We start from the raw sequence: 283,017 nt of genomic DNA on the forward strand, positions 1-283,017 counted from the left end.
CCTAGCATTTATTGCAGTATTGCAGAGGGTAAAATCACATAATTTGGGATTGCAGAGACACCCAGAGGCACATCTCCCAGAAGGCAGAATAATGCAGCTACTTTGGGCAGCAGAGTGTGTTAGGCCTGCACTGTTTGCACTAGAAACTAAAAGGCCATACTCCTTGCATATTCTTGAGGGATACACTGAAATATAAATTCTACTTTTCTTAAAGGTTTGTTTTCCTCATCTAGGGAAACAAAACATCTATAGCCCTAAAAGACAGGTCCCATCCAAATACAATGGTACCTCGGGTTACAGACACTTCAGGTTACAGAAGTTTCAAGTTACAGACGCTGCCAACCCAGAAATAGTACCTTGGGTTAAGAACTTTGCTTCAGGATGAGAAAAGAAATTGCACAGTGGTGGAGTACTACTATGACACAAACATGGGCAGGTGATATTCTGATTTCTTCTAACTTCAACATCAGTTTTGATTTGGGCATTTCCCCAACTCACTGCAGCTAAGTTGGGACACATGTTAATGTTTCCTTCAATTCCTAAAGAAGAACTTGCCATCTCAGCAAAGCTATATTCTGTGCTCTGGGCACTCTCATCTTCCCTGAGAAGACACAAGTCCAGGCCACAAGGCTCATGTTGGTAGCACGATGGGAGCTCTTGCAGCAGCTTCCTTCTCATACTGCAACCTGGCCTATCTCTGGCCCCAGTGCAGCCTGGGAGGCAAGGCTGGCACAAAGAGAGATGGAGACTTTATGGCCTTGCTTTGGATGGTGGCAGTAGCAGGTTCTGGCATAGTAGCCTTCCTTCTCTTAATCATGACAGGCTTTTGCTGTACATAGATCCCTCTGAAGTACTGCATCAGAAGCTAGTGGGAGCTGGGAACCGGAACGTGTGACAGACTCATATCAAGCGTTTGTTTTGAATCATTCAGAAGCCCTGGCTCTTGAGAGAGGTGCATGGGTGAAAGCTGGTTTTACCCTGCTCTTCTCCTGGCATTTTAAAATAAGCCCTGGGCTGGGCCTGCTCACAAGAAGCATGATGGCTCAGCTGGATCAGTTCCTGGATCCTTGACGGTTACCAAAGCTCTGTACAAAATAAGGCACAACTAGTTTACTCATCTTACAGATAGAAAACCGAAACAAAGAGGAAATGAGGTCAGAGACAGGGGAGCACAGTTGCCTCACTTCATTATCTAAGGATTACTGAGGGTTTTAGAAACAATAATTTCTGTACTGTTTCTCAATTACAAGGTGTTTTATGTTCCCCGTCTAATTTATCGCAGTGTGTTTGCCAGTTCCCAGCTCTCAGTAGAGCCTGATATTCATGCGATAGATGTCCACAAATATTCAAACTTATTCAGGGGAAGTTTCTGTGAGGAAAGTGAAAAGGCATTTTGGGCTGAAGGGAAGACCTCACAGCGCTCAGAAACAGGAGGCCTGGATGTGGCCTAAATAGGGAAAGAACATGTAGAGACAAAAGTTGCTGCAGGCGGAGAAGCTGAGGTAAAAGTGGGCCCAACTGGAAGAATTAATGTATGTTAGGGCTGCCATACATGTCTTGGTTTACTTTTTGAAATATGGCAACTCTAATGTATGTGGGGCCCAGGCAGTAGAGGACAGGAGGCAGGCTGGCTGAAGGAGGGAGTAAAGACCTGAGGGAAGAATGGGTAAATGAGGGAGAAAGAAAAAGGGATCAAGTCAGGATGGAGCTGAGGGAAGAAAAGGTCAACAAAAGGAGAAAGAGGCAGCGCAAATTCCTAGCATAGAGCTGAGGCGGAGAAATCTGAAAGTGAGGCAGGGACACTGAAAGTATTGGCCATGTTCCTAACATCCTCCATGAAGAATGAGAGAAGTAGGTATGCATCTGGACAAGGACAAATGCCAATTAGCTTCAGCAGTGGTTATGAAACTATGGCCCATGGCCAAGGAGCCTGAGCAGGCCCAACTCCTTTTTGTGAAGCCACAAGACAACACCGCTTGGCCTGATCAGGCTCCTTGATTAGAAATAACCAGCTTCATTATTGGTTGTGTTTTTCATTAGCACTTAATATGAACTGAAGTGGGCAGAGTGGTCCCGTGCAGAGTCGCTCTGCTTTACAGCAAAAGTTCTCAAAGATACTTCTTTAGGGATGAATGGGCTGTTGCTGGAGAGCTGCTATGTCCCCTTCTCCTTCCAATGGAAGGGTATGTGCGTTACTGAGGTAGTGATGTGAAGCAGTATGAGCATGTAAAAGCGCTCTAAAAATATTATGTATGATTATCATTATCCAGTGTGTCAGGAAGCAGTGTGAAAAGACACACACACATCCAGCAGTTCAAAAACAAGGAGTGTTCCTCCTTATTCCTGTTGTGTCTGCTATCTGTCCCTGAAAACAATGCAGCAGATTTTCATTCCTGCAAAAAAAAAAGTTGAGGGGTGAGGAGGACTGACATAAGATCCATGTAGCTCCTGAGAACATAAGAAGAGCCCTACTAGATCATGACCCACCTAGTCCAATATCCTGTTCTCAGTAGTTGACTGTGGGAAGCCTGCAAGCTGGATATCAGCACACATGCATTCTGCCCACCTGTGATTCCTGGCACCTGGCATTCGGAGGCATGATGCCTTTGTGAAGGTAGAATTTAGTCCAAATTGTTGGCCATCACCAAATCCCCTAGTAGTGGATTCCATAGTTTAACTATGTGCTGTGTGAAAAAGTGCTTTCTTTTGTCTGTCCCGAGTCTTCCAACATCTCCCATTTTTCCTTTTTTGGTTAGCCACATTTGAACCCTGCCTAAGGTCACCAGGGAATGCTGCCCAGCAAATCATTGCAATTGCTTGTGCTTATAAGAAGCTACCTAACTGCACCAGACCACTGGTCCATTTATAGCCCAGTATTGCCACCCTGAACACTTTTGGAAGGGCAAGATAGAAATTCAATAAATAGATAAAAAATACTCTGACCCAGAAACTCCAGCAGCTGTTTCCCTTAACTTAGAGGCACTCAGTGATGATCAAATTTGAGCACCTAATTGCATAAGGGCTCAATGCAGCACTTTCTGTCTCTGCACTATCCCACAGTAGTTTCAGAAGTGATGTTTAAGTGACCTGCCCAGGCTTGTTCGAAAAGACTGTGGCGAAGGAAGCCTGCAAGTGCACCTTTTCCTAGTTGCAAATTTGCTGTTAATATTTTAGCCTGCTTGGTCCAAGACGTTGCTATGCAGCAAGTTGGCCAGTTTCCTGTACACCCCCTCCCCTCATTTCCACTGTGCCTGCCTGTTCCTGGATGGCGAACTTCTCAACACACACACACACGACTCATCAGGACAGTTTCTCCCTGCAAAACATCCTACACATTAGTAGCGCTATCCTAAACAAACGGAAGACGGCGATGGCCTTGGGCCCCACAGCCCCCTTTCTCTCTCTCCCCCCCCCACCTCTGCCTGACTAGATTCTGACGGAGGAGAGTTTTACTGAAGCCGAGGACGTGGTTTTTTCTAGAAAAAGGAAAGAAAAAGAAAATAATAATAAACTGGCGATCTCGGTTCCCTCAGCACAGGCTCCTTGAGGACAGATCTGTGGCGAGGATTGCAAGGTAGAATGAATGAACCAATCAACCACTCCCGTCTTCAGCCCTTCTGGCGGGGGCTCCCGCTGCACCGGGGAGGGTGGGTGCCTGGCGGGGGCTTGCCCCGCGAAAGGTTCGGTTTGCCTGGCGGGTCTAATGGCCGCTTGGCGAGGCAGGTTGCACGGAGGGAGGGGAGGCGCGCGGGGGTGGGGTGCGGGTGTGGGGGGGTGACACAACTGCATTCTGCTCTCACAAGCCGAGCAGGGGCTGCAGCAGGAAGCGGGAGGGTGCGCCGCACGGCTGAGGCCCGCCGCTCCTGACCGATGTCAAGGCACCGAGCCTCCTGTGGAGGAGCTGGCAACGGGGCGCGCACGGGGGAAGCAAGGGCGCTTGTTCCGAGCTCGGGCCCCCCGGGCTCGAGGCTCGCCTCGCCTTCTATGGCTGATCTCGTTACGCTCCCGGCCGCGTTGCCACGCAAAAGACGGCGCGGCGGCGGCGGCAGCAGCCCAAAGCAGCTTGCTCTAGGGAAGAGCGCGGACGCCGCGTTCTTGCTGGCCCTGAAGACCGGCTAAGGGAGCCAGGAGGTGGGGGCGTGTGGAGGGCTGGCCTCGCAGTGCCGGGGAAAAAGGGAACAGTGGGCTTCTTCCCTCCCGGGGCGAGAGCAGCTGCACCCAACCCGACGCGGGAGGAAGAGGAGCGTGTGGGAGGCTCCTTCCAAGCTCGCTGCTGGGCTAGTCAGTGTCCAGGGGCTGCACCCCAGCCTTCCCCGCTCTTAGAGGATCTGGGGGAGCGGCCTGGTTTGCCTCGGCGTCGAGGGGAATCGGCCTGCCCTGTTGCGCCCGGGACGCGGGTCGCCCCTCGCGCGCTGACACACAGACACACACACGAGTTTGGCCCCCTTTCACTGCGGGGGCCACACAGCAGCCATTTCTCCCTTCCCTGTCCAGCCGTTTGTTTTAGGAGTTCGGCCCCCCTCCCCTTAATCGGCGTTGCGAGCGGGGGTGGCGGCGGAAGAAAGAGCGGACGGAGCTTTTCTTCCTTCGTCACCCCCATTGTTGGCTGGAGATAAGGGAACAAGCTGACCCGTCCAGTCTCCCCCGTTGTTTGGGCGGGAATATGGGGATGGCCTGGCTTCGTCCTTCGGGCTCCCAACTTCAGTGGCCGAGAAACCCTCCCCGTTTCCCTCTCCCCCGTTGGAGAGGGGGACAAGGTTTGCGAGGTCGCTTAGGCTCCCAGGACCCCACCGTGCCTGAGGTGAAAAGCAGCTTAGCCCCAGGCGCACCATGCGCCTGGGAGAGGACACCGAGGCAGGACTAAGCCCGGTTGGCTGCTGGTCACGGGGCGTCTGAGGGGCTCCCCCTCCCCTCCTTTGGGCTGGCAAAGAGAGCGGCGGCGGCGGCGGCTGCCCAGCGGGTGGGTGGGCGAGCTCCACATCCACCATCTTTGCTCGCTCCTGCTCTCTGCTTGCAGCGCTTGGCGGGGGAGCTAGCAGAGGCCTGGCCTCGCAGGCGGCGCCCTGCCGGGGTGGCTTGGTACGAAGCAAGGCTGAGGGGAAGGATGGTGCTGGGCGCTGGCAGCGGGAGAGGCAGGGCTTGTCCAGCGCGGGCAGAGAAGGGAGCTGCGGCGCCATGTGCAGTGGGAAGGGAGGGAGGCCGAGGCCAGGCCGGGCAGGACGGCAAAGCGACGCCAGCCCTTTGGAACAGGCTGAGGAGCCCAGGGCAAGGAGCAATAGGTGGGGCAAGGGAGGGGCGGCCGCCCTGAGCGCTAGGGGGCGTCCGAAAGCGCAGGGGCCGCGTAAGTGCCCCAAGGAAGGGGGGAGGCCAGGCGCAGCGACGGGCAGACGCGCACGCGCGCGCTGATTGGACAGCGCAGCCTTCGCTGGCGCTGCTGCTGAACCCCAAGAGTCAGTGAGGGGGCGCGCGCGGGCGCGCACAGGGGACAGCCGCGGGGGCGCGCGTGCAGCAGCGTCGCGCGGGCGCGCGCGGGCGAGGAAAGGAGCTAGCAAGCGAAAAGAAGCTGGCAGGCAGCTGGGCTGGAGACGGAGCTGGTAGGGACCGGAGGAGCCAAGTCGGCTCTTCCCTTTGGCCCTGTGCAAGGGTGGGGGAAACAGAGTCCGACAGGTAAACTGCAGGAAAGACTTTCCTGTTCTCCCCCAAGGCGGAAACTGGTGTCTGCGGGCAGATTGCACCGGGACATTGCAAGGGCGCCGCAACCCTCACCCGGAGGGCCTCTGGAAACGGGGTGGGGGTGGGGCAAGGCACGCCAGCCGGTGTCTCGGGCCTAGTGCAGAAGCCGGGTGGTGGCAAAAGGCGGCCGGGGTGGGGGCGGGGGCGGAAGAGGATGAAAGATCCAGAAGCCTTTGCTGAAGCGATCCCTGCTCAGCAGCTGCAGATCTCTGAGAGGCGGGGGCGAGGAGGTAGGGGGAGAGTGCGAGGAGCCAGGCCAGGCCAGGCCTGCTCTGCTGCGCTCCCTGCAACCAGCAGCGGCAGGATGGATGCTGCGCTATTGTGAAAGGCGACATTAGGCTGCGCCGATCAGGAGGCAATGTTGCCTGGGTAGCTGCGGGCCGGTGGAAGAGGCATGCAGCCGGCTCGGTGCAGGCTCTCTGCGGCCCCACAACCAGGAGCGGGAGGCGTTTGCTGGGCCTCTGCCGCCGCCGCCGCCGCCGCCGCGGAGGAGGAGGAGCAGCAACAGCAGCAGCAGTAGAAGTGGCTGCCATTTTGGAGAACAAGGCCCTGGAGGGTTTGCCTGACCCCATTGTTGCTGTGTTTGCTTCACAGGTTGATGCCCGCCGCACAGGATGGATCAGGCCTGCGAAGTGAGCAGGAGGGGCTACCTGCCCCCCTTCGCCAGCCCTTTGGCGTTAGATGTGCCGGAGAACGGGGACGGCCCTTACGGGGGGGAGGGTCAGAGCCGAAGCCCCGAGCCACCTAATGGGTGCACCATGCAGTCAAAGGCTGCTGCTGCTGCTGCCTATGGCCCAAACCCTTCCCCCTGCTACATCCCGCTGCGCAGGCTGCAGGATTTGGCCTCCATGTTCAGTGCCGAATATTTAAATGGCTCAAAAGATGGCTCTGATTGTTTGCAGGAAGTTGAAAGGAGCGACTCCAGCGCCGAGCTCTGCGATTCTTCAGTCTTAACCGACTCAGAAGACTTCACCCGGCATGACTCGGCAAGACTCCTGGATTTTGATTCCATCTCTCCTTGCTTGGAGGACGACCCGGAGGTGGATTCCGAAACATCATTCCTAAAAGCAGATGAAAGCCCAGAAGAGGAAACTGAGTTTATGATGGAGGACAGAGACACCGGCACCTACAGTGAGGAGGAGGAGCCCGAGGATGGGATGGAACTGATTGAGGAGATCCAAGGAGGACGCTCCATAGAAATTAGACACAATGAGACAATGTCTACCTTGTTCCCAATCGGCTTTCCTCGAGAGCAAATACAAAGTAACACTTGCAAAGAGGCTGCAGTAGGAAATAGAACTGAAAAACTAGACCTGCGCCCAGTGTCTTATTTTCCTGGAGATACAGATTTAAAAACAGAAAAACAGTGCAGCATTACGAAGAAGGTATCTGAAAAAGAAAATCCAGCCCAGGGTCCCATCACACTAGGAAACTTGATAGAAAGGCTTGAAACTTCAATTACTGCAAAATCATCATCCTCAGCAGCAGCAACAGCAGCGTTGCCACCTGTAAGCAGTCTTGGGGTACCCGTTAAGTTCTCTGCAAATTTATTTATGGGGAAATGTTCTACATGGTGTTCCTCTGGTCTGTTGCTGTTACAGAGAGAGCGAGAGTTGGAGGTGGGTGGAGTTAACAGGTTGTAGAGTTTCCATGTGTTTTGTTTCATTTGCAAAGCAAAGTGCAGATAATTAAAGGAAGGTAGTTTGAACAAGAGCTTTGAAAACAACTTGTTTTGTGGTCCTTCTGCCTGGCATACAATCCTAGAAGTTGACACAGTGAAAAAAATTCCTTATCACAGAAGCTGAATTGAATTTAATTCCCCTCCACACATTTGAATATAATTCCCCTAAACACATAACTTGTCATCTTTCTCTGCTGGTTGTAACAAGAATTAAGATTTGGTAACTTTATAAAAGTGTTTGAAAACATGCACCCCTCACAAACTCCTGTTCCTTATACTTAATTTTTGCACTGTTAGCTGAAATGAGGTACTGTATTAAAAAAAACCCAACAACTATGATAGCTGGAAAGCCAAAACATTATTCAGACAGAAAACCTGCTCTTCAGTTTTCCTTTTCAGCAGATTCTTAGTGGTTTTCTTTTTTAAAAAAAACATATTATAGTTGCATATGCTAAAAAGGTTTAGTCTTTGATTTCTGGCTGTCTTTGTAAGGTTAATAGGGCTGTTTCCCACAAGGTAATAGTAAGAAAATGTGTATACTTTTGTGCATATATTTTTCTTGATGCATGTGCACTCTTTAGAAACTTGCTATCAGTTGTGGCTTTTCAGTGCATTAATATTACACCCACCTACACCCACCCACCCATATATATATATATATATATATATATATATATATATATATGAGAGAGAGAGATAGCAGCCCTTAAAATGCACATGCATTGCATTTTACATGTGGTGTGGAATGCATATAATAATACAAGCAAGTGTTTACATCTTATATCCTGGTAAACATTTGCAGTCAAGATGGCATGTGTGAAGTGGCCTCAGTTAAAACAAAACACTCCATTACTAAAATGAGATTTCATTTAATAGTTTAAGTGAAAAGTGTGAAGACTTGCATTGTTTTCTGTTTTGCAGAATGAACTGGCGCATGCAGAGTAATTTTTTATGGTTCTGAATTCTTTTAAGAGGAGAACTGAGGTGTGTTTGTTGACTTTTAATGGTGGTGATAATGGCCTGGTTTGTACATAAAGCTAAACAAAAAGCCATGGTGAAATTTCAGTATGTTAGTGTGTGAGTACTCGCAGTAAAAAAAATGTGGCTAGTTCTCCCTTGATCTTCGTGGTGTGCTACTGAAATTAAGCCATGGTTTGGCTCAGCATTATATCTTAATCTGGGCTTGTGGATAGTCTGAGGAAGAAAAACTGTGAGTCTGAATTTGGAAATAACGGTAAATTAATCTGTACCTTAATCTCCAGGTAGTGTGGCAGTAAGAAGACCAGGCCATAATTATTATTGTGAGTGCTTGCACATTCACACTTAGCAATGATTTGGCTTAGAGTTACATGCGAACTGGGCCTACTGTAGTTTGAGAATACGTCATGTCAAAAGACTTACATTCAGGTGTAACTTTGCAAATAGTGCATAAAGTTGCAGTCCTGTGTACATCTACCTGGGAATGCACACAGTGGAACTGACTTCTAAGTAAACGTGCATAGGACAGTGTTGTGAAATTATTTTCACAACATTTGTGAAACAACATGTTGGGAAAGTCTACTAGAATATTTTGTACCATGGCAAAAATATATATGGTATTGTAGAACTTGAAGTGTTTTGTGCAGTTACATTAGAATTTACCTGGCTTTGGTATTTCAGTTACTGAGAGACCTCTTCCCAAAATAATGTCACTGCCAAACGGCTCACATACATCTGAGATTATTTCTACTGATAGTTACTCATTCCAGAGTATTGCGTAAAGTATTGCCTAAATGTTTGTGGAGCAGATAGCATTGTGCAGGTGTTAACACACATATGTGCACCTGAATACTGTAAAGAGAAGAAATGGGTTGTATCCAACTTAATATCTGAATGCATGGAACAGCTTCCAGAAGTGCAACAGAACTTTTACTTCTTTCTCCTCCCTTACTGCATCCTCAACCCTCTGGAGTAGATTTGGGGGTGGTGCAGGGAGAGGAGATGGAGGGGAAATTAAGGTATGTTGCACCCACAGGAGTCATTCTGCATGTGCAGTCATTTAGCTAAATGCAACCCAATGTTTGTTTTTTATTAAGGATATTGTCCCATTAAAGAAATCTTAATATGATCTGAGTTTAAGCCTATTACTCTAGCAATTAAATTTGCATAATGTAAAACAAATGGTTCTGAGGCTAGCAATGTAGGCATTGGGTGATATCCAACGAAGTCATACTCGATGAGTAGTCTCATGGAAATCAATGGACTGATCTAAGTATGAGTAATGTTGGATATCCCCTTTTGGTTTTGGATATTGCATGCATGTGTCGTAGCAAGCATCATCTTAGAAGAAGCATCCCCTTCTTTCTGGGACTAAAGTGAGAATACCTCTTAAGTGGTGCTATTAAAAAATCTGCATGATTGATTGGGGCCCCAGTGAGGCCATAAGTGATATCACAGCACTTTGCAGATAGTTCTACTTAATAACAGAATCAGCTTTACTTCCAAAATTCATTATTACATTGAGTTAGAGTTGAAATGGACAACCATTATAAAACATTTTCAAAGTGTATGGCATCTAGTTTCTGTTAGGAGTTTTTTTGTTTTTAGTTGCGCAGAATTCTTTTGATTGTCTCATTGTATAATGGCTTTTTAATGCAAATATTTAAAAAATAGAATGCTGGTGCATAAATATTGATGAGAAATGCCTTTCTTGAAAGGGGGTATTTGGAAATCAGACCTTTTTTTGTAAGGCATGTAAAGATGGAAGAGAGCTTACCAAAAGAATGACATCAGAAAGACTCAGAAAATAATTTTGTTTGTGGTTGTCTCATAATTCTGGTCTTGCAATTGTCTCTGAGCAATGGGTCCATTCAAGGTTTAAAAGCAAGGAAGAAAATGTTGTTGGCAACTCTGGTGTCTGAGGCTCATGTGTCAGGGATGGTTTAAGCCAAGGGAGCTATTATTACAGAAATACCTTAAGCAATAATTCTATGACTAATTTTGGTTACGTTTGAAATTATTGTTCTTTGAAGTTAGCTCAAGTAATCCAGTGATCCTATCACCGCACGTTATTTCGTTACTGTAGCCATAACATTCATGTGAAGTTCTAATAGATGCCATTGCATCTTTGCAAGCTGCTAAAACCTGTGTGCATTTTGGGGGTTAGGTTTCTCTCCCACCACAGTTGAATAGATCTTCAAGTCCCAACAGCATGAATCAGTATCTCTTGTGTTCTCAAGCACTCTTCTTCTAGGGGTGAGAGCACATGACAATTCATGGTGTGATTATTGCAAGATAAGAGTTATGTATGAGCTTCTATGCTCATCAGTTGGTGCTGCTTGCATGTGATGTAGTTAAAATGGATAAAAAATTAATGAGCTAAGAATAGTAATAATTAAATATTGTTGCAAGGGCTCCCGCTAGCACAGCTGGGCTTTCCCTCTCCTCCCCCAACACTCCCTCTCCACCTCCCCCAGATCCGTTCTACAGAGTCAGGAGAACCCTCAGAACACCACATGGGAGAAGAGGGGTATTGTTTCATAAGCAAAGATACTTGTGCTGATGGAATGATCAGAAGTGTGGGATTTTGAATTGCTCCCTGTAAGTTTCTCTTTTTAGAAGTAGCCTAGTATAAAGCACTAAAAAAAGCATGTTAATCCTCCAATTATTGGCTCCATCCAGCTATCAGATCATACCATAGTTTGTTGTGACATGGGCATCCTATGGCGACTCTCATACATTTCTCTTCTTCCTTCCTTCCTTTGGGTTGTATGGAGGATTAAGGTTTCAATTGCTTGAAACAAACTTTAGCTTCTCATTTTATCTGGATATGGAAAATAGGTTTGTATAATATCGCATAATCAAACTCCGGCTTGCTATGAGTTGTGCAAACCACACTCTCCCATGTGCTTCAAAAACTGGGAAAATACAGCTTGCTTCAAAAAGCAAGAAAGCTTCCATTAGACACATGAGGAAAGGGAGGCTTGAAATAGTGCATCTGCATTTCCAAAAACTCTGGTTTGTTGCAGTTATTATTATTTATTAGATTTCTTCCCTGTTTTTCACCATGAGGTCCCATGGTGCGTTACAACAATTTAAAAAATACAATATTAAAATAATTTAAAACAAATTACAGTCAGTGGAATATATTGTAAAATTTCTCAGGTGTCAAAGGCCAGGGTTAAGAGGTGGATCTTCAGCATATGATGATAACCACAAAAGTAGGGTGTCAGATGCACTTCTGGGGGGAGAGCCTTCCACAGTTTAGGGGTTGCCACAGAGAATGCCCTCTTCTGAGCTGTCAATCTCCAAACTTGTGAGGGTGACAGAACTACCAAGAGGGCCTCCTCTGTCAATTGTAATACCCAAGGGGGTCTGAATGGTAGGGCTTTATGAAAGACATTGAGTTAGGAAAGCAACACCAGTGCAAATAAAGAATCACATGGAATACTGCTGTTAATGGCCTTGATGCTAGGGGCAAAGAACTAGCAGGTCATCACAGGTCATGATTGCCAACCTTTGAACATCTGTAGATGCCATCCTGTATATGGTTAAGATAGTTCTGTATCCTTTAATTATCTGATATCTGTATTTTCCCCCATACCAAATTATGAATATTTATAAACAAGGACATTTCCTTTTCATCTTATGAAAATGAACTGCTCTTCCCATAATTACCAGCACTTTTGACATATGAAATTGGGCTGGATGAAATAAGTGGCCACCATGTATCATTTTATAAAATTATGAAAAATACCGAGTGTATATATAATTATACAAAGTATATAATTAGAATGTTGATCCTAGTTGTAAGCCAACATGGACAAATTTTTATACATTATTTTTTAAAATATATGAAGAACAAATGAGAAACTTCAATCAGAAATTTAAACTGGCCTTTTTGTGATTTAAATCACATTTATTTAAATTAGTCCACCCTTGATGTAATGATATAGCTGGAGGAATGTAGGCCAGATTGGGCACCGGTGTATCAACCCCAACTGGACTAAAACCACAAAAGGTAGCAGCGAAAGGAAGAGTTCTTGTTCTTTCTTACTGTTATTTTTTAGTGTGAAACACTTATTTTAAAATGGAAGTTCCAAAGCAAGTGCAATTCATTGGAAAGGCTGCGAGAGAGTAGTTTATGACATCTCTGTAGTGTAGTTCACACTGAATTCTGAAGGCTAGGCTCTGAGCCATTTACATCAACTTGCAGTCCTGAGGTATTAGACCCCTAACACCTCAGCAAAATCATTTGCCAGGCATCAAACACGTTTTGCAATTGGGTCCAGTTGCGACCACTTGGAGATCTCTGGATGCCAGGCTGGCAACTGGGGAAAACAAAATGTCACTTAGAGAAAGATCTGAAATATTTTCCTTGAAGCTTGAATTTGTTTTATTCTGGATTGCTTTATTTTACTATATTATTTTATTTTATATTATTTTATAATTTTTATTTTACTATATTATTTTAATATGTTGCAAACCACTTTGAGATGTGTTTTTTAAACTATAAAGTGATATAGAAAAGAAGTGAATAATAATAATAATGGTGATGATTAACTGCATTGCAAAAAAAAGAAGAGAAAAGGCACCTAGACATTCCATTGTGGTGACCGTCACCTAGGTTTAAGGTGCCATTTGGCGATTAGATTATATATCTGAGTTTCCAACACTGGTTGCAAGTTGGAATGCTATGCTGAGAGAGAAAAGCTTACAGCAGCTCTGCAATGTAGCCTGCTGTTAATATTGAAGGTCAGAAGTGAAGCTGAAGCTTGTTTGGATTCCCAGTCAAAAGTCCCCTATACCTCTCTGGTTGCAGTACAGGTTGAGGCATTAAATTGCCCCCTTCGATCTCCTTCCAGTCCAATCAGCCACTCAGTTGCATTCAGCAGCCTCATTGCCTTGCGTGAACACTGCTTGTACTTTTAAATGTTTAAAACCCAAAATCATAAATTTTAAGTTTTGTGCACGAAGCAAGAGATTTAATTTTAACTTTTCTTTTTCTGAGATCCCTCAGCCACATGCATAGGCAACATGCACATGTAAGATATATACTGCAGCATTTAGTCTGTAGTGACATGGAAGTTCTGTTAAGCCCACTTTGCTTTTTAGAGATTTGCTAATCTCTATCAAGGGTGCTATATATTACCTTATTCCCCCCCCCCCCAGTGAAACTGGCAGTCTTCTCAGTAGTGTTCATTTGTAGCAGAATTAATGGTCCTAATTTAACCCAAAAGCTTTAACCAAAATAGTCTGCCACATGCAGAAGGACATTTTGCAGTACAGTCCCAGGCATGTTTCCTTAAAAGTATTATTTAAGTTCAGTGGGATTTACTTCCTGGTAATTGATTTTAGCATTGCTGCCGTAATTCAATTTATTTCAATGGGCTTAGGCCATCTAGCTGCATCTTAGGATAGCAGTTGATTTATTGGTGGGAGGCAATTTTAATTTATGTAGACAAATGATGACAGTAGATCAGAGAGTTTATCTTTATTTATTTTTTGGATGTTCCAATGTGTTACTGTTCATAGAAAATAATATATTTGTTTCTTTGTTTCTTTCCAACAATGAATAGTAGCTTTTGCTAACTTATTAGTTGCCTCACATTTCTTTCAAAAGCTCAAATAGTATCTGTCTCGAGGTTTTGCTTACACTCAGATGTAAACAGCTACAGAATTTTAACTGACTGAAATTCAGTCAGTGGATAATCTTAGTTCATACCCTTTAGAATCCCAGATCAGCAACAAATACTCCCAGAGCCAAATCTATCCCCCTACGGAATACTGTCTGATCCTAGCCTTGACCCCCCCCCCACTCAAGTTGCCAACTTGGAAGCTATAAAAGATGTATGGAGAAAATTGCAGTTGTGGCTGTGGAGGTGAAGTAGGATTTACCCTCTGTCACTACATCCAAACTGTAGTGGTTGTAACATGAACTATGGTCAGAAGAATAGGATGAGTCCTGCAAAGATATACCTCAGGTGTCAAAGGCCAGGATAAAGAGATGGGTCTTCAGCGTGTCAAGTGACAGTGCTGGATCCAGGAGTACATCCAAGCTTCCTTCCTCCTTCTAAAGTGCAAACCCATCAGAAAAGGTGGGCTTTCCACCTCCTGGACTTGAGAACACATAGCACTTTGTTTCACAGTTTAGTTTCACTTTGTTGCCCCCCATGCAGCTCATCACTGCCTCCAAACACCTGTCTTGATGCCTCAGTCAGCTCTCCTGATACAGATAGGAGGAGAGGGAGAGAGAGCGCTGGGTGTCATTCATATATTGGTGCCACATCACTCCCAAACAGCTGATGACTGGTCCTAGTGGCTTCATATAGGTGTTAAATTGCACGGGTGATAAGAAGTATAGTGCCCCAACAACCACTTCCTTGAGCTATTCCAGAAGGATGCTACGGTCAATGGTATAAAAAGTCACCAGAAGGTCAAAAAGAATGAGCAGGGTTGCATTCTCCCAATCCCTCTCCCGACAAATGACATCAGCCAGGGCAGTTTCAGTGCCCTGACCAAACAATGGCTAGTTGCTGATTAGGATTTTAAAAATGGTGTTGTTAAAGCCATTAATTTGGGGGGAAACTATCTGAAATTATTTACAACAGGCAATCCCTGCTGCTGCAGATTGGTGAGTTTTACATTAAACTTCTATGTCACATATAACCATAAACTGTAGCATAATTTGTGAACAAGTTCTGGGATGTACTTGACAGATGCAGTCCTTGCTAGAGGCCAATTACTTTCCTTTTAGGAATATTTCTTTTCAGGGAGAAATAAGCTTGGCTCTTGGAGGTGGTGCTGGTGTCTTTGTATGGGAAGATCCCTTGCTTGTCAAGAAGCAATAGGGTACGTCATACTCAGTCGGGATGAACACTTCTAAGGATGACCATGTTTTTTAAAAAAAGAAACTTACCTAATGACAGAACTTTCGTAAGTGGTAATTATACAAAGTAAACAAGCAGTAGTGACGTATCGATCATGCCTGCGCTTTCTTTCATAGGTTAATTTAGAGGAGGCTCCTTTTCCTATTGGTTAGTTATTACTAACACTACTACACAGTATTCATTAGTGTTTTAAGTTTCTTCACGATGCTCTTATCTTGCAGTTGTGTAAAGGGAGATATTATCAGTGAGTTGCTGCGTCCTTTAAATTGGCTCTTGAATGTCTGTGTGCCTCACCGTTCAGAAATGTGATTGATTTCATAGTACAATTAGGTGGCAGGAATCTATGCCTTTGAAGAGAAAAGAAACATCTTGCAAAACCAGGAGTGAGGAACCTCAGGCCCAGGGACTCAATACAGCCCTCCTGGCCTCTCTGTCTGGCCTTTGAGACTCTTCCTAGGCCATGCCCCACCCTTGAGGCCCCACCTGTCACTGGCCCTGCCCCACAATTGCCTTACTGGAATATGTTCTAGATAATGTAATTTGCTCGCTCAGTTGGATGGAGAGGTGGTTGCGGATGTGTAGAAATCCACAATTCTTGCTTGGCTGGAATGTAGCCTATTGAGTAAAGGTGTAAGAGTCATTGTATGTGTTACACAGAGCAGATTTGGAGAGGAAAGGGGGAAACCCCTGTAGCATACAAGGAAATCCTTGTACTGATGGGACATCGTAGTTGACTACCACCCATAAAAAGGTAAAGGTAAAGGTACCCCTGCCCATACGGGCCAGGCTTGACAGACTCTGGGGTTGTGCGCCCATCTCACTTAAGAGGCCAGGGGCCAGCGCTGTCCGGAGACACTTCCGGGTCACGTGGCCAGTGTGACATCGCTGCTCTGGCGAGCCAGAGCTGCATACGGAAACGCCGTTTACCTTCCCGCTAGTAAGCGGTCCCTATTTATCTACTTGCACCCGGAGGTGCTTTCGAACTGCTAGGTTGGCAGGCGCTGGGACCGAGCAGCGGGAGCACACCCCGCCGCAGGGATTCGAACCGCCGACCTTTCGATCGGCAAGTCCTAGGCGCTGAGGCTTTAACCCACAGCGCCACCTGCGTCCCTGACTACCACCCATAGGGGTTATTATTATTTCTTTTTGCTTATTAAATTTGTCAGTTGCTTCATCTGGCCCAGGACAACCCAAAGTGTCTTACAACCCAACATACGGACAGGAAATCACACATAGATACATCAACACCAAGAGGAAAGAGAACTACAACAAAAACGTCTCACCCACTTTTTAAAGGCCACAGATAGTGTAAGGCCAAAGGCCTGGTTATAGAGGAAAGTGTTGGCCTAGTGCATTAGTAACCTGGTCATAGCTGGATTCCTTCTATTCCATTTTGATAGCATTGGTTAAGGCTTCAGTTGCAGTGAGAGAAGACCAGATTGTGCCATAGCTCATCAAATAGTGCTATAAGACTGGGCTACTCTGTTTAATATGTACTTTGATAGGGAATATGGTCAGCTAGTTTGAAGCTGTAAATATTAGTAGTTGTATGAGTTGAGAATTTCAACTTATTTGAGAAATAAGGGTTCCGTATCTGAAAATTATTAAAACTACATTATGTACTGCTATTTAGGTACTGGAGCATATACTATACACTCCATGTAATAAAATCACCTCAAAGCCATGCTTGTCATACAAACAGGTTTTGCATTTCCTGGTTTCTCTTGTATTCTGGATAGAATTAACGATGGGCTAACACAAAGCTCTACATCTTGGAGACTATCATGCTGATATCACTTGTCAATTGGATATTGTTGTGGAAAATAAGGAGGCAACTATTCAGGGACTAGTTGTTTTTCATGTTTGGAAAACAGTAAAATGTCATTTGAAAATAAATGATCAGGAGAACTTTGCTGCGTTGAAAATATAGGAAGTGTGTCACGGAAAGTGCCATAAAAATTAAGATACCAGATGCTGAATAAATTTATTTGTTAACCAAACAGATAAATATTTTAAATAATTAATAGTACACATTGATTAATACTGGGGAGAAACAACCCCGTTTCCTAACTTCTATGATGAGAATGTTTTGGAAATTAATTTATTAATTTTATCTAACCAAATTTCTCATTTCATTTCATTGCATTTAGTTACAGTAAGCATGGCCTCTTTGTCTGGAGCGGGGGGGCGGGGCGGGGCGGCGGAAGGGGGCTATGAGGAAGGTACCATACAACATTACAGGGAAAGCTTAAAAAGAGATTTAACAGCAATCATAATAGCTTGAACAGTCTTTCTAAATTAACACAACCTTTTTTTGAGATGTTTTTAAATGAAACAATGATATGCTATATAACAAAGGATAGGAGGAGGTTATTTACTTAAAACGTTAACACCATACTGAACTTCAGGGAAGCAGTAATTTCTTTATCAATACAATATAAATGGAGACAGTGCTTCTAGAAATCTATTTTGTTCATATCCTCTTTCTTTGTATGTTAAATAATACCCCCATTTTAACATCATGGCTAGTTCTCAAAGTTTATTTATCCAATATTTTGAGCAGACAACATACTTGCTGTGACTATCATGGAAGAAGTTAATTTTCTGTGTTCTCTGTTTATTGAGATGTATAATTTAACAACGGTAATAGGGAATCTGATAGTATTCATAGAGTAATGTTTTAGATATTACATATTGTGCCTGTTTACTCATACAGTTGTTAACCTGTTCCAATTCATAATTATTATTCAATAACAAAGGATAAATTTTGGATAAATGATCTTTAACTTTATAAAAAGTCTCAAGTTTTGTTAAATTCCTTAACTTCCAAATTTCAAAACAACATGGTTCAAATAATTTTTTTTAAAAAAAGGTTTCGAAACAACCTCCCCTTTTTGAAAAACATTGAACCGTGCCAAATCCTCTGGATAATTTCAGGGTTGGATTGCTGCAATTGCTGTGTTGGGCTACCATTGAGGTTGATGTCAAGGCTTTAGTCGGTAGAGAACATGGTGACTGGGTTTTTTGTGGGGACAAACTACTGCCAGATAACAACATAACACAATTCTCACCATGAAAATTCTTCCAGATTTGTCAGATCTTCTAATTCCTAATATAGAAAATCATAATAATTTATGTGGAATTCATATAATTCATTAGTGTCCTTACTACTCAGATATCATACAGATTTTTATTTGTAGCTTTATGCAAAGTATTTTCTTACTTTTTAAAAATCTGTTTTATATCCTTTTGCTTTATCTTTATATCCAGCTAATGAGCTATAATCAGATATTAGCATTCAAGTCCTGCCAAAGACTGAACTGAATTTGATGGGGATATTTCTGTGTCTTGTTCATGCGTCACTATTCATAGGAACATAGGAAGTTGCCTTATACTGTACAATGTTAGACTACTTATTCCATCTGTTCCAGAGCACTGTCTATGACCAGCAGCAGCACTCCAGGGCCCTGGTACCTTCCAGATGATGTGGACCAGGCATAGACAAGCTTGGCTCTCCAGATGTTTGTGACTACAACTCCCATCATCCCTAGCTAACAGGACCAGTGGTCAGGGATGATGGGAATTGTAGTCTCAAAACATCTGGAGGGCCGAGTTTGCCTATGCCTGTTTTGGACTATAACTCCCATCAGCACAGCCCTTCTGAGTGGGCCCAATGGGAGTTGTAGTCCAAAACACCTGTGGGGCAACAGGTTGGCAAAGGATGCTCTAGAATCCTGTTGCTTACAAATGAAAGAAAGAAATTCTGTCATAGGTGTGGGTCTTGTTTTCTTTATGGTAAAGAAATGGGAGGATATTTTACACATTGGTATGTGTGAGCATTCAAATGCTTGGACTGTGTTCACATACTGTATTTCATACAACACCAAATGATTTTGTAAGGAGAAACCATTTTGCTGCAATTTGGGTATGTATTTTTGGGAATGTGGGACAACAGAAGGTGCATTGTTCATTGTCTCTACCCTTTATAAAGAGGGATATTGAATGATGTGCAGGTATAGCAGATAGCTTGATGTGCAGTATAGCAAACTGCATTTCGTTCTGCGTTAAGTAGGCTAGGTGAAGTCCTCTTAATTACACGAATGCTGTTAAGATTTAAGAGTAAATTAAATCACTTGTTCATACTTTTGCCATTACAACCCACCCTCCACCCGAACATACACTATTACATAGATTCATTACAAAATGATCAAAATCTAATCTTTGTTTTGCTTCTGAGAATGTTCTGTAATTGAAAGAGTTGGATTGTACACATAATTCCAGTACTTTCCCCACAGGGCTGTTAATGAAATCACATCTGCCTGTAAAGGCAGCAAAGAAGCACCATGGCTTTAGAGTGCCGTGAGTGTCAGGGCCTCATCCCTCTTACGACTGTGCTTTTTATTTTAGTAGGATGATGCATAATACTGTCCCATAGTGGGAGGTGTTAGAGTGGGTGGGAGGGGTTAGAGTCTGACATCCTCTCAGATGGGAGCTGTAAACTTTTGACTAGGGGTAGAGCTGTGTAGATGATGGAGTCCTGGACTAAATTTGGTATTGGTACAGTATCAGGCTGCCAGTATTGTTGTGTGGGGTTTTTGTGTGTGTGTATATTTTGTATATTTTCCTGGGGACTTGTTGGAATAGGTACGTGTTGGAGATTGTGTTAGTGGTTTATTTTGTGTGAGAGAGTTTGGTTAAATGTGTGCAGGTGTGGAATGATTGGAAAGATAGGGCTCTGTTAGCTGATGTGGAATTTGTGTGGGTATTTGAGTAAATGGGACCATATTTTATGGTTATTGATGTTCCATATGCTGTATTATGCCTTGTAATAGTTTATATACTGTATCTTCTGCTTATCAGTGGTTTCTGCATGAACCAGCTGAGAAGCAGGTGTGGGGGGGGGAAGGGTTTCTGGATGTGGCAGGGCTCAGGTGGTGCGTGATGAAGGAAAGGAATAGTCTTCCTGCATTCTCTTGGATTTCTCACTGTGTGCTGAGAAAAGAGAGCGCCTTCAGCAGCACATGGCAAGGAAATGCAGAGATGTGTGTGTGGCATTGGCTCCACCCACTTTCAATTTGGTATCGCCTTGTGTTGGCACATGACTTCCATAATGTTGCTCACAAGGGAATACAGTTCATCACTTGAGCTGGAAACTATTCCCCACCGGTAGGTGACCTAAAAACAAGTCTCACTGTGTCGAATGGACCTTACACCCAAGCATATGTGTGAAGGTTGCAGTCAATAAATCTTATTCCCATCCTTCATCTCCCAGCCCTATTCCTTTACCTTTGCTATGGGTTTTATTGACTTTGCCTATTTCCCCACCCTTTTGTTGTGTCCTCCGTTTCCCACTTTCTTCCTGCCTTCACCCCATCAGCATTTTCCATATTGACTTCCATTTGCTGTAAGGAAACAGGCATGTTAGTTCTGGGGGAACTAAATGAATAAGTGGACTTGTGAAATGCAAGCAGCCCTTTTTATGGATCATCCCATGTGAAACATTCCAGTTTACACAGACAGCCTTTCTGCCTAAACTGAGTGCCCTGTTTGCAATCTGTGGTTTGCACTCTGGTTTTTCCCTTTTGCTGTCTCCATATCCTGAACACTTGGTATCTCACCATTACCTGTGAAACATCCTTATGGTTCAGAGCCATATTGAGCTAAAATAAATACTTTTAATTTATTTTATATGACCACAACATTAATTAAATACAACTGCAGTCGTACCTTGGTTGTCGAACACCTCAGTACTCGGACGTTTTGGCTCCCGAATGCCACAAACCCAGTAGTGAGTGTTATGTTTTGCGAACGTTTTTTGGAAGCCGAACGTCTGACGTGACTTCTGCAGCTTCAGAATGAGTGCAGGAAGCTCCTGCAGCCAATCGGACGCCGCACCTTGGTTTTCAAACTGTTACGGGAGTCAAATGGACTTATGGAATGGATTGAGTTTGACAGCCAGGGTACGACTGTACTGTATTTCACAAACACACTACTAGGTGTGAACAGAACAGAGTTGCATGCCCTCTGAAGCAGGGCTGGCAAACCTGCAGGCCATATATACCCCTGCCCCAGACATTTTCAGTAGCTCACAGAGAGCTCTTGGCATTTGCCCTCCCCCTTTAATTTTTTTATTTTAAAATCACAAGTCAGGGCTGTTTGTGCCTAGGAGACCTTCCCTGCTGAGTAACTCAAGTGGTAGTGTTGTATTCACTATCGCTTCTTGGTTCTGTAATACCAAAATTTGTTTTGAAGGGCAGGATGCTGTCCTCTTGACCTACCACAGCCATGGTTCAGCCCCTCCGCCTGAAATATGCAGGGGGAAATAGGACTGGTCTTAACTATTTTTATAAGGTAGTAGTGAAGATTGATGAGATAATGTGGATTAAGCACTTTAACAATTAAGACACTGTGCAAATATTGTTGTTATTTGAGAAACCTGGAGAACACCTGAATCATAGCTACAGTTCTGTTTCAACTACAGTAAAACTAATCTCCTCCTCAGCCAAAAACACCAAAGCAAAACTCTCACAGAAGGGGGTGGGGAGGTGCTAAGGCCATTTAAAGTCATTCTTTGGATTGCTAGGGAACTAGAAAGCGCCTGTAATCTTCCCATCATTTTCTTAATGAGCAAGAAGCATCACAGTTGTTAATGAGATGGAGAAAAGCTACAGAAATGATATTCGCTGTGTGTTCCAAAGAAAGAGGTCTCTCAATAAGACGCAATGACTGGTGGGGGTTTAAATTATTTTAAAAAAAATATTTCATTTTTTAATTTTTCTTAACTCTTAACTTTTCTTGAGAGTCCCATGGACTGCAAGAAGATCAAACCTATCCATTCTTAAGGAAATGAGCCCTGAGTGCTCACTGGAAGGACAGATCCTGAGACTCCAATATTTTGGCCACCTCATGGACAGTGTTCTCGAAGCTACTAACATGAGTTTGATCAAACTGCAGGAGGTAGTGGAAGACAGGAGTGCCTGGCATCTCTGGTCCATGGGGTCACGAAGAGTCGGACACCATTAAACGACTAAACAACAACAATGCTTCAGCAGCTTCGAGAACACTGTCCAACCATCTCGTCCTCTGTCGTCCCCTTCTCCTTGTGCCCTCAATCTTTGCCAACATCAGGGTCTTTTCCAGGGAGTCTTCTCTTCTCATGAGGTGGCCAAAGTATTGGAGCCTCAGCTTCAGGATCTGTCCTTCCAGTGAGCACTCAGGGCTGATTTCCTTAAGATAGGTTTGATCTTCTTGCAGTCCATGGGACTCTCAAGAGTCTCCTCCAGCACCATAATTCGTTTTGCTGAAGCATAGTGTTAGAGTAATACAGTTTGGATAGTATGTGGCGATGAGGTGGTGAGATGTGGGAGACAGTGAAAAATGGATGTATTTTGTAGCACGCTTGCCCTGTCCCCTTACTTGTTTGTGTGGGGTGTTTTGTTCTGGCACCCCCAACTGTTAAGAGTGCTGTGACGGAGTTGCTGCAAGGTTCCTGTGAGGGTTCAAGGAAAACAAATGTCCACTCTGTGCTCCAGTTCCTGGCAGGGTTCTGGGGCACAAGTTGTTTGTGCAAAGAGCTCCCTTTGTGTGCAGAGCACCGTTTCTTCCTCTTTTCTATTGCTGGAGTCCCTTCTTGTGAGCCCTGTGTCGCCAGAGACAAGAGAAATAAAAGCCCCATGCTGCATGACTTGTCATCTTGAGTTATGACCTCCCTGTATGTGGTTTATATATTTGTGGTGGTAGGCTGCATTTGGGCGCTGAGACTACACCATAGCCTATGTGAGAGAGGTGCTCACTGAGGTGGGGTGGCTGCTATTTTTTCATTTGTTTTCCTCCCACTGCTGTAAATGGGAGGAAATTTCTTGCATGTGGTCTGGGGCTGTTGTAAAGCTACATTGTCACTGAGGATGTGGTAGTGGTCTGTGGGGAAGTGCCTCTTCCCTCTGCCATTTCTGTGCCAGTGGAACAGCTGCAATTCCATGGTGCTGTGCTGCCATATCTGTTATGGCACCAGTGTCTCTCCTTCCACAGAGTTCCACATAGCCCCTCATCCAGCATAACTCAAGCATAAGAGTGTTCTCCTATGTGTAGTGTCTTTCCTAATGTTGTATTAGTCTAAAACTGTGACTCATAATGCATCATGGTTGTTGTTTTTTTAAATAAAAAAGTTAAATACTGCTTGTTGGACTAGAAAAGATCAACATTTGGGGGACTTAGATTATGGTTTTATAACAATTTTAAAAACATTGGTCTGTTTTAAAAAACAAGGCGTATCTTTCATTTTGAATCACACTTTATTTCTTAATTAACTTTGCGAGCATGAAGTCTTCCTAACTGCAGATATGTGCCCTTGGCACTTCCTCTTTCTCTGTATTCTATGTAGTGGAAAATTGAAGTAGATGACTAGTACAGTTGTGCTCTGGCTCCAATAATTTAATGTTGAACTTCACTTCAGAACTGATGATAAATTACATGAGAGCTAAATTTCTGTGACAGATCTTTATCTGAGGACTTGGGTTTCTGCTAAAGAGTTGAAAGCAACACAGGAAGCAGCTTTATACCTTACAGGTCCACCTAGTTCAGTGTTTTGCTACTCTGACTAGCATCAGAGGTCCATAGTTGTCCTTCTAAGGCCTACCTGGAAAGGCCATGGATTGAACGGGGGACATTTAGTATGCAAAGCAATTGTTCTAAATATGTGTTCTACCACCTTGCTATGGGGGAGGGGGGAACGACACATAAATTGGAAGCGGAGAAGGAGATGCTTTTCTTCTGAACCTACTTTCCCCAGTTTATTTTTCCCCCGCCTTGGGTTTCCAGGTATGTGGTTTTCCTGTATGCTAGAGAAACAGGTTAAGAATTAAGCACCCTACAGTACCTTCCGCATCTCCATCAAATCACTGCCTCTTCCTTCTGCTTTTCAGCTGTTCATCCTCACATATTAAAATTTAGTTAAAATGAGCATCCAGCATTTTTAATTGGACATTTAAGAAGCACAAATGTAGTCTGTAATTATGGTTCCTTGATGCAGGCATCATGCTGCACCACCATTGTTTTCAAACCATGGTTTCCGATTCTGCATTCCTGGTTGATTGTAAATCATGGCTTGACAATCTGTACATCACAACAAGCATTGTTTTTAATATGTTTTCAAATTCACTTTCCCATTTTCTATTGCTTTCTCATACCCACGTCTTTGCACTGTTCTTCTGGGGACTGCAAGATGCAATAAAGGCTCACCCATTCATTCTGTCTTTGATTTTGGAGCGAGCTGAAATGAATCAATTTAGTGATATGGGGAGATTTTTAATCCATCAAAGAAAGTGGGTGTGTGGATATATAGTTTGCAACTATCTCTGTGTCTTACCTATAAAAGTTGATGCTGTTTTAATAAAGCTTTATTTAGTCTGAGGAACTAATTTTCAATATTGGCTTCTAACAATAACTTGTGTAGCACTTAGTTTTAAAATTATAAGTTTCCTGCTTCCATAATTTTACATGTAGAATCATGGCTAGAATGCAAAGAGGAACACACATTTTTGGGTGTTGATATTTCTGTTTGGAAGGATCCCTTCACAAAATGCTGCTCTGGAAGGTCCTCCAGCCTTTGAGAGGGAGGTGGCCTTTCAGAGAGTGTACGGAGAAGGTAGCCCCATGTGTTCCACCTTAAAAGCAAGGCTAGAGCTTGATTCTTTGATCACATTTTGCAGTCACTAAGAAACATTAGAACTGAAAACGTTCCTCCTAACGGCAAGGGTATCCAAATCCTCAATTTTAGCAATAACATCTCATTTCCTCCCTTCTCCTCCCCACCCTTTATTTTGCCTAGTACCAGTTTAGAGCTTTAGCTGTTTCCTTGACAGGAAAGGGCAGCGATTCTGTTTTTCCATTAGGAGAGGTGACTATTGTGTTCAACTCATCCACATTTAGAGTTCTAAAAACTGCTTATTTATTAGTGATATAAGTTTGCCCTTGGCAAATGTTTGGTTTGATGAGGAAAAGAGTCAGGGTTGGCTGCTGGGCCTGCACAATGTGTAGGTTGTAGATCTGTTAACTGATTGGAAGAATGTTAAGTTGATCTGTCTTAACCAGTTAGCTGATTTAACTTTTTTTGTTTAGATACAAGCTACCGTAATCTCAATATTGGTGCCTTTGTTTCATTTCCCAAAGGAAGTGTAAAATAACTTGTTTATAAATCTTCACATTATAATGCTGCTGTTTACAGTTCAGTACACAAGAGCATTGGTAGAATAAGAGAAGATTTGTGATATTTTCTTTCTCAATCCTTATTTCAGCAATACCTCAAAACCAAAAATAAACCAGTGTGCCCTTCCACTCTTACCCTCTTGCAATTAATCAACTGATTTAAGCCAACTGCAGTTTACAGTCCTGGTGGCTCAAGCAGCTTCCACTAGAGTGAATTATATATCAATGCAGTTTATTGTTTTTTCTCCATAGGGTCGAAATAAGAAGAAACCTGCTCCGGTGAAGTATGAAACTGGAGATCTTGTATGGGCAAAGTTCAACAGGCGTCCATGGTGGCCCTGTAAAATTTCCCATGATCCTGTGCTAGACACGCATTCAAAAATGAAAGGTAATAATATATTATTTGCATCACATGATCAGAGTTTTAGTGATTTGTATTATCCATACACAGCTCACTTTGCAGATTAGCCTCCATAAGTGTGTATTGACCAGGGTGGCTGTCAAATAAGCTGCCTGGGTGAAGATGATGATGTTGAGGGGGGTGGGCTGTGTATCTTTAATGTTTGTATAGCTTGTCAGGCAGCAAACTGCAGCTTCCTCTGTCAAAAGTTCTGGAGTCCTGTACTCACTCTCTCTCTCTCTATATATATATATTTGGCTTGGTCACCCTGCCATGAAAAAGTGAAAGGGTAGTAACAGGCATCACTATTTTAGATTGCAAGCCCTTCATTTCTTATCTTAATTGCATACATAACCATATGCATTGATGGCATTACATGAATGCTAATGATAATAATAAGGCCCAGCCCTAACCTGGGATAATTAGAATGTTTCATGGAAATCAGTGGAACTTTGTTTGGTTAGTGGTTTGTTTAGGATTACAGGTAGGTAGTGGAAGCCTATGGCTCTCCACTTAGAAGCAAGCCCATGTTAAGTTGGACTTACTGCTAGGTAAAGGTACATAGAATTGCACTTGGTCTCATCCTGTGCCCACTTTCCTCGGAGTAAGTCCAGTTAAACTCAAAGGGCTTATTTTTAAGTAGACGTGCATAATACTTGTCAGGGAACTGACATCTAAAGCGCCGGAGGCGCAAAGGCTCACTGAGGGTGAGAGAGCAGTAGCAGCGGAAGAGGGAACCAGTAGAGGGCGAGCAAGAACTCCAAGGGAAAGTGAGTCGGAGGGATGGCTCAGAGACGCTTCAAGCGAAACCAGTGGGGAGGTCTCAGGACCTCCTATAGGGACACCCACACCTCGACGGAAACTGTCACGCCGAGAGGCCAGACGACGTGTTTCCGTTAAGGAGCTTTTATGTTGGAAACGTTTCCGAAAGCAGCCACTTTCGGATTCTACTAGTGATTGACGCAGCCATGCTGGAGGGGCTCCGTCACAGGCAGAGGTTTGAAAGCCTGATCAAACTCTGAGGGACTTGCATTTTACGCACAAGCAGCTCATCGTCCCATCACAGCAATCCGAAAGTCTCCGAAAGCCAGCTTGTGCAGGGAGAAGCATCATGAGCAATCCAGCCGGAACCGGGGAAGCAGGAGCAGCTGGAGGAGGTCCAAGCCTGGAAGAAAGGTACAGGGCGTTGGAGATCCAGTTGGCGCTGCAAACGGCGAGGCTTGAGGAGAGGAGGGCTCAGGATGCAGAAAAGGGAAAGGAGAAAACCACCCCGCTCGCCAGAAAGGTGCCAGGATTGGTGCAGAAATTCGGGGGGGATCCCAGGAACTATCATGCCTTTAGAACAGAGATGCAATACGCTCTAAACTTGCAGTTTGATGACTTCCCCGATGAGGAATCGCAAGTGGCGTATGTGATTGGCCATCTCGAATCCGGGGCGAAAGATTGGGTTAGACCCCTGATGGCAGCGAATAATGAGATCTTAAAGGACACGAGGAAGTTTTTTCGTGCCATGGACCTGATGTTTTCCAGCGATATTGAGCAGGGGGTGGTGCGAAGGCAGTTAATGGCTTGCCAGCAAGGAAGCAGATCTGTCCGTGAGTACTGGACTGAATTTACCATGTTGATTCACAAATTGGGGTGGGACCTATCGGCGGAGCCCATCCAAATGCTTTTCGAAGAGGGGCTTTCTTCAACCGTCAAAGATGAGCTTTCCCGGGGCCCCAGGGCGGAGTCTATGGACCAGTTAACCAAATCTGCGCTGGCCATAGGAGCGCGCCAGGAGGCGAGGGCTATGGAAAAGCGGGAAGGGAAAGGAGACCGTTGGAGGGAGTTCCGCATTCCAGACATTCCAGAGCCACCTTTCCCGCCGGCAGAGCCGATGGAAGTTGGAACAGCGCGGGCGCGCGCAGTTTCAAATCCCAGTGAAGGGCGGAAAAAGGAGGGAAAGAACGCCAAGAGATGTTATCTCTGCCAACAGCCAGGGCACTTTGCCAGAGTTTGCCCACAAAGAAAGGAATGGCAAGGGATGGCAGGAGCTGTTGGGGGAAAGGAAGAGGAAGGCAAGGAGCAAGTAAAAGCCAACGCCTGGCTGCCACCGTTGGGGCACAGCAGCCAGGCCAAAGAGCAATGAAAGTGCCCATGCCAGAACCCCCCAGACCCGCTTTAGTGATAGAGGTGTTACTAGAACTGCCAAACGGACACCCACTAAAGGTCAAGGCGCTTTTGGATTCAGGCAGCTCCTGTAATTTCATGAGTAAGGAGTTTGCAGCTGAGCACCAGATACAGACTATCCCTTTAAGTAACCCCTTGCAGGTGACTACGATTGACGGCAGAGAGCTGTTGGGGGGAGAAGTTAGCCAACAGACTGTCCCGATGATAATGAGAGTGGCAAGGCACACCGAACAGATAGCGTTTAATGTGGCCATCCTGGGAGGAGCGCCCATCATTTTGGGGATGAGCTGGCTGGCGCTACACGATCCACTAGTGGGCTGGCATCAGAGGGTGGTCTCCTTTGGGTCAGCGCATTGCCTAGAACACTGCAAGGAGGGGAAGGTTTCGGGAGGAGACAGAGTCACCCTAGCGGGGATGGAAGTGATGGACAAAGGGAAGGTGCCCCCGCAATACGCAGATCTGAGCAACGTATTCAGCGAAAGGGAAGCAGACAAACTGCCACCGCATAGACCCTTTGACTGTCAAATCAACCTACTCCCAGGGGCCCAACTCCCAGTAGGCAAGCTGTACGCCATGTCAGACAGGGAGATGCAGGAGCTGAGGGAGTTCATTGACAAAAACTTGAAGCGAGGTTTCATCAGAGAGTCCCGAGCGGTGGGGGGCAGCCCAGTGTTTTTTGTGGACAAAAAGAACACAGACAAACCGAGACTGGTGTGTGACTTCAGGGCCCTCAATGCAGTGTCGGAGCCCCTGGCTTTCCCTATGCCCCGAATTGATGACATTTTGACCAGAGTAAGGAAGGGAAAGATTTTTACAAAACTGGACCTGCGGGGGGCGTACAATCTGATACGCATAAGGAAGGGAGATGAATGGAAGACCACCATGTTTACCCCGTTGGGAGCCTTTGAATACCTCGTTATGCCCTTCGGTCTACAAGGGGGCTCCGCGTGTTTTCAAGCTTTTATAAACCACGTTCTGGGACCTTTGCTCTACAAGAATTGTGTGGCCTTTTTAGACGACGTGTTGGTGTATTCGGAAAATGAGGAACAGCATGTGAGGGACGTTCGAGAAGTGTTGGGCAGGCTGCAAGCCAACCAGCTGTGGGTGAAACTGGAGAAGTGCCAGTTTCATACCAAGGAGGTGGAATTCCTGGGGTACCGCTTGTCAGACAAGGGATTGGCCATGGATCCAGGCAAGGTCCAAGCGGTACTGGAATGGAAGACACCGAAGACCAAGAAGGACGTGCAAAGATTCTTGGGATTTGGGAACTTTTATCGGAAGTTCATCAAGAACTTTGCCCACTTGACGGCGCCCATCACCGACTGTCTCAGCAGCAAGAAGAAATTTGTTTGGACGGCAGAGGCGGATCGAGCCTTTGAAGAACTGAAAAGGGCTTTCGCCTCGGAAGAACAACTTCTGCATGTGGATTTACGAAAACCCATGAGAGTGGAAACAGATGCATCCGACCGGGCGGTAGGGGCGGTCCTTCTTCAACCGGGGAGGAGTGCGTCGGAGTGGAGACCGTGTGCCTTCTTCTCGCGGAAGCTGAATAAGTCCGAGAGGAATTACACGGTGTATGACAGGGAACTACTTGCCATTCACGAAGCATTCCGGAGGTGGAGACATTTATTAATTGGGGCACAACACAAGGTGCAAGTGTGCACCGACCACAAAAATTTAGAGTATTGGAGAACAGCTCGAGTGCTCAACCAACGACAAGTGAGATGGGCACAGGAATTCTCCAAATTTAACTTTGAGATTTGTTATGTGCCAGGCCCAGAAAACGTCAGGGCGGACGCGCTCTCACGCAAACCAGAATATTGGGAAGGGGAGGGGGTGATCGAAGAGAGACATGTCATCCCGGAGGACCGCTGGGTGTGTGGGGCGGCGATGGTGGGGCAACGAGAACTGGTGGAGGAAACGGAAAATGATGAATATGCCCAGGATAAGCTCAGAGGTCTCAGGGGGGAGGGCGAGAGCCCCGGAGGTTTTGAGGAAAGAAATGGGGCATTGTATTACAAAGGGGCACTGTATATACCCGAAGGTGAATTGAGGGGGAGAGTACTCAAGCAGTTGCATGATAGCCCCACGGCGGGACATTTTGGGCAACACAAGACCATGTGGTTGGTTACCAGGGAATTTTGGTGGCCTAAGGTGAGGGAAGATGTAAGGGAGTATGTAAGAGGGTGTGACCAATGTCAGCGAGCCAAAGGGGAAAGAAGGGCGCCGGCAGGGTTATTAGAACCTTTACCCACACCAGAACGGCCTTGGGAAGCGATATCAATAGATTTTATGACGGATCTGCCAAGGTCCAAGGGGAAAACAGCCATCATGGTAGTAGTAGACCTGTTAACTAAGATGTGCCACTTTGTAGCATGCTCACATGCAGTCACAGCGGAAGAAACGGCGAAGTTGTTTGTGGAACATATCTTTAGGTTGCACGGGGCTCCCTCGAGGGTGATCTCAGATCGAGGCAAACAATTTACTTCCAGGTTCTGGAGGAAGCTCATGAGCTTGTTACACGTGGAAGTCAATTTTTCAACTGCCCGGCACCCTGAAACCAACGGGCAGGCGGAAAGGGCAAATGGCATTCTTCAACAATATCTTAGGTGTTATGTCAATGACAGAGAGAACGATTGGGTCGAAAAGTTGGCGTTGGCAGAATTTGCCTACAATAATGCGGAGAATGTGTCCACAGGGATGAGTCCCTTTTTGGCTAATTACGGGTGTCACCCCAGGGCATTTCCAGGGGAAGGAGGGGAGAGATGGAGCGTCCCAGCGGCTGAACATTTTGTAGAAGAGATGGAAGCCATCCATCAGCAGCTCCAGCTCAACTTAGAAAGGGCTAAGGCACAATATAAGAAGCAGGCAGACAAGAACAGAAGGGAAGGTGAAACCATAAGGGTGGGGGATCAAGTGTGGTTGTCAACCCAAGGGTTGCCGTTCAAAGGGGGTTGTAAGAAACTGAGGCCCAGAAGATTGGGACCCTTTGAGGTGATTCAGCAGGTCAACCCGGTAGCTTTCAAACTCCGATTACCCAATCACATGAAATTGCACCCAGTGTTCCACAGGTCGTTACTGTCACCATACAGGGGAGGAGGTGAAGGGGAGCACGTCAGGGGACCAGCCTTGGAAGAGAGGGAACGCCGCAACCATGTAGCGGAAATCCTCGATTCCAGGTGGAAGGGAAATCAGGTGGAGTATTTAGTGGCGTGGGAAGGGGAACCGGAGTCAGAAAACACCTGGGTAAGTGCGCAGGAAGTCAATGACGAGGTTTTAACAGAAACGTTCCATCAAAGGTTCCCGAGGAAACCTCAGCCGATAGCAAGGTTTAGGAGGGAGTATTTCGGCACCACCGATGAGGAAGAGGAAATGGAAGGGTTCGCGGAGTCGGAGTTGGAAGAGGGAGTGGACTCTGATGACGAAGAGTACCTAGAGAGTAGGAACAGCAACAAGTGGAAGGAAGTGTTCGCGACGTCGGAAGATGAGGGAGGTTCTTTCAAGGGTTTTACCTCCTCACCGCCAGTAGGAGAGGAGACGGGAGGGGGTGAAGGGGGCCCTGGAGGGGAGGTGGATGTCAGGGAACTGACATCTAAAGCGCCGGAGGCGCAAAGGCTCACTGAGGGTGAGAGAGCAGTAGCAGCGGAAGAGGGAACCAGTAGAGGGCGAGCAAGAACTCCAAGGGAAAGTGAGTCGGAGGGATGGCTCAGAGACGCTTCAAGCGAAACCAGTGGGGAGGTCTCAGGACCTCCTATAGGGACACCCACACCTCGACGGAAACTGTCACGCCGAGAGGCCAGACGACGTGTTTCCGTTAAGGAGCTTTTATGTTGGAAACGTTTCCGAAAGCAGCCACTTTCGGATTCTACTAGTGATTGACGCAGCCATGCTGGAGGGGCTCCGTCACAGGCAGAGGTTTGAAAGCCTGATCAAACTCTGAGGGACTTGCATTTTACGCACAAGCAGCTCATCGTCCCATCACAATACTGTTCAAGTATTCAATACTGAGAGATTGTGAAGAAGGGAGTTCTCAAGGTTCTGGAGTTTAGGAGGTGGAAGAGGAAGGCTTTGGTGGAAAGAGAATATACTTCAGTGGGTGGGTTTGCTGAAGGAGTATGTCATGAAGTGAAATATTCAGTGGTGAGAGAACAATGTGAAAATGTTAGAAATCAACCAAGAAGACAGGAGTAGGGAGAGTGGACCAAGTGCAAGGTGTGAGCGTTATTTCTTCACAACAGGTAAATTATTGCCTCTTATTGAAATTTAAAACGTGCGTGCCACCATTGCAAAGCCTCTGGTGTTTTGAATTAAATCCACTGTCCTTCAGAACTCCATATTCCCCCCCCCAAAAAAAACCCCCCACTATGCTTGCATCCCTGAGAACTTCAACCAGGAACCAATTTGAAGAGTAAAACTGTTCTTCTAAAAATGAAAATTTGAAGTAGAATAGGCAGTGGTTGAGAGAATGGTACCCAAAGATGCATTGACCTCCTCTCCCAGACTCTTGTCCACATAGTGTCCAAATAGCTCCCGAACAGTATCTGAAATATGTATGCTGAAGTAGGGAAGAAAAAGAAATTAAAACTTGTGCTGTTTACTCATTCATGAGATGTTTCTCTTTGGGGAAACAGTTGCTTATCTATCCTATGATGACAGCTTCTGAACTCCTTTTAACCCATGGGTAGGCAAACTAAGGCCCCGGGGGCCGAATTGAGCCCAATTGACTTCTAAATCCAGTCTGCAGATGGTCCGGGAATCAGTGTGTTTTTACATGAGTAGAATGTGTCCTTTTATTTAAAATGCACCTCTGGGTTATTTGTGGGGCCTGCCTGTTGTTTTTATATGAGTAGAATGTGTGCTTTTATTTAAAGTGCACCTTTGGGTTATTTGTGAGGCATAGGAATTTGTTCACCCCCCCCCCCAAAAAAAATAGTCCAGCCCCTCACAAGGTCTGAGGGATGGTGGAGCGGCCCCCGGCTGAAAAAAGTTTGCTGACCCCTGTTTTAACCCCTGACTCATTCAAAAAGTAAAACACAGGGAGCAGTGAATGCAGAGGGCCAACAACCTCTAGCAAAATTTGGAACTTTAGAGTTCTCTCCAGAATTTCAAAGAAAAGACTGATTTAATATTTAATATAATTCTCTCTGAAAAATGGGTTCTAAATTAAATCTGTATTAAGTTTGCTTCAGTGAGCATGTGGATAAGACCAAAAAGCAAGAGCCACACCAAAAGAAATACAGTGGTACCTCGGGTTAAGTACTTAATTCGTTCCGGAGGTCTGTTCTTATCCTGAAACTGTTCTTAACCTGAAGCACCACTTTAGCTAATGGGACCTCCCACTGCTGCTGCGCTGCTGGAGCATGATTTCTGTTCTTATCCTGAAGCAAAGTTCTTAACCCGAGGTACTATTTCTGCATTAGTGGAGTTTGTAACCTGAAGCATATGTAACCTGAGGTACCACTGTAGTAAAAATAACCAACACATCATGAAAAAATGTGTATATTTATTTAAGACAGTGAAAGCATAATACAAAATGAACAGTAAATTATATTTTTAAAAAAATACACTACAGATGAAATGATTATAATGGGGCAACCACATGCACTATATGCACTATATGGGAATATGAAACAACTTGCACCGACTGCTTATAGTACATAATTATTATAGGTAAATTACCAGTTATCCTTCTAACACTCTCCCTCAAGTCCAGCTAACTTAAAAGCAAATGCAGTAAGAATGTTTCACTATATTATAAAGGTCTGCTTAAGCAATATATGAAAATTACTCAAGATTTGAAAGAGAGTAAGTGAGATGTAGGGATATTCTAAAAGACTTGAGAACTTGGGAGGAATAATGAGGACATAAATGATTTTACCAAAAGCTCCAAATCTACCAGACTTCTTGTGGTGAGGTCTGTTGGTTCCAGATGGAAGATTCCTGAGCAAAAAATGGAAGTACAAATCTCAGCAAACATACAAGCTTGCCCCAAGAAATGAAAAATTCACAGACCTGTTCTATATCTCCCAACACCACCATTTCAGGGAATGTGCTGTTGGGGGAGGGAGAAAAAACAATATAAACTAAAAGCTGTAAGGAAACACTGAGAGAGAAAAAGAAGAGACCACCCCAGTCTTACTTCTCCATTTTCTTAATTTTAAACACCTCCCATTTCAAATCCCTATCCACACTCTGGTTTTCTCTGTAACCCCCTTAAATAAGTTTGCCCATTAAATCATGACTTACACCAAAATTCTCAGACTTCTTCATTACTCTTCCTTAATTGCAACCCTGAATCTCTCAGCTTTTTTTAAATCAAAACTAGAAGTCATTTTTGCCAAGCCAGGAAGAAGAACCTTGAAAGTACTTGGTTCTGCCCTGCTTTCTTAAGCTAATTGTCCAAAACAAAGACTTCACTCTTTGAAAAGGAAATAAAATGTTGGTTGAAAAAAGAATTATCTTCTAATGTGACACACATATAGAATAAAGGCACATATGCAGACAATTACCAGATAACGGGGAAACTTCACTCTCATTAAAATGTCCACTTCTTATCCTACACTCCTCTCCCTCTTCCACCCCATGGTTTATAATTGGGGTATTTTCCATTGAACAGCTGCTTCCCTGTCTAATCATACAGAGACATAACTGTAAAACCTGAACAAAAAAAACCACATTTCACATCAAAAGGTACCTAGAGTTATTAGTGTATTGAAGTAATAAGATACTTCTTTCTTAATTCAACAAAAGTGCTGTGTTCTTCCAGCTCAGGCTTGAATAGATTACAGGAATACATTTTGTCCTCCTCCTTACTTTTAATTAGAATAGCAAGTAACCAGAATTCGGTCATCTAGGGGCACCTTTGGTGTTGCTATCAGAGAGAGGTTAACCTATCTTCATAGGTTCCATTGCCGTATTTTTCACAAAGCTTTTGTCGTAGGAAGAATGCTCCCATTATTCAAGGATGCTTAGCCAGCATCTTTTCTGTTCCTGCAGCCATCGACCTAGGCATAGCGATCGTCATGGCTTCCTGAAACCAAAATTTGGTGCATACAATATGTGGATCTGCTCCTTCCGTACAGCACCCTGGAACCCAGAAAATAAGTCCAAAAGGGACTTGACTATCACCCTCTAATGGTGAACTCAGGTGGTGAGTGCCAATAGAAATAGAGCCAAATTAATGCATATAACAAACAAGAGGGCAGGAACCAGCGTGTTCTGGGGAAATACAAAACAAGGGTGAAATACTCCCCCCCCCACCCCAATGTTGCATCATTTATTCCAGGTCCCATTTGTTAGATATATTTTAGAAAATATTTTGGGGGCATTCCTACAGCTTGACACAAAATGCTAATCTTGCCAATTTTGTCTTTGATAGTGTCCAATCGCAGACCACATCGAGAATACTATGTGGAAGCCTTGGGAGACCCATCTGAAAGAGCTTGGGTTGTAGGGAAAGCTATTGTAGTCTTTGAAGGAAGACATCAGTTTGAAGAACTGCCTGTCCTTCGGAGAAGAGGGAAGCAAAAAGAGAAAGGCTACAAGCACAAGGTAAATCTCATGTTCTCATTTGGTTTCTTCTTGAGTGTTCTCATCTGAGTGTGAAACCTAGGTGTATGATCTAGTGGAAGTGAAGTACTTCTTAAAGACCATGGATCGCAGTTGGAAAAATTTAAACTCATGCTCAACTCTCTCACTTAACTCTATCAGCATACAAAGGTGCTCCATTTTTTGGGATTGCGTTTCTTATACTGGTTTTAAAATGACTGATATGATTTGAGACTTGGAGGCTGCTGATAAAGGAATGTCTTTTGTGTTGACTTGTCCATATAGCTACCTGATAATAGACTGGAAATATAATCATGTAAATCTGGCCATTATGTTAGTTACAGGTATATAAAGAGAACTTTTGACAACACTTTTCAATGTTATTAATGGAGAAAACATTGTATCTGAAGGGCAAATGTGGAGTAATATGGGCAGGAAGGAAACCCTACTGTATTTCAAAATCTTAGTCTACAGCTTGAATTCCTTCTGGAGCCAGCATCCCATTTTGTGGTCCTAGCTCTGTGTTAATATTTCCAAAACTGAGATTCTGGCATAAAACATCCAGGCAACCATTTTCTTGAGACTAGGATCAGAAGGATTCAGCTATATTCCAGTTTTGGAACTTGTTAAGCTCTCAGGGAGCCAGAATGGAACCAGACTGTTTGTGCTTAAAATAAAAAAAGGTGACAGAGCAGCTTTTAAATTGATTGTGTGGGGGAAGCTGGAAGCAGCTGCAGAGTCCTGTTCAGAACAAATCATGGCCCTGAGAGGAAGGGGGGAATTATTATTATAATTTAAATTGGGGAGAGGGTAGAATGTGAGTGCAGGGGCACATGATAGCAACTGAGAGGCAAGCAGGTGTCAGAGATTTGTGGAGATGGAGTAAAAAGCCTTTTGAGTTGATATATTTCCCACGGTGCATATGTATTTGAATTGTTTTTAAAATGTGGAGTGTTTTATTCCTTGTTGTTTGCCACTTTGGACTCCTTTGGAAGGCGTGTGTGTGTGTGTGTGTGTGTGTGTGTGTGTGTGTGTGTGTGAAGCCTCTGAGTCAAGATGAGTGAGCTGGAGTGCTTGGCCTTAGATGAGAGCATTGATATAGTGGACATAATGGAAGCCTGCTATAATGGAGAGAACCAATAGAACACAGTTACTTCTGGGTACAAGCTCTATAAGAAGGACCAAGAAGGGCATATTGGAGGCAATGCCACTGTGTGTGAAAGAAAACATAGAGTCCGGCAAGCTAGAAATCCCCAAAGGAGCAGACTCTTCCTGGACTTAAGTGGCATGCAGGACCTGGTGTGAGATGTAAATGTTATAGTACCTACTGGGAGCAGTGACCATAGTGCTATCTAATTGCATACATTTGTAAATGTACAGTTGCCAAGAAAATCCAGCACAGTCACATTTGACTTCAAAAGATGAAACTTTCCTGAAATGAAGGGATTGGGGGAAAGGAAAAGGAAGTTGAAAGGCATAATTAAGAGAGCCAAATCTCTCCAGGTCAGGAAGGGTGCCACCAGGGCCAGGAGGATACCAGAGTGGTCAATGAGCAGAGGCAAAGAGCTATTAGAGCCAAAAAGCTGTCTTTTGTTATTTTTTATGTTATCAGCAAGGCCTAGAACATCATCTCTTGTCACAACTGACTTAGTTCCTCAGACTCCCTTCCTGTGAAAGTTAGATCAGGCACAGAGATCTGCTATATATAATCCACCAAGGAAACAGATGCAAATAATTTATTCAGCTTCTCTGCAGTCTCTTTATCCTCCTTTAGCATACCTTTGAATCCCCTGCCACCTGAAGGTACAAGCGCCTAAATGATGTTCTGCTACTAATGTATTTAAATAATATTCTATTGTCAGTATTTATGTTTAAGCAATGTGCTCTTTGATTGTTTTATAGCATCCCTTATTGCCTGCTTAGCAAATGAAAGTCTTGTCCAATGAGGAAAACAAAAAGGAGCACAAATTTTGGCAAAAGAAATGTAAGCAGGCAATAGGGGATGCTATAAAACAATTGAAGTAGCAGAACATCATTTAGGCGCTTGTACCTTCAGATGACAGGGGATTATATATAGCAGATCTCTGTGCCTGATCTAACTTTCACAGGAAGGGAGTCTGAGGAACTGAGTCCGTTGTGACAAGAGATGATGTTCTAGGCCTTGTTGACAAAATAAAAAATGACAAGTCACATTCATGTTCTCCATGACTCTAGCTTTGATCTGCGTACTTTAATTAGTTATGTGCTGCAGTTAGATTTTGTGAAAGAAGATAATGTTCATATCTGTGTGTAATTTTATCTTTTTGTGTATTATATTTTTTTTGTAACTTGTTTTTTCCTTTCCTATACTTTCCAGGTTCCTAAGAGGTTTCTGGCAAAATGGGAGATCAGTGTTGGCCTTACAAATGATTATCTGAAGCAGAACAGTGCTCAAAAATACATCCCGACTTCCAGCAAACCGGACAGTGAGAAGGATGTGCATTTAATGGGATCTTGTACAAAGGACTCCTTAAATGAACAGAGCAGACAACTGAACGGATGTTTGAAATCACTAACATTGGACTCCAAACATTTGACCCATGATAAGGGGAAAGTGTTCACCAAATCCCGAAACAAGAAGAGCTCCGACACCCGGAGGAGAACTAGAGTAAGAAAAAGTAGCACCAAACTGGAGGCATCCAAGAGAGAAAGTGGGGGGAAAGGGCCAGTAAGCAAAGCTAAAAATATGGTTGCTGCAGATATGCCAGAGAAGCAGGCTTCTCATGAACTTTGCAGAATAGCAAAGAGCCTAATGGGATCCAAAGGCAGCATGGAAAACTACTTGCTCTCTTCTTTTGGAGAAAGACAATTTGAAAACAAATATAAGAAACCAGGGTTTGATATATCTAATAGCAGCTGCCAGCAGGAAACATCCAAAGCGGACGTGAAGAAAAAGAGAAATCCAGCAGGCTTCACTTGCAGTTCAAAGCTACAGCAGCACTATTCCAGAACTGATGCTGGAGCAGAGAGGAAACAAATAGACTCTGATTCATCGGATAACGGTACCTGTGATCTAGACTCCCTTGACCAAAGTTTAGCAGCGGCAGCAGCTTATAGTGTCTTGAAGAATAGTGACTCTGTAAATAAAAGTGGAAAAGAACTGTGTTCAGGGCAAAGAGATATTAAACATTCTGCACCTGTCTCAAAAAGCAGCAATCGAAGCCGCAAACCTCCAGAAGGTTCTCTAGACAGGAATATCAATGTTGAAACAGGAGGTGAGGAATTCCGTGAGCCTTCCCTTGCAGCTGAGGTGGCTTCAGTTTACAGGAATGACAATCTTATCAATGTAGATAAGCACACTACACTCCAAAGTAAGGGGTTTATAAGTCAAATGGATGCAAAACAGCCTCAGTTCAGAAATATAAAATGCAAGCATAAAGAAGCTGCTGCTGGGACAGACTCCTCTCTTAAGGAAGATGAATGTAGCCCCGACTGCTGCTTTTCTGCTACCAAAGGTTCTCCTGGGTCTCAGTTAGATATGCCTAACAAAAGTGGGAAGGCTGATGGCCCCAAGCTGCTGAACAGCACAAATGAGAAACCCGGTGATTCTGCTGAAATAGAAACGGCAGTTGTGAAACACGTGCTTTCAGAACTGAAGGAGCTGTCGTATAGGTCCATGAATGTTGAAGCGAAAGACTGTGGGCCACCTAAGTCCACAGTGCCCTTACTCTTTTCATCTGTCTCTGGGCAGAACCATTTGCCTATTGAGCCCGATTATAAATTCAGCACCTTATTAATGTTGTTGAAAGACATGCATGATAGTAAGACGAAAGAGAAGCAGATCATGACTACTCAGAACATAGTCTCTTATAGGAGTTCTCACAGCGATGATAGTTCTGGAAGTAACACTCCAAGTGATTTGACATCTTTGCCTACAATGGGAACCACTCATAAATTAGAAAAAAGCCAAGATAGTGTTCGAGAACCAGAGTGTCAGAAACCCAAAGAAGGTCAGTCCTCTTTTTCACATGGTATCGCAACCAAGTTGATCGATCCCGGTGCTAACAAAAGGGAACTCACAAACGCTTCTGTTTCTGGTACAAACTGCACCGCAAGGCGCAGCTGTCCAAAATCTAAGCAGCTATCTAAACTAGTAGCTAATGCAGCATCAAAGAGCAAAACACTAAAGCGGTTGTCTAATTCAGCTGAGAGTGTGCCCCGCCAGGATAGAGCTGCCCAAGGCTCAGTTGCTAGTGCGCTAGACAATGCAAAGGAAGATGTTGCAAGGAAAGTGTCTTGGGAGTTGATGGGACACTCCCCTGACGAAGACTCTGCAAGTTCCTCTGATGACAGTTTAGTTCGTATAAGAATGAAGTCAGAATATGATAAAAAGAGAGAGAGCTGCAACTCCTTTGAAAATGGGGAGTTGGATTCAGGACTGGATAGAGAAGGCTCCTTGGGTGATGAGCCTAGAGATGTATGCCACGTAGCGCCCAAAAAGCGATGGCAGCGTTTTAACCAAAGCAGTGCTAAAGCTGGTAAGCACATCAGTAGATCTAGGGAAGCAGAACAGTTACGTGCCTTTGGCCTCTACAGAATAAAAGCAAGCTTCAGACTGTAGGCTTCTCCTCACTCTTTGAAAAGGGAGCATGCATTATAGGCAAGAACTGTGAGAAGCACTTAGTTAGCTGGGCAACATTTTGCAGAATCAGAGGGATGAAACAAAAATACAGTTCTTACAGAATTGAGAGTTTTACAGTTTTGAGATCCTAGTTTGAGTTCTCTGTACAAGGTAAGGATTCCTTGTGCTGCACCACTGCAGATTGGGGGAGCTGGAACCACATGGTGAAATCTTCCACCCTATAGATAAATAAATATATATGGAGTATTACTCAGTAATGGGCAAGATCCTACCTGAAGTCTATAAGTGGTACAGCTCATAAACTCTTCAGCTGTCTGCATCTGCAGGTTGTGAGAACTAGCCCTTAAGAGGTTTTGTGCCACGAGTTGCAGTGCATAAAAATCTTAAGGTTATCCAATTGAAATGCTGGTTGTTACTCTAGCTTTTCTCTTCCGCAAATTTTAATACAGGTTCACTTTAATCTTTTAAAACTAGAAACAGCGCTTAAGAAGGCATAGTGTGATTTGGAAATTATATATATATATATATATATATATATGCTTTCGTAGATTTTCACGGGTACAGGAATGCAGGTTTTGGTGTCCTCGGGTGTCTTCCCGTGTAAAAGTTGGGGTGTCTAGGCGACGTTTCGACGAGGTCTCACTCGTCATCTTCAGGCTGGTGCTTTCGGCTTCTTGTTACTGGAACAGAGCAGGATCTCAGTGTTTGAGTTCCTATAAATACTGTTGAGGGGGTGTGGTGTATAGCCTCCAATGTTCTGGGCAGAGAGGAAGTTCCCAGGCTAGTGTGCCTTTTCTTCTTTTGTTCCTTAATTACTTGAGGGATATCTTGAGTGATTTCTTGAGTGATATCCTGAGTACCACTTAGGTGGGTCATTAGGTGTGGATTAGTTGCTAAAGTCTTTGTGTCTTGACCTCTTGAACTTTGTGAAGAGTTTTTCTGAGGAGATGGCTGTACTGCACTTAGTTGTGCTCTGGCTTGGCTTCGTGTATAGGGGCGAGCTGTGGTTTTGTGGCCTGTGTCAGCCAGATCTGTGTAGGGATTGCAGGGGGGTGCAGCATCCGGAGGTGCCACCATGGTTTGGCTACCTAGTGACAAGAAGCCGAAAGCACCAGCCTGAAGATGACGAGTGAGACCTCGTCGAAACGTCGCCTAGACACCCCAACTTTTACACGGGAAGACACCCGAGGACACCAAAACCTGCATATATATATATATATATATATATATATATGCTTTCGTAGATTTTCACGGGTACAGGAATGCAGGTTTTGGTGTCCTCGGGTGTCTTCCCGTGTAAAAGTTGGGGTGTCTAGGCGACGTTTCGACGAGGTCTCACTCGTCATCTTCAGGCTGGTGCTTTCGGCTTCTTGTTACTGGAACAGAGCAGGATCTCAGTGTTTGAGTTCCTATAAATACTGTTGAGGGGGTGTGGTGTATAGCCTCCAATGTTCTGGGCAGAGAGGAAGTTCCCAGGCTAGTGTGCCTTTTCTTCTTTTGTTCCTTAATTACTTGAGGGATATCTTGAGTGATTTCTTGAGTGATATCCTGAGTACCACTTAGGTGGGTCATTAGGTGTGGATTAGTTGCTAAAGTCTAAGTGGCACCCGGATGCTGCACCCCCCTGCAATCCCTACACAGATCTGGCTGACACAGGCCACAAAACCACAGCTCGCCCCTATACACGAAGCCAAGCCAGAGCACAACTAAGTGCAGTACAGCCATCTTCTCAAAAAAACTCTTCACAAAGTTCAAGAGGTCAAGACACAAAGACTTTAGCAACTAATCCACACCTAATGACCCACCTAAGTGGTACTCAGGATATCACTCAAGAAATCACTCAAGATATCCCTCAAGTAATTAAGGAACAAAAGAAGAAAAGGCACACTAGCCTGGGAACTTCCTCTCTGCCCAGAACATTGGAGGCTATACACCACACCCCCTCAACAGTATTTATAGGAACTCAAACACTGAGATCCTGCTCTGTTCCAGTAACAAGAAGCCGAAAGCACCAGCCTGAAGATGACGAGTGAGACCTCGTCGAAACGTCGCCTAGACACCCCAACTTTTACACGGGAAGACACCCGAGGACACCAAAACCTGCATATATATATATATATATATATATATATATATATATATATATATATATATATATATGGTTTCTCTTACCTTGTGCAGAAGCTTTATTTATAAATTAAAACATGATGGACCCAATTCTAGCATGAAAGTATAATATTTACTGCTCAGTATTACAGGAGACTCATGAGAAGGAAAAATTGCAGCCCAAAAGGTAGATAAAAGTTTGGTAGTACTGTACCGAATAATGTGTGTTTATTTCTCCCTATGGAAAGCAACTGGTCTGCTAAACTGAGTGTATTGCCAACAACACAATCCTATACATGTCTAACTCAGAAGTAAGTCTGTTGGCTTACTGATAGCTAAATAGGTGCAGAATTGCAGTCTAACACAACTTTACCTGAGAGTAAGCCCAGTAGGACTAACTTGCAAGTAAGCATGTCTATGGTAGTGCTGCATGTTGGGTTAGGACTCAAGAAGTCACCACCATAGACTGCAGCAATTTAAACTTGAATCTTACATTCTATAAACTTTTCAATCTTGTTTTGCTGTTCTCCATTAGTAGTTTTTGATCAATGATCGTGCATTGGGTGGCAACATGAACTAAATTTCAAAATGTAGAGGGCTGGCCTACCCTGTTTGCGAAATGCAAATTGCATGCTATGTGAAATAGAAGATAAAGCAAAATGTGTGAGCCAAGGCAGTCCTAGTTCATTACTTATCTCTGTGTACTCCATAAATTAACTGCATTAGCATTTAACTTTCTGCTAGATCTGAGACACATTCTCTTGAATGGTAACAGCCCCACCACATTTTGAAAACAGATTTTGCAACATGTTGTGAAGAATAGGTATTTTTGATAAAGAATTTCAGTAATGTTTGTGGATTGCAGTAAAATGCAGGGGATGTTGCAAGATGAGCAATAAAGTATTATTAACTAACTTTTATGAGGAAAGTATCCAGATCTTGCCTTCTGCAGAAGACAAAAGGTTAATTTGGCAAATATACAATTATAATTATTTTTATTCTGGCCAAGGGCCAAACACACTGCATTCAGTTTAGCTTCTCCATACACCTGTTCAGAGCATTTCAGCTTCCCACTTCCAAGGGCAGCTATTCCCAAAGATTTCCAGGGGTTGGGCGGTGGCAGCACTTTAGAGTAAAAATAGGTAAGATCATTCTGTTTCAGTTTCCATGTACTCACAGGTCCATTCTGTTCTGTTTTTAGGAGGGGGAATTGATTGCTTTTTAATAATACACACTTCCCTGTGATATGCATTTTCTATGCATCTTTCCTATAAAACAAATTTCTATATGATTTACAATGTATTTCCCCCCCCCCCCGCAATATGCATTTTTGTAAACATTTCCCCTATGAAACATGCATTTCTGCATGCACTTTTTAAAAACCAAAACTGCATCGCTAAGTGGGCAAACTGATAGCTGCATTCCAACCCACCCGTAAATCTAGGGAGAGCCAATCTGACACTAAAAAACCTCAAAGCAGTTTATAAAAAGAATAAAGAGGGGGGAAATAGTCTGTGTTTAGCTTATTTAAAAAGTTAAAAACAGATTATAACACCTGTAAACATTCTACGTATCTGAGTAAGCATGTCGAAACAAACATGTTTTTTAGCAGATGCCTAAAGGAGTACAGCGAATGTATGTCAATAGGCAGGGAGTTCCAAATTGTGGGTGCTGCTGCACTAAAAAAAATTCTTAGAAATGCAGAATGAGTATTGTTTGGCACTTGTAACGGTATCCATTCCACAGATTGAAGCAGCTGAGTGGGCACATATGGAGGAAAGTGATTTCACAAGTAAACTGTTTTTCTGAGTTGTTAAGGGTTCTATATACTAATAGCAGCACATTGAACGTGGCCCAGTAGCAAACCTGCAGGCCTCTGAGAACAGGTGTTATATGTTGACGGAGTCTCACTTCTGTCAGTAATTGTATTGCAGCATTCTGCACTAACTGCAGCTTCCAGATCAAGTGCAAGGGAACCCCCCCCCCCAATAGAGCACATTGCAGTAATCCAGACTTTCTTACTGACATTGCTTCTGTTTTTCCCTATGCACCTCCTCCTTTTTTTCTTAATCATCTTTACATATTATTGTATGCAACCACAGTAACTCCGGTGTTAGGAAATGCTTTGATTCACGATGATTCACTATGTGGCACTCCACCACAGAAACCATGAGATGTTACTATACAAATTCAGTAATCCAAGTTACAGTCTCTCACATTGGTATCAAAATAATTTTTACTCAGTAGCTACAGCCAGAACGAGGATGAGTACTATTTGTGTTACGCCGTGAACCTTACTGAGATAGATAAGGGATAGCCAGCTTCCTTCACCCAAGAGATTGCTGCTCTCTGTTCTTGTCTTGGCCGGAGGTGGTTGATGCTAGAGGAAATGTCCATAGCTGCTCAATGACTTCATCAGGGTTGGGAGGTGCCTCTACAGGTCCTTCTTTCCTCTACTTTCAGCCTGATGACTCCCAGGCATGTTTATGGTAAAGACAGAAGGCAGTTTGGAAGAAGCAGCAGAGGCATTTTAGCCCATGTATCTTTCCTTCTACAGAGGGGAGAGTACTTCTATTGTAAGAGATCAAGAGAACCAGACACCATTCTGTTGCTTATGGACTAGCAGTTGCCCAGCTCAGGGATGTTTGCTCTTCGTTTACAACAGAGTAATCAAAGCTTAAAATGAGAACTTTGCACAATGCTATTCAGTTAAAAAAGGAAAAAGTGGAAAGTCAACAGGTGTAGCAGACAAATTTGTTAGAATGAATGCATAAACCTCAATCTGCAAATATTTCAGGCACTTTACAGTTCGCCTCTATAAAAATTAGTTACCCTTATGGAAGTTGGAGCTAAAGTTAGCTCTTTTGTTACCCCCTGCTTAAACTATAGCTGGGTTCAGATTCATTCTTATAAATTTGTCTGTCCCTACAGGATTCCTATTTTTTTCCAGTGCTGCCTTAATCCTACCCAGTGTCTATGGCTAAGCAGGGAACTCTGCTTTTCTGAGTTCCACTTATAAGCACTAGCTGCAGTGCTTCACTGTGAAGATGATATATCAGATTAGATATGAAATCTTCTTTGGCAATCACTCGTAGCTGAGTAAGATTGTCTTCGATAAACACGGTTTTAAGTGATTGTGGAGGCCAATTCTGGATCCACATGTCCTTCCACAGTGGGGACATTGGTTTCCGGGCAGGAGTTGATCACTGGATTTGCCAAGCATGCCTTCCTCTTAGCATGTTTCTCCCTTGCATCCTGAGTTTGAGTGTCTTTGAAGACATAGAGTATAATACTGTGTTCAGCATACTGATTTGGATCCAGCATTCTCATGAGCAGAACTCCATTAATGGAATGATATTGCTAGAGGAAGAGCCCATTTTTTCCAGTTCCACCTTCCTTCCTCAGCCCCCTGAAAAGCTGAACCTCTGGGACAGTATGGGGACTGCAAGGGAAAGGGGAAATCAGGAAAGATCATTTACCCAACTTCTTCCAGTGAGCCTTTGCAGGATCTCAGTAGTCCCTCCAAAAATGGAAAAGCTTATCTATTAATGGAAAGGGCACACTGGAATCAACATGTTGTAGAAATTATTATTATTATTATTATTATTATTATTATTATTATTATTATTAATGTACATTGTAGTCTTATTCTTATTCTTATTAAGAGTTTTTTCTCTGGATATGTAGCCACTCTTGTTTCAGGACCAGCTTTATTTCAGAACTGCTTTCATACTGTGTTAGGAGGAGCCACCTGTTTTGCTTGTTTGCAATTTTGATGTTTATTGCTTTTCAACATAGGATTTCCTCGTGGTTTTTTTTTTTAACAACAAGCAAAAACTTTTAAAAAAGGAGAGAGAAAAAGAGTTCCTAAGACTTATAATGGACTCATTTGTACAATCCAGTTTGAGAGTAGGTTAAAAAAATGTTGATTTTTTTTTATATAAAAAAGACAAAACTCAGAGGTTTAGGAGAGTATCCTAGAAGAAAGTCATACTACAGTTTTAGAGATATGACTTAATTCCTGCTTCAACCACAATATTTCAGTCCTAGCTTCTTACCCTCAAAAGGGGCAATGCAGTTTTCCCTGCTTGACTTGCACGTGGCACTGCTAGGCCAGACTGGGCACAATTTACTGCACTGAGACCCAGGCAAGAATAGCCTGCTGACACTGGGGACAATATGTTGATGGCAGTCATTGCAGCTCACTTGCTTTCCATAATTGGGCAGGAACCGGGTCCTTTTCCTTTGTGGGGTGATGGTTGTGGGGTTTGCATGGATTAGGATCACTGTGTGGATTCCTACTGAATAATGAGAGGTGGCATGGTGGTCAGGGAAGAAGCTTTGTATGAAAACCTGAAGGAAAGGGCTGCTTTTGAACTATTATGGCAGGAGAGGATTGCTTAAAAACTTAAATGGCATAGTCAAGGAGTCTCAAGCATCTGAGCTATACACCTCAGATTCATGTGATCATCACTTTGTTGAGGGCACTGGAAAATGGCACAGGAGCTTCAGCAGACCCTGGCCATAATGAAGGGTTCTATCCCAGCCCTTCTGATCTTTTCAGAAGACTAATCCTGAGGCTCTTTCTCCTTTTTTATCTTATCTTCTCAGTAGCTCATTCAGAGAAGAAACGCCTTAGGAAGCCAAGTAAGCGGCTTCTGGAATATGCAGAAGAATATGATCACATATTTGCACCTAAGAAAAAGAAGAGGAGCCAGGAGCCATTTCGGAAGGTGGGTATGAAACAAAAGAAACAGGTATAGGCACCCACTAGAAATTGGTAAACTGTCATCTAGGTAATTTTTATTTTTAAAAAATAAGGTTTTTAAAACTAGAACTGGGATCCAACATGTGTGTATGCTTTGGGGCAGGGTAGTGGAATTCCACTTCTGGCTGAGGCCCCTTCCATCACATGCAAATGCCACCTGAGAAATTGCCTCAAACTTTAGGAGTAGCTTATCAGAGGGCAGGTGGGTGATTAAACAAAGGAACCCCAAAGAACTCTGGTGCTTGCTTGGAATGCTGCAGGCTTCTGCAGGAAGGGCAGAAGCTTAGTGTTGGAGACTCTTGCTTTCCATGCAGAAGGTCCCATGTTCAGTCCCTGGCATCGGAGAAGGTCCCCTGTCTGAAACCCTGGAGAGCCTCTGCCAGTCAGTGTAGACCAAATCGCGCCATACAGAGAGCAGCTTCCTATGTTCCTTCCCAAGGATCCTAGCCATTATGAGCCAAGTTTTTTGAAACAAAAAGTGCAGACATCTCAACAATTCCACCCCACTTTTCTATACCTTCATGTTGTCTCGGAATGAGCAAAGTGATTGAAGGAAAAACAGAAGTGCCCGGCTGGACCTCGGACTATGGCTTTGGCTCTTTCTTTTCTTTGACTTTCTTTTTTGCTCCAGATGGGTTGGCTTTGAAGCACACACATCAGCCAGGATGTTGTTGCAAGTGTTGTAGTGGACCTTGGTTATCTGCCTCAAGAACATCATGCTTAAACTTTATGCTACAGATTCATGTAGTACTTTGAATTACAAAACATAGAATTAAAAAAGATATATATATTCCTGGTCATGACTGAAATAAGCAGGTTTTGCTTTATGATTTCAATTCATCAGTGTTTCTTACTTCAGGTGTGAGAAGGGCTATACCTTGAATAGGTTTCTTTTTAAAATGAATACTCAATAAATAACTATAGCGTATTTTCAACATTAGAAACATTGTATTTCATCAATTCACATACATAACTTAACTATGGGTTATACAGCTGCCAATGAAAACAGCATCTCCATAGGCTAGTTGTCCCTCACTCCCCAGTGATGTCTAGTGATTCTCACTCAGTGGCATGAAGTCATCAGACTATTCATTTTCCCAACCTTGTCAAACTGTGCCCAATGACGGTCTGTTGGGCAAACACTGCATCTGATGGCATGGGCTGGTGTTACTTGGGGGGAGGGAAACTAGACAAAGGCAAGCCATTTTCAGCAGCAGCGCCATCACTTACACTGTGTATTTTGTAAAATAAAAATTTGGTTGTGTGTGCTTGTGTAAAATGATTTCCTGGCGCAGCCAAAGATGACCAGTTTTCTTCTCCTTGTTTTTCACCTGCTGCAGAAATGTAGCCATACTTCCGAGTAGCTGTATGCTCCCCATTAGCCTTTTCTTCATGTATTGGTTGGACCAGGATCTTGAGTATTTTTTGTTTATGTCTGGCTGCTAATAGGCAAGTTCTCTAGAGAAGTCTGAAATCAAACAGGATTGCAGCACTGGCAAGCAAGCTCGTAACAAACATCTAGAAAAGAAGCCTTTGGATTCAGTTTCGTCTGCTTCTTCGTCTAAAGAGTCTCCTCCCGTTCTTGAAGCTGAGCGGTCTTTGTCAGATGAGCCCGAATCCCATGCCATGGAACCAAGATCAGAAATGCCAGTTTTGACATTGTCATCACCAAATGTTTTGGAAGCTGCTGCTGCTGCTTCTCCTTTGCAGGGAGAGAGACAGTTAATGAAGTCAGGTAAGACAATGTATCATTAGCATCTTCACCAGAAATAAGCTCTAGTTATGGGAAACAAAACAGGTGTCTTGTTCCTTGGCCCTTGATTCCTGTTTCCTGATTCTAGTCTCAGTTAACTTTATACTATACTGTAGTGTACTGTACTATACTATACTTTACTGAAATGTTTAAATGTGTCTTTGATTGTCCTTGAATCTTGCCACCACACTTGCTATCCTCTCCTGCCACACACTTTGAGAACCACAAACAATATGCCATTGCTCTTTGGTCTGGACCTGAAGCTTTTGGTGCTCTCTCTCGCAAGGATGGGGGTGGGGGAATAATAAATGATACTGAAGTTTTTGTTCCTCGTGAGATCTAAATAGCCAAAAGGAGGATATTTTTTATGAAATAAATAAACTACAGGTCTTTAGACTTCCAAGCTCCTGATGTCTTAGATCTCAAAGTGGCTTATTACACTAGAAATATACAAAGCCAAGACGAAACCTCAAAATTTTAAACCTAAAAACTTAAAAATTTTAAGCCACAAGAATTTTCAACCTCAGAAAATTAAAACGAGTTAGCTATAGTTGGGGCTTGTTGGGTTCTACATCATTCTTAAATTGTGGTGCCCAGAATTGGACACAGTATTCCAGGTGTGGTCTGACCAAGGCAGAGTAGAGCAGGACTATTACTTCCCTTGACCAGGACACTATACTTCTGTTGATGTAGCCTATAATAGCATTAGGGATTTATTTGCTGCTGCATCACACTGTTGACTCATGTAAAGCTTGTAATCCACTAAGACCCCTAGATTCTTTTCACATGTACTTCTAGTAAGCCAGGTGTCCCCCATCCTATATTTGTGTATCTGGTTCTTCTTGCAAAAACTTACATTTGTCCCTACTGAAAATCATTTTGTTAGCTTGTGAACAGTTCTCTGATCTATTAAGGTAATTTTGAATTCTGATTCTGTCTTCTGTGGCATTAGCTACCCCTCCCAATTTTGTTATTTCTTGGTTTGGGGCAGATGAGGTACAACAAACAGTACTGGTGTTATACTGATTCTTACTTGGTGCTGATAAAACTAGTTTGTTTCTAGTGAGGAAAATTCCTTTTTATTTTAGGGAGTTTTGAGAGTAAGCGCCAGAGGAAACCAACAAAAAAGCTGTTGGAATCCAATGATTTGGATACTGGATTCATACCAAAGAGAGAGTGGGCTTCCATAAAGAAGGTAAGTTCCTTCCTTCTGCTTCAAATGTTACCAAAGATCTGCTATGCTCCTGAATATAAAATTATTTCATCTGCACAGAGTTTTGATCGGCTTTCATTTGGTTAAGGGTACCTAATAGAAGCACTCAGTAAAAAATAATACAGTGGTACCTCGAGTTAAGTACTTAATTCGTTCTGGAGTTCCGTTCTTAACCTGAAACTGTTCTTAACCTGAAGCACCACTTTAGCTAATGGGGCTTCCCGCTGCCTCCATGCCACCAGAGCACGATTTCTGTTCTCATCCTGAAGCAAAGTTCTTAAAAGGTAAAGGTACCCCTGCCCGTACAGGCCAGTTGTGTCCGACTCTAGGGTTGTGCGCCCATCTCACTTAAGAGGCTGGGGGCCAGCGCTGTCCGGAGACACTTCTGGGTCACGTGGCTAGCGTGACTAAGCTGCTCTGGCGAGCCAGCACCAGCACAACACACGGAAATGCCATTTACCTTCCCGCTATAAAGTGGTACCTATTTATCTACTTGCACTTAGGGGTGCTTTCGAACTGCTAGGTGGGCAGGAGCTGGGACTGAAAGACGGGAGCTCACCCCGCCGCGGGGATTCGAACTGCCGACCACGCGATTGGCAAGCCCTAGGCGCTGAGGTTTTACCCACAGCGCCACCCGCGTCCCTATTTCTGGGTTAGCGGAGTCTGTAACCTGAAGCGTATGTAACCCGAGGTACCACTGTAGTGATAATCAGAGCTCAGCCTATAAAGTTCTTGTTGCACTTTCTTTTCAAAAAGGTGTCATTGTCCAAACTGAGCGAACATTAGGCCCGTAAGCCTTTGAATCTATGACCAGAGTCATGCTGTCAAACATATGCACATATCTCATTATTTTCAGTTGGGAGTCTGTAGGAGTTCTTTTCACTAGAGAGTGCACTCTTTCAACAAATTGATAGTGGATTGGCTGGCTGTGAAGAGAAGAAAGCCTCTGATGTACAAAATATCTCTCTGTGTGAGCACGCATGTGTTTTAAAGTAACGTAAGCATCGGCTGGAACTCCAAACCAGGACTCCTCTCTAAAGACTTTTCCTGTGCTAGAGAGCAGGCCTTTTCTATAGGAAATTATGGTTATGGCCCCCTTTGCTAAAATGTATCCAAACAGAGTCCTTAGAAGATTTTTTTCATTTTCATTTTTTCCATACCTTGGAAGTCAAACAGAATTCATTCCGGAAGTCCGTTCGACTTCCAAAACATTCAAAAACCAAACCACAGCTTTTGATTGGCTGTAGGAAGCTCTTGCAGCCAATCAGAAGTTCCATTGGATGTTCGCATTCCCAAAAAAAAATATTTGCAAACCGGAACAATCACTTCTGGGTTTGCCGCACTGCTAATTCAGGACTCAATTTCAGTTTGTTCTGTAACACCTATTGTGATAGGGACAACCATAGAATGTTTATTCTACATTTTATGAAAAATGAATTCAACTTGCTTTTCTTTTTGAAAATCTGTTAAAGCAACCACATCCAGTATGAAAATGCAATAATCATTTGTTTATGTACTGAAGCATTTATGTCCTATCTTTCTGTCAGGGCAGCTCACAGTAACAAAAGTTAATCCATCTGTTGATAAAAATTAAACAGTAACAATTAAACAATAAAACCAGACACACAAAAGAAGAATTTTGCAGCAGAGCAGACATTAAGAGTAAAACCCGTTCGTTAAAGGAAAAAGCCAAATTTTGACTGCAAAAAAATCACAGAATTGTTGATTTGGAAGAAACTCCAACAGTTGCCTAGTCCAAACCCTGCAACACAGGAATCATGGCTAAAGAATCCCTGACAGATGACCATTCAACCTTTGTTTTAAAATCCTCCAATGCTTGTCTGCATGCCAGAAGCAAAGAATGATGTACCCAGCAATCTGTGGGGCCTCAGGTGTTGAGAAAAACTCCTGAAAAGGCTGATACTGAAGTAGGTGGTCCTTGGTATATTCCGGTTCCAAACCATTTAGTTAAATCTATTTTTGGGAACTGCCCTGAGATCTACGAATGAAGGGTAGTAGACAAAACTAAATAAATAAATCTAAATAAATAAATAATAAAGTGAAGCCACAGGAACTTTATTTTCTTTTGCTGCTGCCTTCATGATAATTCATTAAATATACGATTATATTGCTGTAAGCTGCCTTGTGAATTGTAAAAATGAAAAGGAAGGGTCTAAATATTTTGAACTGTGAAAATGGTATAATATGCTGCATTTAGTGGAGGCCCCTCTAGATTTGTTAGTATCTTACTGTTTTTGTGTAAGTTATGATTTTTCTTCTGCTTCAGCTGTGCAGAAAGATTCTTCAACAATTATAACTAAGTAAATCTGATTCTTCCTACTTCTTGCCACCCAGGGGTTCAAACACTGGGCAATCACCTCCCCATCCTTCTGATTATGGAAATTTGTGATGCTTCTTGTTGTTGTTGTTTGTCAATATGTTGAAGGTAGAATTGCCATTGAGATGTGGCCAGGGAATCACATCTCGTAGGTGTGCGAATTTGCTTGGTAAATTGTCCCTGTTGCTTGTTCGCAGTGTTCTGAGGCTGGTCCTTTGGATACTGAAATGTCTGAGTTGTACTCCACATCTCAGCTTCTGGACGCTGGTGAAGGTAGGTGGTGCTCCTGTTCTGTAGCATGAAGCTGGCAGTTTCCTGTGAGTGAACATTAATAATAAGCTAAGCAAGATTCTTCCGTCACGTTACATAATCATCAGCCCACTGCAGTGTAAGCAGATATTTTCACATAGAGACCAAGTCACAAATAATGAACTGGATCCAGATCAAAAAGAAGGAATAATAATAATAATAATACCCTGCCCATCTGGCTGGGTTTCCCCAGCCACTCTGGGCGGCTTCCAGCCGAATATTAAAAACAAAAGAGCATCAAACATTAAAAACTTCCCTAAACAGGGCCGCCTTCAGTTGTCTTTTAAAAATAAAATAGTTGCTTACTGTCTTGACATCTGCTGGGAGGGCATTCCACAGGGCAGGTGCCACTACCAAGAAGGCCCTCTGCCTGCTTCCCTGTAACCTCACTTCTCACAGTGAGGGAACCACAGAAAGGCCATCGGTGCTGGACCTCAGTGTCCGGGCTGGATGGTGGGGGTGGAGACAAGGTATACAGGACCGAGGCCACTTAGGGCTTTATTAGTCAGAGTCAGTTTAAAAATGAAAACATACTAGAATTTGTGGCAGCAGTGAGTGTAGTGATGGACTCAGGAGCACTCCAAAGATGAAAAAGGTGTGTGGGGTGGATCTGGCCAGAAATCTGTTCAGACAACAGCAGAGTGATAAGAAACAACGTGAGACTCAAAGGTGTCCTTCGGCTTGCCTTTCTGAATTTTCAGTGCTCACCAACCACATTTTTCTTCATGATCATGAGGATGAGAAACTAGCTGTTAACCAAGGTGGCTTCTTAGACGCCAGTAACTCTGCTGTATGGTGTTCAAAGGGATACCTGGAACCACCCAGTTTATCAACTCACTGGTACTTTCTTCCAACTTGTGGTATTTGGGTAATGTGGAACAAGGGTGACTTTGTCTTATTTTTGTGAAAATATACTCAACAACACAATATGAATTTTCATTCTAAACTGTGTAGTCCTCAGAGGTTTGCAGACATTTATCTGGAATTGAATTACGGGTTAAGAATGGGTATGGTGTGTCCTACTCATCAGTGCTGGATTTTGGGGTTTAAAATTTGAGGGCCATAGTTGTCAGAATTACCATAGGGTGCAGTTATTTGATTACTGTCTTGAAACATCTTCCTTGCTGCAGCTCCTGAAAAGGTTCCAGGCAAACAGAGAAGGCGGAAGCGGCAACGACGTACTTTTGCCTCAGCGCCATACAAGAAGGAAAAGGGTGAAGATGTACTGGGAGAAAATGCAAACTCTGAGGTACTTCTGGGCTTTGGATTCTGTAAAAGGATACATGTATGACATCCTTTTGAAGTAGCATTATATTTTTTAAAATGCATAAAACTATTGACTTGTGTTGTAAAAGAAGGTATAAAAGACTTAGCAGCAAACAAAGGCAGGACTGCACAAGAGTATTGTGTATAAACTAGTGGCTCATGTTTAAAAGATTTGCGTTAACCTAAGTATTCATACACGCATACATTTCTGTGCCGCTAAACCAAGAAAAATGTATTCATTTTGAATTATACATACAAACAACAATTACAGGAACTTGTTCTCACAATGTGTATAAGGCCTGGAAAAACTCGCCGCAGCTACAAGCTGAATGTCACACCAACTGCCCTGAAACCCTTCAAAAAAACCTCCCCTATTCAGAGAATGGTATAAAATCAAAGTAAAAACATAAAAAGGCAAAGTTCAGAAGCACATAAAACCAGGTTTTAGGGGTATTGTTGGGATACTTACATGGTTGGGAGTCCATTTTAGATTACAGTATACTGAAATTCACTGGACAGTTGGCTTTAACATTTGAAACAGTATATTCTAAAGCATGTTTCTGTCATAGGCTTCCAATTTTACAATACTATATTTCCATTCACATACAGGATGTGGAAATGAAAGCTGCACGTTTTGTATTTCACATACTGTGTTCTTTCCACAAGACCTAGTATGAAATTGCTTTTCTGCTCTGTGACACTTTCATGGAATAGAAATATATGTTCTTTTTCTCTGAAATCAGTATACTACAGTCTTCTTGAACACCCACCAGTTGTTTGAAAGTATACGCCCACAACTTTCTCTTGGTTTAGCAATGACAGGAGGGTTTCTGTACATTAGGGTTTATATATATTTATTTAGTGGTTACGTTTTATAACCCATCCTTTTCTCACAGTGACCAACGTGTTCATATGAGTGGAAGAGTTGCACCTGCTTCTCTTAACACAGTCATTTGCAATTGTCCATTTGCATCTCATTATATAGTCTACACTGTTTGCTGAAGACACACTTCTGTACCCTGCCCTTTGACAGCTGAACATTTGTGTGATATTTGTGAGACCACCCCTATTATTCTTTGGTTTGTTTTGAGTTGCTTTATTTGATTATTTTGATATTGTATGATTTTATGTTTGCAACCCGTCATGGGATCTTGTGAGGGGGCAGGGTATGAAATATAATAAATCAATAGCATTGTGTGTCAGATACTGAGGTTGCGCCCTGGAGACAGTGTGGTGTCGTGGTTAGCGTTTTGGAGCAAGACCTGGGAGACGGGGTTTCTAGTCCCCACCCATGAAGCTCACTGGGTGACTTTGGGCAAGTCGCTGTCTCTCAAATCTACCAAACCTCTCAGGGTTGTTGTGAGGATAAAATGGAGATGGGGAAAACCATGTATGCCACCTCCTGAGCAACTTGGAGGAAGGGCAGGATATAAATGTAATGGATAAATAATGGTTGTGGAGATTCCCAACATAGGTGTTTAGGAAGTGTACTGCCACAGGGCAGCAAAATAGTCATAGTCATGTGTTTTTATTAAAGTTCAGAATGTTTCTTTCCCTCAGTGAAACCTTAAAAGTGGAGAAGTGTGAGGAGAGTTAGCGCCACAGCATGAGGCATCTTCTGCAGGCAGAGTGATTAGGGCTAGAGGCGTTGCATGCAGCTCAGCAAGCAGGTTGGCAGAACACCCCTATGTATTGTACCCAAACTATAAGAGCAGCCGAGAGGAGGGGGTAAATGAAAGAGATAATCTGACTGATCACAGTCTTTCTTTTTCTCAAAAGGGAGATAGGACTAATCATGGAACAGCTGGAAGCCCCAAGGAGACTATTGAGGAAGGGTCTGAAAATGACCATGGAGTGCCTTCATCCAAACGGATGCAGGGGGAGCGAGGAGGAGGAGCTGCTCTCAAGGAGAACGTGTGTCAGGTAAAAGTCTGAAGTGCTTTGCTTGAATGCGGCCAGACTACTTGGGGACAGGCCATGTTAGCAGGAACCAGATCTTTGCAGAGCTTGCATCCAATGCTTTTTTAAAAGCTTCTGCAAACAAAACTCTTAAGGTATTTTTATTAATTTTGACATGAGGGCTTTCTGTCTACAATCCTTATTTTGTGTGCAGTCCCAGAACCATTTTGGGTAAACAGGAAGTGTGGGGGGTACAGGATTGCAAAAGTGTGTTTAACGTGCACCTTGTAAGGAGCTTCTGAAGTAGTGTAAATCACTCGAAGTTCTAATGTTTGAGCCAAACAATTGGACCACAGCGGCTGTTGCTGAAAGGTACTTCTGAAAATGTGTTAGCTGTGGTTTAGTAGGTATGCATAAGCTCGGATTCCCTACTTCCACTGTTAAGTTGTGGGTGAACATATCAGACGACATAGCGATTCTTCAAACAGCTCTTGTTTATTCCCAGGCCAGAACAGAACTGAACTGAAGGGTTCAGTCAGCCTGCTTATATAGAGCTCCAGTACAACGTAACTGTAACAATTTTCTAAAACTATCCAATCACTGAACGTCACTTTCGATCCCTTATTTGCATAACTATCTACAATATCCCCCTGCTGGCCCAGGGTGAGAACTTCAGTACATAACACCCACCTCTTTAATTTCAGTCCTTGACCACACATTGTTTATAATTCCTTTGCAGATCTGTGAAAAGCCAGGTGAATTGTTGCTCTGTGAAGCCCAGTGCTGTGGAGCTTTCCACCTGCAGTGTCTCGGGCTCTCAGAAATGCCGAAGGGCAAGTTTATCTGCACTGAGTGTTCCACAGGTACGAAACTGTACTCGCTGGTGGTGTGGCAAGCTCTCTGGTTGCTTTCAAATGTTGGAGCTTCTTGAAAACAAATGGCTTTGCAGCATGGAGCGGAACGGCTCTGCTGTCTACCAGGCTGGAGCAATCCTGATCTTGTCTGTTGTTGCCTCCAGCCGTGGTGACTGCTTGTAACTTTTTTTTTTTGCTCTGCTGCTGCTGTTCAGGACTCTTGCACCTTCTGTTCTTTGATTGTGTTTCTTCTACTTTGCTGCCCTCTCCTATTAGGAGTCCACACGTGTTTTGTATGCAAGAACAGTGGAGAAAACGTCAAGCGGTGCTTGCTTCCTTTGTGTGGGAAGTACTATCATGAAGAGTGCATACAGAAGTACCCCCCCACAGTCATGCAGAACAAGGGCTTTCGCTGCTCACTGCACATCTGCATGACTTGCCATGCAGCCAACCCAGCAAATGTCTCCGCATCTAAAGGTACAGTAGCCTTTTCTTGTGTCCAGAATGGAAGTGCATTTCTACATTCATTTTAATTCATTGGTGTTTCCCCCCGTTCTTGGATATTTTAAAGGTGGGGTTGGTGTCTTAATAAATGATTTTTTCAGCTTTTATTATTATTAAGAAAATGTAATTCCAATATATTTCTCTGCTAGGTCGCTTGATGCGCTGTGTCCGATGTCCCGTTGCATACCACTCGAATGATTTCTGCCTCGCTGCTGGGACTGTGATCCTTGCTTCCAACAGCATGATTTGCCCAAATCATTTTAGCCCTCGAAGGGGCTGCAGAAACCATGAGCATGTAAATGTCAGCTGGTGCTTTGTTTGTTCAGAAGGTAAGGCGCTTTGTGCTGGGCCTGATGCATTATGAGTGTTGCCATGTTTTGAATGAGTACAAGCATAGGAGGATGTTGTTGAGGAAGTGAGGGGGCAGCCTAATCTATCAGCTCTTTACCACAAAATGATACAAATGGCCACGATGCTGTCCTTTGTGTAAGTGAAACATATTGCCGGACTGAGGTATACAGTCAGGATCATCTCTGGGGGTCCCTACTTTGGGCCTAAGGGAAAGGGAAGCAGCCAAAAGAAGGCAATGGGCCTTCCATAGAATGCAATACAGTGGTACCTCGGGTTAAGTACTTAATTCGTTCTGGAGGTCCATTCTTAACCTGAAACTGTTCTTAACCTGAGGTACCACTTTAGCTAATGGGGCCTCCCGCTGCTGCCGCACTGCCACCACGTGATTTCTGTTCTCATCCTCAGGCAAGGTTCTTAACCCAAGGTACTATTTCTGGGTTAGCGGAGTCTGCAATCTGAAGTGTCTGTAGCTCGAGGTACCACTGTATCTAAAGGCAGTGGTCATGTTAGTGGGATGGGCCACAGTGATAAAGCCACTAAAACAAAATGTAATATATATGTTTGCTAAGCTTGCTGACATAGCAGGCACAGCAAATGAGACATGGAATATGGAACTTAAGCCCTTCTTCCATAGAGCTTAGGGCAGTATACATGGTTGATTCCCCCTTTTCACCATCCCCCTTTCTGTGAGCGAAGATTGGCCTAACTGCCTCCTTGTCATATATAACACCTCAGAAGACGAAGGAGTGGAAAAAAGTAAATGTTGTGGCCCGCAGGTGCTTCGCTATGCAAATAGATATGATTGGGTTTAGCACCGGCATATTGTATTGGCTTTGACACAATTGAGACCTTTCCAATAAAATGGATACCTGGGGGGTGAAGTTAACTTTATTCTGGAGACCAGCACGACCCTCTTTTGACCCATTTTCCATTTAAAGAACTGAAGTGGGATTTGAGGTCTGGATAGGATGAACTCCCCTTTTAATGTGATGCTGTGCATAGGTGTTCCCGTGGTTCTGTCCCTGACATACCTGCCTTTCTTTCTCACAGGTGGAAGCCTTCTGTGCTGTGAATCCTGCCCTGCCGCATTCCACAGGGAGTGTCTGAACATTGACATGCCAGAGGGGAGCTGGTACTGTAACGACTGCAAAGCTGGCAAGAAGCCACACTACAAGGAGGTGGTCTGGGTTAAAGTGGGACGTTACAGGTGAGAGTGAATGAAGGCAAATTCTGTTATATTTAAAAGATTTCAGTTGTCTCTTGTGAAAGCTTGTTGCTACTGCTCATTTTTGCTTTGCTAATGTTATTAATACTGTACAGTGGTACCTCGGGTTAAGAACTTAATTCGTTCTGGAGGTCTGTTCTTAACCTGAAACTGTTCTTAACGTGAGGTACCAGCTAATGGGGCCTCCCACTGCCGCCGCACAATATCTGTTCTCATCCTGAACCTGAGGTACTATTTCTGGGTTAGTGGAATCTGTAACCTGAAGGGTCTGTAACCTGAAGTGTCTGTAACCCAAGGTACTACTGTATTCACAATGTCAAGAGGGGACCTTCCCTTAGCTTTATGTGTATTCTTACCAGCATGGCTGTTGCTGCCCTTACAGTTGTTTCCACAATGTTAATAGAATACGTAAAGTCTTCTACTAATGTGGGTTCCTGTTATGCCATGGTTAGGTTAGCAAACACACACACACACACACACACACACACACACACACACACGATGCATCTCCAAAGGAGTGGATCTAGGAAACAGACATTCCAGAAATTTATCCATGGGCTCATCTGTTTTTCTTGCCTTTGTTCATCTCCAGGTGGTGGCCAGCTGAGATTTGCCACCCTAGGACCATCCCTGTCAACATCCAGAAAATGAAGCATGTCATCGGTGAATTTCCTGTGCTTTTTTTTGGGTCAAATGATTACCTTTGGACCCACCAAGCTCGAGTATTTCCCTATATGGAAGGAGATGTGAGCAGCAAGGACAAGATGGCAAAGGGAGTTGATGGCATTTACAAGAAGGGTAACCCATTTTCTTTTACTCTAATGTAACCATGAAAGTTAGCAATGAATCCCATCTTTTTCTTTGTTCTCAGGGAAATAAGATGCTGCTTTAGGAAAAAAAGAATAGATTCTGGCATCATTATACTTCAGAAATAGCCCTGGCTAGAATTATAGATTGAGCAACTTTGGTTTGTCATGATGTCTGAACTGATGAGCAGTGGTTTGTGAGTGGTCGGCACACCAGAATTGGAAGCTGTGGTTTGAAATAGGTTTGCAAACCATAGTTTCTGCTAAGCAAACTAACTATAGTTATAACTATTGCTTTGCCTCCAAAGGCCACTGGGCCTAGACACAGAAGCACTAAGCAGACAAGTAGTTCTAAACTATACTTTGTCCATCCAGAACCTCAAACTGTGGGTGCATTTGCATGCCATGGTAAACAATGGTTAAGTCTTTACCATGAGTGTGCAGCTTGCTCCCCATTTTTCCCCTTCTGCTAGTGAGCAGGAGCAACAAACCACAACTCTTGGCGTACATGGTGGAAACATAACACTAAATCAGGGATTATAGTTTGTTGTTCCACTTGCTACTGCATGGAATAAAGTGGGAGTGATTTCCATATTCCTGGTGAACTATTAACTGTGGTTTACTGTGACATACAAATTAAGCTAAAGTGTGTTGAGAGGTCGGAACTGAGTCTCTTTTGTTGTTGTTTTTAATCTTTCCTGAAGTGAAATTTTTTGATGTAAGAACTCAGCATGGAGTAGATAGGGATTGGTGTCTATGTAGCTTTAAGATGTAGGGATAAAACAAATTATTTCAAAAAGCTTGAGTTACACAAAACAATGTCTTTACTTTTTGCAATCCTGAAACAAAGGCATGCTAAAGTTTTCTGGCTACTGCCTGGGAGTATGGAAATCTCAGTACTGTTCTCAGTTTTGCTACAGACTGTGAATCCTAGAGAATCCTCTTTGTGGCTGCTGTTTCCTGTCCCGTCTGTTACTGGTGCCTCACTTCAGCATATTTTCATGTAAGTGCATATATAAAAGTGGCTGAATGTCTGTTCATATATAATAAGGAAGTTTTCTTAATTTAGCTCTGCAGGAAGCTGCTGTGAGGTTTGAAGAGCTGAAAACGCAGAAGGAACTGAGGCAGCTACAGGAAGACAAAAAGAATGATAAGAAGCCCCCTCCTTACAAACATATCAAGGTGAGGATGCAGGACATGATAGCAGATGGCGGGCCTTGGGCACATGTGTTGCCCCCTATCCCTTGAAGGTGGTTGGGCTATGGGCTATGGGACTATGGTGGTTGGGCTATGGGCTATGGGACTGTGTGCCTCCATCCTTAAACATAATGAAGGCACAAGTCTTAACCATTGTTAATGCTGACCAGGACGTGCTCTTAACTATACACTCTTCTTGCCAATCTTTTCTTCATATCTTGCCACCTGCCACTACACCGCAAAAGCTGAAATCTGTACAATCTGTCCACTGTGAAACATTTCCTTTAGACTTCAGAGGAAGTACACAAGCTGTTTTTCGTGGTACCACAGATTCACATGGCAAGATTCACCTAACAAGTCACGTCAGTGCAAGCCCTGTGTGAGGATTTCCACTTGCACAAGGGGACTTTCCCCTCCTCTCTTCCCCCTCCACTCCTGCTGAATTGGGTCTAAGGGGGTTGGGAGAACCCCCAGAAGTCCTGGGGGGATCATTCTGTCTGGCAAGGTGCAATGCTTGTGTTGACAGGGTGTTTACTGTAGTGCAACATTGAGTTTTACCTATGTTTTAATCCCAGTGTAAACTATGAGGTCAGCTGTTGGCCACATGAACTTCAACTCTTTGCTGACCTGCAGTAAATCTTTGGTGTATAAAATCCTGTTGAAAGGAAGGGAGTCTCCTTGCTGTGTGAACTTGTATGTTCTTTCTGTCCCACCCTGAGAAAGGACCACCTCACACTACTGAACACCATTACAATAGCTGATTAAAGTGGAAGGTGCATTTTCTATGCTGGTAGAAGAGTTGCAGCTGAAACAATAATAAAGATTAACAATATACATGAAAGTGCAGTATTGACCCATTTCAACAAGTATCACTGTAGCAAAAGTTGTTTCTGATTTCCATGTATGTAGTCTACATTTCTGCTACATTTCTGCCAGTGATTTAGCTAGGCCAGCCGATTTACTTAGTGGCTTATATCTGTATTTAAAGGTGAACCGGCCTGTAGGCAAAGTGCAGATCTTCACTGCAGACTTGTCTGAGATCCCACGTTGCAATTGCAAGCCAGCTGATGAAAACCCCTGTGGCCTAGACTCCGAGTGTATTAATCGCATGCTGCTCTATGAGTGTCACCCTGCTGTCTGCCCTGCTGGGGAACGTTGCCAAAATCAGTGTTTTACCAAAAGGCAGTATCCTGAAGTGGAAATATTCCGCACACTGGCAAGAGGCTGGGGTTTGCAAGCCAAAAGAGACATTAAAAAGGTATGTTTGTTTTTTTGCTGTCTTAATTCTTCCCTAAGTTTAGTTTCAGCATCCCACACTTTCTATAATTGAATTTAGTTTTCCTTTCTTAAAGCATAAAATTTACAAAGACAAGAAATGAGTCATTATTCCTGTCTGAGACATACATACACATGTGGTAGGAGTTTGTTTCCCATGGTTACCTAAATATATAGTCAGTCTTTGCCTTCACATATATAAGTTGGGTTCTGTGCTAATGGAACCTTGAAACAATCTGAACTAGATTTAGCAGAAATCAATATATGTCAGGATTTCCCCAGATGAGTAGTATTGCTTACCTCTCTTCTTTTCATCCTACACCGCAAATTCTTGAGTGCCAGTTTTTCATCACGCTTCTGTGTTTTAAGAAACAGATGGAAAGGACTGCTCATTAGACTGTTTCTAACCCCCACATTTTCTTACACCAAAACCATCCTTAATTAATACCCATCTAAGTAAAGGGATCTTAAACCCCATATTTAAACTGAGTGGATTACCAAAAAAATTTCTATCAAGGCGATGTCTGCATTTGCAGTTTTTACTGTTGTAAAAAGTAACTACTGTAAATGCTTGAATTGCTGAATTTCAGCTCTCCTAGGCAAACCATGAGCCCTAAATCTTGGCTACTTCTCGTGGTTAATTATGAATTAGCTCAGCACAGCAGTAGGAGGGTTAGGGAGGCACTAAGCACTCACAGTTTTCTTTTTTGGAGGCCATGGGTTGGCATAGTGTGACAGGCGTACCAGACTACAAAGAGCAGTGGTCTAGGTCAAAAGAAACCAGTTTGTAATAAAACTGATGGTTATGATGCTCTAGCATGTTTTATTAAGGAATGCAGTTTGGTACCTAAAATAGAGATGGTGCCTCCTCAGGCTCACCTTCCAAAAAGCACTAAAGATTTTGGTTTCCATGAAAAGCTATGAATTAGTTAGTAACTTTTGTTTTAATGGGTGTGTGTTTTGTTCATTTGTTTCCTATGCGTATCTCTTCCCATCCCCAAACCCCCTGAGTTTGATTGGTCTTGGCTTTGTATTCAGAGTACTGTTTGTTGTTCTCTCATCTCTTCCCACTTCCACACTTTCAGGGTGAGTTTGTCAACGAATATGTGGGAGAGCTGATAGATGAGGAGGAATGTCGGGCCAGAATCCGCTATGCCCAAGAGCACGATATCACCAACTTTTATATGCTAACTTTGGACAAGGTGTGTGAAAACATTCCTGTTTTCTATATCTGAAGTAAAATACTGCTAGTTCATGTACGTTTGAAACAATAAGATACTGTGCCTTCTGTTGGCATTGGTTTTAGATTGCAAGACCCACCTGATCTGTGTGTGTGCTTTCTTGGAAAGACATCTCCCCCAACCCTCAAATTTCTTAGAGCATTCAATATCTGTATTGCACTGCTTATAGCTAAGAATAAAGTTCTGTGTTTTGAAAGGCTTGAGTTCTTCCCTGTGCTTTTTAGGATCGAATAATTGATGCTGGACCAAAAGGCAATTATGCTCGATTTATGAACCATTGCTGCCAGCCAAATTGTGAGACACAGAAGTGGTCAGTGAATGGAGATACTCGGGTTGGCCTTTTTGCGCTCATAAATATCAAAGCTGGTAAGGAGCCCTAATGATTAGTAGCCTTGTTTCTGATATTTTGGCGTATGTATCAAGAAATGAAAGTCTGCAGCCTGAGGGCAGGTTTAACTAATGAGTCCCACTAATGGAACTCTGTTCAAGGACTTCTGCTGATTCAGTGGCACTTCTCTTCTTTTCCCATTCTCTCACTGAAATTGGCTTTGTGGTGGGGGGGTCAATAAAACCCCCAGAACTGCATGTGGGGGGAGCAGAGGGGGTAATTTTGTCTCACAATCTGAAAAGCTTGAGCTGATGGAACGATTGCCATAGCACTGTTGGATTCCTCCCTGAGTGTTTGCATGTAAGAAGTTGAGATACTTCTTCACAGTAAGTCACATATATCTCTGCGTTCACCATCCATTACATATAACAGAAAGCTTTAATAGGTAGCGGCTGTCATAGAATCAAAGAGTTGGGAGTAGTATTTTGAAGTCATTTCCCAACCCCCTGCTCAGTGCAAGATACAATACAGCATCCCAGACAGGTGGCTATTGGTGGAAGGTATGTTCTTCTATCTGTGTATTTGTACTATATTCACAATGTAGGAAATTTCATCCTGCTTGTTGAAATTTCATCTTGCATGGTCCTCAGGAGGTAAGGTAATGCAATTCTACTAAGTCATAGACCTTTGTTGCTAGCCGGCACTGGAATTTCAGCACATACAAGGAAAAGTAGAAGCAGCAGATTCTCCTCAGCATTTGCACATCTTTTTTTTTGAGGTGGTTGGTTTTTCTTGTTTGTTTTTAATCTTTTATTCCAGGTTTAGCAAAGCCTATTACAATCCAAATGGGTCTCATTGATTTCTCTTATTACCAGGGACTGAGCTGACTTTCAACTACAACCTGGAGTGTTTGGGGAATGGGAAGACAGTCTGCAAATGTGGTGCTCCAAACTGCAGTGGTTTCCTTGGAGTAAGACCAAAGGTATTTCAAACCCTTATTTAGATTTCTTCCTTCAGCTGCCTTTTGAATTGCTTGGGGTTCATTTTTTACTTAATTTAAAGGAATCTTGTTCTCTTCAGTATACTCCTCTCCAAGTTACTGTGTGATTGCTATTGCTGTTGATAAAAATGGCACCCCTTTAAGGCCCACTCTGCATTGCTTAAATCAGATGAAAATGGGGGGAGGCTGGAAAAAGCCAATGTCAGGAGAGATCTGTGCTAATAACATTAATCACTGTATAGGGAAGTTTTAAGTGTTTGATGTTTTACTTTATTGGATGTTTTAATTTGTTGGAAGCCACCCAGAGTGACTGAGGCAACCCTGTTAGATGGACAGCATATGAATAATACATTGTTGGTGTTGTTTTCCTGACACAATGGTCAGGATGAATGTAAAACTTCCAATGTGTCCAAAATGAATATATGTTTGTTAGGAACTTTCATAGCTGGGGAAACTCTGGGTTTATTCATACTAGGAAAACATAATCTTATCATATGGCCTATTCAGAATTGAACTGTTTACTTACCCCTCAAGAATTGTGATTGCAGCTGTTTTCCTTTCATCAAGTCAGCTAAAGAAGTTTAACAGAAAGAGGTATGAGGACTGGGATTTGTTCCCTTTGAGCATTTACTCAGTGCCATTGTTTTGTCTCCAGAACCAGCCACCTGCCTCTGAAGAGAAGTCCAAGAAGTTCAAGAGGCGGCATGGGAAGCGTAAATCCCAAGCAGAGATTATGAAGGAGCGTGAGGATGAATGTTTCAGCTGCGGGGATGGAGGGCAGCTGGTTTCCTGTAAGAGGCCAGGCTGCCCAAAGGTGTACCATGCTGACTGCCTCAATCTGACCAGGCGTCCTGCAGGTCAGTCACGTATTCTCACTATTATTCATAGAAACTTAAGTATAACAGCTGCATCGATAGCACTAGCCTCGAGCGAGAAATGATGCCTCCCAAACTTAGCAGCTGGTGACAGTTCATATAATAAAAATGGGAGGAGAGCCCAGCTGCATCAGAACAAAGGCCTATCTAGTCCAGCATCTTGTTCTCACAGTGGAAGCCCAGAAGCAGCACCTGAGTGCAACAACACTCTCCTCATTCATGTCCCTCAGCAACTGGCATTCAGAAGCATACCATCTCTGAGTGGAGTGCTTGTTTGGTGTGGACAAAAGACCAAATAAAAGGAAGTTCCACCAGCTCAGTTTGCTAAGTTTGAAAACTTGATTTAAATCATTACTTTTGTTGTTGTTGTTGCTTGAACCAAAACTAACTTGAAACACAGTGGTTAGAACTGAATGAACAAACCAGCGCATTTTACATAACTGCAAAGTAATTTATAATGGCAAATGGATGCCTGGTAAACTAGAGCTGTTTTGGATGATATCCCCTTAGCAACCTCCAGGGTTAGTCCAGGCTTTCTTTCTTGTTGATTTCAGCCATTCGCCGATCTGACTTTCTCACCTCCTCTTAAGCTGCGCCTTTTTTTTCTGTGCTGCAGGGAAATGGGAATGCCCTTGGCACCAGTGTGACGTGTGCAGCAAAGAGGCGGCTTCCTTCTGCGAGATGTGCCCCAGGTCCTTTTGCAAGCAGCACCGAGAGGGCATGCTCTTCATCTCTAAGCTGGACGGACGCCTGTCCTGCACAGAACACGATCCATGCGGACCTAACCCTCTAGAGCCAGGAGAGATTCGTGAGTATGCGCCTTCCACAGAATCGGCAGCTGGCTGCCAAAACACTCAGCCATCAGACGAGCAGCCTGCGGCTACAGGCCCGAAATCTCAGCCGTCAGAGAGGCTACCTCTGACTGTGGCCCTGAGGCTGCAACCCTCAGATAAGCCACCTTCCTCTTCAATGGCTCTGAGGCTAAAGTCCTCAGACAAGCAGCCTTCCTCTGTCGCGCTGAAGCTGCAGTCCTCAGATAAAGCACCCTCCACCGTGGCACTGAGGCTACAACCATCAGACAAGCTGCCCTCCACCCTGTCCCTGAGTTTAAAGCCCTCAGACAAATTGCCCTCCACCCTGTCCCTGAGGTTAAAGCCCTCAGACAAATTATCCTCAGCCCTTGCCCTTAGGTTGCAGTCGTCAGATAAGCCGCTCTCTGCCGTGGCGCTCAGGCTACATCCCTCAGAAAAATCGCCCTCCACGGTGGCCCTGAGGCTACAGCCCTCTGAAAAACAGGCTTCTGCTGTTGCCCAGAAGTCACAATCGTCAGAAAAGCTATCCTCCACAGTAGCTCATGAGTCACAGCTATCAGACAAGCCGGTCACTGGAGAGGCACCAGGACCTCAGGACAAGCCACCTGCTCCGGAGGCATTGGGACCTCAGACAACAGACAAAAGCTCCACAGTGAAACCACCAGGATCCAAGAAGTCAGAACTGTCACCTACTGCAGGCATACCCAGGTCTCAGAATTCGGAGGAACCTCCTGTTGCAGAGATACCAAAGCTCCAGGTGTTGGACAAGCCTGCTGATCCTGAATCTCCAAGGCCTCAGCCACTGGACAGGCCCATTTCTCTTGGCCCAACACCCAAGCCCTCGGGCAAGTCTGTTGCTCCACTGAGCCTACGATCTCAGCCAGTGGTCAGACCAGTCACCCCCATAGCCCTGAGGTCTAAACCATCAGAAAAGCCAGCCACTCCTGTAGTCCCACAGCCACAGCCGCCCAACAGGGCTTCTACCCCAGCAGATGCTCGGCCCATGCCATCAGACAAGCCTTCCACTACCACAGGTCTGAGGCCTCAGCTTCCTTCCCCACTAAGCCTGAGGCCTTTGCTTTCAGAGAAAGCACTGAGGCCTGTTGACCAGAACGCTCAGCCAAAAGAAAGAGGCTCTGTGACTGTGGAGCAGACTCCTCAGCAGAAAGAGCGGACATCTGTATCCGAGGAGCAGCCTTGCAGGCCTACAGGGAAATTTTCGGGCTATGTTGGGCAAGCAGCCCACCCTCTAGAGAATTTTCAAATACACGAACAGACCCCTTGGCATAGTGCGAAAGGACTGCAATCGGTGGAGCAATCGCTTTGGACAGCTGAGAAACTGCAGTCTCCTGAGCACAGTCTTTGCTCAGGCCAAGAAGCCGCATCTGCACCTTCCACGGAGCAGCCATTTTGGCCCACAGATAGATTGTGTGCATTTGAACAACCCCTTTGGCCTGCAAGAGAAGCTCCACTGCCTTCTGGACAGGCATCGTGGCTGCCCAGAAACATTCAAACGTTGGAGCAAATCTCGTGGCTCTCTGGGAAAGCACAGACACCTGTGGGGCAGGACATTTTGCCTTTGTCTGAACAAAACGTGGTGCTAGTACTGAACCAGGATTCCCCTGGCCATGAACCTACTGAGTCTAAACCTTAGTGAAGCCAGTTCGAGGCCAGACGGGTCACTATTTTTGTTTTGTTTGTTTTTTTATTGTATGGGGAAGGGTATTTTGTTTCTTGGGTTGTTTTTTTAAAAAAAAATCACTTCCCCAGATCCTTGACCTTCCAACATCCCACCCAAACTACCCACCTACATTTACCTAAATCCGAACGATGCCCAGCCAAGCAGCAAGAATGTAGATGGCCTGTTCCGTCTTCATTTTGGAAACAATAAAGCTGAAATAAAGGAATCCACTGTGGATAATAATCTCTAATTCCATTGAAATAATCAAAATTACTAACCTTGCATGTCTGAGTGACAGGCGTGCATTAATGGTGTGTCTCCTAGATTTGCTCCTACACTGTTCCAAAGAAGTAGCTTCATTCCATCTCACTAGTTGCAAGCCAGCCATTCTGTACTGGCACCTTGCATTTCCAAAACAATTCAACTGATGGAATCCCGTCATTGGAGAAGTGAAGCGAAGGGACCTGACAGTTTCCTCCCTAGTTTTCAGTTCTCAGAGTTCTGTTTTAGGAGAGTGTTTTGCTTGAGAATATGCTGCCAGGGCACAACAAATACAGGTGCTTTTTGAAGAAACGTTACTTGAAGTTAGCTGAGAAGCCCAGTTCCACTAGGTGGAACTGTCTGCTCCTTTGTGAACAGCTGAAGATCCTTCACGGACTTTATAATTGGAGGTGGGGGAAAAAGAAATTCAGAGATATCATCTGCTAGCATTCTTATCCTGGGACTTAGATCTCTAGCACAGTAAAGTCAGAGCCCCCACATAGGCAGAATTTTGACCACTAAAGGCAACAGCAGGTTAGACAAATGAGTCAATCTCTCTTCTGGATTTTTGTGGTGCATCATTGCTGTTACCTAACTTTTTTGGATGAATGAAACTAATCCCCCCCTCCACTACAAGCAGTTGCTTAGGAATCATGTTTGCATTGTTTACAGTAGTCCTAACTATTTGGGGTGCATTCCTCTGGCTAAAGTATGTCACCTCAGAAGGCGGAACAGAACTAATAACCCATTTGAGAATAAATGTTTCCAGGATAGAAAGCGTGTTTTATTAATCTTACCTTGATTAGTCTCCAGCTTAAAGTATTTCCCATCTTACCAAAAAATACTGAAACAAAAACTTGAATTTAACTGGGCTACACTGAAGAATATCTGCATGTCAGAAACAGAGGTAGCTGAGGTCATAGTTCTCACACTGGAACACTAAGGGCTGCAGCAGCTGGCTTAGATCTCTCTTCCTTTCTTCATCTCTCTTTCCCAGTCAGTGCAGCGCTCTATTCCTGGTGCATAGCCAGGCTGGTATTATGCATAACCCTGGTGGAAGTGGCTATTGTTACCCAACCAGACATAAATGCAGCTTGCTATGGTGCTGGTTAGATATTGTTGATGAACTATATTGAGGATCAGAGATGTTACTACTTACTTGGCCCTGAATATGTCTAGGTTTCTTCATATCTTGGCTGTAGGAGAGTCAATCAAGCATACCATGCCAATATTTCACATGGTGGTTTCAGTTAGACACACTGATGTCTGGAGGCAGCTTAACAATCTCTCTCTCTCTCTCTCTCTCTCTCTCTCTCTCTCTCTCTCTCTCTCTCTCACACACACACACACACACACACCTTTCCTGCTAACTTTTGCCTCCTTTTCATGTTCTGTTAGCCTGGATAGCTGAAGTCGCACAGTCTGTCATGCTTCAGCTTCAAGCAGCAAATTTGGCTACCTCCTAATTTGCCCTTTTTAGATTTCCAGGTGTTGTTTCTGATCCTTTTACTTTGGTTTCTGATCCTTTTACTTTGAAGCATATATCATTGGGGTATTCAGATCCTCTGTAGAATTGCAATAGTACTACAGTTGATCCTATACAGTGGCAGTTCAAATTCTGACCCAATACTTTTTTCAATGCTGGCTTTCCACAATGATGGTACCTGCTGGGCACTACAAAGCATTCCCCCCCACCACCACCACCACTGTGCATCTCATCCTCTCCCCTGAATCATTTCCCTCTCTCTCCAAAGCTAGTGACTTTGCAAAGCATTATAGCTAACGGAATCTTAGTTCTTAACATTGGTTTTCCTCGAAGACCTGCAGGCTCAGCGGTTGCTTATTGCTGAAAATGGGGAAATGCAAGTACATTTTGGTTTCTGCGTGACTCCTGCACAAAGGGAAACAGGACAACTCTTCTGAACGAGACAGAAACAAGAAGCCAAGGGCATTTTACTAAAACCTTTTTTAAAACAAAAAGATCACCTTTTTAAACAAGCAAGCCAAACCAATCACGAGGTTCAGTATGTTAAATATTTCTCATGTGTGGAAAATAATAATAATAAAGCTCTAAATTTTACATATTTAGGCCTTCCCGTGAGCTGGACTTTGTCGTGTAGATTGTGTGTTTAGGGCTTCCTTTGTGCCAGACCCCACCCCAAGCCAGCTGTACCTGTAACAAGAAAGATGCCTGCACTGCTTTGTCCAACTCTGTTCTTGCAATGTCATGTGTTTTTAACTAGCTATTTGTTTCATGGAAAAACAACAACAATAAACTGTGAATATTTTTGGTGGAGGCTGTTTTAAATCTTTAAAACAGAGAAAAGTCCATTTTGCATTCATTCTCCTGAGTGTAGGTGCTAGGGGTCAAGAATGCGTGACACGGTAGGGGATCTGTGCAGCAGGCACATTCAGAATCTTTATCTAGGAACTCCTGCTTAAAGTCAGTTGGATTTTTGCATGGCATTTCAGCCCCTGTTGTCTGCTGCCGCCCTGCTTTCTCCGTTTCCCCCAAGAGCCTCTCTGTACAGATTCAGTTTTGCCGCCGCCTCCCTCCCTGAAGGACTTGTTTTGTAGAAACAAGAAGCTGATCAATTAAACTGGGCATCTGAAGTAGAAAGTGTCACGGATGTATGTGTGGAGTGTGTGTATCTGCATACCTGTAGCACAACTTTATACTGATAGCATCTCTCCAAGTCTGGAGGCTGGTGTCTGGTTTGTTATGGTAAGTAAGGAGAAAATCCCAAGGTGCAGATTAAGAGAAATGCTACGCAGGAACCTCACCCAATCGGCACCTTCAACCCAAAGCAGGGGTGGTTTCCTATGTGAAATGGGAAGAGCCAGTCACTTCCATAAGACACAACATTCAATTAGGAAGGGACACTGGCCAAGCAGAAGCCAAGTGCTGTTTGATTCTGAGGGATCCAGAATGCAAACAGACACAGGCTAGGAGAGTGCTGGGAGAGATATTGGACCTGAATGCTTCCCCTGTTGTGTACCCTTTTACCTAGTGTGAATCAGCTACCTGTCCAAGAGCTGGGCTGCCAGAAACAAAATTTGATCCTGCTTCTTAAAATGGTCCAGGCATGTTCTATTCTGCTGTTGCTTATGTGGTACTTTGCTAGGGGTGTGAGCATGGCAAGCGGCTTCTGGTGTGCAAATCTTACTCCCCATCATGTTTCTATATTTCATGCAGAAAATAAGGTGCTATAATGCTGGGGTCTAGCGGGACATAGAGCTTTGCACATTTTGTGCTTGAAAATCTGTGCCAAGAGGCCAGATCTGTGGCAGGAAAAAGCTTAATTGAGTACTGTGACATTTGAATCATGCAGAAAAAACAGATTTGTGTATGTTTGCTTATTTCATAACTTACTCTGTTTCTGTTAATCATGGGAAGGGGCAAAGAACTAGGTATGACAACAAATTTTGCCCAGCAACTCTCCTCCACCCATGAGTATCTGAAATTAAACCAGGAATCCCCCACCCCACCTTTTTTTTTTTTACACAAAACAATTTAAGGATGATTCAGCAGCATCCAGAGCGTCTCAAGCGCCAGATTCTACACTAGCTCCATAGTTTCATGGAATAATAGACTATAGTGGAGTCAGGTAGTTGTACTTGCACCCTTGACTGGCATTGTTTACAATGAAGCTAACAAAATACAATTTCCGCCCCATTTATAAAATATTCACACGTAATTAAAGTTTTGCCACATGAAAAATACGTAGTTGCTGTACAGAATGGAGCAGATCATTCTCCAGAAGTCAGGTGTTCTGTCTCTTTGCTTTTCCCTATTGGATGTTTCTCCAAAAGTTAGAGCACCAACGGGACTGGGATTAGATCAACTGCAAGTGCCTAGCTCTGTTAAAAAGATGTTCATGTTTATTTTTGAGCAATTGGGGTATTTATAGCAGCTCAACAGGGTATACCTCTATTCAGTGCTTCCCTCTGCCCCTCACTTTTAATGTTGCAAGAATTACTTCCCTTTTCAGACCCCAGGGTCGTGGCCTGAAGAGGGTTCTTTATCTTAAAATATTTGGAAACTCCTTGTCTGTGCAATTGACTAACATGCTGCTAAGAGACCTGTGATGGGACTTTCCTAGAATGCATCACCTTTTGCATTATGCTGTGGCTACTAAGGTGGTTATTTGATTGGTTTAGGGCAGGGGTGAAGAGCAGATGTTGAACTCCAACCCCCTCACCCTGGCCTTACTAGCTCGGGCTGATAGGAATTGTATGCCAGTGTCTAGAGGGGACACAGGATCCCCACTCCTGGTTTAGAATGAATACTTTGGAATGGAGGAGCTGAGCTGTAGGCTTTTGTAATAATAATAATAATAATAATGGCGACAACATTTGCAGCCTATGTAATTGTGCTGAAATGGAATAAAGCCTTTCCCCTTTCCGCCAAATCTGCATGACTGGTAACATACAAGAATTTGTTAACAAATGCATTGAGTGTGGTGACATTTTGCAGTATTGATGGATTCCCTTCCATGGGAGTCAGAGGGCTAGGGATGCTGGGAATGTGATAATTTTAACAAGTATTGGATTTCATGTCTGAAAGCAAGAGATGTCAAAGCACATTTCGCAAGTACTGACAGAAGGCAGGAATAGAAGTTACATTTTAAATGGCCACATTTTTGCCCCCCATGCTCCCAGACTCTGATTTTCTGGAAGATGGGATCAGTGTACAAACGACACTTAGTTCCTCTTCTCCCTACTGAGGCAGTGTGGTCTCTTGAAAGTGAATGCTTGCAAGGGTATTTGTGCATAGGAAACCACTTCTCAGCCTACGCAGAGCATCATCTTGGAAACATCTGGAATTTCATTAACCCTATTCCCTTGAGTGGGTGCTGAGCAGATGTGGCAAGGGGCAGCTCAGTGCCATTCCTTCCATTTCTCCTCAGCAGCATCACAGGGCATATTCCTTTGCTGTAGCAGCTTATTTCAGTAATGTATGGTGTGGTGCTTTTGAATTGTTCAGGTCTGTAATGTGTTGGGAGAGAGAAACTCTTCTCTAATCGCTTGACAGTCCCATCCCCCCCATTTTGTTCCAAAGGGGTTTGGGCAGGGCTAAGACTGGAGAGCTCTCCCCACTCATTTAGCTGCTGGTACAGAAATGGAGTAGCGTGTAGTGCTAACGGAGATGAAATATTGCATTTCCCCAAGCTGTATTGCTTTGCCCTCAGGCAGTATGCTGCATGCTGACTCTCCCAGACTCTCTGCTGGGAGTTGTGACTGAACAGAGCAATTGCAGGAGAAGGCCTCTGGGAAAAGTCCTGTTCTGCAATGACACTCCAGTGCATAATTGCAGTATTTCTGCATGAATAATGGGGAAGGAATTCTTTTCAGTGCATCTATTGTGGTTACCAACAGTCAAGCATAATGTCTTTTTACAGAGCTATCCTATTCTCATCTACGTTCTCTACAAATGGCTGGCAAGGGAAATGCTTTACACTATCTACATTAGAAGAAGAGGAAGAGTTTTGGCTCGTGGATTCTTATTTTTCCTCCCCTGACTCATTTAACTGTGTGTGTGTAAAAACTATGACAATGAAAAACAAAGTTGTCCTACCCAAATGTTCCCAAAATATGTACTGTAATTCTTTGTATATAAAAGAAAGCAATTACTGTAAAGTAAAGTTTAACTTTGCTCTTGACTGTGTGTGCTATTTTATTGAGCCTAGACATGGCAGATTCTAATCTGCTTTTTAATCTAAAAAACAAATTGAAATCTCTGTAAGTTTGTATAGAGACACGGCTGCCAGGAATATAGTAGGGACCTTGAATTTGTGGTCTTCTGTGGGTCACAGCTGGGGGAATGGAGAGGGGGCTGCTCAGCTTGTACCAGATCAAAACAGTTTATAGCTTAGAGAGAAGTGGTTTTTCAGAATGATACAAAGTCTGATATATTGCTCTCAATTATAACTTGTGAGGTGCATCTAACCATTTAGCAACTAATTCTGAAAACTCAGCTTCCATAGAGACTTAAAGGTTTGGTAAATCAACCTGAGAATGGACCTTTATTACCAATGTAGCAAATAACTCTTAGGAAGCTTTTGGGCTCTTGCTGCTTGTAGAAAGCCTTTGAAACTTGACACAGAGGTAGATGTCAATGGAACTACAGCCCGAAGATCACTTTCAATACTATTGCACCCAAATTTTAGTGCACTGAGTGAGGGGCCCTGCCTTGTGCCTACCAATTGCTTTTCCCCCAGCCACTGGCCACTAGGTTAGCCAAGACCAGAGTTGCACTATGGCAGTTACCTGTAACAATATAGTAAAAAGACATCCAGGCATATATATTTAAAGCCATAAAACACACTCCAAAACATCTAAGGGAAGAGAGCATATGTTGGAGAAAAACCATCGGTATATTCCATTCCACAGAGATGATCATGTAAAGGAAAACTGATAGAAATAGCCTACTCTGTCAAATGGCAGAGTCTTGTGCAGCTCTGTAACCTTTTCCATTCAGCTGCCGTGCCATGCTTCAACATCACAGGCCAGCACTGCCCTTGGCACAGGGATCTCCAGCTGCATCTGCCTTTCTGCTTTCTCTGGAAAGAGGGCGGCCTGCTTGTGTAGATCAGCACCCCTGGTGCTCCAGCCAACTAGAGCCTAGCCCAGGTTCCCCTTCATTTTCCAGCCGCCTTATAACTGCTGCAAAGCCCATCACTGCTTGTATCTACAACTGTTCTGTGATGCTTATTGATGCTTTTACAGTATTGGAGCAACTGGGCCTGCTTATCACACACGTACACATCTATCAAATTGGCTGATTAAAAAAACCACAGCAAATTCCTAAGCCTCCTCAGATGCTTGTTTTTGTTCCCTGTACCAATACATGTTTCAACTGCTGGAACGTCAAAGAAACGTCAACCATTAGAAACTGGTGGTCAGCCCATGTAGTAGGAGAGGCCCCCGTGTTTCTTCCCATTCCCTCTAGGAGTTTAGCCTGGAAACTTCAATAAGAACACAAACCTAGCTGTGTTTCTCAACAACACAGGACCACAATGCACTTTTATTTACATATACATAGCTTATTAGAAGCCATTTAAATAATAAAGCAAAAAATCAGGTGCAACACCATCAAAACAGCAGAACCAACCACTGCCAGAACAAGGTGCCTTCAGCGTTGGAGAGCCGGTTGTGAAAAAGCAATTCCTGAAGCGCGTCAAGAATTTTAAGTCAGCCTCTGGAAGGGATGGGAGCACAAGGCAGTCAAGGTCTCTGGTCAAGAAGGCAGCAGAAAATCTCGCAGCGTGTGCCGTGTTCTCCCCCCTCCCCCCATTCCAAGGAGAAGTGCCAGCGAGTGATGCTCCACAGGTCCGAAAGGGCAAGACATTCCATACAGCAGGGAAACTGTGTGAACTCTCCAAAGACAACATGAACTGCTATCCCAGGAGGGGAGCACTGCTGCTTTGGCAAAACAAGGAAAGAACTCAGTGATGGCAACAGCTATAAAAGTAGGTGGTAGTGTTCTTTTGGCTCAGATCAACTCCTTTCTCCTCTGAAAGCAGAACATATACAAGGGTTAGGCAAGTGGGGCAGATTTGTAGCAGCAGAATATTCAATGGCTCTGTTAAGAGGATTTCTTTCTCCCAGGGAAAAGTCCTGCCCTGTCCAGATAAAGTTTGCATACAGTCCTTCATCTAAAGAGCCTAGTGTGGTTCACAACAGAAAAATACAAAGTATATAATAAAAGCAAACCAATAACCTCCCCCTCCCACAAACACATCTAAAAAGCCATGGACTGTTAACCAGCCAAATGCCTGGTTGAAATGCCTGGTTTTCACCTTTTGCCTAAAGATATGCAACGAAGGTGCCAGGTGTGCCTTCCTGGGGAGAACGTTCCCCAGACGGAGTCACCACAGAAAAGGCTCATTCTTGTGCTGCCACCCTCTAGACCTCTCACGGAGGAGGCACACAAATAAGGGCTTCAGATGATCACAGGGCCCAGGCTGGTTCATATGGGGAGAGTCTATAGACTACCACAACTCCCCCTCCCCGACCCTCAAGTCTGTCCTGATGCCACACCAAGTACCCAGGTGGGCACAGACCAACTCCACCCTGCTCACCCAGCCAGGTCTCAATGATACATACCACAACAGCCTCCTCATCCACAATCAGATCATGGATGAGGGAGGTCTTACTCAGGAGCAAACCTGGCATTCAGCAACAGCAGCAGCAGCAAGTCCAAGAGCTGGCTGACAGGACAACTGCAATTCCCCAGGTGGAGGAGGGGCTGGCACACTGCACAGTCGCTAACTGCCTGTGCTGTGTGCCCCTTACAGTCTACCCCACCTTCCACACTATACCTCCCCCTACCCTGAACCACTGCAATTAGGTCCCCCTCCCCAGCTCCTCTCTTCCCAGAGGCAATAGAGTTCATTTGGAAATGCAGTTCATGGAGTCTCTGCTTTCTACACACATAAACAATCATGGGCATTCTTAAAACACGTTTTTTTTTCTTATTCAGCGTGTCCCCAAGTCCCACTTTCATGTCCAGGAAATATATTTGCACCAGAGGTTCTATGCATGTTCAGAAGAACATGTGAGCACACACACAGAGTGGAAGTATCTTGTTCAGAAACTCACCGGTCATCTCCTGAAAGGCAGTAAGCTGCGCATAATCCTCAGCCACCTTCATGAAGAGCTCATCTGTAAACAAAACACAGCAACACAGGATTGGTGTCTTGCCCACAGCTGGCTTCAGTAGGAACACCTGAACTGACCTGAACTTGGGAGGCAGCAAATGGCCACTGGCTACAAAATTATGACTGAATGATAAAAGGGAACAAAACTCAGAAATAAGCATCCTGGATATCCTTTGGTAAACACAGTGATACCCTGAGATCTACTGCCCTGCCCCACTTGTCCACTCTCATCAGATTGCAGCCATAATCTTGATCTTAGTGGAATTTGGAATTGCGGTGCAGTTCCACCTGGCGAGAAAGCATGGGCAAGGTACTCAGCATCACCCTTATTTATCAGGAGCCACAGTGACGCCATATGCAAACTGTCCCCAACCAAAAGGAGAACAGCAGTCTTCTCACTCTGGGCGTGACTGTCCAGAGGCATTAGCCACACTTAAGCACCATAAAGCCTTGCTATGCACCCTGGAAGCAATACTCACCCACATTCTGTCCAGTCTTACTGGAGGTTTCAAACAGCTCGGCTTTGATCTCTGAAATGACAGTATGTCAGACGGAAAGTTTTAGTCGTTTTACTCTACAATGGGGACCGCCATTGTAGATGCACCAATGTTAAGAGCTCCTGGTGCACTGTGATTCCCTTTCTCTCCTCCCAACAAGTGAAGAAGAAAAGCCTAACCATCCGCATAGTCCTGCACATCATGGAAGTCAATTCCTCGCCTTCTCCTGTCCTCGTCCAACAAATCACACTTGGTGCCACACAAATAGATCCTGCAGTTCTGCAGAGAAAGAGAACAAGGCAAGTACTTCCATACAAGGTCAGTCTAGCAAGCAGGTATTGCCCATATATATCCATGTAGCCAAACCAACAGGACCCACCCTATTTTTTGGTGACTGTGTTTTGTTTTTAATTGTAAGTTTTAAAACTGTTTCATACTGTATTTTAAATTGTTGTAACCTGCCCTGGAACCATAGGGTGAAGGGCAGATAATAAATTAAAATGTAGTAGTAGTAGTAACAGTAATAATTTGACATGCCCAAAATGCAATCCTAAGGTGCACACAATTAACAGAGCTCAGGGAATGGTTACACACAATGCTGTTGTGCTGCTAAATCCACCTGGAAGACGGTCTGGAAGCCTCATACGTTTAACCTTCCCAAAAACATGAGATACAAGTCAAGCAACCATGTAACCTATCAACAACTAGCCACCCTCCCTTCCTCCCTCCCCCTGAGGAACTGCCCTCCAGTGTCCCAGTATACAAATTATAGAATGATGCTCCTCTGTAAGACCAACATTCCCTGTGGCTCTCCCAGTGAGGCGAATATTTCTTTTCTCCCTGCCTGGAAATGGAGATCTACTTACCTCCTCAAAGTTCTGCAGCTCATTCACCCAGAATTTTGCTCTCTGGAAACTGCTGCTATCAGTAAGATCTGTGGAAGTGGGGAGGTGTCAAGACTAGATCCCACCCAAAAAGTTCATAAAGCAGATTCACTGACCCCTGTATATATAGGCAGAGTAACTGAGGTACTGAAATGAATAGGTTGGCTAGGAAAGAATTGCTCTCTTTCCCTGAACAGCTCATAATAGAGCCTCTGTCCACATCTTGAGTTCTTTTGTGGCACACAACTGAAATGTGTATAATAAGATAAGGTAAAGGGACCCCTGACCATTAGGTCCAGTCGCAGATGACTCTGGGGTTGCGGCGCTCATCTCGCTCTATAGGCCGAGGGAGCTGGTGTACAGCTTCTGGGTCATGTGGCCAGCACGACTAAGCCGCTTCTGGCGAAGCAGAGCAGTGCACGGAAACGCCGTTTACCTTCCCGCCAGAGCGGGATTTATTTATCTACTTGCACTTCATGCTTTCAAACTGCTAGGTTGGCAATGCAGGGATCGAACAACAGGAGCTTATACTGTTGCAGGGATTCGAACCGCCGACCTTCTGATCGGCAAGCCCTAGGCTCTGTGGTTTAACCCACAGCGCCACACACACAAATCCCCTTCCATGAAGAGTTAAAGGAAAGGCTAATGGGAACTACCCAGCTTTCTTGACTTAGACACCAGGGCTGGAGGAATACTTTTTTTTTGCCTGAGGTAAAGGGCAAAATGCCCCCCTCTTTCCATGTACAAAAGCTAACTGGACTGGTAGTTGAATCTCGTCTCAACAGTGGCAAGATGACAGTGTCATTCTAGCTTAGAGGACACAAGACAGGCCATGTGGCACACACAGCTCTGCCCTCCAACATCTCACTGTGTCTCTCTTACCACCATCACCCATCAACTGCCTGAGGCTCCTGTCTCATTTCACCTAACTGTAGAGCCAGTCCTGTTGAGCAGCCATAGTTTGACTGCCTTGGTATGCCAAACCACAGCCTAGTATCACTGGGTAGAGACCTTTCCCCTCCTATTAAGGTAATACCCATGCAGTTTTGTGTTCAGGCAAAGAAACACCAGGAAACCTCCAATGATAAGGAATCTTCCCATGGCCAACACAAATCATGTAATTTATCCCAGACTAGTGGTAGACTAACAATTTCAGCAACTCTGCTGCCATCATAATAGCTATTGGGGAGGAGATAGAACTACACGTGCAGCTTTCACAGAGCTGTCCTCTTAAAGACAGGAGCACTATAGAGGCAGCTCCTTGCCTCCCTTCTGGCCTTTACAGGGCACTCTTAAAGTGGCGCCATGGAGAGGGAAGGGGGATATGGACACAAATGAAGACAGGAATTGATGTCTGAATGGTGCAAGGTAAATGTTGCCCCAACAGAAGAAGCAGGCTGCCATGTGGGCTCTATTTGAGGATATAAAATGTATTTGGCAGGGGCTAGCTCTTTTCACAAACACAAGCACAATGATACAACCCCCAAAGCAATGCATGAGAATCTCTCACTGCTGCTAGTTCTGAGGCAGAGCAAACTGCCCTCTCTATTGTGGAAGTGAAACTGCTAATAGACACAGCTTAGGAAACAAGAAAAGAGGCAGTAAAGCTGGCAAGTAAAGCCGCGGCTAAGTGACCACATCCTGAGGAATTGGTATTTCCATGGTGTTTTTAACTGGACACCTGCACATCTGCAGAGGAACCAACCCTGTGCAACTAGAGGGCAGTCTGTCACTGTAAGAAAGTGATGACAATGGAGAGATCAAGGGACCCTCAACTAACATACTGATGGAAGGAGGGCCTGAGTATCTAGCAAGCAATAATCCCCAAACAACATCCCAATTATACTCCCTCTGTATTTGTTTGATACTGTTCCCAAATATTTGCACACAAATCTCCTTCAGAACAATGGATTGGCTAGCACAGCCCTTTCCAAGTTTGTAAGAATGTTCTCCTAGCATTGGTAGTCCAGAGCTACATGGGTACCTGAGTTGGCATGCAAGTGAACTCTTACCATAACATACAATGGCAGCTTTTGCCCCACGGTAGTATATCCGGCTCATGGCCTCATAACGCTCTGAGCCAGCTGTATCCTAGAAAAGGGAGAAACAGTAAGATTTTGTACCCAGCAGCTTAGAATCCCGGTGGAATTCAACATAGCACTAAGGAGCCAGTCTGCTTGTCTGTCAAAATGATTTCACTTCCTTGTACAGTGGTACCTCGGTTTTTGAACGTCTCCACTGACGAGCATTTCAGTTTTTGAATGCTGTAAACCCGGAAGTAAATGCTTCGGTTTTCGAACACGCCTCGGAAGTCGAACATGCCATGTGGCTTCTGCTGAGTGCAGGATCCTGAGGCCTGGCTGTCGGCTATTGAGTTTTCAGTTTTCAAACGTTTCAGAACTCAAACAGTCTTCTGGAGCAGATTACGTTTGAAAACTGAGGTACCACTGTATATTGTTCTGGGGATTCACCCAACTCTCCAGAGCAGCTTTAGGGGAAACATACAGCAATGGGGAAAGCCCAACCGCAGTAGTGGGAGGCCTTGTGCTGGCGTCTGCTAACAGAACTGGGCAGTGGAATCCAGCCCCTAGAGCTTGGCATAGAGCCCTTTTTCAATTAAACGCAAAACAGGCTGATCAAAGTGAAGGAACGAAAAGAAAAACTGTCAGTGTTGTGGAGTAAATAGAACGTTTGCTGGACAGCTCAAAAGAAACAAAAGAGAAAACACAGTGATTCAGTTACAAGTGCGAAATAATTAAATAGCAGCATTAAACACAGAGAGAGAAAATCAGTGTACAACAGTAAACACCAGACATTAAGAGCCGGGATTTGAAGACCACAAATTGTTTCAAAGGCCAGACTAAATAGAGAGGTCTTTACGTGGTGCCAGAAAGGTGCCAAGCAAGCATCTCTGGGAAGGCCGTTCCACAGTCGGGGTGCCACCACCAAGAAAGCTCTAAAGTTCCCAACCGGTGCCCCACAAACCTAACTCAGGTGGTCTGCAGCATGTCTGTGAACAACAGGAGCAGTGGCAGCTCTGGGACAGACCAGAAGCGACAGGTAGGAGGAAGCGACTTGAAAGGAGTGAAGACCAGGAGCCAGAAACATATTGTCTTTTATTGTATTACCATTTGTATTACAATTGGAATTGATAGTGTATTACGAAAACCATGCAGCATCTAGCATAGTGCATTACAACAAAAAGAAAATAGTTAAGTAGTGCACCAAGACCCTTAGCAAATTTCAAGTTGTTCATGGGGGAAACGTTTGGGAAACACTGTTCTAGAAGCCTCCTCACACTTGTCCCCCCCTCCTCTGCACAGCCAAGGCATGTCCCATTAGTTCTCTGGTACTTTATGTTTGCCACACACAGCCAGTGTCATTCCCATCTTAAGACTTACCCAGATTCCCAAGGTTACGGTCCGACCTCCCACTGGCATCACTTTGGCTACAAACGCAGCACCTATTGTCTAAAATAAGAAGAATACATATGAATGCAGCTGCACCACCTCATCAGCTCTTTAAAAGTAGCCACTGGTGGCAAACAAGTATTTCTTCCAGACAGCCAAACCAGGAAGTTTTTACAAATAGGAAAAGAATTGCTGCATCCCCCCCCCACTCCTTTTAGGCTGTCAGAACATTACAAACAAATGACTAACACAAGTACATACTGACAGGTAAGCTAGTAAATATTTCTGTGGATTAGTGACATCAGTGAATCTCTTTGCAAGGCTACCTTTAATAGAGGCTACCTTTAACAGATAGCAGATATTAGCAATTTCTTTCTTTTCCCCAGCCAACATGGCCCCTTCTGATACGGCACGTTGTCTTACGGGCCTTCTTAGTTTCACTTTCTTTTAGGCTTCAAAGTTCCTTTGTGGTTACAAACCGCTCACCAAATGTCCATTTCACAACATACAAGATTCACTGATAAAGATTTAAGAAGTGGAGGGGTGGGAGCGGAAGAGGACTACAGATTGCTCAACCCAGTTGCCACTTGAAAGGCTCTCCACATCTGCCCCCCCCCCCGAAGGACACACTCACGTTCTGGTAAGGTCCCACAAGGAAGCGGTTGTGAACGTATCGCTCCACCAAGCTGGTCTTGCCCACGTACTCTTTGCCCAGCATCACAACTTTGGCATCCACACGCTGCCCGCTCATCCTCTTGCCCTGGCAGCCGTGTGTTCCCCTCCAGGTGGTCCAGAGGGATCCCCAACGCCCCCACCTGAGTCGGCTGGCGCAGCCTAAGAGAGATGCAGCTCAGGTGGAGAGGCTCACCTGCAGTAAGCAGAGGAGGAAGCACAGCAAGTGACTCAGGAGCAGCAACTCCCCATTCCCACGTCACCTCGAAAGCTAAGAGGGCTCCAGTAGGCATAAGCCAGAAGGCCTGGCACTGCCCAGAATGCAGGTGTGCCCTGCATCCTCCACAGCAGTTGCACGAAGCTACAGTGGTAACTCAGGTTACATACGCTTCAGGTTACACACTCTACTACCCCAGAAATAGTGCTTCAGGTTAAGAACAGACCTCCAGAACGAATTAAGTACTTAACCCGAGGTACCACTGTACTGGCACGCAGTAGCAGCACTTTTAAAAAAATGCGGAGAGGGAGGCAAAAAAGGGCAATACTATTCACAACGACAACAGGAAACGTATTTCTCCAGCACTACCCATTTCAGCGGCAGCTGTCCACCGGGGTGCTGCCGTCCGCTCTAAGGGGCTGGACTAGATGATCCTCAGGGTCCCCCCCGACTCTACCATTCCGCGATCCTACGCTGCTCTGTCCCCAGGGGACAGGCATGGGTTTCCCTTGGCCTCCACGAACTCCACCCATGTGGGCGCACCAGTGGCTGAGGGACTGGCCCCAGGTCTGGCAGGACCCCGGATCCGATGACGCGGCAAGGGTGATCCTAACAGGAGGCTCCCCGGAGGCTTCGGGACAGCGCTCAGCGCCCAGCCCCGGTTGCCCGGGCGGCAGGGGCTGCTGGCGGCTTCTGCAGGGCCGGGCTGGGGAGGAAGAGGGCGGCGGCACTCACCCCGGTCTCATGGCGCTGGAGCCGGTCGCCGCTGGCGGAGGCGGGAGGGAGTCGGGACGCGGCGGCGGCGGCGGCGGCGGGGGAACGAGCCGCCGACGGACCAGTTCCCAGCCAGCGCTGCTGCGGCGGCGGAGCAGCCCGGGGAAGGGGGCGGGGCTTCGCGGCGGGGCCGGAAGCGCGCGGCCGCGGCGGGGCGGGGCTTGCGTCCCCCAGTGCACGAGGAGGGAGGAAGACGGAGGCAGCGGAAGCGCCTGGGCTGCTCGTCGCGGAAGTCGCTGCCGCTGCCCTGCCCTCGCATGGCGGCCGCTGGGCACCGCTGGCCGCGATCTTCGGGACTGGCCGTGACGCCGGAGAGAGGCCTCCGCCAGCGAGAGGCCCGGGAGGCGTAAGGCGGGCCAGGCCGCCGGGCGACCGCCGCCGTTTCCTCTCCGTCTCCTGCAGGATCGGTGACCGCGGAGGTGATGGGGAAATACTTCCTGACCCTGAGCGTCCTCAAGGGGCCCTGGGACCAAGTCTTCGCCGCCTTCTGGCAGCGCTATCCGAACCCCTACAGGTGAGCGCGGGCCGTGGGGTCTCTTCTCCCTCACTGGAGGAAGCGAAAAGGGCTGGGCTGGGGGGGGGGCACAGTGTTTTCCTCGTGGGAGATGCCGGGCGACAGCCTGACAGAGCGATACTTTCTCCCTCCCGTGATCCCTGCTCCCGTCATTGGCTCCGGGGCAAGCCCCATACACTCGGGGCAGATGCGGCATTCCCAGCCCGAGCCTGTTCACGTACATGCAGGCTGCTCGGTTGGCTGAGGCTTGCCGCTAGGGGAGCGTGCGTCGGGGTGCTCACAGCCCCGACTTGGTGGGCTCAACCGGGCGATCTGTGCTGCCCCCAGCGGCGGTCTCAAGACGGGGTGATGCAGTGGGGAAAAGTCTGGCGGGAGACGTACGTGCTGGTGAAGCAGTTGCCATTCTTTTCTGCCAAGGCCGCTGCATGAACCTTTCACCTAGTGCGCCGGGAGAGGCTTTGTGGCCATCTGGGTGTAATCTTTGATAGCCTCTTCTTTGACGCTAAGCCGTCGGAGTTTGCTGTTTACCGATCGTTTGGATTTTGGGAGGTGGGGCAGGGCAGGGATTTCTATAAACAGGAGTAATTAAGATCAAAAAGATTTGCTAGATGATAGATTAGCACAGGCAGATATGCTGGAGGTACGGGTGTGGTGTGTGGAAAAAGTTTGCTCTGGAAGAGCCATTTTCAAATGCCACAGGCAACCTTTTATTTTTGCCTGTTGCCTTGACTCTTGAGGAAACCATCCTCTTAATCAGGCTTCCTCAAACTCGGCCCTCCAGATGTTTTTGGCCTACAACTCCCATGATCCCTAGCTAGCAGGACCAGTGGTCAGGGATGATGGGAATTGTAGTCTCAAAAAACATCTGGAGGGCCTAGTTAGAGCTCTTAACACTGCTGTAAAAGTGCACATGCACAGATTTGTGTTTTCATTAGGGATCAGTTGATTAAAACCAACTACTAGCTTCTGCTGGTGATTGACTCACCTGTAAATCACCTGACCTCACCGGGACCTCAGGTACCGTAATCCTTTTTTCCTTTGCAGAGTGACTTGAACTCAAGCTGAGCTACAAAGAAAGATCCCAGCCAATCTAAGCAGGGCTTGAAGTCAACACTGATTAGCTGAGTGGCACTGTCATTAAGCCTCGGTTTTGGATAGGGTCAGCTACACTTAGGAGCTCTGCAGCTCCCTAAGCCACGTGTTAACATCGTACATGCCATCTAGTGGAGGTGGCTTGGGAAAAAGAGCCTAAGTGGGACAGAGGGAAGCAGTCCAGCTAGGAATGGCATTCTGCTCTGCTGAGTGACTGGATAGGAGGCAATGTACTCTTGTCACATGATTATACACTTAGGAAAGCTTAGAACAGCCTTCCCCTAATCTGGTGCCCTCTAGGACTACCAACTCCTATCTGCCCCAACCAACATGGACAACAGCCAGGGATGATCAGAGTTGTACTCCAAAAAAAACAACTGGAGGGAACCAGTTGAGGAAGCACAGCTTAAAATGAATTTGCCAGATTCTCTTCTCTCCTCCCCAGCAAACATGTCCTGACAGAAGACATTATACACCGAGAGGTGACAGAAGACCAGAAGCTGCTTTCCAGGCGGCTCCTCACCAAGACCAACAGGATGCCTCGCTGGGCAGAGCGCTTCTTTCCATCCAATGTCGCCCACTCTGTCTACATCCTTGAAGATTCCATTGTGGACCCAATGAACCGAACCATGACCACATTCACCTGGAACATTAATCACGCGCGTCTTATGGTGAGCAGGCTTTGAGCAGGGCTAGCAGCATAAACTCTTGCTGTGTTTCGTCCTATGGGGAGAGTTGATGGTCATTTTGTTGTGCCATCTCTTGTGCCTTGCAGGTGGTGGAGGAGCGGTGTGTTTACAGAGAGAACCCTGAAAACAGCGGCTGGACAGAAGTCCAGCGGGAAGCTTGGGTTTCCTCCACTCTGTTTGGTGTCTCGCGTGCTGTCCAGGTGAGTGGTCAGTGACCTGTGTCTCTTGATATACTTCAGCTGCAAAGAGGCAGTCTTAGAAGAGCTCAGCATGACGGGTACCTCTGGATAGTTTTGTAACTGGGAGCTAGGGCTGGGCGATATCAGCTTTTCAACACAACTGTGTATCACCAGCCAAACATCACAGTTTGGTGATATACCCCAGTATTGAAAAAACAAGATGCATTGGCCTCTGCCCGTGAGACACCAGGTGAAACTGCCCCAGCTCTCGCCTCAGGCGCAGCATTGGGGCTCCTTTGACTGCTTGCTGCAGGGAGGAATTCAAGAGTGGTGGCAGTTTCACCAGCGCTATACTGCTGAGTGAAACTGACATCACGGTTTGCTCCTCATACAGCTGCTGGCCGATATATTAATATATCAGCCAGGTCTACTAGGAACATAGCTGATGGACCAGGCTGATTCCTCTGAGTTCAGGCTGTGTAAATGAGTGGACTCTGGCGGCATTCATTATTCTTTTCTCTGCTCACTCCCCCTGTATTCTTGTTTTAGGAGTTTGGCTTGGCCAGGTTCAAAAGCAATGTGACCAAGAGCACCAAAGGGTTTGAGTACGTGCTGGCCAAAATGCAAGGTGAGTACTGTTCCTTAGCCTCCAGCATTGTTAGCATATTCAGGTTCTAAAAAGCACACAGTTCCCTTTCACCAGTGCCAATATTTCCCCCCTTTAGTTTACTGCACCCATGAAAGCATGTAAATTTTGTTGGGAGAGCAGCAAATTTGCTGCATCAACCGGAGGCTGGCACCAAGTAGGGTAGAGCTTGTTCCCTTTTCTGCAGGAAGTTCCAAGAGAGTTTTGGGTTGCTAATTTCACCAGTCCTGCTCCAGAGTAGTTTTAGCATTCTAAACCAAGGAATGAGGTGAAGCCAGAAAATGCAGCTTTAGAATGTCTGGAACTACCTTTTGGGGGGGCAGGCGTCTTCTGTGCTTGTTCTAGGTAAACCTGTAGACTTCCGATTTTTAGCTAGTAGCAATATGGACTATTGAGAAAACAGAAGGAGAGTTGTTAAGAGCCATGACAAACAGATGGGAAATACATAAAACTCCAGTCTGTTGTTCAGAAACTGAGATGGTAAAACTGATAGGTATGGAGCTGGTAGTAAGTTTCCCTTTGGCTCCCCGTTTCTCTTTTTCCAGTTGGTGTTTCTCGTGAACATTAAGGCTAGATAAAATAACACTTCCTTAACTATGTGGAAGGAGATGCCCACTGTAGAGAGTGATACCTAAACAAACAGCAGCAGCAAGCTAAAACGCTTACATTGATTTTTTGTTCAGACCTTCAGGCAGTTCAGTGGACATACTTAAGAGCTTTTGGCTTTATTACAGGTGAAGCACCATCCAAAACCTTGGTGGAAACTGCAAAGGAGGCAACCGAGAAGGCCAAGGAGACTGCCTTGGCAGCAACTGAGAAAGCAAAGGACTTGGCTAGCAAGGCAGCTACTAAAAAGAAGCAGCAATATGTTTGAAAAAAACTCAGTTTTCCTGCTGTGGGGAATAGAATGCAAGAAAATAATACTGGAAGGCTTACCTGTCTGTAACTAAGCGTCTCTTCCCTTGGGAAGCATGTCTCTAGCTTTTGTGTTTTTTTTAAATTGAAACTATACAAATCTGACAATCATCTTCTTTCTAAAAGGTGTAATTATCATTAAAAGAATAGACTTCAAGTTAATCCAGTGCCAGGGCCTGTTCCTCAGGTGGGCACCAATTTTCAAAGCTGTGACTAAGCCAATAGAAGTCTTCCTGTTTACTTTACCTTCTATGCAACTTGGAGGTCTCTGTACATTAAGATGTGGGTGTGAGTGGCTGCTGGTTAGCAAGTTTGCTATAAACATCCTCACCCATGTTTTGCATTCTTAGGAGAAAACCAGATGAATAGGATGCAAGAAATTATAAACCTTTACTAGAATACTGCTGAGTACATAAGTGGATGGGTCACAAAACGGAAGCAATGTTTGTTTCGGGGGAAATCAGATACTTCAATTGGGTGGAATGTGCCATGGAATGAGAGCCCACTAGCCATTGTCCTAGCTGTTCCCAGCTCCCCTTGACGCAACCCATTCCATGTTGAGGAATTGGAGATAAGAGCAACCTGGTTTTGCTAGCTTGTTCATCCTGCATTCCTGGAACTAAGTGCATCTCTGCTATAAAGTTGGAATGATTCAGTATGTCATGGTCTATTGTTGCCCTTGTTGAGACTTGCTTCCAGTCCTTAACAGGCCAAGCCTACCTCCACTTTCTGACTAGATGAGACACACAAGCTTTCACAGCGGGTGGGGCACAGAAAACCATATAGCTACCCCACGCACAGCGTAATCTGTCTGGTACACATTAAGTGCTGTGGGGATCTCACCCTTCTTTCAGCCCTGCCCCATAATTGAGTAATCCAAGTCTTTTATCCAAGTCTCTAGAAAATGTTCCGGCTTGGTCTAGCAGAAAGGTAGAGGTACAACGTGGGTAGCACTGTCCTTTGCACCGTGCAGAGTTTTGTTCAGAGCCAAATTCCATTCATGAAATCCTGGCTTTGCTGCTGGAAATCCATCTGGGTGAGAGCTGCCCTTATAACTAGGCTTCTGTCCATCATAACCAGAAGTTGCTGGCACTGGAATAACTGTGTTCCTGCCCAGTGCTGAAGGCAGCCACAACATCCTCTTCAACGCTGCTGAACGCCAGACCTTCCACGTCCACCTCTGCATCTTCTGTAGCAGAAAAAAAAATACATCAGATTTCTTTACCCATACAGGATCTAGTATCTTTTACAGACACTCCAGAAGGTCACTAGAGGCAAGGGAGCTGGGAAACCTCCAGATGCTGCTGAACTGCAACACCTGTCATTCTTGGTCATACTTGCAGAGGGCTGATAGGAGTTGTAGTCTGGCAACATTTGGAGCTGTCACAAATTCCCCACCCCTGCCTTCCACAACCTGGTACTCTCCATGTTTTGGACTATAGCTCCCATCAACCTGAGCCAGCACAGTTGTGCTGGCTGAGACTGGTGGGACTTATAGTCCAAAACGTCTGGAAGGCACCAGGTTGAGGAAGGCTGTAGTAGGAAATGTCCAGTGTACCCTGCTCTTACACTTATGCCTTCAAGAGAACGCATCCAGCTATGGGGACCGCAGCACAGGCCATCCAATTGTACGGCAACACCCACCTGAATCGGAGTGTTCGGAGGAGAACCGAGAAGAGTCCAGGCTATCTGTTCGCAGCCTCTCCACGCTGGAATGAGCCAGCAACTCTTCCAGCCGCTGGTGCAGGTTCTGCTGCTCACAGCGTAGCCTCTCCTTCAGTTGCTGTGCTCTCTGCTCCTGCTCTTCCAGCTTCTGGAAGGGGAAAAGGGGTCAAGGACAATACCCAATAACTATAGCAAATACTTTGGCTCCTTCCGGGTTCACCAGCTTTTGTGACTTTTTGGGAAGCAACATTGCACTTCCACCGCAGCTGTCCAGGAGGACTTTGATGTCTGGCTTATAAATTCCCTGGAAACATTTGGGTGGCCACAGCTGCTGGCAAGATGAGAGATCACAGGGGTATGATCCAGCAGGGCCAAATGAAGCACCCAATGTGAATTAGTTCATATGCAGTAAAATAAAAAGGTATATCCCTTAGCAATGCAACACACTGGTAAAATAAGAGGTTTAGTCACACTCATGTGATTTTTCACCCCTCTGGAGGTTGGAAGCTGTTTGATCCATTTCCAGCCCTACTCAGTAAATCTGTTGGATCCTGCTCATACACCGTCTGTCTCATATGTTCCAAGTTTAAAGTACAAGGCTGGCAAGGCAACATTGAAAAACAGCCAGTAAGCAGGGAAGTGTGTCACTTACCTTAATATGCAGCCTGGCTCTGTGCAAAAGACTAAGGGTTGTGTAACGAGAGCACTCCGTGTTCATGGGGACCTGTTGCTTAAGCTGATCCAAACAATGACGCAGCTGAGCCCTCCTGCCAGAGAAAAAGAGATCACAATGTGGGTTCGATGCATGAGATGACACGGGAGCTAACCATGTCTCTGATAAGGCCTTGAGGCAACTTCCAGGCCCTTACAAAATTGGAAAATGTGTGCCTAAGTCTCCTCTAGCTAGAGAGCTATAGTCCTCCATGTAGTCCAGGTCTCAGACTTCATTGTAATTAATTAACTTTATGTACGGAGGGGGAAACAGAACCAGATCTCGTCATCTGCCTGCAACTCTTACATGCCTGTCTTCCTGAATCCAAGCAAGCTGATATGGGTAGATGGATAAAGGTAGAAGATGTATACAAATTGGGATGGTTATAATAAGTAGCATGAGCAGAATTACAGACACCCAGATCTAACCAACATGGCTTTCTTCTCATCTCTCATTGTATAGAAATCCTGGTAGAGTGATCCATGGCTACTGCATGCAGGAGCTTAACAGTTGGAAAGCCCTACCATAAGAACACAGAACTAAAAACTGGCCCAAACGAGTTGTATCAGAAGATCCATAACATGGTCTTTGTCTAGTTATCAGAGGTGTGTGTGTGTGTGTGTATAAGATTGAAGTGATTTGTGTGTGGAAGCGGTTAACTCCTTCAGACGTCTTTTAACTTCTTTAAAAAAACACAGGAGTTCCAATCATGGCTTTCCTGACATCTCATCTATTTACTGTAGGTATTGAGTTTTATGGTCTAAGTTGAACATCTTGTGATCCTCTACCCCAATGGAAACAACACCTGAGCATTTTAAATTAAACCAGGAACTCAAAAAAGGCATTTTGGTGAGATATGATGTACAGGGATTGACAATTATGCAAGGTTAATCAGGAGTGACAAATTTATCACTTGGCACCTTCATTGCAGGAGGTGCCAGGATTTCAATGCTAGAGAGTCAAGACCAGGGGTTAGCAAACTTTTTCAGCAGGGGGTCAATCCAATGTCTCTCAAACCTTGTTGGGGGCCGGACTTTTTTTTTTTTTAATGAACGAATTCTTATGCCCCACAAATAACCTAGAGATGCATTTTAAATAAAAGCACACATTCTACCCATGTATAAACACACTGACTCCCGGACTGTCTGCGGGCCAGATTTAGAAGGTGATTGGGCTGGATCCGGCCCACGGGCCTTAATTTGCCTACCCATGGTCAATACACTTTATTTACTAGGCTGTGGTATGTACATGTTAACTTTATCACAATTTGATTGGAAAGTATGTATAGTCTTCCAAATATTTCACATACTTCTTCCCTTCCATCACCCTCCATGGACATTTGCCTATGTGCATCTCCCTTTAAAAATAAAATCCTATTGAAAACTAGTGGTCAACAGCATGCTAACTCCTTATACAAAAATTCGGTGCACATCTCCTAAGTTTGGCAAGGTAGAAGTGGCCTGGGGCAGCCTTCTTACTCAGCTGTAAAATGCTTTTGCTACTTCATGAATTTCATCTCTCTACTTAGACAGGAAGTGCTCTTATAAAGAGCAGCTGGTATGTTCAGTGCTGTCAACTCCCACTTCCTACTGAACATGATAAATGAGAAACTACCCCTCTTCTCCCCGCAACCCCAGCCCTTCCTATATAAAAATTTACCTGTGCTTCTCCAGCTCATTGTGCACAGTTCTGAAACGCAAGAAGAATAGGGAATAAGATTAATGCATCACATTTAGATTTATAGAAAAATGATAGTTGGTTTTGTTCACATTGTCCACTGAGACAGAAAGTTCTCATTCAATCCCAGTAAAATCCTACCTTCCCAAAGCTCAATGTCTACTATCCACATAGTGAATATGCAGGACAGGAGAGGAAGAAGATCCATTTCATTCTCTAAAGTAGTTTATGAAGCCCAGTAACTGGCACTGGACTGGACCAGTCAAGGTCCTGTTTGCTACATCATCAGAAACCCACACATCCAAGGGCCCAGGAAACATGTAATAAATAGCACAAATCCCTAAGTCTGGGGTGGCAGGTACAAGCTTGAGGTAATGTAAAACTAAATGCCTATTTGAGAAGAGTCAGATTTCACAGAGAAAATGACAAGTGCAACAGCACACTGACTATTTCTGCAGTGAGAAAGCCGAGAGGTGGTACATAGCTCAGGGATGGAGCATATGGTTTGCATGTAGAAGGTTCCAGTTTCAATCCTTAACATCTCTAGGTAGGGCTACAAAAGACCACTGCCAGCCAGTATAGACCAGGTAGGCAACGTTGTGCTCTCAAAATGTTGTTGGATGGCAACACAGCTGCATGGCTAATTTGCAAGGATGATGGGAGATGCAGTCCGACATCACATTGGCTACGCCTGGCATATAGACAGCAATAGAGCTAGGTGGACTAATGCTCTGACTCAGGATAAGGCCGTTTCCTATGTTCTCATGCTTGTGGTTGCGTGACAGTGGCACAACTGGTTTTAAAGAACCAGATGTCAGGAATAGTCATAACTGCTAACCTCTATGCCAGGAATGCAGCTCCTCGGAGTTTGCACAATGTCACAGGAAATATGCAACCATCAATTAAAGCATTTTGTTTCCTGCAATTAGGACTTCTGTCTCCTATTGGATAGTAACGCAGTAGAGTATAGGAATCTCGGGGTCCATGTATTGAAATGTGAGCCTTGCTCCAATGGAAAATGTAAAAGCAAAACAAAATACCTAGTCCAATTCCTGAGCAAGGTAAAACCAATGAAAGAGGAGGTTTTGATTTTCTTAAACCACAAAGCCAAAAACTGATGTCCAGGAGAGAGAAACAACTCCACTGGTGGCTACGGCTTGTATCCAACTAATTTAATTCAGAGTAGACACACTGAAATTCATGGATCAGTATTAATCAAACCCAGTAACTTCAGGTCTACTGTCCATACAACTAATGCTGCATTCAAAACTGGTTGCCTCATGTCATATACAAGCATTTTGTTTCTGGTGGCGACCCCATCACTTTGAAGAAGCGCTTTGCCAGCCTCGCTGAGATTTCACACCCCCATCTTCTTTATTTTTATTTCGCTATATAGACTTCTGTTTTCAGTTAGTCCATCACCAGATATTCCACTGCAGTTCCAATGGCAACAGTAGAACAAAACCCGGACTCTTACCTGAGGTTTTGCAGGGCATTCCGAGGCTTGGACCTCTTCCGGGGCTGCAACGAGTCTTTCCCGGAGTAAGGGGACAGCGATGCGTAGCCATGTTCGGCTTCTGCGAGACAAAATCCGAGGCTCGGAACGATTTCGCCTCCGCACCATTTAATAACCCCCAGCCCACTTCTTTTCTAAGGAAGAAACCCACCACCCCATTCCTCCGCCCCACTCCCACGGAGGACAGCCGGTCCTGCCTGCCTCCGATCGAGGCAGCCACAGTATGGCCCTCATACCCCGCACAGCCAAGCCACCGCCCCCGACCCTGAGATAGGCAGGTGGTACCTCTCTCCCTGCGCTCCAGGTACTCCGCCGCTTGCAGCAGCACCTGAATGTTGCTGGCCATCAGCTCCATGACAACAGACTCGGACCGAGCGAAGACTTTGTTACACCGTAACCGACCCACTGCCTTCGGCTCCGGCTCCGCCCCTTCGAACGCTCCGAGGTTCTAACCCCGCCTCTTCGAACCCTGGCGGCAGCCGCGGCAGGCCTCGGAACCGGCTCGGCGCGGGCCGAAAGCTTCGCTCCAGCAGCCGAGAGCTGCTTTTTGAACTGCCCGGAACTCCCAACACCCGTGACCCTCTGAAGCTCCGCAAGCCCACCCAGCTGACTTGTTTTGAATCCTACCCTGCGGCAGACGTGGCCTGGGGAACTAGCGCTCTCATTGGCTGAAAGGCTTGACCAGGCGTGGCTACGTCACTGCAGTTTCAAAACAAATTCGGGCGGGAAAAGGACGGGGCTTCAAATTTGAATTGGAGGCGGGGCCATCGCTCGCCAGCGGGAGTACTCTATATTGACGTGAGGGATTTTTTAAAATAAGGTTTCTAGGAGGAGGTCAGGCTTCTAATACCTCAGAATTCAGAGTAGTTCCTTCGTTCGTAGGTACTGTCGACAATTTAGACTAGAACCCCTCGCTTCACGTGTCGCTCAGTAGTAGGGCAGGTGCTTTGCATGCAGAAGGTCTCAGGCGCAATCTCCAGGTAGAACTAGCAAAGACCCCTTGTCTGACCCGTTGCAGAGAGTAGCTCATAGCTGTCAACTTTCGGATTTGAAACTAAGGGTTCAGCAGCCTCACCTGTCCCGGAGACAATCTACGGGATATCTAACAATCCCGGATAGCAGCGAGAAACGGCGCTGAAATAAGGGAATTTCCCTCAAAAAAAGGGAAGGTTGACAGCTATGGAGTAGCTGCCAGTCAGTGGGCAACACTGAGGCAGATGGCCCATCCAGTGCCCTACCTTGGGGCAGCTTCCTATATGTATGCATGGGAAAGGTGCAAGAGAATTTAAGGCCTCCTCTTGTCACCACAACTCATGTGGTTGGGGAGGGTAAGAAGAGTGCCCTGTGAAAGAAGTAACCTGGGCTCACTATTATAGTGCAACAAGATAATTTCTCATAGGGAAAACAAAGTTAATCTGTCACAAACTGCTGTTATTTAATACAATAGTTTACATGAACATGCATAATTTAAAGTGTGTGTGTGTTTAACATGCATACCCTGACTGATTTCCACTCACATAAGGTACTCATATTTTCCTTATAGAGTTGGGCATGTGAATGTATACTCTTCACCACATCCACAGTTATAATTTTAACAAACACTGTGGGGAAGCGCCTCAAACATAAACAGACGTCTACTGTGTCTCATCCGCAGTTTATACGAAAACACTCGGGTCTGGGTTAGGTGTGACCGGCAGGGCCATTTATCCAAGGAAATCCAAACCTACCATGGTGTTAAACAAGGCTGCGTACTTGCGCCTACTTTATTCAACTTCTATATTAACTCCTTAGTAGGAAACATGGAGAAAGAAAATGCCCACCCCCCTAAATTGGCTACTACACCCTACCGGTTCTCTTATATGCAGATGACGCAGTTCTAATTTCCTTCTCCTGTGTAGGCCTAAGAAAACTTCTAAGATCTCTCAGTTTATTGTAATGCCGAACAATTAACTATAGCAAATCCAAAGTTATGGTGTTCTCTAAAAAAAGAATGAGACACAAATGGAGAATTGACAATTGACATATTGAACAGGTATCATCTTTTAAATACCTGGGTATAACCTTCCAGGAAAAGGGCTCGTGACATTATCAGGTTAATAATACTATTGCAAATGCCCAAAGATCTACCAACGCTATTTTAAGGTTTTTCTATGGAAAAGGGGGCCAATATATTCCGGCAGCCTCCCAGGTCTTTGCTGCAAAAATGTTAACACAACTGACATGGTGGGGTTGATTCATGGGTAGCTGCAGGGAAACACAGAAGTAATGGAAAAGCAGAAATGGAAACACAATTATATCCTCTGCTATTTTGCAGAGGAAAACAGGAGGCCTGTAATCCTATTGGTGCCAGCCGCAGGTAAGCCCTGCCAAGTTCAAAAGGGCTTATTCCTAGGCAGATGTGTACAGAACTGTAGGCCTACCATATACCTTAAGTTATGCCAAGGCCTAATCCCCTGCTGCCCTCACCCTCACTGATGGAGGCTGTTGTCAGCCCTGTTCCTACACTAGCTCCTAAAGCAAATGTGAGAGGAAGCTGACAGTTGTATTATAATGAAAATTCATAATAAATCTTACAAGTGGAGCTGGCTATGCTTTTAGAATAGTCACCACTCCAAATGCAGCTGGGGAGATGGTCATATGAAGGATAGAGGGAAGCACTGGCATCTTAAGTTTATCCTGACAACCAAGATGGTGAGAGTGAAGGGGTCAGTGTCTCTTTAAAGGTAAACTAGGAAAACTTGCCAAGTTCCTAAATGTACAAATCACCCTCCACCCACATACGTACATGGCTGCTTTTCAGACCTCCCTCCTCCCCCTGCCATTAATCAGAACTTTTAAATTCCTTCTTGCACTCATTCGGGGCCTATCATTGGTACCAGCTAAAAGCACTGCAGTGGGTTTCTGGGATGAAAATCAAGGTGTTTGGTAGAGGTGGAATTACAACCAAAGTGTTGGCAGCATTAATTGCTCAAGGTGAACACCCATGTGAAAGGTTGAATAAACAAATGAATCCCTGTACACACTGTCAATGTAACCCACCATTCCATTTACGGTGGTACCTCTGGATGGGAACGGGATCCGTTCCGAGCCCCATTTGCATCCTGAAGCGAATGCAACCTGTGTCTGCGCATGCGCGGGTCGCGTCTGTGCATGTGTGTGACATTATTTTGAGCGTCTGCACATGCGCGAGCAGCGAAACCTGGAAGTAACGCGTTCCGTTACTTCCGGGTCGCCGCGGAGCATAACCTGAAAATGCTCAACCTGAGGCATATTTAACCCAATGTATGACTGTATATCAAAAAGGTTATCTGATGCTGGAAGGCAGGTGATGTAGCTCATCAAACCTGCACAGAGAGGAGTGGGGATGCCCGGAGTGTGAGCTGAAGGAGGGGGAAAAACTACACACACACAGCAGGAAGGTTTAGAGTTTGTATTTGCATTTTCCTGGGGGAAGAAGTGTAGCAGCAGATTCTGCCTCTCAATATCCAACAGCTAAATTCAGCAAAAGTGTTTATTTTTTAGCCCAGAGAAGACAAATTGGCAACAGTAACAGATAGCATTTATTCAAGTATTCAGGAGAAGAACCAGCTCTGCCTGGTTTCAAAAAGGAGCTATAAATCTCCTGGAGAAGCTTCAAAAGCGTCGTCCACACAACAGTGTGGCAGGAGAGTTTTACAAGAAAATACATTGCATATGAAGATTGTTGAAGCCCTTAGCTGTATCAGAAGCTGGTGGGCAAAATGTCATGGCTATCCTCCACAAGGTTGCTGCTGGACTAGAGATCCTGCCTTTCAGTTCCAGTGAAAGGCTCCATGAAGCCCTTATTGCACACACACCCAAATCTAGTAATGCAACCTCAGAGATTTGTCAAAAATAAATCCACAGGACTGATGACTATCATGGGGCTCTCCCAAAAGCCAGGCAACCAGCACCAGGCAATCCCTCCGTAGGCCACAATTTACTCTAAGGAAAGAGTAATGGGGGGAAAGATGCTTTTACTGTCATTTACAAGAGCTTGCCGAAACATCTTCTACAGCAAGCTCTAGCTCCAGCCCAAGGAATCCCACTGGGAGTTATTTATATTAAACAGCAAAGATTCAACCCCCAGCTATTAAAGCCTGGCGTTCCCATCTCTTGCCCTGACCACCAAGGCCTTTGGAAAGTTCCCAGGAGCGTCCTAATAAGACAAGTGTGGTTGTTCCCACAGTCCTTTGCTGACAGTACAGGCTGTTGCCACTTCCAAAGTCTTTGGTGTTTCCACAGGCACAGAAGGTGTTTGAGGCAGCTCCAATCAACTGGTATTTTTGCTAGTGGAAGGCAAGTGGGTGGTGTAGCAGTGTGTACAAATGCGGACTGGCTTCAGCTGCTTGAAGTGGGGCAGAGGCGCCAAGTGTGACGAGCAGCGAGAGCAGAAGATCTGGGGAGGAAATAAGATTGTGCATCAAACAGAGCCGAGGGCCATGTGGTACTGCAAGCCCCACTTCACATGAAAGAGATGCGGTTGCCCTAATCCTTTGGCCAAGAAACAATAAAAAACATCACTCACCCAGTAGAGGTCCCAACAGGGACTTAGATTGCAAGCTAGTTCAATTATTGCAACCTCTCCCCATCTGGAGAGGCCATCCTTTCAGGCACAACCTTTACTCACAATATTTTTTTAAAGGCATCTTTCCAGGGGAGCATGTAAGCCAGTCTTGCCCAACCAGGGACCCCCTATATGCTTTGAACTACAACTTCCCTCGTTCCTGACCACTGGGCCATGCTGGCTGGGGCTTATGAGATTGCAGCCCAAAAGATATGGAGGACACCAAGCCCAAGCCCTGGCCCATGACAAGATACGCTATAGTTAAAGTGTTCACAGGTATGGTCTGCCTGGTGCTTTTGCAGCAGCTGCTGCTGCTGCTTCCACTACAATGAAAGTCCTAGGAGGTCCTTATTTAGCCCTATCGCCTACCTTGCCACAACTTCGGCAGTGGTGCCGTCTGCGAAGAAAGGTGAAAGGCACACGGCAAGCCATGCAGTGGCTGCAAGTGCTGTCTGGCACCCAGTCTGGTGGTGCTAAGGCATCTGGAAAAGAACAGAAGGGCAGTTGGGGACATGGCCACATGTCTTCTAAAGTCCGCCAGAGCCACAAAACGTCCCCCAGCTAAAATGTGTTAAGAGAACTCCGATTACAGAGAGAGATATGTTTATTCAGTGACAAAGCAGAAAGTAGTTCACGAGGAGTCACAAGTCATCTGCCCAGGCACAAAGCCTCAGGAAAAGCCATGGGGCTCTAGAGTGGGGCACAGTTTGGACAACACAGCCCCTAAAATGTAAGGCAAGAGGGGGACTGTGCAGGATCTTTTGCTTACTGCAAACCAAAGAGCAAAATTCCTTTTGTCAGCAAGGCCAGCCCAGGGTCCCTGCCTGTGCATAGGAGATCCTTGAACATGGGATCAACCTTTCTTGAAGGCTTGGCAGAGCGAGAGAGAGAAGCTCAGACCAAATTCCCCGGGACAATAGAGATGCTCAGGAAGAGGCCTGTTTCACATTTTGGGCTCTCACCTTCTCTCCCAGTGCCTCCCCGGCTTCTGGAGCAGAGAGCACAGTCTGCCAGGTGAGAAGCTGTTGGTAGCACATGGACCTCCACCTCTGAAAAGGAAAAAAAGAAAAGCTATAAGCATGCAAGTTGCTACTGCTCAAGGGAAAAGGCATCTATGCCAGGGCAAAGATACAACTGGCATAGACACCTCAGCTGTATGTTCCCATAAATGTTCCATTCATTATCCTTAAAAAAGGGGTCCAACTACATGTTACGAGGGAGACACATAATCAGACATACCCAACTTTGTTTTAAAGTGGGGAGGGAGAAAGGGGGATGATGATGCCTAAGCACCAGGCACAGCATGGTGCTTGGAGTGTGTGTTTTCTATGCTTATATGAAGAACTAAAAAGTACTCCATGTTCTTCACCTCAATATGCATCCCCATGCTCACTGGTCTAATGCACAACTGAAAGATGAAGGGGCAGGAACCTGGATTGAGCAAAGTCACGCTGCAATTAGCAGCAATCCTTTGAGCAAAGAGAATGTTTTATTGGGCTTAGAGCAAGGGTGTCATTAACAAACTCAGTTCCAGGGACTATCACACAGTACCAACATGTAGCTAAAGGAGCCCTGCTCTCATTCTGAGGTCCATTAGCCAACTGAAGTAATTAGCACAAGATATTCTTTTCAGTTGTGGTGCCGAAAATGAAATTACTTCTCAACAGACATTCATTTGGTCGCCTCTTTGCCAAACCCTTAAGAGTGTTCTATTTAACTTATATGCAGAATTCATCATGTGAAAGGCTGGCCTGAAGGTCAACATCAAAAAAAGAAGATCATGGCCACTGGGCCCATCACCTCCTGGCAAATAGAAGGGGAAGAAATGGAGGCAGTGAGAGATTTTACTTTCTTGGGCTCCATGATCACTGCAGATGGTGACAGCAGTCACAAAATTAAAAGACGCCTGCTCCTTGGGAGAAAGGCGATGGCAAACCTAGACAGCATCTTAAAAAGCAGAGACATCACCTTGCCAACAAAGGTCTGTATAGTTAAAGCCATGGTTTCCCCAGTAGTGATGTATGGAAGTGAGAGCTGGACCATAAAGAAGGCTGATCGCCGAAGAATTGGTGCTTTTGAATTATGGTGCTGGAGGAGACTCGAGAGTCCCATGGACTGCAAGAAGATCAAACGCATCCATTCTTAAGGAAATCAGCCCTGAGTGCTCACTGGAAGGACAGATCGTGAAGCTGAGGCTCCAAGACTTTGGCCACCTCATGAGAAGAGAAGACTCCCTGGAAAATACCCTGATGTTGAGAAAGATTGAGGACACAAGGAGAAGGGGACGACAGAGGACGAGATGGTTGGACAGTGTTCTCGAAGCCACAAACATGAGTCTGACCAAACTGCGGGAGGCAGTGGAAGACAGGAGTGCCTGCCGTGCTCTGGTCCATGGGGTCACAAAGAGTTGGACTAACTACTAAACAACGACTAAACAACAAATGACTAAACAACAACAAATTGCTTATGGTAGGCTTTCCCCCCAGTGCAGCCTCTGATGAATTTTTTTCTTTGTGGTTGCTGATATGGTTTCCACTATGCAGTTTTTGCTGCTGTTATTATTTTGCTTTTATTTTGTTTGTGAATTCTGTGATGATTTTTTTTTTGTAAGCCACATCAAGTCTGATTTTAGCAGAGAGAGATAAGATACATATGTTGAGATAAATAAATAGAAAACAATGAAACAGCCCAGAGTCCTTGAAATTTAAGTAGGATTGATTTAAGTATTACAAACAGCCAGCCCCAATCTGGTGCCTGCTGGTCCAATAAGTTTTGGAATACAATTCCCATCTGTGACCATTAGTCATACTAATTTGGAAGACCTTAGGTTGGGGAAGGCTGCATGACAGTATAAATGACTCAGTATGTGTCACTAACATGACTGCCCAGCACTTTTAGTGGAGCAGCATTACATGTGCATGCCATATCTAGCTTCTGCACATGCAAGCACTAAGGAAATGCTATGAAACCATGCACGAGTCAAGGAGTGTCACTCACGGCCAGTGTCTGTCACCTCCTGTTCCTCTGCCCGGGATGTCACAATTTTAAATACAGTCTTCAGGATGGCACGCAGATCACTTGCAAAGTTGGTTTGGAGCTGGTCTGCCACTCCTACCAAAACACAACACAGCAATTTGAGTAATATCCATTGCACAATGACACAAGGGGAAGAGATAAACATGTAGATTTTAGCCAACTAACACAAAAGTCCTTCCATAGAGGGAAACAGTAGTCAACAGCTTCTAACCAAGCAATTCTTTCCATCTCAATTCTGAACCAACAGGATACTATTTTTTCACTACTCTTTCCTGCTGAAGAGACTAATTCTCAGTTTAGGTGCTAAACCTTCAGGATTAAGGTTCATGCAGTATCTGAGCTGAACCAAAACTTACAGTTCAAAATCCTTAGGCGACATGGGGGCAATACTTGCCTGCTTTACAGGCAAGTTCTTGGGCTTCTTAGCTAATGTGTGTGAAGCACTTTCAGCTGAGTCATGCAAAATTTAAGTACTTGCCCCAATGAATATATATTTTATTAAAATGGATGCTATTCCCTAATCATGTAATAAGACAATAGCTGCCATCTTCTGAGCTATTTTTAATGGCATGTGGAACAACTTGTTCTAACTTGCCATCATATCCAGATCGGGATATTACTGCTTATAGTCACTGTGATGCTTAACTAAGGAGTCACCAACCTTTTGTGTGCTAGGTGGTACATTTGGAATTTTGAGAATTCCGCCATGAGCAGTGGTCACAGAATGGCTGTTGTGAGCAGAGGGGCATGCCGCAAAATAGCTGTCACAGCTAAATGATAAGGAGAGGCGGGAGTTCAAAGTGGTGTGGGCAAGCCCCTCCATCAGCCATCCTATCAATGTCGCAGGAGGAAGGCACTTAACATTAGCTACTGCTCGGGCAAAGAAGATCTTTGCACTTCTCCTCTGTTCAGAACAGATGCGAGTATGAGCCTCCACTGCTGGCTTCCAAGGAAATGTGGGCATGTTAAAGGGGGAGTGTTGAAGAGGAGCTGTGCAGGGAAAGCAAACAGTCTCTTGTCAGTTGTGGGTTTTTGAATGGATGCTTTACTGAGACTTTTGCATGTAGCATAAGCATGTAGCATAAGCTTATTTAATTCTAGAAAACCAACTGCCAGGATCTCTTCCCCAACAGGGCAACAAGAAGATTGTTTGGAGGTATGATCAGGTATGCCGTCCTTCCACTTGGACATATCTGCTCCTTTCCAAAATCTTGACCAGCAGGAATGGTAGGAATACATTCCAAACATAAGGAACACCTGTTCACTTGTCCAGTTTGTCCAAATCAGGGAATCTACAGAGGCCCGTCTGCTTATATATATATATTTTAAAAAACTCCCTTCTGCTGCCAACCATACACCTGCCAGCCAATGCCTCAGTTGCATTATGGGATATTGGCTGATGGAGACCTCCCTTATCCAGCAAAAACAGGGTACTCACCAGAGATGCAGACAAACAGTGTGTGGATCATGTCCTCTGTAGTGGTATAACGGGCTCGCAGTTCTGCCCAACGAGCTGTCTGCGGAGCTTGTGTGATCACTCCTGCCTTGGTGCTACTAGATCCCTGACCACGCTGCCTGTTAAGAAGAGAACAAGCAGCATTAGAATGGGTATTAAGGCGTTACTTTCTCACCTTCTGCACTCCAGTTCTTTCAAAGTTCTCCCTTCTCCCCCCCCCCAAAAAAAACAACCACCCAAAGGCATCATCTGCCCTAAATATATGAATGTCAGGTAAGCAAATGCCAAGGGAAGGATAAGCAATATATACAGTAAATGTTCTCACATGAGCTTTGGGTCAGCTAAGATGTATGAACCCCTTCTTTCCATTTCCAAGAGACAAAAGCCACAGACGCTGGAAAGAGGTAGGGCTCTGACAGGGTTTGTCAACTACCTTGGTTCTCTCCAAAAACGTTTGAAAACCAAGGCGCAGCTTCTGATTGGCTGCAGGAGCTTCCTGCACTCGATCAGAAGCTGCGTCGGATGTTCGGCTTCCAAAAAAACATTCTCAAACCGAACGTTTATTTCCGGGTTTGCAGCGTTCAGGAGCCAAAACATTTGAGTCACAAGGCAGTTGAGAACCAAGGTACGACTGTACTGCCACCTAGCTGCAAAGTTTCCGATTACTCCTTTATCTCTCATGTAGTCCACACTGCTCAAAAGCTACAAGCACTCCTGATTCCTGCAGAAGTACTGATGAACCCTTTCCATGGTCTTGATGCTGTCATGGATAACACTTTTAAAGGCTTCCACATTAAGGATTTACTGTGGAAGAGCCATGCCTTGTTTGCTCACTTTTACAGAGCACCTACATGACACTGTCAACAAAACAAACCCTTCTTATGCTTTCCCTGTTTAGCTTTGTTTCCCCCAGAACTTTAAAAAAACCAGAAATCCAATTTTATTTTTACTTGGCAAAAAAGCTACAAAATTTCCTCAGGTGTATAGTATAGATGGCCTATCACACTGCTATTCTGATTGGATTGCTCTAGCCATTTCCTAGATTGTGTTCTAGCATTTCCTTCTCTATGGTATGTCTCTTTCTAGAAATCAGCTCAATCACTTTAACCCTCCTCTTTCCAAAAATATTATTGTCATTATATCAGTCTCCCCACACCACACCTAAATTGTGATCCAGAGTGGTGGTGGACAATCATGATCTGGTGCGCAGTAAAGCGGAACAGAGCAATTAATCTTTTCCACATGGACAATGGGCCCAATGAAATCAGCACACAACCTCAGATTCCAACATTGGGCTGAAGGTGGGTGGGTGAAGAGAAGCGGTTCTTGGTCATACCTTGGGACAGCCGAGACACGTGGTGTCGCAGCGCCTCGGAAGTCAGGAGAATCTATATCCTTGAAGGGCTGTGAATCTGTAGTGCTCTCATTCAGTACACGCTTCTCCAACATGTAAAGTTCTTCCTTGGACAACACACGCAGCAAATCCCTATAAGGGAGAAGGCTCATAAAGGAGGCATCTAGGAAAACAAGACAATGAAATTGCCCTAAAGGAACAGACTGGATAACCCAGCTCTCACGTAGTACCCTGGAAGGAAGGTCAGATCTACTCTCGTTATGGTAGGGCTTCAGTGCAATGTGGAAACCAAGCTCGCAAAAAGGAGCTCATGCCCCACACACCATGTGCAAATGCATATAATTTGTACCTCCTGATGAGGCAACCTGCTGCTGCATCTCTCCCCCAGCAGCCACACAAACTCTGATCATGTATCCAGAACATCTTGCTTCATCCTCTGTTAACTGTATGTCTGATTACAGGAGAAGGACACCACTAACATTTATGCAATAATTTCCATTTAACTGAGGGTAGATCAAACATCAGCAAAGTTATGCGGTAGAATATTTATTGGATTGTGCAGCTTCAGACTGCAGGGTGACAGGGATTGCATTTTTCAAATGAGCTATATTAGCCCTTCCCGTGACTGCACTAAAGCACCACAGTCAGGTGATTTTGCTGAACACGTAGCTTGGGTTCTTAACACAAACCCCTCCACAAAGACCCAGACTCTTCTTAACCTGGTGAAGTTCCAGTTGAGTTCCTGTGCAGCAGCTGCTTTTATAGTCACTCACCTGATTTTTCTAAGCAAGACATAAAAGGGGCTAAAGACTCTGGATATCTCCTCAGGCCTCCGCTCCAAATTGAGGGGTCCATCTGGGTAGATCAGAAGACCACTGTGTACGGGGCAAAGAAATAAAACAAAACACACAGGTAGGATTGGATTTCCTGATCTACTGCATCTATGTATGTTTTTCCTAATACATTAATTATTATTGGAGGTGGGGGGTTTTCCCCAAAATGCGAGAACTTTCAAAATAATAATGGGTAAAGATTAATGGGAATTGCTCTTTCGTCATATCATTTGGGCAGAGAATTCTCAGAATGAAAGCTGGGATACTGTAGTAAACCTTGTCCAAGTTTCCTCTTTTAATTTCTTTTCCAAGATAGCAAAATTTCCCTAACTTTAAATTACTTCTTCGGTTAGTTAGCGGATGCGCATAATTCAGCTCCGATGCCACTGCTCTGCCTATATTTTGTGCCCACCACTCTCTAAATTCCTACTAGCAGCTATGTTTCCCAAGGCGCTTTCAGTGTGTTACCCATGTTGAAGGGGAAACTCAAAAGTAACACAGCCACTTACTGCTGAGATGGGGACATAGTACCGTACTTTGAAGAACCACCACGAGTGAAATTTGACAAGGCAAATGCTGGTGCGAAAGGGCCACTTGCAAATAACTGTGTGCTGGTACCTCAGGCAGTAGCTGCCCCAATCAAGATCTAAAGGAGTGACTGCTGGCTTTGGGAAAGTCATCCCACCTATAAAGTAGTCACACACACACACCGAGAATAGGCAGGGAGGCTGGCCATTTGGAGAGAGGGACAGTCCGAAAGTTTTAAATACAGCACAAGCAAGCAATCTTCCCAACTGCATGAGCCAGAGCAGTGGTGGGAAACTTTGGGGGGCCTCTGGGACTCATTTGGTGATATGTCACATCCTCCCCACCACCATGCAGACACACATGAGAGATGGGGAGAGGAACATGTTTAGATTGCCAAGATGCCATTGCACACCTTCCTGCTGCCCAGAAGATTGGCAAGCGCCGAGGAACTTATAGATGTGTAGCTGATTTATGTACCGTGAAGGAAGAAGGAAAACGAGAGACCTCCCTTTAGACAAATGTGACTTGCCCCAGTTTCTTCTGTTAAAAATGCACACCTGTCTTGCCAGCTTTGACAGCTATAATTGCCAGATTGAACATTGCACATGTCTCGAGTTTATCGAGCTACCGGGCTCCATACTCAACCAAAAGATGACAGGTAAAACCACATACCTGATAATGGCCAGGCGGGGAATGGTGAACATCAGCTGTGGTTCATACCCATCAATCGTCTCCTGACTCAAGTAGCCAAGTTTCAGAGCTCTAGATGAGCGAGGGAGAGAAGGGGCAGGAAATGAGGAAGGAAGGCGTGGGCAGAAGTCAGAATCCCTAGTCCAAGTAGATAATTATCCTAGACCTCACTTGAGCCAAGCTTCCCACATCAAAAAGGAGCATTGGCTGGTCTGCGTCATAAGGTTTTGTAAAGACCCATCTTTGTGCCCAGGTTTTCTCTGATCCATAAAACAAGACCCTGCTTATTATGCTTTAATCTCTTGATTTTTTTAAAACATGTTTTTATTCTACTGCTTTGTTGGTTCTGGAAAATGATTGTATTTTTAAAAAATGATACTCTTTGTATTTGATGTTGTATGTTTCCAAGAAATATAAAAAACATAAAGCAGTTTATAAATACATCTAAACAAATAAAATAAAAACAATAAAATAAGATGAATGTTCATTCTATTGGAGAGGTAGATAGTGCTTGCCCAAGGATCTTTCCAAGCCACAGGGCGCAAAATCCTCACCTAGCCACAGTTTCACAGAAGAGCACAACAATCTCCTGCTGCCTATAGATTTCTTCGGGCGACTTCACCGAGACTAAAGATGACACGTAACTGGAAAAGAGAAACAAGCTTTGAAACCCAGCTTAGCCACCACTCTCAGCACCTACCTTGTATACAAGACCAAGACATAGCCCTAATTTTCTGGTCTCCCTTTGAAATTCACACTTTGGCAGCATAAACTTCAGAAGGCAGCAGTGGTCCTTTCCGGAGATTCCCCTTGCTGGCCAGTCACTACTTTTATTGGTTCTGGCCAGGTTGTTTTTTAGCATCTTTTCATTTTCATATTTAAAAAGCAGCTGTTAGACGTTTCCTCCTCTTCTGCCCACATTGAACCACTTTCTGCTCCTTAGCTTAATCCACTGCATTGCCTAAAAAGGTCAGCCTATGGACATGCCCAATTCCTTAAAGCGAAACATGTACACATAACATGAACACCACTGTTGAAATATCTGCAATGGCTGCCCATCTACTATTGAAACAAGCTTAAGGTCCTTGTGATAACTCACAAAGCCCCAAACAACTTAGGTCCAGGGCACATTTGGGACCACCTAAACCCTTATATCCCAACTTGATCACTGAGATCACCTGCAGGAGTGCTGCTGGTTGTTCCCCCACATTGGTGACACGCATTTGACATCGACACAGAGACTTTGGTGCGATCTGCCTAGTCCTGTGGAATGCTCTGCCAGCACCTTCTGTTTCAACCTTTAAATGCCTGCTGAAAACTATTTTATTCCACCAGGCTTATGCAGACAATTAAGAATGCATATTTCCATAACAGTCAGTTGATGCTCTCTGATTTTAATTTTTTAATGAGTTTTTATTATGTATCATTATTATTGTACACTGCCTTGAACCTTTGCATGATAGAATGGTATATAAATATTAGTTATAAAGAGAAAAATAGTCAGAATGTAAGACCCCTACTGGATGAGCCTGGAGACCTATCTAGTTATACAGCTGCCAATCAGATGCCTCTGAGAAGCAGGTTTGCTCAGCACCCACCTCAGCTCAAACTCAGCAAAGAGCATATCAAAACGAATCAATGCCCTGCGGATAGGCTCTGAATAGGGTCCAGGTTGGTTCAGGCTTTGTTCCCGGAGTACCGTCCGCACCAACTCCAAGCTGCACAGCAGATCCTTGGCCAGAGGTCGCAGCCGTATCCCATCTGCTTCGTCCACATCAATGTAGGTGCGTGCCATCAAACACTGGAGGGAAGAAGAGTTTGAATTTGGATTTGATATCCCGCTTTATCACTACCCGAAGGAGTCTCAAAGCAGCTAACATTCTCCTTTCCCTTCCTCCCCCACAACAAACACTCTGTGAGGTGAGTGAGGCTGAGAGACTTCAGAGAAGTGTGACTGGCCCAAGGTCACCCAGCAGCTGCAGGTGGAGGAGCGGGGAAGCAAACCCAGTTCACCTGATTACGAGTCTACCACTCTTAATCACTACACCACACTGGAAGGAATAGTGACAGCTCAGGAACACTCTGTGTCCTTTGACTGCTTCTCCCGCCATATCAGGGCTGGGATGAGCCCACCAGCAACTGCCAAAGCCTAACTCCAGGAACAGAACCACATTACATCCCAATGAAGCAAGCAAAATTCCCAAGCGCACAGCAATCATCTACTCAGGTGAGCCAGAGAAATCACAGATAAAGGAATCCAGGCTTTGAGTAATGAAAGAGGAAAAGGAGAAGATGATGACACTAGATGCACAAGGAGTTAGGAGTTTCCCCTGTTCCAGCTGTTCATGTCTGTGGCCTAAAATGGAGCTGTACTCAAGAACAGAACATACAAAGAGTAGTTGAATGTTCTAGTCCGCCAAATCAGGTGGCACAGTGTTAACCAGAGGTTTGGTGGTTTGAGCCCACCCAAGGATGGCTGGGGGCTGGATTCCTGCCTTGCACAGGGTTGGACTAGATGGCCCCATGGCACCGTCCAACTCTACAGCTCAATGATTGCATGAAATCCCTCCCGCATGGCTCACCTCAGCAGCAAACAGCATGTGGTTCCGGAGATTGTCCACGAGGAGGTCTTCGGGGAATTTGATGACATAGTCACGGCCATGACGCTCCTTGGGGATACACTCATCCATAATTCGCTCTATGATGGACAGCAGTTCGGTCTAGGAGAATGGGTAGAGTGGTTGTTACCTTCAACACAAGGACATTCTGGAGACACCAAATGAGCTGATAAGACAGGAAGCCAGGTCTTCCCAGAAAATTACTGATGGGCCAGGGTAGATTTTGGCATTTCCATTGCCAAACATCTCAGCCAGAAATGGAACTCAGCAGTGAGGATTTAGCAAGAGAAATACTGTTCTGTATTCTGTGTTGATCAGAGGAGGTGAAAATTGGGGGAGGGGGGGGACCTCAGACTGCAGCTGCTCCATATTCCAAGAGTGCCCCACATTTCTTTTCCTGCCACAGGAAATTTACTCTTAAAATAGGAGGAGGAAATCATTTGCCTTTAAAAAACAATAGCCGACCCCAAATGCACACAAGCACTGAGGGAGCACTACACTCTGGAAGATTGCAGTGTATAATCTCCATCTTGATCCTTGCCAGTCAGAGGCATGCCATTCGCACTGCTCCACTGAAGCAGCCAGGGACTGTGGACCATGTACTTTGGAAAGAATCTCCAAAGGAGGGTGCAATGAGATCAATGCGGGCCTTGCCATCTCCTAATTGGAGTATACTGTATGTGCATTTAAAATGAGATGATGAGTAGGAAGGGGAAGCAAAATCCCTCACCGCACTTCCCCATTGGAAATCTCTTATTTTGATTTGTGTGCTGGGTTCCCCCCCCCCCCAGCCAAGGTTGCTTTTGGTCATGGAGTTTCCCCAAGCAAACAGCTAGAAGTGTGTCTGTCTGTCTGTGTGTGTCAGCTACTGCCACCTATCAATGCTGTGTTTTGAAGTGCCACCCTTCCTCACCTTCTGATCACCGTGTCTAGTTTGGCCCTTAAAGAGAATGCCTTACCTGACTAAGGTGCAGCTGATTTAATAGAACCAGGTATTGCTGAGGATCTGTCTCTACATCCAGACAGTTGATCTCCGTCACCACTTGGGTCACTCGCTCATCGGCATAGAAAAACTGTGACAGTAACCTCGGATCGGAGCGCTGAATGGAGATAAGAAAGCATGGTTTATTCACAGCTCATCCCAATGAGGCAATGCTGGTACTCATGAACAGAAGTTGAGGTAGTAAACTGGTTTCTGAACGATACCATTTCAGACTGCAGGTGGGGGAAATTACATGACTGAATGTGCTTCACTGCGAGGGGAGGGAGAGAGTTCCCTCTGTGCAGAAAACTAGATGATGTTGATGATGATGATACCCCTACCATCTGACTGGGTTGCTACAACCACTCTGGGTTTAGTCTAGCTTTTTCCTTGATGTATGTTTTAAATAAACAGTAAATGCAAGATTATTTTTGCAATGGAGGGACGTTCAGTCATGTGAGGTGCTACTTGCATTCCGAAATGGTACGGTCCAGAAACAGGTTTACTACTACATCTTCTGTGTATGAAAATTAGGCCTCGGCTTTGATGCAACTTCTTGTGTTCCCTTTCAGAAACTGCTTTGAATAGCTCTAAGAACATAAATACATAAAGATTTTGAAGATGAGTATCTATTGGCAGAAGACATGGTAAGGATTAAGTCCCTATTCTCTACAAGATTTAGATCAGTGGAAAGATATGAACTAAAAAGAGCAACGCTAGATCAGACCAAGGCCTATCACTCAGTAGCCTGCCAGTTTTCAACAGACGCTTCTGAGAAGCCCAGGCATAGTGCCTCTGGTTCAACTTACCAGTCGTAGTTAACACCCATTTACAAACTCGTCCTCCACACATTTACCTAATCCGCTTTAAAGCCATCTAACCCTGCAGCCATCACCACACCTTGTGGCAGCATGTTCCATAAGTTAATTATATGTTGTGTTACGTGAAGCCATCTATTTCAAGTTCCTAGACACCACCAGAATCACATTTCAGGCACCTGGGGGGAAGCAACTTTGCATCCAGTCATTACATACATACAACCATACGCCATTAAGTAACATCTTTTGCAGAGTTTGGGCACAAAAGGCAGTACTTGAATTGTTGTATCCAGCCAGATTGCAAGGATTTAGGTCAAGAATAAAACAAGCAAACAAACAAGCAAACAAACAAACAAACAAACAAACAGAGGGCCTTCCAGTTCACCAAAGTGCTCAGGCACGCACCCCAGGCCTGTTCTATGCTATTTGTTTTTGGGAACAATGATAAATCTTATGAAAGAGGAACGACCCTCTAGGCTTAAGATGCCAATTCCTGACAGGTGGATTCTAAGCCTAATTGTGGCAAATAACAAATGAGAAAAATGGTATCTAAAAGATAGGAGGGTGGGGGCAAGACAAGAAAAACCAAGGAGAGTTCACAGGGTTCCCACAATTGTAACTTTGTCTATTCATACATAAATTCTACTGAATTCAATACGGTTTACTCCCAGATTAGGACTGCAGCCTTAGGACCTATCCACACTAACCTTTCCTCTGCTCTTTCCAGGCATGGTCCACGCTTTAAAACTCTGTGTATGAGCACCATTTCCCCCCACCCCCTCTGGATCTTTATCTACAGAAACCTGCTCTTTAAAGCTATATTGAGCAAATGGCAATCCACAGAAAACCCAAACTGACAGTTGTTCTGATTGGGCACTAAAGAGCGGGGAAAGCTATGGAGCAACAATCACCACCGCCGCGCTCAGACATGGACCTGTGTCTGGAAAGAGCGGGACAAAAGGTATTGTAGTTTTCCGTGTATAAGACAATTATTATTATTATTTTAAAATGATAAAAATTGGGGGTCGTCTTATACACGGATAGTGCAGAAGGGGGGACGAGCGATTTGGTGGCAGCCGCGAGCAGGATACTGTGAGCGGCGGTCAGTCGGGTGAGCGATTGTCGGCAATCCCACCAAAAAAAGCCCAACAACTGTGGGCAATCTCCCCCCATTTCCTTAATTTTGAGTCCCAAAAAATAGAGGTCTTATGCAGGGGGGCGTGTTATACATGGAAAAATGCAGTAAGTGTGGATGAGCCCTAAGTCCACAACATGGTCCACAGGTCCTTTGCAATGGGACTCTCTGTATCCTCCTCTCAAGCTGTTTTTAACCCCTCAAGCATGCTCTGGGACTCTGAGAGTAACATGGCATAGACCTGCCTCTTTCAGTGTGAAGAAAGCACCAGATGACCTTGGAACAAATAAGCGATGTCTGTATTAAAAACCCAAACCAATTTTAAATGGGATCACCCATCTTGGCTTCTTCTGATGAATGTGATTCTAAAGGGGGTGCTGAAGCTTCTCAATCCCTTATGTTCTTTCAGACGGCATGTGAATGGCTAAGCTAGGCAGAGTGGAAATCTGTGTAGGCTAATTATTGAAGTCCAGGAAAACTTATTTGCAGGACTGTCCTTCAGATCAATGCCATGCAATTGCATACTCTGCCAAACAGAAACCAGCAAAGGCAACAGTAACATGCCCAAGATTATCCCCACTCAAATGCAGCCTAGTCAGCACATTTGAGTAAATTAACCTTGGGACCAAGCCAGAAGTCTCAAGCTATTGCTTTGAAGCTGCTAGAGACAAGCAACTTGTGCTAAACAGAAGTGTCTCTGCATTTGCCTCCCCCCTTTCTGACAATTTAGAAAGGGAGAGGGAGACTTTGGCTAAAGGCCTTTCAGCAGAGGCTGGACAGGGATGCTTCAGCTGCATTGAGCAGGGGGCAGGATTACTTGACTTCAAAGCTCCCTTTCAACTCATAAGAACATCAGAAGAGCCGGCTGGATCAGCCAGTGGCCCATCTAGTCCAGCATCCTGTTCCCACACTGGCCAGCCAGATGTCTGTGGGAAAGATGCAACCAGGATCCAAGTAGAAGAGCACTCTTCCCTCCTGCGGTTTCCAGCAACTGGTCTTCAGAAGCATTGCCGATTCTGACTAGGGAGGCAGAGTACAGCCATCATGGCTAGTAGCCCTTGATAGCCTTGTCCTCCATGAATTTGTCCAATCTTCCTTTAAAGCCATCCAAGCTGGTGGCCATCAATGCCTCCTGCCAGAGTAAATGCCATTTTTAAATTATGCATTGTATGTATAAGTACTTTTATGCTGTTCTAGCTCCATGCCATGTACAAATTTATTTTTTTATTAATTAATGTATTTTTATTAAAGATTTTCTTGGTTTACAAAAGTATGTGCAATGTCTCTCTCTCTCTCTCTCTTTCCCCCCCCCCAAGTAACATTTTTTACAGATCAGTTTCATTTGTTGAGACATTAGGAAGAAAAAGGGGAAAGAGGTGGCGGGGGGAGAGATGAGTTGGGTTGGGGTTGGGTGGCGAGGTTTCTATTTTACTTAATATATGTGGAGTTTTGTGTCAGCGTCACTTGTGCAGGTTCTCTGCTATTCCCATGTGCAAATTTATAAGCTTTTATTATGTTATCTCTCTCTCACCTTTTCTCTAACCCAAACACGGCAACCTTTCCTTTTAAGGAGTTGCTCCATCTCCCTGATCATTATGGTTGCCCTTTTCTGAAATAAAAAATCCTCCTTCTGTGACAGAATCACTGTGCAGGCTGTCCTAACTGTCTACCCCTGGCTCCACTGAGTGGGAGGATTACTAACGGGTCACATTCAAAGGCTCATGATCTCCACCTTTGTGACAAACAGGATAATGACAGAGTTTGGAAAGGTTTCTCAAAGCCCCTCAAGTCACGAGCAAGCATCTTTCTCCATCTACTTCCGGCATATAATGACAGAGGCTCTTGCCTGAGCAAGTCCATGTCACAAATGAACCTTCGGGGAAGGGGAAGGTACGGTGGATCAATTGCTTATTGCTGCTGCTGTTATATTCCTATAGAAAATACATTGGCCTGTTCTAAGATTATTTTCTAATGCTGGCTTTCAGTTTATGCACTTCTGTCTTGGGATCCTCAGGCCTATAAATATGATACATAAATAAATAAAAATAGATAAGTCATCTAGAGCACTGGTTCCCAATTAGCCAAGTACTGCAAACCCCCTGTTTTTCAAAAATCGAGCCGTGAACCCCCTACTTTTGAAAATGTTATCTCTATGGTAGTTTTTGTTATGTGAATGGTGCCATGGATCCCCTGGGTGGGTTGTGTGGATCCCCTGGGATTTGTGGGTTATCAATTGGGAACCACTGATTTAGAGAAGTGCCACAGCACTGCCACGTGGCTACTTTTGACTAAACCAACTACTCTGGAACTGCCTGTTGAATGGGTTCTTTAAATGTAAAGGTTCATCATTGTTCCACTCGATGTGTATGTCTTTAAGGGGCCAGAGCAAGGGCCAGAGCTAAATAACGAGACCCAGCTTTACAGCTGTGAAACACAGCATGTGCTGCTGAGTTGTATTGATTGGGTTTTGTCAGCAATTGGGTGTAGTATATAAGGAGCAGCACCTAGCTCTCCCATTACCCTGGGGGATGGGTTGGTGGTTGGGTCTGGTTTGTTGTTGATGTATTTAGTGTAAATGGAGTTTTTGTTTTTCTTATTAAAACCTTGTTTAAGTTATTTTGGAGTCCCTTTTTAATGCATGGTCTCCCCAGCAAGCTCTCTGCAGCGCTACCATACTGCAAATAGCCAACACTGCCACCCTTTAAGCATGTACAGAAACTAGTTCATGAACTGAACCCAGCTCAGGCCTTCAGACTGATCAAGGGGCAGACAGAATGCCAAGGGCAGACCATTTATTGCCAGTCAGAAACTGGCATGGCGCTGTGGTTAGATTTTCTGCTCTGTAAATGAGGCAGCGCACACACCTATGCATATACAGAGCTGGGCTCACGGATTACCAAGTGACAGAGTTCTCTGTAAGGATCTTCACCCCCAGTGGGAACAAAAGGCATGCCAGGACACAAAAGCTAGGATTGGGGGGGGGGGGGCAAAGGACTGTAGGAGTAGATTATTTGTCAGAATCTCTAGCAGACAGGCTGTTTCCCACTTGGTGCAAGCATATCACCAGAACCAGGCAATTGCAGCCAAGAGGCCAGCCAACCAACTCCTCTGCTCATGAAAGAGTTATGTGGGCACTTGGAGAGAGGGTCTTGCCCAGCAATGGTTAACAGAATAAAGCTCACATCCTCAGAGTACAACAAGGCCAGTTCAGTGGCATTTAACAACAGAACCTTTCCTGCAGTAACTCCTCAGCTAGAGAATTTTGCCTAGTGTCTAACATGTGGTCTTTTAAACACCAAGTAAGGACCTTCTCCCCCCACCCTGGCTTTTCAGTTTTTAAAACAAGGTTGAGCACTTTCTAGACCTTGTTGCTGGTTTTATTTGGATGCTAGTTCTGATTTTATGTTCATATTACATTGTTATATTTTATGGGTTTGGAATATTGTAAACCACAAAGAGAACTTAGCGTTGATGGGTGGTATAAAAATCCTGCAAATCATGGGGTGGGGAAGACCTTTGGACCTCCAGAAGTTGCTCCCATCAGCCTTGTCAAGTACAGCGGCGTAGCATGGGTTGTCAGCATCCAGGGCAAGGCAAGTAATTTGCGCCCCCTAACCCGGGGCAAGGCAAGTAATTTGCGCCCCCTAACCTGCCACCGCTGCCAGCTTCTTCTTGCTGCTGCCTGGTCTGGTCTGGTCTGGTGTGGTTCTCTCCCGTGCTCAGCGCTGCGCTGGGCGGCCGCTGCACTGTCCCTCCCCCAGATAGCCCCTCGCTCTCTGTCCGCACCGCACGCCTGGCACCCAGCCCCTCCACAGTGGGCGGCGACCCGGCGGCTCCGATCGGATTCGCACAGCCAGCACTGCATGAGACAGAGTGAGTGAGCCAGGTAGGGGCAGAGAGCTGCGAGTGCGAGCGTGCCCCCCCAGATGTTGCGCCCGGTGCGGCCAGCCCCCCCTGCACCCCCCACGCTACGCCACTGGTCAAGTATGCTTGATAGCCAGGGATGATGGGAGTTGCAGTTCAGCAACAGCTGGAGGGTGATAGTGTAATTAAAAAAAAAAATTCAGGTGTGGGGAACCTTTCTTACAAGTTGTATGCCACTTTCCTCCAGCCCTGCCCTCCTGTGCAAAACCAATAGTGAAACACTAGCTGTTGCACACCCACCACAGAAAGGCTATCTTCTGCCCCACAGTGCAATGCTGTACAACTGACAAAGGATGAAGGCATTCCTCATTATGGTATCCTTCAGAATTGCCACCATTCCTTAGCATTCACCATGCCAGCTAGGGTTAATAGAGTTGTCGTCCCAAACATCTTGGAGGGACTATAGTTGGGAAAGGCAGTTCTAGAGATAACATTAAAACCACTGGATTTTTTTAAAGTTTTTTTTTCTCTGGAAAGGCCTTCAGAGGTTGCCACGCAGGTATACTAGCAGACTTGTTCACCACAAATCTCCTTTTCTGTCTCCAATCTATTGTTGTGGTGGTGGTGGTGGTGGCTGGCATTCGACACAAACAAATACTGCACGGCCAGATGGGAAAGGCCATAAGAAACCAATTTCAAGCTGGGTCAGAGATTCTCATAAACAGGTGTGACGTGGAAACGCTCCCAAACAGCTGACTCTGTGCAGTGGTTTTTGTGCAGAGTTAACACAAGATGAAATCATGCAGCCATCTCAGGATGTGCACAGCCTTGCGGCATGAAGTCATATACACACACCTCTCTCAGGTATGCTGGGAGGGCAGGAAGCTCTCACAAAGAAGACGTTAATCTCGGGAGCACAAACATCGCTATGCTGCACCTCCACCAATCACACCGTCAGCTGCCTCCACCCAAGTCAAGCCATAATTTGCTGGTGAAGCAGCTAAGGCATAGCAGTTTACACCAAGAACCAAAGAAACAGCACATTCTGAAGCGGGTGGGGGAGACATGAGCCAGCCCTGACTGGGCTCCCATTAGGAGTCTTACACTGATTTTTCTTCCTGAGACCCTAGCTAGGCCTGTCATTAGCTCACTTGGTGCCTCAGTTCCTCAAATGTTGCAAGGTTTTGGTGATCAGAAACTGAGCTCCAAAAACCACTGTTTCTGTCGTTGGAAGGAATAATTTTCTAGGCCAAATCCTCCAGCTGAGGAACAACGGAAGGCAGAAGCAGCTGCCATGCCCCAAGAGGAATGACACCTTCACAGTACTGACCAGCAGAGCTTCTCTGGGTGGTGTGTGGCATCCAGCCAGGCCAGCAATGCATATGTTGAAAACCTTTGGAGGCCTGCAAAAACTTGTGTGCAAAGCATTATTAAAATACCTCTGATCGGCATCAACTTAGATGCTGCGTTGACCACAGTGCCCAGGTCTATGTTCAGGGCACTGTCAATTCAGGCGCTTGGCAGGACTTGCTCTACCTGCCGTTTGTTCAATTCCTGCCCCTCCTCAACTTCATTAGATCAGGCAGGAGTGGGCTGACTGGCTGGGTTCAGGGGAAGTGCCTCTTTGTGAGAGATGGCGGTTGCTTCTGAAAAGGTCTCCCTGAACTCTTGACGATTAAGCTGGTCACATACACACGAGTAGGTGGTTGTTATGCAACCCCAAACACTCTCGGATGACCTCAGTTTTCCAGTTTAATTACTGTTTGGTTTCCAGTCTGGTTTTGGAAAGGAAAGTGCTTTGGTGACCCTGATGGGTGACCTATACCAGGAGGACAAGAAGAGACCTTGCTCCCTATAGGTCTGTTTTCCCCACTGCCTCTGCTGCTTCTGGCTGCATGGATGAGCAGCACAGGGGAGACTGAGGGTGACGCATGTGCTAGGTTTCAACCTCTGCTCCTTGTGAACTCTCTCCCCAGCTGCTGATCTGGTCTGTGGAAAACAGCTGAGGAGCAGAGAAGAGGAGGCATGGCTGCAGGATCCTACTGCTGACAGCTTGTAGGTTTTCATACTGAGAGAGGTGAGCCCTTGTGCATGTGAATGGGGAATGTCATGCGGGTTTGGCCTCATTCACTGCAGCCAGAAGTGACCCCTAGGCTGAAAGCAAATCCTCACCCCTGCTATACAGCAGTGTTCTTCAAGGACTGCTTGCTCCCACATGAACATGCATGCATGCATGCAGAGATGACCTTGTATTAATAGCCTGTTTCTTCCCAGCTCAGTTATGGATGTATCTTGATTTAATAACTATTTGTGTTTGCTCATTTTAAACATAATATGTTGAAACTATTACTTTTACTGTGAGTCCCTCCATGAAACTGTGGGAGGTTGGAGAGCATATTTAAAGTGAGTGAGTGAATGAATGAATGAATGATGAAGGCAAATAAAGAGAATTTCTTCCCCTTCCCTTATCTTTCTGGATCTCTCTTGGCCAACACTTACTCCAAATCCACTGCCTTCTTACCATCAAAATGTAAGCCACAGAATAATGCAGCAGTTTAGAACTTCTCCAGAGATTACTACTGTCTGGTGGTCAGCTCTGCTCCTCTCTTTGACCACCAATCCCTCTAGTTGGAGATCATCTCAACCGCAGGACAGACACACCCATAGCCTGTTTCGCCAAGCACTGGACTTGCAGTGACCTGTACAACCAGACCATCAATTTTAGCCAACACAGTCTCTTCCCAGTCACCCACAGAATCTCTTCTTCTTCATACATCGTCCTACTTCCTGTGCCAGTCACAGAAATGAGTGAAGGCATGACACAAGGAAAGTTGGTTGTCTTGGCTATGAAAACTTGGAGAAAACCCAGCAGCATTAATCATCTCTTTCTCTCGCCACCTCCAATACTGAACCACCAAGAGAGAGAATTCAAACGCATGATCAGCAGGTTCCGAGTAACAAGAATTACTTGAGCTCAACAACAAAGGAAAACGATGGGAAGGAGATAATGAATCAAACCTTATGTAATATGCAAAATGCTGAAAATTGTATCATATGCCAACATGGCTCAATGGTATAGCACATACTCTGCATACAAAAAGTCCCAGATTCCAATCTCTGGCATCTCCAGTCAGGGTTGAGAAAGACCTGTGCTTAAAACCTTGGGAAGTCAGTACATAGGCCATGTGCAGGGTGGGGCTAATCCTATGGCCCTCCCAATGCTGTTGGTCTACAACTCTTATTACCCCTAACCATTGGCTATGCTGGCTGGAGCTGATGGCAAGTAGATCCAACAACATTTGGAGGGCCACACTTTGGCCCAGGATTGCCTACACCAGGGCTGACTAGAGAACCAATGGTCTGAGTCACAGTGTAAAGCAGTTCCTACATACCTATAGATCAGCAAGACTCATATGGATAACAGCAGTACCATGTGCAATTCATTAGCAGAGTAATTAGGGTGAAAATCCAACGCACACCCCAAATTCATTAGGACTCACTTCTAAATAGACTTGGTTAGGATTGCATTATAAATTACATGTTTATTCCACAGTAGCAACTGGACCATATTGTGTTAGCAAACACAAAGCACATTACTGGAAGACATGGCGGAAGACTTAAAAACCAGTGTGAAGGCAGACGTGCTTAGCAATATGTGAGTAATCTTGCTTCCATGCAAACATCACAATGACAACCTGTTTTCTCTTCCTGATGGATTTATACTAGACATAAATATACAGGCTTGTTTTATTCAAAATAAGTTGTATCCAAGTAGTCTGTTCGGACAACACCTACAGATAATTATTACCAAATGTTGAAATACTGGAGAAAAGCCAAGAGACACTCATGCCAATGTTTGAAGAGGACAAGAGAAAGGGCAAGGATTACTATAACGTAATTATTTAGCCCAGTGCCAATCCAATGAAAAAGCAATCAAGGGAGCCAAATAATTTCAAAGAGCAAAAAGATCAGATCAATGTTTTGCAGGGAAAGGGTTCTTGTTAAACAAACCCTATTTTAACCTTTTGCTGATATTACAGGTTTAATTGTAAAATGATACCAAGTTAAATGGCCTCGCTGGAACATCTGGAAGATATTGGCTCCTGAGGTTTTTACTGAAGCCCAAACCAATGAAATGCTGTCTCTCTTTGGAATGGACTTATAGCTCCAACCTAGAAGTGAAGCTGCAAGCTTTTGGGTAATGATGCTCCGCAACACCCAAACTCCCTCCCCCAAGTTCTCTGTAAATAGCATTGGACTCTGACGCCATCTCTTGTGTTGCACTGAGCTTTGGAACAGAGAGAACCTTCTCTGGCTACTGATCTGTCTAGCTGCAGCTCATCACAATCACAAGATCAACACACTCGTTGGTGGTTTCAACACAAAACCTTTCCTCTACTCTCCGCCCTCAAGTCCTCTGGTATGGGCAGAAAACTTGAGAGGGCTGGAGGTGGTTCTCTTGTTTCATGTTTGGCTTTAGAGTAGGCAGAAGCCACACAAATCGTAACACTACTTCAACCTGCTCCGGAAACCAACTTGCTATGAGATAACACCCCCTTATACCTCTCCTTAAAGCGTTTTGTATGAGCACAAGATTTAGAGAATGCTTTGCAGTGACCACAAGTAATGTCTGGCTAATGAGCAAAGCAAATACTTGTGGGACCCTGTAAACAGGACATTGTGATGCACCGTCATACTGACTAGTAACAGACAAGCAATCAGATCCACAAGATCTGTGCAACCCACAGAGTATGCAGTCAGGATAGCAGAAAGTGGTGTTGATCCACTATTAAGAGAGAGAGAGAGAGATGTATGCTTAAGACATTTGACTTAAAAGTACATAGGAAGTTGCCTTGTATTAAGTCAGACCATCTGTCCATGTAGCTCAGTGTCGTCTACACTGATTGGCAGTGGTTCTCCAAGGTTTCAGGCGGGAGGCATTTGCAGCCCAACATGGAAACACCAGGGATTGAACCCGGGACCTTCTGTGTGCAAATCGAGGAGAAGCAAAGAGTTATGTGGGGCAAGAAAGAATTTGTGGTTAACCAGTAAAGGTGGCTGACAGCTTTAAGGAGGAAATCACCATCAAAAGATAGTGTTCCTAGAAAAATCATCAGTTCAGGGTCCAGCTTCCTGTTAATTTTAAAAGACATACCAAATGCAGCATAAAAATCATTAGTGATGAAGTCTTTAGACTACACTAATTACAGCCTGATTCTCTCTGCTGTGATCATATGTTAAAATAATATTCCATAGTTGTTTACTTATTATGTATTCATTAATTCACACCCAGCTCCATATCTTCCGATCCCATTTCCTGTTGTATTTGCAGCGATTTTCTGTCCTATTTTTTTCAAATAAATTCCCTCCATACTTTTTCCATTCTTTTCCCAAGAAAAGCTTTAATAAAACCTTATTTTTAAAAAGTAATTACAGACTGATTGTATGCAGATTCAGAAGTCTCTTTATGTTCTACAGGACTTGCTCCCAGGTGAGTGAGTATAGTGTTACAGATTTGCAGCAATGTGGTAAGTTAATGCAAGGAAACCTTAGCAAATAATGAATATTCTGAGTATGTAACTGACTGGGCAAGAAATATAAGGGCAAGAAATCCAACACATAGAATCATAGAATTGTAGACTTGGAAGGGACCCTAAGATTAAGAATTTTGTGCTCTAAGGACTGAGCTATCTGCTATCAACAACCCAATCCAAGTGGCTACAAAAGGAGATGCTGCTTTTTAGGCCACCCTAAAATAAAGTTGTGATATTTATTTACATTGTTGATAGCATGTTTGAATCATCTGCTCCTTCTGGGGCTCCTATACTAAAAGAACACTTTGCGTTAGCATGCAATGGGCCATGGTGAGCCACCTGGGCTCTCTCTCCAGGGATGCTTAAATGAAGAGTTAGATTTCAACAACAGTTCTGCAGTTGTGTACTTGGCTAGCTATCATGGCATACCCAGGTAGGCTATTGGAACTGCTCTCTTAAAGCACAGGAGCGCAGCCCATGGCTCCTGTGTGAATTAGAGTGGGCATGGCTGGCTCTAGTCACCCCCACTGGCATTCAGTCTCCCCCCCCCCAACTGTATGTGGCTGTTCAGGACAAAAAATGTTGCCTATCCCTGAACTACAGAGCTGCACAAAGATCAACAAGATGCAAGCTTTATCTTTCGAACCAGGAGAGTTCAACTGTCACTCACAAGTGACAATTATGCCCCACTTGTTATTCCCCCTCACACACCCCGTTTTGCAATGTGACAAATTACTGCAAGGAAACACGCTCCTTTTCAAAATGCCAGCAATACGCTATTCCCTAAATTTTATTAAGACAGATTGGTCAAGGATAGACGTACGTAACAGATGTTGAATAAACTGGCCTGTGGCCTTCACATTCACTGTCCGCAGAGTTGAACAAATAAATATGACCCCACCACGAGAGAATCAGAGTTCTCTTGGCTCTCCCACAGCTGACAAGCAGGTGAACTGAAGCTTCTCTGTAATGCTACAACGAAGTCAACAAATGACCACACACACAAAGTTTTTATACCGATTTGCCTTTTCATCAATTCTTTATGATACATTTTTCATTCACTCTTGAGAATGTGGATAAGGGCAAGCAAGAGGGGGTGATTCATTGCTGTTTAGGAAAAAAAGTTGGCCAATAATAAAAAGTTACCTAATGTGATTATGAAATATCTGAAAAGGAACAGAAAAGCAATAATAGGATTCATGAGCAACTATTGTCACTGGTAAGCAGCTATCTGCTATTTTTGGTTCCTTCTGGATAAACAGCCAACAATAAAAAAAACAAGAACTGGATTTTCAAGAGTTCATAGCTACTGGATGTATGAGTCTTGCCAGCCACAGGAATGTTCTCTTTCAAAAAAAATTTCCAAACAATCATGAGCAGTTGGGTCACAAAAATGTATGTTTGTTTGTTTGTTTGAACTATGGCTTAGTTCTTACCAATGTGTTAACATGCATCTGCACTGGAACACATCATGTTTGAATGTTCCTCACCAAAAATAAAAAAATCCCTGCATGTAGAAAACTAAGAATTCAGCGTGATGGCTAGTTTTCTATGTGAAATGTGTGTGGTTTTTTCCCCAAGTTGAGGAGCATTCACAGCATAATTCTATGCATATCTACTCAGAAGTAAGTCTCACTGAATTCAATGGGACTTACTCCCAGGTAAGGGTGTACACAGGAATATAGTATGGGCAAAATGGCTTTAAAAAATATGCCCTTCAATCTCAGCCCCAGCAATTGAACAGCAAGGCCTTAAAATCAGCTTCATATTACAGTGGTGCTTCAGGTAAAGAACTTAATTCGTTCTGGAGGTCCATTCTTAACCTTAAACTGTTCTTTACCTGAAGCACCACTTTAGCTAATGGGGCCTCCTGCTGCCGCCACGCCGCTGGAGCACGAAATTCTGTTCTCATCCTGAAGAAAAGTTCTTAACCCGAGGTAATATTTCTGGGAGTCTGTAACCTGAAGCGTATGTAACCTGAAGTGTCTGTAATCCGAGATACCACTGTACTGTAGTAGCATAAGAGGAAACTAAGCACCTTGTACTAAAAGCAAGACCTACAGGTTTTCTCTTCTCAATGCTTAGATTTGAACCCATATGCACTATATTCTTTGTACGTCACCATTGTTGCAACATTTATTTATTTCACAATATTTATATCCCACTTGACTGTAATAAAACCTCAAAGCGATTTACAACACACTGTACTGTTCATACGAGTATGACGAATGGATCAGATAGTCGTTTCACCTACCTAGTTTAGTATGCAATCTCTGACTTTAAGTTAAGTGTCAAAAAAATATAAAAATATAAATGAACTATATAAAACGGTCTCTTCCTTTCTCCCTGAAACATGCCAGTCACTTGACCCCCACATTAGAGGGTGGATTAATTCCCAAAGTAGCCTTCACAACTATTCCCCAAATCTGCTGGCATTTTATTATTCCTGCTCCAAGTAATCTAGTCTCACACATACCGTAACTGTCAAAATCCATTTGAATGCTGCTCTACTTTAGGCCTCAAACAAGTTCTGAGGCAGAGAATTCCACAACACATTTTTACTTTTATCAGCAAATTGTAGGCTGTAATCCATACCTCTTTGCTCCTATTGCCAATTATTGTTTTGCTTATATAAAATAATAACTCTCTCAATCATAAAGTGGGTTTTTTAGCTCTGCCCTAGCTCTGCCCCTAAAACAGTGATGGAGAAACTGTGACTTTTTCCTTCCTAGAATACAAGGTGGTTTAGAAAATTAAAGCTCATCCAGCACAGTAAGTTTAGTGTCAACCAGCTGAGCTATCTAGCACACAACATAAACCTAGGTTTATTCCCTAGAGGAGAGCTAGCAACCCCGGTTCTGTTTACTAATTACACCTTGGTATATGCTTGGCTGAGTGAAATATGAGTCATAAACAAGTCAGCAGGAAGTCAACCCCCTGCCAGCCAATAGATGACACCGATCCCTGTAGAGCCAGTTGCATCCACCCACAAACTTCAGTTTCACCCTTGCAAAGAAGTGATGGCACAACACCTATTTACACACAAACTTCAGGCTCTCAGTTCCATCCACAACTGGCCCAGATCTCCCTCTCCTAAACAAGTGGTATGGGGCAGCTGTGTTTGGCCACAAGGTCTGGCCTACAAGCCCCCTCCCCCATGGACTAAAATAAAGTGAGACTAAAATACTTTCATTTTAGCATAGGGTTTGGCTGACTCCTAAAACCTGCTATCAGTTACCACACAGCTGGTTTTTCACTGCGCTTATTGGTCTGTTTTGGCTTTAATCTCTCCTGTTGCTGGCTGTTTTGAGCAGCTTTTTAACGTGTTAGAAAGGCAGGAGATGAGTGTTTTCAGCAATACATACCTTGATGTGTCACATAAACCCTTTTCTTTACCCATATGAAATGTATGTCTCCATTATGGTAGTCACGGACCTGGTTGAAAACTCTAGAAGAAATCCTTAGAGCAAACCTAACCAGTACAGAGACGCTTTTTGCTGTCGGGGATCTTCTAGTGCCACTACTGGCAGAAGGTGGACAGGAAAAAAGTAGAACATCACAAACCCACATGCTTACCCTGGAGCTTAGAAACAGCATGCCATCTACGGTACAGAAGAAGGTGAATTATTTGAAGGGCTGACACACAGGTGGAGCAAATTTGATTTGTTGCTTGGTTCGGGGAAGACCCAAAGCAATGGGTTCAAGTTACAAGGAAGGGGATTTCTCAGCTAAACATTAGGAAGTGTTTGATGGTATGAGCAGTTCTCTAGCAGAACAGGCTGCTTTAAAAGGTGGTGGGCTTTCCTAATGAGGTGTTTAAGCAGAGGCTGAATGAAGGATGCTATTGAACTGGATTTCCTGCTTGGACTAGATGATATCAGGGATCCCCTCTTGCAAGACTGGGATTCTAGGAAAGTTGAGAAAGAAGCCACCCCGCACCACAGAGCTCTTGACTGCCAGAGACAACAACCACTGAAGGGAGCAAGGTCTCCACACCTCTAAGGTCTTAAGGCTCCAGGTTTACCAGCAGGCGAGAGGACAAAGTGGCGGTAGACGAATGAAGAAACAAATACAAAGGCGTACACAAAGACACACCTGTGTACACTTATGTCATTCCCGAAGAGCTACAACATCAAAGGCTCTTATACTCAGCAAATCACTACCACGCGTTGAAACTCTCATTTCACTCCCAAGCGCGCATTGGAAAGGGGGGGGGGGCTCATTCTTGACACCCTTTTACCACCCGGATTGTGAAGGCAGCTGGGAGAGGGGCGTTTTAAGAAGTTGGGAGGCTAACTCAGCTGTAATCCTCGACCCTGATTTGGCAGCCTCCGCGTGATCAGGATCGCTGCCGCGAAAGAGAAGCAGCTCCCGAGAAGTCCGAATTAAAACGGAGGATTCCCTTCAGAGCCTTAGAGCGAAAAGCGAGGTGGGTCGCGGACGGGACGCGGGGAGCGAAGACCGAGGCGCGAAAAGCTCCCCCCCCCCTCGAAACATGCCGAGAAGAGAAAAAGGAGCCCTCACCGGGCCTAGCCCAGAGACAGCGAGAAAGAAACCGAGCGCGAGCCCGTCGGGGAGCCCGTCCCGGGCTGGAAAGAGCCCCTTCTCGGAGCCCCCCTCCTCACCTTGGGTCTATGCAGCCATCTGCGGACGGCGGCGGGCAGCATGGCTCGAGCTCGGTGCGCGTCGGCGGCGGCGTCGGTGGGAGAAAGCGCTCTGGCTCCAGCAGACACACCTGAGCCGTCTGCGCTCCGCCGCCTGCGCCTGGGGCTGCCCTTTGGCGCCTCCCCGGGGCGGGTCGAGGCGGGGCTTCGGGCTCCCGGAGCGGGACATGGGAGCACCCGCACGCTTTTATCCCCGCCCTGCTCCGGCGCTCGCCTGGCGGACGAGGCCGACGCCCCCTAGCGCGCGCGAGCGAGCGAATTGGCGGCCTGGAAGGGGCGGCGTGGGGTCTCCGCCCACCTCGCAGAGCGGGAGGACACCAGCGGCTCCCTGCGAAACGTGCGGAACAGCACTAGTCTCCGAGGGGTGGGGGGGCGAGCGAGCGGGGAGGGGGGTCGGAATACCGGGAATAACTTTCCGCCTTCCGAGGGGGCCATAGGAGCCAACCCCCCCATAAAATATTTGAGGGGGCCGGACCACCCCCCAAAGTTTATGGGCATTGCCATTCAAATAGTGCGCTTGTGATTGATTATGCGGGGCGGGGCTTACCTGCCCCCTCTATTTTATTCAAGTTGGCACCCCTGGAGAGGGCCCTAAGAGTTTGGAAAAAGAGATCATATTGTGATGATGATCGAGCTCCAAAGTGCTTTCTTTCTGTCTGTCCGCCCTCGCGGGGTGGGGGGGCTGCCTTTTCAGGGGTGCTGTTTCGCTGGGCTGGTACTCCAGCCGGGTGCGGGGCACCTGGGGTTGGTAGATATGAGAGGGCGCGCCGATGTGCCCGGCTTAGGGGCGCAATTTCGGAAGGGGGGCACAATATATTATTTCGTTTGCTACCTTTCTGTGTCCTGCTTTTTCCTCCACTCCAGAGGGCTTTCCCAAGCGGGCTCCCATCCAGGCACCGACAGACTCAATCTAGACCTGCTGAGTTTTCACTTTACTGCATCTTGTCCCTTCAGAACATGCCCTGAGGTCTGATTCCAGCTTCAAACTTCAGTTGTATGTTTTAAAAACAGGATTTGTTATTTCCTAGCTTTCTGATCCTTTGTTGGTTCTTTCTGTATTATCCTTTATGGCTACAACAACCTTATCAACACAGAATAAACAACCAGGCATTCACAAACAGAGAGGAGAATGTGAGCACAAACACACACACAGTCACCATTTTATTTCATTTCACTTCATTTTGCCAATATTTGTCATATAAATTAGAGGGAACCAGCTAGAAACAAGTGTGTTTCTTAATACTGTATGTATAAGAACCTGATATAAGAACAGTACACCGAGTTCGGTACCTTCTTTCTTAACTGGAGATGCAGCAACAGGAAAAGCTGCCCCAGTTGGATTTCAGCTTCTCTTACAGAGGACTGCCAGTGAAAAGGCAGGAACAGATGAGGTTAGATATCTGATGCCTTGTTGGCTCCCTATACCAGCATCAGAGGAAGATATGCAGGCGGGAGGGAGAGCCTACAGGTTTGCCAGGGCTTATGTTTCCCTGGAAATGCTTGCCTCCTAATGCTAGCTCTATGGGGACCAGCTGTGGATATTCAGGTGGGTGCTGGGTGAGGCATCTTCTAAAACACTGTATTATTAATCCACATGCTGTGCCTCGGCCTTTAAAACAGACTCTAGAGTAGAGACCAATTTAACAAACACACATTGCAGAAGATTCCCCACCCCAATTCAGTGAGTCGTTACTGTATCTTTAAGATGAATATACTCTCCTGATGCCTCAGCCATCGTTTATTATCACATTTTATCTCTGTTTCCTTTATTCAAGCCTCTGTTGATGTTTAAAACCTGTTTTTAAACCTGTCTTCTCTTTTCTCCCTCCCCTCCCCTGACTTCATGCAATTCCAAGATTGTGATGTGGCACAACAAATCTTCCAAAGAGGACTGATAGTGATGACAGCATTACATTTTTATGTATACCATATAGGAAGATATACAAATATACAGAGAGAGAGAGAAAATTATACATGGAATTATGGCTTTTGGTGTGGAAAGCAGCTATAAAATACGTATTTGAACAATGCCAGTTAGGCTTACGTGGTTTCAAACTACCTGCTGCTATTAAACACTAAAACAGATTTTTCTCTTTACCTGTATTCACTGTCCCACAGGTAATTATGTAGCATTTCCTGAAGTAGTTACGCAAGTTCTGCTCTGGGGGCTTTGCTGGCAATGGGAGTTTATTGACCAATTGGATGTTTTGCAGATAAGACAGGTGGAAGGAAGAGCTGCTGCCACTACTGTGTGGTGCTATAAACCTCACCACTTTCACTTCCTATATAAATTGCCAGACAGCTGCTCTTGGGGGGTTCCTGCCCTCCATGACCAGAGGCTGGATCTACAATGCATTGATGGCACAGCGCAAGTATGAATGTTACTGAAGATGTCACTTGATGTTTTTATGTAAGATATTTGAATACCACAATTCCATTAAATATATCCAGAGTAGTTTGGTATTAAGATGATCCTGCTTGCTTGCCATGTTATCTAAGATGGTAAGGTGCTACAAGCAAAAACCCCAGCTCATTGAGCACCAGCTGGAGGAAAAGGCCTGTGAGATAAAAGCTGGCCATAAACATTGTTTGTCCCCTCCATTGGGCACATCAAGGGGGAGTGGGTAGTAGGTTTAAAATGGAGAAAATTAAAATATTGGGTATCATCTCTGCTGTGAAAATGAGAAGTCTACCGAAACTAGTTTCAATTCATGCTCATTTAGATTCCTGCAGGAAAAGCTGGTGGTGGGGCAGAGCTACAGTAACCCCCACCCCCAACATCACTGTGTTTTTCCGGGGGGTGGGGGTGGGATATAAATAACAATAAAATACCAGCACGTGTCCAGCACACTGTGGACGTGTGTGGTTCTTTTGGCTAGAAGCTGAATTCCAAGGAAAGCAATACTTGTCTCTGCTTCTCATATCCTGAGGGTGTGCTTGACAGGAAGTCAGCGTGGTTTATGGGAAATGGTGACACAGGTACTTGTACTTGTCCAGAAATACAACTCAATAGCTGTGCAGGGAAGCAGGAATTAGTTCTCTAGTAGCTGGTTTCAGCTTCCTGATAGGATCTTGGATGTATCTTTTCTCTACTAATCCCATCCTCCAATGGCTTTTAAGTCCCATTATGTTCTATCAGTGCACATCATTCCATTGGACTGCAGCTATTCTTTTAAGGAATGTTGTTAATTGATCAGCTATGAACACCATTGAAACGTGACAGGAGCCTGGGTTGACTTGCCCCACCCCTTAATCTCAGGTGTCAGTTATCAAAATCCTGGCTCAATTTAAAACAGGCGATGTGGTTTCAAAGGAAGAATGGGAGCACATTCTGAAGCATGCCCCCGATCCTTCCTAGCCAGCCCAGTTTGAATTCAAGTTTGACTGCAAAAGCAGAATCTTCCTTTGAACAAACCACACCTATGAAAGAATAGGAAGTGTGCAGTAATTTGGCACATTTCTCTCTCTCTGCAATTGTAACAGCAGCTGGAAAGGAAGATTTGGGAGCACATTTAAGAGTGCACTGTTGGTCCTTCCTTTTCAGATTTGCTCTGCAGGTTCAGTGAGGTTAGATGACACACAGGTGTGTGTGGTTTAGCCTAAACTATGCTGTAGGCCAAAGTGGGAGGCCTGGTGGACCAGAGGTTTCTCACTACCAATTTAAAATAACCCAAGGAATGGTGTCAGGAGGTGAGCAGCTGCTGTAACTGGTAAAATATTATTGATAAGGAGGTTGAAATTCACCATTTTAGAGGTTTATGTAAACACTACTAGACTGGATAGTACTTTTGTTTTCAGTTTCAATATTGTTAACTAAAAAATATGAGCACACACACATATATATGCTTTGAGCTTACCTGTATTTCTCTTATTGCAGTTTTATAAAAAGCATAGTATTTAAATCAGCCTGTGTCTCTAGATGCATCTAAGATGAGCAAGGAATCATCTCCAGAAGCTCATCACATGGTTATGAACCATCCATAAGAAACAGCTACTCAGGGCAGGAATTCTTTAATCATTTGTGCATGGTGATGGAGGTTTGGAAAGTTTTCCATTTTTAGAAATGAATTTTCATAAAATTCATTAGTAATGGGCCAAGCACTCCCCAGGCAGGTTTAAGGCTATTCAATGTTACCATGTGCTGCTCCCCTGTTGAAGAAGACGGCTGCCTGTGGGGCAGCACTCATAATTATGTTGTTGTTGTTGTTGTTGTTGTTTTTATTTAGATTTTTCATCCATTCCTTCCTTCAAAAGGTGTAGGTAAACAGCAATTTATTTATACCCCATCCATCTGGCTGGGTTTCCCCAGCCACCCAATAGAATATTAACAAAACCATACAAAGCTTTTTGAATTTTTTAAAAACAAACAAATATTTTCACAAGTAAATAATTTCAAGGTTGTCCTGTTAAGCTGTAGGCAGTGACATCCTGCTGTTGATGTTCCACCCGTGATGTGTGTGTGGATCTGGCTATGGATATGGAAGATCTCCAGCATCCTTGTTGCTCCCACCCCAGTGGAGGCTGCTCCATTCGGACACTCCCACCAACCTCGGCCTCCCTTCAATCAGCCTCCACCCACCTGCCTTTGTTACTTACTGTATAACCAATACAGGGTGTAGCACTGCCTTATCAGCTTCCTCCTCTTTAGTCTCAGTGTTTCCCTTGTAGATCTCAGCTGAGGGGAAGAAGGGGGACAAAACTGGAATTAGTTGGCTTTGCCTGACATTGACTCGGGCTCCACCTGCTGTTGGCCTTCTGCCCTACCAGTCTCAGTGGGCACCAGCCACCATTGGCTCACACCTCCAGGGAGGGCCAGAAACAACAGAAGCCCTGAGGCTGGCACAGTAATTTCTCTCCCACTGGATTCAACATAGGGCCAGGGAGGAGAAGGCCCGCTCTGGCCACAGCCGGCCAGCAAGAAGGGTTCCGGATGTGGCTATTGCTCTCCCTTGGATTGATCTCACGATGAGTAAACAACTGCAATCTATATACAGTGGTAACTCTAGTTATGAACTTAATTAGTTCTGGAGGTCCGTTCTTAACCTGAAACTGTTCTTAACTAGAGACGTGCTTTTGCTAATGGAGCCCCTGTTGTCGCTGTGCAACTGACACACGATTTCCGTTCTCATCCTGGGGCAAAGTTCTCAACTCGAGGTAACTCTTCCAGGTTAGTGGAGTTTGTAACCTGAAGTGTTTGTAACCTGAGGCGTTTGTAACTTGGGGTACCACTGTAGTACTAATCAAAGTTTTCAAAGCTGGCTGCAGAGTTTTCAGTGCCTTCATTTCCCCCCTCAAAATCTAAATAATATAAAGGAAATATATGACGTTAGCGATTCTTACAATGATCTGGTTAACTACAATAACAAGTCCCCCCCTTTTTTTGTTATGAACACAATATCTTTGCTGTTGTTTTCTTCATGGGTACTATTGCTTATTTCTTCTTTTTTGTGTCTGACCTGTGCTCTGTGCACTTGTAATTTTGTACTTTTTATTTTTCAATAAAGAAAAAAAATCTAATGATTTTCCAAGTGCTTCAATGAAAATCCAACCAACACTTTAAATCCGTTTGAATATATAATTGAAACAACATGTAGTGTACTTTATTGATTTTATTTCCTATTCAATTATTTCAGTAAAAACTTGGGTACTGGAAAAAAAAATCCAATCCATATAGTGTACAAATGTGGCATACAATTATTATAATTATTTTAAAGTGTGAAATAAATATATAGTAGTTCAGATCCCTTATCAATTTAAGGCAGCAGGAAACTTTCACGAAAATTTTATTGATGCAATGTTTTCTAGAACATCCACATCCCTGCTTGTGGATAAACGACATGCGCTACAGCAAGATAACACAACAGACTTCAATCTCTCATTGCTACTAGACATGAGGGCTATGTTCTACCTCCATTGTCAGAGGCAGCAGGTCTCTGAATGCCAGCTGCTGAAGAGAACAAGTGGGAGAGGACTGTTGTGCTCATGTCCTGCTTACAAGCTTCCCAGAGGCATCTGGTTGAGATGGACTAGATGGGCCTTTGGTCTGATTCAGAAGGGCTACAGTGGTACCCCTGATTGCGAATGGGATCCATTCCAGAGGCCCATTCGCAACATGAAAGGAATGCAACCTGCAGTGGCGCGCCTGCGCACGCGCGGGCTGTGATTCGCCGCTTCTGCGCATCTATGCATGCGCGAGCAGCGAAACCCGGAAGCAACCCTTTCCGGTACTTCCGGGTCACTGCGGGACGTAACCTGAAAGAACTCAACATGAAGCAGATGTAACATGAGGTATGACTTTATTATGTTCGTATGGTGTTCTGCCACTCTCTCTTCTCCCATTTCCTGCAAGGTAAGCCCTCTGGTGGTTAAAATATGCCTGCAAGATTTCTGCTTATTGCCACCTTTGACATCCAGCTGAAACTGCTGTGATGCATCTTCAATTATCTACAGCCATCCTGGTCAGCAATACTATCCTCAAGGCCTGTCCTTGCTTACTGACAACCCCCCCCCCTTTCAAAATAGCTACCAACCACTTTTAAAAACAACAAATATTTGCTTTGTTCATTCAGCAGAGGGAGCCTGAAGCAGCTCTTAAGACATGACAATAGTGTGATGCAGCATCAAAAAAAGAGAACACTATTCTAGGCTGCCTCAACAGAAGTCTAGTGTCCAGATCAAGGGAAGTAATAATACTACTCTGCCTTGGTCAGACCACACCTGGAGTACTGTGTCCAGTTCTGGGCACCACAATTTAAGAAGGCTGTTGACAAGCTGGAATGTGTGCAGAGGAGGGCAACCAAGATGATCAAGTATCTAGAAACTAAGTCTTACGAGGAACGCTTGAAGTAGCTGGGTATGGTTAGCCTAGAGGAGATATGATAGCCATCTTCAAATATCTGAAGTTCTGTCATATGGAAGCGGGAGCATGCTTGTTTTCTCTTGCTTTGGAGGGTAGAACTTGAGGCAATGGCTTCAAGAAAGGAGATTCTGACTAAACATTCGAAAAAACTTTCTGACAGTAAGAGGTGTTTGACAGTGGAACAGACTCACACGAGAGGTGGTGGACTCTCCTTTTAGAAGTTTTAAAGCAGAGATTGGATGACCATCTGTCACGGATGCTCTAGCTGAGATTCCTGCATTGCAGGGGGTTGGACTAGATGTCCCTTGGGTCCCTTCCTACTCTAAGATTCTATGCCTTAGTCTGCTTGGTGGTCACTCCTATTGTCAATGACACTTACTGTACCCTCCTAAGCTAATTGTGAGTGCGGGAAGAATCCTACAGTTGGGTAGGATACAGCTTATCACAAGGTGATGGCAACTAAGAGTTTAAAGGCAGCCTATTGGATGTATTTGTTTTACTGAAGCATTAAAAATGTCTTCATGTAGTCATTACTACAGAGAAATGTGATAGGTATATAGCCAATTGGTAATATGACTGGAGTGTAATCATTATGGGACAGTTTCAGATAAACACTTAGGGATGAAAAAAATAAAAGCTTTGTTTTTGTTTGGAGGAAAGAAGCTATGAAAGTCCAGATGTCTATTGGGAAGCATTGCTACAGAGAAATTGGAGACAAGTCACTGCACAAACATTTTTCAAACTAGGGCCTCTGAAAAACTCTGGTTCTATCAAGTTGGTTATCATATTCAGAACAAAAAGAAGCAGACTATGTCCACACATGCCTGCGTATTTGGGTCACTGTTTCTGTGTGCAGGTTTGTGTGCCTTTGTTCACACAGGAGTACTTTCAAAATCTATATTGGTGCTTCCTGGGATGTATTTTTGAAATACAAGTTTCCTAATATTCCAGGTTTGCACAAAACTGTAAAAATATTTTTTAAAGACCTCTGTTGCTCCAAGCCCAGCAAGGAGTCACTCACATGAAAGGCTGCTGCTTCCTTTCCTCTCCTATTCCTTCACCGCCTCCTCTACCTGCAAGGGCAAATTTTATTTTTAATACAGCTGTTTTGTGCAAGATCTCTTCTGTGCAAAACAGCTGTTTTAAAATTTCGAAAACAATGATACTGGGAGCATACCTATCAGCTGATGGAAGCAAAATGGAAGTGGGGGGATGGTGGCAATAGATGGCACCAGAGAAACATGTCAAAAGCCCACCCAACGTGCTCCAGGTGCATTCACAATCAGGAAACAAACAATTTTATATTGAAATTACTCTCCCATTTTGGATTTCACCTTGATCATAAAAATCCAAGTTTAGTGTTGAAGAACCGCAGGCTGTCAGTTGAATGGGGAGAACATCATGTGGACAACACCCCAAAACCAAGGCACATGCAGTTTCAAATCCACATTAAATTCCCATGCGGATGAGCCCCTAGAGTTGCTCTTTCAGGAGATGGTGGATGGATGGGCTAGCAGGAAGCACTGAAGAGAGAAGCTGGTGATGATCACATAGCCTGAAAGAATTTGAAGGCACTGGCAAAAAGCAGATATTGAAATAAAATCAATTGGGCATTAGGAGGCATGTGTAGATCCAAAAATGTCTTTTGAAACACCTTTCATACAAAATAGCTAATTTCTGCTCATTTTGTACGAAATAGTACATTTTAAAATAGCCAGCTGCTTCCCAAAATGGAAGGGACAGGACTCTAATACTTCAGTCTGCATTTGGCCAATGTCCATAAAATTAATGAAGGCTGAAAGATACGCTAGTAAGGCAAGTTGTATTAATGTTGCCAGAAGTGAAGGGACAGTGCCCTCTGCTGTATACCAAAAGGCCAGCACACCCATGAAAACATGGCCCTCCCAGTCCGTTCATAATTCCAAGAGTACAATATACAGCAGTTCTTTCTGGGCAGACTCTTGCTTTTCTTCCAGCTTGTTAATATATATTGCATTATTATTATTACACTGGAAAAATTACTTTAACTTTTGCTCTCTTTTTTTGAGCTGCTGTTCAGGATGGTGATTGCTACTTCATTATAGGCAACTATTTTCTCATTAGTGATCACTTTTCTGCTTTCACTCAATATATCTTGTAAGACCCAATAGACATCATTGCTCTTTTGCTGTTTCATGATACTTCTAAATTGTACCTCTGTTACCTGAAGCACTGGTTTGGGAGAATGGTTTTATTTTGTAAAGATCAGTGTGACATGGAGCTATTGTTCTTCCTAGTAAACATCTGCCGCTAGTTTGAGTTCACTTGGGGCTGCTTCACATGTTGTAGGCATGATTTACAATTCTCCTTTATTGCTCTGATGCATGCAGTTCCTTCCAGTGTCAGCTCTGGCGGCCAAACCCTTAGTAAATTTCAGGTGTCAAGATACTACATAGCCCAGGGTTCAGTTGCGTAGCAAGTGCTATGCAACAGAGTTATCAGTGGCACCTATGTTTTTTAACTGTACATGTTAAAAAAGGCAGCACATGCTTTAAACACAATTGGGTAGATACTTGCTACCCAAACGGCACTTCCACTCCACACCACCAGGGCTACCAGTACTGTACACTTTCAAGACTCCATTCCAGCCTTAATCTCTATTTCACACACCCCTCCCTCCTAGGTGCTTCCTGAAGAGGTTAACATAACCATGCTGCATGTCAGGACCAGATCATGGCTGCAAGTGACAGACTCCTCTTGCGATTGGCCAGTGCTTTGCCGCTTATTCAGAAGTCCCAAGTTTGGACTGCAGTTGTAACCACATTTAGAACACACAGCATACAAATTTCAAATTTTGGGGTTAAGAATAATTATTCCAACTAATCTGCTAGATAACTAACATTAATTTTTTTTGAAAAATTAGCAAAATGAGAATTATTTCTAAATATATAATTTGATCGCTTCCAGATAGTCTTTTATTTCCTGTCAAAATGCAACTTCACACACCTTTTAGATCTATAACGATGCCCCTCCCTTATTAATTTTATACTGCAGTAGGTATATGACCCCCCCCAAAAAAACCCCATTCTACTGTATTGTTGGCAATAGATATTTTCAGTTGCATGAAAACTCAATTTACAATATGCTTATATATTATATAGAGATTTCACCATTCCATGTCGGAGCACCACAACACACCGGTGTCAGTTGTTTAACGTCCCCGCGTAGACGGTGATCAGTTAAGGTTACCCGCTAAGGCTCAGACACACCCGGGGCAGCGGGGTACATCTGCACCTTGTGCCCTCCCTGCACTGCTGGCAGCGGGTGGGGGAGCCGCGAGAAGCAGAGCCGGGCCTGCATAGGGGAGGCTTGCAGCGAGCAGAAAGGCGAATTGCTCAAGTTTGCAGCACCGCCGCGCTCGTCGGAGATGCTGTGGAACAGCGCCGAGGGCTCCGGCTGAGGCTTTCCTGATGATTCCCTTTAAATGGGCCTCGGTGACCCCAAATGACCACTCCGGCTCCGCCCCGGGCCACCCCCCGCTCCCGCCTCCGGAGAGACCGGGCCCGCTTCGTCCCCTCCGCCAGCTCCGCGCCTCTAGCCGGGAACACGCGCTCTCTGCCAGGGACGGCGCCTCCTCCAGCCGCTGGGGGGCGCGCTGCCCAGGCGCTGCCCGCTCCGGCGATGGCGGCGGAGGCTTCCCCCCGCGGGCAGGGGCCGGACGGGCCGCGCCGCCATATTGGCTGTTGTCCTGTCTGAAAGCAGCAGCAGCAGCGGCGGCGGCGGCGGCGGCGTTAGTGGCGGCGGCGGGAGCAACAGCGGCGTTAGCGGCGGCGGCGAGAGCGCGGCAGCGTGGGGCGCGGGACGGGCATGACTCGCAGGCGGAACAAGGCGGTGGGCGCGGCCGGGGCGCGGCGGGAGCGGGCGGGGGGAGCAGCCCCCCCTGAGCCGCCCGCGCCCCCCGCCGGGCCCGGCCTTCCAGAGACTCCCGAGGCGGCGGCGGCGGCGAGCAGTGCGGAGCAGGGCAGAGCCTCACAGGTACCGGGAGCGCGCGCCCACATCCCGCCCTGCATCCACACCCCTCTGCTGCCCTTAGACCGCTCGCCCCGCATCCATTTGCGGCGCGCGATCCACCCTTCACCCAGAAACCCCGACCGCACACGTCCGCCTGCACGCGGATCGCCCCGATCCATCCACCCGAGGTGCCCCCCGTTCGCCTCCCCCCACTCCCCGCCCCCGCTGACTGGGATCGCCCTCCTGGATGCGGCTCCCGCAGCACATTGCACGAGTGCCACCAGACATCCAGCAGCGGCACCCAGTGTGCGCCGTGCAGTCACCTCAAGATCCACCTTGAATCCAAGCTGTCTAGATCATGACCTAGGGTGTGTGTGGTGTGTGTGTGGCTCGCTCTCTCCCTCTCCCCCCCTTACACTGAAGCCACCTGCTTCCCCCACATCCAGCTCCCGTCAGGCCCAGATCCCCACCTCTGTTCATGTCAAGCCCTCTCTTCCTCTGCCCACCCCCTTGTTACATCCAGCACTCAAATCTACTCTAGTCCAACCACAAATAGTCCCACATCCACAATCCTTATGTGCACTACTTACCGATACCCCTTCAGTGTGCAGTGGCCACCTTTTTGCTTGCATGCAACAGTCGTTGAGCATTTATAGTCCACCCTAGCCTGCAGAAGGCTGCTAGACCAGGTCCCCTTTTCCTTTACCCCATCCCATATGTTGGACGCACCACCAATTCTATAGCTTTTGGTGCTGGAGCACCCATACATTCTGTGCTTGCTGCATCTTTTCAGGCTTCTTGTTGCATCTTCCTCAGATATAGAAAGACAGGCCTTCCTCCAAATAGTAACTAGTACTTAGCATATGCACCTTTATCTTCTGTTTGCATTTTGAGCATTTCCATTTCATTTGCTTCTCTTGTGGGGCTGAAAACTGAGTGGGGCCTTGCCCTGCGACCATGCTGTATCTTGTCCTTCAGATTGTGCCTGGGCCTGTTTTCAGATATATGCACGCATCCCTTCCCAGTAGGTAGGGGGTGGCAGCCAACTGAATCTTTGTGCAGTCTATATTTTTACTAAACAAGAAATCAGAGTAGGGAACTATTGCTGCTTGCTCAGATGAACTAGCACCATAGAATTGTAGAGTTGGAAGGGACCATGAGGGTCATCTAGTCCAACCCCCTGCAATGCAGGAATCAACGAATGGCCACCATCCAATGTTTCTTGCAAGAAGGCTGCCTTGGAAGGGTAAGGGCAGATGTGTGGACAGAGAACACATGAGACTAATGGCAGACAGCACTAACCAGTGTACACTACAGAAGGTCACTGTGTAAGTGATGCTCTGCCCTCCAAGAGGAATTGAGTTTCTCCAGCTGGATGTTGGTATTTGGGTGAATTTGCAGAGCTTTGCTGAGTTTGGACAGGAGCTGTGCTGCAAGCAGAATGCAGTTTGAGCCAAGGAAAGAGCTAGAACCTGGCATGGACAGAGGAGGATGTTCAAAATCCATTCCAGTGTGTCTCTTGGTCCTGAGTCTGCATAGGTAACAGCTACCCTTATGGGCACTGGGGAAACTGCTCCTATCTCTGTACTGTTAGCCATGTACGCTGAGGTGGCAAATCCTCAGGACAGCTTTGTGTTAACTAAGGATTGTAGAATTAGCCTTCTGGGAAGCCAGGCTGCTGTTGGCAGACAGCAGACCTGCAGGAGACTCAGCCAGAGTTACACAGAGTATGTGGAAGTGGGGGCTTGTCTACAGACTGTGCCAGTCGGCAAGGCATTTTCAGCCTTTTTCAGGGGGCGGGGCAGGGAGAGAGCGCTCTTCTTGTTTGCACACCTGTTTTTTAGCCTGGCTAATGAGCCATTTGGTGGGTGAAGCGGGCACAGTGGCAAATTTGTCCCTGGATAGGATACAGTGCACCTAGACTGGCATGTGTCTGGCCCAGGATAAAAGAATCCCAAACTATCATCATACAGAGTTGCTAGCAAGTAAGCAAGCAAGTCACCAGTCACAGGAGAGCAGTCAACGTTTTTTGTCTGATTGTGTCTCCTAGACTTTTGCATGCAGTGGGAATGATTAATAGGTAGTTTCCTTCCGTGAAAGTTTGTGTCTCTTCTGCCCCAGTGCTCAAGGTATGGACAAAAAGGTACAAGGTCCCTAGTGGAAGTCATAAGCCCGCGCCCCCAACTTTCCCCGCTTTTAACCGCACCACGCCTCTGTGTAGCCTTTTCCCCCTCTCAGTTTTTAAATTGATAAAATTATATCATTACAGTTTTAACAAAATTCATCCAATTTGTCTGTTACATCATACTTTGAATCCCTTTTTAGTTTTGCAAAAACTGGCTGAGGGGGCTAGCATCAAATAAAGAGAATTGGGGCCCCTCTAGACTCCCTGTAATTCAAGCATTTATCTGTCCCCTCCCCGCAAATATGCCAACTTCATTAGTCAGAGATGAGAGGATTACAAATATCACATAAATGAGCACCGCAATAGACTATGATGTGCTATAGCAGGGTTGGGAATTGGTTGGGAGTGCTTCCCTTGCTGCTTATTAGAGCACGTATTCTCTACGGAGAACTGGGTTTAAGAGACTAGCACATAAGTGTGCAACAGATAAGTCAAGTCAGGATCAGCACAGCAGTTTTGAAAATTGCTGGGTAGGGAGAGGAGTGCTGTTTGTCTGTCTTGTCTATATCAAGGATGGCCAACATCCATGCTGTATGAGATGCACAGGGCATAACTTCTTGCCTCATGGCACTCCTCTCACATGCCTCTGAGACAGTGTTTCTTAAACTTTGGTCCCCAGCTGTTGTTGGACTACAACTCCTAACATCCCTAGCTAACAGGACCAGTGGTCAGGGCTGATGGGAGGTATAGTCCAACATCAGTTGGGGACCCAAGTTTGGGAAACACAGCTCTAAGATACAGTGCTAATATGCTAGGGAGTCACTCTCGGCTTCTTGGTTTCCTTTGGTAGACGGACCTGTCACACTGAAATAAAGAACATGACTTTCCTAGCCTCACTTTTCACTTCGTAGATAGAAGAACAACTCTCCTGGCCAAAATGCTGGGGTAAGGGACAATAAGTTCATGACTGGGGGCTGGGATCTGGTCCTTGAGCATCTCAGCACTCCACCCCTACCCCCACACTCAGTAACTTGCTCATCTGTGTAGTTGCTCATCTTCCATAGTTGTGGAAGATGCACCTTGAAGCAGCCCTGCTATCTACACTTCCAAGGGTCTAATGCTAGCTATGACTTTCAAGTCAGAAAAGGCTTCCAGGATCAACAGGTTCATGCAGAGGATATTTGAGCATCTTCAGGAGATAAGTACAGAAGTAGAAGCCAGTGGAAAAGACTTAGCATTGGAACAGTCAGGTACAGGCTAATACAAAACTATTAGTTAAAACCCATTATGATGCACTGTAATCAGTTTCCTAATTATGTGATTTCTATGTTCCTGGTATTTGGGACGCAAAATAGTAACTGGAAAGACCAGCTTGTTAAGAGCAATTGCTACAGTGGCTTGGACAGAGCTGTTACTTTTACTCTCCCAGTGTAATGAAGTGTGATGCAAACCTGCAGTGGAAACTTAAGCACAGAGCAGGCTTCCAAATCCAGTTTGGAGAGGTAGTCTGCGAACAAAGACCAAAAGACACTTTTAGTTGCATGTGGTGTCTGAAGTACCTATGTATTGCAAATAAAACAGAAAGCATTGTTGGTAAATGAACAAAAAGCAGCAGCACCTGAATTCTGAGAGGAGTTACTGTTCCACAAAGCCACTTACCTCTAGTTAAGACATGGGTTGTGGAGAAGAGAATCACTGAATCACAAGTTCCATACTTTCTGCTTCTTAACTATATCTTACATATCCAGCCACGAAGCTTCAATTGGCTGATATGGGAAACCTTGATGGAAACTCCAGAAGAGCTTTCTGGTATGTGTAGCTCTACTGCAGGTTAACCTAAGCTGCAGAAAGAGAAGGCCGAGGTGCTGAGCGCATTAGCATAGATTTGTGCCTATGCTGTCCTTGCCCTGCCTGAATCACAGAGCCTTTGTTCCAAGCATTAAATGAGGGTACATAAATAGTTCCAATTAGATATTATCCTAGCCAGTTTTGTTAGGAATATCATCTAGCTTTTATTTTGTGCTTTCAGGTGTTTAAACAACTTTACATTGTTTCATTTACTCTAACAAGTGCTTATTCATATAATCAGAGTCTAATGCTTGGAGCAAAGCAGAAATGTGGGGAATTGGAGAAGACAAACAGTAGGCAGCCTGTTACTTTAGGATGCTACAAGGGACAGTGCAACTAGCTACATGCAAACTTTTCAGGATAGCTCTAGGGAGATTTTAGGATAGCTTTTCTGTTCTCTCTGTTGGTCCCTGCAGCTCAGCTAAAACTTCAAGTATGTGCATATGAATTGGGCGTATGCAGCTGTACATGTGCATACACTCTCCTTTACAGTTTAGAGGCTTCTGCAGCAAGCTGGAAACTGGCCAGCAGCAATGGTTGCCATATACACCAAGTGGGACAGATCTGCTATGCCTTAAAAAGCAGTGTGGCAAGAAGAATCCACAGGTGTATCTGCTTCCACTACCGCACTAAGAAAAACAGTACCTAGTGATCATCTCCCTTTTATATAGCTTTTCAAGGCACCAGAGCCTGGAGCCTGCAGTTAAACCAACAGCCGCACTTCAATACAATGAGGCAAGTTTCTCTTGTCCACTCATTTCTAAGCAATTAGGAATGTACTAGTGGAGCTGACCTTCACAGCACTTGTTCGGGAGCTGCATGGAGGCTAACTTACAATAGTCTAATTAAAGTAATTAAAAAGAAAGTTAGTCCTCCAAGCAAAAGCGACAGGGATGCTGCCAGGCAGCACACCAGAGCTAGTATTGTACAAGTTTTGCGAGACAGACTGCTAGTAGTAATGCCTCGGGTTCACAAAGTGAGTTTTAGACTTGCCACAAACACTTAAGGCTGGGCAGGCATGCTGACATAGTTGTCCATAAGTTGGTGTTGCTTAGCACAGCAGCCAGATTTCTTTAGCTTGACTATACAGAGTGCATTAAGATCTTCCCTGCCTTTGATGTTGACTTTTTGCACGTCTCAGTCACAACTGTCAGCGGTTAGATTCTATGATGCCACGAAAGATTGCCACAATAATCCAAGTGTATTGTTTAATGTTGTCTTTTTGCTGCTGGTTTTTATTAGCAGTTGACTACCTAGAGGCTCACGGCAATTTCTGGAAAACTATGGAGTTGTCTTTATCCATCTCCTGGCTTCATTTCACATTGTACCAAACCAGATCCTGTCCTGCCCATCTTGAGGTTGGAGTAGCCAAACAGAGTTTGAGAATGCGAACTAACAAAACTACCTAACAAATCTCCTTCTCCCCAGATTCAAGTACCAGTTGCAGTCTTGTTACCCAGGGCCATGATCCGGGGGTGCATTAACTGGAGTTATTTTTGTATGTTTCTTTTTAGCAGCTGTCACACTAAGTCAGTCTTGCAGTTAGCAACTGCCTCTTGGTGAACACCCAAATGGCCAACTGCTCGCTAGCCATAGCATACTGCACAAGATCGCCACAGTTCTGTGCTTAACACAAAGCCACCTGCTGGGAGCTGGATGTGTCCTTCTGCTCTCTAGCATTACAGACCCAGTGGCTCCAACACTAGAAGAGCAAGTACACATAACGTTCAAAGGCTTCACATTGTGACATTTTGTTTTGCAGAAGTTACGCCACGAAGGTGACACACTTACTCTTCCCTTCCTAGTGTTAGGAAGCTGCTGGTGCTCCAGTTCTGCTTTGACAGGATTCTAGGTGATCTTGCAATTGGATATCTAGGAGCTCAGGAAGCTGCTATATACAGAAGCAGACCATTGTCCCACCCAGCCCATTGTCCATACTGAGTGGCTCAGTTCTTCAGGGTTGCAGACAGCAGACACTTCCAGTCCCACCTGGAAATGTCAATGATTGAATCAGGGACCTTCTGCATGTAAACAGAAGCTCTACTACTGAGATACAATCCTTCTCAAAGTGTTGGTGCTGACCTTTAAAGCCCTAAATGGCCTTGGCCCAGTATATCTGAAGGAGAGTCTCCACCCCCATTGTTTAGCTTGGACTCCGAGGGACTTCTGACAGTTCCCTCACTGCGAGAAGTGAGGTTTCAGTGAACCAGGCAGAGCGCCTTCTCAGTAGTGGTGCCTGCTCTGTGGAATGCCCTCCCATCAGATGTCAAGGAAATCAACAACTATCTGACTGTTAGAAGGCATCTGAAGGCAGCCCTGTTTAGGGAAGTTTTTAATGTTTGAAGTTTTATTGTGTTTTTAATATTCTGTTGGGAACTGCTGTGATACCTCCCAGAGTGGCTGGGGAAACACAGCCAGATGGGTGGGGTATAAATAACAAAAAATTATTATTATTATTATTATTATTATTATTATTATTATTATTATTATTATCCATAAGTAGCAGAAGACACAGGAAGCCAGAGCAAACAGTGAAAGACTCCAGGGCTGCTTTTTCTTTTCTGGAAAAAGAGGTGCCAGAATTTATTGAGCTTTTTTTAAGGGAGATACCATCAAAAGTTGTTGAACTTCTCACACCAATCGCCTTGCTGCCTGCAGCCTCCATCACTCAACACTGGCACTCAGCCTCCAGTGACAGGTTGCCAGAACGCACCAAAGAAGTGCCAGAATTCGGTTCTGGTGAGTTCTGGCTGAAAAAAAGCCCTGCCCACAGCAGTCACCTTTGTGTAGCCACCCACTTATGTGACTGTGGAAAAATATCCCCTCACCAGGTCCCCCGTTTGCAGCTCAGGGAAGAGGATAGTTAGCTGCCTTTCCTGTCACTCAGTAGAAAAGGATATCTTGGTAGTTTGCAGGGCTTTTTTTCATCTGGAACTCACCAGAACTCAGTTTCAGCCCCTCACAGTGCTGTTGCCATTATAAGAGAACGAGGGAGGCATTTGTGGTGAGTTTAGGCACCTCTTTTTCTAGTAAAATAGTTGGTACTTTGGTACTAGTGCGGTGGTTCTCAAAGGGTGTGGCAGGAGAGGATGGCAAGTGTGGTGGGAAGATTCAAGGACAATCAAAGAAACGTTCAAACATTTCAGTGTAGTATAGCATAAAAAAAAACAACCCCACAATTTTTAAACCATGGAATATGTAGCTGCATTGTTTTATATACTTTCCAGATTTCTTCTTTTCATATTATAAAGTAGTTGTGTTCTGTGTTATAAATCAAGCATTTCTAGGAGTTGTTTCTTTTTGTTTTCTAATGTATTTCTTATCAGTAAAAAATTCATTGTGGCCCAGAGAATTTTTTTTGCAAACCTCTGTACTAGTAGATTTCTTTGGCAAGGACAAGAAAGGGTTTTGATGCAAGCTCACCTCGGGAGCGTGTGTGAGGAAGGATCAGGCCATTCTGCTGCCACCTCTGCTTGTCTAGGCTGCAATGAGATGATGGCATGCTGCTGACTTAGCTGCTGAGCAACTGAGAGGCGGTGACAGGGATAAGTCAAAATCCTTACTACCATCTTTACTGACACTCCTGACTACTGGAAAAAGTTAGTGCTCCCAGTGCTGCATGCAGAACAACATCAATAAACTGCTGTATCCAGAAGTTGTAGTTTGAGGTGAGGAGGCTGAGGGTTAAGAAGAGTAGACACCTCTGCTTTCCCTTCCCATATGCATGTGGCCAACTCCCTTACATCAGTAGGCCATGTGTACTTAGGAGCCGAGTAGCAAAGTTGTAGAGTAAGATACATGCCCAGTTGCCAGAACACATTTGCTCTTTAGCATTGAGAGATTGTGCCCAACATTTTCTCTTCTCAGATTAAACGGCCACAGCAAGTAGCCTTTTAATGCACCGGAAGGGAGTTGGGGCAGAGCCAAACTTCTAAACCACTTTCTAAATTCAGTTTCAAAGAGCAGGTCAGATGCAAGAATTCCTAGAAGGGGGACTAGCTCAGATATGCATGTACAAGTATCAGCAGCTCAGATACCAAGATGCTTCTGAAAGTTGTGGGAGTGTTTTGAAAGGCACAGCTCAGGTCCTCAGTTGATATACCAGCTGAAAGGGAGCCTCTCACACTTCTGGATTGAAGCCTAGGTTGGAAGAAATGACCCAGCCTTCACAATCAGTACAAATATCTCTTCTCTGTCTACACTAAACATTCCATAGCAAGGTCTTAGCCCAGGCATGGCCAAACTTGGTCCTCCAGCTGTTTTGGGACTACAGTTCCCATCATCCCTGACCACTGGTCCTGTTAGCTAGGGATGATGGGAGTTGTAGTCCCAAAACAGCTGGAGGACCAAGTTTGGCCATGCCTCTTAGCCTTTTGGTCTTTACATTACTCCCATTCATTTCTCTTTAAAAAAAAATCTGTTGATTGCTCACTTGTTTCAGAGGTCCTTTTGCAAAAAGGTGTGCAGCAAGATACTAGTAAGCTTTATTAGTTATCATTTCAGCGACAAGGCTGAAATGGACTGGTTACAAGCATTCTCCCAAAAGGGAGCTTTTATAGGATGTTCCTTCCTCCCCACCCCCAAGTTAGTCCTTGCTTTGAGAGGGTACCAAGAGAGCAGTTTAGGGACAGAGAGCCAAAAAGGGAGAGACTTGAATAGTGGCATTGGGAACAAACCAGTGAGTGCTGATTTGTTATCTATGTTTGGACTGCTTGGATATTACACAGCAGGACTGGGACATATTATTTGTTAAATACAAGCTGGATTTCTTCCTGCATCTAACTCTTATCCTCTGTTTAGGCATTCCATACACTATGCTCAAATAAAGGCAAAAAGCTTACCTACTTCAGCAGCAAGCCACCCACCAGCTTGAGAGTCAGTTGGTCAGATTTTTAAAAACACACAACCATCACCATCCCAATATTTAGACATTATATAACAGCAGTTGCCTGTGTGCCTATTGCTCTGACCCAAACAGATAGATATTGTTCTGTGGTATAAGAAGGTAGGCTTTGCTCCTGTTTTTTGAAAACATATACTCTGCTTCCAGGCAAGAGCTCTTCAAGACATCACAATAAAAACTACAATATTTTTAAAACAATCAAATAATTAATTGTGCAGGGAGGTAATCTGCCTTATTAACTTCTGTTTCTACAGTCACTCCACACTTCTTTCACTGTTCTGTTTAGAGCTGTCAGCTAAACCAAAATGAATTTGGTGTGTCTGCTGTTTAACAACTTACATTTACACCAATTTGCATATTACTAAAACTGCAACAGAACTGCTTTTTTGAGACCTCACCATGCAAAATATCCTACCATTTATTTCCTCGCTATACATTGGAACCCAAATGCCAAACTTGCTTTTAAATCACAGCCCTACCAATTAAAACTTTCCCTTCATTAAAGTGGCTAAAGGTTTGGGCAATTGATTTATAGATTTAAAAGTTGTTGCCCTAATTCAAACAGATAGCTTTCTATCTTGGAGTTTACCATAAGCCCTCACCCCTCTTTTCAGTTCCTCATTTTTCAAAGAGCAAATAAATCATCTATATTGAGGGCAGTGCTGGACTCACAGAAGTGACTTTAAAAGAGAGCTTCTAATAGGATATCTGCAGGTGAGGAGGGGAATCACAATTAGTTCCGGCTTTAAGAAATGGAAAGATGAGATGCAGCTTATGTATCTCATCTTGAACAAGTGACTCTTCCAACAAGAAAGTCCCTCCTCTCTGGGAAAACGAGTCCCTTCCTAGTCAACCAAGGCTCCCTGGGGTAGCACATTTGAATATAAAAATATACTAACCAAGATGACCACAGTACAAGAAGATTTCAGTTACTAGCTGTGAGCGCACAAGGAAAATTTAATTTTGAAGCCTATAGGAAATGTATATCTAAAAACAGAAGTCAGAACTACCTGTGTTATTCAGACACTTTCACTCTCCAATTACCTGAAGAGGATTCTCTAGGGACTCACCTGCTTAATATAGTCCTGAATGTTAGCAGGAAGAACAGCATAGGCTGGAACATGCTATAGTCTGGGTACGCTTAGAACTACATTTGTTTGAGCCATTTTCTAGTTAAGAAGCCTCATAGTAGACAGAGGGGAATCACAGAAACATCTAAAATTTGAAACTATGGGGAGGGTGGTAGTGGTGTTACCATTCAGCCAATCAGAAAGCACCCACCCTCTGTTTTTCCCTTCAGTATTATCCTAAAAGATGTCTGTCTGTTTCCCTTATAAAGCACCTGAGGATCTACTACGCATGCTCAGTAGTGTAATTGTTTGCTGGTTGGATGCATGACCAAGGAGTGGGTGGAATTGAAACTATAAATACAACACTTCCTGGTTGGGGTTGGGGTTTTTATATGGTCCAATTAGTTTGGTATGTTATGGGGAAATGTGTTAACTAATGATTGCGTGGATTATTTTCTCTTAAACACTTTTCCTTCCTGTAGTTTTCTGAAAGTGCTTCTCCCCCTCCCCTAACATTTTTGGAAATACTTCTTTTCTGTTTTAACTTTAAAGCTGGTAAAAATAAGTCAAGGTGTGTCTTTACAAATGTGGTTCTCCTTATCGCGGAGGGCATCTCCTTTTCATACGTTGTTCAGGTAAAACTTAGCAGTCCCAAACCAAACAAGTTTTATAGTGGTATCTCGATATTGTAGTTGTTGTAGGTGCGTGATGTTTTAATAAAAACGCTTCCCTTAGGGTTGCCTTGATTCCCTGTTAAAAATGTTTGTGGGTAGCTTTGCACTCTGGTTATTTTTCTAGCTGTCACATTGTAAATTGGAGGCCTGCCTCAGAGTAGGCCAGGTCATTCCAAGGTAGCTATATCATATTGCTCAACCCTTAATGTGCCACATGGTGCAGGTAGGGTTGGAATCCTTTGCAGAAGCTCTTGCCAGAAAGTTTGAGGTAATGTGTGTGGACTTTAAGTCAAAAATCTTGTTAGTGCAGCCTCACTCAGACTGGTGGCCCCCAGATTTTTGGACTGCAGCTCCTATCATCCCTGATGATTACTCATTCTGGTTGGGGTTTGATGGGAATTATGCTTCAAACATCTGGAGCAGGGGCAGGGAATTAGATCTGGCTGACAGGCCTGATCTTTACCTCCCTCACCCCATGACCCAGCTTTGACAGGTGAATATGGCTGCCAAATGTCAAGGTAAAGGACCCTTGGACAGTTAAGTCCAGTCAAAAGTGACTCTGGGGTTGCGGCACTCATCTCGCTTTCAGGCTGTGGCAGCCGGTGTTTGTCCACAGACAGCTTTCCGGGTCATGTGGCCAGCATGACTAAACCGCTTCTGGCGCAATGGAACACCGTGACGGAAACCAGAGCGCATGGAAACACCATTTACCTTCCCGCCGCAGCAGTATCTATTTAGCTACTTGCACTCGTGTGCTTTCAAACTGCTAGGTAGGCAGGAGCTGGGACAGAGCAACGGGAGCTCACCCCGTTGCCCAGATTAGCTGCTCAGTGGTTACAGCAAGCCTCTTTGAAGTCCGTTTCCATGTGTGGTTTGAATCAAAGTGATGCCTGCGAATGGAAAAATTCAATGGCATTCGTGGGTCAGTACTGTCAGCAAGCCTTGCTTACCAAGGCACAATTGGGAGCACCCTTTAAGTTCCAGATTGTTCATTAGCTGTTGAGGTTTTACCTGGCCCACAACTGATGTCATATATGATGTTAGGTGGGTGTGGTTTGGGGAAAACTGCCTCACAAGCCAAACTAGAAACCCTGCCAGGCTTGCTTAGTGCTTGCAGACCAAAGGTTCTCCACTACTGGTCTAGAGCAGCCTTTCACAACCTTGAGTCACCATATGTTGTAAGACTACAGCTCCCATCACCCCTAGCTAGCAGGACCAGTGGTCAGGGATGATGGGAGTTGTAGTCCAACAACATATGGCGACCCAAGGTTGAGAAAGGCTGGTCTAGAGGTTAATACGTTGTAGATGAAATTTTAAGCCTAGAATAGTATTAGTGGGCCTGCAATCTTATGCACACGTACATGGGAGTAAGCTCCATTGAACTCAGTGGGTCTTCTAAATACTTGTATATAGTACTGCATATGATATTGGACAGCAGCATGGTAGTTGTTGACTAAAAATGTCTGGAGCAGGAACAGGAAAGATTCCTGGGTTCCTTCTCTGGATTCCTTCCTCTGCTCCCCTTGTGTGCTGTACTGATCCACCCCCAGATTCAATTTTGGGGCTTGGGAAAGTGAGAAAGGCATTGTGCTAGTGGAAGTCCTTGCATAGGCTTCCACTAGCAAGACTCAGTTGAACCCCACCTTTAGCCTCTCGTATTCCTGGTAATACCATTATCAAACTGAAACAGTAGCATGCTGCGATAGCATTTAATGCATGGTCTGAAAGAGAGACACTTGTAGATCAACCTAATTAGTAAAAAAGAAATAAAATTGTTTGTGATTGTTTTCAGCATGAGTAAATCTTGTCTTCCCTACTCTTTGATTAGTAACATAAGAAACTGCCTTTTTCTGACTTGGCCTATTGGTTCATCTCTCAGTATTTTCTACAGAGACTTGCAGTAGCTTTCCGGGGTTTCAGTGATAGGGTCCCCTCCACCAGCAAATGATCAAATTGTGCATGGTAGTTAAATATACGACATCACTTCATTTAGCCAGGTTGAACTGGTCTAGTGTGGAAGCAAGTACCCCGTTTTGATGTAGCCAAGCTATCGTCAGCTTTTCAGGGCAATAGGAGCAGAGATGACTGCTTAACAGAACAAGAAACTTGTCTTCTCTGACAATGCAGGGCACATGCTGCTTAGCCTATGATCTGCAGGATGAGCATGACCTTAGTGGGCTTTTGTTAGTGAGTCATATCCTGGAGTGTGGTGTCAGTCACAGCGAGGTCAGCTTTCAAACCTCCTATTAGCAATAAAGAATATCTACCACTGTGGCATTTCCCACATGCCTTAAGAAATATGGATTAAATATCTGATGTCTGATCCATAGACCATAGTTCTTAAACATGCCACTCTCCCTTTCTGCCCTCAGCAACTGTAAGGTACACAAGACTGCTGGAGAGCATGTCTAGTCAGATGAGCAGTGATTTGATTCTGGGGTGGGGACCAGATGTATGTCACCTTTGTGGCGAGCTTTCAGGGAAAGAGCACTCACTGTGGAGGGGGTCAAACAACTCATTCATACAAAGAATGCATGAGGGGGGTCACAGTGCTATGTGTGTTACACCTCCCCCTCCCTCGCTGGTGTGTCCAGAAGGTGGCCTGCCCCACTTCTCAAGTCTTCTATACATGTGAAAAGAGATTGACTCAGAATTCCCACTCATCTGAAGTAGTTCTACCTGTGTACACACTATGTGTACTGTCTCTTTAAATGCCTGTCATTTGTCCAGCCAGTGATGGCTGCAGGCTGGTGGACAGGACCCTGCTTTCTTCCTCAGAGCTTGAGAGTTTTACTTTTGAATGACTCTTAATGTATTGTGCCTTACATACAGACTTCTCTTCAAGATCCATCTCTGGGAGACCAGCTTAACCTGTTTCTGCAGAAGCTGGCCACGGAGATTGATTGACTGATTCCTATGATAGCACTGCCATTTCTTTCATTCACCCTTCAGTTTTCTTTTTTTTTAAAAAAACCCCAAAATGAATAGAATAGAATAAATAAATAAGGAATTGATTGTTTTTATTCAGATTGGGCTCTGAGTAAGCATTCAAGTGACCGGACATAGTTAAGCTATAGTTTTTTTAAAAAAATATTTAAAAGGCAGGCTGCCTGCCCGAAATGGGGAAGGGGTCAAAATGGAGTAGTCAATCAGAACTGAATTCACTGGTAAATGCATGTTGAAAGGGTTGCAAAGGGGTGGTTCAAGCCATGTGGAAACGAGCAGCTTGCCCTGATTTTGAAGTATGTCTGCACACAGCCTGGGTTTCCCATACTTAAGAGAACTTTCTACCTACATATATTTCACGCGACCTCTGCCACCACGATGGGGAAACTCAGGAGTCAGTATTTGCTCAAGGTGATGCATTTTTGACATAGGGTGCAATTTTCATGCGGGGACTCTTTTTAAACAAGTGACTTCCTATGTGGAATAGCCCTGCAGGAGAATTAATCTGCACCAGACAGTTCATATCTGGATCAGACGCAAGACAAAACAAAGAGATAAGTGTTTGGCTGGTAATGTTCTCATCCGAAACCTCAGAAGAGGCATAATGTTTAGAATTCAGGAGTGAGGAATCCTTGGTTCTCTAGAGTTGGAGTGCAACATTATTTGGAGGTCCACATGTTCCCCATCCCTGAGTTAAATTGACATGATGGGGCAGAGCCACGTAGGCTCCCAGTGTGTTTTGACAGAGCAGCATGTTCACTAAAATGAGGGTGGAGGCAGTGGCGGAGCTTCATACTCTGGCACCAGGGGGCGGGGCAGAGAGCAGACAGGGGTGGGGCTGCCGGGATTGCACTGCTGGGATGGGGTGCTCCCCCCACACTCCCCTTCCTCCGCCAGTGGGTGGAGGACACTGCTGGATGGGTGTAAAGTATTGCCAGTGGGCAAAAGAGGGGGAAAAGGAAGGACACTCACACACTTGCCTGTAGACTACTGATCAGAAGGAAGCAAGGAATGAGAGGGCAATACCTCCTAACTCAACCTCAGCACTCAAAATGAAGGCTGGATAGGATGAGAGAGAAGCTCTTGCTTCTTTAGGAAGGCCTACTTAAGTTTGTAGCACTATCATGGTTGTGGCACTTGTGGCTGGAAGCTGAAGCAGGGATAGGTGAGGGTCAGGGCTGGCTCAAGACATTTTGCTGCCTGAGACGGAGGACCAGCTGGTGCCCTCCCCCAACCAACCAACCAACCAGTCAGTCAGTCAGTCAGTCAGTCATTTTATTCATATTCCACCTTTCCAAGGTTAAAACCATGCTCAAGGTGGCTTACAATTTATTTTAAAAATGACGTAACTACAAATGCAATGCAAGTAATCCTAAATAATAAACAAAATGTCAAGAAGTTCACAACCAAATTGAACAATTTACACATAAATCATAAGATACAAAATATAAGATACAAGACGGTAACAACAACAACAGAAAAAAAACAACCAACAAAACCCCCTAAACTATGCCCCAGCTCCAAGGAACATACAGAAGCCAATTGGACTGGCATTTGAAATTACTCCAATACTGATGGACAGGATCTTCCACTGAACTTGAGGGCAGCAGGCTAGCAGGATGGGCCACATGGCACACACAGCTCTGCCCACTCCCTGTACCTCAGTATCTGCCGCCTGAGGCAGTTGCCTCTCTCTGCCTCATTGCAGGGCTGGCCCTGGTGAGGGTTGCTGTAGGTGTGTGAAGTAGATGTGGTGGTAGGGAGCTTATGACAAACTCAGGGACGTGTTTGCTAAGTCCAGGAGCAGCAGCAACAGGCGAAATGGATACATTTCAGGGATCCCGGTAATAGATACTGCTTAAGCAGTAGATATATTTTTCATTACGGTGTGGGTTGGATAGCTGAAAGTAAAGACCTTTGTTTGCATTTGCTCTAAGTGACATCAGGAGTTGTGGAAAGAAGTGCTGCTTCTTATACCCAAGGAGTTACTACTTCCATCAACAATACTGAAATTTGTTCCAGAAAGTTTGGAATTTCCAAACAGGCATAACAAGGATTGGAGTCCTGTGTTCTGAATCTGTCTCTGGCTGTGTCAGTCCTCCTTTTGAGAACCTCACTCCTTGATAGGGATTTCCAGGGAACAAAGGTGTGGTGAGAAGAGGCTTGCCTAGGGAACAAAGATGAGTGTGTTTTAAGGAGATGTTTGTCTGCCTTGCAGTGTTTAATTTAGGAGGTGAAATCAACATCTGATGATTGCCAGTGATAGGTGCATATTCTAGGATTAAAAACAACAACACTCATTTAAGAGAAGAGTTAAGGCATTTTTGAATTCACTCAGGCACCAAAAAGCATGGAAACAGTAAGTTAAGGCAACAGCCTTAGCTTCTCTGCCATGGAAGTGGTAAAAACCTATGTATTGCCTTAGCCTTTGCCAACCCAATGCCTTCCAGATGTTTTGGATGGTGACTGGCTGAAGTTGATGGGAGCTGCAGTCTAAAACATAGGTAAGCACAGTCTGATCTATATGCTGTGCCCATTTACAACTTAGCGTCTGTGCACACAAATTTTACCTTGGTTTTTCATCCCAAATCCTCTATTTATATCGGTTGGGAGAACTCTGAAGCTGGGAAGCTGGTCTTTAGTTAGATATATAGTTTTACATTCTAAGGTTTGTATCCAAGAAATCAATGTGCAAGCAGAACAGATTTGGTAAAGACAATGAAATTCCTCCCCCCCCTTTCTTCCCACCCCCGACTGTCAGTCCCTAAATCGGTTCTGGTTCTTCCCTCCAACTTTCCAGCACAGATTTGGAGGAGAGTAGAGGAGAGGTTCCAGTGCACTTGCAGAAGTCATTCCATGCATGTAATGATTTAGTTGGATATAACCCTAAACTTTTGATTTGCTTACCTTAAGCTGTAAAGTACAAACTGTACATGTTGAACTGAAAGCAAAACCTGCAGAGTAGCTATCAAAACTGATCAGGATATCAGACTTGCACTTTTGCTTTGCTCTTCTTCTGAATTCTAAAGACTTACAAAGCAATCCAAAGTGAGTGGGAGAGAGAAGATCAAAGGTGAAGGAACCACTGGGCTTCTACCAGCAGAATGGAAGGGGTGGGGGCTGTGATCTAAGCTCCAGGCGTGCAGTCTAATGGAGTTGGGGCACCTTTTCTCTTGATATACACACACACATGCACATATCTGCTGGAGCACGTAATAATCAAACTTTCATAGCAACACACCACTCACAGGAATAAGCAGGAGCATGCCATGGGTAGGCATGTGCAAGGGCATGCCATATGCAGGCATGCACAAACAGATGCAGTAGCCCATTGCACAAGCAGCACACCACTTTTGAACATGCACAGCAGCACAATGTCGCACGCAGAGCAGCTAGAAATGCACACTGCTCCAACCTGTTCCCTCTGGCAGCAACCCTTTTCCTTTGGGTTTGCAGGTTCAACCGGGGGAACTTCAGTCTGCCCAACAGATCTATTTTGTCATACTTGCCCTTAGTTAAATTGTTTATTTAAAACGGGAACTTTGAACTGTCATAACTTTAGGAATACTTAACAGACTTTCACCAAAACAGCAATTTGGTTTTCTCGCTTACGTGAAAGGGGAAATTTCTAGGTATGTTTTGAGAAAAGGGGTGTGCAAAAACAGGACACAATTAAACTGCTATCACACATTGGCATTCTTAGATTTCCAGTGCCAGATTTCCTCTTGATAAGATAGTTTGTCTTCATTCTGATGAATAGCATTTTCTGGTTTTATGATGAAAGAATGCAGAAAAAGTAGAGCCATGGGATTGGTAATTAATATTCTCTCACATACGTTGACAAGTTGTTGCTGATTGGACTCACCCCCTCAAGGGTGTGTCTGATTTTCTGGGCATGCTCTGAGGCTGCCAGCCCACATCCTGCTGTGGAACTACTCCTTTGTCACTTTCCTCCGTCACCCCTGCCCCCGAGCACACCTGTTCCTGCGGTGATTGTGAGAAGGGAAGGTCGGTTCTCCTTCTGTCTCCTCCTCGTGCTGCACCCTTTGCCCCTTTGGGCTTTGTCTCACCTTGAGTCTGAGAACGACCATCTGCTTTGCAGCAGCAGCAGTCAGATGCACGGCCCATTGTCCCGGGCTCCTCAGTCGGTGGGGAAACAATGCGACCCTGCCCCTAACCCTTCATGCCTGTCACCATCTCTAAGCAGTGCCGAGGCCGATTTGTCGCCTGGCTTCCGCCCCGGAGCCAGACAGGAAGCTGAAGGCCTTGTGTGGGAAGAATGAAAGGAGCAGCCAGGAGAAGGTTTCTGCCTTACGTGTTGCAGCTGTTCCTCCGTCTTCAGCTGCACAGGGGCAAGGGGGAGCAGGCTGCCTGTCTTCTGGGCCCAGAGGGCCTTGGGATAGTGCTGGAAGCATTGGGTGGGGGAAGCAGCGTCCTGTGCTGAGGCAGGAGTTGTGAGCTGGGGGACAACTGCGGGTGGGAGAATAAAAGGGACAGAGAGAACTGGGATACAAATCAGGCACCTTTGTGGCTCTCACACAGAAACACACACCCTTCTGCCATCACAGACTGTTCATTCCCTCTCCTCCTGCCCCGGATCTGCCACTCTGCTGGTGTGCTTAGTTCTGAGGTCGCTTAGTGTGAACAGTATTGTACTAATAGCAGAGTTAGGCAGGAAGCACTAGAAAATCTTTTCTGGGAGCATCCAGCTGCCGGCTGTCTGGATGGCCTGTTTGCCCACAGGTTTGCAAGAGCTCTGTGGGAAAGCCATGACATGACAAAAGGTATTGCCCCAATCCGGATTTGGGGATTTTCCTAAGCATATCCTGTCGTCATAGCACATGGCCCAGTGCTCCCCAAGCTCGTGTTCCCCGTGAGCAACCCTCGCTTTCTGTGTGTTTGCCCTGCTGCAGGTGCTGCCCACCTCCAACCAGTCGGTGCAGACGTGCTGCTTGCTGTGCCACCGGGAGCGTAAAGATTGGGGAGGACCATCCCACAATGGGCTGATATCTCCGGGCGAGCGGCTGCCTCCGGATTTTGTACCGACGTTGGTGCAGAACCTGCTGGGAGAGATGCCTCTGTGGATCTGCCAGAGCTGCAGGCAGAGTGTGGAAGAGGAAGAAAGGAGGGCAGTCCAGGAGCAGGCGCTGGCGGTAAGCATTTAACCCCACCAGAACGCACGTCATCACTCACTTTGGGACAAATGTTCTTGGGTCAAGGAGGGTTAACTGCTGTGAAGCAGTCTACATAAAAGGCCTTCCTGGATTGGTCAAGCTGCACACCCTTGACCACTGTTGGATGGCTGTATTATGTTCTGGGACCCTAACTGCTCCCAGCTCTAGGCTGTGGAACTTGCCAGCTTTGGCTTGAGTGAATGCATTGCCTACAACAACAGGGCCTTGACTCTTTTCTTTCTTGTCAATGTCATCATTTGCGGTGGTGGGAAAGGGAATGAGAGTAGAGGTAAGACTAGACAAGCCTGTCTCCTCACCGAGAGTCTGCGTCCTCCTGGGCAAGTGCCATGGTGGGTCCAGGACAAGAGTTGGTTGGAGCAAAGGTTAGTCCAATGTTACTATTCCTCACAGATCAGCCATGAGCTTACCCTTCCAAGCAGACATGTTGCATTGGATTTGTGGTCTGAGCCGCCCGTTCTCTTCCCAGGTCTCGCTGTCGCATACGGCCTGCAAGTCACAGTCCTGCGGGGCAGGCTCCCACTCCTCTTCGTCTTCGTCATCTTCATCCTCGTGCCACGGGAACTCAGGAGACTGGGACCCCAGCTCCTTCCTGTCTGCACACAAGCTCTCGGGGCTCTGGAACTCCCAGCATGCCAATGGGGCAGCTCAAGGGAGCTCCCTGGGGGGAACACCTGTTGTACCAGGTAAGTTCATGTTGCCCCTGGGCCAGTGATGGTCTTCTCCCTTCTAGATGCGGGGTTCTCCCTACAGCTTCTTTATGGAGGCTGTGTCAGTAGTTGTTGGGAGGGGGCGTGGCAATTGCTTAACTGTGTTAGGAAGTGCTAGCATCTGGCAACCTATATCAATACATTTTGTCAGAGAAGAGATGACCATACACAAGCCTGTCTTGCTCTTCTCCTGAGGGAGAGCAATTTTTTATATGAAGGTCCCTGCTTACTGAGGTCTTCCCACTTTTGCAATCTCCATGGCCCAGATGAGGTGCCACAAGTGGGGAGGTGAGTGAGGGGCCTGGAGAGCAGCCAGCTCCATCTCTGACTCCATTTCAGGTGACAAGCACCCCGGCCTCCCTCCGGAGTGTGCCAGCCAGGCCCCTGCTGTGGGAGGTGGGCTCAAAGCCTGCCCTTACAGCCACGCGCTCTCCCCAGCTCCCAGCGGCACCCCAGGCTCGCCTCTGCCTACCTCACTCGACTTCTGCAAAACTCTTCCCAAGCAGTTCAAGAGCATGTGCCGGAGACCCACCCCGCCAGGTCTGTATGGGCGGGGCCTGGGGAAGGCCAGCTGACCACATCCGCAGGGCAAAAAGTGGCAGCACATTGCTGGGCTCACTACTGTGGAATCTTGCTTCCTCTCGGGGGCAGCCCCTTAGGGCCCATCCTTGGGCTGAGTGAGACTTTAGCACAACCCCAAAGGGCAAGGGTTGCCCCCTTTCCCCTTCTGAGAGCTGTGGGTCTAAAATGTTAAACATGTCATACGTGTGGCCAAACACCCTAGCATGTTTTGAGGAAACATGTTAAGTTGCAAGCCCTGGTATGTTGGAAAGTGCTTTGGAAAGTACCACAGCTGCAGGGAAGCTTCTAGCTGAGAATATGATCACCAGGTTGGGTGGCATGCCTGGGTGTATGGCCATAGAGCCTTGGAAGTATTATGGGAGGGACAATACTTCTGGGCAAGAACCTTGTGGTGCAGAGGTCTCCATGGTGGGGAAGCTTAGCACCTGTGGAATTTTTTGCCCTTTGTAGTAGTGTGTGAAAAGTCTGCTGTCCAGGATTGGACCTAATAGCTCTCCCTTTTCCATCTGGCTGCAGGAGAGGCCTTCCACTCCTCGGAGCACCACCGGCATGTGGACCTCACTGCTCCACCCAACAGCCCCACAGGCCTCCCCTCGCAGCCGCCGGCACTCCTCCCGACAAAGCAGATGCCTGCCCACCCTGGGCCCTTCAGCTCCCCTCCTCACGTCCACCTGAGCTCCTCACCGCAGGCGGCCCCCTTCCCTGCGCCAGCCCTCAGTCCACACACACCAGTGCCCAAGCCAGGAGCAGACTCCCCTCCCACTGGATCTTGCAAGAGCCCACACCTGCCAACTGCCAATGTGCCACTGCTGAAGATACCGCCTCCTGTAGGCTGCACTCATCCATGCAACGGCCATTGCAGCGGCTCCTTGGGTCCTCCGACTGCCTCGCATCAACTGCCCAGCACCAACAGGTGAGTGGAGCCCTGGGCATAGGGTTGCTGATAGGAATGTGCCCAGCACCTTCCTGGGGTAATTTGCCACTTGGCAGAAGTCATCCTTGCTGCCATTGGCTGTAGAACATGTGGCGTGCATTTTAGGATAGCAGCTTAAGGACCATTATCTCTGTTCAGTGTGAGTGAACCATTTGAAACTCCAGGCAGGTGGATAGACTAGGGGTTCCTCTACAGTGTCACAATTTTGCGGGGGTGTGTGTGTTTTAAGTGCATACCAGAACTGTAGGATGGCACAATTAAAGTTGATTAAAGCTTTCTGTTGGTCTAGTCCAAGGTTTCTCAAACTTGAGTCCCCGGCTGTTGTTGGACTACAACTCCCATCATCACTAGCTAGCAGGACCATTGGCCAGGGATCATGGGAGCTGTAGTCCAACAACAGCTGGGGACCCAAGTTTGGGAAATCCTGAACTAGTTAGTGTAGTAGATCCTCCTTCAAAAAAGTGGACGTTTTGCGCCTTGGAAATGACAGGAAAATGTAAAAAGTATGAGATGGAGGAGTGATTATTGGGAGGATGTGTAGGCATCCTGCAAACAAATTCAGGATGAATGCAGGACAATTGCTCGTTGTCATGTAACTGCTCTGCAAACAAATAAGGATGAGCCTAATTGCCCTGTATACTTCGTGCAAGCAAATGAAGGTGAATGCTGAATTAGCAGGACTTCTGGAGAAGCCGTCTTTTCACCTGTGTTGTCTAGGCAGCTGAATGGGCAGCTTGGTCTTCTTTCCCTGCTCTGTTCTCTCCAGCTCCCAAAGGAGGCTTGTGTTCAATCCTGTCCTAAAAAATTGAAACCAGAAGCAGTCTGTGACTTCTGCGCCTGAGAGGATTGCTGTTACAGTAGGGATGGCTTGAGCATTTGCTCGTCTAGATTTAGTGATGCTTACCACGAACCATTTGGAGAGAGGGCCTGTCCAACCTGCTGGGACCAATGCATGAGGCAGCTCTTAGAAGTGCCAGCTTTGGATAATCTTATTTTGGGCATAGCTATCCCGCCATAGTTGAAGCTTCACTTGCTTGGTTAAGAGTCAGTGCTGGCATCACAGTTTTCTTTCCGTAAAAAAATATAAATGAAAAAAGTTACACTAGAATGCAAACTCCATGTAGTTTTGGAATGAAAGAGCTGTGAATGAGAGCGTGCAGGAATCTCTCCCACTCATGGATCTATCCTACAGAGTCCACAAGGATTTTGTATTCCATTGAAACTTTTTTCATGAATATTTTGCCATGAAGGAAAAAGTTATTTCAGAACCTGTTGTTAAGTGTTGCAAAGTAATATTCTTGGCCTTCTCTGAAGATGGGGGTTCTGGAGCGTTGTAGGGTTTGATCCCTATTTTCCATTGTATTTGCCATTTTTTTGCCATATTACAGCCTCTTTTTAATTCTTAGCCATGCAGCATTTCAGCATCAGAACTGGTCAAATTTCTGTGTTGATGCTGAACTTTCAAAGCCTTCTGCTTTCTCAGGCTTAAACTCCCCCACTCCCAACACACGCATGCCCACACCCACCCACCCCGTGATTTCAATCTTCAGGCCTCTGCAGGGTTGAGGAGAGGATGAAGCCTTTTGTTTTGTCTGCTTAAATCATTTGTGTTGCATGTTTTCATGCAAGTGTCCAAGATGGCTCACAACAATAAATATATAAGCCCTCAAAGAACTGGTGTCAAATATTTCATTATTGCAACCGGAATATTTATTTTATGTTTTCTTATTTTACAGAATGTATTCACTTGATTGTAAGAAAAAACCTCAAAAAATAGAAGTTACTTATAAGCGAACATGAGGCCCACAGATAAAAGATTGGCTGAATAAGGTTTAGAACATATTGTACATGGTTAAATGGACTCACCTAGTATAATCCCAAGAAGGACGAAAACAGTTGCTTAATACAATAAATTTGGAATTCCATAATTGGAATTCCAAACTATACATTTTCAGGAGAAAATAGTTCTGTGATGGTTCTGGGGTTTATTTGTGTTGTTTTTTTTATGTAATAATGAAAGCTGCTTATTTCTTAGGGCTGAGTAATTTTACATATGCTATATATGTATTATACACAACCTACATAGGTATAGACTCGGTAAACAGCTTTAAAACCTTTTTTTTTTTCCTTCAAAAAAGGCAAACTGCAGAAAAATTCATAATCTGTCAGTGGAGGCCCAGGGAAGAGAAGATTGCTTTCATTCCAGTGCCAGGTGAAAGCTCCTTTGGAGAGTGAGCTCCAAAGATGGGGTGTTCCAACAACAGAAAACCCCCTTTCTCTAACAATCTACCTGCCAGGTCCTCTTGAAGGCAGTGACATATAGAACAGGGTCTGTACAGATGAACTTGGTCAGGCATTTTGCTCACAGACCACCTAGGGCTTTGTAGATCAAAACCAGCGATTTGAATTGAGCTTGGAGGCCAGTTCAGCCCATCTGCCTGGCCTGCCTCTCACCTGCCTGCTCTTCCTTCCTCTTGCAGGGACCCTTCCTGCAAAGGTCACAAGTTCCCCAACGGTACAAGCTGCCACGCACCACAGTCCTGCGAGGCAGATGAGGGGCTTGGCGAGGACGAGGACAGCAGCTCCGAGCGCAGCTCCTGCACCTCGTCCTCCACAACCCAGAAAGATGGGAAGTTCTGCGACTGCTGCTACTGTGAGTTCTTCGGCCACAACGCGGTAAGTAGAATCAGAGTCAGCAGCATCCATGACCTTCACTCACAGACTTGTTTCTATGTGGGCGGCTTGGAAAAACACCATGTTGACAATACACGCATGGCATGCATCATTGCTCATCTCTCTTGGCCTTGGTAGCCTTGAGATTAGCTTCTCTCTCCACCCCCAAACCCCAGTATTCTGGCCTTGGACTTCCACACAGTTCTCTCAACCCTGCCATTTCCTCTTGTTCCTGTCCTGAGCTGCTGAAGTAAAGCCCTGCTGTTGCATCTTGCACTCAGCTGTTCCAGCTTTGGGGTCTCTGTAGTGTCAGTGGTTACGTGGATGGAACTAGCTGTGGATCTCAGCTCAGCCTTGGACCTAGCAGAGGGGAGAGAGAGCAGGAAAGCACATGGTTTCTGTCAGTTGCAGTTGTAGAGCAGTAACCATCTCCTGCACCCGCAGCAGACCAATAGTTCAACTCTATCCGCAGCCTCCAGCCGCCCCCACGAGCCGGAACTATGCCGAGATCCGGGAGAAGCTGCGCTCCCGGCTGACCAAGAGAAAAGAGGAGCTCCCTCAAAAGCTGGGGCACAGCAGCAGCTCGGGAGAGCCGGCGGTCGATCACCGGGACGTGGATGAGCTCCTGGACTACATCAACAGCACAGAGCCGAAGCCCCTGAACAGTGCCAAGGCTGCCAAGCGTGCACGTCACAAGCAGAAGAAGAAGGTGGGCTGGGTGTGCGTGCGTGGATGAGTGTGCAAAAGAGAGAGCGTACGCTGGCCCACAGCTTCTTGGAGATTGAATGTGAAGGGGAAGAGGGTAAGGATCATTTCAGAATCCTGATAGAATGAGTCCATAGATTAGGGGGAACGGTTTAAATCTTGGCCCTAGCTAGGGATGAAAATGGGATAGAACTTGCTTAGAAACTAATCTGAATTTTTATGGCATGTAGATCAAATTTTATGTAGATAAAAGAGTTAAAAGGAAAGGAGGATGAACTATTTGACAAATATCTGTCGCTTCCCCATGTCGACTTTTGACATATTTTCATAATTGATACAGACGCCAAAATGCATAGTGGCATAATAAGATCACAAGCTGTTTTCTTTCTTTCTTTCTTGCAAGTAGATACTGCAGTTTCACTCTCATCTAAGTATTGCTAATGAGTGTTGTGAGTACCTCTGGGCCTGATCTGAGCCATATGACACAGGGCTCTCCCCCCAGTACATCCACACGTGAACCTCCCAAGCAGCTAGCTTGGGTTCTTTTGTGAAGGGATTCATTCTGGAGCTTGTCTATGCTATAGGGGATTTCCTGAAGATGTGAAACTGTGTTATGCAGAATCAGACCACTAGTCCACCTAGCCCTGCAGTCACTGCTCTGACTTGCAGTGGTTTTCTAAAGTCTTATGCTGATGTCTTTCCCATCTTTGTTACCTTTTTAAATAGACATTTCAGGAACATTCTGCATGCACAGCCTGTGCTGTGTATGCTACAAGAACACTTCATTGATGTTTACTCGAAGGGTGCCGACTTGGCTGTTAACCTGTACGAACACTCCTTGACTACTTAGTATGTTTCAGTAATGCTGTTTTGCCTGGCATTTCATGTTATTCACAAGTTGCTATGTATCTGCAAGGAACTCAGTTTCCCTACTACCTTTGCAAACAGGAGATGTGATCTCTTTCACAGAGAGATGAAAGAGGTGAATTTAAGCTCTCTCTCCTCAGATTCTCATGCACTTTTTATCACGCCTGATTCTCATTCACACACACACACACACACACACACACACAAAAGTGTAAACTAGTCAGAAGTTGAAGTGAATTAAGGTTGTTTCTACAATGGTTGTTGTTGTTACATCACATTATATTCCACCTTTTCCTCCAAGGAGCTCAAGGTGGCATATACATGGTTCTCCCACCTCCTCATTTAACCCCCACAACAACCCTGTGAGGTAAGTTAGGCTGAGAGAAGGCAATGACTGGCCCAAGGGAGAGCTTCATGGCCGAGTGGGGATTTGAACCCTGATCTCTCCCAGATCCTAACCATCATGCCACACTGGCTCTCTCATACTGGATTATTGACTGAGGATGCCTGGTCAGTGAAATGGGCCCCTTCAGTTTTTCTCTCTTGTCTTCTTGAGTTGCTGCTGAGCCAGGGCAGGCAGTATGAAAATGTAACTGTGTTTCTCTGCTTGCAACCTTCCTGCCCCACACCCGCCCCAAATGCTCCAGCACCACATGAACTAAGTTTAGGGCCTGAGGTGTAGCAACCTTTCTGGAGCTTGTACACAAAGGGAAATGGCTGTGGGAAATTGTTGGCAGCGCATCTGTTCCTTAAGGTTTGTTACCATAGCACAGGCTTTGTATATGCCAGTTCCCAGTGCCAATTCCCAAGTGCACAGTGGTTTGCCATAGTCCCCATGCAGCTGCATAGAAGTAGTTACTGTCAGCAGCTGAGAAGCAGGGGCCTCTTCATCCAGCCAGCCGGAGTTTGGCTGCCATCCTCACCACAGTCCCTCTTCTCGGTTGCCAGTAGGAATACTAGAACGACTCGAGTTCATGTTGCTAACTTCTGGACTTTCAGGAGAAAGAGAAGGCCCAGCTGGAGGCGGAGGCCCAGAAGCGAGTGGACCGGACCCCGCCTACAGGTCAGGACCAAGAGTTGGCTGAAGAGAAGCTTCTGGAGTGGCCCCAGCTAGAACTGGAGCGAGTGAACAATTTCCTGAGCAGCCGACTGCAGGAGATCAAGAACACCATCAAGGACTCCATCCGTGCCAGCTTCAATGTCTACGACCTCAACCTGGACGTCAACGACTTCCCAAAGAAGGCAGCCGTGCTGGAGCAGAAGAACCTGCTCTCCCACCTCAACGGCTCCTCGGAGCTGCAGGAGATCGACCTCGACCTGTCTCCGCTTAGCCTGGGCACGCCACACAACCACACGTTGCTGCGGAGCGAGGTGGCCTCCCGATGGGTGGAGAGCCCAGGCGAGGTGCCGCCCCCACCGCCCCCGGCTTGTGAGAACGGCGTGGTGAAGCGACTCAACGCCGTCCCCAACCTCTCGCGCATGATCTGGGTCCAGTCCCCCAAGCCAACAGACTCTCCCCTGGAGAGTGGGGCTGGCCACGAGTTCAAGGAGGCGACCCCAGGCAGGGGAGTGGAGCCACAGGAGCAAGCGCCTGCCACCGGGAAGCAGAGGAAGGGCAAGCGGCAGAGCTGCCCGGCCAAGAAAGGGGAGGCTCTCGCTTTGAGCAGTGAGGCTTCCGGTTCCAAGGGGGTGGGGCAGAAGAACCCCCCTAAGGGTGCGGCTCCTGAAGCCCCGAGAGGAAGCAGCGTGGAGCACGGCGATGGGGCCAGAGGGCTGCGGCAGGGGCAGGGCTGGGGTTGCGGCGGCTCTAAGGTGGACAAAGAGAAGAGCGCGGAGGGCAGGAGCCGGAGAGGGGAAGGCAGAACCGACCAGGCCGAGCAGGAGCCTGCTTCCTTGGGGACTGGTGAGCGGCATCTGCCCCATACAGCTGCGCCAGATGACTTGCCCCAGCCAAAGGGCAAAGGCAAGAAGAGTAGGAACAAAATGGAGAAAGCCAGCCCTTCCATTGGTGAGTATGCGGAAGGCTTTTCCTGTATTTGGGCTGTTATTTCTGCTCTCTGGCTTTTTCACAAAAATAGAGAGTTGGAAGGGACCACGAGGGTCCTCTCGTTCATCTGTTGCAATGCAGGGATCTTTTGCCCAACGTGGGGCTCAAACCCACAACCCTGAGATTAAGAGTCTCCTGCTCTACTGACTGAGCTATCCCAGCTTCTCATTAAGATTGGGGTGGGCCCCTTATGCACTCAAGTCGTTGGCATTTCTGAGCCCCATTATACACTGGTGAGGCCCACCAAATGCATGACAGCTGCCAGTCCTGTTAGGAAGGCTAGTGAGAGGTCAGGTACTAGCGTACATCCTGAGGGCATGCATAACAGCCTAGAATCTGGGTATGTTTCGGATGAACACTTTAAAAAACTGCAAAAGTACCAGGGAGACCACCCCATCTGCATTATACATTCAAAGTAGCATCACACCACTTTAAACAGTCAAAGAATTCTGGGAAGTGTAGTTTAAGGGTTCTGACAGTTGTTAGGAGAATTCTCCTCATAGAATTACACTGCCCAGAGAGGCTGAACAATCAATGCCTCTTCCCAGGGAACTCCGGAGATTGTAGGTCTGTGCAGAGAATAGAGTTCTCCTAACAACTCTCCACACCCATAACAAGCTACAGTACTCAGGATTTTTGCAGGGAAGCCAGGGCTATTTAAAGTGGTATGATACTGCTTTAAATGAACAGTGCAGATGGGGCCCCATACTGTATCCTGAGTGTGAGCTATGCACATTTTCTGGACCAAGTTTATTCTTCCATATAGGATTTTTTAAAAGAATTTGGAATATTGCGGCAAGCGTTGATGTTGTGAAGGCGCAGGAGAGACATGGCTGTTAAAACAGCTATATGTAGGGCTAAGGTTTAATGGGGGTAAGGTGAGACAGCTTTTGTGGCCTGCTCAGCTCCCTAAGGCCCAGCTCAAAACTCTGTGTATTTTCAGACTTCTCCCTGCAATTATGAGAGCATGTTGGCATTAATTAAAGCCAGGCTCAGAAGTGTGGAATTTTGCATACCCTTTAACTGCACTTTCCTATGTTCCCACTGAAATTTATTTTTACCCTACCAGTGCTTGCTGTACATCACAAACTTTGGGTAGAGTAGTCACACTCTGTCATACCTCTCACTTCCTCTGCTTTGGGCCAGTGGTTGTGGACTTGGGCACCTTGAGCATCCCTGCAGGGGAGTCTCCTGGCTTGGGCAGCTAGTGATGTTTGAGTGGTGTGAGGCATGTGCCTGGTTTGGAAGGGGAGGAGGAGATCCCTGTCGCTGACTATGAGCAGCTCTCGAGCCCAGCTAACTTTCTTCTTCTTTTTCACTGTTGTGATTTGTTAGATGATGTGTTCCTGCCCAAAGACTTAGATGGTGTGGAAATGGATGAGACTGACAGAGAAGTGGAATACTTCAAGAGGTAAGACTTGGTCCCGATAAACTGTGGAGTGCTGGGATCAGGGCCTTGCAGACGAGAAATAAATCAATGCCATACATCAGGGATGTGAAACCTCAGGTCTGGGAACTAAATGCAGATACTCCCTTGGGGTTCTCGCCACACCACACACACCCTCTGCCGGGGCAACATCCCTCCCTGAGTGTTTTTGTCTTGCTGGAATGTGCCTTGAACATTGATAGTGCCTCTTGCTTGCCTGCATGGAGGAAGGAGAGAGGTGTGTGCATGTGTGTAGAAATCGTACAGGGGCAAATTTCACCACTGTTGCTTTCTCCACTTTTGCCTCTGGCACCACCCGCATTTGGTACGTGATGCCCAGAAGGTTGCCCGGAAGGGAACAAGGCCCTTGAGCTGAAGATGGTTCCCCATTTCAACCATATATGGATGAGACTAGCTCATTTCTTCCCCATCACCCACAAATTTCCAGAGGTGTCTTGATATAAATACAACATGGGCCCTGCCGTGCCACATTGTTTGATGTTGTAGTGAGAAGAGGTGCCATCCATCAGCATGTCATAGAGGAGGAGTCCTGACTCAGTGTATTGTGGGGAGGAGGGTATTGGGCAGGCTGTTCTCATGGTAGTGATCAAGGCCAAGTTTAGCTATGTGAGAGAATGGGATCATCATTTCCACTTCACTCTTTCAGAGATGTGCCACCTCAGCATTTTAACCTACTATTTAGACAGGGCTAGAGACCTTTATAAGTCAAGCTGTTGCTTAATTAATATTTCCATTAAACTGAAATTCCATGCATATCAACTGATGGTGGTAAAAGGCATTTTGAGCCATTTGGGTGTCCATGAGTAAAGCTGGATCTAAAAGCTGCAAAGTTAATTCTTCAGGGGGAATTTCAGCCCCATCCCAGAGAAATTGAAGACCATCTCCATGAGCTAGCATATCCTCTGCTAACAGCAGTTCGGTTTTGTTGGATTTAACTTCAGTTTGTTGGCCCTCAGTGGACTCCTTACTGACTCCAGAAACCTGTTCTGGATATCCAGTGCATGTGGATTAGATGAAAAACAGAAGGCGAGCTGAAGTCACCTCACTCCAAGCTACCCCTGTGGTTTAACACATGTGGGACAAGTTCTCTTCAGCACCCCAGAGTACAAGTGTCATGTAGCAGCCGTCTTCAAGCACCACCTTCTGTCAGAGAGAGCCATCAAAGCATGATAGTCCAGGAAAATCTGAAGATGTGGTTCTGCCCACCAGCTCAAGCCCAGAAGGAGGAGGTTGAAAACTGGCTGCTGCCTGGGAAAGGCATCTTAGGTCCAGAGAGGATTTCTTCAGGAGTGGTCTCCCATTTCCTTTCTTCAAGGAGACCAGAGTCACATCTTCTCTGAGCTTCCTGTATCAAGTTGTTCATTCCTCTTTGGCTAAAAGGAATCACCAAATTCACCCATACCCTTTTTGATGAGCTACCTGCCCTATAGTCCCTAAAAATCTTGGCTTCTGTGCTGCAAACAGCACACACTTTGTATCTTCTTCCTCAGCTTTGTCCAGCATCCCTGCCTATGTTGCCTGTCTCTGCCAGTAGGACCTAGCCCATCTTTGTGTTGTCCTGCAACATATTTTCCAAAGAATTTTCATCACAGAAGTGGTGCCGCCTGGTGCCATTGTGCTGTTAACCCTTTGCCCCTTAAAATCATTAGGATGTTTGTGGACATTCCTTGTTGAAAAATCTGAGCAACTCCATGAGGGAGTAAGGGGAAGTTCACAGGAGACAGGCAGCTATATTACATGTGTGAATAAAACAAGGGTCCCGCAGCCCCGTCATTTCCTCTCACTAGTTGTTTTTTTCCCCTGTACTTGCAGGTTTTGCCTGGACTCAGCCAAGCAGACCCGTCAGAAAGTGGCTGTGAACTGGACCAATTTCACCCTGAAGAAAACCACTTCGAGTGCAGCTCAGTGAGGTGTGCGGTGCACCCCTGGTATATGTGCAGGGCCCCACACCTCGCCTTTCCTCCCCCAAACCCATAGACAGACACTTGGCCTCACCAACCCTTGCTCTTCCCCCCTCTCCCCTCCCCCTGGGGCTCCTATTCCTAGCCTATAGGCAAGGCCTGGACAGCCCTTGCGTCCCTCACCTCGTAAGTGTTCGACGTTCGGGGAGATGCTGACTGAGCCGCCCCAAGCCCAGGGGCAGTCTTGATCGGCCAAGGCCCAGCGTGGCACAGGGACCAGGCTGCACCCAATAAAGGACTTTTTAATTTTTTATTTTATTTAAAAAACCCAACTTTTCTGTTGTTTGTTCTGGCTTTTCTGGTCCCTAGGGGTGGTGGGCAGGGCTCCCTTGGTGGTGGTGGGCGACCGCAGCAACCCAGCTACACTCGGCATAGAACCTCTTCCCTCGAGCACTCAAATTGCACTCACGGCTGGTTCACATCAGGGCACCCGGCGCACATTGTGTTCTCCAGTCTGAGAACCCTGCCATCTCCTTGCACAGTTTACAGTGGCAGAGCTTATTGGTGGAAGATGCAGCTCTCTTCAGTCTCCTGGAAACTGCACGGGTCATTCAATCCTTGGCTGCGCTACCCCACTTCTCAGGGAATGTTCTCTCGGCCGAAATGCCATCCTGCGGCAACATTGTCTTAAGGAGCCTGCTGTCAGCGGAAACGCCGCCATGCCTTCTCAAGCAGGCAGCCTCTGTCACAGGGACAGCCAGCGTTTTCCTTTGCTTTCACAACAGTTGAGTTCAAGTCCAAGAATGGTAGATGTGCTCTGTGGGAGCCTATGGCCCTTCAGCTTTCCTGTGCAGATATCACTTCCATGTAGGTGGCTCCATCAACACCGACCATGTATGACGAGCGCACTCCTGTCTGTTTCACCATGATTGCTCCCAGCAGGACATCCCCAGTTTGGCTGCAGGCTCCTGCAACAAAATAAACATGTTTGTGCTCCTCACACATGGCCACGGATGTGTTATTTCCTACAGGGAAGTGATATCCACATGGGAAAGTCCTCTTGTGCAAAACAGCCATTGTTGCAAATAACGCTGCACGTTGGCTCTCGCATCAGGTGGGGAGCATGACTCCATTCCTCCTCCACTACCAAAAGCCTTTGGACTACTTTGGACTGCTCCCGTTTCTGATTACCTCTCAGCAGACTTAAGCCCTGCCCATAAGGCCCTGTTTATTTCCCCCACTAGAGTGCTGCGCCCCATCAGCCCTGATGGTGGGGAGTGACAGCCCCGTCGTTTCTAAATATCTGTGACTTCATAGCAAGTTGGTTGTGCTAGTAGAGGTGCACTCTTATGATCCCACAGTTGCTCAACAAAGCCCTAGGATTGTTCTGGTGCTGGTGCAAGGACCGTAATAATCACAACCCATCTGAAGAAATTGTCTGTGGAAAACCATCATTCCATTTCAGGATGAGCAGAGCTATGGCCCTAATCAGTGGCTGGCTGTCCTTGCTAAAGGAGAAACTGCCCCATTGCCATTGAGCCCGTTGAGTCTGACTTGCACCTTTCCCCTGACAACCAAGGCAAACATCAGAATGCTGCTTGAACTCTACTGGCCTTAGCTGTGCCCTTGAATTTTACTCTGTCAGCCATTGATTCTGATCTCCCCAGTAGCCCAGTTGGGATGATTATCTTCCCTCAAGTGATGCTGACCATCCTGCCAGGCCAACCAGTGTTTGCACTTCGCTTCATGTTGCCTCAGCTAAATCTTGTCTGCACACATCCTTGTTCATTTGTCACATGCACAACAAACCTAACTGCAGCAGCGACTGAGCCCTGGTGGGTCTCTGACCCCAATTTCTGGTGCTACCCAGGCTCTCCCTACTTTTGAGGGTGGTGCCCAACCGACATCTCAGAGGGATTGGGCCATACCATGCCGCAGACCACAGGCAGATCAACTTTTGGGGGTTTTTATTAAATTATTTACTTTTTGATACTGTGAAATCTTTCGTGCTGAAAGATAAACTGACATTTGGACACAGAGTGGCTATGTGTGCTGTGTAATTGCTGCCTATGGCTAGCACTGGGGTCTCACCTCTGGCTTGAAACTTATTTGAATCCAGAGTAGCTGCTGGTACCAAAAGTCAACATGGGCCACAACCCTTGCAATCCCCCTGGGTACTTGATCCAAATTGCCCACCTCCATAAATTTCCACCCCGTCTTCGTTTTGTCAGGAACATGTATCTGCGCTGCTGAAACATGGTGGGCACCTTACAGCCTGTACTCCAACCCTAAATGCACATCAGGATTAAATCCTGTTGGTTTCTAGGCATGGCACAGAGGGGCCTCTTTCATCTGTGATTCTTGTTTACTTCAGCCAGCTGTATAACAGGAATTTATTTGTAGCATTTTTCAGGAAGGCAGGCTTAATGGATTCATCCTTACGATGCCTGGTAAAGCAAGTCATTCTGCCCATCAGTCCTACTGAAGAACTGAACAAACTGATTTAACTTGTCTAAGGCCACCTACTAGGTACATTGCTAGCTTGAGCTGGAGGGCAGGTCTCCCAGTACAATGTTACTAAGACTGTGTTAACACTGTTGAATGGGGAGTGATGGGTGGAAAGAAATAGGCACATTCCTCAGCACACTGACTGCCTTAAACCATGCAGGATGACAACAGAAGCCAGAATCCCCTTGGATTACCTTCTCTACCCATATGGAAGATATCAGTGATTGGGAGACACTGGCCCTGCAGATAGTGTTGCTTTCAACTCCCATCATCCCTGATTACTGACCATGTTGACTAGGGCTGATGGGAGTTGTGGCCCAACATAATTTGGAGGGCTACCGTTTTCCAAGCTGTAAATTATCTCTACTAGCTCCTTCCCTATTATAAGATCTGGTAGCTGCTAGCAATGGTATTGGTAGTTAAGCAAACTGAAATTTACCTCAGGTTGCCTAGGCTTGAGTGATAGTAGTTCACCATGCCATAGCGTTGAACAGGGGAAATTATCAGTAGCTAATGGCTACTAGCCATGGTGACTATGCTCTGCCTCTATGGATGGAGGCAAGAATGCTTCTGAATACCAGTTGTGAGAAACCACAAGGGAGAAGAGTGTTGTTGTGCTTGGGTCCACCTGGGAGTTTCTCACGGGTATCTGGTTGGCCACTGTGAGAACAGGATGCTAATGGGCCATTCGCCTGATTCAGCTGGCTCTTCTTTACTCTGAGGAAAGTATGTACTGATATATTTTGCATTCTTTTAGTCTAACCCTTTTATCTAAATGCTTATCGTGCTTGGATTCCCCCCCCCCACACACACACCAGTGATGTGAGGACTGGAGGAAAAAAGTGAGTGAAGGAAACACAGCTGGAGCAATGAGAGATAAATTGGCAGAAGAATTAACTTGCTAGTTTAAGCCAAACATGCATCAGTTCAACAGCATTATTTGTCCAACAGCAGCCAGTCAGATGCCTCTGGGAAGCAACAAGTGGGGCATGAAAACAACAGCTGCACATCGTTTGTCTTCTGAAAGTTTATTGCCCCTGAAGATCTCTTAATTTGTCTAATCTTTTTTTAGGCTATCTAAACCCAGGTGAAGAGAATCCTATATTAATTCTACATGATGTGAAACTTCCTTTCATATTTCCTGAATGGTCAGTTTCACTGTGTGACCTCTGCAACTAGTTTTGTAGGAGAAGGTAGAGAATTATCGCTACTCTTTCAGTGCCACCCACAGGCTTCTAAGCTTCTATTGTCACACCCCAGTTCTTTTTTCTGAACTAAAAAAATATCCAGTCACCTTGCCTTACCACATTGTTAAGGTGCTCCAACACTTTTTGTATCAGTTGTACAAGGAGCTATATTCAGCTAGTGCTAGCAGGAGCCAGTGCAATAGGGCTTTCCTACTTTTGCCCACAAATCGGCTCTGGGGGATCAGGAGAATCCCCAAAACAAGGGAAGGAGAGGGCGTTCCATCTTGCAAGCGGAAATGCTTGAGCTGACAGAAGAACCATGTTAGCATGACATTGAATTCCACCCATCAAGTGTCACCTGCCATTTTGTTGTCTATTCAGCGAGTTTGGTGAGCTAGTCACAGTCTCCGAGGGAGTGTACCACTCTGAATAACTTACAGTGCAGTCCTATGCACATTTACTAATAGGTTCTCTTGTAACAAGTGGGGCTCACTCACCAGCAAGTCTGTTTAGAATGGCAGCTGCAAATCCTAGATCAAGGTCTCCAAAACTTCCTTGCTGGTCACAAGCATATTTCTGGACTTGATGGCACAAGCCTGAAACAGGATGGTACAGAAGGAGTTGATATATACCAGGTCAGGCTATCTGTGCTTCTAGTTCAGTATTGTCGTATTTGGAATGGCAGTGGCTCCCCAGTATCTCAGGCAAGTGCTTCATATTACCTGCTACCTCATAACTGTAGGTGCCAGAGTTTAAACACAGGACCTTCTGTGTGTAAACGATGTTTTCTACTGTTAAGCTGTGGTTCTCCCCACACCCCAAACAACCATCTGCTGTGTATTTTTTTTAAAAGGCACAATGCCAGAATGAGTTAAATAATGGAACTGAGCTGCATTCCCAATCTTTTACATTACTGGCTAATGTAATTTACCATGTGCCATCCACAATTATTTCCCCTCAGTACCGTAATTCAGAAAACCCATGCCAATTTTGCACGCCTTTGATTTTTGCTGACATATCAATACATGCACCTACTTGAATCTATTTTTGTCTCTAGCCAATCTATGTAAGATACAACATTGCTGAATAAGGTATTTCATGTGCAAATACATCAACCTGAGATTCAGGAGTCACAAGAAAGACAACTCAATATTTTTTTATTTGTATGCTAACATACCATACAAGCACTTGTTTCAATCTCATAAAATCAGGTGTTGAACACCAGAGGGATGGGAAACTGATCTATTTGCTGCCCTGTTTAAATCTACAGCCATAATTTATTCAGTCCTCAGTTACACAGAATTGGACCATTTCTTTATTTTACTTCTTATCCTTTTGAACATATTTTCTGATATTTTAATGTTGTAGATTAGAAACTCCATTCCATTTTGCACTGTTACTGCACTACTAATGGTTCCATCTGTGCTTGAAAAAATCACCATCAGGAGATATGATACCGGCACTGGAATGCCATTTTTTTTAATTAAAGCATTTTTATGCTGCTGTTAAGCTTAAAGGGACACCAGAGAAGCTTACAAAAACAATGGTAAAAATATGTGACATAAACACCACGGAGATAAGGAAGTGGTACTAAGTCAGCGGCGAAATCACCTTCACAGTAACAGCGATGAATACGATGGTACATACTCAATGGAAAGAGAAGGCACTCTGCACACTTAAGAGCAAATGACATTTACGGGAAAGACGCGTTGCCCGGTCCAGCGTCAGCTCTCTAAGGCAATACCAGCACCTGAAAACGGGCAGCTGCGTCTCAAAAACTAGTAATCTAGTAATCCCCAACAACGGCTCCCCTAAAACGCTGTCGCGGTCTCACTGCGAACCTGTGAGATAGGGTAAAAGTCCAAGTCCTTTTAGCAGGAATTTCACCGATAATCACCCAGAATAATCCATTTATTTGAGGGGCGATTGTATGGGGGGGGCGGAGGGAGATCCCAGTAACCCGAAATGAATGCGATGAGAATTAAACGATCTCGTAAGGCGACTCCCACCCAAGTCAACCCCTCCTTTGACCCCCTTCCCAGCTGCTTCGACTCTGGTCCCTCCCTCTCGCTCGCCCCCGGCCAATTCCAGGAAAGGCGGGCGACACTTCGCTCAGCTTCCGTAGGAAACGGAAACGAAATGAGGAGAAGCATCAGCATCAGCAGCGCCTTCTTCCTCTTCTCCTCCCGTTATGTACGGAGCATGTAAAGCTCGTGAGCATCCCTAGCGATGCTCTGCACGCCTCCTCCGAAGGAAGCCTCCCCGCTGCCCCGGACGGAGCTTGTCCGCTGCTGGCGCGGGGGCTTTGGGAACGCAGAAAAACTGCCCCGCTCATTTCTCCCACCAAACAAAGCAAGGAAGCCCGAGTCAGTTTTGTTTCATTAGGGACACCGTCGTCGCACCGCCCTGCGAGGCGCGGGCGTCTAGAGCGCTTTCCCCTGCCTAGTTTGTCCCTCGGCGCCTCCCGTCTTGCGCATGTCCTTTCCAAGGCCGTGCGGGGGCGCGGTTGCTTAGCGACGCAGGCCTTTGCGCGCACGTGTCCCTAGCGCCGGTTCCCATTGGCTCTGCGCGTGTTGTCGTGCGGGAAGAGTCGGCGAGAGGAGACTGCGCTGAGAACATGGAGGCCGGAAGCGGCAGGAAGGTAACGAAAGAAAGACTTGCGGCAGGTGCCTCCCCCCCACCCCCGAAACACCAAAGGGGGGACCCCACACAGACCCCGCGGTGGGACGGGAGCTTCTGCCCTTCTGAGTCGGATCTCTTGATTCCCGCAGAGGCAGCGCGAAGCGGAGTCGGAGGCGTCGGGCCAGTCCAGCGGAGGAGAGGAGGACGCCGAAGACGACGACTATGTGCCCTATGTGCCCGTCAAGCAGCGCAAGCAGCAGATGGTAAAGAGGGACGGGGTTGGGGGAGGAAGAGAGAGAGGGTGTTACCCTTCACCCCCATTACCCATTGCCCGCCCGCTGCGCTCCTCTGCCCACCCGGCCTGCAGCCAGGTCATGCGCGCGGTTTACTGGAGAAGAAAGTCTCACTTGAGTTTGTTCGGGTAACTTTTAAAGATCGTAGGCTGAGCAGCTCCTCCCTGTGTCCTGTTTTCTATTTTGGCTGACCCCCGTCTTCGGCCTGGTCTCTTAACAGCTGGTTTCCAGAAAGAAAGGAGGGATACCACGGATCGGAACCCTCTTTGCTATGCAAAGGCTGGAATCTTACTGTTAATACTTTTACTTATTTATTTGGCCAGTAGTCTTAAAATCCACATTCACAAGTCAGGGATCTCAAAATTAGCATGGAAATGGGTTATGAGTGGGAGGTGTCTAGGTACATGGAGAAGGTGGGGTGGGGTGGGGTGGTCCACTTTTAAATTCTTTTCTTTACTGAGGATTGTAAGTCTTGAGGAGAGTTCTGAAGAGGATGTAAGAGGATTATATCTGAGGACTTGTAGCTAAGGCCTTGGATCCAATGGGTCATTCTAAGCTCCTAACTCTACCGCTTTTCTATATATTCAGCTGCAAAAGTTGCTTCAGATGCGCCGCAAGGGGGCGTTGGAGGAGGACCAAAGGGACAGTGGCAGTGAATATCATGGCGACGAAGATGACATTCCTCTGGGTCCACAGTCCAACGTCAGCCTCCTTGATCAGCACCAGCACCTCAAAGAGAAAGCAGAAGGTAGAGTTCTGACGGCATGTTCTGATGGATCTGTAGTTAGGGAGGGGATGCTAGACTAAAGGGATATAACTGACAACTTTGTTTTTCTTCCCAGCACGTAAAGAGTCGGCTAAAGAGAAGCAACTGAAGGAGGAAGAGAAGATCCTGGAGAGTGTGGCAGAAGGACGAGGTGAGTGCCAGGGAATATTTTCCCAATGATCTTTACAGTTCATTGATACTGGACAGAAGTGATGGTGATTTGGAGGAGTGTTTCACTTAGGAATCCACAGTTAATGCCATTGCCTCCCATCAGTTTCTGCAATCATAAATAAAGCCAATGTGACAGAGCAATCCCCTATAGATCCTTTGCTTTACTCTCCATTTTGCTCTGATGATGAGACCACCTGGTCCTTGACTTTGGGCTTACTCATTGTTTTCTTTCTCTCATGCAGCTCTGATGTCTGTGAAGGAAATGGCAAAGGGCATTACATATGATGATCCCATTAAAACCAGGTAGGTTTTGCAGGCCATTCGTACAATTTAAATGATGCTGTGGGTAATATTAGACCCTTCCGGAAACATGTGATCTTGCTAGGGTCCTAAAGAAAAGGTATCAAGATGTGGAGTCACTTGTTTGCTGAGAAGTGCTATCAAGGGTATTTTAAAATTATTTTTTAATTTGATTTATATACCGCTCTTTATTGAAAGACCTCAGAGCAGTGTACAACGTTAATATCCTCCAGATGTTGGATGACAACTACCATCCTTGACCACTGGCCATGGTGGCTGAGACAGATGGCAATTGTAGTCCAATGTGCTGCCCTCCAGATGTTGTTGCACTATCTACATTGCAGATATTGGTGTTGGTGTGCAATTTTTTAAACTTTGTTAAACTGGGAGTAGCTCTAGACTGTTGCGCAATTCATAACATAGACTGCAGCAGACATTTTATATTCTGGAAACAAAGGAACTAGTCTCACACAAATATATATATATATATATATTTATTTAAAGGTTTTTGTTTGCAAAAGGGATGAATTTGCACTGTGTACAGTCCTTTCCATTACAAAGGGAATATGAAGTGGCTAAGATTTTATGAAGGGAAAGGGGCTTAGCATCTGCATTTATATTAGAAAGTTACAAGGTACAAGAATCATTACTTTTAAAAGGCTTTGAGTCTTTCATATTGCTTGAGCAGCTGATCTATATTTTGTTACATTGATGTGAATAAGAATTCAAACAGCGTCCAGCCTCGAGTAAAATGGGATGCTTTTGTCAATGTAAAAATCAATAAATAATGCCACTGCTTCTCTGCATAGCACGTCTTGTACTTTATTTTGTAACTGCCAAGCAGGAAGACAGATTCACTCTGGAGCTGAGCTGTGCTAATGGACTTACTAATTTCCTCCTTTGTGAAAAGCCCATACAGTCTCAGTACTGTTGTCAGAATCACAATCACTTTTTGGAAAGTCCTGTTGAGGGTTCAGCACAAACATAGCTATCTCTGGCTGTATTTTATTTATTATTCCATTTCTGTATGAGTGCCCTGCATCTTGTATTCTTGTTCCCTGCTGAAATTTCAGTGTGTTCTTTCGCCAGCTGGAAGGCTCCTCGGTACATCCTCACTATGTCAGAGGCCCGACATGACCGTGTGCGTAAGAAGTATCATATCCTCGTGGAGGGGGAAGGCATTCCACCACCTATCAAAAGCTTCAAAGAGATGAAGTTCCCACCAGGTAAGTGACTAAGGTGGTGATTGAAAAAACAAGGAAACCGTTTCTGAGGAGCATAGTTTCACATGGGGGAGTTAAAAGGATTGACTGTCCTTTGAATTTAGTGGTCAGGGCTCTGAGCTGTCCCGCTGATCTCTTTACTGAGCTGCGATATTCTAAGGCAAGGATGGGGAGCCTGTTACCCTTTTGATGTTTCCCACCAGCAACACTTGGTCTGTAGTGAGGGATGCTGGGAGTTTTAGACTTCTGCAGTACCACAGCTTCCCCATCCCTACTCTTAAGGGCCGCTTCTCATGCTACCTTTTATTCTTGGATGCAAAAAGCAGAATCCAAAATATGCTCACATCATTTCAAAAATTCATGATAAAGGCATGCATATACTTGCATTTGGCCAGAAGGATCTACTAATACGTGCATGTAATTTACATTTGACGCTATCTGTGTGAATGTATGTTGTTCTGAGATACATAGGTAATAAAAATAAGCATCACCTGCCCTACAGGTACGATAGGAGATATTCCTGTTCTCTTGTCATCCTAGATAGCTCATTTGGTTAGAATGGTGCTGATAATGCCAAGGTTGCAGGTTCTCTCCCTTTATGGGATGGCTGCATATTCCTGAATTTCAAAGGGTTAGACGAGATGATCCTCAGGGTCCCTTCCAACTCTACAATTCTATGTCTCTTTAGCTTAACATGTGTCCAATTCCTTCTACAGGAATCCTGCGAGGTCTGAAGAAGAAGGGGATCCAGCAACCAACCCCCATCCAGATACAGGGTATTCCCACCATGTGAGTGTTGTTGGAGGTGTTTAAGCAGAAGCTCGATTTGCATCCATCAGGGCTTCTCTTGTTGGCTCTTGCTGTGTTGAGATCTTTCATGGTGCAGCGGTTGGATTGGCTGACCTTCAAGGTCCCTACCAACTCTATGATTCTAGATTTGCACAGTATTTTGGGTGCATATTTTCAGTTTTATGGGAGTTCGCTATGTACTGAGCAGTAGTGACTGGTACCCATTGGGACTGGCAGGGCAGAAGGAAAGGAAGTCCGTGTCACCAGAGCCAATGACAGGCAGAGCCAACACATTTCTAGTTCTGCCCCCGGTCTCTGGTTTCAGATATATAAGGGCAACACTGAGACTGTCAAAGGCACTACCCAGCCAAGGAATCCACACAGCAGATAATGAACTCCTTATTGTCAAAGATAGCACTTACAGTCGCTTCTACAGCTCTGGATATCTACACACACCAGTCTAATAGCTAGGCAACTATTCCCTGGTCCACGTAGTTGCAGCAACGGGGGGCCACTCACCCTCTACCAGTTTATGCAACTTCCCCCGACAGAGGCTGCATACACAGCCTGAGACTGTGCTTGGATGGAAATTTCCCCTGCTCATCCCTTTTCAATCCCCTCCTGGTTCTGGGAGACAGTGGTGCAGGGGAGGGTGGGGAAGCACCTGGTCCCTCACTTGCCTAACCTGCCTCTTCCTCCTCATCTCCAGACCCACCCTGTGCTCCACCCTCCAGCTCTGAAGCTTTCCCTGTTTCTGATTCTTGCCTGCTGGCTGGTACAAGTCCCCACAAACCACTGCTCCCCTCTCCCAAGTCAGACTCCAGCCCCTCTGCTCTGGTGCACACTTGTCAGCAGCCTGCCAGACACTAAGGAGGGAGGGAGCTGAGTGCTGGTGCCCCTCTCTGGGCAGCTTATATGTAAAAAGGTAGGCAAGTGGGGTTGGTGGGGCAATGCCCCGTTTGCCCTAATAGACAATCTACTGATACTGAGGAATGTACGTCCTGAGTAAAAGCTGGTACCGAGGACCATAGTTGTTCATACATTTCCAGCCTTTTCTTTCTTACCATGAAGGCTAGAAATATGCTTTCTCTCAAACAAAGGCTGTATGTCTTGTCATAGTTCATAGCCACTGAGTTCCCTTCTGGATGGATGCACTATTTAGGCACCTAAAAAGCAGCAGTTTGTAGCCTGCAGTGATGGAGAGTCTCCTCCACACCCATCCCATTTCCTTCCTACTGTAGCCCTAACTCCTTCCAGCCCAAACAGGTCCCATTAACTTGTTCCTTTCTGCCCCCATAGCCTTTCCGGCAGAGACATGATTGGCATTGCGTTCACCGGCTCTGGCAAGACCCTTGTGTTCACTCTCCCTGTTATCATGTTCTGCCTGGAGCAGGAGAAGAGGCTGCCGTTTTCCAAGAGAGAAGGGCCGTACGGGCTTATCATCTGCCCCTCAGTAAGTCTCCTGTCATCCACTTAACTGACCTTGTTCACTTGCTTGGATATTGGGGGCAGAGGGGAGCAGAAGTGTGTAATGGTTGTAGCAAGAGAGAGAGAGGGGTGCAAATAGGAAGCACCTGGGGACTGTTAGCTGCTGGCTAATAGGACTTTTGTTTCTGCAGAGGGAGTTGGCTCGCCAAACCCATGGTATCCTTGAGTACTACTGCCGCCTGCTGCATGAGGATGGGATGCCTGCCCTGCGCTGTGCCCTTTGCATTGGAGGCATGTCTGTCAAGGAGCAAATGGAGACCATCAAACAGTAAGGCCAACATTGGGGCCAAATAAAGGAGCACTAGAATTGCAGCTAATGCATGTGTCTGTAAAAAAAAAACAAAGCAGGGCTTCCCCGCTCTTGTCAGTCACCTATATTTTATCCCAGCCTTCTCCAGCCAGGTATCCTATAGATGTTTTGGACCACAACTTCCAGCATCCCTGACCATTAGCTGGGGGTGATGGGAGTTGTAGTCCAAAACATCTGGAGGCAAAAAGGTTTATTCCAATCCGTTTGGTATTCACTGCTGCTAATTTCAGGACTTTGTTGTTCCATCTTTATTTTAGTCACTAACACTTTTTTTAAAAAAAAACCTTTTAAAAAACAAAATTGCTCTGACAACCAAACTGACTATGAATGCACAACAGACACACATATCTGACTTGCTCTGCTTTGCTGCCTTCCTGTTTCTCCTGGTAAAGCAGTGAGTCCGGCACTCAGGCCCTGCTCAGTCTAACCAGTCCTTAAGGCATTTTGAAGTGCTGGGCTTGCAGAGGGAAGGGTTCAAAAGTGTGGAGGCAACGGGACATTGGTCCTTGAAAGGGGAATAGCCATACTCCTACTCCTGAACTCCAAGTTCATGTGGATGCTACCAGAAGAGGGCCTTCTGCAGCTCTGACTCCTTCTCTTCCCATAGTGGTGTGCACATGATGGTGGCAACTCCAGGTCGGCTGATGGATCTCTTGCAGAAGAAGATGGTTAGCTTGGACGTCTGCCGCTACTTGGCACTGGATGAAGCAGACAGGATGATTGACATGGGCTTCGAGGGAGACATCCGCACCATCTTTTCCTACTTCAAGGTACCGGGCAAGACAGACTGTGCTTCTGCCTTTATCTAATTGGATTGGGCAGTTGTGTATTACCCTCCTCCTGGACTCGTGTGCTTTCTGGTGCCAGAGGCAGGGTTGGTGTGCTCTCAGGTAGCACTCCACTAGTTTACTTGAATTTTCCTCCTTGCTTTGGGCACTGCTGCTTCTGGCAACAGCAGTGTTCTCCCTGTCAAGATGAAAACACGCAGACCGTTGCTGGGGACAAGACTTAACTGAGCTGGGTGGCTTGGAAAGAATAACAAAGAAGAGCATGCCTTTGCCTCTTCCTTGGTGCAAATTAGCCGCAATTTGGCCTTGTACTTGGAATTGAGGGTGGGGTGGAAGACTTTGAGGTTAGATTTGTGATTTCTAGTCAGGTTTGAGGCCTGGCAAGTTTCTCCTTTGTAGAAATTACCTGCTGTGCAGAGAGCAGCATATGCCCAAATAAACACGTAGGAGTTCACAGTAAGTTATCTTATGAATCCCTCTTTTCTCATCCAAATTCAGCCTGTTACTTGTTGCAGTGCAGTTGGTTGGACTGATTATATTCAGGACTGTGTATACTCTGCTGCAAAGTGGCACACCCCTTCTATGTCAAGGAAAGCTGGATCCTGTGATCACTATACATAACATAAATGGAGCAGAGTTTGCATATATTATTTTTGCAGAATTTATTATACTTCTACTGATTATGGGAAGGGGCAAGAAGCTATGCAAGACACTAAAACCCCTCTTTTGACCACTAGAAATTCTCCTGTCCTGTCCTTCCCCTCCTACCCTTGCCCTCTAGCTTCTGAGACTTTGCCAACCATTGCTTTTGCCTTTCATGTCTGCCTCTGCAGCCCATAAGGGCTAGAAACTTGCCTTTAGAAATGAAAGTTGAGATTCTTAGCTAATTTTTTTGCTCAGTACAAAGCGAGGTCCATATTGAGAATTACATATGTGAATAAGATAGTCCCACCATCTTACCTTATGCATACAGTTTCATTGACCCATTTTTAGTGATCCCAGAGATTGCTTGGAAGTGGGATTCTGGGAGGTGTAGCATAATAAAAAGGGATGTCCCTAGTTGCCCATTTCCCTATCATGACTTTTTCCTGCCTTAGGGCCAGCGACAGACCCTTCTCTTCAGCGCCACCATGCCCAAGAAGATCCAGAACTTTGCCAAGAGTGCCCTTGTGAAGCCCATCACTATCAACGTGGGACGTGCAGGAGCTGCCAGCTTGGATGTTATTCAGGTGCAGTACGGCTCAGAGAGCCTGTCACATCACTCTTTCTGTCCCACCGTAAAGGGAGTACAAATGATGATTTTACTACGGCTCTTTTAAGAGAAGTGTTTAACATTCTCACCTAATGTGTGTGTATTTCTTGCAATGTTATTCAGCAGGTTAACCTGAGAGGTGATAACCTGGCTGAAATAACGCACTGAGCTTTACAGCTGCCTATGAATTTTAACCTATGTGTTTTCTGTGTCCAAACACCACACGGCACTAGTTCATCTGAGCCCTGATCAGTTGGTCTGTAGCTTCTGCCTTTTCTCACACTGAAAATACTGGCACCGTGTGACCTTTGCCATTTTTCTCTTGTATCTAGGAAGTAGAGTATGTAAAGGAGGAAGCCAAGATGGTCTATCTGCTTGAGTGTCTACAGAAGACACCACCACCTGTGAGTACTTATGCTCAGTCCTGAGTCTGAGTCTCAGTGCTAGTTGCATTAAAGGCAGCATCTGATTTTATCCTGAAGCAGGAAATTCTAGAGAAGCAACCAAGTGCCGTTCCAGAATTTTGTGGGACATCCTGGTTCTGGAACCAAGGGTGGGAGCCTTGCTTAGGTGGAGGGAGTGAATCATGTTCTTTGAGAGCCCCCCTTATAGCTTGGCACTTTTGCTCTTTTGTGTCTGTGCAGGTTCTTATTTTTGCTGAGAAGAAAGCAGATGTAGATGCAATCCACGAATACTTGCTACTCAAGGGTGTAGAGGCTGTGGCCATACATGGTGGGAAAGGTCAGTAAGTGTCTGGATTCAAATCCGCTCTTTATCCAAGGGCAGCACGTCCAGGCCGCAGATTTGTAGTCATCTGCTAAGACAGTAGAAGGAATTGAGAATATAACAGAACTATTGGCTTGCCGTGGTTACGCTTTTTTACGTCTGCCTTCCCCTTTCATTAATATATGGAACTGGTCAGTTGAGTGGAAATGTGCCCAATTTCAAACAGACCAAAAGTCTGTGAAATTTGCTTCCATTGGGTGTGAAGTGTCAAAAGATCTAGAACAGGCACTCAGAACAAGGCCAGAGATACTTATCAGCCCTTTAAAGGTCCTCTGTACTCACAGAAATCATTAAACAACCTTTGGAGCTAGGAAGCTGATGCTTCTAGACAGTGCAGCGTTGGATGAGTAATATGAGAACAGATACAGAATTGAATGTATTGGTGAAAACCTGTGGGCATTGCTGCTGAACATCTCTCCTTTCCAGTGGAGAATTTAGCCCTACATCCTTGGTACAGAAGCATATATTAACACTGTTAAATTTGGGACAAACCCCTTCTTTTGTTTTATTTTTAAACCCACTAAGGAGAAGCCTTCCTGGGGAAACTGCGGCCCCCCCCATATCAGCCAGCTTCACGAGTTCCCGCCCTGTCCCTTTCTTGCACATTACAGCTGTCACTCCGAGAGATGAGTGGCTTGTGGAGCTGTTCACTCTGGCACTTCATAGATGTGTCTGTGGGGACAATGGTCCTTTTGTCATGGGACTGTGAATAATTCTCGGTAGAGTATTTGAATGGAAACTCTTGTTGTCTTTGGGTTATGGGTGAATGGAAATCTCACTATTGCTGCCTCTAACACCCTCCATTTCATCTTGCAGACCAAGAGGAACGGACAAAGGCCATTGAGGCCTTCCGGGATGGCAAGAAAGATGTCCTTGTCGCCACTGACGTTGCGTCCAAAGGCTTGGACTTCCCAGCCATCCAGCATGTCATCAACTATGACATGCCCGAGGAGATAGAAAACTATGGTACGAGGAGACAGGCTTGGGATGGCTTTGGCTACCTGGTTGCATTTGTTCATATCCTAGTGAAGAGCTTCTCCTGAGAAGGAGCTCAGGCATGTGGGGAAACCCTTGTAGGTGAACAAAACATAAACAGGTTAGATTTGGCTGACTGTTCTGTACATAGGCTGTGCGTGAGTCCTTGAATGTGCTTGGATAAATCAAGATTGATGCCCCATAGAGAACAGAAATCAAAGAGAGCTAAAAGCTGACTTACACATTAATATATATGTATGTATTTTTCCAGTTCATCGAATTGGACGTACAGGTCGCTCAGGGAATACTGGCATTGCCACCACCTTCATCAACAAAGCCTGTGGTGAGGAATTGAGAGGGGCTGCTATGGCGGGTGGGGGTGGGAGGTAGACTGCATGGGGGTGTAAAGGGGGTGGAGCTGAGGAGCTGGCTCAGCAGGCCTGAGTCCTAGTAACATAAGGACTTACTGAAGAGCCAGCCAGAGCCATGCTTCCTTGTGAGTCACTGCTGAAAATAGAATCCTCCAGGGAGCCAAGACATCACGGGTGGGTGGTTTGGGTCTATTGCGAGTGCCTGCCTTATGGAGACAGCTAGTCACTTCTGCGTGGGCAATCTCCTTTGGCTTCCTGGAATTGAAATCTGTTGCGCTTTCCCAGAGAAGCCGGCCTGTGTCCATTCTAACTTGCTTCTCTGTCCCCAGACGAGTCTGTGCTCATGGACCTGAAGGCGCTGCTGCTGGAGGCTAAGCAGAAGGTGCCACCTGTGCTGCAGGTGTTGCATTGCGGCGACGAATCCATGCTGGATATCGGAGGTAAGCAAATGGGACAAGAGGCAACCATCCTGTCTGAGGCTGTAGAGTCGTTGGGGTTGACTTCACCGGAGAAACAGCTCAGCTATAGCCAGATTGGAGCAATGGTCTCCTGAAAATAAATCAGGTCATGGTTCTTCAAAAGAAGTCCTTATCTGGTCATTAGCCTCAAAAAGGAGAAGATCAAAGTACCAAACAATAGAACCAGACCGTGGACAGGCCTATCTGTTGTTTGTAACGAAAAGCAAAAGGTTTGAAATCAAGTTCTAGGCAACCTGTGATTCTGCAGGTGGTGCTGCACTCCTGGTCCCATTACCTCTGACCATTGGCCATGCTGGCTGGGGCTTATGGGTGTTGGAGTCCAACAGCACCTGAAGAACCACAGGTCCCCCTGCCCTGGCTGCAACTGAACCTGAGAGTGTTGCTTAGGTCTTTCTGTCTTTCCCCCCTTTTGTGCCCCCCTAGAGCTCTGGCTAACGCTGTCCTTTTTTCTCTTCCAGGAGAGAGGGGCTGTGCTTTCTGTGGGGGCTTGGGCCACCGCATCACGGACTGCCCCAAGCTGGAAGCCATGCAGACCAAGCAAGTCAGCAACATTGGGCGCAAGGACTACCTGGCACACAGCTCCATGGACTTCTAGAGATGCTGCCATTGGGCCCAGCAAAGAAATGGACTTTGCTGCTGCTGCTTTGGAAGGGCAGCTCTGCTCAAATCCCGCTCTAGCATACTGTTGCCAGCTGGAGTGGGAAAAGGGCATCACAGTGGACTTTGTGCATTTGGGAAGCCTAGTGCTTCTTTGTCACTGGGGCAGTTGCTGATCCTGCCGTGGGATGGAATGGGAGATGCATATAATAGGATGACTCGGGCTTGTTTGGTGCAGGAGTTTGGTTTGGGCACTGCAGGATGGGAATAGATAGGAGGCGTGTCATCTCTGTTTTAAGCAGGCTCAACACTTTTTTTCTTGAAAGCAGCAGGGCAGTGATGCAATAGGCCATTGCGTCAGTAACTACGGTTAAGCTGTATTGGGCAAGCGCTGTTGTGCTTGGCAAGTCCTGTGCTGCTCCATTCCTCAGCTCCGGTAGTGGTTTCCGAGACATTCTGCGCCCCCTCTCAGAGAGGGACGTTCAGCCTACTCTGTGTGACCCCACCTGCCTGTCCCCAGCCCCGTCATGTGCCTCTGGCTGGCCCACTCTACAGTTACCCTGCAGCTGCCGGAAGAGAAAGCTGTTAACCCACCAACGCTCATCAAGGCAGAAGTCCCCTGGGAGAGCCTGTGTCTCCTGGGACGGCTCTGCCTGTTGCAGCTCCCTATGTGCATGTAGGCCCCAATGAGGAAGTTAGCAGGCAGAGGAAGTTGCCAGCGCTATCGTACATACTGACTCATCCCTGTGGCAGCCACAACGGCTTGTGGAGCCTGCAGACTGCCTCGCTCCTCACTGGGCTGCCCCTTCGGAGCCTGCCCCATGGAGTGTCCCGTGAAAGATGGGATCCTATATATCCAGCACCCCAAATTTGGGAAGGTAAATGCGTGTGTGTGTCTGATTTGGTGGGTGGAGTGTCTGGCCCCAGGGAGCCTTTGCTGTATGGGTGGGTTGGTTCAGTGGGAATTTTGGGTCTCGTCAAATGCAGGGGAGCATTTTTTGTAGCTTTCCCTTCTTTAGGGCCTGAGATTACACCCTCTGTAGTGCAAGAGCATGCCTGCAGGAGCTGTCATTGCTTGGCGTCTTTCCCACCTTCTGCTTTGTCATGTTACTGTATTGTGAATTTACAGCCAAACTGAATGTAAATAAACTCAATAACAAATTAAAATGCTATATGAAATAAGGGGTGTGCCTGAAGCAAGGTGTGTGGGAGAGAGAGGCAGGGAGAGACACACAGAGAAAGCACATAAAATAAGTAGGATTGGCCTGAAACCGCCACTGAGCGTGAGTGTGCAGGGGTGGTCCTATGGGGTTCTGCCTTTTAAAAGTGGGGCCCCCAGTGCCTGGTTTTTCTCTTGCTGCAGGAGGTTTCTAGAGAACTGGGCGTTTGTACTTTGGCCCATTTATAGTTTGTTGTCAAGGGACTTGCTTGACCAAGGCAGCCATGTTGCTGTGTCCTATCTCTTGGGGTTGGGGATTGACCTGGATCTATCTATTTCTTTCTTTATCTCTCTCTCGCTCGCTCTCTTTCTTTCTTTCTGATCAAGTATCATGTTGCAGGTGTTAGTGAACTCAGCTGAAGCCTCAAGCTGCCCTATGCTGGAATTGGCTGTGGTGCCAGAGCCCCCTCGGTGCCTGCCCATGTGCAGCGGATATGGCAAGGTGGCTGAAAAGAAATGGCTCAGTGGTTCTCTCATTTTCGGTCACCTGCCTTTTTAACGTCCAGGGCTAGCAAATGACACCACCCACACCGAAAGGCAGTCACAATTAGATATTTTGGCATTCCTTGGAGGTGTTCAAAAAGTATTTCTTAACATTTCCTCTGTAAGTAGGTCAATATTCTCCCCCCCCCCAATAACTCCTGAGGCCACACAACAAGCTAAGGTTTGAAATGAGGCCTTTTTGACTCTCGGCTTATGCTCTTAATCACTGGTCTACATCCATCGCACATTGTTAAGAAACTTGGATCGCAAAAGTGGCTATATTGGTTTGTGACAAATGGCTACTAGCAAAGCGAGACTGAAAATGTCTGCAGCTGATATATGCTAAGGTCTAAAGGGTTCAGGCAGCATTGCTGACCTGCTATCTTGTTCTTATTACTCAGCAAATTTGACTTTACGGAAGTAGCCATAGTTGCTCCCCATGGGCACTGGGAAGGTATCCTCCTTCCCCCTGTCTAAAATGAACACTCTAGGGTAGAGGGAAGAGAGAAACAGCCCTGTGGGTGTCTTCCATATTTGGTGCTGACATCCTTCTTAGTCCTCCTTGTCACAAGAGTAGATTGGGAGATAGAGCTTCACCCGCTGATAATACCAGGCCTGCCTTGTATTCTTCTCCTGACAAGTAAGACTCTGTACTAACCAACCACTTTAAATAACAAACAAGCCCAACCTACCACCATCCAAACCCTGCAATGTCATCACCAGAGGCACATAAACTTTGGCTGAGCTTGGGAGCCGAGCCAACCATTGTTTCTAGCCACTGCTAGATTGACCTTCTTACTACTTGCTCCACAGAGACAAAGTGTACCTGCTACCCAGTAAGGGGGGGTTAACAGAGGAGTGCTGTGCATGTCTGCATCCATGCTTGGCTGCTTGCAATAACACCTCCAATCGGGTGCTAGGACGCACATCTTAAAAAAAAAATGTTTTGGCACATCTCCACGGCTTAGATTTATTTATTTCTTGTTAGATAAATAAGTGGAGTTTTTTTCTCATGGGCCAGCCAGGTTGACATATCTGTTCTCCAGCAGCAACTTGGTGGCTACATAGGTAGACCTCAAGCTGGCATGCCATTTGTGCACTGGGAAGATTTGTGCTTCCACTTGTCCTGCTGTAGAATCCCAATCGTGAAAGAAATTGGACTGTTTTGAAAAGGAAGAGAAAGGGGCGTGGGGAAGGCAGAGTCTGGTGTTAGGTGAGCTGGAAGAGAAAAGGGCCACTATACCAACTGTGACTGATTCGACAGCTACGGCTATTCCTGGACTGGGAAAGCCTTGCCACAGTGGTTCATGCGCTAGTTACTTCTAGACTGGATTCTGCTCTGTGTGGGGCTTCCCTCGCGTTTGATCCAGAAGCTGCAGCACCGTATAACACCTGTGCTCAGAGATTTGCTGTGGTTGCTGATTTGATGCTGGGCCAGGTTCAAAGTGTTACTGTTTACCTACAAGATCACCTTACCCCACACGTGCCCACGTGACCGCTTTAAATGGCAGAATTGGCAGGTGCCACATAATGCCTGTTCCACATTTGTAAGAATTTGATCATTTCAGGTGGGAGCGCCTACACTTTAGATTGCCCTGTAGCCTTCACTGCTCTTTTCAGTGCCTGCTAAAAACATTGTTGATTAGACAAGCTTACCCATATGCTTAGAGTGTGGACATCATTTGTTTTAGCGTTTTCACTTCTTTATGTTTTAAAGTAGGATTGTGAATTTTCCCGATTTTACTCTTTTATCTTTTGTAAACTCCTTTGAGGGTGTTGTTGTTTTTACAATCAAAGCAGTGCATAAATTTTAGGAAATAATATAAAAATAAATATTATAGACCACAGCCCTAAAACCACTACTGGCTGTCAGCTTTACACATGTCTTTTGGGCGTCTGAGGCTTCCGCCAGACACTTCACACACATTTCCAGGCTTTCTTTTATTTCCATGAGGTTTAGAAACTTGCTTTAAAAAAAAAAGGTATGATTTCAGCAGCTGGCTGCAGGAGGAGGAGATGCTAAATTCCTGCACAGTAAGCCCACAACCTACACACATTTAACTTGTATGCATTCAGCTTTACGCACTTGGCAAAAATAAATAAAAATGGTTGGGGGCACTCAGGGAAAAAAGACTTTGGCAGTCTCACCTCCCATTGTACCAATGTGTTTTGACTATACACAACTTTGGCTTTCGGCACAATCCCCTGTGTAAATTGAGGGCTTACGGTATTTACACAGCAATCCCACTAATGCTTGCAGTGCATGCAGATTTGTGGCTCTATGCATTCAGTTGCCTAAGAGAAGTAATCACCAAAGAATTCTTCGTAACCTCTGATTCTGTATACTGTACTTCCACCTGCTCTTGGCAAGGACTCTACAGGGCAATAAATCCCCAGAGAGGATCACATTTCTGCTTGGGTAACGCGCCTGTTAAAGAGGCCTTTTCCTCTTCTGTGGATTTCCTAGTGCAGACTGTTGTTAACCGGTGCCTGTCCCTGATTGTGTGCTGTCACCCCTTGCCCCCTGCTCACAGAAGGTCTGGCGGAAAGTGTGGGCCCAGCTCTTCGCCGACAGCCCTTCTGGCATCGCACGGCTCGAGTACTTCGAAGGGCGTGAAGGGGCTGCAGCAGAGAAGGCCACCCTGAGGAAGGGCGAGCGGAAGGTGATCCGCCTCTCAGACTGCGTCTCGGTGGAGCGGGCAGGCGAGCACAGCTCTCCCAAGGACACCACAGCCTTCTTCCTGAGCATGATGGAGCGCAACTTCTTGCTGGCAGCGGATCAAGCAGATGAGTGGATCGAATGTATCTGCCAGCTGGCTTTTCAGGTATTGACCTCTTCATATCTTCAATGGGAAGGCCCTGTGTCTCGCTGAACCACAGGGAGATTCCTCCTGGCCACAAGTCAGATGAGTGGAATCTCAGAGGGGAGCCAAGCTGCTTCCTCTAGAGGTGGCTTGCAGTTGCAAGTTTCTGACCCTCAGCGAGGGTTGGACTTTATGACCTCCCAAGTCCTTTTTGACCTGCATTCCATTGAAGATGTCCTAAATTTGACTGCTATGGTGGCCGATGTTCCCTGCCCAGTTGCTTTAATGATAAGTGCTTTTAATTGGGTCTTTTTTTTTTTTTTTTGGTTAGGTTCTGAATACAAGGGTTTATATATTCTTGCAAAAAAAAAAATCTTTAGGTTTATTCTGGGAATGTAGATGGGGATGAAGCTCTGGAAATTCTGGGCATGGTCTGTGGGTCTGAAATCTCCCTTGACGTGATGTATTGCAGCCTATTCTCAACCCATGTTATTCAGAACATTGTTTCGGTGATTTTAATGGGGCATACATTCAAGAAAGAATGCATAAGAATTTAACCTTCTAGGACACTCCTATCTATATTTACTTCAATATACAGTGTTCAGTGAGGCTCACTCCCACATAGGCATACACAGAATTGCTGCCTTAATGTGCAAATAATTTGCGCAATCTCTGTTTTTCAATAAATTCTTGGTCATTCCTGTTTGTTGCCACTTTAAAAGAAGAAAATAGCAGCCTAGTTTCCAAGGATGTTAGATGAGGAAGATAATAATCTGTGATGTTCTTTATGCAGGCAGAATGCTCTGTTAAAGATGGTGGGGCTTTAGTAATGGTGAAACTGAGACTGAAGGAGAAAAAGAATGGCTTATGGGGAAATAGTATTTATGCAGAGCTGGCAACTAAGCTCTTTGCAAAGTAAACAGATCCTTGGTGAGACACAAGGAGAAGAAAAAGGGAAAGTATTAGAGTTGAATGGGAGGATCCATGTTTTTAGTTGCTCATAAGAACAGTAAGGTGTGGAACAGCTAAAGGGATGTTTCTGGCCCGTAAGAATGGACCATGGGTTGATGGGCACATGGTTGAAATTGTCTTTGCGTTCAGGTGGAGGTTCAAAGGGAATAATCCAAATGTTGGAACAAGTCACCCTGTCTTTCTCTGTTTCTGTAATGGTTTTCATCTGAGAAATGCTCTCCTTGCTTCATTTCCCCTTTGCTGTGCTGCACACAGAGGATGCCTGCCCCCTCGTCCGGCTCAGTTGGAAACACACCCAGCCCACAGCCCCTCATGGAGGAGAACACCATCTACTCATCCTGGCAAGAAAGTATGTGCCTAAGGGACAGGGTGGGGGGTGAAGGACCTGGAACAAAACACCAGTTTCTTCTACTATCAAGTGGCAGCTGATGGAAGGAGAGGCCTTCTGGGGAATTCAGGCTTGTAAGGAGCTTTGGTGCAGCTGCAGGTGCTATAAGGTGGTGGCAGTGGGGAACATGCAACTCTCTTCTTGCTCCCAACTCCCATCAACCCCATTCAGCATGGAGGACCACAGATTTCCCATCTCTGCTGCACAGGCCCCAGTCCTCTGCTCAAAGTTGACCTACAGCCTTTCTCAAACTTGGGTTCCTGGATGTTGTTGGACTACAACTCCCATCATCCCTAGCTACCAGGAAAAGTGGTCAGGGGCGATGGGAGTTGTAGTCCAACAACATCTGGGAACCCAAGTTTGAGAAAGGCTAGGACATTTGTGAAAACCCAAACAGCCAACCCCCATGCTGGCAAAAATGGGATAAGGTAAATTGGAGGTGAGGAACCTATTTCAGCCTGAAGGCCAGATTTGAACTTAATCAACTATCCGGAGGCCGTATTCCAATGGTGGGTGGGGGCAAAAGTGGATGGAGCAAAACAACACAAGAAAAATTCCTCTGTTAGCACCTCCCCCTGCCCACCCCCACCTTGTCACCTGGCATTCAGGCAAACAGCACCCACACATGCATGCATGCATGCGGTCACATATCCATGCACTTTCACACATCAGACATACTGGCACACAGGCATGTGTTTACATGCACACACACGGTGCTCTCTACCTCAGCACTAGGGTGGCTGGAAAGATCCACCTGCCTGCTCTTTAGATAGGATCTCTCAATCTTGACCTTAGCTCCTTAGCGCTAGGATGGGAGAATGAGAGTATAAGGCTGCATTTCTTCCCACCCACCTCCTCCAGCACGGCAGGTGGAAACGCTGCCTTTTGCTCTTATCTCTCATCTAAGTGCGGTGGTGTTCAGCACTAACACTGAAGATAAAGAGATCCCTCTGCCTGCTCTTCAAGCGCTTGTCACCAATCTATTCAGTTCATCTATTTTATTTAACAAACTCTATATACCCCTAAGTGACTTACAAAACATAATGATTAGATTCTGATCCTTAGAACGTGATAGATGTGCTGATTGAGCCAGTAGTCACGCTAAACTGACTAATAGTAAAAGCCAGAAAATGATGAAACAAGCCATAAAATGATGTGAGATGAACGGGAAATGAGAAGGGCTTGTTGGGACAGGCCTGGTGGGGCAGAATAGACCCACAAGCTGAAGGTTCTCCACTATAGAGCTGAATCATTGACAACGTGCCTCCCTTTACTGGTAAACCCCCCCCCCCCAAAAAAAATCTGCAGTCTGAGGTACAGCTGCCAAACCCCACCCGGAAAGTGAATCCATAGCTGAGCTGAAAAGATTTGAAACCAGGGATCTAAAGTTCAACACTCTAATAACCCAGCTCTTTTGAGCTGACAGCTTTACCCCACTGTTCTTCAAGACTGTCATGTGCAGTGCTCGCTTTGGCAGCACATATACTAAAAAATTGGAATGATACAGAGAAGATTAGCATGGCCCTTCACAAGGATGACACACAAATTCGTGAAGTGTTTAATAATAATGATGATGATGATGATGATGATGGAGTGTCATGTGTCCCTTTCAATGATTTTGGCATTAGAAACAAAGGACCCTCTAAAACAGGGACAATTAGAGGCAAAGTGTTCGTGACAAGAAGCATAAAACAAACAGCTTTGTGTGCTCCTATTATTAGATAGGAGTTTCTCCTTAGCTGTTCCCACACTGTTCTGTGCCCCAGTGACTCTATATTTACTGAGGCAGATGGGCAAGCTAAAAAAGGAGTCTCATTTTAGAAGGATGTAAATTCACAAGCACTAGTGGAAATTCTGATGGAATGGGGGAATAAAGTACCTTTTCCAACCATTATACACTCCACAAGGCAGTTAGGATAGCATGGGAGGAGGAAGGGAAGGGAAGCAGTCCCCAAAATGTCTTCAACCATAAAAATAAATAAATGAGTCAGGACTCTAGATAGAAGCACAACAAAAACATGGGTTCCTCTTCAGATTTCTGAATCCCTTTCCCACCAGAGTTCCACTTGCTCCTCCCCCTTGAGCAGAATACAGTTTTCAAAATAAGCTAACACATGGGCCCAGCTACTTTATCTTATTTTTGCAACCTCCACTCATTTTGTGCAGTTTTGGTTACAGTCATACCTTGGAAGTTGAACGGAATCCGTTCCGGAAGTCCATTCAACTTCCAAAATGTTCGGAAATGAAGCCATGGCTTTTGCAGGAAGCTCCTGCAGCCAATCAGAAGCCACGGAACCCGTTGGACATTTGGGTTCCAAAAAACGTTTGCAAACATGAACACTCACTTCTGGGTTTGCGGCGTTCGGGAGCCAAAATGTTCGACTCGCAAGGGGGGTCGACTTCCAAGGTATGAATGTACTCTGGTGGTGTGCAGTTTTGATAAGTTTTTGTTTGCTTATTTTTTTAAAAAAGTGCGCTCGCAGAGTGTAGTCAGAGCCATGGCGGGGTTGGGAGGAATTAAAACTAAGAACACACAAGGCTTTTGAGAGATTTGTTAACTTTTTGCAATGCCTTCTCAACAGCCTGCGAGTTCCCCGTGTCAGTTTTCCCGACAGAGGCATCTGCAAGATGTCACTTGAAAGGGAACTACCTGATGACGACTTTACCTGAGCACCTGGTGCTGAAGGACATGCACTCCGGGCAAGCCCTCTATACCTGGCCTTATGCCTTCCTCCGAAGATTTGGCCAGGAAAAGGTATGTTGTGTCTGTTTCCTCCTCCAGTGGCCCAGAAAACACCCGTCCTCTACTGACTACCCTCAGGAATAGCATCAAAGGCAGGGAACATCCTGTCTTGCCCTGCAGCTTGAGGACAGGGAGTACCCTCATTCCCAGTGGGCTGTGTTAGCAGGCCCTGGTCACACCTTCAGCCCACAGGATGATTTCAAAATAAGCGGACCTGGGACGTGGGTGGCACTGTGGGTTAAACCACAGAGCCTAGGACTTGCCAATCAGAAGTTCGGCGGTTCAAATCCCCGAGACGGGGTGAGCTCCCGTTGCTCGGTCCCTGCTCCTGCCAACCTAGCAGTTCGAAAGCACGTCAAAGTGCAAGTAAATAGGTACCGCTCCAGCGGGAAGGTAAGCAGCGTTTCCGTGCGCTGCTCTGGTTCGCCAGAAGCGGCTTAGTCCTGCTGGCCACATGACCCGGAAGCTGTACGCCGGCTCTCTCGGCCAATAAAGCGAGATGAACACCACAATTCTAGAGTCGGTCACAACTGGACCTAATGGTCAGGGGACCCTTTACCTTTACCTTTACAGGGATAGCAGATAAGTCTACCTCACACTTCAGGTGATGCTTCTTGTAGTGTGTTGCTGCTGTTCTGGGAATAGTAGTATCTTTAGTAAATTCACACCCACCCTTTTCTGTCTTGGTGCATTGGGCTAGGAGTTGAAATGCTCACCCTCCCATTATTTCACCATTCACTTGAACACGTAAAAAAATTGTCCACCCACTCTTCTGATATGACAATCCTGGAGGCTGGTATATTTCCTCCTGCTGCCCACCCACCCTCTTAGTTTGCTGCCTGCTCCTGGGACTTTTTAAACCCATCCAGATTAGACTCAGTTAGAGCTATTTCATATGCAGGGACCATAGATCAGCTGCTGAAAGCGTGCTGCACATCCCTTACATGCCGAAGTCACCAGATTCTATCCCTGGCATCTCCAGTTAAAAGAAACAGGTAGAAGGTGATGGGGAAGAGTCTCTGCCTGAGAGCTGTGGCAAGCTAAACTGGGCAATCCTGGGCTAGATGGAGGAAATATAGTCCAAACAGATGGACCTCTTGCTGCTGGATGCCAAAGACGAGATGACGGCCTTTGATTCCATGCACAGAAGCTACCTGGGCTGACAGCCGAGTCTTGGCATTGGCAATGGCACAGCACCCTCTACCACTCCTGGGGGCAGCAGGCTATCCTGGCAGGAGGGGGTCGAGTGCAGGGCAGCCTAGCTTAAGAGACTTGGAGGAATAATGGTGGACTGCTGCCCTGCCCCCAGTGGTGAATGGTGCCTCTTTGCGACTGGTTGGGAGGAAGGCAGAGAGACCAACAGCAGGTGGCGCCAGAGCCAATGACAGGCAGAGCCACCTGTGACGAGTTGTAAGTGAGGAGACAGGTTGGGGTTGGCTGAGGGCAGGCTGAGTTTGGTGGGACAGGGCTCCCTTTGCCCTGAATGGACTAGCCTGTGTTGCCTGCCCTAATGGTAGGGCTGCCCTTGAGTCTGGCCCAATATAAGGCCTCTTCCAGGTAAATCTCTGCAATGTCCAGCTAAAAGGATTTTGGGTGGCATAGCAAGAGGAAATGTCTGGCTGAGATGCCGCAGAGCTACTGCCCATCATAATCCTGGGCTAAAAGGTCCCATTGACTTAAATCAGCAACTTCTATCTAGTCTATTTTTCTTGGATCTGTCTCCAGTGAGGCTCAGCAGCAGCAGACAACTATGGGCTGATCCACATCATACATGAAAAGCGCATCCAGTGTGTGTTCAAAGTGCATGGCTTTCCCCAAAAAGGAACCCTGGGAAACGGTAGTTGGTTGAGGCTGCTGGGCACTGTAGAACTACAGTTCCCAGGGTTCTTTGGAGTTCCTTAAATGTTTGTTGGGTGTGCTTTAAATGTTTGGTGCTGCTCTGATTTGCTTTGCCTTAGATGCTGCAGGGGAAACTTGAGCAGAGATCTCAATGATGGCCAAGTATGAGAATCACCTTAAGAAAGCACCTTTGTGTTCCCCCACTCTCTCCCCAGACGGTGTTCTCCTTTGAGGCCGGGCGCCGCTGTGACTCCGGAGAGGGCCTCTTTATCTTTAACACCATACGGGCTGTGGAGATCTGCCGAGCTGTCTCGGCCTCCATAGACCGCCAGAAAGCCACTCTTCTGGAGAGAGACAAGAAAGCCGGCATCTCCCCACCCCAGGACTGTGTGCAGAAAGCAGGCGGCTGGTCCTGGCCCACCAGCCCGGAAAGCCCGGAGGGAGTGCAGCCGCTGTACGAAAGAACGCCAAAGGGAAGTGTGGACATGGGGTACTCGGCAGCGCCTCCTGGCAGCAGCCGCTCCATTTCCCCAGAGTTCAAGGCTTCCGACTCGCCCATCATCTACGCTTCCATTGGCAAGAGCTTCCCTCTCCCGTTCCAGCCCTCGGGCAAGGCAGAGGCAGAACCCAAAGTGGGAAGTGAGCAGGGCTCGGACCACCTCTATGAGAATCTGCGCAGTCTGGAGCAGCAGGCCCTCTGCGCGGAGCCTCTGAGCCTCGGCTACAGAGACTCCCCTGAGGGCAGCGGCAGCAACGGGGGGTCGCCCATCTACGACAACAGCCCCGTCGTGGCAAGGCGCTCCAACAGTAACCCTGGCTTCAATCCCAGCGCTGTGGGGGCTGACCCTGCCCCAGACAGCCAGTGCCCTCCTCCCTTGCTGGATTGCCAGGGGCCCGAAAGCGGAGGTGAGGGCCGGGCCAGGGCCAAGGCCAGAGGGGCTGGGGCCTTCAAGCACAAGCTGGTCACTATGTTGAGCCGGGATGGAGGAGCCAGCAAAGCAGCCGGCAAGAACGCAGGCTCAATGGACAAAGCATGATGGATCCCTCCAGCTGCCTGGGGTTTGGGGAGCCCCTTCCGCCAATTTAATCTCCTATGCCTCCTCCTTATCAAGACTTTGGAAGCAGGATCTATGTGACCTCAAGACACAGCTTCTCAAATCGTTAGATAGTGACGTGTTGGAGGCAAGGCTGGTTAGATGCCCTCAACTCCATTGTGACAGCCTTGGTTCCTCAGGTGAAGCATGTCTAGCTTGGGAACAAGGGGATCTGAGGGACCAGGTGGGTGAGGTGTACATTTTGGGTTTTCTTTTTTCCTTTGTGTCTCAATAAATAAATAAAACAACATTTCTTGGGTTATCAAGTCCCTCTGTTGATGCGGATTCTGCTTGGCTCTTTGTCTCTTTGCTCTTTTGCTTTTGAGACCACCTGTTACTGCTGCACTTCCCAGGGAGGGATCTTCTCGTGGAAACCCCCTGGGAACTTGTTGATGTTATGAGGGCCAGCCTCACTCGGTGGTGAAGGGCATTCTTGCTTGGCAAGTGCTAAATCCCCGGGATCTCTGGATGCAGGGCTGGGGGAAAGCATCCATGTGACATCTTGGAGAACCTCTGCCAGTCAGCACAGTATCACATAGCCCTCAACTGTCCTGAAAAACCTGGGACATCCCACCACCTAGGAGCATGGCAGCCATTTTGGGCGTCACAATCTCACCCTGAAAAAAGTGCTTTTTGGGGGCCGTGATCTTGCACGAGTCACATGACTCATGCAGTAGTGCAGCCCCGGAAGATGGTGTCCTAGATTTTCGTCATGACGCGTTGGAGGGTATGGTATCAGACTCCCTAGATAGCCCATGGCCTGACCTAAGGCACCTTCCTCTGTTCTTATCCATTTAGTATCCTAGCACCGTCCTTTTATTGAAGTGATGGGGAATCTTTAGCCCTCTTGGACTCCATCAGTCCCACCAAGCATAGCCAATGACAAGTTGTTGTAGTCTAACAACATAACAAAGGCCATAGGTTCCTCTTTTCGCTTTTTTTTTTTGCATGCTATAGTATGATGAGCTTCAAGTAATTGCTCTATTCTTGCACTAGAGGGCAATATGCCCTTTGCATGTAACTGAGCTCCAGCTTGCTCCATGTCAGCCCCATGGAGACAAAGGTGGACCCTGCGTAGCTTTCATGTTCTGCTGACCAGTCAGTTGTGAATGGAACGTGTGCTATTGTGAGGAGAGTTTTCTTTTAAATTATGTCTTGGAGTGGCCATTTCCTATTGTAAAGAGTAAATTCCTGAGCTGGAATAATGGGGTGACCCTCAACAGACCTCTAGATTCCAACCTCCCTTTTCCTTCTAATCTCTTCTTCATTTATTTCTCTGGTGTTTCTGGGCATTAAGTTGCCCGGAGTATGAATTCAGCAGTACTTAAGAGGTGGGGCCCAACCCAAGAGGTTTTGCTGTCTGGAACAAGAATCTCTCACCCTGGCCCACCAGTCCAAATTGCATGTAACAGTACAGAAGACAACTGTTCTGGCATTTTCTTTCACTATGTATATGCCACACATGTAAAGCACATTGCCTCATCTCACCCTAAAAGAGATTCTGGGAACTGTAGTTGGTTAAAGGTGCTGGGAATTGCAGCTCTACGAGGAGTAAACTGAAGTATCTGAAGAAGTGTGCATGCACACGAAAGCTCGTACCAAGAACTAACTTAGTTGGTCTTTAAGGTGCTACTGGAAGGAATTTTTTTTGTTTTGACTATGGCAGACCAACACGGCTACCTATCTGTAACTGCAATTCCCAGGATTCTCTTGTGTGTGTGAGTGCTTTAAATGGTGTGTATGCAGCCAGCTACACACCAGAGGGCAGCAGGTGAGCTTAGAGGCTGTGGTGCAGATCAGATGGTGGCACACCCCTTTCTGTCTGCTCCGCGGGCCTTCCGCACCCGCCGCCTGAGGCAGTTGTCTCACTCTACCTAATGGTAGAGCCAGCCCTGAGAAGAGCAACAGTTGTCATCAGTGGGCTCCAAAAGTCACGATCCGGAAAGGGTAGCATTAGGTCTGTCACCACATTCTGTGTGGAGTGCAGCCCCAAATACATATGAGGAGGAGCTGGTACAGCACCGTGCTTGTGAGTAATATCTGAAGGAAAGTTCATGTAAAAGAAGAGAGGGGACTGTGGCATTCTGAAACATGGGCCAAATCTTAAAATGCAAGCCATGGCAGAGCAGCTTTCCAATAAGGAGATGAGGGAAGTGTGTGTGTCTCTTTCGCAGCGAGGCAGCTCTGTTGTTAAGAGGCTGCGTTGCACACGCAGAGAGTGGAAGAGGGATTTCCCTTTGGCGCCATCTGAGGATAATAACGGAGCCACTTCCTGCTCTGCTTTGCTAAGCAAATCCAGATGTGGGCCTTCTGAATAGAAGCAGCAGGCAGCTTGCTGTAAACAACTCCAGGCCTCAATCAAAAGGATGGCGGCAGCCGCTGCTCTGCCAGCGCAGTAGCCTAACCCTGTGGTTCAAGAGGAAGCTCTGCCTGAAGAACCCACCACAAGACAGATCAGACAATGCCAAGCTCCTTATGAATGCATTTGTGTGAGGTAGGAGGGTGAGGGTCACAAATATCTATTACTTTGGTGTGATTTGGGGGCAGGTAGCAATGGATCCCAGTTGCTTTAGGCTCTCTGAACTCAGATCCAGCAGTTCAATCCAAGACTGGCGGTGCGAGGAGGGAGGGCGGGGAGAGAGAAAGTTCTATTAGCAGGATGGTTTTCATTTGGGTAGCTCTGAAGCGTAAAATTAAGGCAGGGCCATATGGCTGTTGCAGTGCCACTTTATGTCCAGCAGAGGGAGTCAGATTATCAGATTCCTCTGCTGGTACTTAATTGGACTTTAAGCAGAAGGAAAGTAGGCGGCATCCATTAACTGCTTGCATTTTGGGGTAGCATTTTTCAAGGATGTAAATAAATCCAGGTTTCCAGTAGCATCTTTTTAAAAAATGGGTTTGCTGAGCAGCACCTAAGTGGGTGCTGTAGAGGGCAGAAAGAGGGTTTCTTCTGCTCTGTGTTTAGGTCACTTTCTCGTAATCATAGAATCATAGAAATAAAGTATGGAAATAAAGGTCTAGGGTGGTTTCATTAATCAAAGCAACTGCTCCTGACTACACATAAGAGCAGAGGCCAGGCGAGCTGCCTTGATCAGGTAATGCATGGTGTTCTGGGGAAACATGTCATCGTCGTTTTTGGCAATCGCTTGTAGAAGAGTAAGATTGTCTTCCGTGAACACGGTCTTAACAGTGAGTCCATAAGTGTCTGTGGAGGCCAATTCTGGATCCACACGTCCTTCCACAGCGGGGACATAGGTTTCCAGGGAGGAGTTGATCATGGTGAGGGTTTGCCAAACGTGCCTTCCTCTTAGCACGTTTCTCCCTTTTGTCCTGAGTTCGAGTGTCTTCAAAGTCCACGACACCTTTGGTAAAGGCTGTTCTGCAATTAGAGCACCATCAACGGTGTCTCTGAAAACTTTTACATATCACTTGGGGGGACATGTGTGGTTATCATGACCAGGACTGCAATTGTAGGGGTATCTGTAGGAACTGTACTCGGTACAGTTGTCATCTGACCATTGGCCCAGTTTTCCTGCTACTGCAAAACCAATAACTTCTTGACAAATCCTCCATGTGCATAATTGCCAGCAATTGAAACTTCAAAAGAGGGAGCTCTAAATTCCACTCCTACCTGAAAAAGCCCATACACGCTCTGCCCCTGCTGGTTGACCCCCGACCTATGTTGAAAGAAAAGCAAATAAATCTAGGTACTGAACTATTTGCATTCATTTCAGATTACATCCCTAAATCTTTGTTCTTTAAAGGAAAAAGACCAAGACCAGGTTAAAAATGAACACAGCTTCACCCTTCCTGTTTTGTTTTGCTCTGCCCTCATCCACCAGTTTGTTCCTCCCCCACTCCCACCATGTTTCTGCTTTTGATGGCACAATAACTTAATAGTATGTGGGATTAAAGTGGCTTAAAGGAAACTACTAGGTGTTTTATTGAAAGAGCACTGTGGTCAGTGGTCAGAGCAGTAGATTAAGAGCAAGGAGACGTGGGATCAAATCCCCAGTTGGCTATTATTCTCACTGGTTAGCTCTCCGCCCCGTCCTACCCCCACAGAGCTGTTGCGATGACAAACAGGGAACGAAGAACCACTGAGATCCTTGGAAGAGGAGTGGGATAAAAATGAAATAAATCTATTTGTTTACCTCCCGCAGAGAGAAACTTGGCAACCTCCTCTGGCTGAAGCAGCAAAGCTAAACATTGCTTTCAACCTCCTCCGCCTTGATCCTTTATCCTGTGTGTAGAAATCATAGCTGATGCATAAAGACCAGGGAGCCCTCCTGATCCCAGCACCTTTTAACAGTGACAGTGCTAAGTAATGAGTACTTCGGAGACCTCACTGGGAAAGAACTGGCTTCTTTCCAGGTTAAACCGTTAAGTTTCATGACTTACAGAATCTGCCGTTTTGAGATTTGTCAGCCTGCTTCTAACATGCGCCGAGTATGAATCACTGAATTCTGCCTTAAATAGAAGAGAAAGTGACTGGAGATTTCCAGAGAGGGAGAGGGGGCTGAGAAGTTGCCTTATTCAGCTGCTATTTTGCTTTGGTTCAGCTCTGTGCTGGGTTTTAATAGGCATCCTAGAGAGGCAAGTCACACAACGCTTGTGAGATGTCCTCTGAGAGATTTCAGATGCTATGAGCTTGCGTACTCGTTCCCCACACAGAACTGTGGCTCCCTGCATTCTGTATAGTGATGTTTTATTTACAGCCTTGTGTGCCAACAAACAACAATATTCAAAACATGTGGCAGCAATTTTGCATGATCAGAATGCTTCCCCCCATCTCCATCTTTAGTTTTGTTTTTTCCAAATAGGCTACATGGCCTTATGCCAAGCACTTTTTATCCCATACTTTCCTGCCACTTTCCTTAGCTCCAATATCTGACTTTTTTTGTCTTCTTGTTGCCCATTCTGGATGCCACTGCCTATACATACATAGCATGATGTCAGTTCTGTTGCCTGTGCACATTCTGGAACAGGAACTTCCTGTGCTCCTGGTCCTTTGTTTTTACAGAGTGCTTTCAGGGGCTGGCTTCACCTGGGGAAAGCTCTCCAAATTTGAAAGTAAAACGAAAGGACTTGCTGTCATCAGAGCTATTGACTGTGGATTTATGGTCCAATAGACTTTGGACTAGCTGTGGTCAGCGTGTGACATCCGGCTTGTGGGTGTCCTACATTTTGGCATAGGAACACAGTGGTCACCCATGAAGAACTACGGTCACTGAAGAAAGCTGAGCTCCAGAGAGTGGCCATAACTCAATGGCACTCTGTATGTACTGCATTTGCATGCAGGTTCAAATGTGAGATCTCTCTACGTTAAAAGGGCCTTGGGTAGCAGAAATGGGAAAGGCTCCCCACGAGAGTCACATCTTGGAGAGTCACATCTGGACTGAGCCCACTGACCTTTCTAGCTCAGTAAAAGGAGCTTCATGCCTGCTTGACGGCTAGAAGCCTTATTTTCAGTGGGGAGAGGATTGCTCTTCTCCCCCATGGTACCAATGTTAAAAGGGGAATTTATGCATCCTTTGCAGGTTCTGTTGTTCATCCTGCCTCCATAGTTGTGCTTGGCCTGCTATATTGAACTACAGTGGTACCTCTGGTTGCGAATGGGATCTGTTCTGGAGGCCCATTCGCAACCTGAAAAGAATGCAACCTGTGTCTGCACACGCACTGGTCGCGATTTGCCGCTTCTGCGCATGTGTGTGACATCATTTTGCGTGTCTGCACATGCACAAGCGGCAAAACCCAGAAGTAACCCTTTCTGGTACTTTCGGGTCGCCATGGGATGCAACCTGAAAATGTGCAACCTGAAGCAAACGTAAAATGAGGTATGACTGTAGTGAGACATTGGCAGTGTCTGTTAATACCTGTGTTGTGTTGCAGTTGCACAAAACACATTCCTGCATACTGTACCATGGAAAAGTTTGGGCACCCTGAAAAAAAGCATTTCAGATTCCTTCGCCATGTTTTGGACAGGAGCTTTTCTCTGTTCTTCCCCTAAAAGTAAAGGGACCCCTGACCATTAGGTCCAGTCGTGACCGACTCTGGGATTGTGGCGCTCATCTCGCTTTATTGGCCGGCGTACAGCTTCCGGGTCATGTGGCCAGCATGACTAAGCCGCTTCTGGCGAACCAGAGCAGCGTACGGAAACGCCGTTTACCTTCCCTCTGGAGAGGTACCTATTTATCCACTTGCACTAGGTACAAAAACTCATTTCTCTTTTTTCCAAAGAGAAATTGTGTGTACACCAGGCATAGGCAAACTCGACCCTCCATGTTTTGGGACTACAATTCCCATCATCCCTGACCACTGGTCCTGTTAGCTAGGGATGATGGGAGTTGTACTCCCAAAACATATGGAGCGCCGAGTTCACCTATGCCTGGTGCTGGCCCTGCCACTAGCTTTCAAGCATCTTGGCTGTGTGAAGCAGCTGCAATAAAAATAATAACCATGACGATGGTGAAGGTGGGGGCTGGGAATTCCACAGCTTAGGGGCTGCCGCAGGGAATGCCCTCACCCGATTAATAAAGCGCCTCTTCAGTTCCTGAGCATGTGCAGAATGCTGCGAGTGACCCACAAGCACCTCCCACCTCACAAGCAACAGCGAGGAGATCTTTCAGAGGCGAAACTAGGATTTCCAGAAGGAAGGACGGGGCTGTACCAATCCTATTTGGCGGGGCATGGGCGGCAGCTGCGCAAGGAGACGCCGCCCTCCTGGGCGCAACATCCGCGGAGGGCGCGGCGATTTCGGCGCCGCGCTCCGCCCTTTCTCCTCCAGCCAGGGGACGCGGGCGCCGCACACCTCCAATAGGGGGCGCTCTTACGCCGAGCAAGCGCCCCCGACGGCGCGCATGCGCTTCTACCTAGCAGGCGGCGCGCTTGTTGAATAGTGAGGCCGGGGGGGGGGCAGCAGGGGGCGGGGCTTGCGCTTGAACTGCTGAGCAGGCGGAGCCCCGCCGGAGAGAGATATATAAGGGCTCCGTGGGTGCCGGCGGCGCTGCGGCTGAGACGGGGCGGCGGAGGCTGCTCAGTAGCTCCGCCCTTCTCTGAGGAGGTCGCGCGCGGGGAGCTTGCAGGTATTGCATCCCGTCCCTGGTTGGAGTTGGCGGTGGGTGAGGAAAGGGAAAGTGATGTGGCTTTTCTGGGGACTCGTGTGGGCAGAGAAGGGCGTCGGGGTGACATGAGTGCCTCTTTCCCCACATACCCCCACCCCTTTCTCCATCCCAGTCATGCTTTGGGTCAGATGTGAACGAGAGTTTGTGCCTCTCTTCACTCGCCCCCCCCCCTTCGTACTTTCCCTTTCTGTATTTTCCCACGCGCTTCTCTCTCTCTCTCTCCCCGGCTCCCCGTGGCGCAGGAGTGTCTACTTTAGGAAGTCTCCTGGGTGCCCCCCCCTGTTCTTTTTTCCATAGGGACGTCCTCTTGCTGTGGGGCTGGGGCGTGCCCCCTAGCCGTGCGTTAGCGGTGTCTCAGCGAGACTAGCGTGTTGCTCATGGCACCAGGATGTAACCGTCACCCTCGGTTTCCTGCGGCGACTCGGAGCAGGGACGTCTCGTTTCGTGGGTGTGATGGCTGGTAGGGATCCCCTCTTGAGCCGAGGGAAGGGGCTGGTGCTGGAGGTTCCCGTCGCAGGAGTGAGTCTCTCCCGGGGCTCCTCGCCGTCAAGGGTCTGAACCTGGGCATGCATGCGCCGGCACACGTCCCTCCTGGCTCCCCGCTCTTCTTCTGGACGTCTATTCTCGTCGTTCATCTAAAAGTGTCTCTGAGCTGTAACTTAATATTGCAGCATGTCCAGGAGGTCTGAATTCCAGAAGGGCTGCGAACAAGCATTGCGCCTGCGGCGGTCAGTGTCGAGATGGCACAAGTATGGCTGTTTCTTCAGTGACTTTCATAGGCTTTCTTAAAATTATGGGTCGTGTTCCTGATAAACTTTTTTTCCTGTGTTATCAAGCGCAACTTCAAAAAACCCACATGAGGTGCAGTTGGCCCTTGTGCTTGGTGGCCTTGTTTGTGAAGATTTGTGGAAAGCATTCCACAATAGAAATGTTCACTGGGAGGGGCAGATTTTTCATGCTTTTTGGGCTTCCAAGTATATTTGGCTGGCTGCTGTTAGAAAGAGGATGCTGGCCTTGGTCTGATCCTGCAGGGCTGCTATCAGGACCACCTAGAAATTCTGTGAGAGTTTGCTATTAACCTCCAGACTTCTTCTGTGCATATATATTGAGCAAATGTGTTTAATAATGAAGGGGGCAGACATAACCTGTCATATTTATCCCAAATCCTTGACTGCTTTGGATCATGGTCCCGTTACTGATGTGAAGGGATGCTTCACACAAGCAAAGGAGGCAGGCACCTGACTTTATTTCACTCAAGGCTTTTATTTGATGACCCTCTTCATTGTGTGAAAGAAAAAAGTGGTGGCAGGAGGGATGGGGGGGGGCAGGAGGACTGAGGGAAAAGAACTTTTCCAGGAGTTGGGGAGAGAGTGAGCGCAGCATTTTCCTGCTGGTCTATTTATTGCTCATCCAGCTCTTTCCTTCCTTGAGGGCTGCCAGCTGAATCCACAAAAACAAAAAATAAACTTGGTCATCATCTGGAGATATGCGCACAAGGGGCAAAAGGGGAGAAATGGAGCCTGGTGCATCCTCCATTCCCATGTGACGTTATCCAGAGAGGGCGAGGACAAATATCATGAGGTTTGCCAGGTGCTGGAGGTTTTAATATGGCAGCCTCCTAGGGTGGAATTTGCTTTCCCAAAGTCCAGGAAGAGCTGTTGTGCAAAGTGAAAAAAGTTTCCGCTCAGTGTTTCTCAGCAGTGTGATGAAGTGTACTTCTGATTCCTTTTGTGCCTGGGACCAGTATTTTTCTTTTAAAACTTGCTTCCTTGTGGATAAGTGTTCTTTTAGTATTTTAATTCTGCAAGAGAATTGGCAGCTGCTTGTTAAAAATGAGAATTTGGCAAACTTTAATTTAGTGCTGGCAAATGTGTAGAAATGTATCCGGATTTAAAAAGACAACAACCGCAGCAGATATTCTTGCTGTGCCATTTTATTTTGCAGGGTAGTCTTCGTTTCAAGAATGCATTTATTTATTCTTGCTGCCCTGGCTGTTCAGTTGTCTTGTAATGGGCTATCTCCTTTTCTTGGCTTTTCAACTTAATGCACCTCAGCCCTGCCCTTCCCCTGTTATTCTTGCCTTCTGTCAGGCACTTCCAGGAAGTGCTTTATCAGTGCATATAGACTTCTTATCCTGCCAGATGGGCTCCTTGCAGGCTAGTCTGGTCCCTTAGACCCGAGCTGGGTAGGGGGCATTAACTAGGCAGCAGCGTGGCACACAACCTGATTCTGCTCACTAGTGATCTTCTGAATTCAGCTTGATTTCTGTTTCTTTTTCACCATGCCTTGGCTTTTTCCAAACTTCATTTACTTATCCTGAGAGCAGCTAGCTCTTGATGCCCCATTCATTTCACTGTTTTTCAGCCCAACGGGAATCTCTTGTGGGCCACCTTCTGAGGAGGGGGACATGCCAGTGATGGGCAGGGCTGTGGGCAAAAGTGGGCAGAGCCCAATGGATGTCTCTCTACACTGGGCTCTGTTCCAGCCCTGCGAAAGACAGAGCGGTTTCTGCATTCCCACCCAGACCATCTCCTCGTCCTGCTCCTGGGCAGCCAAGAGGCGTTGCAGCTCAAGGAGAGCGTGGAGCAGGACCAATGGGGTGTGTGGTTTCAATGGGGGGAGGCATGGGATGGAGAAAGTCCCAAGGGCTGGATAGAGAGCCATGCAGGATTGCATTGGGACCCTGGGACTCAGGCTTACAGGCCACACAGCATGTCGTCTAAGCCTTGTTTGCTGTGTCCTCCCTGGAACTGCTTGGCTGAGGTTGCCACGGGTTTGTAGATGCTGTGTGGAAACTTCAAAGCAGGCAGAGCAACTCCTGAGCGAGCGCTTACTGTGAGAGCAGAGGCCCGAGGGGCTGTTCCTGCAGCCCTGTGGCACAAGGCTCCGTCCAGGCATGTTTTGCCGACTCAGCCTTGGGAGGAGGAGGAGGGAGAAATCAACGCTCCCTGCCTCTTCCTAGCCGAGTGCATTCCTTTGCCATTCCCATGGAGAAGAAGGTATTAAGCTGCTGCTGAAATCCCTCCAAGCTGAAGTGTCCCAGCCTGGCAGGGAGGGATGGTACAGGCTGGTACTCTGCCTGTGAGGGGCTCCACCTTTGTCTGTCTGGCAGAGGGAGCTCTCTGAGAAGGCCCTGCTGCAGCTCTTTCCTCTGTACTGGATGGGAAGGGGTGTCCTAGATCCCAGCCCAAAATAACACTGTCTTCCTGGGTTGTGTTTCTGTTTTTCTCTCTCCCTTCCCTTTCTCCATTCCCCTCCTGGATTGTCCTGATTTCCTCTGTTTAGACCCAGCCAGGAAGTTATGTTTTCAGCACTCATTTGCATCTCTCCCAGTCCTGATGAGCAACCACTGGAATATGGCAGTGCTGTCTTGCATGCCTTATATAGACAACAAACTGCCTGGGGAGAATGGGAGGGGAGGCTGAAGGGAGTATTTTGTGTCCAGAAGGCAATTTTGAATTGCTTTTGCTATATAGTAGGGGTGCGTTGACTGGGAAACGCCAAAAGCAGTGAAGTGCCATAGCTGCACCTAACAAAAGCCACCTCTTAAGTAATTAGGAACAAATTGAAGGCTTTTCTTTCGGTGCCTTGATCAGCCAGCAGCTGCCTAAAACACAAGACATAGGAACAGAGCAATTATTCTGTCTTTCCATCCTAATCCCTGGATTCCCCCCCCCCCCATTCTTGAATGTTCATTTTATCAAGTTGGAATCTCCTATGTCAGCTGTAGGAGATTCATTTATTTTAAAAAATGGCACTTGCAGACCCTACGAGCACTTCATGAGTTGTTACTGATTGATATGAGCGGGGTCAGACTCTGTCTTGTCCAGATTAAAATTGTGCTAATGGCCTCTGTTTGAGGATGGGGGGATGATAACTAATTCATATCTGTTTTTTGAGTGAGGGCTTAAATTGGGTTGGCCTGTGGGGAAGCCATTTAGACTCTGGTTGTGTGAATAGGTTTCACATGGCCATTCTAGTGGCTGGACGTGGCAGGTCCATTTACACAACTACTTCAAATGCTTATATTGATTCGAGCTAACCAAGCTCAAAACGAGCCCACCCAAAGACGAGGTGGGATTTGCCCGGAATATGCATTTCATATGTGATTCCTGCATACAGAGGTTCTCGGTTTCACATATATTGTCAAAACGAGGAAAACAAACTTTTCTGTGGTATTGGTAGGCCGAGTCCTTGGCAAGGAAATGCTTCCTCAGTATCTTTGTGTGCTGCTTCTGCCTCTGCCATTTATTTCCTGATGCACTAGGATAGCCTCTGGGAGTTTAGACTAAAGACAGTGAAACGTCTTCTCTGACATCTCTAGGTAGGTCTGGGAATCTGAAACCCAGTGGAGACCTGATTCCAGTCAGTGTAGACTAGATGTGGCCCTCTGGATGTTGCTGAACTACAACTCCCATCATCCCTTGCTGGGGCTGAGAGGAGTTGCTATTCAGCAATGTGTGGAAGGCCAAAGGTTCCCCACACCTGGTGTAAACAATCCTGAGCTAGATGGACCCAATAGCCTAATTTGGTATAAGGCTGCTTCCTTTGTCCCTAAAGGAAAAGCTGAAGAGCATTGCTGTGGGGAGGAGACAGGGATGGGCTGGGGTAGGATGAAGGGCAGTGCTTAGGCCTTGGTGCCAACTTCCAGGGAAGGAGCTTGCACTTCCCTTTGCCCTCACTTGGGGCAGCCAAGGCTCTACTGTGTGAGGCGGATGTTTCCTGTTCTTCAGTTGTCCTCTCCCAGCTCTCCTGTCCCTTGCTGCATCACTTTTAAAGCTAATAATCCCTTCTCCTCCCCAGAAATGAGTGACATGGACTCATACAAGGTGCTGCTGGATGGGCCGGCGCCATGGGGCTTCAGGCTGCAGGGTGGCAAGGACTTCAACATGCCACTCTCCATCTCCAGGGTAAGTCGTGAAGAAGCTCTTTCTCAGGGAACTATGCTAGTCCTTGCTGGTCAGCCATGGTTGTTTTCTTCCGTTGCTTCCATTCATTTCCTAGGCTCAAGCACTCTCACATCTCTCTTGTGTGCTGGTCTCTTTATCACAAAGGAAAGGAAAGGCAAAAGGTCTCCCCCTACCCACCCCGCCCAGAGCTGCCAGCCTTCTTTGCACTCATGATGTAATGAGAAGGTCCTCAGCATTCAGCCTGTTACTTGATCTTGGGCTCCTTGGGGCTCCTGCGCTCTATTTTTGGATCTGTGGCAATGGCTCTTGCCTGTGGCTGGGTGGAGCTAACTTGGGGTTTGTGGTAATGTGAATATGATATTCCGGCTGTTCCAAGAGTGATGCCAAGGCGTGTAACTTAGTCGATCTTAATGCCAGCTTCCAGGGGGCAGCAATCTGGCTTTGACTTGTAGTTGGCAGCTGATTCTGTTGGTACCTAATCAATCAAGCCTCTCTGTCCAGATGATGCTTTCTTTAGGCTCCCCCTTCTTCTTTTTTGCATATTCATGAATCTCCTGTTTGGGTGAAGTGGGGCTGACTTCTTTAGGATGAGAAATAAGGCACACAGTCTCTCCCCTCTGGGTGGCTTCTTGGGATCTCCACCCACTCTGTGCTGGAGCAGAAATGAAATTCAACCCCACACTCCTAGCCCAGGCACCAGGGGATGCCTGCAGTGTTTGTTTCATCTTCTAAATGCCTTCTGCCAGAACGTCAAGAGCTGACCTTTAGCCCTGGATAGTGGAGGGCAGAGGACGGCCAAGCAGGTCCTGCTTTTTCCTGTGCTGTCAATGAGGCTCAAGGTCATGCTGGACCACTTTCTGGTTGACACTGGTTCGAATCTCGTCGCATCCATAAACACACAGAACAGTTTTAAGGCTTGCGGCTGGATTAGAGCCTTGGCTTCCCACCTGCAATATAGGGGCCTACCTCACAGGGTCGCACTGAGGATGTGTGTGGAGTGCTTGAGCACCTTGTAGGCAAGCACTAAGTATTCTACTTCTGATGTTTGAAATTGGCAACACCCTGCCGCTTAGTAGTAATAATAAGGACTCTCTTGATGCTCCCCATTCTTCTTGGAACTGGTTGAAGTTCCAAGGGCTTGAAGGAGCCCCTGCTCATCCTGGACTGCCAGCCCACGAGAGCCACTCCTGACCTGAAAGTTCCCCTCTGGACTGGCTTGGGTGCTCACATGCTGGACGGCTTGCAGGCAACTCCTGCTCTGCTTGCCTTTTGCCTTATAAGCCTTGGAATGCTGAGTGCAGCCGCTGCTGCTGTTGCTGACGCTTGCAGCCGCTTGGCAAAGCGGAATGTTTCTCTATAAACGAGAAGCCCCGAGGGCTGGAGAAAGGCACCAGAAAGCCCCCTCTCCATTGCTCCACAGCCAGGCACTTTCCCCACGCACATGCAATTATAGTCGTCCACATCTTTTGCAGCACCATCTCTTCCCCGCCCGCCCCCCACTTATTGGTTTCCCCATCAGTTGTGTGCTGGAGGTTTTGTTTGTACTTTCTCTGCTGCTCTGTTCCTAGCTATTCTTCCCAGCCCATCTCTGGGGACGCTCTGCTTTCCTGCTTGGAGGGCTTTGTGCTGAGGCAGCCTCCGCTGTTTTTGTTCCCTCACTCTCTCCCTTTAAAAAAAAAAAAGAGTTTCTCCTGGCTCGTGGCCAATCCTTAGTAAAGCCCCTGCCTAGACAGGGGAGAGCCTCTCTGCAGAGAGACCCCAGCTAGCGCCTCCCGCAAACATACCAGAGGCTAGAGCAGCAGCAGCAGCAGCACCCTTCCCCTCCTTTCCCCTGTGCTAGCATGCCACAGCCCATCCCTCTTGCAAGAAGTATGAGAGCTCCTTTGTGGCCAGGCCTTGAGAAAGACTTTCCTTCCTGTGCTCTTTGGGGAGGGTGGCTTGCTGCGTTTGGCTGTGGCTATCACAGCCAAGGATGGCCAGGGTCTCACTTGTTAGGCCATTGTGCTTCTGCTCAGGCAGCTACAGGTGGCTACAGTCAGCCAGTACTCCTGTGGTTTGGCTGTAGGCTCTCCTTTGGCAAGGCTCCTGGCATCTGTAGCAGCTTCAGAGGGAGTGTTGTGCAATGTTCCCTGTCCCACTAAGTGAACTGGAGCTTAGCTGTTCTGGGCTGTTGTGATGGCATTTTAGGTTCCAGCCACCACTGGCTGTCATATTTAACCTCATTTTTCTTTTGCCCAGGTGCCAAATGGCTTCTTAAACCAAGGTTGCAATCGCCAAAATGGAATGTCTTCTTGCCATTTTGGGGGCAAGGTGGCTAAAGTCTTGTTTTCTCAGTTAAACGTCTTTGCTAGATCAGATGACAACCTTCAGCTAGGTTAAGAACTTTAAGAACTTAAGGAAGAAAAGTCCCTTTATCCAGGGACAGTCCACATATATACTGGCCTATTCCCACCTTTTTTTCTTAATGGGGACACAGACCATTCATAACGTAAGAATATTCTTCACAACTGTGAGCAGGGCAGTAGGGTATGTGAAGATAAGCTACAACAATTACCTATAACATTGGTCACTGCTCCTGCTCAGGTGGCACAGAAAAAGCATTTTGGTTCGTGCAATTCATTCTGATTGTACAAATAAAATATAACTGATAGAATTCTACAGGATGTGGTATTAGCGTGTGAAAACAGTACAGATCCAGTGATCTCCAGGTATGCACCTCCAGGTGGTGGAGATGTCAGGCATCATCCTGGCACCCAGGCATCTTCACTTGGTTGCAAGTCGCTAATAGGCAGGTGCAAAATGCACCTGATAACCTGGCTAATTTCAAACACTGCTTTTGTCCTCCACTGTCCCAGACCTTGGGGAGAGCGGCGGTATTTTTTTACCGTGCAATGCACTTTTCTCTTCCTGGTTGAGAGATGTGGGGTTTAGCATTCCCATTAATAAGAAATGCTAAACTTTTGCCAAAGTGCTTCCTGATTTGATGCTGCATGCCAGATGTCAGCAGACAGGTGTGAGAGAAGAAGGCAGGGGCTTGTAAAAGTAGTGAGAATTGGGTAGAAAGGTTTCTCTTCTGCTAAAATAATTTGCTAGGCCAAAAATAAAAACTAGTGAAGCATATGGTTGCAATCTATATGAGATATATAAAGGGGGGGAGGCAAGGAGAAAAGCTCTGGTGGTGGAGGGGGGGCTGTTGAGTAATAGGTAGGAAGCACAGCAGTGTGAAATGTCTGTCTGGGTGTCTGATACAAATGCTTCTCTCTCATGAGATGAAAGGTCTTGCATGGAAAATAAACAGGAAGTAGGACGAAAACAGATCCTGCATTTATTGGGACTGAGTCTCCCCCAGTGCAAATATTAGTAACAGACCTTGTAGAGCTGAATACACCTTGAAATTGACTGCCATCTTCAAAACTGCCAGCAGGGTTGACTCTTAGAAGGACCTAAATAAAATAAAAGGTAGTACCTAAATAAGCGTTTTGGAAACACTTAATACAATCTAGAGAATAGTTGATTTCATCTCCTAAAAATGGAAGATCAAATGTTTACAGCAGAATACCTAGAAGAATGTGAGCTTATGTGAGCTCATAGCTCCTTTATGCTCGTTCCTGTTAAAACATTAGATTCCTTGCAATTTGGTAATCTCAGAAGGTGCAGGGGATAAAGTGGCTTCACTGTTCCTCCAGAGTTGTCTGAAGACTGCCTGGGCTGTGTGACGAGGATTGTCAACACTTGGCTTCTGTGCCAAATCTGTTCCCGTGAGGGACGATACTTGGCTCCCGCAGTTGTGAACCCAGAAGCAAAGGAGGGATGTAGAAGAGGAGGCACAGCTGCAGCAGTGAGACTTGTCAGAAAGCCACTGTAGGGAGGTTGGGTTGGGCATTTGACTAGTTGCTGTCCAGGGTTCTATGTTAAACGAATTGGTGGCATAATCTGCAGGAGCGGCTTCCCCATACCATACAGTGCACCTCTTAATAAACAGGATGTGGAACATATTTGCATGGATGGGTCACCCAGAGCTGGGGTGGGGAAACTGTGCCCCTCCAGAAGTTGCTGGACCACAGCTCCCATCATTCCTGACTTGGCCTTGCTGTCTGGGGCTGATGGGAGCTGTAGTCTAATAATCAGGAAGGCTGGTCTGGAACATCCCCCTTGGATCGAAGCAATGAAGGAAGCTGTGGAACAGGAATAGAGAGCTTAACACTTGTCCAGCTTTAGCGCCGCAGGGTGGGTATTAAATAAACGTTGGCTAGTTGCGTTAGGAAGGAAGCTACTGGCTCATTAGCTCAATGCCTCCGAATTAACGGTTCATGGGCTGTGTGACCGCTCTGTGCTGCCAGGCTTCCTTGAGCTCATTGTGAACTTGTGACTTCTGCATACAAGAAAGATGTTCTGTGAGTCACACACTGGCAAGTAGGTGAAGTATCTGGGGTGGTGATGCAATTGGGAAACCGGTGTGTCAGAGTGGTCTTCCAGCTCATGTACAGCCTTAGGAACCCACATTATTTTGGTCTTATTCCTGCATATTTGGGACAGGACAAGCTGTCAGGCCTAGAGCAGTGTGGGGTGGCTGAGGACTGATGGGGAGAATGACAGTCCTTTGCTCAGGTTCCTAGCTGTGTCCATTACAGCCAGAAATGACCTGCTCCTTCTGTACCGAGCGCCTGTGTCTTTAACTTTTGGAAGATCCTTTGAAGAGCCACCTAGAGAGGAGTGACAGGGAGGAGGGTATTGCAGTGGGCACACATTTCAGGTGCCTGCCGTGGTGGAAGGATGAGGCCATGGTGGGTGATAGAAAAGAGCAGGTGCAGTGATTGATGCCTGGCTGGTTCAGCTGTCCCAAGGCTGAGTTCTGAAAACCAAGCAGAGCTGCTGAGGTCAGATGGAGAACAGGATAAAAATACACTCCTTGCTGTTAAAAGAGGGATGGAGCAAGGTGAGCATTGTCCAAGGAAGCCCATTGGCTGGGCCCAGAGGGGTGTCTTCCCCATGTACTGCAGCTTGGCTGTACCTTCGGAGGCACTTGTGCTAACTTGCCAGGGAACTGAGTACAAGGCTGTAATTTCCTTGGGATTTTGACATTTTCCCAAAGGCCCCAGTTTGCTAGGATAGATTCTGAACACTCGCATTTCATTTCAGTACAGCTGTATGAAGAAGAAGAAAATGCAGGTTTCCATAATAGCTGTTGCAAAGCAGGGCTGTGTGTATTCTGTACTCAAACAGAGCAAAATCCTTCACTTAAAAAGCAGAATTCTAAATCGGTGATGGTGAGACTCTATTTTTTTAAAAGATATTTATTAAAATTCTATAGACAGAAAAGGTTACAGAATAAAAAAGAGAATAAGAATAAAAAGAAAAAATACAAAAATACAGATTAACAAATACAAAATACATAGGAAAAAAATATATAGATGAAAAATAAAGAACATTAAAAACAAATCAATCTTTTCATATCTTATGTATCATTTACTTATTTTCCTGACTTCCTCACGCCTCCCTTTTTTGTATTCCAATTCACATGGTTAATTCAGCAAATCCTTACCCTCTTTGTTTTTATCTTAATTTTGTATCTTAACATATTAAGCTTCATATTGTCATCTAATTATCAATCCATTTTTACATATTCTTTTAACTTTGTTGCTAAAGCCATCTCATTTCAATCCTAGATCATTTTAACATTCATTAATTTTACAATGTTTCTGCAAATAGTCTTTGAATTTCTTCCAATCTTCTTCCACCAACTCTTCTCTCTGGTCTCGGATTCTGCCAGTCATTTCCGCCGGTGATGGTGAGACTCTAGCTGCCCAGATGTTGTTGGTCTACAGCTCCCATCATCCCTGACCATTGGCCATGTTGGCTGCGGCTGATGGGAGTTTGGAAGGCCACAGGTCTAAAATCATGCAAATCGTGCAATATTGCATTATCTTTGCTGCTTTGGTTAGTCATGATGGGGGATGAAGAAGTCCTTCCTGACCACTCTGCAGCTCCATGCATTCAGAAGGTGGCAGGACCAGCTTCAGTCCCCAGCACCTCCAGTTTGGGTTTGGAAAGACTCCTGCCTGGCTTGGAACCCTTGAAAGCTGCTGCCAGTCAGTGTAGACAATACTGAGCCAGATGGACCAATGGCCTGACTCGGAATAAGGCAGCTTGCAATGTTGACTGCAGAACACAGACTACTTTAAAGCAACGAAACTGTTTTGCAAAAGTAAGTTGTCAGCTCTCTGTGCTTGAGAGCTGGTGGCTCTGTGTTTGCTGAGCGGGGGAGTCTGTGGCTTCTTGTTCCCAGCAACAGAGCTGGTTATGTTTGCTGGGAGTGAGTTGGCTCAGGTTTCTAAAACTGAGCAGCAGCAAGCAGGTGTGGGCCGCCCCAATGTGAAGGTCATTGAAATCAAGGGAAGAGGAAAGGCCAGAGGGGTGGAGATTGAAGGAAGGAAACTGCTTCCCCCCTTTGGTGAAAACCAGACCCTTTTTGATGCAAGTTGGCTCCAGGATTGAAACCCCGCCACAGGCAGGAAGTGGGGAAGACATGCCTGTTCCCACAGTGACCAGCCACCCTCATTTTTTTCTGTACTGGTGGGGTGGGCAATGGGGGTGGAGGAGGCCAGCTAAGCTTGCTGGCTGGGAATAGATTGGCTGTCCTCTGGGGCCAGGGAACTGCAGAGCCCCGAACTTCCTGCCCAGCCTGGATAAATGCACACACAGTGCCAAAGGGGTGGTCGTTTTTAGACTTGCTCATGTGTAATAAGGCAGGAAGGAAGGAGGGAGTGGATTTGACTGTGCCAGAAGATGGAAATCTAGAGCATTTCTGGATTAGCTGTACTGCCCTGCCTGACGTGTTGTGTTCTCTCTTTCTGACCATATAACTGCTGTGGAATGACCTCTGTCTTTTTATCCCCTGCGATTTCAGATTTTGGGATTGTGGGGTTGTTGAAACTTGTCCTAATCTCTGGATGTGCTCTTTGTGTCATGACACTACCATGTTAAAAAGCAAATTAAAGATGCAGGATTTTGCAAAAGAAAGAAAGAAAGAAAGAAAGAAAGAAAGAAAGAAAGAAAGAAAGAAAGAAAGAAAGAAAGAAAAGGAATGAAGTGTTACATTGGTGAACCAGATTTAAAACAATAATAGTTTCGGTGTACGTGTGGAAATGAGGAAATCCTCCTTCTATTTGAATAAAGCAGTTTGCCTTTCCCTGGCCTTGCATTGTTCAGCCTTCTCCAACCTGGTGCCCCTGGATGTTGTTGGACTACAACTCCTATCAGTCCCAATCTGGGGATGATGGGAGCTGTAGTCCAGAATGTCCAGAGGGCCGCAGGTTGGGGACTGGGCTTCTCATCCTCCTTAGGGGGAGCCATTTGCATGCCGGGCCAGACACCTGCTTCACCCTGAACAGTGAAATGGCCTGATTTCTAGACTTCCCACTACCTTATGCCTGGGAAGCATTTTCCTCAGACTCCCAGGGAAAAGGATACATTGGCACCATATATAAAGTTGGTGGCATTGTGCCCGCTGGGCAAGGCCTGTCAGAATTGCCTGGTGGGGTGAACTGAACAGGTTGGGAGAAGGTATATCTTGGTGCACATCGACTCCAGCTGTCATTTCCCCCCATTTGAAAGATCAGACAAATTTATGATCTGCCTGCTCCATCCCTCGGGGGACTTGTGCATTCCACCTAAAGTTGCACACATTCCTGCGCTTCTCCCCCTGTGTATGGCTCTGTCCCTGGGATTCTTTCCATATAAAAATGAAAACACGGGAGCTGCCTGGAGCAATAGCACCATAAGCCTCTGGCCACAGCAAGTTCCTACATAAATGTCCCTTATAACATGGGAGCCATATATAGCAGCATGTGGTTTTGTTAGTAATTTATCTTTTGTTGCCGACAGTGAATTTGTACTGCTAGGGGCATACGATTCGCTCTATTCCTGCTTCACCAGGGGTAACACTTTGGCAGAGCTCCTTTCAAGTTCCACCCATTTAGGGTGCTGCTTTTCCAGCTCTCCTAGAGCATTATGTCCTCAGTATTTCACACAGGTCTCTTGTGATGGGCTGTCATGGTGTTGGTACAAAGCCCGGATTTTTCATCCAGAGCCCTGTGTCAAGGAAGGGAGAAGTTGCTGCTGGGCTTTGCAGGAGGGTTTGCCAGCCCTCTGAGCTGCCTGGAGATCTAGCAGCAGACACAGATTCTCCTTTTATGTTCATGTTGAGCTGGACTTGGAAGAATACTTGGGCTTCCTCCAAGTGCCAGCAGATCTTCATCCCAAGTGAGCAGGGATGGTTGAAAGCTCTATCACCCCTGGATGCTCTTAACCCCGGATGCAGGAGTTTTCTGCCCTTTCATACAACTAAGAGGATGTATTAGCTGAGTTGGCAAGAAGAGGGGGAGGTTGGCTGGAGTGATACTTGAGACATTTTAGTGATCTGCCTAAGTGGCTGGTCCTTATGGTGCAGCGACTTAACCTAAACCCGTGACTGTTTATTTGCCACCATCCTCAAGTCAGGAGGCAGATGGTTCGGGGGGGGGGGGAATAGCTAGAGGATGTTGCCCAGAGAAATGGTTGCACTGTCCTCAGGAGTAACTGGTCCTGCCCCAGAGAAAGCTGGTAAAAAGGTGAAGGACCCCTGACAGTTAAGTTCAGTCGTGAATGACTCTGGGGTTGTGGCGCTCATCTTGCTTTACTGGCTGAGGGAGCCGGCATTTGTCCTCAGACAGCTTCCGGGTCATGTGGCCAGCATGACTAAGCCGCTTCTGGCGAAACGAGAGCAGCGCATGGAAACGCCGTTTACCTTCCCGCCAGAGCGGTACCTATTTATCTACTTGCACTTTGACGTGCTTTCGAACTGCTAGGTTGGCAGGAGCAGGGACCGAGCAACGGGAGTTCACCCCATCGCAGGGATTCGAACCGCCGACCTTTCGATCGGCAAGCCCTAGGCTCAGTGGTTTAGACCACAGCACCACCCATGTCCCTGAGAAAGTTGGTATTAAACCAATAAATCAGAAGTGGGAGCACATAGTGCTTCTATTCCAAGCGGCTTCTTTTTGGTTCTGGACAAAGTCAATTTTAGCCTTTAGGGGGTTAGGCAGGCAGGCAGGCAGGCAGGCAGGAAAGCCCTTAGTGCAGCTTCTCCCTACACATTTGGTCATGGTGTTCAATTGTCCAATGATTGTTTTAAAACATTGTTTATTCATTTGTCATTTGCTCCAAAAATGTATCTCGAAGAGGCTTACAATTTTTTAAAAAAAGCTTAGAATACCAAATTAAAAATAAAAGATAAAATACCAAATTTAAAAATGAATTGTTTTAAAAATTATCCAGTAAAAGTGCTCATCTTACAGCAAAACTAAAAGGACACATCCTGCTCCACTCAACTAAAAGATGGTTCAGCACAAAATTAGTGGGTGAACAAGAATATCTTCACCTCGCGCCTAAAGGCTGATGGTGATGGCAGCAGACACATCTCTCTGGAGAGAGCATTGCACAGTCAGGGAGCCACCACAGTCATCCAGACCATCCCTGAGGCCAGGCACTGGTCTAGTGCATCCACTAGAGCAGTGTTTCCCAACCTTGGGCCTCCAGCTGTTTTTGAACTACAATTCCCATCATCCCTGACCACTGGTCTTGCTAGCTAGGGATGATGGGAGTTGTAGGCCAAAAACATCTGGAGGCACAAGGTTGGGAAACACTGCACTAGAGCAGTGTTTCCCAACCTTGGGCCTCCAGCTGTTTTTGGACTACAATTCCCATCATCCCTTGCCACTGGTCTTGCTAGTCAGGGATGATGGGAGTTGTAGTTCAAAAACAGCTGGAGGCCCAAGGTTGGGAAACACTGCACTAGAGTACCACCCACTCCCAGCTTAGGACAGCCACTCTAGAAGAGAGCCAGATGGTATCAAGAGCTGCTAGATCAAAGGGACTCAAGAGGGTTGCACTTCCCCTGTCTCTCTCTCTCTCTCTCTCTCTCTCTCTCTCTCTCTCTCTCTCTCTCTCTCTGTTGACCAAAGGTTATCATACTGGACAGCCAAGGCAGTTTCCAGCTCCCAAAGCACTGTAAGAAGAGGGTCCCTACCCTTAGACGTACAATTTAAAAGAGAGTGGAATGGGAAGGAAGGGTTACTGTGTGGGGAGCAAGCTCCAGAACCAGTTCTCATACAGTTATTGCTCTTATAATGACCAGCTGAGATGGAAGCTGTCCAGGTCACCTGATGGAAGGGTTGCCATTAGGTAGTAGCTGAGGGAGGGCCAGAGGCTCCTGGTTTCTTAGCAGAGGCAATTGAAGAGTGTTGGGGGGGGGAGCCCTTTCCTTTCTCACCAGCTGCATGCTGGTCCCTGACCCACCCAACCACCGTCCCATGCATTCCTTGGGGCAGAAAGGCTGGCTTCCCCTGCTTGAGCTTGTCCAGCAGTGACCATCTTTGGGGTGAGAAGATGATGATGGTGGGGCTGAAAGGGTCATGTGAGCCACGCTCTGCTTCCTCTGGAGGCCCCCTTCCCACTCAAGAATTGCCCTGAGGGGTCCTGCAAATTACATACTTAATTTGTTCTGGAGGTCCATTCTTAACCTGAAACTGTTCTTAACCTGAAGCACCACTTTAGCTAATGGGTGCGCTGCCAGAGCACGATTTCTGTTCTCATCCTGAAGCAAAGTTCTTAACCTGAGGTACTATTTCTGGGTTAGCGGAGTCTAACCTGAAGCGTATGTAACCTGAAGCATATGTAACCTGAGGTACCACTGTACCTGGGACAGTCTTCCATTTCCCAGTGGGGAGGGCCTCCCACAGCAGCACAGGAGGAAAGAGCACTACTGCTTTTTGCATGCTAGCCAAGGCTTATCCTTGGCCCCTCTGGTGGTTTCCCCTCGGCTGATCCATGGGCATCAGCATGCACCTGATGGCGCTGACACCAGGCCCATGGGCGTAGCCAAGGCAGAGTGGGGAGGGGCAGCTGCCCCCATCAAGTAAACAATAGAAATGCTTAACCAACTGACCAATCACGTTGGTTCTGGCCCCTCCTAACAAAAGTCCTCCCCCCCCAAAAAAACCCCTGGCTACGCCCGTGATCCAGGCCTGGTCTGGAAAATTAGTTGAATTCTCTGTGCTCTCAACAGGCTCAAGTGCTTTTTCTGTTTTAAAAATCAACCCTGCCCTAAGGAAGCCACATGGTAGCCTTCCAGTTGCCAGCATGGATTGCTGTAGCCAAAACTTCTAGCATAGCCTTCTGCTGACCCCTCCCACAGGCAGCCATGATTGCGGCTTGAGTTTCTTGGACACAGCTAGCTCCCTTTTGGCCAAACGGTGCAGTCATGCTCCGCGTTCCCCCTCTGCTTCTTTCTGCTTGGGACTTGTGGAACAGGAAGACTCTGGGTTAATTAATGCCTCACTGCCCCCAGGGTGGGTATTGCATTGCTGCTGATGAGCTAATGTCTCTGTCTGCTGACAGAGGGAGATGAATGAGATGGCTGGGAGAGGTGATCCTGCCGAGAGAGGTGGGCTGCTTGCCTGCCCCCATCTACTCTCTAAGCAGACATACAGGCTTGAGGAATTTCTGTGGCTTTGTAGCTCTGACGGGGCCGTGAGTGTGACACATGGATTGCGTTATGGGAAAGGCATTGATTCACTCCAGGCTCCCTCCTTCAGAGCCCTGCTCTCTAGTAAAGTCTGGAGAAACCCTTGGGGATGCTAGAGCCAGTCACCTCCTCCCTCCTTCCTTCCTTCCCTCCCTCGTCCCCCCAGTCCAGAGATGGGCTTGGGATGAGCGGTGGAGAAAAGAGCACAGGCTCCTTGGATTCCTCAAAACCTGCCTGCTTCTCTCCAGCAAAGCTCAACACTAGGTCCTTTCACCAGAAGCGGGACAGGTTTCTCTTGCCTTTGGGGGCTCTGCATGCAGTTGGTGCCCAGTGCAGGGATGAGGGGCACATGGTGGCTCTTCCCCTCTTTGCTGAGTGTCTCAGTTGGCTTACGAATAGAGAAAAGGAATGGGAGGCTGAACGGTGCTTTTGTAACGCTGGGAACAGGCTGGCCCTGTGCCATGGGGCTTTTGCAGAAGCACAACAGGATGACTGGATGGTGGGTGTGTATGGGTAGTTATTCCACAGTTAGCTCCAGCGCAAACTTGTTAAAATGGGGATCGGATGATCCAGCACGTGCAGGAGACTCATGTCGTGAAAGCTGCATGCGCATAGATGTGTGGAGATGTTCAGCTGTATGAGGAGAGGAACAGCTTTGGTAGCATGAATCCTCCTTTGGTTGTTTGACCCGGAAAATGCCTTTTTGAATCGTGCTGAGTTGAGAAAGAGCCTAGGAAATCAAAGTTATTTGTGGGGGACATTGTCTCTGTGAGTGGTAGGCAGGAAGGCAACATGCTTTGCATCTGGTGGACAAATCCAGAGGATCAGTGAGTGCATGCAGCAACTCACAAGTTACCATCCAGCGTGATCACAAAATATCCAGTCCACTGATAAGGGAACTTATATGGAGGGTGGCGATACTGCTGTTTGTTTCTTCGGGGTGAGGGAATAGATAAAGGTAAAGGGACCCCTAACCATTAGGTCCAGTTGTGGCTGACTCTGTGTTGTGGCGCTCATCTCGCTTTACTGGCCGAGGGAGCCGGCGTACAGCTCCGAGTCATGTGGCCAGCATGACTAAGCCGCTTCTGGCGAACCAGAGCAGCGCACGGAAACGCCGTTTACCTTCCCGCCAGAGCGGTACCTATTTATCTACTTGCACTTTGACGTGCTTTCGAACTGCTAGGTTGGCAGGAGAGGGAATAGATAGGTGTACGTTTAAAAAAAAAAAGATGCAGCTGCATGCTGCACATTGAGTGTAACATGTAGTTTGGTTCTCAGCCGTAACTGAGTGGCAGAAACAAAACCTACAAGCCGCAAGACTTTTGTGCATTGTGTCAGAAGATGAATCTGCAGAAAATCCCCTAAAACTGTGTTCAGTTGCAGACCAGAATTGTGCCCCTTGGGCTGAACTCTGGAAATCTCAGCGTAATGAACGATTTTGCTCATAGTGGCCTGATGATAAGTTTATCATCTACACTGTGGATTTCCCTACACAGTCTCGCACTCTTCTGTACTGTGTAAAGCAGGCTAGAAAGACTTCTGTGTTATCTACAGACTCCTTTGTGTTTAAACTTGTAAATATTTGACCATCCAATACATACCTCTTCCCTCCGCGCCCCCCCCCCCCCCGTTCCTGAATGTACCAGCTCTCGGGTTGATTATCCAAACAACATTTGCATTAATGCAGTGTGGAGGTTACTCAGATAAGGGTTGGCTGGGTCTTAGCTGCTTTCATCATAGGTAGTTTCATATTTGTCATTTCCTCTCCCCAACCCCCTTCTCCTTTCTTTCCAAGTAAAGAATAGTGCTATTTTCTATTAAGTTTCACAGGCTGTTTCATTAAGGTGACAAATTGCCCTGTGGCATCTAAAATGCTATCTAATAGCAGAATGATTATTAGTAAGTTGGAGCTTGCATCATCACCTTCGCAAAACATGTGGCCCAGCACAGACTTGCTGTTGCACAGGGCTAAGGGGTCAAGGGCCAAGCTGCAGGATCATGTCTGCCTTCTCCATGCACTTCCCACGGTGTGGATTGTTATACCTGCCTATTCCTACCTCTGTTTAAAAGCCACCTGGCTGATCCTAAAAGCTCATTCCCACAACAGCCTTGATCGCATGGCCCTCTTCTAGCCCATTGCATATCAGGATCAATCCCTAGTTTCTTCAGGGCTGGGAGAGACCCCTGCCTGACACCCTGGAGAGCCAATGCCAGTCAGCCTAAGCCGGGCGTAGCCAATATGATGCTATCTGGATCTTGCTGGACTGTAACTCCTATCACCCCTGACCATTGCAGATGCTGGTGGGGTGGGGGCTGATGGGACTATATTGGCTACCCTTGGTGTAGGTAATACTGAGGTAGGTGGACCATGGTCTGTATAAGGCAGCCTCCTATGGTCCTACCCCTTTTTAACATTTGCGTCTACACTGAGGCTATGTATATTGGGTGCCCTTTATCAGTGATTGAGGTAAGGGGAGGAGAGGTGTGCCATTTCCAAGTGGGGTTGCTCATTGCATATGGACTATACCAGTGTTTCTAAAACTTGGATCTCCAGCTGTTTTTGGACTACAGTTCCCATCATCCCTGACCCACTGGTCCTGCTAGCTAGGGGTGATGGGAGACCCAAGTTTGGGAAACATTGGACTATAACATGGGTGTGAGAGTGGGTGGTTTCAGTAAGATTGCCTTGTTGGGTGTTGCAGACTTCTAGAAGTTCACATTTGAATTAGGGTTGTCTTCTTTCTTTCTTTCTTTCTTTCTTTCTTTCTTTCTTTCTTTCTTTCTTTCTTGGCAGGGCTCCTGTGCTTTTTAGCAGCACAACAAAAAGGAACTCTGCAGATGAACTTCTGCCTGTTGCAGAGGATGGGTTTTTCTGCTGGGTGGAGGGGGAAACACACACACACACACCACCCGTTGGTAACACTCTACTTCTGAACGAATAAATGTGGCCCTCTCCTGTACTTCCAGTTTTTCATAGAGGCTTCTCAACCCTGGGGAAAGGGAGCGCCTTTCTTCCTCTCTGTCAAGTTTTCAGCGCCTATGACTGCCTGCCGTTGCTGCAAGCAACATCGTTCTTCAAAGCATCGTTCATAACTTTCCCTTTTTCTGAGATGCTCCCAAATAGTTTTGAAGTGGTGTGGCTTTGTGGGTGTGTGTGCTGTTCGCTTTGTGGAAGATTATGACTGTCCGGCAGTCCTGAGCGTTTCTGAGAAGATTCCAACCAGTACTAAACATATCCAAATAGGGCAGAGACAGAAGTGGGTTTGTGTGCAACGGAGAAGCCATTCCCTGCAGGCGGTCAGGGTGGGTGGGTGTTTGCTCAAAGCCCGTTAGTGCCTGGGCATCTGTAGACAGCATGTGGCATTAAGCAGCCGCTCATGCCTGCTTCTGAAGCTTCTTCCCTGCAGATAACCACACCACCCTGGGGTGGGGTGGGTGAGGGCGACCAGCATGCGCATGCTGGGGGCAGGACCCAAAGCATGGCCTCCGTCCCCTCAGCAATGCCTGAGAGGGAACTAATATGCCAGGAGTCTGCCCAGCAGTAATTGCGTGGGCAATGTGTGAAAGGAGTTCTAGGAGCACACTGTCCCAGATTCCCCCTCTTCACTCTCAACCTTGTGGAGGTTGAGCTTAGCGGTGGTAGTAGTAGTAATAACAATAACAATAATTTATTTATACCCCTCCCATCTGGCTGGGTTTCCCCAGCCACTCTGGGCGGCTTCCAACAGAACACTAAAATACAATAACCTATTAAACATTAAAAGCTTCCCTAAACAGGGCTGTCTTCAGATGTCTGCTAAAAGCCTGGTTGTTGTCTGGTAGGGTGCATGCTGTCCTAGGTTTAATCCCCAGCATCTCTGAGTAGGGCTGGGCATTGTCCCCTCTCTGAACCTCTGGAGAACCGCTACCAGTCAGTGACTGAGCCAGACAGACCAGTTAAGTCTGAGGCAGTGCAAGCAAGGCAGTTTCCTCGGTTCCTAACTACCACTCAGCCTCCCCTTCCTGCCTTGTTCCACATATTAGTGCAAAGCAGCCCTGGGAAACTGCTGAAGGGCGTGGTATAATTCAAATAAATAAAAATGGGCTCCTTGTACTGCAATGCTCTTCTCCCAAGGCTCAGCAGGCAAGATGGTGCAATCAGTTGCAATGCTGTGCCTCTCTCTTACTTCATTTAGCCTTGACTAAGGTTCTTTCTTTTCTTTTTCCTTTTGCCTGATCATCCCCCACCTACTCATTTGGGGATCCCTGAACCCCCCTCATCCTGTGTTGTGTGTGTACTGTATATTACAGGTATCGCAAGAAGACAACAGTCCGGTTAAGATTGACAGTTTGGTGTCCTTTTGTAGAAGTTAATTCACCACCGTAATCTAATGGTGGGAACCTGGGCGCAGAGTTCATTCAATCAGAGTTCTCATCTTGCCTGCCCAGGGAGCACTGTGCGCTTCTGTGTCCACAAACGCAGCAAACATGAGAGGAACGCCAATACAAGCAGTAGGAGGGAAGTACAAAGCCAAAACACTGGAGGGTGGAGGGGATGGTGGAGAGAATGTGTGTTGCTAGACAGGGCTTTTCACCACCTGCTTTTAAAAGCTGAACGACAAGAGTATCGGCAGGTGCAGTTTCCCTGGCTGCTACAGCATCGTGGTGGGAATTGCCATATTCCAACTCAAAGGGCCAAGGAGTGCACTTTGGGTCAGCAGCCAGGCAACTGCAAAGTTATGTTTGGGCTGTTCTGTCTGGTCTGCTGCATTCATCAGCAAGTCTAAACTCTCCCGTAGGCCCTGGGCTCTTCCAGATAATTTGTTTTTATTGCACAATAAATGTGCAGTCGTTGCTCAACTTCTCTGCAGTGGATCCAAATACGGTGACCGGACGCAAAGCGGGACAGGGCTCCTCTATCGCCAAGCCAGGAGGGAAGGAATTTCTGCAAGATGCGGCTTGCCATGCATGGGTGAGAAAAGCTGCACCTCCCTGAAATTCCCACTTCTCTACAAGTCTTAAAGCTACAGGAGCCTGGTCATTCTGTGCTTTTTCTTCCCCTCACCCACGTGGCACATAAAATTCATTCTTAACCCCTTACTGAATTAGTTTTATCCTGTTTAGGAGCTAGCTTTTGTATTGCAGGTATCAATTTCCCCCCATAATGTATTTGTAAAGCTAACCTGGGAGTTGTTTTTTTCTTTTTCTGGGAGCACATATTATTCCTCCAGCTTTGTTTCCTTTTGCCCACAGGTGTGGGCTCATCTACATGGGAGTTCAATGTGGTTTTGCAACTTCTTGTGCCTCATTTTTTTTTGGTATTGCCCACATAATGGCCTCCTCAGTCAAGTGACAAGCCAGATGGGCAGGGTACAAATAATAAAACTACTGCTGTTACTATTATTATGCTCCTTCCACCATAAAATTATTATATATCTCCAGCCTTGGGGATAATCTGATAATGAAAGTATATCCAATATGAAATTACATCTGGATATACTGAAGCGCATTGTGTGGGGGCGTATTTTTACATGTGTCATTACATCTCACTCATTGCTGTCTGTCACCACACCCTCTACTCCCATTTTACTTCTGTCAGCTCAAATGAAGGGGCATTAAAAAATAATAATAATAAAACTGCTAAAAAAAATTGCAGAACAGCTATATCAAATGTAAAAATGAAATTTGCTTTGTGCCTGAAAATGAGTGCCCATGGTGGTGGGCGATGAGCCATCTTCCTGGCAATGATTATGCAGGTTGCAGAGATGGGACCAATTTCCAATTACTTGATTGGTGAGAGTGGCTGGGCAAACCCAGCCAGATGGGCACAGGAATGAGTAATAAAATTGTTATCTAAAGATGAAGCAGGGCCCCTGCTCTCTTTGCAAACACGCACACTTTCTCAATGGAAACAGATTGGAGGTTCCTGTACACCAACCTGCCAGGCCGTTCTTTATCCTTGTACGGTGCTCTTCAGCGACCTACTGGTGGTTCTGGCCATGGCATATCATTTAATAAAAAATATTTTCGCTTGCTCTTTGTGCAAATCTGGCAGATCTCTCCTTCTATAAAGCATGCTTGAAGCATTGGCTTTGGCAGAAGTTTGTTGTAACACCATTCCACAGATAATTAATTTTTCTTTTCTTTTTTAAAAGGTGCCCGTTTGCCATTGCATGCATGCCCAGAATGGATGCCAGACCTCACAGAGGGTTGGGGGATTATTATTTATATTTATGTCTCTGAATCGTTTTGCTCACGTCAATGAAATGACTCAGGGTTACTGACAGACACAGGTAGGGGGGAGGGAACAACAACACACAGCAGAAATAGATCCCATCAGGCACCGCCCACTTATGCGGGTAGAAAACATCAGCATCGGTTTGGGAGACATAACATTGAAAGCACTTGGATGTGAGCAGACAGACACACGCCTGGCACCATTCATCTACAAACTCATCTACGCCCCAATCTGTGGACATAACCAATGCAAAACATGGGCAATGTGCCACTGGAGCTCAGTGAGTGATGGCAGTAATGCAGCACTAAAACTAAGAACTGGGGTTTGGAAAGGTTTTGGGTGTGACATGATGCTCGGCAAATTTAAGCTAATCCAGTTTTGTTAAGGATGGCTGCAGGGCCTACGAGAGGAATTTTATCAGGGATCAAGCTTCCTCCACTCCAGCGCCCTGGATGGCTGTGTTTGCTTGTGGGGTTGTTTTTTGGGGGTGGGGGTGTTGAATGCTATGGGACAGTGTGAATCCAGACCAATCATGCATACGATTGTTGGCAATTTAAATGTGCAACTATATGGTTTTGTGGAGAGCAGCCAAGGCATGTTTCAGAGGCCTCTTTATATTACCAGAAAATGATATGCTGATCAGTGTTCGAAATTCTCCAGGCCACTTGCGACCAAGCAAACATGATGTCTCCACCATCTGGAGATGCATGCCTGGGGATCCTTGGATCTTGACTGTTTTCACACACTAACAACCATCCTGTAGAATTGTATCCGTGATATTTTATTTGTGCAATCAGAATGAATTTCAGGAACCAAAAGGTCGTATTGAAAAATACAGCTTTCGAGCCGTCTGGCCACTACATGGCAACTAGACATTTCGTTTTGACAACTGTAACCCTGGTTTAAGGAGCAATTTGGCAGCCAGCTTATATATCTAAGTTTCTAACACTGATCATTGCTGATCAAAGCCAAAGACCATGTTAGGCAAGAGGAGCCTCTTTGGAGGCCAGCATGTGTGGTGTTGGTGCAAGTCGGGATCTCCTTTTAATGGCTGGAGGAGAGATGGCACAGCAAAGTCTTATGCAGTGAAATATGTCTCATTCATAAATTTATACCTGTCTCTTCCTCTATGCGTTTTGCATCATCCCTGGGAGGCAGGTTAGACTGGAAGATAGCTGGGTAACCTTGTAGTTGCCCTACCTGCTGGGTTTGAATCTTGGTTTCCAACTTTCATGCCCATCGGTAAATCAGTTCCAGCCACTTTGAGCATTGTTCTCTACAGTGCTATCACCTTTGGAGCATGCAACATTTACACACTTTGTTTAGCAGAAACTATGGGGGAAACAGAGGAAGACAGCATTGGATCTGATTCCACTACTCCAGATCTTGCTCCACTGGACATGGTGTAATGCTGAGAACCACATTGCTTGCTTCCTGCCTTTGTCTCTTCATGTGGGTAACTATTCTGTGTCACCGAGTCCTCTTCTTCCTCTCCTTGCAGCTCACCCCCGGGGGCAAGGCAGCCCAAGCAGGTGTGGGAGTAGGTGACTGGGTGCTAAGCATTGATGGAGAGAACACGAGCACCTTGACCCACATTGAAGCACAGAACAAGATCCGTGCATGCGGGGACAAGCTCTCGCTCAGCTTGAGCAGGTAAGAGGCTCTTGGTGTGAGTTAAGATACTAGGAGCATGGCATGCATTATAGGATCGAGAAGTGGTTAAAGCTGACATACTCCTTGCACTCAAGCCCAGTCCTCAAAATAATAACTCACTGGTTCTCAAACTTTTTTCTCTGGGTCACACTTCCAGAATAAAAACTTGCTCACGCCACACCATTTTTTTTATTGATAAGAAATACATTGGAAAGCAAAAAGAGAACCAACTAGCAGTGCTTGATCCAGAAAGTATAGAACAATGCAGCTACATAATAACATGTATCATTCCCAAAATATAATGATCAACGAGCCTCTTACGTATGTACTTTAAGCATGTATACAAACTGAATGAGAGGTGTGAGCTTGCTTTTGCTGGCAGCTTCATTTATATTAGGTCTAACTTGAGTCAAACAAACTCTCATCAACACAAAGAAGCCTTTCTCTTTTCTGATCTTTTGCATTTGTCAGAGTTGAATATCCCTATTCACTACAATGTGTCGTGGGACTGCAGACTAGCCAATGCTGCTCTCCAGCACACGGTTCAAATGGCAATCCTGCATCACAACTTGATGCTCAATATCACTTGATGCTCTTGCTCTTTTTGAAAATACACCTATCCATATTCTGCAATATAGATAGATACTACACTACACTGAAATATTTAAAAGTTTCTTTCTCCTTGAATCTTCGTGCCACGCTTTCCATCCTCTCCTGCCGCACCAATGTGGCGTCCCACACCCTTTGAGAAGCACTGTCTTAACTCATAAACATAGCAGTAGGCTAACTAGCTTTTCACTTTGGTGAACTGCCACCGCTTCATAGCATATTTATACCCACTGAGAGAGGCCAAGGGTGTGCTCTTAGGACAGAGGGCTTTTAGCCATGCCCCAGAAGAGTTTTCTCCCAGGCAACCTAGGTAAAGGTAAAGGTACCCCTGCCCGTACGGGCCAGTCTTGACAGACTCTGGGGTTGTGCGCCCATCTCACTCAAGAGGCCAGGGGCCAGCGCTGTCTGAAGACACTTCCGGGTCACGTGGCCAGCGTGACATCGCTGCTCTGGCGAGCCAAAGCTGCACACGGAAACGCCGTTTACCTTCCCGCTGGTAAGCGGTCCCTATTTATCTACTTGCACCCGAGGGTGCTTTCGAACTGCTAGGTTGGCAGGCGCTGGGACCGAGCAACGGGAGCGCACCCCACCACGGGGATTCGAACCGCCGACCTTACGATCGGCAAGCCCTAGGCGCTGAGGCTTTTACCCACAGCGCCACCCGCGTCCCTTCCCAGGCAACCTAGGCAGGACCAATCCAGTCACTGGATCTTCCATGGCTGTCACCACTATCTTCCCTCATGGTGTGAAAGGGAGCAGGCTGCTTTCCTCGTGTTGCTGTGGCCCTGCTCTCTGAGCATATTCTCTGCTGGGAAGTGCAGCTCTGTTGCTGCAAGTGAAAAGCACCTGCTGCCACCCTCTTGCCTGTTATTGCTGCCCCAGGAGAGCCCCTGCCCGGCAGTGCCTTTCTTCTCGTTAACGGCAGCTTTTCTCTTGCAGAGTCCAGAATCTCCTTGGCAAGCCTCAGAAGGTACGTCTTCCTCCGCTTCCTCCGTGGTGGGTCTGCTCTCTCACAGACCTCGCTGGGCACCAGTTCTGCTGCTGGTCTAGGGGAGCTGTGGGATAGTTGAGGAAACACAAGTGCCTTAGCTTGTTTGACACTCCTTGAGTTAGGTGCTCGATGTAAAAGCCAAAATAAATAAATGAGACTGTAGTGGGGTGTGAAGAATCCATTCTGAAACTCAGGATAATAACAAATACCAGTGTGTTTTAGGCTGCACAGCCCTTCTCCAGGGGGCTGTTTGAGCTACACCGATTGTGCTATATCTGTGGGCCAAACTCTGTGGCTATGTCTGCCATGTGCTTATAAGCTTTTCTAAGTCAGACATTCCTACTGCATTCACCATGCCCTCAAATAAGTGATGTGCAGCTTGCAACTCCTTGGCATTTTGATTATTTGAAGTTTTCAAGCAAGAGTGTTTTGTATGTATCTATTGCTATCGTCTTCCTTTTTACACCTGGTTTTGGTGGAATCTTCCCCCCTTGGTAGCTCACTTTTGGAGCTAACCAGGCACCGTAGCCTGAACCTTGGTGTGCTGGCACTAAAGGAGCTCACTGCTGCCTTTTCCCCAGCCCTCCAAATCTATAGCAGTTTATTTTCTTGCTGTTCAATGGAACTCCTCTTGATTGCACCCATAAACCTTCAGAAGCCATAAACTCAAAATGGCCACCACAGTATTGAATTTGTTTGTGATCATCAGAGGTCAGGTGGAGGATGAACCGGGAGCTGCCTGCCTTAAGTGGGCTGGAGCAGCAAATAGAGCCATTTGCTGCCCTTGCCTCTATGTTCCCTGTATAGTCTAACCCTGTATGAATGTTTATCCTGGAATCTGAGGCCTTGCCTCACAAAAGAAGCGCTGGGCGGGGGTAGGGGACTTCCAGGCAGGCAGGCTGTGGAGGGAAGCAGCTTCTCCAAGATTGTGGCCAGGGCTGTCTTCTAGTTTCCCTCTCTGCTTGGGCGTATCCCTCCTCTGTTTCCCTTGTGGTTGGAGGAGGCAGGGAACGAGATGGAGGGTGTAGAAATGGATATGCATGGTTCAGTTTTGCTACAACACGTGCCCACGCTGAACTGCCTCACCTGCTCTCCAAGGCTCATCCCGGGGTCAGTTCTAGAGCGACCACATTTGCCCACATAGGGTGCTCAACAAAGTTGGCTGGCAGTAGGCAACTGGGCACATACAGGGCGTGTTTGCTTGTGTCTTGGCTACTGTCAGCCAGGAATGCGGCTGGCTGGCTGGCTGGCTGTGGTTATTGCCCTGGGACTTGAGGAATGCCCTTGTGGCCAGAATCTGGCCTGGCTTCCACCTGGGGCAGGGTGGCCTCTGGCATGGTGGCCTGGCAGCGGGGGGTGCACTTGCATGCTGCCTGCTGTGCCAGCTTGGGCGTCTGTGTGTTTTGTCTTCTGCTCAGGATGCGCTCCCTTCCTCTGAGCGCCCGAAATATAACTTCACTCCCAGCTCTGCCCTCAACAAAACGGCCCGGCCCTTTGGAGTCAGCTCTGCTCCAAACTCCCAGCCCGGGCTGGTGACGAAATCGGTGCCATACACTCCCTCTGCGTCCGTCTGCACCACACAGCACAATGGGTATGTCGCTGTGTTATTTAGACACCCTGGGGAGTCGGGGGGGGGGGCTGAGTGGCCTCACTGTGGAGTTCTGCCCTGTGCTGTTCTGCCCACACACTCGCCTGTCTGCCCGCACTGTGCATGTCGGGCTCTGCCTGTGTGGCCTTTTTATGGGTGGGCAATGGCTGGGTGTGGGCGGCCCTTTCCTCCCTCTGTACAGTATCAGAATCTGTGCTAGAACTTAAGACATCTGGTGTTGCAGTGACCCCTGGTGGCTGGAGCTCATATTACGATGCCTAGATCTGGCAGTTCTCTTGTGTATTGTTCATTCCGGAATGCCTAATTGAAAAAGCCAGACCGTTTAGCGGCCTGCATTTCATCATCTTTCACTTCTTTCGAGTCCTGCAATCTTCTCTCCTGGGCAAAGAATAATAATAATGCTATCGTAGGTGGCAGTCAGGAGCATGGGGCGGCATCCCAGGAACCCAAGCCTGTAGTTGTCTTGACTCACCCACACAAAGGAATCGCTAGATTCTTTGGTCTGAGCGGCATTGTGCTATGGCGAGTGATCTGTATCTATAGGTTTGGTGCTATCTGCTTGTGGTTTCTTCTGTGGCTGACTCACTATGGCAGGAATGAATGTCGCTTATGGATCCCAGTGTAACTTTCCATCCTCACTGCCTCCCTGGCAATCTAAGCTACAGTTATTCTCCAAACTGTTCATCATTTACTAGGTTCCAGATTCAGTATCTTCATTTATAAGATTTCTTACCTGCCCTGCACCATAAGGTCTCAGCACTGGGCACAATAATATGATATGCAAACTTAAAATTACTAAAAGAAATTATGCATAAAGCTGTATACCCCAGATAAAATACTGAGTAGCTGACATCAAGGCTTTTGGCTGAGTTTCCAATTCTGCTCATCCCAGCATAAAATTCCCGTACTAGTGTAGCTGTTCTCAGGCATCCTTTGGAAGGGAGCAGCACTATGGTAAATCCAGATTTCCAGTTTATTAAGGAAATGACTTGGGTGAAATTGTATACCGATTAATCTATACTTGACTATTTCATTTTTTCAAGCCCGAAACTGGCATCTTCTGACTGCTATCTTCCCATGTCTAGAAATGCAGCCCTAAATTAATTATGTTTATTTTGTTTATTAATCACCGATGAAACATCCCGAAATGATTTTAACAGTGCCTGGCTGCATGCAAATTGTGTCCTGACACTCTAGGCTTTGGATGCTGCTTCTTTTGAGGTGATTCCTTTCTCGTTTGGTGCATTGACGTGTCCCTGGCACCTTTGTTGGTGGGGATGGAAAAGCTTATATCTGTGCTAGATGAAGTCCTGTACACCTCTGACCAACCCCTGTGTCTCTCATTGGCCTCTTCGGGGTCCCTGCCAGTCAGTACCTTAGAAGGGACCAGTTGTGGGACCATGGTGAGCGTAGTCTACATGCTGGCAGAAATGGTGCTGCTGCTCATTTCTTTCATACTCCTGCATTCCTGATCCTATGACCTAGAGCACTGGACTGCAACTGGTGCGCCAGGACCTGCTAGGGGGCCGCGACCTGATCCAAGGTTGGTCATAACAGGAGCACTACCACCACACAAATATATGGTGAAATATTAAATGGGTCCACAAATGCGTGTTTGGGTGTTCAAAGTGGGTCCAAAAGGTTGAGGATCCATGACCCAGTTAGGTTAGCTGTGCATGGAATCTCGGCTATATTCACCCACACTAGGCAGGAAGGGAAGCATGTTTTTTTAAAAAACTTTGTCTAATGGTTCTAACATGTCCTTCACTTTCCTGACTGTCTTTTTGCTCTTTTCCCTTCTCTCTCTCTCTCTCTCTCTCTCTCTCTCTCTCTCTCTCTCTCTCTTGCAGGTGCAGAACACTGACAAGTCAGTAAGCCTTTGCCTGTTCTGTAACTTTAATGTGTATTATTGCTAACATGCATGACCTAAACATAATTCCTTTTCAACACCTAAAAACCCTCCTCATTCCTTGCCAGTTTTTTAGTTTGGGATTTTTTGGTTTTTTCCCCTGCTTCACTGACTTTTCTACCCCCTGTCCTACTCTCCCACAGGAGTGTGTGGTTATGGCAGGTTATATCCCATCATAAAAAGAGATGCTTGAGGGACATGTTTGCGAGTCGGGGAAGGGGGAGAACAGACGACTTTCGTGTAGGAATTGGGACGTGGAGGTCCCCTTTCTTACAATATGTGGGGCAACATTATTTGTGTTCTCTTGACTTCTTGGGTTTGTGCTGGAGCCTGTCTGAATGACTTGGTGGCCTGGATCCCATGTCATGCTAAGCTAAATCATGGCTTAGCCTGACTGTGTGGACTCTGGGAGAGGACATCACAACCTCTTTGGTCCTTCCTGGTTGTTTTGCTGCTGAGCCAAGCCACACTTTGGCATAGTGTGTTAATTAAGCCTCTGCTCATAGTTCAGCTCTCTCTTGGAGAAACCATGAAGTGTAACCCACACAACAAACCTTGGTTACAGCTTGCGATTAGTCTGGAGACCGCTAGCTTCAGACAATATGCTAAACCAAATGATGGCTTAGCTCAGTATGACGCAGCAGCAAAAAACCAAAAAGTCCAAGATATTCTTTCCAGGAGGCCTCACATACGCACTAAACCACGGTTTGGCTAAGCGTGTCATGTGAACCAGGCCTGGGGGCTAATCTGAAGTGAAACGGCCAGTTGGGGGCATGGTGGCTGCCCTGAGGCTTTAAATGTTGGCAGTTTGGCTTCAGGGAAACTTCCTGATGCTTCCAAGGGAGTGGGATGGCCTGCTGTGACTCTTCAGGCTGTGCTGACAACTGTAGCAGTAACTGCCTGACCCAGATAAGGGAAAGGAAGTGGTGCTAAAACTGGCAGGGAGTAGTGTGTGTGTGTGTGTGTGTTTTCCACTGCACAGTCAAGCTGCTGTTACCTCCAGTGGCGCTGGCTGTTCCCTCAGGAGATGTGGCCTTTTATTTGTGCGGTTGTGTACTAGGGCGGCATGTCTCACCTGACCTGTCCAATCTTTTCTCTTATTCTCTCACTTTTCGTGGCTTCAGGGTTAGCGCTCACCCCCCTGAGGTGAAGGCTCCACCCCAGAGCAACCCCCCACCTGATTATGGAGATTACTACCTGGAGGACCAGTAAGACCTGGGAGAGGTGGGGGAGGGGAGGGGAGGGTAGAAACTTTCGGACAGATGATGTTATGTCCCTCGTGTGTTGTGTGCTGCTGCTGCTGCTGTCGTCCCGTTATAGCGTGTGAATATCCCTTTGGTGAAGTTGGAGTAGCGCTAGAAGCAATAACAGGGCTTCCCTCAACAAGGATTCAAATTTTTCATCAGTGAAAAATCTCCTTTGAGATGTTCACCAGAGCAGTTCTGAGGAACTGGGGGCCTTGCTGCAGCCTGACATGGGAGGCTTCAGGTTTAAGGATCTCACACAGAGTCAAGGCCCCTTCTGGAAGGGAACACTTCCATGCAGCTATTTATTGTGGACTTGGTGCTGCTCATAAATGCACAGGCTTTTTGCAGCATGCATACATCGTCCTCATCCAAATGCTGTCTCGTGTGTGGTTTCAATTATCCAGACAATTCAAATCATAGAATTGTAGAGTTGTAAGGGACTACGAGGGTCATCTAGTCCATCGCCCCGAGATGCTGGAATCTTTTGCCCAATGTGGGGCTCGAACCCACGACCTTGAGATTAAGAGTCTCATGCTCTACCGGCAGAGCTACCTCAGGCCTGGATGGGGGAGAGGGAACAGAAGGGGCTTCAGGATCCGTTCTGTGTGTCTGCAGGGCAGGTTACTTGCGATCTTCAGAATTATGAAACTATGGCCATGTCCTGATTTGTGCCTCATGGTGGTTTATCCCCCCCACCCCCGCCCGCTTGATGCAGTTTCTTGTGTTTGTGTGTGTCATGCATGCCTGGCAGATGCTCATCTCAGTGCAGCCCTGGCTGAGTGCCCTTGTCTATTCGTAGGCATTCTCTGCGGCTGGCAAGCCTGCCGGCCTTCCTCCCCAATGACTCCAGCAAAAAGAGGCTCATTGAGGACACAGAGGACTGGCGACCGCGGACGGGCACAACCCAGTCCCGTTCTTTCCGTATCCTGGCCCATCTGACAGGCACGGAATTCAGTAAGTGCCTCCCTCCCAGGGGGAGCCACTCCAGGTTGGGGGTGTTGTTGAGAGCTGGCAAGCCAGCCTGGGAAGTGGCAGGGAGTCACGAGGCATTTGGTGCCACCGGTGACAAGGCAAAGGTTGCAGAGGCACCTGAGCTTGTTCTGGGACAGCTCTGGCCACTTTCCATAAGCATTCTGGACCTGGGCCAGTTTGGGAGGGCTCTGCTGGCAGATTGTCCTACAGCAAGTCCCAGGAGGATCCTCTCTCTCTCTCTCTCTCTCTCTTCCACTTGTGATGCTCTGCTGACCTCATTCAGTCTATCTCTGCTCTGCAAAGAGCTCTGCAGGCACCTCATTCTGCTTCCCGCTCATTATTGTTGATGCCCAGGCCCTGTATCCTCCAGGGAATGTTCTTATTTTGTGCCCAGTCTCTCCCTGCCCACCCCACCCCCTCCAAAAACAAAAACAAAAATCCACTTCTCTTCTCAGAAAACTAAAACAGCTTGACTGGCTCAGACCATGATATTCTCTTTCTCCTTTTCCCGCTGCCAGTGCAAGACCCGGATGATGAGCATGTTAGGAAAGCCAGGTAAGAAGGTCCCTTTGATAGGGCCAGGAGAGTCAGTGGGTTTCCACCTGACTTCTCCCCACTCCCAAAGTGCCAGGGGCTGGGAGCTGAAAGTGCAGAGTCCAGACCCACTCCTAAGCTTTGGCAGATGCCCAGGGCCACTGTCCCATTCCCATCTGTCCGGGGCGGAGGGGGTGAAAGCCTTCTTCCCACCTTGTTCTGGTTCCCTTGACCTTGCATGCCTGGTATGCCCTTCTGGTTTTCTCCTTCTCGGCCTCTGCTTTCTCCTCCCATCTCTTCCTTGTGTCTCTTTCTCTTTCTCTCTCCCCTCCCAGAGAAAAGTTTGTCTCGGAGCTTCAGAGCCCCCGTTACACTCGCCTGCGCGACTGGCACCACCAGCGATCGGCTACCTCTCTGAACGTGCTCTCCTAGGTTGCCTACGATGGGCCGGCCTTTCTCTTCTCGACTCTGCTCTTCTCTATTGCATGCCGATGTGAATGGGAAGGGCGTGTTTCTGTCTGTCTCCTTCTAACTGGTTGAACAAAACTTTTAAAAAGCAAAACAACCCCCTCCCCCCCCCAAAAAAACCACCCACTAGAAATCCACAGCAACTCCTGGAAACATAGCAACTGAACTGTGTTGGGGAACAACTTGAGCAGGGGGGAACCTGAGAAACGTTAGGCGTCTTCCACATTGGTGGCTGCTTCTCTTTGAGCTTCATGTCACACCTCCAGCTGTGGAGGGGATGGAAGAGGGTTCATGTTGTTGGGCAGGAGGCTTGACTCTCCCAACTCTAAGCAAGATGCTCTGGTACTACCAGGAAGCTGTTTCTGAACTGTGTTTTCTCTTCCCTGACTGAAGAGATGTTGGCTGTGGAGACCTCTGTATGCTCCTTTCTGGCCTTCATACTGAACCAAGGAGGCGGGGGGAAGGTTCTACCCAATGCATTGCACTGAGACCTCCTTCCTTTGGGACCTGCCGCGTTGAATGAGCTGCCAGTGCTCTTCTTCCTGGCCGAGCATTTCAGAGAGAGGGGAGTCGTTTCCTGACATTCATATCTGGAAGGGCTCCTTTTCAACCGTGCATGGGATTTTTTTAAAAACACTGTTCTTGGTAGTGGCTGATCTTCCCCTTCCCTCCTTTGTCCACTGTTGAGTGCTGTTTCTCAACCCATAAAACCTCTTCTCCTAACAGGCCTCTCCATTTTATTTTATTTTGCCACTGAATGGTGAATGCACATGCCCTTAGCCCCTGGTCCTTTCCCCATCATTGTTCTGTGAGTGTCTGGTTGTGGCTACCACTTTGAGGAAATGGCAAGCATTCCTCTTCTAGATGCCTGATAAGGTCATGAAGGCTTGCAGAACTTGCCCACCCGTAACGCTGTAATAGAGGGATTCCGTCTCTTCCCCAACCCCTCAATGGTTATTAGACTTGTCCTCTTTACACTTGATTAACTCCATTATACCTCAGTTTTTCCAAAGGCTCTCTGATTTGGACACCACTTAATATGGCTGCTTGTGTTGGGCTTGGGGGAAAAACCCTAGGGGATGGGACTTCTGACTCTTCAGGTAACCTGCTTCCACAGCAGGCATGTCCTGTTGCTCGGTGGAGGAAATGCTGTGTGGCCCTTTCTCTAGAAAGAGTGTGTAATCATTGTTTTGACTGCAGGCATGACACTAATTCAGCTGCTATATCTGTATGGTGCTGTAATCCACCCACCCCCTGAGCTGCCTGGAGCCGATGCCCAGGCAGGAGTTTGCAATCTAGTTGGAGGCTGGCTTTACTACCTTTCATTTTGTAGTAAAATAAATGCTCCTATTCTCGTAACTGGCTCCTGTCTTTCTTTCCTTTCCTTTTTAATCTATGCACACCTGAAGTAGGGAGGCTGTGTTCTTTCTTAGAGGGACGACTTGTTTTCCAGCTGAGCATAAACCCAGCTGTCCTCTGTAAGGTTGTTTGGGAAGCTGAGCGAAAATGCAATGCCTTTGCCCACCAATGACTTTGGGGTGCTTTTGTGCCCTGGTTTTCCTCTGGGAGCAGGAGCCTGACCGGCAGGCCAGCACTGAGTTCTCTCTCCTTTTCTCAATACTTCTAACTCCTTGGGATAAATATGGGGGATTGTGAACTTCTCATCCCAGGCCCACATCCCAGGACAGCAGGCAAGGACCAGGGTGGTGAGACAGGAGACTGCCAGGATCTCACCACCTCTGCCTGCATGATGCACTGAAACAGCCGTTATAGTAATTTACTATACTCTTTTTCTTCTTCTGTTGATTGCACCTTTGGAAAAGTCCTTGGATAGGTTGGATGAGATGTAACATGCACAATGGAACTAATGAACACACACACACACACACACACTTTTAGTCTGCAGCAAGCCTTGTGTACAGAATCCCTTTGCTCCTGTCTTGGATAATCACATAGTGCAGCTCTTGATGAGCTGTATCCTTTCTCATTGCAGGTGGAGAATCTCAGGTTAGAATATTCTCCCTGCTACCCTTGTGTCAAGACACTTAGAAAATGAGCACGATGAGAAGAGAGAGCCTAGTCTAGCCTTTCCCGACAAGATAGCTGCTTCCTATGTACAGGAAGGAGGTGGTGTGGGGGAATATGTGTACCCTGTGCCCCTGCTTGGTATCTTCTTCTAGCTGATTGCCCAAGGGGACCTCAGAAAGGGGAAGGAAGGGGTTCAACAAGGGCAGGCTTTATTTCTCTTCCATTTTCAAGCTTGCACTTGGAACAGCTCAAGACACCCTTCTCCTTTATTTGCAGCTCCCCAAACACCACACATCTCCCATTCTCCTCCCCGCCTCCTTCCTTGTACATAGGCTTCTATTCCTGTAGTTTCTTGCTCTTGGCTAGGAGTGTTTGAGTCTCCTCAAATGACTGCCTACACAGCTGGACTGCTGTTCCTGCCACATCACCAGGTTCCCCCTCTGATCTTCACACTCTTCCCCTGCCATGGATCTCATTCTTGAGTCATGTGACCTTGGAAGTTATTCTGAAGCCCACACTTCTTCTGATGGTTCATCTTGAAGCCGTAGGGCTCTCTCCCAAGTGAAAGGCCTTGAATATGTGGGGCGAGTAGCATGGTCCTGTTGCCCTGAGCTAGATGGCCTTGGGGCAATAGGCTCTCTCCCTGGGACCAAGTCGAGGTGTCATTTGTTGGAGCCCTATGTGAGGCGACCTGTCTGTGGGTGTGCTTCATGCCCCTAATATGACGTTGTCTACACCGCACCCCCCGACACACCACATAAACCCTTTGAAATATTTAAAAGGGTCTTGTAGAGAAGAGGAGCTTCATGGTAACCTTCAGAGGAAAGAATGGGAAGCAAAAAGTTTCCACCTGAAGCTTTAAGGAAGTGATTTAGCAGGCACAAAATGGCTAAGGAGCTGATTGGGGCACCTTGGCCTTTCCGTGCTTTCCAGCAAAGTTGGGGCAGGCCTCTGACAGCACAAAACTCTGGACTCCCATTGGAACAGGTGGTGGAATTTGGTCTATGTGTGAGAGAGAACAGCATGTCTTTCTAGTTTGCTGTCTTGTGTGAATCTTATGCCAAGAGATGAGCACACAGCCCCTCAGGTTTCTGCGGATGCCAGCTCCTAGTGCTGAGCTGTGTGTCCGATTGCAAAACAGGCGAATTGCTGTCACTGTTACTCCCTGGCCACAAGTGCATTTCGTGGTTGATAACGCCTCGTGTCCTTTTTCTGCGGCATCACCTGTCTCGCCACAGGAAGCTGATCATAGAATTGTAGAGGTGGAAGGAACCACCTAGTCCGACCCTTTGCAATGCAGGGATATTTTGCCCAATGTCCATGACCCTGAGATTCTTCTGCCCGACGTGGGGCTCCAACCCATGACCCCAAGCTTAAGAGTCTCATGCTATACTGACTGAGCTTTCTCAGCTGCCTTATACTGAGATCAAACTCTTGGTCTATGGAGCTCAGTATTATCTACGCGGCTGGCAGCAACTCTCCAGGAGTTTCAGACAGGGAATCTTTTCTGCCCCTTGCCTGCAGATGCTGGTCAACTGAGCCTGGAACCTTGCTGCCTGCAAAGCAGATATTGTACCCCTGAGCTAAGGCCTGTTCCTCTTATGCAGACCTGCCCTGCAGCCTGGGGCTGGGAGGCTTTGAAAGGCTGTGCTGTTCCTTCATGCTGATATTATCACAGTGCTTGTCCTCACACCATTGCCCAGTTTGGGATCATAGGAACTGCCCCAGGTATGCCAGGAAAGCAGGCACTTGCTGTGCACAAGGAAAGGAACACTTCCTTAAATGAATCCTGCCTTCCGTTTTCCATCTGCCTCTGACCTGGCTATACTGTACAGTTAACAGGAATGCTTTTGGTGCTCCTGTGCAGAACCTGCTCTGGTGTCCTACTTTTTTTTTTTTAGGAGAGCAAACCAGGCCCAGGAGTCTTTGTTCTTTATCCTCCATCCATGCAGGTGGTGGCTGCGGTCATTGTGCTTGAGAGGACAGCATGATGCATGTCCTCTCCTCCTCCTTTGAACTCCTCCTTTAGAGAAGGGAAGATGAATGCTCCCTCTGCACATAAACGAGGAGAATGTCTTTTGTGTTGGCTTGTCCTCGCATCCTCGGCAACAGGCTTTGTAGCCTGGGCTTAGCATAATAGGACCTGTTTCTTCTTAATGCTGGTCACTCTGGGCAGCAAAACCACCAGCCAATAGGGGTCACTGCTACACTGTGGGTATGGGCATATTTTGACTGCACACAATCTGCTCCAGTGATGCTCTTGAGGTCTGTGAAAATATTAAAAACAGCTATCCCCACTACAATGACTTGCCAGACCTGGGCCATGGTAGCAGCCTCTGCTGGACTGGGCGGGTAATGGGCCCAGGTTGCCTGGAACTAATTGGTTATTCTGTAGCCAGGTCTCCATACCGGATCTGTCTTCTGCGCCAGCCTTGAAAGTGGAGCCTGGATATGGTAAGCTGGGGGCGCTGTGCATGTGATGAAACCTCTGGGCAGGGATGCTTGCTGGGGAAAGCTTTGCATACTGGCACCTGGTATCTTCCACAGTGTCTACAGCAAAACCTGTTGTAGCTTCTCGCTGTGAAGCTGTGTTAGCTTTAAATTTTTGAATGCATTTGTGCATGAAAATGAGCAGTGGCCAGTGGCCTTCCTTTGGGAAGGAGGGTCTGTCCACCCAAGTCCAAGGGCAGAGATTATGCCCAGTGAGTTGCTCAGACCCTAGACACAGTGCCAATGCATATGTCATGCAAGCTTCAGATCTTAAGTGGGTTGCTGTTTAGAGATAAAGTGCCATTGCCTTGTGTGTGACTGTTCCAGGCTCTGCTGCTCCGAAGCCTGCACCTGTCTCCGGCCCGGCCAGCCGCCCACCCTGGGCTGTGGATCCTTCCTTTGCTGAGCGGTATGCCCCAGATAAAACCAGCACGGTCCTGAGCAAGCACAGCCAGCCGGCTACGCCAACGCCGATGCAGAACCGCAACTCCATTGTACAGGCTGCGCAGCAAGCCCCTGAGAGTGCCGACAAAACACCCATCTGCTACCAGTGCAACAAGATAATCAGGTGAGAGTTGCAGCAGTGCAGAGGGATCGTTCTCCTCCTACCCCCACCCCCACCCCAAATTATAGGAAGTGGTTTGTACACACGTACACCTGCACCTCACTTAGTCTGTTGCAGCCTGGAATACTGGCTTCTGGATGGGTGCACCGATTCCACCGATGGATATTGTGTGCAGAGGTGACCTGGAAGTTCGGTGCCTATACTTGCAGTGACTTGTTCGCAAATGCGAGTCCCTTGCTTGATGTTGGCATGCTGCAATCATAATGTGCGGACCCAGTGGCATAGCGTGAGTTGCCAGTGGCCAGTGTGTGGAGGAAGGGAAATGGACGGAGGACACACGGACATTCAACTGCCTAATGGCATCTGCATCACCCAGGAGTTTGCAGCCGCAGAAATAAGAAAAGAGTTGTTCTGTTGTCTGGAGAGGTCACTTTCTGGTTTGCATGGAAAATCTGTTTTCAACAGAGTGCCAGCAACAGATGTGCGAAGTTGTATTGAGGCAGCACTGGGTGCTGAAATTTTGCTACGCTGCTGTGCAAACCAGCCCTTGGAAGTGTTCCCTTCCATGTACTGTAGACTCATGCTTCATAACAACAGGTAGAATTGTCTTCTGGCAATGGAAGGGGAAAGACCCTGGTCACCTGTCCTTTCCCCCAATAGGCAAGAGGCCAGGCTCATCACCCACCTCAAAGCTAACCCTTCCTCTTTTTGTTTTTCCACCAGAGGGCGCTACCTGGTGGCCCTTGGACGCTACTATCACCCTGAGGAGTTCACTTGCTCGCAGTGCAGGAAGGTGCTGGATGAGGGCGGGTTTTTTGAGGAGAAGGGCTCCATCTTCTGCCCCAAGTGCTACGACATACGCTACGCCCCCAACTGTGCCAAGTGCAAGAAGAAGATCACAGGGGTGAGTTTGGTTGGAGCGCAGCCTTCGGGGAATCAGGCCTACTCTCAAGCATGCTGAGAGTCGGGGGGGCGGAATCTGTGCACTCCAAGGGGTTCTGAACTCCGACTCCCATCATCCTTCACTATTGGCTGTGTTGGCTGAGGCTGATGGGAGTTGGAGTCAGGCAACCTCTAGAGAGTCACAGGTCCCACATCCCTGATGTTGAGATTTCCATTGCTTAGAAGGAGGCAGCCATTGCTGTTAGCCCTTTCCACTCAGGGGTGATCTTCTCCAGTTCCTTATGTTAACTCAAGGGCTGATGCTTTAAAGCAGGGGTGGGGGACCTCTGGCTGGCCTGTGGGGCCATTTCTCCCCAACCATCCTTGTGGGTCCCCCATGTGTGGGGCTGGTCTCTGCACAAAGCAGTTTTACCAGCCCTGTGGGTTCCTGAACTGCGACTCCCAAGTAGCAGACAACCAGCTAGCTGTTAGGTGCATGGGAAATACTGCTCAAGGGACTTTGACAGGTGTGTTGTCCTACTCACCTGTCACAGCTGACCCTTGGAGGTGTGGACAGATAAGGATGCGGACCACTGAGCCAAAAAAAGTTCCCCACGCCTGCTCTTGCCATATAGTACAAGCCTGATAGACTTGTCTTGCTACTATATTTGAGGCTGGGGACTCCCAGGCCTGCTCCAGAGAGCAAACATAGCACAGCAATGAACACGAGCTGGAACTCTGTTTCAAATCTCATATTAGTCATGAACTCACTTGGCAGGCTAGAGCAACCTGCTCTGTATTCCGGCCATCTTCACCCTCCCCAAATCTGTGGAGGCTAAATCCTGGCCTCCCCTACCAGGTTGTTGGGATGGTTGAAATAATGTATGGCTGGCATGTGGAAAGTTCAGTATTGCCTATGTAGTGTGCTGTCCAAATACCCTGCATTGTTGGCAAAGGGCAGCCCTACAGTGGAGTGACTCGCGTTCTTGTGTTTCTTTAGGAAATTATGCATGCCCTCAAGATGACCTGGCATGTACATTGCTTTATCTGTGCTGCCTGCAAAACACCCATTCGCAATCGTGCCTTCTACATGGAAGAAGGGCAGCCCTACTGTGAGAGAGGTATGGATAATACTTGGCTGTGGTACCCACAAAGTAGTGGGTCTTTCTTAGAAGTCTTTTAGGTAGCCTTTAATTAACATTCTGGATTTATAAAATTGGAAGCATATGGGATGTCCCAAGCTCCCCCTGGAATGGGAGCAGCAGCCAGCACCAAAGCAGCCTTCCTTGGAAGAGGTGGGGGGATACCCCACAGAAACAGTTCCTAGTACTGACCTTCAGTGGCAGGGAGAGCTTGGGCAACAAAACACTTGCAATGGCGTCCTCCTCTGACCCTGGTCTGACTGCCCCTTGGTAATGGTTGCCGGGCAGCGCCCGTTCTGCCAGGTTGCTATGGAGATCAGTAGAGTAGTACCTGCATCACGTAAGCATGCAGCAAAGCATGCTGGGAAGTGTTGTTCTTTTCCTTTCATTCCAGTCCTGATAAACACAGCCTTCTCTTGGAATATTCCATTGGGAGGAGGTTTCTAGGGGGAGAAAGGCTTAACAAATGGAGTGGCTTCCCTCTCCACCCCCACATTATCTGATGCTGTGAAAGAATCTGGAATTCTCCCAGATGAATGAACAGCTGCCTTTCATCATAAGCCGGGTGGGGTGTGCGGGGCTCTTAACAGCATGTGCAGCCTTGCTTGACATGGCTGGGACGGTTGTCTGCCATCTCTTCACAGAGTCTTTGGTCTTCCAGCCAGCCCAACAGGCTCCAGGGCAGCATCAGAGCATCTGTTGCTTAGCTCAGGAAGAGCTCTGATCAGAGAAAAGCAAATACTGGGGAGAGGACAGGATTGTGGGGCAGAAGCAAAGCTACAGAAACAGAAGGGAACCTAGCAGGAGCAGAGAACTGTGGAGGAAGGTAGCTGAGATCACTGGGACAGTGATCCAGACACTAGCAACCCAGTCTGTAGCTCTGTGGTAGAGTGCGTGCTTTAAATGCGAGAGGTCCCTGGTTCAATTCCTGGCATCTCCAGGTAGGGCCAGGGAGGACAGGACTCCTTGCCAGTTGATATACAGACAGGCTTGGTGTTAAGGGAAGTGCCTTTGATCTTAGCTGCTCTTTGAACATGGTTCTGCAATCAAAGCAGCCTCCCTTTGCCAAGCGGGTGAGTGGGACAGGTGGTGCTGTGGCGATGGCTCATGTAAGCAGCGGCACTCTTCTTCCTAGCTCGGCCTCCAGATTCTGAACACCTTGGCCTAATCTCTCCTTCACCTTCTCTCCCTGCCTCAAGACTATGAGAAGATGTTTGGAACCAAGTGCCGTGGCTGTGACTTCAAGATAGACGCTGGCGATCGATTCCTGGAGGCGCTGGGCTTCAGCTGGCATGACACTTGCTTTGTCTGTGCGGTGAGCACCTCTTTCCACCATCCACCTCCTTCCACTGGTCCAACTAACCCTTTCCAGCCTTTGCTCCAGAAGCATTCCGTGATAGAGGGACATCGCTGGCAGGCAGGGGCAGCAATTTGCTAGCATGTAGCTTGTCAGATGCGGCTTCTGAGCTTGGCTCTTTCCCTGGGGGTGGAGCTGTCTGGTTTAACCTTTCCTCCTTGCTTGCCTTTGTGGCAAGCACTCTCAGGTGCCTCCTGCTGCCTGGCAATGCCTTAAGTCTAGCAGGGGAACGACTGTTGGGGGTGAAGCTGGGCAGCGGAGCATTTGGTGATTCCTGTGGCTTTGCCCTTCCTCTTTTGTTCCTGTGGATGAGCTGAAGTGGGTGGTGGGCCTGTGAGCGTGGAACTGATGCTTGCCTCACTGAGTCCTTCCTCCCTTCCTTCCCCCCACAGATCTGCCAGATCAACTTGGAAGGAAAGACATTCTACTCTAAAAAGGATAAGCCCCTGTGCAAGAGCCATGCTTTCTCGCATGTGTGAGGAGGAGGAGGAGGAAGCGGGTGGGGAAGAGGAGATCTGACTGCCCAAGCTGCTGCTCGCCCAAGCCCTGCATTCCTCTTTCCCCCACATTTTGCCCTGTCCTGTCCTGTCCTGAGAGAGCTGCCCCCACACACCACCCCAAACCCTTCACTTGACAATCATTCCCAATGGGGGAGCTGCAGTGCTCAGATTTCCCTTCAGTACTCTGCAAGGATTCAGGTACATGGATTTAGAGTCTGAGCTTTAGGCCGCTGCTCTTTTTCAAATAGAATTCCATTCTGCACCAGCACTGAGTGACAGGGGCAGAATCACCACCCCCCTTCTCCATGCTGTGAAGCCATAGTGTCGCCATATGTCCAAAGGATTTGCCCGTGCCTCTTGTCACTTTTGTGCCAGCTGCAGCCAAAGAGGGGGAGCCCCAGAAATGTTACTTCCTAGCTGAAGGATCCCATACATTAGTGGCTGTTGCAAAGCAGGCAGAGTTGACACTTGGTCTTACCTAGGAGGTCCGTTATCTGCCTCAGGTGTATGTGAACGCTTGCTGCATCGCCCTCTTGGGGCGATAGCTTTTCCCAATGCCAGGGTAGGGCTCCTTCTTGTGACTTCTTGCCTCCTTTGTGTTGTAACTACCAACTTTGGCTCCTGTCTGCCTTTCCTTCCTTGAAAAGGCATCACAAGTGATTTCTGTGATCCAGGCCTGGCTCTGTCCTGCCTGTTAGTATGTATTTCCACTTTCAGTGATGGAAACTCACCTCCACGTAGACATGTGGCCCTAGTGAAATTGGGAAGAACCAAGTCAAAAAGAAAAAGAGCTTTCTTTCCCCTCCCAAGACTTAGCCACTCCTTTCCTAGCGCTGGAAACAGACTACCTCCAAGGTGTGTAGAGCCTTGTTCTATAAAGTTGCAACAGACCTCAAGCAAAGTAATTTTAAAATGCCATGGAGAACAGAGTTGTCCTAGGATCCAGCCCTCTTCTCCACACCAGCAGAAGCTGCTTCTCCTCGCACCATGAGATGAACGTGTGATTCACTCCCCAGCCATACAACGCTGCGTTTGCTTGCAGCGCACAGCCCTGGGCTGGATGTGGCCCCAGAGCATCCCTACCAAAGAGTTATTATTTCTGATTTGCTCTAAGTGTGTTTCCCAGAACCGTGCTGTCCGGCTGGGAGTCTTCAATTCTTTGCCACCTTGGTGGTGCTTTGAATGCCTAATAAAATATGTCTTTAATTCTTTTGTCGCATATGTGAGCTGTGCTGATTTCTTTGTCTTTAAAAGGGCAGTGTGTGGTTCTACTGGAAGGGGGGTGAAAAATACAGGTGCGGGTTATATGGTGTGACAGACACTCTAGAAACTAATATTAGTCCTACTTGGGAAGAAGCAACCTGAGCCCCCCCCTCTTACGCTCAGAGAAGAAAAGCAAAAGGGAATAGTTTCATGGAAATACTGTGCACGTGACTAAGGAACTCAGCATTGCTGAAACTGAATACGGTCTCTCTGTTGAAAAGTGACAGCTGCAGAACAACTTTCAGCCGAGTGGTAACATTTCATTTCAGAAAATGCTAGCAACAGTGGTGCAGGGAAAGCTTAGCACTGCCCAACTTAGCAGGAACTGCCTGTGATATCCTGTTGGCCGGGAGTTTGATTTCATACCTGTATTGCTACTGTAAATGTTTTAATGGAAAATCAGGCAGTCCGGGAGCAGATTGGGCGGTGTGGTGTGCGAGGCTGCCTCCAGCATAAATAAGCAAAGCCCTTTTGCGGCAGTGGCTGTTTGCAGGTTAATGTGAGCGAAGGAGAGGATGGTCACAGTGGACCTAAACAGAGGAAGGCATCTGCATCGGCAAAACCATGTATATGAAGCTTCATTGGTCTAAGTTAATGACTGGTCCCAAAGAACACGGCACCTGCTTAGGATAGCATAAAGATTGCCCAGAGACCTGTGGGTGACTGAGAATGGCTTGAATTCAAGGACTTATTTTCAGAGATAAACACAGTTGGCAACTTGGAGAAGTATTTCGTGCACTTCCTTATTTGCAGCCTTGATGCAGCTTATGCCTGCTGTGTGGCTGTTCCTGTTTGGCCGGCTATTCCCCCGTGCAGCTTGTAGCATTTGTGCTTTCATTCCAGCTTCTGCTTTAGTGGTTACTGATCCTATATTTGGCGAGAAACTTCCTTGATGCTTGCAGTTCTTGTTGTAGGGAACTACTTGGTTTGTGCTTCCTGCTAGCTTTGATTTGTGTCTTGCAAGGGGGCGTATGTTACTCTGTCTTTGGGGTCACTTGCTTTGTTTTATGCAGGGAGAATGTTTTTTCTTCTTACGGGGATGTGGGTGTTTTCCCTTTTTTTCTTAAATGGAACAGATTTTTCCAGAGAGGCAAAGCATCATCAAAGCCACAGGCTGGATGAATTCTTAAAGGCCATAATCACAAGGAACGTAATTAGCTGATAATCTATAAGCAGAGCTTTAGGACAGATGGAAACCCCAGCTTGACTCCATTCATAAATTGCTTCTTGAAAATAGGGAGGCCTTATGGCATGTCATGACCAGGATTTCTGTTTTGGGGAGAGGTTGCAGAGGCTTAAGCCTTTCCCATTGAATTTTGGGAGTGCCAGGCAAGAACTGGTAGACAGTGACAAAAGCAACAGGGTTTATTCTGTTGTTGTTGTTGTTGTTGTTGTTATAGAAAGGCTTCTCTATCACCTAGACTAGGTCACCTCCACAGTAGCTCAAGTCTGAATTGCATTTCTGCTAGAAACCACGTGGGCTTTGCTTTGAAGTGCCAGGTGACTGAGAAAAGAAATGCAGTGCTAAGAGGAAAAAAACACCTCACACTTGAAGAATGTTGGCACCTACTTCATAAGGTGCCATGGTGGCCCAGATGCTGCCCACACTGTATGGGAGTGAGATTGCTTTTCCAGGCCACTTTCAGAGAAGACCTTGAATAGGAATAGGAATAGACTTTATTTGCGTAGCCGACAGGCCATAGCATCAAAGGACAAACACGGACAAAAGTACATTACAAATATAGTTACCATAAAATCTTATGACCTATTAAAATCCTAGGTGGAAGCTGGAAGACAAGAGGCAAAGTGGGATCCAGAAATCCTTAAAGTGCTCCTCCGGATTCCCAAAAGAGCCATTTGAGTAGGGCTATAACAAGTGGTGGTGGTGGGCTTGCTGAGAGGATGCTAAGTGTATATGACGGTTCCAGACTGGCTTGTGTGGAGGCATCCTCGGTAGAATGGGAGATGTGCTGAGATTACTACTACAAAACCATGAGGTTCTGTTTGGCTGGATATTGTCAATCACTCAAAATTTAGTCATGATTGCTATATAGCAAACAGTGTGCTAGCAACAAAATGGGATTTTTCACACAGTGCCACCAAGTGTCCCCCACCCCACCCCTGAGATCACAAGAACATGATCTGAACTGCAGTAGGCAGCGAGACTTCGCTTTCTATTGAAGTGCATGAGATGAGGATGAGTCAGTTCTGACTGATGCTACAATATCGATGCAACTGGAGGTTTGGTGTAGATCACTGATGCTGAGCCTGAGGCTGCATCCCAGCTCAGCCGCACCTAAGTCATTTGAATTGCCAGCTTCTGCCCTGGTGTGTCCTGCGCGAAGTCTGGCCCTCTTTCCCAGACCTATAACACTTAACCGGGCAAGGCTCAGCTGCCAACTGTGTAAAGTTGCGATGAACGTGAGTGCCTCTGAGCGTGCGCAGAGTGCCCCTTTCTCTGGACCCCTGTGCGCTGCCGCAGCAACTCTGAGCTTTAAAAAGTGTGAGGGAACTTCTCCTCTATGGAGCTCTGGTTTTTGTTGCAAAAACTTGGGCCCGACGGCGCAGGTGCCTCAAGTTCTAACTTTCCCCCGTCCCCTCGGGCCGAATGTAAGCGGGAGCCGCCGTTGCACATACGTGGTGGTGCCTGAAGTGATCCAGCTCAAGATGGCTGATCCCAGGCAACCCACATGTGGACAAATCGAGAGGAGGTGGGCGGCGGCGGCGGCGGCGCTGGAGAGGCGGCCGAGGGGCGGGAGGGGGATGCTGAGCCGCGGCCGGCGCTAGGACCGGGTGCGCCAGCAGGCGGAGCCTCCTCGCCTCTCCGCGCCGCCCGGCTCCCTCCCTCGGCTGCTACTGCTGCAGTGTCTCCGAGGCAAGCAGGCAGGCGGCCTGTCTCCATCCGAGCGCGGCTCCCTCGCTGCCCCTCCGCCGACGTCCCGGAAAGCAGCATCCCTCTCTCTCCGCCGCCGGCATGGCTGGCGTGAGCTTCGGCGCCAACCGCCTGGAGCTGCTGGCCTCGTACCAGGAGGTGATCGGCGAGGACAGCCCCACCGACTGGTAAGCCCCCCCGGGGGAGCGGGCTCTTTGTCCCCGCGGTGGGGAGGGGGCGCTGGCTGCCGTCTCTGCTTTGTGCAGGGGGGCGTGGGCGGCGTCTGCCCGCCCGCTTTTCTACGGGGAGTCACCAACAGCGCTCTCCCCCCCGCCACCCTCCCGCTCCCCATAGAGGCGATTCGGGAGATTGCTCGCCTCCTGGACCTGGGACATGGCTGGGGGGCGGGGGGGGGGGGAGAGAAGCCATTAGCAACCCAAAATGGTGCATTGGCAACGCGCGGCCAGGCCCGGGATCTGGGGCGAGGCCTTTTTCTGTGGGGCGCAAGGAGGGCACAGCCCGAGGATGCTCCAGCAGCCTTTTCAGAGTCGGGGCGGAGGGGGCATATTGAGCGGCGTCCCGCCCTGGAGCCCCACGGAGCTCTTTTGAGGAGGGGAGCAGTTCAGAGAAGTCCCGAAGGCGTTTTCCACCCCTAAAATTGGGGGGGTCGGAGGCGCGCCCCAGCCCTGCGGGTGCCACCTTGGTTCCAGGACGCGCCCCCTTTCTTCCCCCCACCCTCCCGCAGTATCCTTCCCCGGGCGCGTCGCTTCGGATGCGGCGGGGGCGGGTCCGCGCGGTGCCTCTTCCACCTGCTCGTCCGTCCGCGGCGCCCTCCCGAGCCAGCCCGCGCCGTCCAGCTCGGCGCCCGGTGCCCATCTGCGCTTATCCCGCGCCTCCGGGTACCAGCCTCTCTTCCCCTCCAGTTTTGGGGTGAAAGTTATCTGATAGAGACGCGCTACACAAAGGAAGGTGGGGCTGGCGAGGGGGAGGGGGAGGAGGGGGTCTGGAGGCTGGAGGGGAGGGGCTGGTGGGCTGTGAGGAGGAGAAGAGGAGGTGGGGTTGGAGGGGAGGAGAAGGAGAGAGGCAGAGAGGAGCCAAGGGGGCCCTCCGCAGGCAGCCATCCCCGCGCAAGGAGGAGGCGTCGAGGGCCCCCAAGTGCCGCATCCTTTTCTTTTGGGCTGCCGAGGCCTGGCTGTCCACAGGCCGCCTGTCTCTTTGGCAAAGGGGCTCTCCTTTCTCTTTGGAGGTGGTGGTGGCAACGAAGGCCCATCCCTGCTCTCAGGGGCTCTTCCCAGAATAGACTTGGGGGATGTTTTCAGCACAACCCTTTATTTGCAATTTTCTGGGCCTGCTGCTATGGGGAAGCCTTGATTTGAAGGCTGCCTCCCAAGATGAAATGGGAGCCATCTCCTACAAAGCCCCAAACAATAGACATGTGCTCCATTTCTGCAGTCACCCAATTGTGTGTGGGTGTGTTGTGGGTGTTGGGGGTTATTGTTAATGAGGCCTGCATACTTGGCGTTCCCAGCCAGTGAACGTTCACACTTTGTCAGAGGCAGAAGGTTCTTGAGAGACTTCATGCGAGGTTCCTTTGCCTTCCTCATGCCTTGAGACTTCCCTGCAAGCGATGAAGCAGTCCACCCATGTCTGCAGCAATGGCCCAGACAACTGAAGGTTTCTCCCCGGTAGTTTAGTTTCTGGACCTTTTTTTTCTGTTTGAAGCAGAAATGCACAGAGGGCTCGAGTGATGCTCTCTAAACATAAGATAGCAGGACTCAGTTGCCAGGAAGCACTTGCCACGTAGTCTCCTGTAAGATTAATTCACCCTGCAATTATGGAGCACTTAATCTGGTCCTTAATATGCACCACAAGGGGGACTAATTATTTACAAGTGCTCAGACCTAGGTTCAAAACAGTGGCCACCTATAGCCTCTGTGGGATGCTTTTGAACAAGTCACTTTCTTTCAGCATCCGTTCCCCATGTGTAAAGTGGGAATGGGAGACCGCCCATACCTTGTTATGCAGATGAGCTGGTTAAAGAATAATGGAAATCACTTTGTCCTGTACATGTGCTTGTGTGTGACTGATAATAATTGGAGCCACTATGGGCTTCCTGGTCTGTTCCAGAGCAGCTCTTAGAAAATGCTTTTGCTTTTTAAAAAGCTAACTGACAAGTACTTTATGCTTCTTAAAGAAACCAAGTCCATAGTGTGCTTAGAGAATTGTTGTTTTTCCCTTCTCCTTCCAGAGTTGCTAACCCAGAATTTGAAATCCTGTGAGATTTCTTCTGCCCTGATCCTCAGTTTCTCAGTCTGCACTGACATGCAGTGTTTTCTCTCTCTGCAAATAGTTTCTTATATCTCCTGGGTCCATACTATCCCTACCACACCCTGCCCTTTCTGTCTGCCAGGAGCTCTGCTCTCTGTATCGGCTGTTGTGGTTTTTCTCTTCCCACTCAGGTTGCTGAAAGCTCATTTGTCTCCAGAAGGCCAAAATGAAAAAAAGAAAAAGCGCCCTGTGGATGTGAAAGTGCTCTTCTCCCTGTGAGCTACCACTTTCACTGCCAAGGGCCGTTTCTGACCCCCTTCCTCGCTAACCTGGGGTGTGCAGGTGTGTGACATTCTTCCGAGGCAAGGTCTTTTCAAGTGCTAGTGGCCTTTGGGCGGCATAAACCTTCTGGTTCAGAAGCTGAAACCCATCTGCTTTGCTTTCAGCCTCTCCTTTTGCAATGGTGCTGGAGCTGCCCACATCAGCAGCACAGGGGGACAGAGGAATGAGGCAGTGGTCCTGGTATGCCACTTACTAGCTCCATGTCAGCTTGTGGGGAGTCGTAGAGCTCGGTTGCTCTCTTTAGATAAAGCTTCATCAGTACTCTGACCTGCTGCAGCCTAACAATTTATAACTTTGCTAGTGCAAATGGAATAAACTCTGCACTGCTATCAGTTTTCCTCCCCTCCTCCCCAGTGCTTTATTTTGCTGTTGCTTCTTTGTAGTTTGCTCTTCCCCACCCGGTTCCTCCTCTTCCTTCTAGACCAGAAGGTCTCCAGCTGCTCCTCTTTGCTTGCTTCCTTCTCTTTCAAAGCCCAGGCACTTCAGACACCCCTCTCTTGTTTCCAGCTTGCAAGCCAGGCCTCTTGGTCTGTTCAGCTGGAGACGTATCCCACAAATGATACACACACACACATGCAAACAGAAAGGAGTGTGGCTAACCAGTGGGCACATAGTATGTGTGCTGTTTGTTGTAGAAAGTGGGACACACACACACATGAGATGACAGTGTGGGTGGAGGGGGTGCAGTTGTGTGCTCAGAAAGGCATGAATTTGAGAGGTGGGAGGACAGGTCACCCTCAAAGGCAAACTAAGGAAGGCAGAGAGTGAAGAGGAAGTAATCTCCCCACTTTCAGACTTGAAAATGCCTAGAAGCAGGGGTCTGTCTTTCCTTCCTGCCCCCCTCCCCACTGTAAAATTGTCAGTATGTCAGGGATATATTTTCGGCCCTCCAGATGTTGTTGGATTACAACTCCCATCACCCCTGGCTATTATGGCAATGCTGGTTGAGGCAGATGGGATCTGGAGTCCAAAAATGTATGGAGGGCCATAGGAGTACAATAATGGTTTGGTTATCAATGATGGTGCATAGGAGATTATTGGGGAAGATTGAGAAGGAAGAGCCAAGCAAAATTAGTAGCACCCATGCTGAGGCACCCGAATCTCCAGGACAATGAACTGTCATTGTGGGATGATAGACAGTGAGCGGCAGATGTCGGCCACAGGTGATGGGAAATATAATCAGTACTGCTGGCAGGGCCTCAAACGGGGGAGGGGGGATCTCTTGAATGGAAAATGGGGTCGCTTCTGCAGTGGTGTCTAGTGCTCTGAGTGGGCTGAGTGCTCTGGGTGTGCTAATGGATTTGTCTCCTGGGCAATGTTTTCTTGTCTTAAGGAGAAGAGAGCACAAAGGGAATCCAGCCTGAGTGGAACCTAGTGCCCCCTTGGTGAACTGCTCACGAGAGGGCTGCCCTCACCTCACCTGAATCTGATCCTTTCTGAAAAGATGGTGCCTGTCTGCCAATTGCCAGGATGAGAATCTAGCCTTGCAGCCAATAAGATTCTGCGGAGTAAATGTCCCCAGCGGTTTAGCAGTTGGTCTACTAGCCTTTTATGTCTTATTTAGTCTCTAGCCCCAGTTTCTGAGCGGCTTGCGAAAGAGATCTTCTGAGTGAGCAGAGAAAGGTTTAGAGGTTCAGCATATCTTGGATCCGAGTCAAAAAATATTCCTGCCAGGGAGCTCTATAGCAGTACTCTGATTTTAGTGCTTTGCCCTGTGTCAGTCTGAAGAGGAAGAAGCTAAACCACCCCCACCGCCTCCACAGATGCAGGATATAAATTACTATGCTGCAAGCTGGCTAGAGACTAGATAGAGAATCTAGCCCCCTAACAAGCTTTGACTGTTCAGACTCACTGCACCCGCTAACTTTACACCTCCCTTGTGAAAATATTACTAAAACCTCTCCTACTATGGATCCCAGATTCCCCCCTTCCTATAATTATCATTCCTTTTTGTGACTCTCCCCCTGCTCCACTGTTGTGCGACCTATCTCTATTTTATCATATTTAGGCTATTTTATCCCATGCTTCCTCCAAAAAGCTTTCTGTGGCATCCTTGGTTTTCCTTCTCCATTTTATCCTCATGACACAACCCTATAAGGTGGGTTAGAGAGAAGGTGGGGAGAAGGAGAAAGAGAGACTGGCCCAATGGCCTAGCTCTGTGGCTAGACAGGGATTCCAGTCCTGAGCTCCCTGGTCCTGTCCTGACCCAGGGAGTCAGTGTGGTGCCCCCCGATGTTGCTGGACTTCTGCTGCCATCATTCCTGTCCATTGATTGTGTTGGCCGAGTCTGACAAGAGTTGGAGCAATATCTGGGGAGGATCACGTCTGCTTCCCCTCCTCTGACCGCTACACCGAATTGGTTCTTACCTCCTACTGGAGTCTCTCTCTGCCTTCCTGGCACCTTGAAATAAATTTAAAAATTGTGTGCATGCACTCGAAAACTTATATCCAGAACAAACTTAGTTGGTCTCTTTATTTTGACTGCGTCAGACCAACACGGCTACCTACCTGAATCTAGATTCCTGGCACCTTGTGTGTGTGTGTGTGTGTATTTTTGCAACTCAACTACCCTGCCACCGGGATCCTGTCTCTGCTGGCTGGCCTTGCTGTGTCTGCTCCTGCTTCCTGAGCAGCAGAAGTGCTTGCATCAAGCTGGCCTTGGGAGAGAAAGGAAGTCCCTTCCGTCTGGTGTGGGGTTGAAGGGGCTTCCCGCCCCCTCCCATGCAATGTGCTCTTCCAAGGTGTTTTCTCTCTCGTTGTGGTTAGAGGCTGTCCCCACTTTGGGGGACCAGGGCAGGCCTCTGATCCATTAGCTGTGCCCAGATCTCTCCGTGTCAAAATAATTGATGGCAAAGAGAAAGGGCAACTGCATCAGTGAGGGCCAGAGCAGAAGAAGGATGAACTCTCAGCAGGAGAGGGTTGGGAAGGGTATTCAGTGGGACCGAGAGATGTGAACTATGGAAGAGGGAAGGTTGGGCTGCCCTTTGGAGCAGGCAAGTCACTGGGTGGGGTTTGGGAAGCCATGCAGCTGAGGAAATGTGTAGAGGAGACCACTGGGATTTGAGCCTAGAGTTCGGAGAACAGGATTTGAAGGGAACAAATATCAAAGGCAAACCTGTGCAGTCGCCAGGGTCCCACTCCTGCTCTCTAAAGCATTGCAGTTGAACCCCCAGTACCTTGTCCTTAAAACCGTCCTGCAAGTGGAGGTTTCTGGCTCCCTTTGACTCTCTTTTCTGGCTCCCTCTGAGTCGCTTCTTCATTTCTGGGAGAGTTTCCTCCAGCTCCAGCGTGGCTTCAGCTCGCAAGAGCTGTGGCACGTGGGTGGTCTCTGTAGGTCTAGGGTGCAATGTATGGGGGCAGGGAGCTCTGCTGCTTTGGAGAATAAAAAATCTCCAGACCATCAAAGTGGCTAACTAAGATCAGACCATGCAGAGACATAGCATGAAAAAGCCCCGCCCTGCGTTTGCCCTGTATGTAATTTCTAACAATCCAAAGCCATGCTGCTTCATTCTGAATGTGTTGTTGGGCCGAGTAGGGCATAGGGACAACACATGGCATGTTCCAGGATTCAGCCCTGGCACTTAAAAATGAAATCTGGGCTTGAACTTTGGCACAAAGGAAACCCTGCCCGGGCTTCTAGGAAATGGGGTGAAGGAGCCTGCTCATCCCTTCTTCTGGGTCATGTTCCCTGGCAGGAGCTGTGTGAGGCAGCTGGGGGTGAAGGGGTGGGGCGGGGCTGAACAATAACTTCTTTATGTGGGGAGCCCCACCCTGGTGGGCCAGCAGCTGTCAATGCACCAGCGCATGTGGTCTGAGAAATCCAGGCTCCAGAGAAATCCAGTGGGGGGCGGAGGAGGGGGGGCACCTGGCCAGCTCCTGTAGCTCAAGGTCATTGGGGTGAGACAGCCTCCCTACCTTTGTGGGGAGCAGTAAATCCCCAGACAGGCAGCGCTTGCTTACTGGGCTGTGGGGCATCCATTCAATCACCTGGCAGGAGCGACTCCTGATTGAGAGCCACCAAAAGTGCTGAACATGGCAGAAAAAAAACAGCTGGTGGAGGAAGGACAAAGGCCTCTCTCCCTCTCTCTGTGCTGGGTGGGTGGGGTGGAAAGTGCTGGCTCGGCTCTGGCGCTGCTGCTGCTGCCTCCCATTCACCTGTGACCTTCTACAAGACTGGCCCACCAGGGCGGTGGCAAAATAGCCAGCCCTTGAGGAAGCAGCCACATCTGAATTGTGCTTTCTGGAATCGCCAGCTGTAGGGATGGCGCATGTGGGCCTGCTTGGAAGCTGGCGCCCAGAGAGCTAGCAGGGAGGGGGGAGGTCCTGGGCTACGATGGGGGAAGTGTGTGTGTGGGGGGGAGTGCTTAGATGTGGATCTTGGATGAGAGGCAGCTGCCCACATTTTGGTTTTCCATTGCCTTGGGATTACATTAGCCCATGTGCTCTTTGTAAGGCATGCTCCCTGTTGCGCAGGTGCGGATTGCATTGGAGCGCAGGCCTGCAGAGGCTGCAGCCTAATACTGGGGAATCCAGAGCAAGTTGCGCAGGGGGCGGGGTGCAGATCCAGAGCTGCGATCCGCCTGATGACAGTTAGTCCTTGCTTTCTCTGAGAATCCCTAAATGCTCTCCCCATCTTCAGGCCAAGCTCTGCTTTCCGGCCTTGCCCCTTCCACAAAAGGAGGAGGTTTCATGTGCTGCTTTCCTCCCTCCCCCTCCCCTTTGCGGAGGGTCTGGTGGTCCAAGCTGCCCCTCCCCCATGCGGAGGCTGCTGGGGCCCATTACTCGATCAGAAAGGAATTTGGTGCCGTTTTTCTGCACACGGGTTCCCTGGGGCTCGCGGTGCATTAGAAACACATGTGCATGGGCCAGGGGCTGCACAAGGGGGGTGGTGCTGGGGGTGGGGGTCTGCTCCTCTCCCTTTCCACTCTAGGGCTGGGGGGTGGGGGGCAGGCAGCAGGGATTGGTGTCTTGTTCCTGCTCTGTCTGCAGAAACCTGGTGCTATTGGTGGGCTATGCAGCAGATGCTTGCAGTGGCCCTGGCTACGGACGGATGCTTGGTTGGTGGTTCAAACATTTTTGTTGCCTGATGCATTCAGCCCTCCCGTAACTGCAGGCACTTGGGATAAGCCAGAAGCCATAAGTACAGAAGGCTTTCTTTTGGAATTGTGGCCTGGTGGGAGAAGGTGTAGCGAGGGTGTCTCTTTAAACACAAGCGTGCACGCGTGATTTATTTTTACTCAGAGACAGAAAAGTAAAATTGATGACTGCCGTGGAATAGGTGAGCTCCCCCTCCAAAGTGGGTGTGGATGGGTGTGACTTATCTCCTTTGAGGAGAATTTGATGCCCCCTTTCACACTGCAGGCACTAGGAAACTCTGGAGTCAGTAAGGATCTAGGTGATCTAGGCTGCTGCCACCTCTCATTTCAGAACATCTGGCTTGGGCAGCTCCTCATTGCCCCACACTCCTCTCCTTTTGACTAGCCCATGGTGGGATGATCTAGAGCAGAGGGTTAGGGCCGGCCTTGCAGCTTCACTCGTACTAAGAAGCATGCTGCAACCCACCAGCTCTGCAGGAGGAGTGAGGATCAACACACGGATCATTGGACAAGATCATGGCACTACAAACTACAGAGCTGGCTGGGAGTGCAAGAAAGAAGGCAGTTAGGGTGGTGTAGTGGTTAGAGTGTCGGGCCCAGGACCTGGGAGACGAGGGTTCGAATCCCCCACTTGGCTACGATGCTCACTGGGTGGCCTTAGGAGGGCCAACCACCAACTCTTAAGCCTAACCTACTTCAGAGGGTTGTTGTGAAGGATGATAAGAGGAGAGCCATGTACATCACCTTAGGCTCCTTGCAAAGGTGGGGTATAAACACAATAATAAATAGCGGGAAGGGAAGCCTGGGCTCACCTGCTGCTTGCTGGTGGCAATGGTGGGTTGTGCCGCTGAGAGGACCTCAGTGGGGCTCTGTTTAGTGAAAGGAAAACAGCTGCTGCCGATCTCCTTCCATTCCCACCCGTGGGGAGCAATTATATTCCGGGGAGAAGTTGTATGCAGCCCCTGCTAGCAGCCTAATTGCTCGGTTTGGAGACGGGGAATTCAGAGCTTTTTTGCCCCACTCACATGATAGGGCTGCCTGACATCCCTGTCATTTGTGAAAGGCTCTATCTCTTCCTGTCCGCTCAAGTTCAGATGCCTGCAGGTGCCCTTGGAAATGTTTGACTCCAGCTGCTAGCTTGGGGCATGCTGCGGGGTGGGGTGGGGGGGCCAAACTAGCAGTGGCTAAAGACTACTAAAATTAGCTACCCATTGTTCGAGCGGAGGTGAGTGTGGGTGACTCTGCTTTTAGTGCTAGGCTTGGATGCTCCACAAGGTCACCTGGGAAAAGGGGACACAGAGCCGCTCTGGATTCACACAGATAGCTAACCAGTTATCCACTCCATTCATTCCAAAGGTACCAATTGTGTTATGCGATTTCTCTGCCCAATGCAAGGCAGCCCTCCTTCCCCACCAGAGGCCATAGCTGGACAGCTCAGGCAGGAACACAACATTTTGCAGTGTGGTGGGAAGGTTAGAGTGTTGCACTGAGGCCTGGGAGACCCAGATCTTCGCTTGACTGCGATAATTTCCAGGCCGTGTTCGAAATTCGCCAAGCGCATTTTGCTACTGGTGCGGGTCCAGTTGCAACTACAGTACGTGGAGATTTCTGGGCGCCAGTTTAAAATCCTCTGCCTTAGTCCACAGTCAATTCCATTTCCACTGTTTGTGTTTCTCCTCCTTGCACAGCGGGAAGAGCAGATTCTTGTAAGAGCAGAAGCTACTGTCAAGCGGATGTAGCCGAGATCATAGTATCAGTGTTGGAAGGGATCCCAAGGGTCATCTAGTCCAGCCCCCTTGCGAACAGGCATTCCATTGTGGCAACCATAGCCTAGATTTAAGGTGCAATGTGGTGCCTAGCTTATCTGAGTTTCTAACACTTTCCAGGTGACCTTGGGCCGTCTTCTAGCCAGCAGCCCAAAGTGGGAAGGAAGGGGCACATTCCCCAAGCTCCTTCTTAAAGGAAGGGATGCGTAAAAACACATTAGCTAAACTTCCACTCACTTTTTGTTGGATGCCATGATGTAGAGATCAAAGCATCCTTCCTTCTCCCCCTCCCCTCCACTTGCTTTTCTGATTTGGGCCATTTATCTCACTGTTTTGTTTCTTAACTGCTTCCCCTGCCCCCATCTCCTTAGTGGAAGCATTGTGGCCATCCTTGATGCTGCTGCTGCTGCTATAGCATGACAAACCCCGCTGCCGAGGATATAGACACTTCGTTAGATTCCAGAAAGTCTATTTGTGGCTCTTTCTATTTTTATTTGCTTTTTTTAATTAAAAAAAAAAACACACACACACATAAGGATGCACATGCATTTCAGCCCTAAGCAGAGGCAGTGTGCAGTAGTCATATCTTAAAGTGAGAAGAGGTGGGGGGACAAAACCATTCAGTTGGAAATGGTGGGTAATGTCTGCAATGGAGAGGAGAGAAGGGATACAGGTTTCCTGTTTCCTTCCTCCCAGACTGTAAAACTATAGCAAGCACTCCCTGCTGCATTGGCACAGGGCGTTTTGCATCTGTAGAAGTAAAAAGAAAAAAGAAATTACAAAACAAATCATTTGTTTTTAAAAAATAGAATACCAAGTGTTTTTGCTTGGGCTCTGAGGATGTCTCACGGTCCTTCGGCAGCTTGTCCTCAAATTCCTGTGAGCTGGTTTCTACGTCCCTGCCTCCTGTGTTAAGAAAAACCCCTTTCCCAGCTACTTAGAGGGGCAAACAAGGGACACCAGTTCTGTAAGTAGTAAGGCCATCCAAAATTGATAACCCCGTGTCAGTCCCCCCCCCCCCAAGTTTCAAAAACAAATGTTTATGGTTTCTCTGCTAGACAGAACACTAGGCCAGATACCAGCTGGGTGAGACCATTTCTAGACAGCAGAACTGGGTAATGCCATTTTTAGAAAGTAAGCCCAGTTCAAACACTAGGCTCTCTACTAAAAAGCTAATGCCTTCTCTGTGTCCTCATCCTCAAGCTAATTCAAGATGAAGGAGACCAGAACCTGCCTTTCTCTTTGTTCCAGTGCAACCCTTCTGCTTTGTCCAGTCTTCTGACGTTTTGATGGTTCTACCAGTGGCGTAGCTTGGGGGGTGCAGGGGGGGGGCCGGGCGCAACATCTGGGGGTTAGGGTTAGGGGGCGCAAATCCATGGGTTAGGGGGTGCAAATTACTTGCCTTGCCCCGGGTGCTGACAACCCACGCTACGCCACTGGGTCCTACCAAATTTTAGTTTCTAAATTGTTTGCCTCACTGTGTGCTAATCTTCCTCCTGCTTCTCCTCCAATACACATTTCAGCCAAGGTAAAGCGAGCGGGTTGTTAGCCCAGCCCTTCTGCCCCTAGATGTCTTTGTTGGCACTGAGATTTCCTGGATAAACTCATTTAATCCACTTTCCAAACTGGGTTACTGCCTGGATAACAGGGTTGGGTTTTCTCATTTGTGTTTTGGAGGATGACACAAGTACACAATGTGGAGTCCAGCACATAATGAGGAGTGCAATAGATCATGTCATGGGCGGTAACTAATCACTTCCCCCGCTACTCCTGCAGCAGCCACCAAACGCACAGTACTTTCCAGTGCAGTCGGTGTGCTTCCCCGGGAAAAGAATCTCAGATTTGTAGCAGTTGAACTGAGTGGGTTGAGTTCTGGGGAACTACAATTCTTCCCTACCTTCAGTAAGAGATACTCTCGCTGGGGCGACATCATCTGGCAGGAGCCCAGTAAATTAGTAAGCAGAACTCGTTACCCTTCTGAAAACCACATTGTCTGGAAAGCCCCTAAATCCTCTTGCTTTCTGATGCGCTCCCACCCCCAGCTGCCCTGCCAGCCCCTGTCCGTTGTTTCTTCGTTCTGCAATGCCACATGCGTCGACGTGCTCTTTGTCGGTGTTTAGCTGCCTATGTTGGTTCAGCCTCATTGTTCCCCTCAAAACGGCAGCGACTTCACGGCTGCGAGGACATTCCGCCCAACTAATCTCTGGCTTTTGATTCCATGTTTGTGTGTGTAATATATAGTATAATTTGTGGGCTATATATATCTCATTTGTAAGCTGGAGGCCAACATGAAATAATACGGCCCAGGCTGAGGTTGAAGGTGTTCTTTCCTCTTCTCGATGGGCTGTGAGGACGCTCTAAGGAAGGTGAGTTGCCCCCCCCCCAGGTTGCCGTGGACTGTCTTTCACAGTGCTGGACCTTCCATGAGCCCTGGAACCGCAGTCACGTAATGTCCCTAAGGAACCTGCTTTCACAGGGCGTGTGTCCAGATTCCAAGAGGAATCAGCAATGTGCATGCGAGCTAATGAATTCTCCAGGGACAGAATAATTCATGCTGATAAACCCAGAGCACAGATTGATGTGGTCCACATCTCCTAAGCCATATAAATTTAGGTAATCCCACAGCCATTTTCTCACTTGCTATTGACCCTGGTGAATATCCGCAGGACCCCCATTAGGATGCTAGAGGTTCCTGAGCATCAGAATACCCCGATAGTTCCTTAACCAGTGAGAGACGATATTATACAGGAAATCAAGGACATCCTCGTTGCCTTTTCCTAGCTTCCTCAGCCCTTGTTGGCCTCCAGTCCCTGGCATCTTTCCCATCTTGCCACCTTCTGGAGCTGGCTTTGAGTATCCTGGCATGTTTGCTGGTGCTGCCTCAGCGCCTGCGTGGCCTGGGCCAGTAAGACATGTGCCCACCAAGGGGACTCGAGTTCACATCCTGCCTTTGGCGCTTGCTGGGCCCAGAGGTGTGCCTGATCACAAGGTCTTCTCCGAAAGCAGCTGCGGCTATATTCCCGGAAAGAGCCTGGTTCTGAGCTGCCAATTAGCGGATTTGGCTTTTTGGATTAGAGTCAATCTCATTTGTGCCATTATCTGTGTCCGGCTCCCTGCAGTGTGGCTGTTGCCTTGCCTCGCCAGCCATGGGAAGGGTGCTGCATGGCACCATGCCTTCCCACTATGGGGATGGTGGCTGCACGACCCTTGCAGGATAAATTGGGTTTGGTGTGAGCCAGAAGCTTAGCATCCCACTATTAAGCTGCTTTATATGTTGACACCTCTTCTTCAGTCCTCTGCTATTCCCACTTGGGCAGCTTTGTTGCTCCTTTTCCATGCCAGTCCCTGCCCCGGCTGTGCCACCCACAGTTCTCTCCCCAGAGTTCTTCCAGGGAGGCATGAGCTTTGCAGAGGCTGAAAAGTATGACCATGAGTGTGTTAGGTTCTCTTGCCAGTGGTTAACTCATTAGATTTTCTTGTCTTCATACATGAGGGGCTGAGAAGGGATTGTCCATAGCTTGTTTCCCTTCTATCCTGGCTTGGGCTGGATGCAGTGCCCACCTAACACAGAAATGCTTACCCAGCACATTCTCCTTCCAGTGCGCTAGTTGGTGCTGCTGCAGCTCTTCTGGTGCATTCACTGACGGTGGGGAGAAGAGCAATGGGGCCTTGCACCTTTTCGAACAGCACTAGCACATGCTTGCTCCTGGATGGGGGGAAGACCCACCAACTCTGAAGGCTTTGGATCATGGATGGGGAACATGAGGGCCTTCCAAATGTTCCAGGACTCCAACTCCCATCAACCTCAGCCAGAATCACCAATGGTCATGGTTGATGAGAGTTGGAGTCCAGGAACGTCTAGGCAGCCACAGGGTGCCACCCCATGGTTCAGTTGCTACAGTCTGGGGTTAGGTCTTCTATAGCCCCCTCTCTATATAGGTTGCACCTGGAGATTTCCCTGTGAATCTGGTCAAAGGTGGAGCTTACGGACGCCACACATTACTTCAACAAAAACCCGTTTCTCATATGTGCATTTGCAAAGGTAATGCAGAGGGAGCTACAGTGGTACCTCGGGTTACATACGCTTCAGGTTACAGACTGTGCTAACCCAGAAATAGTACCTCGGGTTAAGAACTTTGCTTCAGAATGAGAACAGAAATCGTGCTCCGGTGGCGCGGTGGCAGCAGGAGGCCCCATTAGCTAAAGTGGTGCTTCAGGCTAAGAACAGTTTCAGGTTAAGAACGGACCTCTGGAACGAATTAAGTACTTAACCCGAGGTACCACTGTATTTGTAAGGGAGAAACAGCTGGGGGTGGGGGTGCCGAACGCTAACTGAAGATGCTGATTTCTCCCTATATATACCCTGGGGTGCAGGATGGGTTGTTTCTCTTCCAGCTGATTTTCTAGCCTCTGATGTGGAGGAAAAGCAGGGGGGGAACTGTTGGGGGCAGGGGCAGAACTGGCTCGCGTTGCGTTGGCACTGAAACACCAGTTTGCAATGGAGCACTGATGTTGGCCCCTACCAATTCTTCCCTGAAAATGTCCCTACCTCCTGAAAATGAATGTTACAGGGCAGAGACCTTGCAGTGGGTAGTTTCGCTCTGAATTGCTTCGCAGCGTCTCACGATGGATGGTGCTATGTGCACTTGATACCAAAGATGTATAAATTATATTGCGTGGAAAATAAATTATGCAAATCAAACTATTCACATTCTTCTATTTTGCATAGTTCCCCTTCTGCAATGAGCAAGTTCTGAAAAGGATTTAGAGTCCTCGGGCAAGAGCTCGGGTGGCAGAAAACAGAAGTGGGAAGGGATCTGAGAGAAGGGGGAACAGGGGGCTTGGAGCGGGTGGGCGGAGCGCAAGGAGGTAGGCGGCGCCATTTTGATATCCTGCACACACCACTAATCAGCAGAAGTGCAGCCTGACTATGAATATCAGACTCTGCTGACGTCATTCCAAACGTGTGTCTACAATCATGAGAGCTAGAAACTTTTGTTATTCTTAAAAAGCAGCTTGCTGGCAAATTCTGCATATGTGCAGAACGTACATTATGCTCTCGTACCCAGAGTTTACAAAACCCAGTATCTCAGTGATGGGGTGGTTCTGCTAGATGAAGCAGAGCCAAGTGCTGTGCGCACACATATGCCTTCTTTGTTTTGGGTCTAACATCTTAAAATGTCCTACTGATGAACCATTCATCAGTTCCTGCTTTCATCAGCCACCACTACCATGGCAGAAGCTGATCACCCTTCTGCATAGCAGGGTTTGCCTTGGGTACATAGATGCAGGAATGTTGAAGGGCAAACCAGAGTGCTATATAGCTCCTGGTGCATTTCCTGTTTTTCCCCGACAGATCTGAACTTACTTGCAACAATAATCCCAAGCAGGAGAGAAACTGACAAAACCATTTAAAGCTGGGTTAGGGAACCAGACTCCTGGGGATGGCGTGTGGTCCTTGCCCTGATTTCAGGCAGCCTTCCGCATCCTCCAGCCCTTCTGCCTCCTGAAGCCCCTCTTCTGTTCTCCAGCACACTGTCCATCTGTCCGCCCCCATGGCATAAAAACCCTGGCATTGCTTCCACTTTGGAAAAGGTAGAGTGGGAATGGGGTGGTACAAAAAGAGTGCTATGCCTTCCTGCAGACCCCACCCACTCTTGATGATGGCTCTGCCCACCACTGGCTGTGGCCCCTGTTTGACTTTTCATGTGACCCAATGAACCGTCATCAGAAGAAGGTTCCCCAACCTCTGATTTAAAGTAATGCACTGGGCAGGCAAATCATATTGGGTCTCTGCTCTCCATGTCCCCATTGCAGATGTTCCACACTGTTTGTACTACGCAGGAAGCTGGTAAAGTTTCCAGAAGGCAGACTATTGACATTCTGGCACAGGATCTAGTCAAAGAGACATGCAAATTTAGGGCACTTTCTGTTTAGAAAACAAAAAGGGTTTGTTTGTTTTTAAAAAATGCTGACAGTTGTATAATTTATCAAGTTTTTGTGTCCCACTTTTCCTCCAAGGAACTTTGTGTACAGCAGAGGTTGGTCCATAAGAGTGAATAGGGCTTTGCCCCACTAATCTCAGTCTGGTCTCAACCAGACCCAAAGCTCTGGTTCGATCTACTGTTGACCACCTGTCCTTTGCCCTACCCATCTCAATGGGCATCAGCCTCCATTGTCAGTGTGGGATATGGAAGGTTATCCTGTTTAATCCCCTGAGGTGTATGAACAGTGGCCAACCCCAATTTGCTTAGGATAATATGGTGATAAATAACAGAACAGTGTAGTTCAGCCTTGCCAACCCTGGCGCCCTCCAGATGTTGTAGACTACAATTCACATCAGCTCAAGCCACAGTGACTGATGGGAGTTTTAGTCCAAAACATCTGGAGGGTGCCAGGGTTGGCAAGGCTTGTATAGTCTTTTCTGTTTCTGAAATTCTTGTTATCTGAAGGTATAAAGTGAAAACCAGTGTTGGTAGCATTGGAGGTTGAGTGCTGGGCTTGGATAAAGGAGACCTGGGTTCAGATCCATATCCAGCCAAGCAGCTCATTGGATGGGCTTTAGCCAATCATCCTTACTTGGCCTGCAGTGTCTCTACAAATTTGTTAATGAGGATAACACCAGATAGCTCACATATAGGCTGCATGAGCTCCTTAGAGAAGAGTTGTGGAATCTGACCATTCTTGACACACCAAGGGTTCCATTTTGATGCCAAGTCAATCTGCAGATACCACTCATTGACACTAACTGATAAGCAGAAGCATAGGGTTTAATTCTGCAATGGCTGAGCAGTTGCCCCTGCATGGCTGTGTGAAGGGGTTTGCCTTTAAATCCCTGCTAAAACAAAAAGAGGGGTAGAGAATTAGTTACATTTTGCTCCTTCCAAGGTGAAATCCTGACTTGGGTACTTCAAAGCACCAAATCACCCAATGACATACAATTGACAGGTGGGCAGCCCCATAGAGCCAAAAAGGTTATCCAGCTCTGCCTTAGAGCAGAGTTCAACCTGGGATCATCTGTCTGCAAAGCATGTACTCTACAGGAGTGTCCTTCAACCTTGGGTGCCCAGATGTTGTTGGACTACAACTCCCATCGTCCCTGGCCATTGGCTCAGCTATCTGGGGATGATGGGAGTTGGAGTCCAACAACAAATAGGCACCCAAGGTTGAAGAACACTGCTCTATATCAGAAAGCCATGGCCCCCGCCTGTCGGAATGAGACAGATAGATAAATAAATTCAGTGTATGCTTCATGTGACTCCATGTCTGCATAAGCCATAGTTACCAGACGTCCTTTGTTTCAAGAGATGACCTTTATATCAGAGCATCATAGCTGTATTGAACAGCATAGCATTGGCACGACAGTCCCCAAGTCTCTTCTCTTGCCTCTTAAAAAAAATTCTTTGGCAAATCAATTGCAATACTGTTTATAACATCATTCTCATTTAATCTCATCCAAACATTTGAGTGTCCCTTCAGGTTGTTTGGGTAAAAATATGCTATTCTAAGAACCAACAGGCAGCTTACTTTTAGCTGACGTGGGTGCTTTCAGCACACAGATGAACTGTCTAACCATTTGCTGTTCGAAAGGCAGCAATAGCCAGTAATAAAAATCTGCTTATAATGCTATGAAATGCTGATGGCCCTCCCAGTTTTATGAAATCCATAGGTGCCCTCTTTCATCCAGCTCCATAGATGTGTAGAAAAAGCTTAAGAATTGGGTTTCTTTTTCTGTAGGTTTCTTTTCCAACACCCCCTCAATATACATGTAGTATGAGCTTTAGAATAGTATTCTTCCTCTCCCCCCGCCCCCAATCAATTTGGCTGAAGGTACAGTCAAACAACAGATGTCATGTTTTTTCCAGTTTGGTCACTGTAAAAAGTAAAGGACCCTTGGATGGATAAGTCCAGTCAAAGGTGACTCTGGGGTTGCGGTGCTCGTCTCGCTTTCAGACCGAGGGAGCTAATGTTTGTCCACAGACAGCTTTCCAGGTCATGTGACCAGCATGACTAAACCGCTTCTGGCACAATGGAACACCATGATGGAAGCCAGAGCAAACGGAAACACTGTTTACTCTCCTGCTGCAACGATATCTATTTATCTACTTGCACTGGTGTGCTTTCGAACTGATAGGTTGGCAGGAGTTGGGACAGAGCAATGGTAGCACACTCCATTGCAGGGATTTGAACTAGCCGACCTTCTGATTGGCAAGCCCAAGAGCCTCAGTGGTTTAGACCACAGCGCCACCTGCGTCACAGTAACCCTCCCCAAGTCATGAAATAAAAATGCTGAGCACCCTCTATTCTTACTATGGCAAAATAAAGACCTACCAATCAGCAACCTCAGCCCAGGTACAAGACCAGATGTAATCAGTGGGAAAAGCCCCAGGGAGGGGCAAAGCTTACTCCAAGGAACATGGCAGCATCGTGCACAGTGATTGGGAAAAAGGTTTAAGAAGGCAGGCTTGTAGTTTCAACATTACTGAATCAGGCCACAGGCCTATCTGGACCAGCAGCCTATTCCCCACAATGGCCAACCAGATGCCTCTGGAAAGCCCTTAGCAGCCCACCCATTTTCCTCAGCAACTTTAGAGTCAATTTAGCATTAGAAATCGGGATAGAAAAGCTAGGATGGCTCCTAGAACCTGGGTTGTGGGCGCCAAAACAGAATGTCTAGTCACCTTTGGGGGGCAGCAACACCTTTTATTTATTATTGTGATAAGCATAAAGTAATGTGCAAGTCACATAAGTGACACCTTGTTAATATCATATGTCTAACATAAATTGTTAATACGTTTCTAATTTGGTGTTTAAATAAAAATATTGGTACCATACTTCAGTTTTCAAAATATTCTATTCTTTATTGTTACACTCCTTATATTGTCTATCCTTAACATATACTTCAAAGCTTCAAAGCACATACATTTCAGTAATCCTTGAGTGTCAGCCAGGCACAAAAAAATGGCACCCAGACTTTTTGAGGTGCTCGCAAATGGAGAATCTTTAGGTGCAAAATGCGCCTGGCTTCCTGCTAATTTTGAACCCTGAGAGTCATACTACCTCTAATACGGGATCCCATTGGTAGCCTTATCACCCATGAATTTGTCTAATCCCCCTTCAAAGTTGGTGGTTGTCACCACATACTGTGAATCCCACAGTTTACCTATGCGCTGTGTGAATCAGAACTTCGCTTTTGTCTACCTGAGCCGCCTACTCTTCTGCTTTATTGGGTGGCCCCGAGTTCTAATATTACGAGAGATGGAGAAGCTCTTTCTCCACAGCATGCATGGTTGTATGCCCCTTCATCCTGTTACACACCCACCCTCTGCTTACTCCCTTGATCTAGCCAAAATGTGTGTGAACGTGAGATGGGGAGGTTCGGGCAGAGCTCCAGCCTGCCTTGGCAACTGTTCACTCCCTTCAGTCGAAGACAGTCATATGCTGTGAACAAAGTGTCATCTGGTGGGGTGTCTCTTCTGTCAGTGGGTTGGAGGTGGGGGCCTTGCCTGGTTGCAGTGGGCAGCCCAAGAGCTGCATTCTTTTCTGTGGACCCTTCCAAGGCCTACATGCCAACAGTAGGCAGTTTACTGTGTGGAAACTACAAAAGTAAACACATCCGACTTTATTCTCCATCCAGGCAAGCAGGAGGTGTTATCAGCACACAAGGACACATCTCTGCCAGGCAAAAAACACACTGGGGGTGCAGAAGGACCAGAAGGAGAGGCCTAGAGGGCTGCATTAGGCCCACAGGCCTGAAGTTCCTCACACCTCCTAATAGGTTGAGGGTCTTGTGGAAAACTAAAAAGGTGACTGTATTCAGGTGCTTGGTGCTGAGCCTGATAATCTTTAAGGCGAGGGCTCCTAAGCAGTAATCAGGAAGAGGCCATACCAGGCTGCTAGACCCTGGCAGGATGCCAAGTGCTGATGCCAGCCTTGCTCCCTCCTCCGATATCAAAGGACTAGACTTATCACAGAGAAACAAAGAGATAAACCGATGGTGTAAGCAACTTCTGCTAAAGCCAATATTGTGATGAGATGGGGCTGTGGAAGGTTTGGGGCCGGGGAGTAAAGACAACCAGTTCATGTTGGGAGTTGAGAACATGTGTCAGGCCTGCTGGATGAGGCCAACAGGCCCATCTAGTCCAGCACCTTGTCCTTGCATGCCTGCGAGCGGGAGCCCTCTGCCCACCTGTGATTCCCGGCAACCAGCATCCTTCCTCCTGCCAACGGAGTTCCCCTTCTGACTCTAGCAGGATTCTGGCCCAAGGAACCGAGGTCATATGGCGCCCCGGCCTTTACTGGAATGCAAACAGCCAAAGAATTTGGCAGGTCAGCAAATGGAGCACATGATGCCCAGGAAGAGACACAACTCAGCAAACTCCCACTGTAAGCTGTGGAAAGGCCGGGCAGCGAAGGCACCTCCTAATTTGCCATGAGAGGATGGTGGTAGGTGCACACGGGAGGAGCAGCATTTGGGGCCAGCTGCCAGTGAATACCTCCCCCCTCCCTCCCACTCCCACCACCCAGCCTCCCCTGTAAATCACCTCCTTCCTCCTCATATGAACTGTGTCCCAGCTGGATGGCAGTGTGGTTGCCATGGTGACACAGAGATGCTGGTTGCTTTGATAAGCTGAGGGAGTCTCCCCCCCCTTTCGGTCTCTTCGCCCACACAACCTGGACCAATTCTCCGTGCTCCTTCCTTCCCCCTTCGCATGAGGTCTCGAAATGAGGTTGCGAAGAGAACAGAACCCCCATGTGCTCTCGGCAAGGGTGTTAAAGCCTTTGGTTCTGATTTCTGCTGGCTGATTGGCAAAGGATGGAGGGAATGGCTATACCCCGCCAGAGATGGAAGAGAGGGTGGTATCTTGGAGACGGTTTCCATGGAGGCCCCTTCACACAAGCCCTGATGGCTCATTGATATGCTGCTACTGCTGCTTTAATTTCACTATTTCTCCCTCTCCGCCTCTTAACACCCCACCCCACTCCACCCCTCACATTCTTATTGGGCAGCAGGCAGTTCACTGCCAGAAGCGTGAGTGGGTCTTACTCCCCAGGTGGGCAACAATTATACCATCCTGGAGGGGTGAGGCCTAGGCTGCAGCAGCGCATTCATTTCTCCCCATTTAGCAGGAGCTCCTCCCTCATCCTTTTGCATGTGGCCTGCGGGCACATGCAGCATTGAGGAGACAAGGGGATATGGGCGGAGGGGATCTCTCTCACTTGAGCACAAAGCACCTGGAACTGATACCAGCGAAGCATCTTTCTTGCGCATCAACGAGAGAGAGGACAAAGGCAGGTGCTGATTTGCATTTTTAAAAACCGTGTTCTAATAGTTTTGTAGGGAAGCAAATTTAGAAGTAATTCAGTATAATTTGAATAGAAATACAATACAGGCGACTCCCCATTTACGCAGGGGTTACGTTCCGAGGCACCACGCATTTAAGTGCAATTGTGTAATGAGAACACAATTGAAAAAGCCTGCAAATGAACACCACAATCGCTCCCTCCAAACCTTGCTCAAACTCCCCACAGGCCTTGATGCAAAGGCTTGTGGGGTTGCTAAGCACTGTTTTGTGCCATTTTTGTGCTTCTTTAAGGCTATTTTTGCCCCTTTTGTGCCACTTCTGTGTTTGCGGTGATTGTGCCTGCCCAGAGGCATAGCGCAGGGGCTGGGGCACACTGGGCACCACACCGCGGGGAGTAGCACTTACCATGGAGCCTGCAGCGCGCCCGAGTTACACATCTCTCCTGGGAGTGGCGCGGTGGCTCAGGCACCTGCAGGCTCCGCGCTGCCCAAAAAAGTAACACGGGCCTGCTGGGCACAGGAGCAGAACATGGCTTGGGCTCTGGGATTCTGGCGCACCCTGCCCCATCCCATCCTGCGGGCACCACACCCACCCACATACCATCTTGGGGTTCTTTTGTCTTTCAACCAGGCCTAGACCTAATGACCTTTCTAGCAGAGGATCCCCTCAAACAGAAGACTGTCCCCCGTAATGTAGGAGATGTTGTACACCCTCTCTTCATTGCTCTTCCCTGCTGTTCCTCCTCTGGAAGTGAAGTTGGGGTAGATGTACCAGCTGAAACCTTGGGGAGCGCCTCTCCTTATCACAGCATTGCCAGACAGAATGTAAAACAAAAAGGGCGGGCAGGGTTGGATGGGGGCTTTGTTCTAGGCAGGCTGGAGGAGCAGCCATGTTCTAGAAATGCTTGCTCTACATCATGGGTAGGCAAACTAAGGCCCAGGGGCTGGATCCAGCCCAGCCCCAATCGCCTTCTAAATCTGGCCCACAGACAGTCCAGGAATCAGTGTGTTTTTACATGAGTAGAATGTGTGCTTTTATTTAAAATTCATCTCTAGGTTATTTGTGAGGCATAGGAATTGGTTCATTTTTTAATTTCAAAATATAGTCCGGCCCCCCACAAGGTCTGAGGGACAATGGACCGGCCCCCTGCTGAAAAAGTTTACTGACCCCTGCAGTTTACATCATGTTGTGGGGGACTGGACATTGCAGCACATGCTGCAATAACCCACTAGGGGCCTCTTGTCTGTGGAGACTGAGCCCACCAGTGTAGGGAACTTGCCTACACTGGTGATATCAAATATGGCAACCTGCTTGCTTTACCTACACAAGTTGACAGGAGGAACGGAGAGCCCAGTCGGATCCTGCATGCACAGGCCAGTGCTGGGTTGCATCTGTTTGGGTGAGGAACTTTAGGCCCCATGGCTAAATGCAACTCTTCTAGGCTTCTCTATGTGGCCCTCGTAGCTCTCCCTGCGCCCTCACAGGCCCTCCTTCCCACCCAAGTGCTTTTGCCTGGCTGGAATGAGTCCTTGAAGCCTGAGAATGCCTCTTGCTAATCTGGGATGAGTGTTTAGAAACAGGCAACCAAAGTGACCAGGAGGCTGGGGAAACTCCCAAATAAGGAAAGATTACAACATTTGGGTCTGGGGCTCTTTAGCTCTTTAGTGGCAGAAAGTGCAGAACAGACAAAAGGTCTGATTCAGCAGAGCTTTTCTTAGGAAATCTACTGAAAATAGTTTAATTCAAATGACTCTATGTCTGTGCATGCACACAAACCAAATATAGCCCATCTGGGAATCACACATGAGACAGGCAGTTTGCTGTTGCTCAAGGGCATTTTTAATTTCTCTGCTCCAGGCATGCTCCAGGAGGCCTGGTCCTCTGAGGGTGCCTGCTGCCCAATATACATGGTGCTTTCTATAAATAATTCTCAAATTTGTGGAATGTGCATCTTTGGGGGACAAGTGGAAGGAAGAGCAAAGTTTCAGGGGTGATAGAATAGGATCCCAGAGCATGCTGTGGATCTTCCCTCACTAACCAAGACACTGGTAGATGTATCACCCTATGACAGTGAACATCATCTTGGATTTGTGTGGGTGAGCCCATCATTTCTTCCCCTAGACTCCAAATGTGATTTGGAAGGAAGCAAGTTTGGAAATATCTGTTGCTTTCTTTCTGCTTCCTGGGGCACGGCTTTCAGAGGGGTTGAACTATATTATGTTGTAATGCAAGGCTTTCTCTGGAATGAGGGGCATTCTCTGGACATGGCATTGTTGTCCTTTACTCAGAACTATGTTTATTGTGCATCATGTGCAAGCACCACACAAATACCGAATTCAGCATCCCAAGGGTCAACTTTCATTTTATTAAAATAGTATTTATTGTGTTGGTCCATAGACCATACCAGGAAACTTGCGTTTTATTTTAAAAATCAAGTTTGTAGACCTTGGGGGCTAAGAAGAGTGTGTATGAAGGCCACCAAGATCTCTGAAGTCCTACAACTGCAGTGACTATGTGGTTGGGCTTTGGGGTTCTGTGCTGTTTGTCTCCCTGCTACTCGAGGGCTACAGGAGCAGAACCAGTTCGGCAAAAAATAAGCCAACATGTGCAAATCTGCTTAATCCAAGCCCTAGCCTCCAATTTTACCTAGCACTATATCTGCATTTCCTCAGTGCAAGAGTTAGATAGTGAAGGATTTGCGCGGTCCTGCCCTTATCTGTACATGCTTCTCCGAACCTGTTTGTGTGATTCTCTGACTTGCAGGGCTTTGTACACTTACGAAGATGACTCCGATAACCTGAAACTGGCTGCTTCGGGAAGTGAGTATTCCTGTCCCTGCCCTTGCCTCCTTGCTGGGCAACCTTATGTTGCTTAGCCGATCCAGTCCTGGCAGTTCTCAGTGCTCCACCAAACTTCCCTCTCCTAAAACAAAACAAACAAACAAAAATCCCCTTTTTTCTTTTTAAAGTATATTTTTTACTAAGTTTTACATAACAAATTTAAATTCAAACACATCATTCACCTCTTCAATTAGGATTCTCTGAATCCCCTCCACCCTTCCATGGTTACCATTATCAGTCTTTTTTCCCCTTCTGCTTATCTTATTGTCTTTAATTTGTTTTAAAAAATAGTAAATCAATTTTCCATTGTTTTTTGTACATTACAAGCGTTTACAGTGTTCTCTTAAGTACATTGTAAATTTTCCCCATTCCTTCTTAAAATTCTTCTCTTCCTGGTTTCTGATTTTCCCAGTCAGTTTCGCCATAGTCCATCATCTTCATCAGCCATTCTTCTCTGGTTGGAACTTCATCTTCTTTTCATCTCTGGGCCAGTAGTATCCTCACTGCTGTCGTCGCATACATGAATAGACGACAACTAAATATCCCATTTTTTCCAACAGGGTTAGAGTTGAAGTGGCATGGGGTGGGGAGGTAAATGGCCATGAGCAGTGGCAAGGGGACACCCCGTAAGTTGAGAGATTAGTCCCTTTTATCATGTGTTCCTCTGTCTACCCACCTGAAGGGCCGAAGTTCAGTGCTGTGTCATCTGCTCTGCATGCAGAGGTTTTTGGTCCAGTCCCTGGCATCTCCAGATACCAAGATTCTCTGCTTGAAACCCCAGAGAGCCTGCTCCAATCTGCACAGACCGTACTGAGATAGATGAACCAGTGCGCTGGCTCTGTGAAAGGCAGTGCCCCATCAGGTCCCTAAGGGAAAGAGCAGTGTGGTCTGTGTCCCATAAAATCTGTCTCTTTGCTTCTTCAGCTGGCGGCCTACAAGAACTCTCCAGCCATTTTGAGAACCAGAAAGTGATGTACGGATTCTGCAGTGTCAAAGACCCTCAGGCCACCCTCCCTAAATATGTCCTCATTAACTGGGTAAGTCCAAGAAGAGTCTGGGAGGTAGCTTGCCCTGTGCTGAAGGGGAGCAATATTAAAGTTGACTGGGCCACACAAAAAGAGGACCTTGGTACTGCATGGGAAGGGAAAGTTCCACCAGTTCAGCGTTTCCTCCCACTATGGTGAGACAGGAGAAATTCAGCCTTCTTTATGCACAGGAATCTTCGCGGCATCTGGAGCTGGCAGCCCTGTTCAAACTAGGGTGGAGAATTCAGGAACAGCCAAGTGTTTGTCAAACCTGGGTCTCCAGCTGTTGTTGGGCTACAACTCCCATCATTGCTAGCTAGCAGGACCAGTGGTCAGGGATGATGGGAGCTGCAGTTCAACAACAGCTGGAGACCCAGGTTTGAGAAACACTGAATGGCGAAGGCTGATGGTAGGTCCCTGGTGTCTCAACCGTAGGGCCTAATTGTGCACAGTCTTTTTCTACGTAAAGATAATCTCTGTGTAGGAAAAAGCACCAGCCCATCATTTGTGAAGGCTGGCATGAGTGCTGTTTGGGCTGTGAATACAGGGGCACATAAAGCTAGCTTGCTCTGAAGAGGCCTGTAATGTGGAGGTTGATCTTTCTAGCAGAACCCTTGCTGACTGCTGGGTTTCCATTGATTTGTCTGCACTGCCCTCTAGTGGAACAAATTCCATTTCCTTAATGAATCTGAAAGGGTCGACCACTCTGACACATTGGGCTGGCTCCTTCTCCTTCCCAGTTTCTGTCCAGACTTGCTTCCTATCCTACCTGACATATCCCAGCTTGTGACAGTCTTTAAATACTGCTTTTGTGGACAGTTCCTTTCACTTGGCCTTTTTAAAAATGTCTTTGTAGAAATATGGGTTTAACAGTCTGAACCAGCCGCCTTTGGCCTGATGCCCTCCAGACATTTTGAATAATAATATTATTAACAATATTTATTTATTTATGCATACATACATACATACATACATACATACATACATACATACCCCATCCATCTGGCTGGGTTTCCCCAGCCACTCTGGGCGGCTACCGACAGAATATTAAATACACGATAAAAATTCAGAATTCTTCTAAAAGTCAGATAGTTGTATATTTCCATGACATCTGATGGGAGGGCGTTCCACAGAGTGGGTGCCGCTACCGTGAAGGCCCTCTGCCTGCTTCCCTGTAACCTCCAGGGAACCTCCAGAAGGCCCTCAGAGCTGGACCTCAGTGTCCGGGGAGAACTACAATTTCCAGCATCCCTGTGTATTGGCCATGGTGGCTAAGGCTGATGGGACTTGTAGTCCAAAAGCACCTGGAGAGAACCAGGTTGGGGAAGGGTGACTTAAAAGAAGAAACACATTACAAAGTGCTGCCCAGGGGCAGAAATGAACAACAAATATCCAGCCATTTGGAAACCACTGAATATCGCTGCTAGCCCTAGCAAGACCCCCTTCACAAGGGTGAGATCTACTGTGAAGGAATATAAGATGTACTCTCTGTGTCATTTCCCAGTTCTTAACAAAAAGACAGCAAAAAACCTCCTGCCAAGCATTGATGCTCCAGGACTTAGAAGAAGCTGCAGATTTAGGCATGTGGGGCAGTGTTTCTTCCCTACCTTGTTGGCACAGTGATATGTTTGGTCTACATCTCCTCCAAAATTATTAAGGAAGACCTTTCTGCAGAGAAAATCCTTGCTGCTCTTGCTTTCCATTCAAAAATCCAGAGGAATATCCCGTTTTCTTGCGTGCTGGTGCCGCCCTTGTCCTCCTCCTTCTGAGCTCTCCAGATGCTCTCCCAAGTAGCCTGTGTCTCTCTGTGTGCATGTAGAATAAGATGCTGCCTGCTGCTGTCTCACGAGAGTGGCATCTTCCAGCACTAACCTTCCCCGTCCCTGTGCACCTTTATGCCTGGCAGGTGGGAGAGGATGTTGCTGATGCCCGCAAGTGTGCCTGCGCCAGCCATGTGGCCAAAGTCGCGGAATTCTTCCAGGTCAGTGGCAAACTGTTTGGGGAAGGGTGCGCAGGTGGGAGTGCCTATGCAACAGTCCGTTCTCATCTTGTGGAAAAGGGATTTGGACTTTGTGGAAGAGGGAACATGGTTCTCCTGCAATGCAGGGGTGGAAAGACCTGTGGCCCTCCAGTTGTGGACAGAGAGTGTAGCCCAATAACATCTGGAAGGACACAGGCTCCACATCTGGGATGGGCAAGGAGTTTTGATTGTGAGCTGTTGGCAGGAGACCTGTGCCAGCTGCTGGGTCTCCGCCAGGGTAGCTGCCTTAAATCCTCATCTGACTTCCTGCTCAATGCAAAATGCAGCTTCAAGTGGGGTAGCGAACCTGAGGTCAGGGGGCCAGATGTGGCCCTACAGGCCTCTCCACCCAGCCCTTGGGACTCTTCTTAGTCCTTGCCCCTCATCAGCCTAGTTTGTGTGCTTTTGCCTGGCTGGTATATGTTCTTGAGCCATGATCATGCCTCCTGCTTGCCCAGTTTAGGTAGGCAGGTAGCGGGTGCACAGGTGGGTGTAAGCCTCTGGCTTTTGTGTGGCTGGAGTCGAGCCTGCTCTACAAAGGTAAATGTCACACATCCTTTGCCCTGTTTGCTCTTGCCTCTGGCCCTGCCCATCACTGGCAAGCAGCCCCCCACAAAACTACCCAAGAGGGAATGCAGGCTCTCTCTCTGAAAGGGGTTCCCTGCCTTTGAAGCTACAGTATCCCTGATAAATATGCTCATCCAGACTCCACTTAAATAGCTCCATTGGAGGAGAGCCCACCACCTCCCAACACAGTCTTTGTCTACTGTCTAGCAGCTCTCTTCCCAATAAATAGGAAGTGTCCTCTGGTGCTGAGCTGAAATCTCTTTTCCTGGCCCTAGTCCTGCTCCCTGGAGCCTCAGAGGACAGACAGGTCTATGTCATCTTCTCCAGCTTGGTGGCCGGACCTTCATTTTTCAGTGTGGTTTGAATGTCTCAACAGGGTGTGGATGTCATTGTCAACGCTAGCAGTGTGGAAGACATCGACCCAGGAGCCATTGGGCAGCGGCTCTCCAACGGCCTCGCCCGCATTGCCAGCCCCGTGCTGCACCGTCTCCGCCTGCGTGAGGATGAGAATGCGCAGCCCGTGGTAATGCTCCTTCTTTGCCATGCCCCCCTTTCCCCTTGCTGGGGAGAAGCAGCACCAGCCTCTTCTGGGCTTGGGTGTGGCTGGTCTGCTGAAAGTAAATTCTACTTAGGGCAGCCTTCCCCAGATTTGGACTACAGCTCCCATCAGCCCCTGCCAGCATGGCCTGGGACTAGGGGGAGATGGGAGCTGTAGTCCAACACCATCTGCAGGCACCAGGTTTTGGAAGGCTGTTGACTCAGGGTAAGAAAGATAACCATCCAGATAACCAGGGTAAGAAAGATAACAGTGGAGTGGACGTTTCAGTTAGCAATAACCTCAGATTAACCTCACTGGCTGCAATGGGTGCACTGCAAATCCTCCAGCATACGTTATGAACTGCCTTGAAGAATATTCTGGTCAGTTACCCCCATGCTGTTACAAAGCATTGTGAAACACACCAGGGCAGTGGGAACCTGGCAAGTTGTCTTGTTATCTGTGTGTGCTCATTCACACACATACGCATCTCTCTCCTGATTTGATTTCTTTGTTTAAGGGCACCACCTACCAGAAGACTGATGCTGCTGTGGAGATGAAGCGACTCAACCGGGAGCAGTTCTGGGAGCAGGCCAAGGTAGAAAAGTTTTACCAAGGAAGCCCTGTCCCTGGGCAGGTCAAGTCTGTGATTAGCTATGACTATCTATATCTCTATCTATCTATCTATCTATCTATCTATCTATCTATCTATCATCATCTATATCTATCTATCATCTATCTATCTATCATCTATCTATCTATCATCTATCTATCTATCTATCATCTATCTATCTATCTATCATCTATCTATCTATCTATCATCTATCTCTGTTATCTATCATCTATCTCTGTTATCTATATCTATCTATCATCTATCATCTATCTAATCCATCATATCTCTCTCTCTCTCTCTCTCTCTCTCTCTCTCTCACACACACACACACACACACACACACACGCATATGTCTTTCCTTACCTTCATCCCTGTTCCAGCCCTTCTGTGTGAGGTGCCGCACCTACCCTCTCCCTGTTTTCTGTCCCTTGCAGAAAGAGGAGGAGCTGCGCAAGGAGGAGGAGCGGAAGAAGGCCCTGGACGAGCGGCTGCGTTTTGAGCAAGAGCGCATGGAGCAGGAGAGGCAGGAGCAGGAGGAGCGAGAGAAGCGCTACCGGGAGCGCGAGGAGCAGATTGAGGAACACAGGCAAGGGGCAGCCGGGAGGGTCTGGCCGTGGTGTTGTCTGTGTGCAAAGGGAGCCAAGGAGGCAACACGGGTGGTTCCTTAGCAAGCCAAGATGGGCAAATATCGGTTCGTCCAACAGGAGGGAGAGGGCTCTTGTGCTCCAATCCTGCTTGCAGGCAAGGATGCCTCTTCCACGTTGCTTCCTTGCGGGAAGCAAAAGTGGCCCTGTTTCATTGGCTGCCCTGTTGCTCCTCCCTCTGTTTGTATAGGCCTAAGTGCCTCTTGGTCCTTCCTGAATGTTATGCTGCCAGTACTGATGGTGGTGAGAGTCTGCTTGAACTCAGCATGATTATTTAGTGCGGTTGGAGGTATATATCAGCCTCACCTCTTGCTGTTTTCAATTTAATTGCTCACAGAGTCCTATACAGTCATACCTCGGGATACAGACGCTTCAGGTTGCGGTTTTTTTGGGTTACGGATCGCCGAATGGGTACCAGAATGGGTTGCTTCTGGGTTTTGGCGGTCGCGCATGTGCAGACGCGCCAAATCACAACCCGCGCATGCGCAGACATGCCACTGTGGGTTGCAAACGCTGCGGATTGTGAACGTGCACCCCGCCCGGATCACGTCCACAACCCAAGCATCCACTGTACATGTTTATTGAATGTATTGCGCTGGTAATAGCTGTTTCCTCCAAAACATTCCTAGGAGGCAGGTTCAGCTGGGAGGTAGTGGCTGACCTAAAGTCATTCAGAGCGCTTCATGGGTGAGTGGGAATTGGAACCTCCCCAATCCACATTCTACTTCCTCTCTATAATACCAGTGGTTTTCAAGCTGTGTTCCATGGCATCTTGGGGCTCTTTGAAAGCCAGTGAAGACCATTAATGGCAGGCAATTCTCCCTGAAAAATGGCTTGCCCACCACAGCTGATTGTTCTCTGCCATGTTATGTTGGAGCACAGTCTGGCACTTCACACTGAATAGAGATGAGACCCCAAAGTCCTGGCAGAAACCTGAGTGTGTTCTTCGGAAAGATTTCATGGCAGATTTTTTTTTGGGGGGGTGGCTAAGCAGTTGAGTTTGGAAAGAGCTCTTTCCTGCAGTCATGTGCGGTAGAAAGCCACTGCACAGCAGCACCCTGGCACAGTGCCCTTTCCCAGTTGTTTGTTCTCCCTTGTTGTTGTAGGATAATCCAAAGCTTTCAATTTACAACAACAACAACTTATTTATACCCCACCCATCTGGCTGGGTTTCCCCAGCCACTCTGGGCAGCTTCCAACAAAATATTAAAATACAATGGTCTGTTAAACATTAAAAGCTTCCCTAAACAGGGCTACCTTCAGATGTCTTCTAAAAGTCTGGTAGTTGTTTTTCTCTTTGACATCTGGTGGGAAGGCGTTCCACAGGGCAAGTGCCACTACCGAGAAGGCCCTCTGCCTGGTTCCCTGTAACTTGGCTTCTCGCAGCAAGGGAACTGCCAGAAGGCCCTCTGTGCTGGACCTCAGTGTCCGGGCTGAACGATGTTTACTTCTTCTGATGACAGAAGGATTGGCTGCTTTGGTCAAAGCCATACCACTTGCCCTGTGTCTTACCAGAATAGATTGAAGAAACATCTGAAATTATAGGTCTTTGCCACCTCCTGCATATTCATTTGGGAGCAGAGGGAACCATGCAACAGTAGCCAATATGCCTTTAATGGTTTCATATTCCATATGTGCAATAAACAGTCCCTGTTCTGTGATTTCCCAGGTTTATCAGGACTTCTGCAGCTCTTTGGAGGGCTGTGTGTGTCGGATGGCAGTGCTGTTTCATAACTGCTGAACGATTACGGTCTCTGAAGTGAAGCACTTAAATCGTTTTGCATTTGCATGAGTGGCAGTGATGAAATTTTAATAGAGAGATAGATTGGACCCAGCCTGGGCAGGACATATTTGGGCATACTTTCTTGTGTTGTGGTTTATATCCAAACAGCTATGGTAGGCTGGGTTAAGAGTACAAACACATGGTCGTTTTCATACACAACAGTGGTTCCTAGGTAGGTGAACATGCAGCAGACAGAATGCCAAGTGGTAGGATAAGAACTTGGAACACCTTGGTGAGCTGACAAGGTATGAAATGCAATAGTCTAACATGTAAAGTATAACACCTAAGAAAGGAAGCTCAGAAGGTAACCGTTTAAAGGTGGGAGGCAGAAACAGGATGGGATTTGGAATGGGACACACTTGCAAAACACGGAGCGACAGGAGGCATTTAGCAGAGGGGCTCCCAGAACACAAGGCATAATAACCCCTCCAAATGTTCTTTTTATCACACAAGCATGATGATCTGTGCTCAAGATGGTATCAGGGCAGCTATACGTGATTCCGCTTTCAATGTTGTTTGGGCCTGGGAAAGTTCAGAGGTGGATATGCTGCTTCATTTCCAGCTGGTGCATGCCCCATCAATTCCTGCTGAAATCCTGCAACTTCTGGGATGGGTGGGTTGTCCTGCTTTGGTTGTGCTATAGCAAAAGGGTGCCCCTCCCTCTCAGTGGCAATAGTGCAGCAGCACATGCAGTAGCATTGCCAAACAACTAAGAAAGCGGAATGATGTGTGGGCTGTCCAGTGTAAATCCACGGCTAATGCGTTATTATTGCATCAAAGACACATTGCAGAAAATACCCGCAGGAAACAAAAAAAGGCCATGCTATCTGGAGGTGCCCAAGAGATTTTCCTGCTTGCTGGCAAAATAGGCACAGAGCAAGCTTTAGAGTGGGCTCTAGAGACCAGTGAAAATGATTTAAGAGGCCTTGAAATAAGAGCTAATGGGGGAAATGGTGCATAATAAGGATTAAGTGAGGGTGCAACAGAAAATTTCAAATATACACAACTTTGGAATAAAGTTGGAGGTCAGACGGTTCTCCATGGTTCCTGAATGGAGAAGGCTATCTTTTGACTGATTGGCTACTTCCTGCTGCTTTGCAAGGAAGGGTGGGGTATTATTATTATTATTATTATTATTATTATTATTATTATTATTATTGATGTTAAATGTTAGAAAGCCAAGTCAGCCTGCGGCCTGTCCTACCCAGGCCCTAGCATTCCAGTACCAGGATCTCTCAAGCCTTCTTTTCCTCCTCCTTCTCCTCCTTTCCCTTCCCACCAGGCGAAAGCAGCAGACCCTGGAGGCGGAGGAGGCCAAGCAGCGGTTGAAGGAGCAGTCCATCTTTGTAAGTGATGCTTCAAGAGCTTGGGGGAGGATTGTCCAGTTGTGCCACTGGCTCCCCCAAGGAGGTTGGCAGAGGTAGGGATTCAGCACCAAGGCTGGCTGGTGACATTGGGGACCCACTCTGCAGCCAGGGTGAGGACGCCTTGCTGCCCAAGAGCTCTTCCTCTCTCCAGCTTTGTGCTAGGCCAGGAGAATAACAGTAAAGCAAACAAACAGACAGACAGACAGACAAATGTAGGGTCTTCTGGTGTGGTTGAGGTGCCCTGGGGCTGACGCTGACCTCTCTCCCTAGGGGGAGCAGGAGGACGACGAAGACAGGCAGCAGCCCAAAAAGTCTGAGTCAGAGGTGGAGGTGAGTGCGGCCCCGGGGCACAGCATGCGTTGTGTAGGCAGCAGGACCTCCATGCACCCTACAGGGCTCTTGCTGCATGAGGGTTGTCGCGTTTGTGTGTGGAGAGTTTTGGCGGGGAGGGGGGGCCTTCAATTCTGGCGACTGTTGTCCTGTGGAGAAGCTGGAGTGTGCTGTTGATGAGCGGAAGTCTGTGCTTAAGCAAGGCTGGGCATCAGTTCTCTCTCTGGGGAGCAAGGCGGGATCCCGGCTGTCCTCGTCTCTCCTTTGCTTACATACATGTTCCATTTTGTCAGAAGAGGAAGACAGATTGTGGTGCTGTCACTTTTCTTTCTCCCCACCCCCGTCACTGTGTGCCATTGCTGCTGCTGGGGGTGGGGTTGGGGCATGGGGTGAGGGACACTGTTTGTGTGTGGCACGTATCATGTTTTGTCACTGTTGCCCTGGCAACTGCATGGGGAGGGGCAGCGCTGGGTGTGAGGGGGTTCGGGCTGGGTTTATGACGGGGTCTGTGTGGGCCAGTGGACTGGGCTGCCCTTGACCGTCCTCTCTCGCTTCTTCCCCTCGCATCCTGACAGGAGGCGGCTGCCATCATCGCTCAGAGGCCCGAGAACCCCCGCGAGTTCTTCAGGCAGCAAGAGCGAGTGGCTTCGGCCAGTTCAGAGACAGCCCCGCCCATCAACAGAACAGGTAGAGAGCCCTCGCCGGCGCTGCTTCAGGCAGGAAGTACAGAAAATGGGGGGATGAGGGTTGGTGGGGAAGCAGTCAGGAAGATTTCAGCAACCTGGTTTTTGTTTTGGTTTTTGAATGGAAGGTGGGGAAGTATAAATCTCAGGGCAAGGCAGTGGGCATCCAGACACTTGGAAATGTCTGCTACGGATGATATGAGCAGATGGGGGGTTGTTTAAGGAAGCAAAGGCAAAACTCAAAAAAATGACCAGAGGTCAGTTGAACACAGAATGAGGTGCAGAGAAGAGACATTCCCTGCTGCTGAGTCTCACCATAAGGAAAACAGCCAGCATCCTATGAAAGCCTGAAAAGTGGCAAATACATAACTATAACAAAAGACTTCTGTCCTTTCTATCACATATAACCAAGTTTTGCGTCCAATAATTTGATTAGGTGTTGTTGTTGGATATATATACAGAGGTACCTCAGGTTACATACGCTTCAGGTTACATACGCTTCAGGTTACAGACTCCGCTAACCCAGAAATAGTGCTTCAGGTTAAGAACTTTGCTTCAGGATGAGAACAGAAATCATGCTCCGGCGGCGCGACGGCAGCAGGAGGCCCCATTAGCTAAAGTGGTGCTTCAGGTTAAGAACGGAGCTCCGGAACAAATTAAGTACTTAACCCGAGATACCACTGTGTTCTAGTTCATATCTATTTCATTGTCCAAAACGGCAACGGTTTCGTCAGTTTTGGAGAACAGTAGAAATGAGATCTTCAGGGTTATACTACGTCATTATTCAGCACATGGGGCTTAGAGTGAGACATCTGTGGCCCAGGTTGTCCTGCCTTTCTCTTGCTCAAGGCTCACAATATCACTCCTGGATCAGAGGCTGCTGCTGATGCCAACGCCACACAATCTCACTCCGTGTTTCTGGGCTGTGGATCAAATCTAGCATAGCTTGATTTTCAAGACAGGGTCTGGGGGATCATCTGTCTTTGAGGACACTATAGTGAACCTCTCACCCTTTGAGAAATTAACGTGGAAGCAAAAGATCATTTATCATGTAGTCATTGATGTAGAAAACGTTCCATTCTGGGCTAAATCTGAATTGGCAGCCCGTCATCACCACCCCCTGCTTTCATGGTGTCTGGATCCTGCAGACAATTGGCTTCCCTGATGGGAAGTTTCCAAGTGGTGTCCATGCAGCAAAGTGGTCCTCCATCACCTCAGTTGCATTATCCCAGTATGCGAATGGGTCTGATGTTAGCTAGGCAGCAGGAGCTCTCAGTGTTATTTATCGAATTGGCCAGCCTTGGGGGGATGCTCCGGCCTAGCAGCCTGTTTCTGCCCTTGACAGTGCTGTCTGAAGAATGGTACTGCTGGGGTGGGCAGGTGAGCAAAGGGACACTAGGAATAAGCCAATGTAAACAAGACAGGTAATCCTGCCGCAGTTTTTATTGCATCAAGCGAGACTGTGTCTCTGTAGCTAGGAGGGAGAACCTATGGCCCTCCAGGAGGTGTTGGGCTCCTTCAGCCTCATCCAGCATGGCTGATGATCAGAGGAGATGGGATGTGTAGCCTGATATTGTCTGGGAGGCCACAGGTTTCCCTATGGAAGGAACTGGACAAAAGAAAGCAGGGGCAGCAGCGGGTGAGATTTTCTCTTGTGCTCTCTCCCACCTCAATTCCTGGCTGCTGCTTAGGACACACTTCTTGGCTGCGTGTGAGTTTTGTACAGCCCACCAGACCTGAGTAGGCCGCAGAACCTCCAGGCATTGTTTTGGTAAAGAAGCACAGAGACTCAGCGCTTTATTTGCAGCAGCCTCCACGGGTGGTTCATGCTAGAGAACTCCTTTGCACCTCTGCTGTGACTTTTTCTGGCTCCTTGGGCTGCCCACCGCAGAGAATGGTG

General features: G+C 46.8%; 10 protein-coding genes and 2 long non-coding RNA genes across 41 annotated transcripts in view; 7 read left to right on the forward strand and 5 right to left on the reverse strand.

The window, feature by feature from the left end:
* Positions 1-4,908: 4,908 nt before the first annotated feature.
* On the forward strand, positions 4,909-73,951 carry NSD1 (nuclear receptor binding SET domain protein 1). 19 transcript variants are annotated; one of them, XM_081900966.1, is made up of 24 exons: positions 5,527-5,667; positions 6,328-7,352; positions 25,738-25,873; positions 35,436-35,608; positions 37,962-40,122; positions 46,944-47,065; positions 48,550-48,835; positions 49,942-50,048; positions 52,602-52,677; positions 53,844-53,962; positions 55,759-55,902; positions 56,618-56,741; positions 57,009-57,209; positions 57,386-57,565; positions 58,638-58,794; positions 59,405-59,610; positions 60,688-60,800; positions 61,804-62,073; positions 63,176-63,292; positions 63,556-63,697; positions 64,535-64,641; positions 65,315-65,516; positions 66,151-66,342; positions 73,691-73,951. In XM_081900966.1, exons 2-24 carry the CDS (start codon positions 6,348-6,350, stop codon positions 73,759-73,761), a joined length of 6,411 nt encoding a protein of 2,136 aa, XP_081757092.1. In that variant the 5' UTR covers positions 5,527-5,667; positions 6,328-6,347; the 3' UTR covers positions 73,762-73,951. The 19 variants fall into 19 exon arrangements, with proteins under 19 accessions (XP_081757088.1, XP_081757083.1, XP_081757100.1 ...); XM_081900972.1 differs by lacking the exon at positions 73,691-73,951 and having other exon boundaries at positions 5,528-5,667; positions 6,328-6,365; positions 6,636-7,352; positions 66,151-68,897; XM_081900962.1 differs by lacking the exons at positions 5,527-5,667; positions 73,691-73,951 and adding an exon at positions 4,909-5,079 and having other exon boundaries at positions 6,636-7,352; positions 66,151-68,897.
* A 1,333-nt stretch (positions 73,952-75,284) lies between these two features.
* RAB24 (RAB24, member RAS oncogene family) lies at positions 75,285-83,517 on the reverse strand. The gene is made up of 9 exons (XM_081898459.1): positions 83,367-83,517; positions 82,377-82,610; positions 81,734-81,802; positions 80,345-80,423; positions 78,315-78,382; positions 77,628-77,727; positions 77,431-77,481; positions 76,893-76,955; positions 75,285-75,804 (listed from the first exon to the last, which is right to left on the reverse strand). Exons 2-9 carry the CDS (start codon positions 82,491-82,493, stop codon positions 75,737-75,739), a joined length of 615 nt encoding a protein of 204 aa, XP_081754585.1. The 5' UTR covers positions 82,494-82,610; positions 83,367-83,517; the 3' UTR covers positions 75,285-75,736.
* Positions 83,518-83,602: 85 nt separating this feature from the next.
* PRELID1 (PRELI domain containing 1) lies at positions 83,603-87,602 on the forward strand. Its single transcript, XM_081901146.1, has 5 exons — positions 83,603-83,919; positions 85,457-85,682; positions 85,787-85,900; positions 86,429-86,507; positions 87,260-87,602. Exons 1-5 carry the CDS (start codon positions 83,828-83,830, stop codon positions 87,397-87,399), a joined length of 651 nt encoding a protein of 216 aa, XP_081757272.1. The 5' UTR covers positions 83,603-83,827; the 3' UTR covers positions 87,400-87,602.
* Positions 87,603-87,811: 209 nt separating this feature from the next.
* On the reverse strand, positions 87,812-93,620 carry MXD3 (MAX dimerization protein 3). Its single transcript, XM_081901152.1, has 6 exons — positions 93,296-93,620; positions 92,972-93,071; positions 91,477-91,506; positions 89,758-89,872; positions 89,085-89,253; positions 87,812-88,629 (listed from the first exon to the last, which is right to left on the reverse strand). Exons 1-6 carry the CDS (start codon positions 93,363-93,365, stop codon positions 88,511-88,513), a joined length of 603 nt encoding a protein of 200 aa, XP_081757278.1. The 5' UTR covers positions 93,366-93,620; the 3' UTR covers positions 87,812-88,510.
* Positions 93,621-96,507: 2,887 nt separating this feature from the next.
* On the reverse strand, positions 96,508-125,542 carry ZFYVE28 (zinc finger FYVE-type containing 28; the record flags this gene model as incomplete). Its single annotated transcript, XM_081896733.1, has 14 exons — positions 96,508-97,427; positions 97,965-98,077; positions 98,558-98,644; positions 100,593-100,706; positions 102,070-102,206; positions 103,424-103,573; positions 104,215-104,316; positions 105,475-105,564; positions 106,047-106,136; positions 107,091-107,293; positions 108,075-108,212; positions 109,070-109,210; positions 125,069-125,344; positions 125,510-125,542. The coding sequence occupies 14 exons, from the start codon at positions 125,540-125,542 to the stop codon at positions 97,302-97,304; spliced, it is 1,800 nt and encodes a 599-aa protein (XP_081752859.1). The 3' UTR covers positions 96,508-97,301.
* A 6,907-nt stretch (positions 125,543-132,449) lies between these two features.
* On the reverse strand, positions 132,450-135,451 carry LOC309361966. The gene is made up of 2 exons (XR_014164713.1): positions 135,195-135,451; positions 132,450-133,540 (listed from the first exon to the last, which is right to left on the reverse strand). It is a non-coding gene; the product is annotated as an uncharacterized lncRNA (long non-coding RNA).
* A 303-nt stretch (positions 135,452-135,754) lies between these two features.
* FAM193B (family with sequence similarity 193 member B) lies at positions 135,755-166,912 on the forward strand. Of its 3 annotated transcripts, none has more exons than XM_081901005.1 (10): positions 135,755-135,980; positions 154,436-154,675; positions 155,184-155,400; positions 155,764-155,964; positions 156,523-156,919; positions 159,421-159,616; positions 160,086-160,322; positions 162,185-163,193; positions 164,568-164,643; positions 166,492-166,912. In XM_081901005.1, exons 1-10 carry the CDS (start codon positions 135,813-135,815, stop codon positions 166,586-166,588), a joined length of 2,838 nt encoding a protein of 945 aa, XP_081757131.1. In that variant the 5' UTR covers positions 135,755-135,812; the 3' UTR covers positions 166,589-166,912. The 3 variants fall into 3 exon arrangements, with proteins under 3 accessions (XP_081757131.1, XP_081757132.1, XP_081757133.1); XM_081901007.1 differs by lacking the exon at positions 135,755-135,980 and adding an exon at positions 154,971-155,079 and having other exon boundaries at positions 154,550-154,675; XM_081901006.1 differs by lacking the exon at positions 155,764-155,964 and having other exon boundaries at positions 135,758-135,980.
* Positions 166,877-171,945, reverse strand: LOC309364246. Its single transcript, XR_014165777.1, has 2 exons — positions 170,773-171,945; positions 166,877-167,548 (listed from the first exon to the last, which is right to left on the reverse strand). It is a non-coding gene; the product is annotated as an uncharacterized lncRNA (long non-coding RNA).
* Positions 171,946-172,778: 833 nt separating this feature from the next.
* DDX41 (DEAD-box helicase 41) lies at positions 172,779-183,786 on the forward strand. Its single transcript, XM_081901042.1, has 17 exons — positions 172,779-172,916; positions 173,047-173,160; positions 173,779-173,938; positions 174,033-174,107; positions 174,370-174,430; positions 175,517-175,653; positions 176,367-176,439; positions 177,739-177,892; positions 178,059-178,195; positions 178,845-179,007; positions 180,123-180,254; positions 180,610-180,681; positions 180,922-181,018; positions 181,880-182,029; positions 182,310-182,381; positions 182,739-182,849; positions 183,347-183,786. The coding sequence occupies exons 1-17, from the start codon at positions 172,893-172,895 to the stop codon at positions 183,481-183,483; spliced, it is 1,869 nt and encodes a 622-aa protein (XP_081757168.1). The 5' UTR covers positions 172,779-172,892; the 3' UTR covers positions 183,484-183,786.
* A 143-nt stretch (positions 183,787-183,929) lies between these two features.
* On the forward strand, positions 183,930-195,276 carry DOK3 (docking protein 3). Its single transcript, XM_081901059.1, has 5 exons — positions 183,930-184,363; positions 187,722-188,012; positions 189,219-189,312; positions 191,934-192,106; positions 194,149-195,276. Exons 1-5 carry the CDS (start codon positions 184,307-184,309, stop codon positions 194,968-194,970), a joined length of 1,437 nt encoding a protein of 478 aa, XP_081757185.1. The 5' UTR covers positions 183,930-184,306; the 3' UTR covers positions 194,971-195,276.
* A 6,708-nt stretch (positions 195,277-201,984) lies between these two features.
* Positions 201,985-245,013, forward strand: PDLIM7 (PDZ and LIM domain 7). 3 transcript variants are annotated; one of them, XM_081901065.1, is made up of 14 exons: positions 201,985-202,112; positions 206,955-207,061; positions 226,343-226,494; positions 228,043-228,073; positions 231,554-231,570; positions 232,737-232,820; positions 233,659-233,813; positions 234,350-234,386; positions 239,257-239,315; positions 239,679-239,919; positions 240,640-240,820; positions 241,799-241,919; positions 243,140-243,255; positions 243,690-245,013. In XM_081901065.1, exons 2-14 carry the CDS (start codon positions 206,957-206,959, stop codon positions 243,774-243,776), a joined length of 1,386 nt encoding a protein of 461 aa, XP_081757191.1. In that variant the 5' UTR covers positions 201,985-202,112; positions 206,955-206,956; the 3' UTR covers positions 243,777-245,013. The 3 variants fall into 3 exon arrangements, with proteins under 3 accessions (XP_081757191.1, XP_081757192.1, XP_081757193.1); XM_081901066.1 differs by lacking the exons at positions 231,554-231,570; positions 232,737-232,820; positions 233,659-233,813; positions 234,350-234,386 and adding an exon at positions 229,513-229,685; XM_081901067.1 differs by lacking the exons at positions 231,554-231,570; positions 232,737-232,820; positions 233,659-233,813; positions 234,350-234,386 and having other exon boundaries at positions 239,261-239,315.
* Positions 245,014-247,892: 2,879 nt separating this feature from the next.
* DBN1 (drebrin 1) overlaps positions 247,893-283,017 on the forward strand; it is a 40,317-nt gene continuing 5,192 nt past the window's right edge. For 3 of the 8 annotated variants that reach the window (XM_081901022.1, XM_081901023.1, XM_081901027.1), the window contains exons 1-10: positions 268,447-268,700; positions 271,474-271,529; positions 272,475-272,587; positions 274,482-274,556; positions 275,539-275,685; positions 276,218-276,295; positions 276,745-276,896; positions 280,020-280,083; positions 280,375-280,434; positions 281,010-281,121. In XM_081901022.1, coding sequence (XP_081757148.1) covers positions 268,558-268,700; positions 271,474-271,529; positions 272,475-272,587; positions 274,482-274,556; positions 275,539-275,685; positions 276,218-276,295; positions 276,745-276,896; positions 280,020-280,083; positions 280,375-280,434; positions 281,010-281,121 — 1,000 coding nt within the window. In that variant the 5' untranslated portion in view covers positions 268,447-268,557. Of the gene's footprint in view, positions 248,121-267,767; positions 267,791-268,446; positions 268,701-271,473; positions 271,530-272,474; positions 272,588-274,481; positions 274,557-275,538; positions 275,686-276,217; positions 276,296-276,744; positions 276,897-280,019; positions 280,084-280,374; positions 280,435-281,009; positions 281,122-283,017 lie in introns of those variants that run through there. The other 5 variants (XM_081901026.1, XM_081901029.1, XM_081901024.1 and 2 more) reach the window with 4 other exon arrangements.

This window comes from Podarcis melisellensis (genome assembly GCF_964234715.1).
Source record: "Podarcis melisellensis genome assembly, chromosome: 2".
NCBI lineage: Eukaryota > Metazoa > Chordata > Lepidosauria > Squamata > Lacertidae > Podarcis > Podarcis melisellensis.

Bases quoted from the DNA above. Each gene is read 5' to 3' on its own strand.
- RAB24 (XM_081898459.1), bottom strand. From the start codon at position 82,493: ATGAGCGGGCAGCGTGTGGATGCCAAAGTTGTGATGCTGGGCAAAGAG. The intron at 80,424-81,733 runs GTAAGTCTTAAG...TCCCTTTTCTAG, and splicing joins CCGTAACCTTGGGAATCTGG to GATACAGCTGGCTCAGAGCG. The intron at 77,482-77,627 runs GTTAGGCTTTTC...CTGTCATTTCAG, and splicing joins TGTGCAGGACTATGCGGATG to AGATCAAAGCCGAGCTGTTT.
- MXD3 (XM_081901152.1), bottom strand. From the start codon at position 93,365: ATGGAGCTGATGGCCAGCAACATTCAGGTGCTGCTGCAAGCGGCGGAG. The intron at 91,507-92,971 runs GTAAGAGTCCGG...CTTGCGTTTCAG, and splicing joins AATGCCCTGCAAAACCTCAG to AACTGTGCACAATGAGCTGG. The intron at 88,630-89,084 runs GTGGGTGTTGCC...TTTCTGCTACAG, and splicing joins CTCCGAACACTCCGATTCAG to AAGATGCAGAGGTGGACGTG.
- NSD1 (XM_081900968.1), top strand. From the start codon at position 6,348: ATGGATCAGGCCTGCGAAGTGAGCAGGAGGGGCTACCTGCCCCCCTTC. The intron at 25,874-35,435 runs GTAATAATATAT...TGTCTTTGATAG, and splicing joins CACGCATTCAAAAATGAAAG to TGTCCAATCGCAGACCACAT. The intron at 56,742-57,008 runs GTACGAAACTGT...CTCTCCTATTAG, and splicing joins CTGCACTGAGTGTTCCACAG to GAGTCCACACGTGTTTTGTA.
- PDLIM7 (XM_081901065.1), top strand. From the start codon at position 206,957: ATGAGTGACATGGACTCATACAAGGTGCTGCTGGATGGGCCGGCGCCA. The intron at 239,920-240,639 runs GTGAGAGTTGCA...TTTTTCCACCAG, and splicing joins CAGTGCAACAAGATAATCAG to AGGGCGCTACCTGGTGGCCC. The intron at 240,821-241,798 runs GTGAGTTTGGTT...GTGTTTCTTTAG, and splicing joins GCAAGAAGAAGATCACAGGG to GAAATTATGCATGCCCTCAA.
- DOK3 (XM_081901059.1), top strand. From the start codon at position 184,307: ATGGAGTGTCCCGTGAAAGATGGGATCCTATATATCCAGCACCCCAAA. The intron at 184,364-187,721 runs GTAAATGCGTGT...CCCTGCTCACAG, and splicing joins AGCACCCCAAATTTGGGAAG to AAGGTCTGGCGGAAAGTGTG. The intron at 189,313-191,933 runs GTATGTGCCTAA...CCTTCTCAACAG, and splicing joins CTACTCATCCTGGCAAGAAA to CCTGCGAGTTCCCCGTGTCA.
- FAM193B (XM_081901005.1), top strand. From the start codon at position 135,813: ATGACTCGCAGGCGGAACAAGGCGGTGGGCGCGGCCGGGGCGCGGCGG. The intron at 154,676-155,183 runs GTAAGCATTTAA...TTCTCTTCCCAG, and splicing joins TCCAGGAGCAGGCGCTGGCG to GTCTCGCTGTCGCATACGGC. The intron at 163,194-164,567 runs GTGAGTATGCGG...GTGATTTGTTAG, and splicing joins GAAAGCCAGCCCTTCCATTG to ATGATGTGTTCCTGCCCAAA.
- DDX41 (XM_081901042.1), top strand. From the start codon at position 172,893: ATGGAGGCCGGAAGCGGCAGGAAG. The intron at 179,008-180,122 runs GTACCGGGCAAG...TTCCTGCCTTAG, and splicing joins CCATCTTTTCCTACTTCAAG to GGCCAGCGACAGACCCTTCT. The intron at 182,382-182,738 runs GTGAGGAATTGA...CTCTGTCCCCAG, and splicing joins CTTCATCAACAAAGCCTGTG to ACGAGTCTGTGCTCATGGAC.
- PRELID1 (XM_081901146.1), top strand. From the start codon at position 83,828: ATGGGGAAATACTTCCTGACCCTGAGCGTCCTCAAGGGGCCCTGGGAC. The intron at 85,901-86,428 runs GTGAGTGGTCAG...TTCTTGTTTTAG, and splicing joins GTGTCTCGCGTGCTGTCCAG to GAGTTTGGCTTGGCCAGGTT. The intron at 86,508-87,259 runs GTGAGTACTGTT...GCTTTATTACAG, and splicing joins CGTGCTGGCCAAAATGCAAG to GTGAAGCACCATCCAAAACC.